Genomic DNA, 288,358 nt, shown 5'->3' on the forward strand with positions numbered 1-288,358 from the left:
ATGAAACTGGGACAAGGAGCCTGGGGAGGGAAGCTGTGACCTAGGGTCAGGGAAAGACTGACCCATGGATGGGGAGCCTGGAAGTGACTGGGCCAGGACAGTGGAGAGAGGCGTCTGGGAAGATACAGACCTGGACTGTTTAGGAAAGGATCTGTGGGGGGAGGCGAGAGTAAGGAGGGGGAGAACCAGGACTAGGAAAGGAACAGACTAGAGGGAACAGTGGCCGAAGGGACCAGTCTTGTTGAGGGGAGAGAGTCAGAAGGGTCTGTTACCAGTAAAGCATGCTATACTTCAGAACCTGGACTGAAAGGCAAGATTCCTAAGTCTTATCGTTCCTCTGCTGTCAGCAAATATCTGTGAAACCCTCTGAAAAAGGTGTCATCCCCTCTCTGGACACTAGTCCACATAGAACAGGGGTGGGGAACGTCCGGCCCGCGGGCCGTATAAGGCCCGCAAAATCATTTGGTCCGGCCCGCGGGCCCATTCGGCGGCGGGGGGGGAATTCGGCGGGAATTTGGTGGCAGCGCGGTTCCGGGGGGGGGCAGTGCCCGCCGCCGAAACCCTGCTGCCGCTGCTTGCCCCTTTTCGGTGGCGGCGCGGTTCCGGGGGGGATGACAGTGTCAGCCGCCGAAACCCTGCCACCGTTTGCCCCTTTTCGGCGGCGGGGGGAATTCGGCGGCGGACACTCATCAGGCCCTTGCCACAAAAAAGGTTCCCCACCCCTGACATAGAAGATAACCTACTGCTACTGAGTTACTCCATTAGCTCAAGTGGTAGAAGTCTGTGCTGTGGATCTAAAGGTTCCAACCCTGCTGGGCATCAATATGGTATCTTGGGATGTAAATGCTGGGTTTTTTTCAGCTTTTTTTTTTTTTTTTTTTTTAAATTACACACACAAAAACTACATTAAAAATGTTAAGTTGCTAAAGCAAGCACTCAAAAGTTAGGAAGAGTTAGAACTAAAGTTGCCCATATCACCTTAATTTGGCTCCCTTGTGTGAATGTATTACGATAAATTCTTTAATTACAGGATCATGTTTTATTTTTTCCACTGGACCTCTACTCCATTCAGTGCACAGTATGTCCATTAATTTTGGGGCCTCAATTGAAACACTGGGGACCTGATTTTTTTCAGAGTATTTGGAGTTATATAGCTCTTTGAATGTTCAAAGCACAGCTCCCATTGACTTCAGTTGCAGCTGTGAATGCTCAAGTCGAGCACCCAGAAAATGAGGAACACACCAATTAGTGGCCATCTATGAAAAGTTTAGTTTAAGTGACTTGCCCCACATCACCTAAAAACTCTGTGGCAGAGGCAAGGATAGAACTCAATTGTCCAGGGCATCACTAACTTACCTTAACCATGAGACCATCCTTTCTCTTCCTTCAGTCCTTTGCCTCCTTCACTACACATCTTCCAACTTCTGCCACAAATGACACAGGGATTCTACAAACACCACTTTCATTTTAGACAACCTGGATTCATTCCGAGAACATGATCCATTCTGTGCACTGATGGAGGCAACTGTAACATTCTTTTGACGTTGTTTTTGTGTGTAGTATATATTCACATTGCTTTTTAAGACAGTATAGTGAATCTGTTTTGTAATTTTGCCATTAAATCCTATTTATTGTGCATAGATTTTGATAGAAATTATTTCCAAATGAAGAAAAATCCAAAACAGTGTGGGCCAAGTTGGCACCCCTCCTCCACCCCAACCCGTGGAAGGCACGGGGGTACAAATTGCACCTCTGTGTGCCAGCCTAGTCTCCTGTGTCCTAGGAAAGGCATTGCTTGTTTCCATTGCTGTCCTCCTTCAGAGGTTCTGCCATTGTAGGCAGCTTTGAATTGCACTGGGGATTCCAAAGGAGCCTCACTAACAGAGGCGACTATAGAAATGCACTCCTTCCTGACAAATACCATTCATTTTTGGAGAGGTCCTGGTCCACATTGTGCCTGTCAGTGGAGGGGAAGCTCCCCCTGCTTCTAGGGGCCCATTGCCAAGTATTCTACTTAAGTGAAAGTTGTCATAAACCCTGGGTGAACTTTGTCCAATCTCTTTAGCAATCATATACACATTATTTGTATCTCCAGGCTCAAGGCCAGAATCTAGTCTCATTTATACCCATATAACACCACTGATTTTAATGAGGATATGCCAGTTTTATACAGGCATAAATGCGTGGGGGTAGAGAGGGGGAATCTGCCCATCTGGTTTAATTTGGATGAATTTACTAAAAGATTAACTGGATGAATTATATTAACTAGATATTTAAACAACATTAGGTTCAAAGTCTGCTGGCCTGACCTTCATGACAACAGATTTCAGAGAATACCACCACCCATGCCAAGTGTACCAAACAATTCCATTGTCTGTCTTTGCTGTATAAGGTCCTTTGTAGTACATACCATTCAGGTTGGAAGAGTGACACCTGGTGGGAAAGAAAGGGAAAACAAAAACAAGACAGTGTTAATTAAACAAATCTGTTTTGTCTAAAAGGTTCAGGGATTTGTAGTTATTGCATGAGCCAAAGAAATCACTATGTTGATGACAATCTAGTTTGACAGTTGCAGGAATTTGCATTCATGGGGCTCAGTAAACAATAAAGGCTAACTTAGGGCACAATTTCAAGGGTTCTTAGTGGCTTCAAAACAAAAAGTTCTTTGTTCCTTGACTCCATTCCTTTAACACCATTAGTTCCATGACATTTCGCCTGCTAATCTGCTTCACTAGAGAATGTTTCCACACTTGTTAAAATCATACCTAGCAACAAGGGTATGTGGCAATGAAAACTTTGTGAAAGGAATGTGGCATTGTGCACTTCCTTTGGTGGTTGTTTTGGGTATATGCTCTAAATCCTGCGTTTACTGCCAGCACTCGGGGTTTCACATGCAAAAATAAGAATCACCATCAGCTCAGCTGTTAAACTACTGATTTCATATTTGTTGGAAAAATATGAAATCTCTTTACAAGTTAAATATAGGCATTCTGGCCATCCTCCAATAGCTGGATCATCTGAGCTTGCCATTTTAATTGGCATCCTTGTCTGGCTCTCTAACACACTGCAACAGTATGTTACATTTGTAACTGTCAAAGAAATACTTTGCCATGCCACAGCCCCACTCCCTCATTAATTTTTTTTCCATGAAGGAGAAGGAGGCTAGGATGATTGTGACCATATGGACAATTAAACAATTATTTCTTTTGCAGGATATTGTAGTGAATCAGTTTATCTGCAGCTCCAATACTAGATTATAACTGCTGGGTCGGTATTTGTTATTAGTGGCTAGTTGTCAGACATGATGGATTTTAGAAAGCAGCCTTCAGGAAGAATTAAAAAAGAAAGCAATCCAGAATAAGCCTTAAGGATATAATTATTGGCATATTTTAGTCTCTCTGGGTATGTTTGTAAATGTTTACACTCAACAGTTACAAAGAACCGAAATAGAAGCAATAACAATAAAAGCCTTATATTAAAATTCTTATTTAACTGGTTGTCCATTGCAAATACTTTGTAAAAATTGAAACATGCCATATGAAAATTTATGATCTGCAGATATAAAAGGTAGCTTTGCTTTTCAAAATGATCAACTGGTGACAACTGACATGCTCAATATGTCATACACTTTCCTTACTGGGTGTTTTGTTTTGCACTACTCACTCAAGCATAAACTCCCTTAGCAAAGTCATAGAGGGTGACAAGTGATGACTAGCTACTGGTCTTCTTTACTGACTCTTTTACTGCGTTTCCTTCTTTTGGTGGAAATGCACACAAGTGGATGTTGTTGAAAGTACCATGAGCCAAGAATAACAACCCTTAAATTGGTGCAGGGGAGCAAAAAAGCTCAATAGCAAAACTACACAAATACTGCCCAGCAGTCTGGACACTGAAATAATTGGACATGCAGAAGAAACACAACTGTCATGATGTACTGCTTACATCTGTTAGGTACTCAGCTAATGCAAAACAAAAATTCATAAAGGTGTGCTCTCTTTAATGTAACAAGTAACCAAAACTGGCAGGCTCATGTACACCTTAGAAGTAGCCTATTTCCACTCTTATTGTCATCCTGATCCCTTAATTTTTTAATAGATTTTAAATAGAAAAACAAATTTCTACATGGCTAGGAAACCCTATATTAAATTAATCCAGGGCATTGGTTCTCCCCATAATTGCTAATGTGGCATGAAACAAATGCGTGTTCTCAATGCTTTCATTTCACTATGCCTGCCTGCTTTGTTCTTGTGTGGAGGCAGAATATTGAAATTTGCAAGCATCCTGCTGAGTGCTTCAGTGTTCAGTGTTAAGGGCTTACTCCACAAAATGGCAGAAGCAAGGAAGTTGGGTAACCTCATTAACAGCTTTCATCTTTAATCCAGAACATAGCTATTACAAAACAGTATTATCCATTTTATGAGAGGAAGATCCACAACTACAATAGAAACCTGCACTGCAAATACTAGCTATCTGTGGTATTCATATGATACGAATCACAGTAATACATTAGGTACTAAGACCTGTCAAATCCTATCATGCAGCTATTTCCACGAAGGTATATAATGCTTTTGCCTGAGCCTATCAGACATAGGAAGAGATTTGTTTTGAGAAAAATGGACTCAGTTGACTAATAGTAATGGTGATTCATCATATATGAAAACTCTGGCACATTATAACAATACTATGCAATTTTAGGCCTCGATATTCATTTAATTGGGAATAGGATCACAACTGCAACTTTTTTCTATATCTGTAATTTTAACTTTAAATAGAATTGAAACTCAGTCCACATGTGGTTTTCCTATGATATTATATTCCAATACTTTGTAATATTCATTATGCTGATTCTCCTTCTCTAAAAGATAAAATGAATTTTGAAACAAACCTATGAGGTGGCTACATGTAAGGAGAGTGGCCTAACTTATCTCAGTCCTCCCGAGGAAAGTGTTATTGAATTGAATTTGGGAAGTGAGGGTTAAAAAGGGAAACAATGGGTGACACAGAGCGAGACTGGAGTTGATCCTGCCTGGCAATTCTTGCCAAGTGAACTGAGATCGCATTGTGATAAGATGCTGCTTTGAACTGTATTTTATAGCTATATATTGCATAACTATATTACATAGCTGCACCTTGCAGCTATATTTATCTTATTAATCAAGTGAACCTATGTAATAGCTGCCTATATATTCAAGGCCAAGGCTATTTATTATTTATGTTCCATCTTCTGTGTTAGTGCCTTGCATACACAAGTATAAGAAATGTTACGTTTTAAAACTTTGACTTAATCATATTTAAGGAAGTTTCCTTCTCAGAATAATCATTCTGATTGAGAACATCCCCCTAATTAAGGGGATGCATTCCCATTTTGAAGAATGGACAATGAGCATGAGACCCTGTAAAGTGAAAAAAACATTAGACATCTATTAATTCAACCATTAGCACTAATATACCCTGCACAAATATCATATCTGGTCTAGTTAAATGTTGGGGAAATGCAAGAATGGGAAGTAGTGGTGATGTGTGCACAAGATGACATGAGTTAAAGTCAGAAACCTTAAAGAGAAGCTGTACATCAGAGAGAGAACAGATTCAGTTAGAAGTACAGCAAGGTGAGAATTTGGAATGTAGCCCCCAGCACACAGCAAATCCCTTCTCTTAGTCGAAAAAAAGCTGGAAAGGGTGTGATACTGGGATATTAGGCCACGTGTTCTTTCAGGGGCCAGACTCTGTCATGTGGGCCAGTGCTGAAGTGTCTGTGATAGGGATCAATGACAGATTACCCAATTACAAGTAATGATACTAATCCTACCTAATATATGTTTCTACCTCATATATAATTGGGCGATATCATAATTACTAGTATTGGTATTCTGATGAAATATCTGACCTGTTAAACCACCAGCCAGCTTTGTCCTCCTCAGCACAGTTGCCTTCATAGTTGTCATTGTCTCTGTCTTGTGTACTAAATTTCATTCCTCGGTGATCAGCCCACCATTTCACTTCAGGGTGAAACCCCCCAGTAAGGGAGTCACCAGCTGTGCCAGAGTATTCTCCACAACTCAGCTGGTATGAGCTCTAATGAAAAATGGGGAGACAAATATTAGACTCATCTATGGGTGTTATTAACAAATACGAGTATTAACTGGGAAATATACACATTCCATTCACTGTTACTTATAAACTAAAAAATGGTATGTTGTTTAGCTCTTGCCATTTAAACACAGTATAAAAGACAACTGGGAGAACTTTCAGGAAGAAAAAAGAATTTTCAAGAACTTTAAACACCTGTCCATAAAGCAGGCTTTTAGGGTTCAATTTTTCAAGGTGCTGAGTGGCTTCTATAAGCCACTGAATGTTTTGAATTCCCACTGCCTTCAAAATGCTCTTAATTCCCATTGGGATTGGACATCAGTGGTTGTTTATGGTACTCAGCACCTACCAGGAGGCATTCAGCATAATTGGGTCATTTGGCCCCAATTCAGTAAGGTACTCAATATTGCCTAAATTTAACAATATATAATCCTAGTGAATTGCCTTCAACAGGACTATTCATATGCTTAAAATCAGCCATATACTTAAGTACATTGCTGAATCAGGGCCTTTGGTAGCAAAAAGCATTTTCTGTGATTTACCCTTTAACAAGCTAATTTTGCTTAATAGAAACTTCTTACGTTGCACATTTTCATGTAAAAAAATCTTAGTAACCAACATCATTGATAACACTAGCAAAGTTCTATGAAAATTGCCTGTTAAAAGGTTGCTGAAGAACCAGAAAATTAATTTTAAACCTTTAAAGACAGGCACCAAGTATGATTGTGTGAAGCCTATTTATGAACTTAAAACAAAGTGTTTATTACATCATCAAAATTCCAACACTTGGTGAAAAAGAAAATTGTTAATAAGAGACACTGGAAAACCATATGTATATGAAAATTGTGGATACAGTTAATTATATGGTCTGCCATAATATTTTTTCTGTTGCTTACAGAATCCAAGCTTTCATTTTAAAAAAATGAAATTACCTATTAATGAAGTTTATTCAGTATTTTATTACCTCTTCATCTGCAACTCTGAAGCTTTTATATTGTGCAAAGCGCCGTTCTCCTTCGAAATCAGAGAGATCGATTCTTAGGGTATAGTTTCCTTAACAAAACAACAACAAATATTTATTTCTGTTAAATCAGCATTCCTCAGATTAAAGCCATTATGTTATACAAAAAGACTTTAAAATCCTGTTTATGTTGCTCTACCATAAATATAGTCTGTATTCCTGCAGTATATTTCACACCTTTTGTATCTTAAGCATTTCTTGCTATTCCTTGTTTTACAACAATTTTAGAAGCATAATTTAAAGAAGATGGTGCCAGAACAATATTAGTTTATTATAGAAATTGCTGTGATCTTTATTCAGATGAATAATGTCCCATAACTTTTTAAATATGAAAATGCAAATGTGAAAATAAAAAAGGCTTGTGGGAGCAAACACACAGGCCATAAAGCTAATCTGTAGACAGTAAGACGAAATCTTAGAGACAACCAGTGCCTGCCAATAGCATGGGGGCAACGTGAAAGCAGCTGGCTTCAGCAGTGAACATGCTCAATACAAGTCAAGCAGCAAATCTGCGGAGTGAGGGCATGACCCAGCATAATCCCCACTCTCCTGCATATCACCTCTGCTAAAGCTACATTTTCTTGTGAAGGACTATAAAGGTGAACGTATCACAATGCTTGGAGCCCACAATGCTTGGAGTCAAACTTTAGACATTTAAAATGAATTTTTACTAGTATTTCTCCCTCCCAAAACACACATGGCTGATGGAGTTACACTAGTACATTTTCCAATAGAAGCCAGCCCTCACATTGGTAGGATTTGTGAGTTGCTGATGAAAGTAGGCAAAAGGATCCAGACATAACCCTGACTTTGACTTTTCTCAAAGTGTGGGGAATTTGCATCCAAATCCAAAATTTGAGGTTTAGGATCCTCTATAGATTGTTTAATTTATTAATCAACGCCAAATCCTCAGGTGATGTAAACTGACATAGTTCCAATGACTTCAATGGAGCTATGCCAAATTTAAGCCAATTGAAGATCTGGCCCTGAATGCATAGAATAAATTCTGCTTTCACTTACACCCATTCAACCCTATTGATCTGGATTCCTTATCTGAGGGCAGAGTATGTTCAAAGCTTGATTGAGCAATGAGGGTCATGGTACCAATTTGAACTACCAGCAGTATAATTAGGAAGTCTGTCTTTTGAAGGTTTTGGGAGGAGGAATAAGTGGACTAAGGACTGGTCTATACTACAGACTTTTTTGTTAATCAAAGTCAGCTTTTTGCGCAAAACAGTGATGGTGTATACATCAATCCTCTCCAACCCCCCACTGATCCAACTCCCCTGATTTTTTGTGACAAAATAAAATCACCTTGATGAGAGGCATAGAGTTTTTTTTTCCAAACTTTTAGTGCAAAAGCCTCAGTGTAGACACCATGCTTGATTATGTTATGGTAAATGGCCTCCAGGAGTGTCTCACAATGCCCATCCTGGCTGCTGTGGCCATCCCCTCCCCTTTAAAGGCCCAACATTTTTTTGAAATTCCACTTCCTGCTTTGTTGGCTTGGAGAGCTCACATTGCATCTTCTCAGCTGACCCTGGCAGCTCCACACATCAAATGCTCTCCCGCTTGGAGCACATGGTATCTGATCAGTGTTTGGGAAGAGGAGGCTTTGCAGTCCCACGTCTGCTCCAGCTGAAGGAACTTTCATATCTATGGTCAGATTTCTCATGGCATGATGTAGAAGGGCTATGAATGGGACACGCTGCAGTTCAGTGTGAAAATCAAGGAGCAGTGGCAGGGATACCAAAAGGCTAGGGAATCAAACCGTTGCTCTGGTGCACAGCCAAAGACCTGCCATTTCTATAAGGAGGTAGAAGCCATCCTCAGCAGCAACCCCATCTCCAGTGCCAAGAGACCCGTGGATACCTCCACAGGCCAAGAGACAGTGGACACCAGACTCAACCTCAAGAAAGAAGTCATGGATGAGGAGGTTGAGTTAGAGAATGATGTGGAGCAGGAGGAACTGGGTCATTTGGTTTTGTGGAGAGCCAGGACCTTTTCTCGACCCCGGAGGGTTTGATCCAGTCCCAGCCCTCCAGCTCTGGCATGCAGGAGAGGGAAGCTCCGGTAAGTGATTTTTTAGAGCTGATGCTGCTTGGTTACATGAGGTACAGCTGTCCTTTGCTTTGTTGCATTAAACAGCTGGGTGAAAGGATAGAAATGCACGAGAGTAGCTGTGTTTGCATGTGCTTCCTATTCCCATGTGCAGCTAGGCACTGCAGCGGAAAAGTGTTAGTGCACACCAAGATTTCACGGGAATTCTCCAGAGAGATCTCTAGGAAATGTTCCTGGAGGTACTTGCTGATCCTCTGCTGGTGATTTCTCAGCAGAGCTGCTTTCTTTCTTCCCCCGTTGTAAGAAACTTTCCCATGCCAATTGACAATCACTTGTGCAGAAACCAAAGCAGCGCACAGGCAAGCAGCATAGGGACCCCATTTGAAGCTGCTCACATGGAGGAGGTGCAACCTAGCATCCCTGCTTACTGTCAGGAGTAGATATCGGCTTCTATGGCCCCTGTCTGTGGAAAATGGTGGCACAATTTGAAATGTTGTCCCTATTTACCTGCAAGAATCCCCCAAACAACCACCCTGAACCTTTTCCCCAGTTTGAGTCACCTCTTCTCCTGGGCACAATTCACCATGCTCTGGGCAATCGCTGACTTGTGCGCTTCCCAGGAGACAGTGAGAGAGAGAGAGAGATTTTACAGTAATGAATCAATGCTATTAGTGCACTGACAATCATGCTTCTATTCATTGTTTATTGTGCTTCTATAGATGTGCCCTTAATAGGAAACCTCTCCACACCTGCTGAGCGCATGTGGCTGATAAGAAAATGCCCACAGAGAAGCAAAGAGGAGATGTTCCAAGAACTCCTCCAGTCTTCTGAGGTTGGAAAAAAAAAAAGGCATGCAGATACAGTGTGCCAAAATCAAAAAATTGATAAGCAAGAGAGGAGGGGAAACCAGTAGTGAGTGATAGCAGGTCACAAGCGCATGATAAAAGACATGGAGGAACAAACAGAGCTGCTAAAGTCACTCATAATGCTGCAGACTGAATTCATGAGCGTTCACTTCCCCTTGCAGCCAATACAGAACTGCTTTCCATACCCCCCCTCCCCCCAAACTCCACCCACACATTCCTACCAAACTCCCAGCCCATCTTGGCATCCCGTTCACTCCACCCCTTCAGACAGCTTCCAGAATGATAGATGGACTTACACCCTGCTGTCATTGCTTACACTGCCCTTCACTCTTTCTCCTCTCCAGCCCAGCTTTTTGTGTGTTGTGAATAATTATTTAATAAAGACATACTTTGTGAAGGTTAAGCAATCTTGCACATGGTGGCTGCAGCTTACATTAATACACAGTGCAAGCTGGCTAGCAGTCATATCATGGTATAGTGCTGTTTAAAAAGATATCTTATTGATGCTCACTGTCAAAATGGTTCCTTAAGGCCTCCCTGATTCGAATAGCCCCCTATTGTTCCCCTCGAATAGCCCTGACATCTGCTTGTTCATAGTCAGTGGCAAGATGATTTGTCTCTGCTCTTCACCCACGGGAAACTTTTCACCCTTTGCTTCATAAATATGGAGCATACAGCAGGAGGCTATAACCATGGGAATATTTTCCTCATTGAGATTTAACCTGCCATAAAGACATGGCCAGTGAGCTTTTAATCTGCCAAATACACATTCAATGATCATTTGGCACCTGCTCAACCTGTTGTTGAAGTGCTCCTTGCTGCTATCCAGGTTGCCCATATAAGGCTTCATGAGCCATGGCAGTAAGAGGTAGGCTGAGTCTCCCAGAATCACTATAAGCATCCTTGATTGCAATCTTTTCGTCTGGAAAGAAAGTCCCTGCTTACAGCTTTCTGTACAGCCCAGTGTTCCTGAAGAAGCGTGTGTCATGCATCTTCCCTGACCAGCCTGTGTTGATGTCAGTGAAATGCTTATGGTGATCCACAAACGCCTGCAGTACCATAGAGGAGTACCCCTTTCTATTGATGTACTCCATCGCAAGATGGTGCGGGGCCAAAATTGGGATGTGTGCCATCTATCACCCCACCACAGTTAGGGAATCCCATCGCTGCGAAGCCATCCACTATTTCAAGCACATTTCCAAGACTCACAATTCTTTGTAGCAGAATGTGATTAATGGCCCTGCACACTTGGTATAACACAGCACCAACTGTAGACTTCCCAACTCCAAACTGATTAGTGACCGACCAGTAGCAGTCTGGAGTTGCTAGCATCCACATGGTGATCACCACGTGCTTCTCCACTGAGAGGGCAGCTCTCATTCTGGTGTTCTTGCACTGCAGGGCAGGGGTGAGCTCCGCACAGAGTTCCATGAAGGTGGCTTTATACATTCAAAAGTTCTGCAGTGACTGCTTATGATCCCAGACCTGCTTAACAATGCGATCCCACCATTCAGTGTTTCTTTCATACACCCAAAAGTAGCAGTGCACTATGTGCAGATGCTCCATGAATGGAAACAGTAATCTGGTGGTGTTTGTTTGCATGGCATACAGCAGGTCAGGAGCCTTGGATTTCTCTTCCAACTTGGAGCTCATAATATACTGCATGAGTTGATGGAATTGGCCCATCAAACTAGCTGCAGCCTCTTAGGTGGTGAATCTATGCCAACAGGAGAACCCCTTCTGTCGGTGTAGGTAGCATCTTCATCGAAGCGTTACAGCGACGCAGCTGCACCAGTGCAGCATTTTAATTGTAGTTAGACCCTTAAGGGAGGTAATGTTAGGACAATAGCAGATCAATAGCTTTCAATTATTAGAAATATGGAGACACTGTTAGCATTCCCAAAAGTAAGAGAAATAAGAAAACACCCAGACCTATGTGATCAGTCAGTTTGTGTCACATATGTGGCCACTACAGGCCCTGGCTAAATGGAACTGGTGCAGATCACTGGATCAAGACTGTCAGTGAAATTAATGCAGTTCTGCTGGGTGTAGGAAGGATCTGAGGCCCATGTGTGGGCTTGTGGGAGGGTGAGTATGACTTTATGTACTGCAGAGCATTGTTCTGTAGTGGCTCCCTGCACACCATTGACACACTGGTCCAATGAAAGTTTGAATCCTTTATGAGGAACTGAGATCCAGATTCTGATGTAATTTACACTGCTATAAATTCTGAACAAACCCATTCAAACTAATGGTGTTACTCAGGATTTACACTACTGCAAATTGCATGAGAACCTGATCCTGAAGGAGCAAAGTAACAAGCAGAAACAGATGGTGGATTTGCCTATATTGCAAAGGCAGCTAAGGAAGAAAAATATTTCTGTCCAAGTCTTACCTTGATTAGTCAGATAGTGAAGATTTTTATTTCCAAGCCAGTATTCACCATTTGCCAAAGCAAAATTTCCAAAACCTTGTTCATAGTCAGCCCAAACTCTGAAAATAAAATTTAAACCAGTGATTTGGGATAACCGAAGAGGCTAATAAGTTTGCTAGGAGTGACATCATTTTTTTAACTCAGTCTTTTATATGATATCAAATCACTAATCAATTACTATTTGGGGCATGATTCTGACCTGACTTACCCTGGTTTTAAACTAGTGTAACTCTGTTGACTTAAATGGATTTATTTCTAATTTACACACATGGCAGTGAGAGGTCCTTAATTTCTTATAATGGCATTTGAAACCCAAACTAAAGCAGGGTCTTCAGGAACACACCTAAGAGGGCTATAGTAAATAGCTTTTAAGGTCAGAAGGTATCATTATGACCCTCTTATCTGACTTCCTGCATAACATGACTTGCCTAAATTCCAATAATCATCCCCCAAAATTGTACAATGAAGAGAGACTTCCTGGGTCCCATAAACAGCATGAAAGTCTATGTGTAGGTGTGTCACGCACAGGATTTCATCAAAAATAGTATATCTTCTGTGATTTCATTGAATAACTGATGAGACTCCCACAAATATAGCTGCTATTGTTTTGTAAGCCATAGCATCACCCTGCTATTCCCACTGTTGAGCTAGGGACACACTTCTTGATTGGCCCTGGCACTTTTGAGTCTCTCTCTGATACCTAGATATTATAGTGATTGGAATACTAGAAATGCCAGACAGATTAGTTAAAATAGGTTGTTTTCTTTGCCTTCCAGTGGAACCCAAACCCGATGAGCCCTGACTATAAAGTGTTGGGTTCAAGATGGGTCAGGTGGAAAGCAACCTGACACTCAGGCTCGAGTTGAGTTGGGCAGTCTCTGAGGATCTCCCCTTGCATGGGGGTTGGTACAGCAGTAGCTGTGTGCCCCATTCCTGCTGGTCACCACCGCCTCACTGTCCTGTGCCAACAAGTTACGGTGCCTCTTTTTCCACAGCATGCAGCCAGACCTACAGGTAGGAGCCATCTGGAGATGGATCTGAGGCACAGAGCATGAGGAGCGGTAAGGCCCACCAGACTGACCCGCAAGGTTGAGGCGGTGGCACTGACATAAGATTGCGGAGAGTAGCTGGAGAGAAAGGGAAACTGGCCACCCTTGGGTGTGCAGTGCTGGGTTGGGAGTAGTTGATGGGCTGGGGTGGGAGAGTGGGGATAAGGGGTAATTAGCCCCAGCAGCTCCACGGAGGAAATAAAATAAGGAAAATGTACTCTGAGCCAGAGGTTAGACTCTTGCAACCTGACCTGAACCTGACAGGAACTGAATACATGTGTTAGGTTCAGCTCGGGTATGAAACAACCCAACACACGTGGGCTGGGTTCAGATTGGCTGTGGTTGAGTTAGGGGTGAGTTGGGCTTTAAAATTAGGCTTGAGCAGACCTTATTTTTTCCATCTCTAGAGTGGCTCTGGCAGACTCTCTGTGATCCTAAATCCTCTTTTATGTCAACTGGCAAAGGCCACACTCAACACACTTTTGTCAGAATATTTAGCTGAAGAATGTTTCATAAGGTATCATATAAGAACTGGTGATGCAGTGGTCATTAATATTACTGTGTGATGTATGCGTGGTCAGTGTGTAAAGAATTATGTATGTATGCTGGAAATATATTCCTAAAATATGTTCAGACCAAGCAACTCAAATAGAGCAGATAAATACATTTGCCATAGACAAAGGAACGTTGTTTCACCTGTTTACCTTTGTCTCCAATGTAAATCGAGCAAGGAGAGGCCAGAGACAATGGAATTACATTTACAGCTAAGGTTAACAAAGTGATTAAGCCAATTGAAAACAAAATTGACCAGAGGATGAGGAAGACAGCATAGCATCTACACACCAGGAGGGGAGAGGAACTTTGTCTGGGTTTACTTTTCAAAGGTTTCCTGTACTAGAAAAAGAGGAGAGAGAACCCCTTAGTTATCCATCACATAGGGAACAAAATGGACACTACCCTCTGATTTTGTGAAAGTTCTATCCCCTGGCCTGTAGGGCTAAATATGATGGTAACTTGATGTAACTGAGAACTACTTAGGCAAAGATTGTAACTTGCTAAAATTAAGTCTTAGTGACTAGAATGTGTGCTATCTTTTTCTCTTGCTTAGTATCACTTAAATCTTTGTATTTTATTAATAAAACCTTATTCTTAGTTTTATTATAAAACATCTCATTGCTGTTATATTTGAGTAAAGAGTGAATCCTTAGCTAACCTAACAGGTTGCTGTGTACACTGTCTCTTTGGAAGCAGCCCACTTAATAACTTCTGTGAGAGGGACTGGACATTGTAGAGAGACATGTCAGGGGAACTTAGGAGATAGGTTTTATTGATTGTTGCCTGCAAGGCAAGGTTTAGATTGGTAGAATCTCAAGGAGTTTGTTGGCAAGGCTGATAAACTGGTGGGTCATGGAGCTGACATACAGTTTAACAGCACCAAAGCTCTCACTTGCTGTGGCATGGAAGTAACACAGTGGCTTATGGTTTTGAGTGTCCTGAAGAGAGTGTCACATTCCCTCTGTGGTCTTGTGTAAATCACTTGCTGTAATCTCTTTGGGATTAATACTGATCTCAGTTTAATCACTGTAAAGGCACAGTAATTCAATTTCAGTCAATCAGTGAACTAAAACCTTAACTTACCCCCATCTATAAAATAGGAATAGTATTGTTCACTTTTCCCCTGGTTGCAGATGCTCAGACTCTCTCAGGATCAGCTAGCTCCTCCCCTGCCACCTCACAAGGGTATTGTGAGGACTAGTTATATTAATACATAAAATATGCTGAGTACTTTTTAGATTAAACGTGCAACAATTCCAGAAGAACACTTTTCCTATTGGTGTTTAGTGCATTTAAAAAGGGAAAACAAGTTAGTGAAATAGAGCAAAGATACAAAACTACTGTAGATATCAACTGACAGTAAAGCCAAATACATTGCCAGCATATGTCACATCATGAAATGGCAATATACAACTGTGAATATGTGCTAATAATGAACTTGCCTCAAGTTTCACTTGTGCTTCTGTATGTTAAAGTATTGTTTATTGGTGACTGTAGAGTAGTGGTTCTCAACCTATTTACCATTGTGGACCGCATATGCAGTTCTCTGTGTTATGTGGGCTGCATCCATACAATAAATATATTACCTGTATGGTCCACAGGTTGTCACATGGGCCGCAGCTACGTGCTGATTGGGCCACAAGCGGGCCGTGGGTTGAGAAGACTGCTGTCGAGATATCTAGCAGTGAGCTTTAAGAATTTGTAAAGGAGGCTAGCTAAGCATGAACTATGAAATACATAATGGATAATAGGGAGTGTGCTCAGTACAAGTAAAAGGAATAAGCAAAATAGTGTTAGACTTTTAAAGGCCTTCATTTACTACAGTGTGTTGTTTCAGACTTGGCCATGAGACTGCAAAGATTGTCAGGAACGTATTGGTAACAGTGTAATGTAACATCACTAAAGCTAACTGACTATGAGTTATGTAACAATATTACAACTATATTGGACTCAGTATGGTCTGGCAGACTGAACACAGGGCTGGGAATCAGGACTTTGAGCTACTGAATTCTAATCCTGCCTTTCCCCGATTGATTTACTGTCTCTATAAACTTCTTTGTATCCCCATTTCCCCCATTTAATTTCCCCATTTATAAAATGAGGATAGTAATACTTACTAAAACCAGTCAACATTTTTGTCAAAAAAACTGTTTGACAGACAATTGGTTTTCAACAAATTTTTTTCCACTTGCTTTACACAGAAATTTTAAATTTTTCATAGAATCCCCATGCCTGAACACCAATATATAAAATAAAACAAACCATAACAAAAACCATGCACATAAAACTCACAAAAAAAGTGCCTGACAACCAAAAGAGTTTTTATATTTCAGCCAAAAATTGAAATACTTCAACCAAGTACATAAATATTTTGTTTCAGATATGCCACCATGGAAACTCATGAAAGTTATAGTTCCGTTGTCTCATGTCCCCATTTTCCTCTATACGTTGGGCTCTCCAGACAGACTCCACCTCCCATGATGCACCACAGCCAGGGATTCCCTAATTTCCGTGGTATATCATGGGAGATGTAGTCCAACCCAGGAGCTTGCCTATAAAGAACAGGAGTGTGAGGCACCTGAATGACAACTCGCATGGGGCACTGAAGAGGTATTTCTGAATCAAACTATTTTGATTTTCAATTTTTTTCTGAAAAAGACCACGTTTTCCTTGGAATACTCTCTCCTCCTCCATTTTCCAACTATTTTTAATACATACTACCTTTCTCAGATGGTTTTTTTAAAGGATTCCCTAGTTTAGTATTTGCAAAGAACTCTAAACATGTCAAATGCTATTTCAGTGCTTATTAAAGAAACAAAAATGAATTTAGTTACACACAGTGGGACAAATACTGCAACACAGCTAATGGCCATTTTTGCTGGGGCCCACTATGGTTAAAATTAATGTGGCTGTAGTGTTAATTAGTTAATTACAAATAATTAGACCAGTGTTACTGATAGTCAGTGGGTGTTCTAATTAGAGAGGATGTAGCCATAATTCATTTGGGGAGGATAATAGGGGAAAGGAGCAGCAGCTCATAAATCCAATTTAGGTGTATTGTCTCCTCTAGGTACTTACATACCCCTGCATCATCACAATATCAGAGCACTTCAGACACTGTTGATTTTGTCCTTGCAACACAAGAGGTAGATAGTTGCTATTATCCCCGTTTTACAGATGAGGAACAGAAAAATTAAAACCCTGATGCAGCAAGGTACTTAAGTACATGCTGAGCTTAAAGCACAGGAGTAGTCTCAAGAGTTTCAATGGGTTGTTTTTAAAAGATGTTTAACATTAGGTTCATGCTTAAATACCTTAAATCAGTCCCAAGTAATTTACTCAGGGCCACACAGAGAGTCTGTGGCGGAGCCAGGAACTGAATCAAGAACTTTGGAGTTCTATTCTGGTGGCTTAAGTATAAAATCAGCATTCCTCTCCTTTTTCACTGCTGATAGTCTCTTACAGGGACAGCTTTAGAGTTGATATTTAACTTGATTCCACCTGGTCTCAGATGCCTGTGGTTTGTTTCTAATTATAACTGCTGGCTCCAATACTTACCTATCAAACTTCTGGCTGCCATCAGAACGTCTCTGAAAAACAGTCCAACCTCCCCCCTCTGACATGTCACAGTAGGCGAGGAACTCACTAGGGCTCTGGAGAGGTTTCATCTTGTAAAATCCACTGCGTTTATGTCCATCGTTGTAGATCTCTGCACAATCTGCTCTCAAAACATCAGTTGAAAACAGATTTTTTTCAATCCTGTACTTATTAGTGAAAATAAGCTGCGCAAAGAGGGACCTTCATCAACATAATCAATGTATGGTAATATAAAACTTGCATATTAGCAAGGATGGTGCACAGCAAACACCCATGAAATGATTTTTGTATAGATCTTTGTGTTTTATCATTTTCATTGATTACCATAATTAAAATTCAGTAAAGATATGTAACAATTTTGACATTTCTTCCAAGAAGTTGTTTGCCCCCACCTTACAATAGTCATTAAATTATGGTAGCCCTGATTCTGCTGTCACTTACACTGATGTAAATCCTATGCTTTAGATGGAGTCACTTCTGAATCATATTAGAATCTGGGCATATTTATATAGTCTCCCCAAAAGTAAAAGCACACACTAACTTCAGTGGGCATGCTATGTTTTGCTCATTCTAGAACAGACAGGAACAGCAGGACAGAATCATCAATATTAGCAGAAAAGTAACAAATGTTGGACTGATACACTGTTGCACATTGTGCAAAATGAGTGCAAACTCACTTACGCCAGTGTGTGAAATGTTCCTCTGATTTGATACTATTTGCTCTTACTTTTCATTGGTGTAAGTGACTAACTAATGTTCAAGGCAATGGGAGAATCAGGCCCAATAAATACACAGTCGTGATATAATTCTATAATCTTTTTTCTCATAGGAGTTAATTTTTATATGAAAGGAATTCTTTGTTAATATTTAATCTACCATCAAGTAGTCAGTCATACAGGAAAGACGTATAATTTTCAACTTTTTCTATTTTTCCTGGCAAAGGTAGAGCTGATTAACTGTAAGATTTACCTCTGAAAACTTTATGAACATGTTGGCTGGGATTCAGCTGACATTTTTCTTTTTTTTAATTGCATTTGTTGGCCAGTTTGGAACATTCTGAACGATTTTCTTTCACCCTTGTGAAAGCCCCAGTGAGTTTTAGACCAGAAAATAAACAGTTTATACTGAAAACAAATGGCTGTGCCATGGTTTGAACAGACTACATAGAAAAAGTAATAAGATCTAAGCTGGTCTGCGAGAGGAATGTAAAGAATGTTTCACTAGTTTACAGTATAGCCTCAAATTTTCAAACACTCGTGATTTTCTCAACAGAGCCCCAAGTCAGCAAAGTACTTAAGCATGTGCTTAATTTTAAGCACATGCTTAAGTTTTTTGCTGAACTGTCACCTAGCTTCCTTAATTACATTGCTGTTTACTAAAAGGAAAATCCTGCCTCCTCCTCTATGCAGGTGGAAGAGCAGGATTTGAAGACCTAGCACCAGTTAAATCCACTGTGCATGATGGTGTTCAGCTCCTTGAAAATGCCTGTGCATGACTACAGAGATGGGTTAGGGTCTGAACCCTCTGGGCCAAGGACCTCACTGCCTCATTTTTCTGTGAAGTGCCCTGTGAACTGTGGATGCTATACAAATAAATAACAAACAACAACAATACCGATATTATTGTTAATAAATACAACAATCCAGTGGCCTTTTCTCCTATATAAGGGGCAATTAGTATTGGAGGAAGTGAGGATTCTCCCACACCGATTGTGGATGAAATCTGGCTTTTAGGGTTTGGCACAAGGAGGAGGACATGCCTTTATTATAAGAAGACAAGTCATGCTGGAGGATGGAATATATACAATAAACACTGGAAACTCAAGTTATCCAACCATGCAAATCTTCCTGTCTAAGAAACTGCTTGTGTCTGTATTGACTCCTGATTATCTGCACAGACTTGACATGGGAAAACTAGCTGAACAGCAGAGACAGCAGCATGCAGCGAGGAGAGTATATTAAGAACATAAGAACAGCCATACAGGGTCAGACCAATGGTCCATCTAGCCCAAGTATCCTGTCTTCTGACAGTGGCCAATGCCAGGTGTCTCAGAGGGAACAAACAGAACAGGCAACCATCAAGTGATCCATCCTGTTGCCCATTCCCAGCCTCTGGCAAACAGCAATCACTGCCCATCTGGCTAATAGCCATTGATGGAGCTATCCTCCATGAACTTATCTAGTTCTTTTTTGAACCCCGTTATAGTCTTGGCCTTCACAATATCCTCTGGCAAGGAGTTCCACAGATCGACTGTGTGTTTTGTGAAGAAATACTTCCTTTGTTCGTTTTAAACCTGCTGCCTATTAATTTCATTTGGTGACCCCCTAGTTCTTATGTTATGAGAAGCAGTAAATTACAGTTCCTTATTTACTTTCTCCACACCAGTCATGATTTTATAGACCTCTATCATATTCCCCCTTAGTCGTCTCTTTTCCAAGCTGAAAAGTCCCAGTCTTATTAATCTCTCCTCATATGGAAGCTTTTCCATACCTCTAATAATTTTTGTTGCCCTTTTCTGTACCTTTTCCAATTCTGGTATATCATTTTTGAGATGGGGCAACCAGATCTGCATGCAGTAGCCATGGATTTATAAAGAGGCAATATAATATTTTCTGCCTTATTATCTATCCCTTTCCTAATGATTCCTAACATGCCGTCAGCTTTTTTGACTGCCGCTGCACATTGTGTGGATGTTTTCAGAAAACTATCCACAATGACTCTAAGATCTCTTTCTTGAGTGCTAACAGCTAATTTAGACCCCATCATTTTATATGTATAGTTGGGATTATGTTTTCCAATGTGCATTACTTTGCGTTTATCAACATTGAATTTCATCTGCCATTTTATTGGCCAGTCACCCAGTTTTGTAAGATTCCTTTGTAACTCTTCACAGTCTGCTTTCGACTAAACTATCTTGAGTAGTTTTGTATCATCTGCAAATTTTACCACCTCACTGTTTATCTCTTTTTTCAGATCATTTATAAATATGTTGAAAAGTTCTGGTCCCAGTACAGACCCCTGGGACACACCACTATTTACCTCACTCCAGTCTGAAAACTGACCATTTATTTCTACCCTTTGTTTCCTATCTTTTAACCAGTTGCTGATCCAGGAGAGGATCTTCCCTCTTATCCCATGACAGCTTACTTTGCTTAAGAGCTTTTGGTGATGGACCTTGTCAAAGGCTTTCTGAAAATCTAAGTACACTATATCCACTGGATCAACCTTGTCCGTATGCTTGTTGACCTCCTCAAAGAATTGTAGCAGATTGGTGAGGCATAATTTCTCTTTACAAAAAACATGGTGATTCTTCCCCAACAAATCGTGTTCATCTATGTGTCTGATAATTCTGTTCTTTATTATAGCTTCAGTAATTTGCCTGATACTAAAGTTAGGCTTACTGGCCTGTAAGTGCCAGGATCAGATCTGGAACCTTTTTCAAAAATTGGTATCCCATTAGCTATCCTCCAGTCATCTGGTACAGAAGCTGGTTTAAATGATAGGTTACATACCACAGTTAGTTCAGTAGGTCCACTGGACTGAATTCACTTTTGGTATGATTCCATTGACTTTAGTGGAGTTGCATTATGGATGGATTTGGACTTTTAGGACTAAGTGAGATGACTCAGAAGGGAGAGAAGATTTTATTTAGAACTACAACAAACCTGCTGTACTCTTTCAACACAAATGTCTCCAAAACTGTCAAAGCAGCTTAATCTTTTATAGAAACAGAAGACATTCAATATTAATCTATGATTAAGTTTTTCTCTTTTTGAACACTTGACTGTCAGGTGTGGTGCCTTGCACTAGAACAAGTGGCTGACAATTTATGAAATTTTAAGGTATCTTCTCATGGGTGGGTGTGTTATCCACTTTACAGCATGCCCTCCAGCCATAACAATATTTTTCAGTCCCTGAAAGATCTCACTGTCCTGAAAGCATTATAAATGTTAGATCAAAACCAGAGCTTCAAGCCCAGCGTGGAAGATGATGGCTTGCTTCCACTGGCAGAATGATTTTAATAATGAATGTGATGTGTTGTTGATAGGACAAATGGGGAAAAGAAGGGATAAGTTTGGGTTTGGTTTTTTTTCTTTTTATAATACCAGAGATGACAAAACCACAACAATAATTAAGTTCTCCCTATATCTTGCTAGCTAATATGGCAATAATGTGTGAAATATGGTGTGCCTGAATATTATAAGAGATAATGAAATGGGACCCGATCCTACAATTGTGCTGAGACCCTGCTGATTTACTCCAGTGGGAGTTCAGGGCACTCAGCACCCATCCGCCTTTTGTCTTGTCCATTTAAAGTGCAAGCTCTGTACAGCAGGGACTGGGTCTTATGAAGTATATGTACATCACCTAATGCAGTGAGGCCCTGGTCTCAGTTAGGGCCTCTAGATGCTACTTTAAGATAAAAAATAACAACAGTAACGGGATGGACTTAGATCAGTCTCTTAATCTGAAAACAAATTCTCATGTGTACGCACAACTAGCCATTCATATTTCTATTTAATTCACTTTGGGCCAGGTTTACAAAGGCATTTAGGGGCCTAAAGATGCAGATTGGTGCCTACTGGGATTTTCACAAGCACTTAAGCAGCTAAAGTGTCTAACACTGACTTTCAATGGGAATAAGGCATCTAATCTGGCAAGGCACCTTTGGAAATACTACTAGGTGCCTAGCTGCATATCTAGGACCTAAATACCTTTGTAAATCTGGTTTTACAGATTTAAAAAGATTTGTAATGGTTTAGTCATTGTATAGTGGTCTATATCCATTGTCCTTCCTAATCTTTCATTCCTCTTTCAGCGGGACTGGAGATGGCAATTGCCCGACGTGTGTTAGTGCTTGTCTAGACTTGGCTAGTATTAGACACAGCTTTACCAGGCCATGAAGGGTGAAAGAGAGAAACCTGAGGTTTCTGTTAGCTGACTATCCATTATTTATTTGTCATTTTAGCAATACTTTTGCTTAAAGTAGCAAAAATCAGAAGACCAAATCCTCCATTCCAGCTGAGCTCAGCACAGGAAATGAGGGTTTTTGAAATGGTGGCTTTAAGTCACCTTTGTGTTCTTCAATGCTGGAGGTAGTCCTGTTCCTACCAGGGTAGCTCTACAGCACTTGTGGGGAGGATCCTGAAGGGGATAGGTCTGTTGGCACAAAGAAGCTAGAGTGGGGCCCAGAATCTTGTTGAATAATGAAATTATCAGCCAAACTAATGCTAAAGTCAGGAATACAAATAAAGATATGAAGTCTGCACTGGCATCTGGTCGGCCAGTGGTAGGATTCTAAAGTTTTATTAACTTTTATTGTTATATATGGTCTTGCTTCATGTGTCCTGATTGAGCTGCTAGTGTCTATGCTTCTGGAAGAAATCAAAACATAATATTGCATTGCTCCGTGTTCCTAAAATTTAATTGAAAACATTTGGGAGTTGGACTCATTCTTCAGCTGAAAAAGATTATTAAAAACATATTTGAAAGGGCTTTGCCCCTTCTCTTCAGTCTCTTAGCTCAGACTCTGTTTATATTCCTAAAGAATGTGGTTCTAAACAACAGACCATAGTTGTGGGGGGGGTTCAAACTAGTTTATTTGCATCATGTTTTTTAAAGCATGGAAAATGTCTTTCCCTGCTGACATTACACTTTTTTTTAAATTAGAGTTTCACCTGTTTTAGAATTTTAATATCAACAGAGCAGTTGTTTTGAACTGAGACGGTGGGGAGTGAGTTCCAAAGTTGAAGGACCCTCATGGAAATCACTCTGTCAAACAACTTCGATTTTATACTGAGGAAAGTTCCATCTTGAATGCCATCATTATAGCTGTAGCAGTAACACTATGGGGTTACACAATGGGATGGGTTTTTGGATAGGTAAGTCCCAGGCTTCCGGGGTTTTTAATAGGACACATTTGAGGCCACCTTATAATCTACTCAGAAACCAACAGGCAGCTAGTATAGATCTAGAGCACAGATGTAATATATTCCTGGCAAGATCTCATTTTAAAAAGCATGCTGCCAAATTCTGCACCAACTAAAGTTTCTGGACAGATTATAGGTATAGCTCCATGTAGAATGCATTGCACAATCTGATCTCAAGACAACAAAGGCCTGGATAACAGCTGAATGCTATGTTTTGGTGGGGCAGTTTCCTGGGGGAATTTTAAAGCATGACTATAACGCTGAAGTCTCAGTTGTATTGGCCATGGAAACATATATTTAAAAAAGAGCCAAAGTGAAAAGAAGAAATAAATTCTAACCTGCATATTGTCTTTTTTCTCCCAGGTCAATGACACTGTTTTCATCTCCCTTGTCACTGTATTGAATCTCCTTCTCCTGTAAGAGCTTCACAATTTTTACCTGCTGCTGTTTCACGCGATACTCCAGAAGTCGCACCTGGGCCTTGAGCCTCAGCTGCTCTTGAAAACAACTCTGTAGAGTCTAGAGGGGAAAATATACTTTTGCTTGTAGAGTTAACATTTATCACAGCATATTTAGCATTAATAAATCACTTGGTTCAAGAATGCAGATCTCACCAATCACTGTAGAGATTGATTATGATTAGTCCTCCTTCCCCCACCACCTTTATTTAAAGTTATCAACTATACTACATGGTGGCCAAACATCCACCATCACTTTCTCAGATCTTTCCTTAAATCACATTTCTCCCATGAAGCCTTTAAACAATAATCCAATTACCTATTTTATAAATAAGGAATTTACACCACTTAGAGAACAGACCTGATAACCTGGGGATTGATAATCCACTCCCACAGTAAAATCTGCAGGAGGGGACTATGGTGGAGAATGTTGCAGTAAGGATCCCTTCATAGAGATTGCGTTCCCCACATCTTCCTGTCAGGGACAGGGTTTAGTCCCCAGAGAACAAGTAGTGGGATCTGCCCCCAAATCTTGTAGATCCCCAAGAATCTTAGGAAATACAATCTGGACCCTGGTACTTTTTCAGCTTTGCTATCTAAATTCCCTTATGCCTGTCTTTCATTTCGTTTTAGCATACTAGCTTCTTAGGGCAGGGTCTTGGACTTCCTTTATGTATGTATTGCACAGCTCTACGCACACTGACAGTGCTCATTTAAAAAAATTATTATGCGCATTGATTCACAAGTTGCTGATGAACATGAAAAATAAAAGCTAAGGAAAAAGAACCTGACTGACTGTTATCCTGCTACTCATTTAATCAGTTACATCAGGACAAGGTTGGTGTGTAAGGCTAACATTCTGGAAGTAGTGTAGTGGTACAAAAAGAAGTGGGTAAATTAATCTAAACTCCATATTCCCCAATGAGAAGTGGGTAAATTCTGTTTACCCTTGAATATACTACTGCGTTCTGATCGGGTAGTTTTGGGTATCGAAGACCACGTTGGAATCACAAGCTATTAATTTGAGTGGTAGTGGCTAGGGATCCTGGTTCTGTTTGCAGACTAGGGGGCTCTGGAGCAAAGTATACCATCAAAGTCGTCCTTGACAGAGGCAGCTTAAAGCGAGGTATGGTGAACTGTGCCTTGCTGCCTGTTTTCAGGTTCTTGAGTGTTGTTATTCTGAATTCTAAGAAATGAAGTGTTATACTGCAACTTTCCCACAAGAGAATCTGTGTTTTTATTTAATTTCTCTGTGTGTATGCCATGAACATAACAGTAGCATTTTGCACTCACTTCACACTGCTGCAAAAGCTTGACAAAAAAATCAAATTTCTTTCCATACTAATTTTCTTTTTCAATTTGACAAACATAAGTTCCCTCCAGCACATCCCTATGCAGCAAAAGCCAGCATGCTTCTCTATAGTTTTGCTTCCCTGTTGATGCATCAGCACCATCATTAATGTCTGTGCAGATCAGAGAATTGGATTTGTTAATTAAGTCACAGAGCTCTCATAAAATTCCACAAACTGTAAAGTTAACATATAATTGTACCGTAACTTTAGTTAAAAAGCAGAGGGGCTTTTACTACAGCAAATAAGCACTCATAATCCATTTTACATAGATATGGCCTATTGTTTCTGGTAAGACTCAAAACTATTACAGGTGGCCAGACCTCATTGCTTTTTCATTCTAAAAGATGAAGTTCACTTTGTTGACCAACTTACAGTAGGAGATGGAAAAGAGAGAGAAGTTGATCTTTTTAGGTAAGAGATAAAGAATCACTTCAAATGGGTTTGTTATAATTTTTTTTAATTATATGTTATTTTCCTTTAATATTCAAGGTTCCCTGAGGTAAGTATTTGTTGCTTAGGCATGTTGGCTCTGCAGAACACTCCTGATTACATGCCTTCATTCTAAGTGTTTGGGCAATGTCTCAAATATTTGGTTTTAGTTTAATTCATACTCTGTTGTAATCTAGTGTATGATGATGGAGAGCAGCCTGGGACACATATGGCAGGATAAGGTAGATTGGCAGGAACTTATTGAAGAGAAGAGGGTTCACTGCCTTTACTGTGTGTGCCAGTGTGATGCAGCATTGAAAACTCTCTAAAGATCTTGGACCAGATACAGCTATAGCATAAGCTCCATAACCAGCTGGCTGCCTGCACTTAAGCTATGCTGAGCAGCCAGCAGGGACTTTGGCCACAAAATGGGATAGCACAGTTGTAAGATGGGCTAGTTGACCAAATCCTAAAACTCACCACAAAGCATATAGAAGCCCTCCAGTGGCCTCTTAGCCCCCAGAGTGCTTGCTTATTTTAACAATAGTCCTTGACTATCTTTTCCAGATGTCAGTGACAATGGGCACAGTGATAGACAATACAGTAATGTACTTCTGAAAAGCTGATGACCTTTGCCTATGAGATGATCCTTGTTGGTTAAGTGATTCTTACTGCAGAATTCTTACTGAAGCCTTGTCAGAGAAGGTACTTCTTTCAGCTTCAGGGAATGGATACTTTTGCCTCACAGCATAATAGTAGTTTTGACTGTATTTCTTATCCCATTTGATGTAAGTGTAAAATACTCATGCTCCTTCTCCTGGCTTTTCATCAGCAAAGCACAAAATAATGAGCCAAATTTTCAAAGTGGCCTCAATACAGGCACTGCATTTGCTCCTACAATTGTACACACAACCACTTGTGGATCTTGCAACACATACTTGTATGACCATGTCAAGTAGTTAGATGACTAGCTGCTTAGTTTGCATGCACAGAGGCATTTTCACCAAAAATGTGAGTTTTTGCAGAAGCAAAATTGTGGGTACAAATTTAGGTTTGGAAAATTTAGCCATGTAGGATCTTAATTATTTTTAATCATACAAACTTTTCACTTCTATAATGCATTTTAAATGAAGAGCTGAGTGCTTTATAAAAATTAATGAATTAAGCCTCTAACACTCTTGGGATATAGGGAAGTATTATCATAGTTTTAAAGATGATCTCTTAGCCAAACCTTAGGATCAGAACTCCAGCCTCATTCTCCTTGACCTGTCACCCACTTTCAACACAGTCAACCATACTCTTCTTCTTGAAATCTTGTCCTCCTTTGGCTTCCACCACTCTGTCCTCTCCTGGTTATCCTCCTACCTCTCTAATTGCTCCTTCACCATGTCATTTGGAGGATCTCCTTAACTTTCTCTGAGTGTTCCACGGAGCTGTATCCTTGGTTCCCTTCTTTTCTCCCTCTGCCCCATATCTTTGGGTAATCTCATCCACAAACACAATTTTAATTACCGTCTCTATGTGGACAATTCAGAGATCTACTTCTCTGCTCCAGACTGCTTCTGTCCAAACTAAAATCTCAGCCTGTCTCAGTGTCAGGGCTGGCCTCGGGCAGCCTGCTTACATGGGTCAGTTACCCAGTTAGAGTAAGGAGACGAGTAGCAGAGTTAGGGTCAAGCCAAGTCAAGATGCCAGGAAGTTAGGGTTAGGCACTGAGTTACCAACAGGAGGCAAGCAGCAAGTCAGGGTCAGGCCAGGCAGTGTCAGGATGTCAGGAAGTCAGGGTCAGGTGCTGAGTTTCAGACAGGAGGCAAGTAGTGGAGTCTGAAGTTCACAGCAAGGCAAGGTCTGGAGTAGAAGCAAGCAAATAGTCTGCATCATTGCTCTTACAGCTTGCTGTGATGACTTCCTGGTTTATATACCAGTATGGGCCAATCAGATGTCTGTGGAGGGTGGCCCCTCTGGCCTTTCTGGGGGGGAACATCCTACAGTGTCTAGCTTCACAGACTCTCCGAGCAAAAACCCCAGCTTGGGATTCCGATGGTGATGTGGAAGTGTCGGCAGTCTGGAATTCCTATGGTCCCAGGATCTGGTCCAAGAGGTTCTTATGGTTGGTGATATCTCCTCATAGCTGTCAGCACAAGTTCAACATGACTAAAAGAGAGTTCTTAATCTTCTCCTTCCCTCCTCCCACAAAGTCCTTCTTTCATGATCACTGAGAACATCACCACCATCCTGCCTGGATGGGGAGAGAGCATGTTGCATCACGGGAGGACAACAAGTTTCCCAAAGCCTCTGCAACTAGTTGCACTGTGAGATAGCTACCCAGGGTGCACTACTTTGAATGTTGACCCAAGCATAGCGAGTGGGGATGCAAGAGCCCGGATCAAGGAGCATGGTGTGATCACGCTCCTATGACTTCTAAAATTCAGCAGGTGAAAGTTGATTGAAAGTAAATCGACTTCAGTCTGCAGTGTAGACATACCGTAAATGATGTTATTCTAAACTTTGCATTTTAAATTGAGGTTTTCTTTTTATTTACTTTAAATATTTGCAAGTGAATTTAGAGCTCGTGAAAGTGAAAGACTAACACAAAGCCTGAATAACATCCACTGCTTTGCACCTTGTGTAGTCAGTTATGGTAGAAACTGTAATACACTATGTAAAAATACCATTGATACAAGAGAACAAAGATCCCCGTGTTGGTGGATACTAGGTGCCTATTGAAGGATCACAAACATTGTTGGACAACTGGTACCATAATAAGGAACTGACTGACCAGAAAAAGAGAATAAAACCTCTGTCTAGCTAGGCATGAATAGTACTAACTGGAGTTTTTGATTTTTCTCTCACCGAATTCCAAACAAGACCTGTAAGGCTTTGCTGATGAACCGTAATAATAAGGGTCTCATATCTGGAATACCAGACTTATTCCCTGTGGGGACAATCACAAACCAGTTCTGTAACTTTAATGTGGATCAGCCTGGTTCTCAGATGTGTAGATTAGGGGCCTGATTCCACAACTGTTATTCCAGTTTTACCCAGGAAAACTCCAGTGATTTCAATGTAAAAGTAGAGTATGAAATGGTGAACCTGGCCCCAGGCATATAGTGCAAGAATCTTTGGCAAAAACAGATTGCTTTCCCTTTTCCTTTCTTTAGCCTATACATGAATCAAAATAAAAATATTATGATACTATAATACTTAGAGAAATATTATTTTGGTTGTGGCTCTGTTCTAGTGGATAGAAGTGCCACTGATTTAAACCAGATTGAACATAGCCTCTTCTGTCTGCTTTACTGACTACAAATATTTATACTATACATTTAGAAGAAATTATTCAAGGGCTGCTGACAGCTCTAGTCTTAGACACATTGTCCCATATTTAACCCAGTTGCTGCTATTAATATGCATACATACCCTTTATTTCTTCATTTGGTAACTCTTTAAGAACTAACATCCTTCCAGCAAAATGCTACTATACATTAGCTAAGGACAGTTTATGACAACTTAAAGGATCTTTCACTGAATTATTCATTTGTATTTTCCTGTTTTTGAGGACCTTAATGAGATGAAAAATTATGCATTCTTGTGGTGAAAACCCTGGGATAAGTTTTAGAATGCTCCCAGTTTATTCACCTCAAAGTCAACCAGAGTCCAGAAGCTTCCCACAGAAAACTAAAAGAAAGAAAATGGACTTCATGATAATGTAATGATTTTTTCCACTGTGCTCAATGCACTTTCATAGAAATGAAGCAAACCTAGACTTTTCCCCTTCATGTGATTTAATTTTCACTTGTTTACAGCCTCCTTACTTTCAGCATAAACTAGAACTGGAAGTGCCAGCATACAGAAGTTTGGGGGACTGTTCTTGTGGTAATTCTAGCTCAATCATAATAGGAATTACTGCAACAGATGTCCCCTTCCCATAAAGCTCAATCTCAGGAGATTTCCGTATCCAAGAAGCCTGGCTGATTTGAATGTTTGTTGTATTGCCCAAACTTTTGGGTGCTCCTTGAGACCATCCTTCTGAACTTTTTGAAGTTCACCCATCGCTAGAGGAAATTTAGACGTCAGAATAATGTACTTTATTCTTGACTTTTTCTATACTGTTAGAAATAAGCGAGAGCATTGTAAATACTACTGCAATTAGTAAAACTTACCGAGCTGCCAATGGCCACTATTAAACAATTTGCAAGGATAAAATGAAACAATTTCAAAATCTTCATTCTGAGGAAACTGCAAAAGAAAGTAACAATGAAATCTGCATTAAAATCCTACATGTGCTATTTTCACTATATTTAAAATATGTGAAAAAGAGATTTTGGTCGGGGCAGGGAAACCCGGACTTACTTTATATTTCATGAACAGGCAAAAAAAAACCCAACCCAACACAAAATCATTTCCCCCCTTTGCAGGCCACTTTTAATAGATCTCCAATATTCATTTGAATGAATACTGAAAGTATATTTTAATACAAAGATATACAGAGGCTAGGAAATCACTAAATTGCAAGAATGCAAAACAAAAATACCAAACAAAAACTTCACTCACTCCCACTGACTTCAGTTTCAATGTTGAGGCTGCACTGGTCCTTGCAAAAATATAGACAAGACAGACAATATAAAAGATGGGACAAATTTGGCTTTCAGTTACATCAACAGAACTGAAAGCTGAATTTGGCTGAAACTAGAGAAGATGTCTACTATGAAGCCTTCCTGTCATCAAGAAAGAATAGAAGATAATTAGATCTCTGACACACAATTATTGTTAGAAATATGTAGAATAGATACTGTGTGATATTCAGCTTTTAGTCCACTGATGACAAGAACTGCATTTGAAAAATTTGCTAGGAATATGTTGTACTGTACAGTACATGACATTTTAAACTGCTTTACTTTAGTTGCAAACTATTATCTCATTCTTTTACATTAAAAAAAACTCTTAGGACCACAATATCTCAGTGCCTCACAAACATTAATAAAATTAGCCTCACAACTTGCTGTTTGGTAGGGAAGTATTATTATCCTCACTTTAGAGATGGGGAACTAAGCCCTCGTCTACATGAGAAAACTGCATTGGTTCAACTGAAATTGGGTTTTTAAACTGCTGTAGTTAAACTGATGCAAACTGCTGTATAGACACTCATTTCAGTTTAAGAGTAGTTTTTCAGTTTAACTTAACCCAATTCCTAATTGACTTAAATTAAACCAAAATAAGAGTGTCCACAGAGTCTTTTGCACTAACTTATTTAGTTTAAAAATGCATTTAAATTAAACCAATGCATTTGTGGTTAGACAAGGCCTGATATACAAAGAGATTAAGGCTGCGTTTCAGCAAGGCACTTCAGCATGTATGTGATAGAGAATAGCTTCTACAGAAAATTTCACTCCATTTATTTACGCATGCATGTGCAAAGCCAATGGAACACTAACAGACTGTTCTTTATATTGTACAACAAAACCCAGTGTGCATATGTGAAGTTTTAAACTCTGATAACTCAGCCAAATCAAATCTCATTCATGAGACCTTTGAGAAGCACATGGCCTACTGGCTATGGCCCTGTCAAATGTCAAGTTTCTGTCACCTACGTATGAAATACTAGAGATATTCAAAACATTTTGCAAATCTTTTGATTTTGTAGAAAAACTGCATGTGTAATTTACTATGCTTGAAAATGACATCTGTTTTTGGTGAAACGTTCAGATCAGAAATTATTCTTGGACAGAGAGCAAATGTATCAAATTTCAGCCGAAAATTTAAAACTTTGAGGAAACTGAAAATGTTCAGAATGTAAAACCCTGGACAGTCTTCATAGAAGTGTTGCTATGTGCCATGCTCTTGGACTAAAAATTTGTAAGTTACCCAGGGGATTTGGATACCAAATTCCCATTAATTTTAAGGGAAATTGAGCAACTACTTCTCTTAGGGAAGCTTTGAAAAAAAAAAAATCACATTTTTTATATTAAGGGTACATTTAGGAAAAAAATTATGTAGAGTTAATAAATGATTAATAGATGTTTTAATAAATGGTTAATCAATTGTTACAGAGTCTAACAAGCCAAGCCAAATAACCATGGTTTATAATGCTCTATAAAACCTATCACTAATGTGCTGCTGAGTCTCTAATGCTACCCCGACCTCTAATAGGCTTCTAATGTCTATTTGTAGCTCTTTATAAACTTTTTATAAAGGTTTCTTAATACAAAGTGGACAGGGTTCTTTCTGAAAGTCTCAGCCTTGATTATTTGTCAAACTTTCTGAAATCTTAAATTGTTTCCCATGCTGACCAGATAGTATTATAGGCACTATGTTATTTAAATGTTTAACTGAAACTCAGAGGGCCAAATTCTGCTCTTATTTACACCAGTGTATTCCTATTAATTTCAGTTTTAATGAAAGTAAAATTTGCAAAACCTGCCTGTCATTGAACTCTGACATTAATCTGGATTTCAAATACTTTGAACCATGACAAACCTGAGGTACTTTCACTTATCTGTAATAGTCATTCTCATGTTGCAGCTACTACAGTTTTGAAAGCAGCTGTTGCCACCTGTTGCAATGATTTTCTTTCAATCATGGGAGATGAGTGACCTAAGAGTACATCAGCTAGTTGGGCAACCTGCGTGTAACCTTTAATTTCTAGCTTTGAATATTTCAGTCATACTACTTATTCTGCATACAGCTGTGATCAAGGTATATTGTCTAGGACTTGAGTATTGAATTTCTTTCATTTAATAATTCATTGTCATCTAATATGCATAACTGTCCAACTGTTCCATAGAGAGTTCACCAATCTGAAAGGCTCAAATGGAGTGTCAGTCCTTCAAGGATTGTACATCATTCTAACTAGAGTAACTTCATTTTTTAAAGGAAGTAACAAACACACTTTAAATAGGTGTTCAAGACAATTGATGCAAGAGCAGACTTTACTAGGCAGAGTTATTTCAGTATGTTTGATCTATTGCATGTAAGCTACAGATCAGGTGGAGTTTAAAATTTGTGCAGTTGAGTGTCTGTATCCTATTCAAATGAAGTAACCTTTCTATTTAAAGGCTGGCTCATTTTAAAGGAAGTCTCTCTCATGGAGAGCTGCACAAGGACTGGAGTTGTAAGATCTTTTGGAATACAACTTTGTCTATATCGGCTCTAGCACAGCCAAGAGACGGGTCACTGATATGATATCTGGTATAAAACTTTCTTCTTTGTCTTAGCTTTGCTATATTTTATTTAGTTTTTCATATTTCAAATACATGTAAAATAAATGGGACTATTTGTGAGTCCAGATTGCAGAACTGGGCATTTAATGTGTAATGCAACTCCTCCCATCTCACCTTATAAGACCTCCCTTCCAATATAACTTGCAGCAGAACCCTGTCCACCCACCGATATTAATTAACAAAAAGTCATGGTTCTGGGTTAGCTGTACCTTTGACCTCTCTGTCTCTCAGGATGAAATCCTAGGAATAACACCACATTTAGACTGGGTCTCCAGATTACAGTATCCTGGCTTACCAACTTTCTTTCCTTAGCAGGCTCAACCAGGTTTGGTATCTGCCTGAAACTTCCCTTCAGGAGCCATGATTGGTATGAAAATGCAGTGACAGCCACCTTCTTCAAAACAAAGTACTCTTTATTTCTCCATAGAAACATAATAATCAGAGAGAAAACGGACTGCTGCATTGTGGGGGAGAGAGTAAAATGGGGCATAACTGGGGTGAGCCCTCCTCCCAGCACTCCACTGAACCCAGAACTGTGTTGGGGAAATGCCCCGTACTCTGGGAGCACTAGGAACCCAGGCAGTGCCTCCCCCCACTCACCATATGGCCTTGGGGAAGAACTATAGAGAGAAGCCAGCCAGAGACTCCAGCCAGTAGGGACAAAAGAACCCAAAGCAGGGACCTAAGGACCTTTTACAGTTTTGACTAGATTTTCTTTTCCCTGTGCTGATTTGCTGATTGCTCCAACCTTCTCTCCCCTCTCCTGACCCCGCCGCACAGTCTCTTCACCTCAGCTTGATTCCACATCTGTCCCTTGCCTTTTTCTCCCATGCCATTTCTCTTACCCCCTTCCTTCCACTTTTCTTTCCATTTAGCTGATCCCTTCCTATATCAACCCCCTCCCTCCCCGAAACTGTGACACTAACATGCCATTTGCTCCCCTCCTTTGTTCACTCTGCTTGTATGTTCTTCCCCTTCTCCCATCCTTTTCTTGTCTATTTAGATTGTAAGCTCTTCAGGGCAGGGATCTATTGCTGTGTCTTTGTGCAATTCCTGGCAAAATGGGCCCCAATCTGGGTTGACCCTTAGGCACTACCGCAATAAATATGTTCAATACTAATAATAAAATGGTTAAAAACAACAAAATGTATATTGTCTTACCTAAAGCTCAGCATTTCTCTCAAAACATAGGCCCAGTTTATCCCAGGTACACTCCCCCTCACTTTTGGAGACAGGAGTTTCAGCTGCTATCCCCAATTAAATACCCCATCCTCAGAAGATTCTAGAAATCTGATTCTCTCTTACTTGATGCTGTTATTATATATTCTGCCTTCCCCAAAAGATCCTGTTACTGTACTTGACAACCGGAATCCCTCATCTCAAACTGACTGAGGAATTACAACCATTCTACAAATACAAATTTTCCAAAGAACACGCTCTGATATGGGCATGTAAGCGCGTTGGCTCCGTGGGAGGCCACAGCGGCTTCCTGCAGACAGGGGAATAGCTCGCACTTGGCGAGTGAGCAGTCTTAGCAATCCACCCTTAGGCAGGGTGAGCTCCCAGTCTATCGCTCAGACCCCCAATCTGGGCAAGCGAACAAGGGGTCAGTTGCTCCAACCCTTAGGCAGGGTGAGCAGCGGTTGATCACTCAGGGCGAGCGAGTAAGGTGTCAGTTGCTCCAACCCTTAGACAGGGTGAGCAGCAAGCGAGGCAACGGCTTCCTGAGCGGTCAGGAGTGAGATTCTCCTGGGGTGGCTAGGGAAAAGGGGAAGGGACGTCTCCCCTGCGTCCCAGCCCAGGGCCCTAGTAGTGGCAGAAGCGGCTGCCACTGTGTCGGTGGGGCTCCCGCTGCAACACACCGACTATATTGCGGCTTCAGCCACAGGCAATGGCTGTCCCTGGGCTACTTCCTCCCCACTGACCCCAGTACCTGCCTCCTCCGTGCTGCGAGGATAGTCCACCTGGGGTAGCGCTATCAGTCCCTCTTTATCGACCGGGGGGTAAGGCGGGGAGTTCCTCTTCAGGGGGCAGCTCCTCAAGGTCGTTGTAGGTTGGGAGAGGCTCGGCCTCTGGCAGCTCCTCCAAGTCCCGCCCCGCCTTAGGGAGGGGTTCGGCGGCCAGCAGTTCCTCCAGATCCGGCCCGGCCTCCGGGGGTGCCCGCCACTCGGGCTGCTCCGGGGTCTCAGCCCAGTCCGGTGGTTCCGGAGCACAGGCACAGGCTTGGGGTCGGGGTAGTTCGGCCCAGTCGTCCTAGCCAGGTTGCCTGGTTCAACTCCACGAAGGCCCTATCCAGTCCCCAGGCGGGGCCGGGGTTCATCGGCGGCTCGGCTCGGCTCTGGCCTAGGCCTCTGCTGGCAGGGCCATACGTCTGTCTCTGGCAGTAGTCTGGGGCCTACTGAGCTCAGGGGCCTGACCTTTATACTTCCCCTTCCTGTCGGGGCTCCACCCCGCTGCCGCCGATTGGACTGGCTGGGTGGTCCTATCACGGCCCGGGTCCCTTGTTGCCGGGCAGACGCCGTGGCAGGACGTGAGGTGGTCCAATCAGGGTGCTCGCATCCTTCCTCGGGCTCTGGCTCCGGGGGAGGCCACAGCGGCTTCCTACAGGGCATTACTTCTTGGAAGTAAAATTCCAAGTGTAAGGATTCAAGTATGTTCCCCAAATTACCTTAGTTTTGGAGTAAAAAAGAGGAAGTCATAGAATCATAGAAGATTAGAGTTGGAAGGGACCTCAGGAGGTCATCTAGTTCAACTCCCTGCTCAAAGCAGGACTGACATCAGCTAAGTCATCCCAGCCAGCGCTTTGTCAAGCCACAGATTAAAAACCTCTAAAGATGGAGATTCCACCACCTCCCTAGGTAACCCATTCCAGTGCTTCACCACCCTCCTAGTGAAAACTTTTTCCTAATATCCAACCTAGACCTCCCCCATTGCAACTTAAGACTATTGCTCCTAGTTCTGTTATCTACTACCATTGAGAATAGCCTAGCTCCTCCTCGCTGGAACTCCCTTTCAGGTAGTTAAAGGCTGCTATCAAATCCCCCCTCATTCTTCTCTTTTGCAGACTAAACAAGCCTAGTTCCCTCAGCCTCTCCTCATAAGTCCTGTGCTCCAGCCCCCTAATCATTTTTGTTGCCCTCTGCTGGACTCTCTCCAATTTGTCCACATCTTTTTTGTAGTGGGGGGCCAAAAACTGGACACAATACTCCAAATGCGGCCTCACCAATGCCAAATACAGGGGAATAATCACTTCCCTCGATCTGCTGGCAATGCTCCTCCTAATGCAGCCCAATATGCTATTAGCCTTCTTGGCAACCAGGGCACACTGCTGACTCATATCCAGCTTCATATCCAGGTCCTTTTCTGCAGAACTGCTGCCTAGCCTGATGGTCCCCCAGTCTGTAGCTGTGCATGGGATTCTTCTGTCCTAAGTGCAGGACTCTGCACTTGTCCTTGTTGAACCTCATCATTTCTTTTGGCCCAATCCTCCAACGGGGCATATTCGGTTGGAAATTGGCTGTAGTCATCCCCCCAGTACACTGACTTACAGCTGAATGGGTGTAATAGGAGTACAAGTTACACCTTTTCTTAAAGTGCGGCAAGGCTCCCTTGTGAGTGTGTTTCTCCAGTACACTTGGAGGACACTATGCTTGCTCCTGGTCTTTATCAGAGACATAATCCAGTCATTTCCTCCCTTCTCCCAAGTGTGCTTCCAAACCCTGAGAGCCTCTAGCATTAGAATGGGGTTTTAAAGGCTTTGATGAGTATTTTCCCAGATTAAGGACTGCAGGATCAAAGCTATAAAACATTATACTAATGGGAATTTTTGCATAAGTAAAAACTGCAGGATCAAGTCCTCTATATTCAAAGTGCTTTACAAACATTAACTAAATCCACACCATTTTCAGGGATAACTGATTATTCACAATATGCAGTATTGTTTTTCTTTGGCTGAAAGTAAAGTTGTCAGCAGAAGTTTCTAAAAAAATCTGTTTTAGCTACAACTTTCAGAGAGTCTATAATTCTGTCCTGTTCAATAAGATGTTAAATTAAAAATGTGTAGTTGTTCGGGGAAGCTCAAACTCCTAATCCAATTAGAGTATTTTCAAAGTCTATCTGATGCTGGCAGGCCAGGTTCCAGTCCTTGCCAAGGCTGCTGGTATTAGTTAATAATTGGCAAACTCATAGCTGAAGATCAGACCATTTCACTTATGTGTTAGTGTTGCTCAAAACAGATATTAGTCTAATAAGAATGTATTTAGTGTTTAGACTCTATAGAATTTTGTAAGTTGCTGCATGCATTAATCTTATTTTAATGTCTGCATTCCATGCTATAAGGAAATATGTGAATTTTGCTTTATAACTTTGAAAATGTTTGCTCTAAACTTGTGAACTGAGATGAGAAGATTGTTTCCCCCCACCCGTCCAGAACTATCAAAATCAGATGTGCTATCAAGGAACATAGCAATACAAAGGAATGATGAATAGCCCTATCACACCTTGGAAATGCTATATGCAAGGAAGCTCATCCTATGGACTTGGAGGCTGAATGAAGGAAATAAAAACAAAGATACAGGAAAATTTGCCATCTCTTAGCTGTTTGAACTCTCACAGGACAGACACACTCAACTGGAGCCAGAGATCCTTAGGGGTTATCCCTGTGTCCATCCTGAAAGACATTTTGAATTGACAGATCACTACAACTCTGTCACTCTTAGGATGTAGATTGCAACTCATTTGTATGTATATGTTTGCTTGCTTTAACCTGTAAATTACTCTTATTTCTTTTTCCTGGATAATAAACCTTTAATTAGTTTATTACAGGATTGATTACAGGTCTTTGGTGCAAGTTCTGGGGTAAGTGACTGCTCTCTTGGGACTGGAAGCAACCTGAATACTTTATGATTTTTGGTGTAAGTGACCATTTATCACTAAGTCCAGCTTGCTTGGGTGGCAAGACAGACTGGAGAGTCTATGGAGACTGTCTGTGACTCTATGGTAAGACTGTTACAGTGATCCAGGAGTTTACATTTGTCACTGGCTTAGTGAAATCTAATTATAGAACCTATCACCAGTTTGGGGTGTCTGGCCTATTTTGACAGTCTTCTCTGAGGTAGGTACTCACAGTCATGAGCCACTCCAGACAGAATGACAGTCTACATCCTCAAGCTAATCTCATTGCCTATTTAAACACTTAAATTAATTTTACATAGCTATTTAAACCTTTTTGTTAATCAGAAATGTCCTTGCAGGGTAAAACAACTCATTAAGAAAGTCTCTCCCACACTAGAGTCAATGATTACAAATAAACAAACATTGACATATTAAAGCAGCAAACAAGCCTATTTATTCCAATAAAGCTGCCACACTATTAAAATAGTCATGACACAGCTGAAATTAGTCAGATGGTTTTAGTGAACATTTTTCTGTTGCTGACTTCAGTGACTCCAAAGAGATAATATGTGCTGAACAATTATAAAGACTTTCACTCTAATACCAACATTTGCCAGTAAAAGAAACAGAAATTGGACAGATAGGAGCCCTTCCCCACGCAGTCCCCAGGGCCAGAGGAGCTGTCTATGCCCGGTTGTCCACTGTCCTCACACTGGCACCAGAGGTTTTTGTGCCCCTGCTGATTGGGGGTTCTGTGATCCTGCTTGTCCCCCCTTGTGCATGCCCCTGCTTCTGTGTTTGTACAGTGCCAAGAAGATCTATGGTGCTAAATATATTAAATAAAAGAATAAATAGGCAAGAACCTTTGCACAGAAGTGAAATCTCTTGCCAAAAATATAAACTGGTCAGTATATGACCGGCAAGAAAATATTTTTCTCCTTGCATTCTTAAGAATTATTAAAAGCTAAACCACTCTCATGAACAAGTAATAATTATTTCATTATTCAACCTCTGCACTGTTTTTAAACAGGTAATAATATCTGTGGAAATGCATCGGCTTTTTCTGAAATGCCATCAATGATTTTAGCCCATTTTAAGGCCTGAAAAACAGGCTTGTCATAGTTCTTATATCAATGCATTAAAATATATTTAGGACTACAGATCTTAGTTTAGGGTTTATTGAATAATGTAACTAAATGTTTTAGCAAAACATCTAGATCCACCCTCAACATAATCACACGGTTAGAGATCATAAAAACAATACTTTACTGGTTCAAAAATATGTCCATTTTTACTCAGTACTGTAGAAAGCACCCCAGATCCCTCCTTAGACCCTCAAATACACCTACCATGTTTACCTTTACCCTCTAGACACAACTTACGATTATTAGATCTTCCTAGCTGATGCAAAGAATTCCACAGCCTTTCCCAGTGAGATTGTTTTTGCTATTAAATTCTGTGGAGTTGAAACTTAGGTCTCTTATGAGTCAGTGGGCAGGAATGTTACTGAGGAGTTGCGGTAATCAAGACTGTAGCTAAATTGCAACACAGGAAACAGAAGATTATAATATTGAAAAATTGAAAAACAAACTAATAAGAAAGAAAGAAAGAATCCATTCCTTTCTATGGCCCTGATTCAGGAAAGCTTTGCTAATTGGAACAGCAAATCAGCACATGCTTAACATTAAGAACTTGCTTAAGTGCTTTCCTGAGTCAGGGCCTAACTTTGTTAGGCTTCAGAAACACAAAAGCATGCTTAACTTGCTGAATCAATAGGCTAATAAGATTAATTTACAACTGTAGAGTAGATGGTACACAGGAGAGCATGGAATTTCTGCAAAAACACAAACAAAATAATATAGACAGAGCCAAAGGGGCTAGACAGGGAATTGCAGTTGATACAAGGCAGGACATTCTAATTATGATGGACAAACACAGGGAAAGCTTATTATTGTTTCAGTCGCATCTTATAGGCACATTAATCTACTGACTTTGTTGGGACATAGTCATACTACTATAGGCTAATTTGGAGATGGATAAACATACATTTTCCATCTATGTTTGTTCAGATAAAAAAATTGAATTTGTTTTGATTGTTGGCACTTCGTTTGTGTTGGCTTTCCGAGAACAGTTCAGCAAATGAGTGTACTGGTAGGCATGCTTCTGGAAAGATTAAACTTTATAGAAATATTAAGGAATATTCACGGAAAGCAATCTTGGACTCAAACGTGAGTATTTGCACTAGCAATCTAATTTTAAGAATAATACTTATCCACTCAGGGAAAAATAATAATACCACATAAGCCATAGGCTCAAATAAAACTAACCAACACAGCTCTAATTTTAAATCGCAAATGTCAAATACCTACAACAAAATGCTCATGAATGACCTAGAAAAAGAACCATTCACAGAAAGTATTCTGCGAGTTATTTTAAATAGCAGATAAAGCTGAGAAAATCATGATCTACAAGAACCTACACAGAGAAAAAACATCTGTTATTAGGACTCTTTTATTTAGCAGACAAAAGCATAAAGAGATCCAGTGGCTGAAAGCTGAAGCTAGAAAACTTTAGATTGGAAATAAGGCATACAATTTTTAATTCAGAATAATTAACCATTAAAACAGCTTACCAAAGGAGCCTCCATAACTTGAAGTCTTTAATTAAGATTGGATGTCTTTCTGAAAGATATGCTTGGTTCCACCAAAAATTATTGCACTCAATGCAAAAATTATTTGGTGAAATTCAATGACCTGTGTTTTGTAGGATGTCAGGCTAGATGACTGTCACAGGGTGCCGTGAGTTTAAATACATCGAGTACTATGAGATGCTTAGATATTAAGGAAATCGGAGTCATATAAGTGCTAGGGAAAAAAAGATCATAACCATCCCTTCTTATCATGAGATATATGGATTAGGGTCTAGATCCTCAAAGGTATTTAGGCACCTAACTCCCTCTGATGGGGAATCTAAATATCTTTGAGGTTCTGGGCCTAGATACTCAACTAGCATAAATTGGCCCAACTCTATTGACTTCAGTGGGGCTATGTCAATTTACCCAGTTAATGATCTGGCCATCCAAGTCTATGAGTAAGTTGCTCTTGGACAACTTGCAACCAGACATGAGGCAAAATTTATCAGACACCAAGAATTAATCACTCATCTCTCAAAAACAATTATAAAAATTATATTGCTGTTGCTCACTTTTATGCTAAAACTAGTAAAACTTTAAAACTTCCAACATGCATGACATCACTCAGCCCATGCTGTGAATTGAAAGTCAACATCAAGGCCAATAGAACTTTAAAAATCCACCTACTTTCTTATGTGGATGTTTAAAAGAAATTACTTCAGTTAAAGAAAGCAGAGGGTCTTTGTTCATGTTGTTAGCTGTTTTAGCTGCACTGCTGCTGTTGCAGTATTTTATCTGGCAGAGTTTCAAGAGCTTGTAAAATCAGTACACCCAAGATAATGTGCTCATAAAGTCATCCCTTTGTCACTCAAACTCAGAAGAGCCTGCAAGCAGACAAGAATTTGTGTGGTACATTGAATTGTTAGGAGATTTTCTCTGATAAGCTATAATGCAGGTGTTAAGCCCCATTTATAAAAAATGAAGTTTCATCTTTTCTTATGTGGCTGGCTCTTACCCTGGAAAGTTTCAAATCACATTCAGCTGTCATGTAAAAACACTGCAGGGTCAAAGTTTGTACAACCATGAAATGGTAGCTCAGTGCATGCCAAAATTTACTTTCACTCCATCTGTTATGAATTAATTTGTTTACACTATTCATGGCTTTTTTTTTTTTTTTTTTTTGGATTGTGGAATGTCCAGGATAAGTAGAAAACATGTAATGGACTTAATTCTAAAGTTGGCTAAAACCACATTTTAAATTGTATTTCAAGGATATCTCAGTATTACACATCCAGAAAGAGGATACTCAGATGGTCTTGTTCACATATGCTGAGGCAGTAACAAAAATACCTTTATATATCTACCAAGCTGAAGTTTCCACTTCATGCATCCAACGAAGCGGGTTTCTGCCAACAAAAGCTTATGCCCAAATTAATTTGTTAGTCTTTAAGGTGCCACAGAACTCTTGCTGTTTTGCTAAAAACAGACTAACTTGGCTACCTCTCTGGAACTTTATAAGAAACGTTTGGTAGTTTAGCCAAGATTATATTTTTAAATTTTTTTTTTACTCTGGGTGCTGAAAACCTGATTAATCAAATCAAAAAGAACTTTGTCTTTCCTAAATATTTTTGCACTCCTTGATTCTTGTATGTTTCAGTATTTCACACCACTAATGATTTGGTGCTTCCACCACTTTTATGCAGTAATCTTATCTTGAAAAAGGTAATTTATTTACAACCGACAGCACATAATTGAAATCCGAGATCAGCCCGCCTCAGCTTTGTAGTTTTTTCCTATTAACTTAAAATCATCGTGAGTCCAGTTTTTAAAAGCAGCCTTTAAGTTTTGTGTGTACAAACTAGATTAGAGAATGATGGAAAAATTAGCCTGGCATGTTTAAAACCTGCTTATATCATTATCATAACAAAAAAGCTGCCAGTTACCAGCATAATATTATATCTCAACATCATAAATATGTTCCGTTCATAAAAGCAAAGCATAAGAGGTTTACATGTATATGTCTTGGGTGTTTGCATAGCTGATAGATATGTTAAATGGCACAATTTCACTTTTACACAGGACAGGCCAAATTCAGCCCTCATATAAGTAAGTGCAACTCTACTGACTTCAACAGAGTTGCTCTAGCTTGTACAAGAGCTCATTTTGAGTCACCATAAATAATATGTTGCCCGCTTATTCAACAGATTAGAATGACTAGAAACCCAAGGTTCTTCATATGTGACTGTGGCCAGGAGGTGTGGCCTCCCTCAGAGATTGATGATGGGGGAGAGCCAAACCCCCTCTTGGGGGTGGAACCCAGAAGTGCAACCCCACCTGATCGGAAGCAGAAAGGCAGGCCTTCCAGCTCAGTGAGGGGAAGGTGGCCGAGGGAGAAGGCTGTCTCTTCCTTGGTGCCGGGGCCTGGGTCGGAACCTGACCGTTACACTCAGGAGAGGCTGTCGGAGCTGCCAACTGCCTGGGGCCCTGAGGACTTGCCGGAGCTACCTGTGAGCCAGAGGAGACCCCTGGACCTTGTGACTGGAGGAGCTACCTGAGTTGCCACCCCCGTGAGCCAGAGGAGACCCCTGGACCTTGCGACCTAGAGTAGCTGCCCTCCGCAGATGGCTCCGAAGAGTTCCTGAACTTTGCCGTCAAGCAACGAGGCTGAAGGATTCTGGAACTTCCTTCGTACAGAATATCCCAAAGAAATGGGGAGCAATTCGGGGTTCAAGGTACTTGAGGGAAAGGGGGGAAGGAAGGAGCCCGGGGGAGTCAGACACCCATCCGGCTGCGTTACGGCCTGTAGCCGAGTCAGCACGTTTTGGCTGGAGCTCCGCTGACAATCCATCCCCCATCACTGCCAGGGCCCTGGGCTGGGATGCAGTGGAGTCGGGTGGACCTCCGTCCTCCTCCCTCCTTGCCATGCAGAACATTACAATGTAATTCAAACAGCTTTGCTAAAAGCGATAAAATGAAACAATTCTCGGTTGCTGCTGCTCAGTCGTGTAGCAGTTGAACACGGTGGAGCACCATTTCTGGTCCCGGGAAACAAGCACTGAATGGTGGAATTGCTTCATTATGCAGATATGGGATGATGAGCAGCGGCTACAGAACTTTTGAATGTGGAAGACCACTTTCCAGGAACTTTGTGCAGAGCTCTCCCCAGCCCTGAAGCACAGCAACACTAGAATGAGAGCTGCTCTGACAGTGGAGAAGCGGATGGTGATTGCTTTGTGGAAGCTTGCAATGCCAGACTACCACCAGTCAGTGGGGAATCAATCTGAAGTTGGTAAATCCATCATGGGGATTCTAATCTGTTGTGATCCAAGTGTGCAAGGTCATTAATAGATTTCTGCTAAGAAGGGTAGTGACTCTGGGCAACATGCAGTACATTGGGGATGGTTTTGCCATGATGGGATTCCCTAACTGTGGTGCGGCAATAGATGGCACACATATCCCTATTTTGGCATCAGACCACCTTGCAAAAGAGTACATAAACCGAAAGGGATACTTTTCAATGGTGTAGCAAGTGCTGGTGGATCATATGGGTCATTTCACTGATATCAGTGTGGGGTGGTCAGGAAAGGTGCATGATATGCACAGCTTTAGGAACTCAGGACTGTTCCAAAACCTGCAAACAGGGACTTTCTTTCCATATCGTAAAATATTCATTGATGATGTTGAAATGCCAATAGTGAACCAGGAAGACCCATCATATCCGCTGCTCCCATGGCTCATGAAACCATACACCGGGCACCTGGACAGCAGTAAGGAGCAGTTCAATAAGCTCAGCAAGTGCAGAATGGTGATGGAATGTGCCTTTAAATGTGACGTTTAAAGGGTCACTGGAGCACTTTGCTCACTAGGTTAGATCTCCGTGAAAGCAATATCCCCATTGTTATTGCAACATGCTGTGTGCTCCATAATCTCTGTGAGGCAAGGGGAGAGAAGTTTATGTAGGGGTTGGTTATGGAGGCTGACAGGCTGGCAGTTGATTTTGAGCAGCCAGATACCAGGGCAATAAAAAGAGCGCAGCAAGGGGCTCTGCATCTCAGTCAGACTTTGAAAGCTGTTTCAGTAATGAGGCATGGTAATGTGTGCGACTTATCTGTGTTGTGCCTTCCCATTCCCTTCCATTGCTTCAGCTGCAATGCATCACCCCTTCCCCCCTTTCTTGTAATTGATAAAAAGTACGTTATTCTCACCACCTTGTCTTTTATTTGACACAGATAAAGAGAGATAAAGAACAAGAAAATAGGGATAGCAGAATACAGAGAACAGAACCAAAATGCAAGTGTCATGGGGAAATCAGAGCAGTGAGGGGTGCAAGCAAATAGGAGAGATTTGGCATAACCCACATGACGTCCTGCACCACGGGAGAGAGAATATACAACTATGATTGATAATGGGGAAATATAATAAAGAATCTGCACCCATTGCATTAAAGTGAGTTTATTTAATCTTGTTTCTTTAATACTGTCCTAATAAGACTTTTGTTTGTAAGCAAACTCTTTATTTACTGCAGGGAAGGGTGGAAATGAAGATGGTGTACTCTGGAAGATTTTAAGGAGTGATCCACAATATGAAAAAAAATTGAGAACTATTGCAAGCAGTGTTGTTGTAGCGGTGTTGGTCCCAGGATATTAGAGAGATGAAGTGGGTGAGGTAATATGTTTATACAAGTTTTCCAGCTCTCACACCAATAGAAGCTGGTCCAATAATAGATATTACTTCACCCACAGTGGCTCTCTCTCTAATTAGGTTTCCTTAAATGCTGCTACCATCTGCAGGATAACAAGAGGTACTGCTCTGTCACCACAATGGCAATGGAGGGTGCAAGAAAAAGACCTTACACAAGTAATAGAGACATGATTTTTTTAACAAGTGTCTGTTACATTCTCTAGGCTGAGATTTATTAGCTGCACAATAGTTATACATGTGGTAATGGCACAAATCAGCATGATCTATTACAGGAAGTTGCTGCATATTCTTTTTTAAAAGCGATTTCACTTATAGAACATATACCCCTATGCCCCTCCCTGCTGTAGGGACATTTGCCATAAAACTCCAAGATTCACTGCCTCACAGAGTTTCTGGTCTTTGTGTTCTTCTTGCATAAAGGGAATCAGTTGATGAGCCATGGTAAACAATTTACTGCAGCTGTTTTTTCACTAATGCAAAGTAAAATAAGGTGATGAAGGCTTTAGTAGCAATGTACGTTTCCTTTACCATATTTTTAATGTAGCATAAATAAAACACCCACAGCCCAGGACCAGCAATAAACCAGAAGCAAATACTTAGAGCCTCTTGCTTTGGGAGTCTCAGGTAATATAGGCTGAGCAATTCATGGCCCCTTTTCCTTACTTCTGATAGTAAGACTAGTGGTCTGAGCAACTCATGGTCTGTTACTCATCTTGAGCTGCAACCTTTGCTCTTACAGATCTGGATATCATATGGCTACACTATCACCAGTCGCTCTGGTAAAGGCTTATATAAACAAAAATAGTAGTTTCTTTTACTGTGTCTTGTTCAACGTATTATTTTGTAGTATCAATGAGACACACAGTATAAATAATTTGGACTGCACAAGTTTTATGAGTCAGTGAATCAGTAACTTTACAACAGAAATGCCATCCCATTCCTGTCTCTTGTCAAGATAAAAATCATTCTTTAAAAATAAAAGTTTTGTCTTAACGGCCATAGCTGTTCTAGCTGCACAAAAAAACCCAAACATCCCTTTCTTTGTCTGTGTGTTTTTGTTCTCTGAAATGCATCAGTCTGTTTGAGTATCCATACCAAATTCTAAAGTTGTAAATTTGTATATGAATATATTATCAATATAGTGTATGCTCCATTATACTGATAACTTTATTTTAAAATTAATCAGAGTGAAAAGCAGTGACAAGAAGAAGAAACTAGAGGAAACAAAGTACGTATCTGCTGTTGGTATTCCTGTCATAGATTTGTAAACTGGTGGAATGACTCATCAGAAAGAAACAATTATGGGCAGAAAGAAATCTTCTTCAAAGATTAGTGTTTATAACAAGAAAGTGCAATAATATTCCTCAACTGGGGAGTCAATCAGGCTGCATTCAACCAATGCAGCAAGCACAAAACACAATCTTCTCAAAGGTATTCTTTTTTCTCTGTCCCTCAAGTAGCTCTTCATCCAAGAATCTGTGCAAGGGAATAAGGAAGCTGATCTGGAATGTCTCACTTTAAAAATTTAATTGCTCAGACAAATTCAGAACTGCTATGACGATCCCAAATATTACTCAAGACCAATGCTGGCTGCAGCAGTAAGAATGCTTAAAATAAAAGGTACAGAGTATACTTCAGTAAACAATCAATATAGAATCATGCGATACATTTTTATCAATCAATAATACTGATTTACCTTCCATTCATTTTAATCCAAGATGCTGCTATGTAATTACTACTACTACACTCTATATTTTAGTCAAATAAAATACATAACATTATTGAATTCCTAGTGTTATCATTTTTTAATATTGAAAAGCAATATCCAGGAAATCTGAATACACATCTAATCTGTACAGGAAAAGATTTTAGTGCAAAGAAAAATCAATGAAAAAAGGAATGTGTGTTTTTGTATCTGAAAAATTAGGAAGTTTTATCTACTTAACATTATTATGATAAATTAAGCCGGCACGCATGCAAATGTTAATGTACAAGGTTATCTTTAGTCACATGAGAAGTCCCATTCGGTCTGAATGAGATTACTTACAAGAGTAAAGTTAGTCATATGCATACGTTTTTGCAGGACAGAGCCTTAAATCAATTTACAGTGGGGAAAAAAGGAGAGAATCAGTTTAGTGATGTTACTACTTAAATGAACTCCTAAAATCTGCCAGTTATCCAAAAAACAAGACAAAACAGACAGATTTTAGACAAAAAAGATACAAAATGAGAGTCAATAAATGATAATATGCAGTGCCAGATTCTGCCTTTAGATATACTTGCACAACTTCCATTGATTTCATTTGGATTCAGTAGAATATTGGCCACTTTGTTTAAGATTTTGTATGTGCTTGGTCAAAGTCTGGCCACATGTGGAAGTGTGTCTTGAATAGCTGAGCTCTCTGCAAGGTTAGTGGGGGCAGAGTGGAATCCTTCTCCAAACTGGTAGTAGAGAAGCAGCACAGCGACTATAACATGTATGCCACCTTACCAGGCGGGAGTTTAGCATAGTAAATCTGGATAGTTGTGAATGCACTAGCCTCACTCCTGCCCCACTTTAAACCCTCTTCCCTGCTACTGGGAAATTAGAACACTGCCCTAAAGTGCACGATGATGTGGAATCCTCATGAGTAGGCCCTCTCTGCAGAGCTGCCAAGTGTCACGCTTCTTGTGACACACACACACTCTGTGACTCTTCATTTATATCTCACACGCTTTTAAATTCTCACATTTGTCTCTCTGCATTGCTTCAGTACCACCTCTTTACTCAAGAAACAGTCAGACAATCAGATTTAGTCAGCAAATGAACTCTTGGGGGCCCGGGAATGGAAGGGACCCTCTCCCCTCTAGTCCAGCACTGACTGGAGAAGCTGGGCAATGGGGTTGGCCTGGGTCACTGCCTCTCACTGTCATGTATTCCCCTCTTTTGTCAGTATTTATTTGTGTGTCTGTGCTGCCTGAGACTGGAGCAGCAAAGAAACTGGAGATAAAACTGTAGCCCTTGAGAGGCGCATTTTGTATTTGGAAGGGCATCCACACTGGAGGAGAGTGAAATATCCTCAGGGTAAGCAAGAGTTGTGGGGGGAATATGTCCTCCTGCCCTGAGGTTTAGATTATCACAGCCTCACATTTGTTCACCTTATTATATGCAGTTTATGCAGGGCTTGGCAAATTTTGCTGATCTGTTGGCTCATCAGCTGCCAGAGGCTGCACTTGACATATGCATATAACTGGAGAAAGGGTGGGATTTACAGGGTGGTCTTAGGTTCTGCAATGCCTAATGCCCTCCTGTCATCTAGTGGAATTCACAACCCTAAGTTAGGCACCTCTGCTCCCTATATGCTACATGGGGAGAATTTAACTTGGGTCTCCCACAGATTGAGTGAGTGCTCATAAAATGGGTTTGTACTACCAGCAGACATTTGGTGTGAGTTTAGACATGCTCTGGGCATGTCTACTGGATTGGCCCCAAAGGCATGATAGACGGGAACACTCAGTTTGTGAAAGCTGCCAGGGCTTAGGTCTGAGTTAAGCACCAAGTTGCTAGATGGCTGATCATGTGCCCAGCTGTCAAAATGTAGGCACCTTGGGGACTTTAATGGCAGAAACTTAAGTATGTAGGGAATTAAGGCAGCAGCTGAGTAGGGGTTTTGTGAATGGCAGTAATGCCTAGATGGTGGACTTCAGTATTGAAGTTCCCCTTGTGAATTCCACCCCAGGTGTTTTGTTTTTAATACAAAAATGTGGCTGACAGAGACCACAGGACTCAGTAGGAGTTAGAGCATATTAAAGGTGATCTATGTATTAAGAAATCCAAGAGGTGGCAGGTGTTCAGAGCTGCTGTAAAGAGTTACAGAGAAAAAGCCAATGTTTTTTTGGTCTTACAAAACACAGATACTATGTTATATATTCTTAAGATCTATCTATTAACTATTTATATGTAAGTAGATAATGATGTATAATGAGTGCCTGAAAAATTGTATTTTATTTTTTCTCTTGTTGCTGTGTAAAACATACCTATAAATGACACAAAACAAAACACACAATAGGGGAAACGGTAAAAATGACTATACACAAAGTGCAGAAAAAATGCACAAATTAAACATACTGAGAAGAAGATTTTTCTCTTTAATCTTTTATTTATCATTTTATGTGTGATTTATGAAAGAAGGTAAAAAAAAACTTTTAAACATCAGTATGAACTTTAAACTGATGTCTCTAACACAGTCCAAATAAAAATAATCATAAAGAAGTAAACAAAGGGCACAATCCCAATAGTTTTTTTCCTTTTTAGGACACCTGTAATGCAGCTAGATCAATATGTAGCAGTAATAGCTAAAGGCTCTACTATCACTAGTGTTCCACATTTTCAGTTTTTATCGATTTTCACCAGTAAATTACCAGTTATTTTAATTAAAGGAGTTTGATTTTTACTGATTTACACCTGTTTATCAATCCACTCTACATTTTTTGGGTACTTATTTTTGTTAAACACTAATGCTTTAAGCGATTATCATGTCCTGTAGCTCTGAGATTGAAGCAGTTCTACAGTGTAGAACACAAACATAGTCGAGGATGGAAAAATCAATGTTAACATCACACTATGACTGGCTCACAAGGAGATGCTGCCTGCCTATTTATTTGCACCATTTAATGTGGCTGCTGTATTTAAACAATCAAATAAAGATAGATAAGGTAAACACTGGGCAAAAACACATATCTATGCCTGAATACAAAAGAGAAAATCAGTGCTTAGAAATTTTCAAGAAAGTAAAGATGGGAGTGAAGAGGATGTATTGTGCTGCAAATACTGCAGCATTGAGGTCAGTGCTCATGCTGACAGAATAAAGAAGCATGTTGAAACAAGTGACACAAGAAGCTTAAAAAAAGAAAGTGAACTTCAGGATAAACAGCCTATAACAGGAGCTTTCACTAGGGCTTTAGTGAAAGAGAGAACACAGCATGATTGTGTCAATGAATTTGCGTGTGATCTTTATTTTCTCAGACAACTGCTGTTAATTGCAGAGGGGCCTATTGGTAACTAAGGGCAACAATACTGTCCAGCAATAAAACCTCTTCCTAATGCAGACAATCTGCATCTGAAGGAAAATGATGATGCTTTAGTATTCTAAACTGATAGAACAAATTGATGGAAATGTGGTGTCTAGTCTGATTTTTGACAAATCTCCTGATGCTTTGGACTGTCCAATTCTTGGCCTTTTGGTTTCGTTTATTTTAAAGTGAATAAACTTGCATTGTTTTATGCTGATGTGACAGCTGTTTTGTCACTGCAGTAATAACTGACATGTTTGAGATGTACCAACTAGCTTGGGAAAAATGTGGCCACAACTAACACAGATTCTGCTTCCTATATGGCTAAGTTTGCACAGGAAATTAAACTCAATCAGAAACCAGAGCTGCTATGTATTACTTGTCCTGTTCATCTGATAAATGTTGTGCTGTCAGCAGCTATTGCTATAGAAAAATGAAAGATGTGAAATCTTGCATCATAGATTTTAGGGCCATTTTCAAGCATGCAATCAAGCTGAAGGCTTTGTTTTACACAGTGCAAGATGAGTGCAGAGCTAATTGTCATTTACCTACTTCTGCTGTGCCACATCGGTGGATGAGTTTGTACTTCATTGCCTGTCATGTAAATAACATATGGACTATGCTAATGCGTCTCCTAGATCATCCTGAGTTTGTTGGTTCTACAGCAGAAATTCTGAAGAGACTGGCAAATAACCAAAATGACCAGCAGATTCTGCGCACCAATATTCACTGCTGAAAATTTGGAATCACTGTGTGACACACAGAAAACAGTGGAGTTTTCTCCAACTACTGCCAACATGTTTGCCAATACAGATATTTACTGGATCCTGACAACCAAAATCTCAGCTGAATTGAGCACAAAAGCTGCAGGAGAAACATATGGCGAGAAAACCCAGCTGTTTCTGGAAATCCTTCCAATCCCGGAACATGAGAAAACCAAAAAAACTTACAAAAGCTTCAACACTACGCTCAGTGAGAAATGGGAGATGACCGTGGCCCATAATCTGAACCTCGAAGTGTTTGGTGCTAAAGATTCTTTTTGGAATGTCATCCAGCTGAGATGGTTTGGGCACCTGATAAGGATGTCCTCTGGTAGGCTTCCTTTGAAACTGTATCAGGCATGTCCCACTGGGAGGAGGTCCCGAGGTCAACCCAGAACATTCTGGGGGGATTATATCTCTTAGCTGACCTGGGAATGCCTCTGAATCCCCCGGGAGGAGCTGGAACCTGTAGCAGAAGAAAGGGAGGACTGGTTCTCCCTACTCTCTATGCTGCCGCTGCAATCCTCACCAGGACAAGTGACATAAAGGAAAAAGAAATAATAATAATAAGAGATCCAGGTGAATTTTGCAGCAAACTATGACTGTTATGCCAGAGTGTTTCAACTATTTGCCACTAAAGATGAAATTTCAAATCTGAAAGGGGAATTTATTACTTACAAGACTCTGCCCAGCCTAGACAATGTGAAATTGGATGTGCTGACTTTTTGGAACAGTCATCAAGACGCTTCCTAACTTCAGCAAAGTGGCACAGCGAACTTTGAGTGTACCACGTGCATCTATTGATGTAGAGCGCTTTTTTTCAAAGTTGTACTACCTCCAAAACAGCAAGAGGTTGAACATGAATGAGGAGACTTTGAAGAAAATTATGCGAACATATGTAAACCAGGATTTCTGGGAAAACGACTAACTCTGAGACAAAAAATATCTTTGTACATTCAAAAAAAAAGTTTCAATTATATTGTAGTAAAATGTGTATATTAAAATGTTTTTGTTTTCTTTTTCCCTGATTTTTTAATTATTTTTAACCCAATTTCATCCCGGTTTTAATGTTTTGAAAATAAACACTGAAAAATTCCCAGATTTTTTTTTTTTTTTTTACAAATAAAAACTGAAAACGCAGAACACTAACTATCACACAGATGTAATTCATAAAATCGTGGTAAAAAAGCTGCAAATGGTTGAGAACTTAAAAACTGGATGGTAATAGATTGCAAATCCCAATGATGATTGAACCTGCTGATATTCTAATCAAAATGAGCTCTCCACCATACTTGTTGCTGTTTCTCTCATTTCACAGAGACTCAGCAGACCTAGGCTTTATGGTGACACACCTAGAAAGGGACAATCGTGAAAGATGTGTCTTGATTTGTGTAAGTGGTGAAAGAGGGATGTGCACTGTGGTGAGAGGATGTGTGTCTGGGGCAATTGCATGTGCTGGTTGTGTTATTTTGTGGGTGGTTTTGCAGAAATGTGGCAGTTGGGCCATGTAATCCACCACGTGTGCAGACTCTGCCACACAGCCAATGAAACTGTTGCATGCACATTAGCTGTCAGTAAGGGTAGGGTGATTAGTTGAGTTATATCTGATATCACAGTGGTTTTAGACTCTTGGCTTGGCATAAATACATGCCTTTCTATATTTGTACATGGCAAGAGTGTAATTCATAAAGTCAAAATGGCTGAGAACTTAAAAATTGGATGATAGACTGTGAAGCCCAGTGATGACATGATGAACAAAAAATGCTCTCAACCCTGCTTGTAGCATGATGTGTTGGGAACACCTGACTCAACAGCCATTCCTGGCTTTAGAGTGACTGACAATTCTTGACCCTTATCAGAGCACTGTAACCAGAGGTGACTACAATTCCCAGCATGCATTTGCGATCCGTGTGTGTGTGTGTGTGTGTGTGTGTGTGTGTGTCTCCCCCACCCCGCCGCCATAGTCAGCAAGCAATGAGACCACTGAAACTACCAATCCCACAATGCTTTGCTCCCTAATGGGCGGGCCTCCATTGGTCGCGCATGGCATGCTGGAAGTTGTAGTTTTGGTTACCTACCTTTAAGGCACTGGCTCGCAACCGTCCCAGGTTTTCCCGCCAGGAACGGAGTGAGCGGAACAGCGAGAAAAAGACGTCAGCTCCGGCCTTCAGTTCAGTCCTGTGCCCCACACCGGCCGCGAGGGCGCAGCGCGGACGGGCATCTGCGACGCAGGTTACTAAGTAACGGTGTGTATCCGTCCGCCCCGTCCCGCCTCCCTCCGCCGCTTACAGGAGAGAACCAAAATGGCGGCGAAGGGGGCCGTTGAGGCTTGTGTGTGAGGGTCCCTGCCCCTCCCGCGACCACCCGGGCCCGGCTGGTGCCCCAGGCCGCGAGGTCCACGGCGGCAGAGCCGCTGCCAAGGTAACACCGCTGCCCCGCCAGGGCCTGGGTGAATCCCCTGGACGCTCGGTTATTCGGGACCTCTCCCCTCACAAGGCGCGATCCCTCCCCAGAGCCCCCACCCCCGGTTCAATCCGCGCCGCTGCCGCATTGCGGCCCTCCCCGTGATTTTCACCCTGCCCTGCCCGCGGGGAACCCGCCACTTGCCGCCTGGCTCGCGGGCGGCCTCGAAGGCGCCGCGGATGGGAGAGCCGGGGGCCGGGCGGGTCTGCGTCGAGCCCTGGGCCTTCGCAGCCCGCTCGGCCACAGGCCCCGGTGGGAGGATGGAAAGCAGCGCGGCACTCGCCCTTGGCCCGCCCAGTGTGGCCGGTCCAGGCAGGCGCAGCGGCAGCCGACGGCTCGGCCTCTCCAGGGGCGGAGAGGGCCGCCGGTTCTGTGCTGCGGCTCCTCCTCTCCCGAGGTCCCCGGCCGGCCTGGGGCGCCTGTCGCTTGGCCGCGCCGCGTGGTGGGGGGCGGGGAGGGGATTGTTGATCGCTTCTCCAAGGAGACGTTGAGCGTTCACCTGCAACGGCCTCCCGACACTTCCCTCCTTGCCCGCGGGCGGCCCTTGGCGCGGAGCCCTCCCGCCGGCTTTGCCGCGGGGGCAAGGAGCGGGCTGCCTGAGCAGCCGAGCGCCCGCGCCGCTAACCGCCTGGCGTCCCCACTTGCAGCGTGTGACCCACCCGAGAGGCTGAGGGCGCAGCGCGGCTCCTCCATCCATCCATCCATCCATCCCCGCTGGCGGTTGCAGGCGCCCGAGGGGGCAGGAGCTTCCCTGCGCTGGGGTCTCGGAGCGGCTGAACTGCAGGTAGAACGGTCCTGTGTGCCATTGTCTGGGGCTAGAATAGCGATCATAAAGAGCTTCAGCTGGGCCCTCGTGTGCCTGGCCCTGGGTATCGAGCTTTAAAGCCACTTATTTATGGTGCTAGAACCGGGTGTTTTTTAGCACCGCCAGTGAAGGGACATCTCAGCGTTAAAGCAGCGTTCCTGCCGCAGTATTGTTTACAGTTGTTGCTTCTAACATCCGTGGGGACGTGACTATCAACTGAAAGAGACTAGAGAACTATTATTCTGTTTTTTGTTTGTTTGTTTACATCGTGCGTTGGCAACACTGTTTAAGTTTAATGAATAACCAGCTTTCTCAGTTGCCTGGGTCTCCGCATAGCAACAGGGAGAGAGAGAGTTTTAAAAAAATAAGAAAATATGGTGGTAAAATTGGAGATTAGAAGGGGGATTCATGAGCGTCTGTGGTACCCGAAACTACTTTTAACTCAGTTTTTTTAATTGGCTAGATTTTAAATTCATATTGTCCCTTTAATATCTCTAGTTTTCAGAGCTTCTGAGCTGAAGTTTTGTGCAGAACGTTTGATTTCCTTCCCCCAAAAATCAAATTATAAATGTTTAACGTTTTAAAGATTTTGAGCTTTTACAGCTCAAATGGATACTTTAAAATTTGACAAGAGATTGGTTCATAACTTGACCGAGTCCCACTTGAAGTTGTAAGTGGTGGTGGGGGGGAAGCTACCCTGAAATAAAAGATTACATCTTGGCATTGGTTTGTTCTAGTGCCAAATGTTTATCAAACTTGTACCTTTACACAATTTGGTCATTGCCATTATATCTAATAGGGTCAGCAGTTTTGATATTGTATTGTATTATATCTAGAGAATACAAAATTTACTTTATGGATCATTAGTGCAAGATATGCTAAAATGAGGTGTAGACATGTTGTATTTCTGTGACTACTTGATGATAAAAAAGAAGGAATTCTCTCAATTTGAAATGTTTGAGACTGTTTTTTAAAATTAGCCTAACAAAGCATTTTTCTGATTGATCAGACTATCCAGTAACTGGAATGGCCTGAATATTTTGTTTGTTTTTTTTAAATTATTTTATTTGTTGTTAGTGCTTATTAGGTGCTCTTCAGTAAGGGAGGTTACTGGGAAATGGTGGAAAATGCAAAGTGTTGTTGAAAACTAGAGAGAATAAACATAAAGGTATTAGTTTGACTAACTGTTCAGTTACACTAGTATTAGATATTGTGATGGTAGTAGGCATTAAATTTTCAGACAAATGTGTGTGGGTTTTTTTTAAAGTTCCTAGTAGTAAAGAAAAATGTAAGTAGTGGAGACTAATGACTCTATGCTGAAGGATAACAGGTTCACACAGGATATTAACACTATCTTGCAAAATTTCCTGCTGTTGAGTATAGATTGGTGGAAACAAAAAGGGAGAGTAATGGAGGACAGCAAAGCTTTCATAAGAGGATCTCTTCTGCAAATAGCTGCTAGGAAGTAAAGCAAAAGAAAACAAGACACCAACTAAAAAAGCAAGAAAAACTGAATTTAATTTCCCTGTGCATGAAATTTTATTAAATTGACTGTTAGCAAAGAACTGAATGTGGTCTTCTCAGTTAAAACAAACTAATGGGTGGGGGGGGGGAAAGAAGTTGAAAGAATAGTAGAGCAAGAGATAACAGAGCTAATCTTGGTGAAAAATGTGTTATTTTAAAGTAACCAGGGATTTGCATTGGTTTCTAAGAATTTGTGTGAGTGAGTCTAATAGGGATGCAGGTTTATTAGAAAACTTTTTAAAAACAAATGCAGGAAATCATCAGGATATGATAAACTGCCTTGATCCTCATTCAGCATTGTTCTGAAGCATGCAGCCTAGTTAATTTAGTGAATGTTATAAACCAGGATTATAAATTCCAGTGCTATCCACATATTGGTAAATCCAACTAAGAGCTAATAGGAGAAAATGGTTACTTAAGGTTTCAGTGAGTTTGCATGGTGTAAGTGAACTGATCTTGGCTGATGTGCAGTCACAGAAGTCTTACTGAAGTGGAAATAGCTCAAACTCCGTCCTTACAGAAGTTTTGATGTAGTAATAAAAATGTATCTGATCTGTATCTTTCTTCTCTTAGATGCTAAGATAAATAATGCCCATGCTTTTTTACACTGGAAGAAATTGGCTGTTGTGATGTAATCTCATATTAGATTTGGACAAATTATACAACACCATAAGGGAAGAATATGCTTACCTAGTTTGATGGTAAACCAGATGGTCTTTAATCTTGCCAAAATGAACTCATTATGGCCAGTGACATAGGTCAGGATAAAATGGTTGTTACACTGTCAAGTTTTGAATATCCACACAGTGGATTTCCACAGAGTAGGATTTTCCCTTAATTGTACATTGTAGCTAAAATTTATTCTATATTTGCACACACAAAAAAAGTGAATTGAATTGATAAATATGCCTTTATTTTGAATTAGCTGACAAGCTTTATACATCTTAATTTTCCTCATAAGATTTCCTTTGTGCATTAATTATGTGAAATCAAATATTAAACAGAACCAGTTGGTCTTTCACATATTCTTGTTTGGTTGAAAATATAATACATAAGATTAGTTGAGAAGAGTACTGTATATTAGTATCTTGGTGTTGATAGAGTGTATTGATTTGAAATGCGGTGTCTTGGAAACAATAACAATAACATTTTTCATGACCTAGTGTTTCTCTCCTCACTTGTACACCTCTGGTGATGACATCTGCTTATAGCACCAGGTGTATTGCTCTCTCTAGAGACATAAGTTTAGGATATGATTATGCTTTTGTTTGGCAAAGTCTTTACTTTTCCCGGCAAAGTCACTGGTTAGTACTTCTTTAGCATCTTTTTCTCCCTTTGGTACTTGAAATACCCTTTCAGGAAAGTCCACCAGAGGAGTAGTATGAGTAGGAGCAGCTGAGACAAACTTCTCTCATATGGTGTCAGCAATAGAGTTTTAGTGCTGTTAAATGTGAATAGTGTAAATATTAGGTGTGTGCTCACATTGGTTTATCAGAGCTGTTTTCAGTTGATGTTGTCAGGCCTCTCTTAAATATACTGTGACATGCTCCTCTTGGAGCCCAGAACCCTAAGCTACTGTGTTACTCCACTGCCTCAACAAGAAACTCCTTTAGCTTAGACTGTTAGCTCCCTGCCACACCAGACTGTTTACCTTTTCAGCAAACTCCCTGAGACACTGCTACTCTAGTTCCTGAGCCACCCAGAGGCTTCTCTTTGCAGTATCCAGCCCTATTGCTGGATGCTCACCAAAATTACCAAGTCCACTTCCTCCAAAGAGACATGAAAGCCTGTTAATTTATGAGGACCTCACAGTACTGAGATGATTTTATAGTAAAACTAAAAATGTTTATTAATAGAGGACAGAGAGTCAAGTGATATTAAGTAAGGATAATAGAAACTGGTTACAACTAATTTAAAAAAAAAGACACTTTCTAGTGTCTAAAAGTAGCAATTTCTCACGTACAGTCAGTTCTCAGCATCCTCACCCACATGGCTGGGGGATCCATCCATCTTTCACAGATTGAAAGAGCGCTGGCCTCTTTGTCCCTTAAATAATGGATAACTAGCATGCCTCTTTGCTTCTCCTCATACTTCCCAGAGTTTGTTATTTTTGCCTCAGGAGCCATGAAGAAGACCCTCTGGAATTCAGACTGTGGTCCTATTGTGTGTTTTCCAGCAAATTGGTACCCTCTTTCTGCTGTTTGATCACTCTGTTTACCTTTGGTCACTTACCTTTTTACTTTCATTGTCTTTTGCTTACAAAACCTGACCCTGGTGGACAGGCCAATGTACATTCCTTTGTCTAGGAAAAATTAGTTTATCAGCTCTACTTGGATTGCTTTTAGTAACATATTTTAGTAACATATTTCTAGCACACCTAAATAACTTTCTTTACATGCTAATTGTGCATGCATTGTACAAGAGTATTAATAACTACTGTAGACTGTCATCAGTTTTCATATGGTACCTTAAAGATACTCTTTGGATAAATGTTATAACAATGTTATGTGTAATGAGTTTGTCAGGCCTGGCAACAGTTGTAGGTAGTTGCTAGACAGTGGACTCTGAGGGACTCCTATATCTCAGCTATCAAAAAGATAAAGCCAAAGATAGCTTTGCTCACAAACCTTGTAATCTGTACAGTGCTTGTTCCTTCTATGGATTTAAAAAACAGTTTTCTAAAGTAATACATGTTTATGATATTTTAATTTTGTTGTTTTGTAAATTAATCTAGCTATGCAGTTTGTGCCTAGGCGGAGGTGAACTATGGGTTTGTTAACAAGTAGAAATTGTACCACATTTACTGCTATAGATAAAGCAGTACAACACCTTCATGTGGATGCAGTTAAACCAGTATTAAAGTGCTTATTGGTATAGCTTATTCCTGTACAGGAAGGAGAATACACTATCCTGCTATAAAGGCCCCCTCCCCCCTTTTTTTTTGCCAGTGTAACTCCATCCACATTAGGTAACCAAAATACTCTCAGTGGTACAAATTTCAAATGTAGACCAGGCCTCATTCTTCTAGCTTCGATCCCAGCTGGACTAGAGACCACTTGGGTAGTAGCCAACTTGTAATCACAGGTGACCTCTGCATATGTAATGTGTGTTGTTCATGGCATGAAAATGTGGGCTTTGGAATTAGTGGTCTGGGATGGGGATGAATATCTAACCCCCTAGTATTCTATAATTTATTTATTTTTTGGTGATTATTTGCAAAAGCATGTCAGTATTCCACTTATGTAACTAAAGGTGGTTTTTATCTGGATATCAATATGGGTAAAAGAGAACTGGTTTCCTGCTCAACCTAGCTAAAGTGTGCTACAAGTACCTGAAATACAGATTTGTTCATGTATTGTGCATACTTGGTATCGCAGTACTATACTATTTGTAATTACATGTTATTTTGGAACTTTCATACCAAAACTCAACAGGATAAACTAAAGATTTGGCTTTTAAAATTCATAATATATTTTTTTTTAGTTTTCTTTAGCTATACTCAACTCGGGTGTTACTTGTATCAAAACAAGAATTAAAAAAACAAAAAAAAACAAAAAACCTTAGTGATTTCTTTAGCTATTGACAGAGTTCATTTAACTTCTGATTTGTTTTTAATTACCCTTAGTTTATCTTACACTAGCAAAACTATTTTCTTGTTGAATACAAAAATATAGCAGTGCATATATTTTTATTTTGCTATAAACCAAATTTAGGATAAAACCCACAGCATTCTCTAACTAAATGTTTGTAATTTGTGGTATAGTAAGGAAAAGGAATTCCTCTTACTGATTGTTAGCAAGTTTCACTTTCCGTGCTGTGTTACAACATATTTTAGTATTGAAATAAATGCAGCAAGTTTTGCTTTGAATAAATTCTTTATAAGAAACTTTTAAAAAGCCATTGTGTGAGACTGACATCACTGTGGACCTGATGTTACTATATTGCATTCTTTATAGTGTTTCCAGGAATTAAATTCCTGATTATGCCTTTGTGCTCTTTATTAGACAAGGTGAGGAATACAGAACTATTTTTAATTTGTACTGCTCTTTTATAAGAGAACAATTTTAGAAAGTAAATTTCATCGTTTATTTACAACTTCTGTGAGAATGTTTGGTTTTAGCATCTATCTTGTTTTTCTTCTGCATTGCTAATAGGTAGGAATTTTACAGTTTCATAAAATAGCTTTGTAAAATATTTTTCATATTAGCTCAATTTCCTAGGCTTCTGAGGATCTGCACATAATAACTTTCTATTCTCCCATTTAGTTCATGGGAAGTGCATCGTGCTGAGCTTAGATTAGAATAGTTTGTCTTTATAGAAAAAGATCTCTAATATGGAAAATATTAAAACAGGTTTAACTATCACTTTTTTACAGTATTTTTTGACTGCATACTATGGCAACAGGAGGTGGTCCCTTTGAGGAAGGCATGAATGATCAGGACTTGCCAAGTTGGAGCAATGAAAGCTTTGATGACCGGCTGAACAATACGGTATAATTCATGTTAACGTTTTAATTGTCACATCATACTATAGGTGAAAATCGATGTGCAGATTCTACTGCAGTGATGGACCGATATGAAATCATAAAAATTGTCAAACAAAATACTACAGTAGAAATAGAAGCATAAAACTAAATGCATGTATCCAACTCAAACAAAAGTAAGCAAACAAATGTATGATGCAAACATGATAAATTTGAAAGGGCCATATGCTGATATGAATTATTATTTCTGATCAAGAGATGGTCTATCAAAACTGAGATGCAAATATAGCTATGGATAAACCATTATCTGGGGAGGAGCTAAACTATTTGATTGAAGCCATAAGTGGGAATTTGCCCTCAATGTTAAGCATTATAGCCAGATACAGACTGAGTAGAAAAAAATGCTAGTGTTGCCTTGTTTCAATTGAACATATGCTTCTGAAGATAAAAACGGTTAAGAAGACCGAGCTCCCTGTCAGGTTACTTCTTATTTGTACATTGGAGAAAACTATATTTTCCAATTTGATACTTACAATTAAGCAATCATTTGAGAATGTTTTGGCATTTTTTGTTTTCTTTCTGTAATTCTAAAATTGAGCCAAATTTTGGTTCACTCAAGTAAACCATATCTGTTTTTTCACAAAGAGATAATTAATATGCCTTTTTTTCCCTACTTTTCTGAAGGATTGGGGAGGTCAACAGAAGAAAGCAAACAGGTCTTCCGAGAAAAACAAGAAAAAATTTGGTGGGGAAGGTGAAACAAGGCTTACTAATGACATATCTCCAGAGTCCTCACCCGGAATGGGACGGCGGAAGTCAAGGACTCTTCATAGTTTTCCTCACACTAGATATATGACTCAGATGTCTGTTCCAGAGCAGGCAGAATTAGAAAGGCTTAAACAAAGAATAAACTTCAGTGATCTGGATCAGGTTTGTGGATATGTATTTGGAAAAATTGTATAAATGTGAATATAAAACAACACAAACATGCTAAACTGTCTATTAATCTGACAAATTGCAAAAGGAAAGACTTTGAAAGTCAGTGGCTCAAATAAAAAATGTGCATTGATGTCACATAGCAAATAATAGTTCAGATTCTGAACTGGAAAAAGTGTAGAAAAGTACACATATTCTGGATCATGGGATACAGATACCTAAGGGTAGGTCAGCCATTTTCATTAGACAGTATACCTGAAGTGTGCCATATGGTGCCCCTCTGTAATTGATAAATTGTAAATTGATGTTCTTCAAGTCAGTATTTCTCTGTATTTAACACATCTGTGTGAGTGAGAGGTTATTCATTACCTGCCAATCTTGAAAGTATTTTCTTGAAGGCATTACTTCCTGAAGTAATGTCATTTGAGACTCTGACCCTGGTTATGTCTGGATGGGATGCCTGATGGCAGAATGGAATGTCATGCTTTTTACTACACTTCTGAGTTTCTCTGTTCTCATGGGCTAGAGTCTCAAGCTATAAATGCCTAGTTTTCCTTTGTCCAAGGAAAGGCAGATCTGAAATTTATACCAAAACACAGTATAAAAGTTTGAAAAATGGATTCTCTAGTAATGAGCAGGAAGTGTTTGGCTGGCAATAAGGGGAAGCACTACATTTTTGCTGAATTTAAATTTTCAATTAAAACAGTGACTTCTAGTCTTTGATTGAGACAATAACTTTCCAAATGTGATCCGTTGCTTTGCTGTCTTCCCAAATCTGAAGACAGACTTCTCTAGAAGACAGCTTCTGTTGCTGCTCTTAGCTTTTCAAAGGAACAGTAGATTCGAACTGATATATTTATTCTCTGTGTGCAACCGTGAAGTTTTCTGAATTCCAGCCTAATTGTGGCAGAAGAAAGCTCTGGAGATACGGATGGGGGAAGATAACCCAAAAAAAGGAGTCTGGAGTAGGTTGGGAGATCCTCTTTTATCACAGCAAGCAATAGGGTATAGAAGAATTCAGTATCAGATGCTGTTCTTTGTTCCAGTTCAATAGTTATGAGGCTATGGGATAAGTAGCTTTTTTCTCATGCATTTGGAAGGGAGATGTAGCTTCACATTACTAGGCACAAAGCTGGAGTTCAGCACAGGGTCCAGGGACAGCACCCTGATAGGAAATCCAGAACTCTCCCTGTCATTCCCAGGAGATTGGTTGGGAGGTTTAGCTTCTTACCAGAATGTGCCTGGTGGTGCCATCTTTAATATTGTGCATCAGCTGGAATGTTTAGTTCTCTGGCTAGTAGGTGAATCTCTTGTTTTTTCAAGCTATGCCAAGTAGTGCCATATGACATACCACTCAATTGTTCAACTGTTAACTAGTAAAAGTTGACCAATCTTTTTGAAGGAATATTTTAAGTAACATATAACTTCCTTTGGTTTGTTTTTATGTAGAGGAGCATTGGAAGTGATTCTCAAGGTAGAGCAACAGCTGCTAACAACAAACGTCAGCTTAATGAAACTAGAAAACCATTCAACTTCCTATCACTACAGATTAACACTAACAAAGGCAAGGATGCTGACACAAGCCCTCAAAAAAAAGAAACTGATGGATCATCACAATGTAAAGAGTTATTTGCATCTGCTCTGAGTAAAGACTTCTTGCAAAATTGTCAAGTGTCTGTTCAAGAAGATGGAAGAGGAGAACCTGCTATGGATAGTAGCCAGGTATTGTTCGTAACTCAGCCTATTCCTCTTGCAATCTCTTCCTCCTATAAAACCGGGATTTTTAGAAACTGTCTGATTTCATTGTTGCTTGGTAGACACTCTGATAAGTAGAAAGTTTCATTAATATTTTAAATTAATTCCAAATAATATGAAGATGTATATTTTGCTACTCTTAATTATTTAAAAAGTAACTTGCTTCAGAACACATGAAATGAGACTTAAAATATACTCTGTGTGCAAATGCTTATGATCACATAATGTTGGTAACTTTGCATACTGAGATAGAAGCAGTAATACACCATTCTTAAGCCTAGAGGTTGATCTGATTGCCATTTTAATGTTTTTGGGACGAGCATACAAATTGTGACAATGTTTAGAGATATTAGTTCAATAGTGCACCTTGTATCTGTGACAGAAGCAACATTAGGCCTCAATCTTGGAACTTCATGCACATGCACCATCCCTAATGAAGTCCGTGCCAATTGTAGGATTGAGACCATACATTCTAGTATGTCATCTTTCATATTATTCACATATATGCGGTATAAATTAAACTATCGCCATCATGTCTTGTGAATCTCAAAAATCAAAACTATTGATTAACTCACTGAGTAATTTCAATGTCTTCTTTGCAGATTGTGAGCAGACTAGTTCAAATTCGTGACTATATTGCCAAGGCCAGCTCCATGCGGGATGATCTTGTAGAAAAAAATGAAAGATCTGCTAACGTTGAGCGCTTGTCACATCTCATAGACCATCTTAAAGAACAGGAGAAATCCTATCTTAAATTTTTGCAAAAGATGCTTGTAAGTTTCAGAACTTAAAAAATAGATATGTCTCTTTTAAACAATGTGAGAAAACTTTAAGGAGTCAACCATTGGTATTTTGATGGTACCACTGGGGGAGTTAATTTCAAGATACAGTACCTTCCATAATTATTCATTTTTACTACCCCATTTACATAGCTTTTGATTTATGCCACTAAAATATTTCAGGCTAGAGAAAATGAGGAGGAGGATGTTCGGACTATAGATTCAGCTGTGGGATCTGGTTCTGTAGCTGAGAGCACATCGCTAAACATAGATGTGCAGTCTGAGGCTTCAGATACCACGGTAAGCTGCTTTTAGTAATTAAAGTGCTAGAAATTAAGACTTGTTTTTCTTTTCCTGACTGATATTTGACACTATTGTTAATCTGAAGTTCAGTTCAAGACTTAAACCCACCAAACCCTCGATGTATATGTAAAAAATGTTTGTTTTTAAAGAGCTTCTGTTGTAGCAATTTTACTTTTTCATAGCTTATGAATCTTTTAAATAATTTAGGGGTTAAATATGTATCTTGCCTGATAACAGTGCAGAAAAGGACTAGTTTTTTAAACTGTTTTTGGTAAGTGGTGTGTTTCCAGTATTAGGGAAATTGAAGGATAATGGAGAGGTGGAAATGGTTCACTATCATGGGTTGTTGCTACAGGAGGCATAAGCATATCTATGCAATAAGAAGCATTGCTGTAGGACAGGGATTCCCAACCTCTTTAATTTGATGGGCTGCCTTTTATTAGTGTCTTGTGCACTCTTCATTTATATATATATATATATATATATATATATATATATATATATATATATATATACACACTCATGATTGCACAGACCATCTCCTCTTCCATTCGTGATCATACAACATTCCTGTAGCAAGTTCAGCAGTTGCTTATATGAAAAAGAACATTGAATACTTCCTAATGTTTTTGTCTTCTTTTTAATACAATTTAAGCATCTGTGTATATGCTGTTGGCTCTTAGTCCACAGCATGCTGGCTGGAAACATATCAGCAAAGGGCTCCCACAGAGCATGGTTTAGGAATGCATGTTCTAGGAAGTTACAAAATAGTATTTAAATAAAGAATACAGAAGTACTTAATTAAAAGTCAGAATGAAACCAGTCAGTCTCTCAATCTAATTATTAAAATCCTGCAAGAAGTTGTTTTTATTAGATCTCTCAAAAAGATTAAATTGTAGAGATTAAACATGTACATCTAACTTTTAATATTCTTTAAAATGTGAGAAATAACCAATACTGATAGAAAATATATATCCATACAGAATGCTTGTATCTTTATCTATACAGAAAGAGTATTGTTTCATTTTTGTGTGTGTGGCTTTAAGAATTTTGGAATTAGGTTTCTTTTATAATATGGTTATTTGAAATACTAAAAATAGCTCTCTACAATTACATGGTACAGTGATATTTTGAATCCTGTCATTTATGAAAGTAATTAACAAAGTAAACTGAAAATACAGTAAAATTAATTAAAAAAGAAGAGACTTATTTGAAGTAATAGTTTGCCATAAATAACAAGTAAGACATGTAAGAATTAGGCAATCAATTTTATAGTTTAAAAATGCATGTTAAACTGGAGTGTGTTCTAAATCTAACATACTAAACTATTTAATAAAGGAGGTATCTTTTAGTCTGAAAATTCGCCCCTGCATTGAGGACAAACTAGGGAATTCAGCTTCACAAGGACAGGTTTCAGACACTGATGTTACAAGAAGCCCAAAAGGGAAAGGTGACAGAGCTGCTCTGAATGGCAGGGAAATCTGGCCTATTAGGATTGGATTACCCTCACAGGTACACTTCAGAATATTATCTTGGAAAGTCTCCAAAATAGGTCTGTACTTGCTGATTTTTCTTTTTCTTCCTCAATTCATTTGTTGCTAAACAGCTTTAAAACATATTAATTATTTGTAATGAACAATTACTTTTTTCTCTGTTGATTCTTTCCAAACAAAATCTTCTGATGTTTAATGCATTAGTCACCACTATAACAGTAGATCTGGCCTACTTATCTGTATTCGGCTAACTTTTCATTGAATGTCTCTTCTGCTGACTTGTTTTGGGAAGTGGAGATTTTATAAAAATGAGTTTTTACTAATTTCTTCCTCCAGCCCAACATATGTTGTTTTTTGATTAGTGAGTGGTAAATCTAAGTGTTTGTAAGCTATTAATTTAACTTTTCACCACAGCTTGCCACTTCAGGTTCATGATTTGATGCAGTTGCACTCTTATTTCTGGGAAAACATATTTTAAAATCGGCTTTAATGTAGTGTAATTTTAGATTCACACATCTTAAAGATCTGGTAATTTTTATGCTCCTGATCTGCATGCTTGTAGTAATCCCCAGTATATACTGTACCTGCAGGGAAAAACATATTAGTCAGGGTCAGTGCCTTTCAGAATCTCATTAGAGATGTGTCCAGTCCTGCTCTGATTTTTAAATATTTTGGTAATAGATTGAATTTTTAGTGCTCCACCTTTTTTGTTTAAACTCAAACTGTTCAAAACATTATTTGTATATCCTTTATATCAAATTTCTCAAGTTCGAGTGCCTAACTTTAGACACCGAACTTGAAAAAAAATTGGCTCTGTTTTTAATTAATAGAGATGCCTTTGATATGCTTGAAATGAAGTTTGGCTTATTTATCGGTTTGGTTTTTTTCCTCTGCCATTGATTTATGTGTACAAATATCACCAAATCTTTCCATGCTTCAGTTTCTCTATCTAAAATGGGGATTTACACGGGATATTATCATTGATGTTCTTAGTGGTTTGAAGTTGTTTGTGAAAGTGCTGTACACTTGCAAGTTTTTATTACATTTTTGAAGACCTTTTATTAACAATTTACTTCTGGATGTTTAAAAATAGTGGATTGAGCCGAACATTCTTTACTCTTTAAAACATTGATATTTGGAGATTCAGATATTTCCGATGCCTAGGTGAGAGAGTTATTCACTCCATTCTGGGACCCAGGCTCTACTAGGGGAGCAAAAAGCAACGGCCTAGCTACAAAGTTCATTTACTATCTATTAAAGTACTTCACCCCTACCTTTTCTAATAACTTCCAAAACTCTGTGGTAAGTACTTCTGCGATAGGATCGAGTACCTTAGTATATGCAAGCGCATTCCCCGTTGGAATTTTTCACAGTTCAAATGTTTAGGTGCTTACATTAGGCACTCCACGCTAGATGGCAAGTGAATTTTTTTTCTTTCATTGGGAAACAAAAGGTGGTATTTTTTAATGAAATATTTAACAGAAATATTTAAAAATTTACAATATTGGTATTTTTTGTAGTCCTGTCTGCCTACTGTGAAGATGCTGGTTCAAACTTGATGCAGAGTTATAACATTGGGTTATAGGTTTTATGGAATGAGAAACAATTGTTGCAAAATAGTGTGCTGAAAAAGCTAAGCTTTGAGGCTAGTGGATCATTCTGGATCTTAGATCTTACTGAGGCAGGGACTCATGGAGCTTCTTTAGATTGGCAGCCACGTAACACGTACCTTATGAATAGATGGTTCAATTTCTGTTTTCACTCTATACTGGACTGTTGAGCCAATATAGGAAATAAAGAGGATAAGGTGGATGTTTTTAAAAAAGTGTCTGCCACAGAGACTCTTTAAAACAAGTTCAACACCAAAAAGAAGTCTTTGCTTTTTTTCTCATTTAATTCAGTGTCTTAACTTGCATTTTATATCCATCAAGGATTGGAGAGAGGAGTACTCTCTTATGGCTTGATGCTTATATGCCCATTGTGTTAATGAATTTATAAACTTAGTGTAGTTAAAGGAAGAAACGTGCGAGCTTTTAATTTTGTAATTTGCTTGTGGAAGGTGCTGAGTTGACAGACCTGGAGACTAAAGAATGTTACTTATCCACAAGGCATTGTGCAGCATGGCAGTTACAAAGTTTTCCCTAAAATTACTCAAACTTGACCTGGAAGAATTAGTTTTAAGTGTGAAGAGAGGAAAGTTAAATCTTCATCTTTTTACACTTCTCAGGACTAACAGTTTAGTTTTTCATTGCCCTGCTAAGATTCTGCTTACATCATCCTATTATTATGGTAGTGTAATCAAATTATATTCCAAACTTGTTATAGCATCCTTTCTTACGTTCCAGGCTAGAGACCCCCAGCAGGATGCTAAAGAGGAGCTAGAGAATTTAAAGAAGCAACATGACTTATTAACAAGGATGTTACAACAACAGGAACAGCTGAAAGCACTTCAGGGAAGACAAGCTGCTCTTCTTGCTCTTCAGCAGAAAGCAGAGCAGGCAATTGCTGTCATGGATGATTCTGGTATGTGGAAGGAGAAATGTATGTTATGATAAATTCTTACGTTCCAGACTCTTGTCAAGTTTGCTGCCTTGAACAATTGCTCTACTTGGCTCCTGTTTCCTCTCCTGAAGCAAACATGCTGTAGAAGGGGAGGTGGAACTAGTCAGATATTTAGGTTTCTGGCTGGAATAGAGAAAAATGGCATGTGAGCTGCTGGTAGGGAGCCTATTGAGAGTTGTTGCTAGTGCAAGGGAGGTTGATGGTTCTTGAGAAAACATTTCTTCTTTGCAGCTCTTTTGAATCAGCTTTTGGACACATTCAGCTGTTCCTTATTGTTTCTCTTCCCCTAACCAAACTCCCCAGTAATGGTAGAAATCTGAAGTCCCATACTCCACCTGTTCTCTCCTTAAATTGTCTTAAGAGGAGGAGGTGGTAGACAGAGGGAGAGGTCACTTAAGTCAAACCCTAGAATGGGACTCTGTTCCCTAGTGCTACTCTGATTTGTGTCACTTTTGTCCTTGTGATACTCAGAGCAGCAACCCACTAATCCTTGTGTTGAAAAAGGTAGTAGAAACAGGGACTGGGAAAAGAAAAACATTTGATATAAAATTAAACAAATGTAACATTTTAAAAATAAACCCAGTTAAGAGTTTAATAAATAGGCCAGACACCCACACTCTAGTATGACTAAAATAGATGTATTTGTAAGGTCCTAGTCTACTTAGACAAGTGACTGTTTTTAAATAGTGCTGTGGGGTTCTGCATTTGTCTTGATTTCCATATCAAACATGCTTAGTTCATAAGTAAAAATTCGCTTCCCTCCTCCCCCACTAATTGCCAGCCTGGCAAATCAAATCTGAGTGTTAAGCTGAAGTATTTCCTTCTAACACACCATGGTCACTAAAGTTTCTGGAGGCCAAATTACATGCCTTCTTTACACCCATATAATCCACTGTCTTTGACTGTAACTGATTGGAATATAGAGTTCTGTTGATATGAGAAGTACACCATCCAGCTCATTCTTCTTAGCAATGTCGGTTCTGCAGGACCATACGCAGTTTTTAAACAAAACAAAAAAACACACAGAAAAACTGAACTTATCTTATTTGTATGAAAAAAATCTGAAAACACAAAAGGAACAGATCTGCTGAACAAGGTGCATTTTTGCATAAGTCAGTTTTTACAGAAGAACTGTATATTGACCAAATGATTAATTCTTTCTGGGGTTGGGAAGGTTTGGTTTTTTTGTTTTGTTTTTTCTGTTTTTGTTTTAAGGAGGTCTGTTTTTCCTAAAGATTATTTCAGATGTTTCAGTTTGATTTAAATTTCTATGGTACGCTCACAGGATTTGGTTAGTGCAGTTGAAAAATAAGATAAATTTGTCTAACCAGTGCTGTATGTTAGCAGCTATGGTGTATACTCATTTTGAATATTTTAAGAAAATGGTTGGCTTAAAAGATACCTTTTAATTTAATGTTTGGACTTACTGTTTTCTGTAGTTGTAACAGAGACCACAGGTAGCGTTTCAGGAGTGAGTCTTACATCTGAACTAAATGAAGAATTAAATGACTTAATCCAGCGTTTTCACAATCAGCTTCATGAATCTCAGGTAACTTTTTTATATTGTGGTGTTGTGTGTATTTTAGTTCAATTTCCCTTTGAGAGTCTTAAACATTTGAATATCTAGGTTTATTGCAAAGGTATTCTGATGTAGTTTTCAGTATACTTCTTTACATAATGAGAGCGGTTGCTGTTTTGACAGGATTTTGTTAAATCTTCGTGACAATGCGCAGTTTAAAAGAAACAGTTTCTTAAATCTTGTTGCTGTGATGCACAGTTTGTTTTTTGCATTGCTACCTTTTAAATGTCTAGGGTAAATGCCTGTCCTTATATGATTTGCTGAGGTATGATTTCTTTAAGTTACATTTTCAGTAACATGCCCTGGGTTACTTACACAATTCATAACAAGAATTGTATGTATTGCCATATGTTTAAAACACAGTATTCAGTTTAAAAAACCCTACAACAAATTTGAAATTTTTTATTATATGTAAAACTTAACTGGATTTGACTGTAAAGTTGGGTTTTTTTATTTTTGTTCCACTTGATGCTTTTTATGTTATTGTTTTGCTTCTGTGCAGATAGAAGAGGTTATTAGTTGACTGATACAAGCTTAGTGTCAAGATACAAGCTTATGGTTCTTGGAAGCCCAAGAGCAACAGTTGTACATCACAATCTGTACTAGTTACTATACTGTTGGAATTATATAAGAGCTAAGTATTTATTGTTTAGTTTGAGAACCGTGATTTCCTGTTATGGAGCTCTTAGCACTAGCCTTGAGTCTAACAAGTTAAATGGGATGTTCTTTGACTTTTCTGGAGTTGGGGGAGGATAACTAGAAAATTACTATGGCATCTTTATAGTACTTGTAGTAAAATGAAGTGTATTCATTTTAGACTCAACCTGTGCCAGATAATAGAAGGCAAGCAGAAAGTCTTTCACTTACCAGAGAGATTTCACAAAGTAGAAATTCTTCTATGTCCCAGCACTTACCTGATGAGAAAGCGCAACTTTTTAGCAAGATGAGAATGTTGCAGGGTAAAAAACAAAAAATGGACAAGTTGTTAGGAGAACTTCACACACTTCGTGACCAGCATCTGAACAACTCCTCCTGTAAGTAAATGTATGCAGAATGCAGATTAAACTGGATTTGTTTAATATAGTTTATAGTCCTTATAAACATAATTTTGAGTCATTAGTTACAGTTTATCATTGGTCTTAGTACATGGAAGTATTGTTTGCAGTATTGTTATAGCTGTATTGGTCCTAGGACAGGACGAGAGACAAGGGGGGTGAGGTAATAGCTTTTATTGGACCAACTTCTGTTGGTGGAATGGACCAGCTTTTGAGCTTCACAGAGCTCTTCTGACAACACGTGTGAGCTCCTTGTGCTTAACTAGCTGACCCACCTTGTATTTAGCTTGGACACTCTGGTTACCTTCTCCAGACCCAAGGAAGAGCTCTGTGAAGCTCGAAAGCTTGTCTCTTCCATCAACAGAAGTTGGTTCAATAAAAGGTATTTCATCAATCTTGTCTTTCCTCCTGGAAGTATTGTCATTTGTGTAGCTTTCGGTAACAAAAAAAAATGTTAATACAGTGTTTAGTACAATGTTTCCTTTTTAATGTTAGTTATTTAAATACAGAACTAGGAATGTTTCCTCTGTTTCGCTTTATAGTATTATGAAAGTCCACCAAACTGATTTAATGAAGAATCTGACTATAGATCTTTACCTCTGTAACTATGGAAATACGGTGTTACAGACAAAAAAATGCATTTTAATGTGATTTGTTCGGTAACTTCCCCCTTTGTCTTGAAAATAATAAAATTTAATTACTTTCTTAGGTTAAAATGATTGCATTGAACCATAGTGATAGGTTGCTCCCTCTGTTGATAGCACTTTTAATGGCTAAGTTCCTGAAATGTTTGGGAACGTTTACACTAACTGAGGTCTGTAAAGTTAATCTTTCTACTTTATAGAGGCTAGGATTTAAATAGACTTTCTGTTTCACAGAGTTAAATAATTTCACTGTTATGCTTTGCCCTTAATTCCTGACCAATATTTGTGGTGTTAGAAATCACTTTCCTATCTTTTAAATATGTTTTCTCTTACTATATAAAAGGTCAACACAAACAGAAGAAACTGAATATATAAAACAATTAAATTTACTGTATACATACAATTCTGTTAAATGCACAAAGTAGATAAATTGAAAATAAGAATTTTTTCTCTAATCTTTGTCATCTTGTGTTTGTAATAAAATAAAAATTCATTGTTCCTGTAATATAACTATTTTTTAAATTGGCATACTTCACAGGGATTTGTTTGTTTGTTCCGATCCAGACACTTGATATTTAGTTCTTTTCATACAACAGATGGGAAATTTATATTTGTACTGACTGACCTCTTTTCTCCCTCAGAGAAGCTTGCCAGCTTGTATTTCTCACTCCCCTCCATGGCTAGCTGTTTAAGTGTTTGAGTGGCTTGGTTTCTGTCTGTTTTGCAATCCTGTCTTTCTCATTGTCCTGGGAATAAAATTCTCGCTTCTAGTTTTCTTTGAGACATAAGTGTTTAAAACTTCGTGAGGTTCCCGAGGTTTCAGAAACTTTATTCGGGACTTCTGTTTCAAGGTTGGGTGATACAGCAACAAAGTTTTAAATGTGGCTTTGAAGATATAAAGATGAGTCGGATGAGGATCCTGCCCAGCCAAGTTTTCAGGCAAGGTTCAATTTGCTTTAATTTTGGGAGAGATTAATTCACTCCTGAACAGAAGATAGCACATCTTTTTTTAAGGAGTTCTTTTGAAGAACTGGAATTTCAAAAAAGACTGTACAAATGCAGAGTCCTGTTGCTGTCCTCTTGGTGAAAGATGCCTCCTGTTCCTCCTTATGTTGATTGGTTAGTCTCAGTCTTAATATAGGGGACATGTGATAAGTCCATTGTCTTGCCCATTGTGTAATACAGAATTCCCTGCTACTTCATAGTATGATCTCCCTTAAATCAAGCTGAATAGCAGTTGTGCCTCCTTTCCCCTACTTATTTGAGTTCTCCCAGGCTTTTCAAAAGCCTGCTTCTCCCCCCCCCCATAACCCTTCCCCTCCAGGAAGGCAGTCAAAGACTGTCTTTCAATATCCAGATAACTCCAGTCACCCATTACCACTTGCCTTCTGCATGCTGCTTTTCATCCCCTGCCTTTCCTGGCATGGCCCAGATAATTGTGGAGGCAGGTGACTCAGTGATCAAACACATGGACATCCAATATTCTGAGCTTAAAGGATGATTGAGTCCATCTGTTAAATGAAGGGGCTGACATTTGTCTCTTTTGATCTTAGAGACTGGACTGGGGATGAAATAGATGTAAGGAAGTATGTGCTTATGGGGTGGGCAGGTGACCATGCTGATTGCTGGCACCCCCTGTAGCCAGTGTGGATAAAGGCTAAAGAACCAGTTCCCAGAGGTAAATGAGCTTGGACATTCACTGATGGACCTTGTACCTATAGGAGAAAGGGAGGCCAGAAGTCTTCATGGACTGAGGTATCCCCTTGGTAACTTCTCTCCCCCCTCTCCACACCATTACTCACATAGCTCATTTCTGTATCCTTTCTCCTTCTTCCTAAGTCCTAGAGAGAGGCTGAGGAGGGTCTATCCTGAATTATCATTATGTGGTGGGTGCCGTGTAATCACCCCTGCACAGAAATTAGTTAAATGCCTGGTATATGAGCAAGGAAGGTTAGGTATATTGCAGTCAACAAACTCATCCCGCATGTCTGTGGCTCATTCACTTGCATGTCCTCATCAGTGTTTTAGGTACTTATTGCTGCTTGTTGTTTTGACAAGCTGCAACAGCTGAGTGAAATTAGCATCTAGTTTGTTTCTGTGCTGCTATTCAGAATCCTGTTGGCAACAATGAAAACTGTCACGGACCGTCAGTTTGATACTTAAGCTGTTTGGGAAATGGCTAGCAGTAGCATCAGAAACAATAAGCAAAATTATTGACATGGGAGAAGAACCCAAAGTGTGTTTGGGAGATGTGTAATGGTAGAAGGGTCCAATTCCTGCAGCTCTGACAGAGGGGTAAATGGTGGAGAACCTCCTATATCTTGTACCAGTAAGTAGATTCTCTGTATCTCTTTTGCAGCCAGTAGGATCTAGACTGGGGAGAAGATGAAAAACTTCTTCCCTTGCAGCAGCTAGAGGAAGGAAGAGTTCTAAATACATAACCTACTAGTGAGGCAGATATGAAAGGTGGAGTCTTCAAGTAGGGTACAGGGACAGGATTTCACAGTAGAAATTCCTGCATCCCCTCCCTTCCCAGCAGCTGAAAGTGCGGGGGTGGGAGAAGGCAGAAGGGGGGTTGAGCTTCTCACTTAGGTTCCATGGCAATGCCCATCTGGTGGACTGCCTATCTTTCTTCTTTCAGTGGCTCTGCATAATCATGCTTAGGCACTGCCAGGCAGCAGGTTACCCATATTGGTAGAACCTTCTCCAAGCGTCGTCCATTAAGGTGCATGTGTGCCCTTTCCTATATCTTCCTTCAGTATACTCGAATGTTCTGAATGCAATGCTCTGTAAAGGGTGAAGTGGTCTCTACTGCCTCATTTTCTATAAACTGCCATGTCTGATGGACTGCTCAGCTCTATTTGAATCTGGTTTTTTTCCGCTTGATAGTCTTAATAGTTTTGAAGTTTATGGTAGTTGTACTAAACGCTAAGAATAAGATGGTGGTAAGTATAGTTTGTAGTCTTGGCTCCATGTAATAGCAGAACTGAGGAAAATAAGTCAGGTTTTAAGTGGTACACTTTGTGTCCAGCTGTCTTCCCAGTGTCAGATGACCATATGAAGTACCTTATGTGCCACAGAGAAGACCATTGTCCTCTAGGGTATTCTATTTGCTGGACTTTGACACCCCCAGTGCTCCTGGAGAGACAGAACAGACTGCAGGTACTTCTGTTTTAAGGAAGCTCTCTGTTAAACTGTCCAGATCGAGAAGGTCATCAGATCCGAAGTCAGAGGCCTGTTTCGGCTCTGGTAGCTTCCTCCAGCAAGGTTAAACAGTCTAAAGGTTCCAGGCTGTAAGCATCGACATCAGTTCTGGCTCCAGATCCTTCTGTCAAAGTTGTCAAGGCTCTACAGGTACCATTATAGAATAGGGCTGGCTGGCTGGCTGGCTGACTGCTAGTGAACAGAGAGCCATGTTGTTTGAGCTGAGAATATCTGTTCTCATGAAGAAGGCTAGTGAAAAGACTGCCACTATTAGCAGTGCCAGATCTCATGCATCAGACTTGTGGGATCTGTCTGATTCTGACATGGCCTCTGCAGTTCCATCTCTGAAGCCCAAGCTGGTTTCAGTTTCAACTTCAAAGACCAGAGGTGCAGAAATGAGTGTTTTGCTGGATTTGGTACTCTCCAGGTCTGTGGAGTCAGCTCCTTCCTCCAGCCTTGTTCTGAAAGTCATCCTTAGATTCAAAGAGATCATTTACTGTGGTTGCTAATGTGCACCATCCTGTTACTGAGTGCTCCTCAGATCTGCATGACAGGCTAATGACCAAGAGGAAGAGACAGGCTTATTCAGTACTGTGTTCTGCTTCCTCTTCACCTTAAAGTAGAAGAGCAGAGGAGCTTTGTCTGTCTTTCTCCAGATAAATTCATGCCACCTCCTCTTCCTAAGACTCCTACAAGAGTCTGCAGGCAGAGCTTTCTCACCTTCTATTCTTCTTCGTCTTCTGATTCAGTTTGTATGTCTAAGGCTCATAGAAGGTCTGAGATTGGATCTTCAGTTGGAGGAGGATAGAGGAAGAATGAGGAAGAATGATTTATCTCTGTTTGTGCCCCCTCAGCTTGGGTTTCACCACTCCAATAATGTTCTTCCTCCTATTGGCATGTACCTGGATGCCAGCTACTGGAGGGACTGGCAGCCCTGGGCTCAGTGGCCGCTTCGTTGGTTTCCATCACAAGACTTTTTGAATTATCCCCCTTATGGATGAAGAGGCAGTGTTTCATCAGATAAGTATAGTGGCTGAGCAGTCCAGTTCCACCAGATGAATCTGCAGCTCAGTCAGTCATTCCTGACATACTTTCTGAAGAGCAGGATGACAAGATAATACCTGTTTTTGAATGAGAGCATATGGATACAGACTTTAATTGGAATTTGTCGCTTGATGAGCACATGGATATTGCTTCTGCATCATCTCATTTTGAAGACACTTTGCAGTTTCATGACCTGGCACATGGCATTCACATTGAATTTTTACCTTCTTTGACGGAGGAGGAAAATTCCCACCCAGTTTTTGACATTCTTGGGGCTGCTCCAGGAATACAATGTCATTGCTGACACTGGACGGTCTGCTGTTTCCAGCTAGGACTGTTTGGATGATCCCTGTTTCCTGTCAGTCTGTTTTAAAAAAAAAAACAAAAACAAATAAATTGTATGAGCTACCACATGAAAGTTGTTTTTTTCCATACCCACCCTGTACCCTAATTCACTGGTGGTGGCTGCTGCTGGTTTAGGTCTGGTCAGGCCCATTTGACTCCGTGGCAGAGTTTTCCTTATTTTATTCATATATTGACATGGTATTTATTATCGCTAGAACATCATCCAGAATTATGTGCTCTGGTGGCAGATCTGCCATTTACCATTTTTCATAAAGATAAGGTGGTTCTTAGACCTGATCCCACATTTCTGCCAAAAAATAATATGGGGATTGCTCTTAATCAAACTATTAATTTACTGTTTTTTCCCTTAAACCTCATGTTAATAAAGGGGACTGAAGGTTACATACTTTAGATCAGGAGTAATCAGTAGGCAGACTATGGGCCAAATCCAAACTGACAGACACTTTTGAATGGACCCTGAAATCTTTTTATTTACTTATCACTATTGTGGGTTTTTGTTATTTTCTCTGGAGTGTGGACCTTGTCTGTACCTTGACCAAGAAATTTGGATCTTGACAAAAAAATAGACTACCCCTGTTTAGATGACAATAAAGTGTGGTTAATAGTATATCTATTCAGAGTATTTCCAGATTTATGTATCAATGAATATTGCTCATTTCTGTGCATGCTGTTGTAAAATCTCATTCTTCTAGAGCAGTGCCTTAAACATGTTCCTATTGGGAAAATCAGTAAAGCTGCTTCTTGGAGGTCAATCCAAATAATCAAACAAAAAAATGGCTTTTTTGTAACTTATTTTTAATAAAATGCCAAATTTGATTTTTTTTTTTTTTTTTTTTTTTTTTTTTCCCCTTCTAGTCTTACCTGTGTCAGGCTCTCCTCAAAGGAGTATTGATCAAAGAAGTACAACTTCAGCTGCCTCTGCTCCTGGAGGCATAGTGACTGTTGTCAATGGAGAGTCCAACAGCTTAGCATCATCTGCTCCTTATCCTCCTGATTCCATTGCTTCTCAGAATGAGAGTGAAGAAGATGACCATCTAAACCCAACAGAAAAGCTCCAGTAAAATGTTTTACAAATTTTATTATGTAATTAATTTGCTATGATGGGCTAAGTGGTTCTAACTACATTTCTGTTGCGTTTTAATTTTTTTTTTTCCTGAAGTAGCATATTTTTGAAGGATGTAGAAAACCTGAATTATGTAACATAAGATGATAAGGTTAGTTTATTAGTATTTTCTGTGAAATATACTGATTAACTTGGGCTTCAGAACATCTTCAAGCAAAGGTTGTTACAGATCTCAAATTATAGTATATTTTAAATATTAATTATATATAGGGACTTGGTTAAAACTAAATTTGATTAATTTTGCTGCACTTCTTTTGAGAGCACTGTTAAACAAGGTACTGAATGCTAAATTTAGGTTTCCTTCTCCAGTAAGGGCATGTATATAAAGTATTCTGCTTTCATTCCAGGAAACTGAATGAAGTTCGTAAGAGACTGAATGAGTTGCGTGAGTTAGTTCATTACTATGAACAGACATCTGATATGATGACTGATGCTGTGAATGAAAACACTAAAGAGGAAGACACAGGAGAATCAGAATGCGATTCTGAACACGAGAATGCACAACCTGTTATCAATATTAGGTTACACTTTTTTATGTTTACGTCTCAAATTTTGTGGCTTTAGTTGTTGTAAGTTCTTCATATTAAGATGGTGTGGTTAAGCAAAAGTTATTAATACTTTGATTAAATCAACATTGTTTTATGTCAGTTCATTTGAAATACCCTTCATTATGCTGATAACCTAAACATAGAATCATAGGACTGAAAGATAAATCGTAAAGTAGTGTAGTCCTCTGCGCTTATGGCGGTTAATTTTAGTTAATACAATATTTTTCTTAATCCAGTTGATACAAGTAATTTTAAAGGACTACTAAAAATATCCAACAGTTCTAGAATTATACACTGAATTAGGCCCTCTGCTGATCACACCACAAAACTCCGCTAAGGACTTCAGGGGTAAAGTATGCTCTTCATATAAATGTTAATAAGTTTTAAAATTGTGTTTCAAAATTAATGTTCCTGTTAAGATTTTATAACATCAACATGCAACACTTGATGCTTATTAGAATTTTAAGATAAGATACAAAAAGGATAACCGGGCACATGAAACGGTCTTATAAAATCCAAATGTAGTCCCTTGCATTACATTTATCAACCTACCAACTTCTCCTTACCCCAGATAGCCTTCCAGGTACATTGCAAATCCAATCTTTATCTGTGACTAACAAATCTATTCTAGAGAATCAAGGTGGAAATGGATTGCAGTGTTGAGGGATGTTCTTGGATATGCCCTGTTGACAGCTATTCACATTGAAGGGGGTCCATATGTACTTGGGTGCACAGATAATCTCTCAAATAACCAAGTCCCAAACCATGTAAGATTTTATTTGTTCAGACTAGCATCTTCAACTCCACCTGAACACACACATGAGAGAGATTATTTAAAAGGGGGACTTGTATGCTATAGACCATCTTCTATCTTTGATAGATGTGGAGTGTAGTGCAGAGCTAGATTGGGGAATATTGGTTGTCCCATAAAGGGGAATGGGATGTTAAGGTTTGTATAGGATTATTTTGAATTACCTTTTATCATGGTCAATTGTAGTGTTTAGCACATTAATCTAAAATGATTGGAATTTTTAAAAAAATCCATGTTTGTCTCTTTCAACACATCTTATCCAGTTTTTTTACGTTTTAATGGACTTGAGAACTGATTTTTAATATGATGAATGTTTTCTTCTAGAAACCCTCAGGGAATCAGTAGCTGGAGTGAAATAAATAGTAATTCCAATATACAATGTGGAACTACTAACAGAGATGGAAGACACCTTAATACAGAGTGTGAAATAAATAACCGATCTGCTGCTAATTTAAGGACTCCAAATATGTCTTCAACATTAGGTATGCTTTAAAAGATATTGTTCACGTATTTTATATAGAGCTAAAACTGACAAGAAGAGTGTGTTTGGGAGCATGTTAACTCCTTATGCTTTCTTCCTGGTTACATGATTTGGGATTTTCAGATTTGTGTATAAGCTAAGTGTTCAACGAGGGTTTAAATGCTAGATTGGTTTTCTTCCGTTGAGCAGTACAGCTTCAGATGGGAAACACATTAGTGTTATGAACGTATACTGATATTTAGCAAGTTCCCTAGTGTTTTTCTGCAACATTGGCACTGTTTTTGTTGGTTTTTCCTTCAGACTGTCGTAATAGGGACAATGACAAAGGCATTGATATACCAGAAGGTGGTGATGACGAAGTGGAAGAGGAAAGAGCCAGTGAAGTTTCTTTATCTAGCTGCAGAAGCAGTGTAGCTGATGGTGATGCTGATGCTGGAGATGCTGAGTTTGAGCAGAAGATCAATAGACTTATAGCTGCAAAACAGAAACTTAAACAGTTACAAAATCTTGTAGCTATGGTGCAGGTACTTTTTACAAATACAATCTTATTACGTGCTCATGAACGTTAATTTTAAAAAAACAAACTACTTAGGATATATCTATACATTCAATGCTGCTGTGCTGCTGCAGTGCATTTGGTGAAGACGCTCTATGTCGACAGGAGAGAGTTCTCCCTCGGCATAAAAATCCACTTCTGTGAGCGACATAAGCTATGTCGGCAGGAGAAACTCTCCTGCCGACATAGCACTGTCAACATGAACGCTTATATCAATGTAACATATGTTGCTCAGGGGGGTGGAATATTCATACCCTTGAACGACATAAATTTTGTCGACATAGGCAGTAATGTAGTCATAAGCTAACTCTTAAGTGTATGAACTAACTTTGTGAACAATGGAAAAACTCATACCAGAGTCTAATACAGTGGTAGTGCTCACTGTAAAACTTGAAAAAGGAGTAGAGTCTGAAATGGATCCACACCTCTGTATTAGACAAATCAAACAAATCTAAAATACTCTTTAGAGGGACATTTAAAATTAAGAATATTTTTATATTATAATTTATATAACACTATAGATTAGTAAAAACTGAATTCTAAAAATATAATAATTTTTCAGTATTTGTGCCTGAAAAAAATGCAATGTTAATAAAATCAGTCTCACTTTCAGGTTCCGAGTTCTGCAACTCTGGCTTTCGATCACTACAGAGGAATAGATTTTTTTTTAATAGCACCTGTTGTATTGGAATTTTTAAAAATGTATTTGTCAGTATTTTTATAAAAGTTTGTTGTTTCCAAATGAATTTGTGGGCCAAATAAGAATTGCCTGTGTCCCTTTAATGTTTTTAAATAGAAGGTGTTTTTCTTTCACTGGTTTTGATTGTCTTCCCAAACAATTATTTCTCCTAACTTTATTAGTTGAAACAAGATTATTAATATAATACCCCACAAAGGCAATGTTTTACCTTTTCACAGCAAGGACATTTAAAGATAAAAATCTGTGCAGTATTAAAATTGTGTAATTCTTACAATCTGAGAATTTAGATAAGGTGTGTGTTGTATTTCTTATGGAAATGGAATTGTTGTAGCCAGAGAGTAGAGATGCTGAACAGCTACTTAAAGAAATATAAAGGGTTTTTTTTAATGGAGTTCCCTATACCCTGGTTGTGGATATATCATATGCATGATCATGGAGGAGATGGATTCAATGTACAGTTTAAAACTATGTTTTGTGACTGACAACAGTTCAGTTAAACTGAGTATAATTATTTGCATAATCAATAACTGTGTTATGAATAAGCAGATCTCTCTGCTCTGGCTTCTATAATCTCTCTGCTTTACTTGGTTCTTGAGTTCAGAATGTTTATCTTGGACAGCAAAAGGAATGGCTGCTTCAGCTTCATGATCTTTTAGATTAAGCCAAAATTCTTAAATTTACATGAGATGGGATGAAAAAATATCAAAAGCCAAGGAAATGATGGTTTTAAGCCACATAAAGGGCACTTGATTTTAAAATAATGTTTTTAAATTTGTCTCTTTGAGGCACAGCTTGGTTTCTGATTAAGTTTGTGGGAGTTTTGCCAGGATCTCAATAGGGGGATGGCTGCCTGTTTAATCTCCTATTCCCTCTCTGCTCTTGTCCCTCAATAACTGTCATATTAGTGTTCATAGTACTCCACTAAATTACTCTCCATCTGTAAACTATTGATGCAGCCTTATAGACCACACACACACACACGGAGCATGACTTGTCTGTATTTTATAGCTTAATAGTTTATAGGTGAAGAGTAATATATTGGAGTACTCTTGTGTTTATTTACATATATGATAAACAAAATCTAATCTTAACACACAAAAAGATAAAGCTTTCCAGATTGGTTTACAAAATGTAGTTTATTAAAAATTTTAGTGTACCAAATGAAAAATATTGCTGACTGCACTGCTGCTGTTATAGGATGATGACCCAGAGCCTGAAGCAACTACTGCTGATACATCTAACTTGGGTGACTTCTTTTTGGATGAAGTAGAGGAGGCAAAGCAGCAACCAAATAACATCCGAGGTAGCACCAACAAATTGCAGAAAGATGCGAGACTGAATGAAAAAGCAAGGTATATTGTCTTTAATTATCTTAAAAGATCACAATTCCAGAAAATTTCTTGCTAAGTAATATGCAAATATCTCTTACTACAGAGAAAAATTCTATGAAGCTAAATTGCGGCAGCAGCAGCGAGAACTTAAACAGCTTCAAGAAGAAAGAAGGAAACTAATTGAGATTCAAGAAAAAATCCAAGCATTACAGAAGGCTTGTCCTGACCTTCAAGTAAGTAGTGTATACTTCAGATTCCAAAGGCATATGTCTACACTGTGATAAAACATCCACGGCTGGCCTGTGTCATCTGTCTTGGGCTGGGGCTGTCGGGCTATAAAATTGTAGTGTAAATGTTTGGGTTCGGGCTGGAGCCTGATATCTGAGACCCTCCCCGCTTGTAGGGTTCCACCGCTCAGACTCCAGCCTGAGCCTGAACCTTTACACTGCAATTTTATAGCTCCACAGTCTGATCTTTTTGAGCCCAAATCTTCTGACACGAGCTAACTGGGGGTTTTATTGCAGTGTAGACATACACCAAGGATATCAGGCAATGGGCACCAAATGTGTCTCACAATAGTATTTCTAGTAGCAAAATTGAAGTTCAAAATTTCAAGTTGTTTATGCTCCATAATATTGAATTTTGGTCAACAAAACCACTGTTAGACTCATTTATAGATAAAAGCTAGAAGAGATCAACTATAATCATCTAGTATAACCTTCTGTATAACACTTGCCATAAAAACTTGCCCAAATAATTTCTGCATTAAGTTTGTAGCATCTGTATGAGCTATAGCATATCTTTCTAGAAAGAAAGACTTCAAGGGATGGAGAAATCACTACCTCCCTACGTAAGATGTTCCAATGGTTAATTGCCTATACTGTTAAATATTTGCACCTTGTTTCTAGTCTGATTTTTTTTTTTTTGTCTAGCTTCAGCTTCCTACCATTGAATCTCATACCTTTTTTTCTGCTAGATTAAAGACGTCTTCTATCTGACTCTCTTCCCTATGTATATACTGTAGTCTAGACCATGATCAATTTGCCTCTTACACCTCTCTTAGATAAACTCAATAGATTGAGCTTCTTAAATCTTTCGCTATATAAGGCATGTTTTTAGACTTCAAATTATTCTTGTAGCTCCTTTCTGAACTCTCTCAAATTTTTCAGCATTCATTTAGAAGTGGTGACACTGGAACTGGACACAGTATTTTAGTAATGGTCTCAGTACTGCCATATACAGAGAGAAGTTGTGCCTCCTTGGCCCTTTGTGATGTCCCCCAGCTTACAGACCCAAGGATCACATTTGCCTTCTTAGCTACATCATTGTACTGGAAGCTCATGGTCATTAGATTATTTACCAGGCACCTTTTAAATCCTTTTCAGAATCCCTGCATTCCAGAGTGATGTGTTTCATCTTGTAAGAGTGACTTTATATTTGGCTGCATTAATGTTAATTAATTAATTAATGCAGATGTTCAGATGAGCCCATTCTACCAAACTTGGTGAAGTTTGTTAATTTTTGTCAACTTCATTGTTACTACAATCTTTCCTCAAATCTGGAATAGATCTTTGATGTGAAGGCAACACTGGTTCTTTTAAATTTTTGGATTTTAACAATATGAAAAGTAACAAAATGTTGACTTCCCCCCCAAAAGTATGTTGCAGTCAGGCAGTTGAAAATGCTACAATTACAAAAAGAATTAAAAGGACCAGTATCCTAACACATTGAACAACATAGGTTTGAGTTTTTAAAATTCATTTGGGATGACTGAATTTCTGATTTAGTTGACGTTAATCATAATGTAAAGTTGGCCGCATGCTGGTTGAAGTAGAGGTAATGTGGGTTCTGAGATTATTCTACATAGCATATGTTGACTTTGAGATGGTATCTCAAGAAGTCTAAAATTTGACTTGGGAATGAGTAGTTGAGGGGAGGGCAGAGTAGCTGTATCCAATAACCATAAGTAAAAATTGCAGAAAGCAATAATTTATAACATGTTATTTTATTGCAGTAGTAAATATTTCATTTAATTTTAAAATCTACTTTTTTCTTTTAGTTGTCAGCCAGCTTGGGGAATTGCCCAGCAAATAGACAAACCTCACCTGCTACTTCAACACCAGCTGTTGAAAATAGTACAGCAAGCAAGCCTGTTCTTGAACCTGAAGAATCAGTACCAGTGGACAATGAGGTACTTGACATTTATGACTTGTTTGTGAGTCAGTTACTGTTTTTTCTTAAGAGGAAAATGCCATAGATACCTTTTTAAATATTTTGAAAGATTTTAACTATTTTATATACGTGGTGAGATGTATGTTTTTGTTTTTTTTAAAGCATGTGTTTGTAGAAAGCAAACAGTGAACCTTAGTAGCAAGACATATTTAGCAAAAAAGGAAATATTTAAGCAAATATTGCAGAATTTGGCTGTAAAAGGGATATAAATTTTGAAATTATAACCAGGAGGGATTGAATGATGTCAGCAGAAACTGGATTCCAAGAGCAACACATCCAATCAGGGAGTTCATATAAAATATGAAATCAGGCAAGACTCATCATATTCCTCCTCCTTATATGCCATCACAAAGACACGCTTTCACATATGATTACATCTTAGAATTAGTTTCCTACAGATCTGCCTCATGCATGCAAATGCAGCTCCACTATTCTATCCTCATATCTTATAACGGGATAATTTTCACCCTGTGCCAACACACATACTCTGCTGATTTAGCATTGGCAGATCATTAGCTTTATCAATTAACTGAAACTTTGTATATGTTTAATGTAGACTTTTTAAAATCCTTGCAACTTCACTACAAAGGTTTTTCCTTAACCCACCAAAAGGTGAAAGATGATGTGTTACATAAGGAGTAGTATTCCTGCTAAATTCATAGCTTTTAACTTCTGACAGTGTCATAATTTTTTTTAAATAATGACAAGATGAGATTGTCATGTTCTCAAATGGCTGAAATTTTTTTATAAGGACTTTAAGGGGAAAAATGAGAACAGGAAAGGGTAAAGAGGCAAATTATAGGCATCTAAAAATTATGAACAAAATGCTTTTACAGGCTTAACTATAGGTGTCACTATGTGCTTCAACTATACATTTTTTATTTACCAGTTTTTCCATTCAGTATTTTTCATAACAAGATAGTATCACTTTTGCTCTTCCAGTTGTGGGTGACTATTTTGTGTGCTCGTGCTTTTTAAATTTAAGAAATTACTTGGCTGGGTTTCTAAGATCTTTTGATAAATGGGATTTGGTTAAGTTAAATATAGGCATCTTACAAATATATATATGTAGTTTAATTTGCCTTTGGTAAACAGTGTAGGTCTCTTTCTATTAAATAAATAAATTAAATAAATAAGTAAATAGAGAGAGACAGACAGACAGTCACTCGGCTAGAAAGGCCTTCAGCTGTTTCTCAGCAAAGCAGAGTCTGCTTGCCTTTATGCTTTGTGTAATATACAACCTTATCTGTCTTCCCTGACATCTTCATCTCATTCAAATCTGTTCAGAACACTGCTGTTAAAGTTATCTTCTTTGCCTGCTGCTCTAGCCAAATCACCTCCTCCTTTGAATTTCTCCACTACCCTGTTTCACTGCATCAGGTTCAAGCTTCTTGATTTCAAGGCCCTTCATAACTTTACTCCTCCCTTACTGTGGACTGGTGGCACGGTCCAGCCAGGGCATCATGACACTTCCTTGGGCCTAGGCTCCGAGAAAGGCCACAGCGCCTTTGTCTAAGGGAAAAAGCTCCCATCTTATGAGTCTTCTAGCCTTGTCCCCCAAGCAGGGTGGGCTTTCCTTGCACTTGGTAGCCCCCTGACCCTCACGTAGGGCAGGGCTAGTACGGTGGCCATGATCCCCGGCCTTCCCACCGGTGGGGCGGGTGAGCAGTCTATTGCCCCTGCCCTCAGGCAGGATGGGGCAGGTAAAGTAGTCTTTAGCCCCCAGCTCTTAAGTGGGGCTGGCAAGCACACACAGTCTATAGCCTCTGGCCCTCAAACAAGGCAGGGCTGGTAAGCAGTTTGTTGCCCCTGGCCCTCAAGAAGGCGGGGCAGGTAAACAGTCTACAGCATAGTTTCTAAGCCTGTGGTACGCGTACCCCTGGGTGTACGCGAGACACAGGCAAGGGGTACGCAGCAAAAAACCCAGTGAAGGGAGGCAGGCGGCAGCCACTAACTTCTGAGGAAGCCAGGTGGCAGCCACCCACTTCCCGCCTGGTCCCAGCTGGGAGGCAGGCAGCAGCTGCTGGCTTCTGGGGGAGGCGGGCGGCAGCTGCCAGCTTCCTGCCCGGTCCCAGCTCCCAGGTGGGAGCCCGGCAGCAACCTCCTGCGAGCTGGGCTCACAGCTGGGTGGCTACCACTTGTGCCCCAGCTCTGAGCCAAGAGACAGCCTCCCATGTCCCGGCTTGAAGATGGGCAGCAGCTGCCTGCCGCCTGCCCACATCCTCAGGTCCCAGCCTGCATGGAAGCGTCCTCTGCCTGAGCTCGGAGCAGGTGGCAATCACCCATTTCCCGGGATGGCAGCCAGGCAGCAGCCGCCTGCAACTTGCTCAGGTGGCAGCTCCCCTCCCCAGCTCAAAGCCCGGTGCCCAGAAAGCCAGGCGGAGAGCCCAGCAGCTTGCCTGGTCCTGGTGCCCGGTTCTACCCACAGGCTTACTTGTCAATTTCACTGCTCTAACTAATTGAGCAGTGAAATTCACAACTATGACAGCCCCAGATTTTACCAGCATAAAAATCTTAAGGGGGCCACACAGTGTGATTTGCCCTAGGCCCACACTCCCCTAGGGATGGCCAGGGGGAGTGCTGCTATCCACTCTGGTGGGCCGCTACTGCCTGCTCATACCTCACAAGTTCCTGCCTTTGAGGAGAACACCAGGTGACCCCACTGTCAGGTCATAGTGATTGGCTGGTGTTGACCTTTGCTCCTATATGGAGGAAGGGGAGGAGGAAGGAGGGGAGAAATAGCAGGGGTTTTGTGATCTGCCACAGCCACACAGCATTGCAGAACTCAGAACTCTCCTAATTTACAAGAAGTACAGTCGTCCAGTGGCAAAGGGGAAAAAGATTGTATTTCTCAGAGTGGAAAATTGAGTGTTGGAGTATTTATTAAAATTTTCAGAAGTTAGGGGTACTTGCTGCTTAAAAGGTTGAGAAACACTGGTCTACAGCCCCTGGCCCTCAAGCCAGGCAGGGCTGGTGAGGCAATCAATAGCCCCTGGCCCTCAAGTGGGTGGGGCAGGTACAGTGGTCTATAGACCCTGGCCTAACAGTCAGGTGGGGCTGGCAAAGCTTGGTGTCCTCTGGCCAGCAGTACAGAGGAAGCCAAGCACTCCCGAGGTGGTGAGGGAAGGGGGACTCAGACCCACCTGACTCCACTGTGTCCCAGCCCAGGGCCCTAGCAGTGGCAAAGTGGTTTGCCACTGAGTCAGTGGGGATCTAGCCACAACACGCTGATTGGTCCAATCCCAAACTCAGCCACTCTAGCATTGGCTGTCCCTGGGCTACTTCCTCCCACCCAATCCTCGGGTACCTCTGGCCAGTCATCTCCCTGTGGGTCACTGGGATAGACAGTAAGCGGGAGTCTCATGAGTCCCTCATTGTCGACCGGTGGCAGGTCCAGAACTCCTCAAGGTCATCAGCAGAGGGCAGCTCTTCTGGGTTCCAGGGGGTTCTCTGGTAAACTAGGCTCCAGCTGCTCCAGTGGATCCCCGACATCGGACAACTCCTCCAGGTCAGGGCCAGCCTCAAGGGCTTTCTCCCACCCAGCCGTCTCTGGTAGCTGCTCCTAGGTACTCGGGCCCGGCGGCCCTCTCCAGTCACTTGGGCCCAGCAATCTGGGCAGGCTTTGGCAGCTCCGGTCAGTGGGGCGGTTGTTCCAAACAGCCACAGGGTCTGGGTCAGGCCTAGACTGCAGCCTTGGGGAAGACATGTCTATCTCCGGAGGCAGCTTCCCCCTGAATGAGCTGCAGGGCTGGCATTTTATACTTTCCTGCCCTGGCTCTGCCCCCCTGCTTCCGGGTGGTTTGGCCTGCAGGGCCTGATTCTGCCCAGTAGGGGCGTCACGACCCTTCCTTGGGCCCAGGCTCCAAGGAAGGCCACAGTGCCTCATTATACTTACATACCCCATTACTTTATCCTACCGTATAGCTCCCCCAGTTCTTCTTCAGGTAGATGCAGCTGTGTATTCCATGTAGGTGTGTGCACGCCCAGTTCACTGAAGCTGGAGAACTTTGCCTAGCAGTACCTGTAGGGACAGCAATTGTGCCCTTTGGCCCTAGCCCTTCCTCTAGCTATATAAGGGTGGCTCCATCCCAGCCCCACTCAGTTCCTTTTGACCACCTGCAGCTTGAGTTGGAGCTTTGTGTGATATTTCCATCTCATGTTTTTGGTCTCATATTCCAGTGGAAAAACTCTCAGAAAACCAGTAGTAAGTATCTCAGGTTTAGTTTAATGTTAGCATAGCGTTATTTGGACTAGTTGACTGCCTGTGTGATGCCCTCACCAGGGTTCCAGCATTGCCTGTCGTGTCGGGGGGCATCCACAATAGTGATCCTCACATGAGGTGCTTGTTATGGCTCTGAGAGGAATACAGTAAAGAATGGTGCTCCATCTGTAAGTCATTCAAAAAGAGAACTCAGGTTATGAGAAACTTACGGCAGAAGCAGCACCTTCTGGAACAGGCCAGGAGGCTTGCTTCAGCACTGAAACCCTCATCTGCGGTTGCCTTTGGAGCCTGTAAGTGATGCTGCTTCACATTTGGACTCTAGTGTTTCCCCCAGAGAAAGAGAAGTTAGTCTTCCTCCTCTGGTGAGGGGAGGAAGATTTCCCATTAGACTAATATGGAGCACTCCAGTGCCTGGGGACTCTCTTCCTCATTTTCTAAGGGGAGTGTTGACCAGCACTGTACTACTTCTGGCACATGCAGTGGAGCAAGTCCATTTAACCTCTTCTTGGTACCATTCTGAGATCAGCGAGAGCCTGTATCATCAACTCCGGTTCTGGCCATGGAGCACCCATGGGTTTGGTACCGATGATGATGGCACCAGCACCAACAGTCTCCATGCTGGAGGCATATCAGGTGACATCAGACCTGCTTTGCCCCTCAGTTCCTGATTCTCCACTTGTCCAGGAGTTTGAAGGTGCTGTATCTTCTATTGCTTCATTCTTCATTGTGCCTGTAGCACCTTCTGGCCATGTCATAGAGCTGCCGGATCAGCACCACAGTTTGTACTGCCCAGGTTCCAGACTACGGAGCTGAGGACGATGTAGTGCCTGGTGCTGAAGGCCCCCTCAGTGCTGATTGCCCCTTTGGCACTGCCATTGCCCTGGCCGTAGAACCTGTTGCCGAGTACGGTACTGTCCTTGGTGCTGGCACCTCTTCTGGAACTAACTGGGGGAGTATATTGCTTGCTGCCGATTCCCTATTCCTCTTTGGCACTGATGCTGCCTGGGCTTCAGATGAGTCTGCGTTTATTTGCTCTGTTATGGCTGGCTCCATTGTTACCAGATAATCTCTGGGACTCCTTGAGATCTAGGTTGGGGTCATCCTCCCCTTCGTCATTGCCTGACAAGTACCAGAGACAGTCCTTGGATCACCATTGGTATTGAGGTCTGCATCGTTTCTTCAGTTAAGATGGGCTCTTGACCCAGTTCCTACTAACCACCAATGCCATATCCATTTCTCCATTGATCTCCTTGGAATCTTTGGGATGCTCTTTGGTCTTTGAGGTCCCATCCTTCTACCTCCTTCAGAAGGAAATCGCTGGTCCCATGGGTGGCTCCTGTTCTTGAAATTTCTCAGCTACAGGTGACTCTGAGCCTCCAGGGTTATCCCAACTGTGAGTCAAGAACAGGACCCGTTGGTGGTGGAGAAAACCTCTTCTTCGTCCTCTCCAGATAACTCTACCATGCCAGGCTCTTCCTCTTCTTTGATACCTGAGGATTTTAAGGCATATCAGGACCTTCTTAGGTGTATGGCTGCTATATTAGGCATCCAGGCTGAATTTCTGCAGAATACACACAAACTGGATTGGATATTATCCAATCATCAGCTCCAGGGAGAGTAGCCGTCCCGATAAATGAGGCTGTCTTGGAGCCTGCAAAGACACTCTGGAATACATCTGCTTCATGGCCTCCCATGGCAAAGCATGCAGAGAAGTGATATTTCAGTCCCCATGCTGGATTTCAAAGACTTCTGCTCCCACTCAGCCCCTAACTCTGTTATGGTAACTGCAGTAAATGACGGGGCATAACAGGGAAGGTATAAATCTACAAGAAAGACAAAGATTCCAGGAGGATGGACTTCATGGGGAGGAAGATTTATACTTCCTATTCCCAGCAGATGTGCATTGCAAACCAGCAGGCATTACTCTCTAAATATGACTTTAATTGGGCGGCTATATCTAAGTTAATGAAGAAGTTGCCAGAAGCCTTCAGGAAAGTGTTTAAGGCATTCATTGCAGAAGGTTGTATGGTAGCCAAGACTTTGATACAGTCAGCTCTAGATGTGGTGAATGCCTTGGGGAGAGTTATGGCATCAGCTGTGACCAGGAAAGCAGCTTATGGTTTCAGAATTTGTGCTGTATGTGTAGCAGACCATTGAGGACTTATCTTTTTCTGGTCAGGTTCTCTTTTCAGAAAAGACCAAGAAAGGACTTGCATTATTTTAAGCATTCTCAAGCTACTTTGCTTTCCTTAGGCATTTATACTCCAGGTGTAAATAGATGCCACTATAGTGATCAGCAGCAATACCACTCGCAATGTTTCTTAGGGCAGTCTTCCTTTCCTGTAAGGCAGCAGGCCTACACTAGGAAAGGATATATTTCCCAGAGGTGAAGGCCCTCTGGTTCTAGCCAGCTGGCTTGTCTTCGCATGGCATCCAGAAAGTGCCCATGTTGGCTTGTGCGTCCCAAGCAGCAATCCAGAGGTGACCTCTCCATCTTTGTTGCTCCTGTTCAGGGACAGGCTGGCTCATTTTTTTTATAGCGTTTGGGACCCAGTTACTACAGACTGCTGGCTCCTAAGGGTTGTGCCATACAGTTCCCCTCCATACCTCTTCAGGGAGCCCTTTAACAAGACATTACTCCTTGAGCAGCTGGTTCTGTTTCTACTGACTTTGGGGGATGTAGAGGCAGTTCCACTGCAATATCAGGGACAGGGATTCTTCTGCCTCCAGGGATGAGTCCTGTCCTCTGCAGCCTCAAATCAGATATGTGAGATTCCATATCGTTACCCTAGCAACTGTCCTCCCCGTGTTAAATCACAACTGGTTTATTGGACCTTCAGGATGCTTATTTTCATGTAGCAATGCTCCCGAACCACAGGAGGTTTCTCTGGTTTGTCATAGTGAACCAGCACTAGCAGTACACTATGCTCTCTTTTGATCTGTCTTCTGCTCCCTGGGATAGTAACAAAAGCATGATTGTAGTGACAGTGTACCTCAGGAAGAGAACTTGTATCTTCTTGTTTCTGGACGATTGGTTGCTGAGGGGCAAGTCCAGAGAAGTAGTCCTCTCTCATGTTCAGTTCATGCTACATGTACTTGATCGAGGTCTCATCCTAAACAGTGGGAAGTCAACATTGGTTCCAGCTCAAAGAATCAATTTCATTGGGGCCCTGCAAAACTCTACGAGTTCGAGAGCATTACTACTCACTGACTGATTCCACGTGATTTGACATGTATTTCTGGAACTCCAGGGAACTCAACCCTCAACAACAGCCCATATATACCTGAGGTTGGTAGGCGCCATGTGGCTGCATGCAAACAGGTAAACCAATATGCCAGGTTGCACCTTCGTCTTTTTCAAATGTGGCTAAACTTGGTCTATCATCTGAACCCTTGGATGGACCGGTCCAACTTTCTCTGCTGATCCTGCACTCCACATGGTGGTGGACGGCTCAACGTAGTGTGTGCCAGGGCATTTCCTTCACTCATTTCCCACTGATGCCTCCTTAATGGGTTGGAGACCGCATCTGGGGTCGCTGAAAGTTCAAGGCCTGTGGCTGGAATAGGAAGCTTCTCTGCATCTCAGTGTGTCTGGAGCTTTGTGCCATCTACGGTGCCCATCATGCCCTTCGAGATCACATCAAGGATTTGGCAGTGCACATCCTTACCAACAATACCACTGTGATGTATTATGTGAACAGACAAGGGGGAACACGCTCAAACATGCTGTGTCAGGAGGTGATCAGGGTCTGGCAGTTTTGCGATGGAGAAAACATTATCATGTGGCTGATCATTTACCTGGGTTCCAGAATCACCTGGGTGGATCATCTCATCAGAAATTTCTCCCTGAATCATGAGTGTTTCTGAAACCCAATGTCTTGTACTCCCATCTTTCTGGTTTGGGGCATCTCTATGATCATATGTTTTGCTCTCGAGGGGGTCTCAGTCTGGGCTCCCTGACCAGTGCTTTTCACCTGAGCTGGGACTCTGCACTCCTGTATGTTTTTCTTCCAGTTCCGATTATCCTGCATGTCATTCTCAAGCTGAAATTGGATCATGCCAACCTTATTCTCATTGCTCCAGCATGGCGAAGACGATGTCAGTTCTCCAAGCTTCTCACATTATTGGTTCAGCCTCCAGTTTCTCTTCCTCTTCACGCCAACCTCCTGACTCAGCATCATAGTCAAATTTTGCATCCAGTGCTTAGCTACCTGCATCTCAGGGTGGGGATGCTCCATAGTTAGATGAGGAGGAAGAATGATTTTCGGAGGCTATCTGGAAAATCTTGCTTAATAGTAGAAAGCCCTCCACCTTCAAACGGAATGGCCTGTTTGAACTCCTCAGGCTAATGACCATATCAAGAACCACTTCCACTTGGTCAATCAAAAAACGGCTTGTATCAGGACATCTTAGAGTACCTGTTTGCACCTTCAATTTTTTGGTCTTGCGCTGCGTTTGTTGAGAGTGCCTTTGGTGGTGATTTCAGTGTTTGACTTTCCATGCATAGGTGAATGAGTGTGTTTGAACTCCATGGAAGCACAGGTCTTGAAAGGATTTACTCATCTCCATCCATTGGTTAAAGAATTGGTTCCTTTGTGGGACCTTGATACTGTCTTAGTGGCTCTTATGAGACCCTGTTCGAGTCTCTGACAACTTGTTCTTTCTCCCTTCCATGTCAGAAAACTGCTTCCCTGTGGCAAAAACATCTGGAAGGGGTGTGAGAGTTACAGGCTTTGATGGTAGAGACTCCTTACATACAGTTTTCCAAAGACAAAGTAACTCTGCGGTTGCCCTCTAAGTTTTTATCTAAAGTGTTTTCTCAGTTTCATTTGAATCAAGTTACATATCTACCAGTGTTCTTCACTAAGCTGCATTCAATCCCAGAAGAGCAGCGTATTCACATATTGGATGTCAGATGATATAGAACTAAACCTTTCCATTCTTCATCATCTGTTTGTTTCATATGTGGAGCAAACGAAGGGGCAAGCAAGTAGTCTCCTTGCAGATGATTTCCAGGTGGATAACATCCTATATCATGATAGCATACGAAGAAGACTGTGCCTACTCAAAGAGTGCAAGCTGATTCCAGGAGGGCCCAGGCAATGTCAGTGACATTTCTAAGTGACGTTCCTATTTGGAGACAGAAGGTGTGTGCGGTAATATCTTTTATTAGACCAACTTCTGTGTGTGAGAGACGAGCTTACACAGAGCTTGTCTCTGTCACCCACAGAAGTTGGTCCAATAATAGTCACCCACTTGGTCTTTCTAATGTGCTGGGACTGATACATCCCTATGGACATTTGCAGGGTTGGCGGTTGGTCCTCTGAACATCGGTGATGCAAATGTGTATTCCACAACCCACCTTCCTACCCCAGAGTTTTTACTTTGGACATTTAGTGTGAAGGAACCTGAGGGAAGTGCGGGTGTCACTAACCTTATATAGCCAGGGGAGAGGTTGGGGCCACAGCTTCTTGAAGAGACTTCTGTGACTTCTTTCATAATCTACCACCTTTTCCTTCAGATTCCTCCTAAAGAGTCTATTCTGCCTTGACATCTGTAAGAAATCAGTCAATTAATGATATTTGGGTTGAGTGATAAATGGAGAAAACTGTATAAGAATAATGAAAGTATATATGTAAATATTAAATATTATATATTTGATTGAATTCTTCTTTCCCCACTTTTTTATCTTACTTAAGGTGTTTAGGGCAGAGACTGTTTTCTTTGTGTTTTTGTAACCTTTTGCACAATGTGGCCTCAGTCCTGATCAAAATCTCTTAACATTATAGGAAAACAAATATTATATCAGCTTTGCTTTTGTTCATATAACTAGCATTCTGTTCTAACAACATAAATATTGAAACTTGGCTCATAGGTGTGTCAAGTTGTAATTTAGGATTTTTTCATCATTTTGCGCATTCTGCTATATATTCATATCAGACTAATTTTGAAAAATCTTAGCTTTTCCTAATTTAGTTTAGTTTAAATGCTTATGAAAATAGTTAAATTTGTAAAATGGAAACTGAAGGATCAAATTATTTTTATTTCAAATAGCTGTGGTCTGAGATGCGTAGGCATGAGATTTTAAGGGAAGAGTTACGACAGAGAAGAAAGCAGCTTGAAGCTTTAATGGCTGAACATCAGAGGAGAAGAGATCTGACAGAAAACACATCTACTGTTGCTGCATCTGTTAAAAGTGATGGATCAGAGACCCAATGTACTCTACAACAAAGTAGGATGGAAAAGTAAGAGCATTAATCACACATCTTCTGTTTTATCTGGTCCTTCTTTTCAATGATAGAATAATTTTACAGTATATTAAACATCTGTTGTGAACCATTTCACAGAGGTACTCAATTTAAAAATAAATTAGCAAAAGACTGTTTTTGTTCTGTTTCACTTTGAACACAATTCCAGTGCTTAAGAGAAAAAGTAGTAAACATATTTTCTTAGTTTTAAAGGCATACAGGAAATTTATAATCTATTAATTTTTAAAACATTACCTAAAAGTTGTCTGAGATACTCACTTGTCTCTAAGCTTCCTGCCATTTAGTTGTGATTTTGCTGTTAGATAAAGTCATATAAACAAGGAAGAAGGGCTAGATGAAAAATGCTGTCAAATGCCTAAAATATTTGTTTGGCCTTCAATAGCTCAACTGGCAGGAGGACTCTCTAGCATGTCCTTAAGTTGCTGGCTTGAGTCCAACTCGAAGGAGTGGTTTCTTTTCAAGTTTTAAATCAACACTGGGTGTTTTTCTAAGAGATATGCTCTAATTCAAATGTGTTAATTCACGGAAGTTCTATGTTCTGTATAATACAGGTCTGTGTAGATGATCACAGTGGTCCTTTCTGGCCATATCAATGAATCTAAATAAATTGAAAAGTTTCTCTGATAGGTGTTAACAATAATATTAGGTACAAAGTTCAAGCAAAAGTAGCTCTTTTTAAATTACAGTTGACTGTCTCTTTGTATTGGTAAGAGGACTGTGAAATTCATTTTGATGCAATCTGTAAACATATAATGGCATACAAAATTTGTAAGTTTACTGTTAATAGTATTCTGATTTAGCTGTTATCCGTTGTTAATGGCAGATTGACTGTAGCTTTTAATGTCTAATGTTCACTAGAACAGTGGCAACATGGGGAGGTTCTACCCAGTGTGCACTAGATGAAGAGGATGGAGATGAAGATGGTTATCTTTCTGATGGACTTGTTCAGGCAGAGGAGGAGGAGGAAGAGGAGGAACAAGAGTCCAGTTCTAATGACAATTTCTCCATGTATCCCCATAACAATAATTGTGTTAAGGAAAATAAAAATAGGTTAGTTGCATTATTTAATATTGGTCTGATATTAGTCAATGTAAGTTTTATAAAATAGCGTTGCACTTTTTCTACAAAGAAAGCTGATAACAAAATGTCTTCTTCCACTACTGCTAAGTAGAAGAGGTTTTCATTGAGCGGTCAACAGCAGCACGTAACCAAATCTTTTTTCTTAAGAGTTTATAGCTAGATTCTATATTAGCTATATGCAATGTTTGAGTAGTTCAAGTTATTTCTTCCAACTTGCATTATCAACAGTGGATTTCATCTGCTATCAAGCTGCTCATTCACCTCAGGTTTCTCAGTCTCTACTGTTTTGATTAATCTAAATAATTTGATATGGTCTGCAGATTTTGCCACATCACCATTCAATATTTTTTTTTCATTAAACATCAGTCTTCACATGGAATATTTGGGAGCACCCCACTGTTACCTTCTGCTATGTTGAAAGTTAACCATTTCTGATTGTTTGTTTGTTTCTTAGCCAGTTTCTAATCCATATGACAGTGCTTTATCTCACTACATGACTAATTTGTAGTCATAGCCTCTTAAGGAACTTTGTCAAAGTCTTTTTGAAAGTCAAAATAAGTCATATCAGCCAGTTCGCTTTCCTCTGTTTTGTTGACCTACTCAAAGACTTCTAATAGATTAGAGACATGATTTGCCTATACAGAAGCTTTTTCCTATCCTAGCATGTTTGTGTAGGTATTTTATAGTTCTGTTTTTAATGATCACTTCTACTTACTTACCTGGCACTGAATTAAGATTTATAGGTCTGTAATTCCCAAGATCACCTTTATCTACCTTTTAAAAAAGATAGATATAACATTAGTTACTCAGTAGCCCCTTCTGATAGTAGCTGATTTTAGTGATGGAAACACTTCACCACTTAGCCAGTTGTCAAACCTATTTGTGGAGCGTTATATATTAGTTGCCATTCATAGTTGAATCTTTAATGTAGACTGGGCCTTTGAACAAGTGTGCTGAGCAAGAGTATGGGACAGTTTTGAATGGTTTTTATAATGCCAACAATATGACCCCAGCAAATACTCTGTCTGGCTCCCAAGTTGTCTTTCAATGAATAAGCTATAAAATCACATGTGACTATATATGGAAATTAGAAAGATAATTTCTTTACTCACAAGTTAGTCTTCCATACAAGATGTGAGACAAGGGTTGCAACAGAAGACACGGAATTCCTAGATGTCAATCTCAGTTTCAAAACATCAATCAGTTCTGCAACTCATATTGAATTTAAAAGTTAGTGTAGTTTCTTTTGTGTCAATTGTGCCAATTTCTTGGGCATAAGAAACTGAAACTGCTCGTGCCAAAAAGTGTTGCTGGTGTTTATTAATTGCTTACCTCGAACTGAAACTATGGAGAAGAAAGTTGAAATTTGCAAAGTTATGTTGAAATTTGCTAAGTTATTTTGACTTTCAAGAAATCGGACACTCCTTTTTCCTCAGATGGAAGAATCGCCGTCCTCTTTCAGCAGATGGGAATTACCGTCCACTGGCTAAGACAAGGCAACAACAGAATATTAGCATGCGGCGGCAAGAAAACTTTAGGTGGATGTCTGAACTCTCTTATGTGGAGGAGAAGGAACAATGGCAAGAGCAGATTAACCAGTTGAAGAAACAGCTTGAATTTAGTGTCAGTATTTGTCAGACTTTGATGCAGGATCAGCAGGTAGAATATCAAAAGCACTTACTCTGGTCTCTTACTACTCCTATATGGTATATATTGTAAAATGGTGTTCTTTCCTCTAAATCTTTCAGGACTAATTCACTCTGACTTTAGAAGTTTTGGTGACCAGCATTTCTTTCTTTCCACAGACCCTCTCTTGTCTACTACAGACTCTGCTTACAGGCCCTTATAGTGTGATGCCCAGCAATGTTGCATCTCCACAAGTGCACCTTATAATGCACCAGTTAAACCAATGCTATACTCAGTTGACATGGCAACAGAATAATGTTCAAAGGTATGCTATTTATCCTTTATTTATGAAAAACTTTAAATACTTGTATTGAAATGATTCAGAAGTAACAATAAGCTTACTTCACTAATATTTATTGTAAATAAATCAAACTGATGCTTTGTCTGTATTTAAAAGTTAAGTTGACATTACAGAGCTCAGGGATTGTGGAAAATTCACACTCTGGAGGACCATAACTATGTCAACCTAATTCCCGGTATATATGCAGCTAGGTCAACAGAAGAATGCTTCTGTTAAGGTAGCTACCATTGCTTGGGGAGGCAGAGTTCCTACAGTGAATGAAAAGACCCTTCCATTGCTGTAGGAAGCATCTATACATTATTTCCCTCCTTTGGTCTCATGAGCTTTTCCTGAATGAAGATATTCAGTTGTTTCTGGCCAAATATTTCTGAATTCAGCAGAGCTGCATGAATGGCTTCTGTAGTCACATTCTTTGTTGCAATGTTTTGTAGTTTGTTGGCTGGCTCACTGGGGAATAATTTGAATCATGACATGATCCTGTTGCTTTTGTGCTGGTGTGAATTCATGGCATGTAAGTTGGTTATCAAGTCCAAGAATAAATATTCTGGTTTGGGTTGCACTGTGGGCACATAGATTATAGGAGAGAGCCCGTGTGCTGAGTCATTCTAGCGATACCTGTAATTCCTCCTACTCTTTTACCAGTGGCATTGAGCTACTCTTTGGAGTGGGCCAGATCTACCTGTCTCAGATCATGTCTACACTAAAGAGTTAAGTCAGCTCAGGTTACATTGATGATCATAAACCACTATAATTACATTGCTTATGCATGTTCACACAAACGCTCCTTGTGTTGTAGGAGCATGTCCACAGTTGGTGCTCTCTCATCAACAGAGAGAGCAGTGCATTGTGGGTAGCTGTCCCACTGTGCAACTTGCCGTCTTCTACCACTAGGAGTTGTGGGAATGGGGAATAGACTGCAGTGCATCATGGGTGCAGCGTCATTGTCCCATGATGCAGTTTTCTTTGACCCATCAGTACATGGGTTCTGACTACGTCGCATCATTTTTCCAACAGCCCCTGTAAACTGTGCACCCGCCATTTCTACCTGAAAACATGGATCCTGCCCTGCTCTCCCTTCTGTGATAAGTTATGAACACAACACAGTTGATCAAGCAGTATTTCATGAGCAGTGAATTTGAACAGGAATTCATGGTGCCTGCCCTGCTATGTGCCATGGAAAGAAACAATTCCAGATTACTTCTGGCATTCACAGAGTAGTTGCACATGGTGGACCATTGCTATTGGGCTTGGGAAACCAGCACTAAGTAGTGGGATCACTTCATTATGCAGGTATGGGATGACAAGCAGTGGCTGCAGAACTTTTGGATGCGCAATGCCACTTTCATGGAACTGTACGCAGAGCTTGACCCTGCCTTGTGGCACAAGGACACCAAAATGAGAGCTGATGTCTCAGTGGAGAAGTGTGTGGCGATTGCTGTGTGGAAGCTGGCAACTCCAGACTGCTATCGGTCAGTCACGAATCAGTTAGGAGTTGGAAAGTCCATTGTGGGGTTGTGATCACTCAAGTGTGCAGGGCCATTAATCGCATCCTGCTATGAAGGACTGTGACTCTAGGCAATGTGTGTGAAATAGTGGATAGTTTTGCAGCAATGGGATTCCCTAACTGTGGTGGGGTGATAGATGGCACACATATCCCAAATTGGGTCCCAGACCATCTTGTGACGGAGTACATCTACAGAAAGGGCTACTTCTCTATGGTATTGCAGGCACTGGTGGATCATTGGTTTGTTTTCCTGATATCAACGTGGATTGGTCAGGGAAGGTACTGAAGATGCGTACATCATGCAACACTTGCCTGCATAGAAAGCTGCAAGCAGGGACTTCCTTTGCAGACCAGAAGATTCCAATGGGGGATGTTGAAATGCCCATAGTGATCCTGGAAGACCCAGCCTACCCCTTATTCCCGTGGTTCATGAAGCCTTACACCGTAAACCTTGACAGCAGCAAGGAGCGCTACAAGAACAGGGTCAGCAGGGGCAGAATGACCATTGAATGTGTGTTTGGCAGATTATAGGTTCACTGGTGTGCTGCCTTTTTGGCAGATTAGACCACAGTGAGGAACATATTCCCATGGTCATAGCAGCCTGCTGTGACTGCATAATATTTGTGAAGCTAAAGGGGAAAAGTTTCCACGAGGGTGGAGTGTTGAGGCAGATTGCCATGCTGATTTTGATCAGCCAGATACCAGGGATATTAGAGGGGCTCACTGGGGGCTATTTGAATCAGGAGGGCTTTGAAGCAACATTTTGACAATGAGCCCCGATAATGTCTTTCTGCAATTCCAGCAGCAATCGTTGAGTAGGACAAAAATATTTTCTTTCTATGAGTACATTTTTATTAAACAGCAATAACCAATACACAGAATTCAAATTCTTGCAAGGCGTATGACACTGAGGAGCACTCTCTTAATGGAGGCTCGAACCTTCCAGAGTCAAGAAGAGGTCCCGGCTCACCGCACTACTGGATAACCTGGTCATCTGTCCCACATCATCCTTCAACTCCACTTCCTTGTTGAGTCCGCTGGCCGCTGTCTCCAGCCCCATTGAAGTATCCACAGGATTCTTGGGGATAGAGGTGGGGTCGCTGCTGAGGGTGGTGTTCAGCTCCTTGTAGAAGCGGCAGGCCTTTCACACAACACCAGAGCGATGGATTGCCACCCTTGCCATCTGGTGTACCTGCCCCAGTGTCTGCTCGTTTGATCCTCACATGGCACTGATGCATGGCCCTTCTCCAACATGCCACGAGCAACCTGACTATAGGTATCGAAGTTCCTACCACTGGAGTGGATCTGGGATTGCACAGCTTCCGCTCCCCAGCAGATCCAACAACTCCGGTGAGCTGCAGAGAGCTGGCATAGTCAGCTGGGAAGATGCGACATGGGCACTCTCATCGAGGTGGTTTTGTTGGCTTTGCAGGAGAGTTAAATCAGTGGGAGGAGCATTGTAGTGTGTTATACCTCCACCTTTTGTCAACAAAACTATAGTGTAGATAAATCTATGGTTGGAACCTTTCACAACCTATTTGCCTCTATGGGACTCTTCAAGTACTTCCAGATGAGCCAGTTCATTTCTGCTAAGTACACGAATCCCAATAAAGCATAATTTTGTATGGTTGTATTTATGAAAGAATGGAAACATTCTTTTGAAGGCATACAAATTAAGGTCCCAAATTCCATTCTGTTGGGCTCTGGTGAAGGTTAAGAGGATACACATCATATCCATGCACTGGAAATTGTGATGGTTGTCTGTCTTGTTCAGTGAAAGTGATACAATCTGGTCTTGGAAGCTTTCTGATGACTGAATGGGCACTAGGTTATTGTAATCTCACATGGCATCAAAGTTTTTGAAATCCAGGAACTTTATTTTGAGTTTGTTGTCAGGTTGCTGTAGATGCTCAGAAGTTGTAATAACTGTTCCTACATTGCCTGCAGAATGATCTTGTAAGCACAAGTGGCTTTTGCATAATTTTTAACAACAATTACATGCTGTATTGTTAATGTACCTAAAATTCCACTTTCGGGCCGCACGCTCAATAATTCAGAATCCTGTGTATGCTGCCCCAGCACTCTTGGGAAGTTTATTGGTAGGTGAAGACCTCTGAAGTATAGTGTCAGGATATCTTTATATTCTGGAGCAGTCCATTTTAACTCCATCAGAGCAGGGAAAAGCGCTTGATCAACAGTTACAACTACATGTTTCTGTTGACTCTGTGATTTATGTATCAGCTTCAGGAGTTGGGGACTGAAAGATAGGCATGTAGCCATGTGTAGTTTAATGGAGAAGTATTACTGTGCTTATTAAAACCTGTCCAGCCAGATTTTGGATTTTCAGATTGATGTTTGAGGAAAAATAACATATCCTGTGCTTGTGCTTTCATAGCTGACTGGCAATCTTTTGTGTCCATTTCAACCATTCTGCTAAGACATCTTCACTGAATGTTGGTTGTGCTATACCTTCTGTGATATTAACAGGAAAGATGGTGTATTGCATCTGGAACATTCAAAGTAACATGATTTATTGGCTCAGTGTCCTGCAGTATCAGATCAGATCCAGGCCTCTTTTCCAGGCTGAATTCTGTGTGGTATGTAATGTGTTTTGCCCATCAAGCGTATGCTTATTTATATCCGATATCTGCACTGAAATGCGTAAATCTTCCTTTAACCAAGTTTGATGGGATCACTGTTCCATCTTCATTCATTGTCATCAGAATGCTCTTGGTCAGAGCTATATCAGCTCGAAGTATGTCCTTGTAGCTAATACAATGCCCGGCATCGTGAAACATCTGAACAAGTTTTTATGATCTTGTTGCTTGGTGAAGTATACTTCCAAGCCCAACATGTTTGGGTGTCCATTTCTTACCTCTACTTATACTGCTTTAGGTTAGGTTACCGGTTAGGGCTAATAATTAGCTAACAATAATAATTTATATTTTTGAAAGAGAAGAACTTATGGAAATAAATGGTCATAATGTGTTGTGCATGATTCTTTGTGTAATGGATAGCAGTGCATTTAACTCCTTCCCAAATCAAAAATACTTGAAAAATAGTTAATTTGGTCTTAAATGTTGTCCTTACTGCAAAACCAACAAAATTCAAGTGCATATCATCATGTGACCAGAGGAAGCAGAGAGTATAATCTTTGACAGATATTGCTCCCTGCATTTTCTGATAGCATGGTATTCAAATTAAGAACCTGTTCCATATTTAGTACCTCTCCTTTACTTTTCTTTTGTTTTTACTTACCTTAAAGTTCAAAATTCAGCTTGGTAAACAGATTCAGATTCAGTACGTTCAAATTATGAAAGATAACACGTTTAGCAACTTTTCACCAGAAATGCTTTGTTTCATTAATATCAGCTTATCAGGGAATTTGACACATTCTATAGCCAAGAAGATTGTCTGTTAATAGGTAGATCCACGTTGCTTTAACAGTTGGGCTTCCTGGATGGACTGTATAATTCATCCAAAATTGCTGTACTGAAGGAAAGGCAGTGAAATAGCCAGTTGGTTGTGGTCTTTTTAAAAATCATGTGTATTTGAAATAAGTGAAATTTTCTACTCGGCATCATTTCTGTAACTTACCTTTCTCTTCAAACGTAACTCTTCTGTATTTCATAGGTTGAAGCAGATGTTAAATGATCTTATGTGCCAGCAAGAACAGCAGCAAGAGAAGCCACAAAGAAAGGAAAAAGGCAGGGGCAGCAGCGCGCCACCACCCCCATCTCCTACTGTATTTTGTCCTTTCAGCTTTCCAGCTCAACCTATGAATCTATTTAACATACCTGGATTTACTAATTTTTCTTCTTTTGCACCAGGTAGGTATTTCTGGAAATGTAAAGAGAATGAAATGACTAAATGCAAAGTTTTGGTGTACGAGATACATAAACCTTTTGCTGTGATGGATTTTGGTAAATTGGTTCTCATGTTAAAATAGCATTTTTACTACTTTTTCCTTCTACTTCCCTCCACAAACCAGCTGACCTCAGCCATCATAGAATTGCTGGAGGCCTGCTTTACTTTTCTTTCTCCATATGCTTTCCCAGATCATATTGCCTAATGAAATGGTCCAAACAACTTGTGAGTGAGCCCAGGCTATCCAAGTAGAGGGGCATGAACATTTGCTACCAAGAGATAGTGTACAAATGTTGATCTTCTTATGATGTTTCAAGTCCTATATATAGGTCAGGTATAGGACAAATATTAAAGAAGCTTCCACACAAGGCCCTGCCATTGTCCAGTATCACTGTTCTGAAGAAGGGCTACCTTTTAGGTGGAGAGTGAATTTGTTCGTTACTTGGCTTTTCTAATGAGATTGCCAACACTTGTTTTGAATTAAGATAACCAACAAACAGACATTATATGTTACTGAGTAGTTACACCAGTGCAAACCCTTAGTGTAGACAAGCAGAGTCACTATTTGCACTGGCAGCACTTACTCCTGCTTGAAACCTATGTAAAAAGCTACGCTGTACAAATGGCAGATTTCTCTGGCTAAACTTTGGGTTGCACTGATCTACACTGATGGCTGTTTAGAGATGGTTGAAATTGGAACAAATCTTCAGTTAAGACACAGCCTCAGTATCACAGCAATTTAAAACCAACTACTACTATTTTTTCCATTTTTTGGTATATGCTTTTTTTCTTCTTTTTAAAAATATTTATTGGAATAGTGTGTATTATCTAATGTGTGATGCATGGTGTATTCTCTAAGGTGTGATGTCACATTTCTTGCTTTTTTTTCATGTGGTATGCCTTCTGATTAACTTTATTTACTCTTAGGTATGAATTTCAACCCTATGTTTCCCTCTGGTTTTGGAGATTTTGCACATAATGTTATCCCACACAACAGTGAGCAGCCGCAGCAGCAACCCTTAGATCATAACGCTTCTGGAAGAACTGAGTACATGGCATTTCCAAAGCCCTTTGAAAGCAGTTCCTCTATTGGAGCAGAGAAACAAAGGTATTTTAACTATTTGCAGTAGAATTCTTTAATCATTCTTCACTTTTGATTTGGTTTTGGGGCCCATCAGAGTTTCTCCTTGGAAGGTAAACAATTAAAGGGTGAACTATACTCATCGTAATTTGGTCTTCCCTACCTATGTTATAACTATTTTCTGTTGACAAAAAAAGTGTTTTTTTTAAATGTACTTGAGCAGTTTTTAGTATGTGTAAAAGATACACTGGCTATAATTAGACATAGTATTTGCTGAATGATCTTACAGGTTTTATATTTGGAAAAAATATACCCCAGTTTTACAAATATTGAATGATATGTATTTTAATGAGTAAATGAGCTACAGTCTGTTGCCAAACTGTTAAATAATATTGTGCTAGAGTACATCATGCACAGAGGTATATATTATTGTCTTTAATTACTGCTTTTTGGAGCAGCTAGTCCTGAAGCCCACAAGGGGAGAGGCAATTCTTTATTTAGTTCTAAGTCACTCACAGGATCTGGTCCACGAGGTGAATATAACTGAACAACTTGGCAATAGCAACCATATTGTAATTAAATTTAGCATCCTTGTAGGGGAGAAATACCAAAGAAGCCCACCACAGTAACATTTAACTTCAGAAAGGGGAACTGAACAAAAAGGAGGAAGCTAGTTAAATGGAAATTAAAAGGAACAATCACAAGAGTGAAATGTCTGCAAGCTGCATGGAAACTTTTTAAAAACACCATAATAGAGGCAGAAACTACATCTATATCCCAAATTAAAAACAAAAACAGTGACAGGACCAAAAAAAATCACCATGGCTAAACAACAGAACATAAAAGGCGGTTAGAGTAAAAAAGACTTACTTTAAAAATTAGAAGTCAAATCATACTGAGGAAAATAGAAAGTAACATAAACTCAAGCAAGTCAAATGTAAAAGTATAATTAAGCAGGTGAAAAAAGAATTTGAAGAGCAACTAGCAAAAGACAGAAAAACTAACAATAATAATTTTTTTAAGTACATCAGAAACAGGATGCCTGCCAAACCATGAATGGGGCTACTGAACAATTGAGGTGCGAAAGGATCAGTCAAGGAAGAAAAGCCTGTTGCAGAGAAGCTAGATGAATTCTTTACATTGGTATTTACTGTAGAGGATGTGAGGGAGATTCCCATACATGAACCATTATTTTTTGGATGACAAATCTGAGGTATCAATAGAGGAGAAGTTTTGGAACAAATTGATATTTTAAACAATAAGAAGTCACCAGGATCAGCTACTATTCACCCAAGGGTCCTGAAGGAATTCAGCTATGAAATTGCAGAACTACTAACTGTGGCATGTAACCTATCACTTCAATCAGCCACTGTACCAGATGACTGGAGGATAGTTAATGTGATGCTGATTTTTAAAGAAGTCATGAGAGACAATCCTGGCAATTATAGGTTGGTAAGCCTAACTTCAGGCAGGCAGATGGATTGAAATGATAGTAAAGAACAGAGTTATCAGACATATAGATGAACACAGTATGGTGTGGATGCGTCAACAGTGCTTTTGTAAAGGGAAATCATGCCTCACCAATCTATTAGAATTCTTTGAGGATGTTAACAGATGTGGCCAATGGTGGATCCAGGGGATATAATGCATTTTGGACTTTCAGAAAGCCTTTGTCAAGATCCCTCACCAAAGGCTCTTAGGTGAAATAAGCAGTCATGAGTTAGAGGGCAGGTCCTTTCATGGATCAGTAACTGGTTAAAAGATGGGAAACAAAGTATAGGAATAAATAGTTGGTTTTCACAATGGAAAGAGGTAAATAGTGGAGTCCTCCAATGAACTGTACTGGGACCTCTGCAGTTCAACATATTCATAAATGATCTGGAAAAAGGTTTAAACAATGAGGTGGCAAAGTTTGCAGATGATACAAAATTACTCAAGATAGTTAAGTCCAAAGCAGACTGCACAGATTTATAAAGGGATTTCACAAAACTGGATGACTGGGCAAGAAAATGGCAGATAACATTCATTTTTTGATAAATGCAAAGTGATGCACATTGGAAAATGTAATTCCAACTAAACATACAAAATGATGGGGTCTAAATTAGCTGTTACCATTCAAGAAAGCAGTCTTGGAGACGTGAATAGTTCTCTGAAAACATCTGCTCAGTGTGCAGCAGCAGTCAAAAAAAGCAAATAATGTTAGGACCCATCAGGAAGGGGATAGATAATAAGACAGAAAATATCATAATGCCACTATAGAAAGCCAGGTACGCCCACACCTTGAATACTGCATGCAGTTCTGGTTGCCGCATCTCAAAAAACATTCGAATATTAGAATTGGAAAAAGTCCAGAGAAGAGCAACAAAAATTATTAAGGGTATGGAACAGCTTCCATATGAGGAGAGATTAAAAAGTTTGGGACTGTTCAACTTGGAAAAGAGGATTGGAGGTGTGGGGGGAAATATATGATAGAGGTCTATGAAATCATGAATGGTATGGAGAAAGTGAATAAGGAAGTGTTACTTACTGCTTCACATAATACAAGAACAAGGGGGGCAGGTTTAAAATAAACATAAGGAAGTACTTTACAAAATGCATAATTCACTTGTGGAACTCGTTGTCAGGGGATGTTGTGAAGGCCAAAAGTCAAACTGGGTTCATGCTTCTGGTCTCCCTAAATCTCTGACTGCTAGAAGGTAGGACTGGACAGTGGATTGGACCACTGGATAAATTTTCTTGTTCTGTTTATACCCCCTGAAACGTGGCACTGGCCACTGTCGGAAAACGGATACCAAGCTAGATGGACAATATGTCTGATCCAGTATTACCATTTTTATGTTCTTAGGAACAATATGTTGGTGTATTGATTTAAAAAAACAAAATTACACCACATGGTTATACAATCATAAATCTGAAATATAAATCTGTGTATGATGAAGTCATTAGGTAATGTGAATTTCTTCTAAGGCTTGTAATTCTCTTCCATTTTTTAAATGTTACTAATTTTGCAGCAATGCCTTACAGTTGTTGATTTCTAGGTAACTGGGACAGGTATTCTTCAAATCATGGATGAACCTATAATTTATTTGTCTGATAGCATTCACAGTTCCTTCCCCAAAGAGTTTTGCTTTAATATTTATTTTACAACTTTTCTTTCTGATAAGGAGTCAGAGACAACCTGAAGAGGAAATGGAAAACAGATCGGTTTGGCTAGATGACAGCCAGGAAGGAAGAAAAGAAAAACAGTCATTCCTGAAGCCAGGGTTTGCGGTTTCAGCACAAAATATGGCCTCTGGTAATCACAAAAGTCAGTCTGATACCAGCCAAAGGAGAAGAGAGTTTGATGAGGAATCTTTGGAGAGTTTTAGTAGCATGCCTGATCCAGTGGATCCAACTACTGTGACTAAAACATTTAAATCTAGAAAAGCATCAGCCCAGGCCAGCTTGGCATCTAAAGATAAAACTCCTAAATCAAAGAATAAGAGGAGGAGTTCTACTCAGCTAAAAAGCAGAGTTAAAAATATTGGTAGGTTTTAAGGTCACCTTAAGGGCACTGATACAAACTACATTGTAATCAAATAACTTAAATGTTGCTTCAGTTTTACTCTGGAATGTAGATAGTGTCCATAATTAACAATACCGTTTTTGGAAAGGAGGACATGGAGATGTCAAGTGATGGAGCAGAAGTTTTTTATTTTTGTCAAATTCTTGAATGTGTCAAAAATGTTAATTGCTTGAACATGGTGCTTCTAGTGTGGAAAGGTATGAAACCCAACAAGATGGAACTGAATTCTGTGGTGCTTAATATTGATAAAATTGATATTTCTAAGAGAGACACACATTTAAATTGCAGTTTATTTAAACAGTAGAATATGGTACAGAATTGTTTGTCAATATACATTCTCATGTAAAATATGTTAATGTTGCTATGGGTGTTTGGAATCTGCCAACACACTTCTGCATCAGACTTGGTTATTATCCAACAAACATTCTCTTGTGAATTGCATCTTTCAGACTATTCATTGTTAATACTCCTCCACTGCTCTCCTCTCCATAACAATCTCTAATTCATATTTTACACTGTAAATGATAATTACATAGACTCCACAACCCCCATTACTGTAAAAAAATAATTTAAATACTGCATAGTTTGAAGTAACAAAAGAGTGATTAGCAAGTCTCTGGATTATCTTAAAAAAAAGTCTTTTATGCACTTTTGAGCTATCATTAAAACTGACTAGAAACAAATGATTTTAAGATCTTTTTGTAAAGAGCCACTTTTTGTTCCCTTAAGGTTATGAAAGTGCCAGCATTTCTAGTACATGTGAACCATGCAAGAGTAACAGGAGCAGGCGCTCTGTGCAGAATGAAGAGGCTGTTCAAGCAAAAGTGTTCAGCAAAAAGAATCGGGAACAATTGGAAAAAATAATTAAGTATAGTAGATCTACAGAAATGTCCTCAGGTATTCTTTTAATTAATCCGAACAATATTAAAACGTCTATAAAAGTATATTCATCCTGAAACTGCTTATTAGCTGTTAAGGGTATTTGACCAATCTTCCTGTGAGCTGTTCAACAGCTTGTCAGGTAAGGGACCGTCACATACTTCATGCCTTGATAAATTAACTGCTGTCACTACTAAAACCAAGTCCATGCTAAATATAAGTAGATAGGATACACTTGTAATATTTTGTCCTAACATCACAATTTTAATCTTCAAAAGTGCTGTACAAATATTGTGATGAAAGTATTTTGAAGTAGACTAAATATTAGATTTAACATAATTCTGAAACTCAACTGTAATCTTACTATAAAAGCACTCTGGGGAAAGATACAAGTACTTGCTAATGTTGTTTTATGGGAGGTGCAGGTTTTGCTAGATCAACAGTAGTGGCAAACACCAGGTAGAATTTCTGCACTTAATTGTGGTCTGCACTTAATATTTTAAATTATATACCGTATTGCATGCTTCTTGTCTTTTCATTCACATTTAAAGGGATTTTTTCAGAATTAAAAAAAAAAAAAAAAAAAAAAAGTAAATCCTTACTTACCCAACAGTCACATCTTTAAAAATCTACATTTACATTTCACCATTTACACTGCTTACTTTTGCATTCCTGCAACCTTTATCATGAACATATGGTACCTAATGTCGTTTTTAGATTCTTATTTGTTATCTCAATGCTGCAGTGTTTGGGTGGAAACACTCCTTTCCAAGGAATGTTTAATGGCAAAATTACTTAAAATAGGATATTATACTTTATTTCTTAAAACATTTTGGTTATTAGGTTTTGTGGAGGAGAAAAAGGAATTTGTCAAAACAAGCACCTTACAATGTCCCTGCACGTGTCCCATGACCTCCTCCCCATTTCTCCTTTTTGATCTTTATGGAACAGGTGGGGAGGATTCACTTAAGATTTGTGATTTTGATCCTTTGCTTCTTTAGAGAGTAAATAAGATGGCTGGGATATTACACTTAGCCCTGGTCTACACTTACTGGGCGATTCGGCAGCAGTTGACGGGAGTTATGCAAGGTACGTAGAGTAGCTTGCGTAACTCCCATCGACTGCTGTGTTTCCCTTCTGCGCGGCGTCTTCACTGCACTGTGCCACTTGAGGGGTGGTTTTACTGCGTCGACTTCTGGGTCAACTGAGCGGATCTTCACTGACCACTCAGTCAATCCAGATAGGTCGATCTGATGGTGGCAACTTTGCTGCCGTCAGTGTAGACATACCCTTAGAGTCAGATGCTGATAATCTGTTCCATCGGTTCCCTGGGTCTCAATATCCAAAGTTTTATGGGCAAATTCTGCACTTGGAATTGCATTTGTGGTTCCTGTTGGATTTTTGCATATATCAAAGGGCAAAATATGGACTATGGTGTTTATCATATATGGAAACTGAATCTTAGTTTTAAGTTAAATATTTTGAATATCTTTCGAGTTTGTCAGTTAACGTTGATTGACCAGATTAGATAGTTTTAGTTGCTTAAAACAAAACCCCAAACCCCCTCAGACAGACAAACCACCCTCTTCTGCACTCTCTCCCCCCCTTGTTCTGTAGATTCAGTTTAGTGTCATTTGAATGAGTCTTCCTCCCACTGGTTCATATAGACCGTCTTTTATTTCTGGTACACATTTTTGTGTTTATCACTGTCTATCCCCGCTTTCCTACAGCACATGCTAAGAGAATACTGCAGCAGTCTAACAGAAATGCATGCATTGAAGCCCCAGGTAATGCATTAACTGCTTAGCTTCAAATTTGTTCACAGCTCCCTATTTTTCTTTCTTAGCTTTTGTCCTATAACTGAACTGTTTCTTGATAGCTCTTGTAGTAAATTATCATTATGTATACTAATTTGTACTGTTGCAAGTATATTTATTAATTATATTTAAAAAACAACAACTAAAAGGAAACCAGGAAAACAAAAACCTTGTGTTTTACTGAATATTTGATAACACAGCTAGTTTGGATCAAAATTGGTCTGTTTGTATTATATATTTTTCCTACTTAAAGTACAATATGGTTAATTGCATTATTAACTGCTTTTGATACAAAATAGGCCTGTAGAACATTGTAAAATAAATTTTGGGTGCTTGCTTGTGACCTTAATTATTACCCTGCATCTTTGGTAGAATTAATAATTGGATTTAGTCTACCACTGAAAAAGCAAAGTACATTTAAGTATATAAGTAAATGTTGAAAGATGACTATATTTTAGACTTTAAAAAAAAAACAAAAAAAAAACCCTGCATTTAAGCACACTTGTAAGACTGCTGAACTAATATCAGATGGTAGACTTAATACATTTATCTGCATTCTTGAATAATTTGGTAAACTTTGTTAAAAACCATAAACCTTCAGCTGTATTTCATTAAAGAAGAAAAACAGCAGAACTATATCCCCTTCCATTATATTAAAAGAGTAGGGAATGGCCCCTTATTAAGGATCAGTAAGCTTATTGAGTTTTCCAAGGACTACACTTCCTTCTAACTTTTTTTGCCAAAAAAAAAAAAGCTAACTATTTAATGTAAGTAAAATAATAGAACTTTATTTTCAAAGGCATGGAAACTTTTTTTAACCTTGCATACTTTTCAAAGTGTTGAACAAACATTAGTTAATACAGGTGAGAGTCTAAATTTCGAGAAGTAAATTCCCCTCTCTGCAAAAAGCCAAATTTGTTACACAGACGCAGCCTGCTTAAATTAAGCTGGGATGGAATTTATTCCTGTTGAACATTACTGGAATATCAGCTTTTACACTCTGGCATTTGTGGGCCACTGGATTCATGTAAGCACGTGTTCTATGGGCTAGGCCACTCTCTGTGCTAGTCTGTTCATAGTTTGAATGGAGACCCTTTTCCCATGCACAGCCATTGCATACTCCTTCCTCATGCACAGCCTACCAGTAAGATTTAAATGTTGCAGAAGGTTTTGTTGAGACTTTAGCAGTTTGGTGAGTAAAACCTTTAGAATGCAGAAATTAGGACCAGACCAGATTTTCTTTGCTCCTTTTTTCTTTAAAGAGGATATGTTCTGTATAATACTAGATTTTTCAAAAGTAAGCTTGTGATTTTGGTTGTCCAGCTTGAAACACCTTAAAGAGGCCTGGTTTTCAAAAAGTGTTCTACCTACTTTCTGAAAATCTTTGTCCATATATGTGTGTTTGTGCATAATATACTCAATTATATACCACACCTTAAAGTTGTCATTCAGAAATTTAAAGAAAAATACAAAGACAAAAAGCTCGTCCTGATTTCTGATACATGTGAGTGTGTGGTATATTTGAATTTATTATATTATACATAAGTGCTTACATGATGGCAAACAGTCTAAAACAATGGTCTTCAATTTGTGGTACATGGACCCCTGGAGATCAGCAGACTGTCTTAAGAGTTCCAAAGTGGTCCACACCTCCATTCAAAATTTGTTATGGGTCCACAAATAAAAAAGGTTGAAAACCACTGGTCTAAAATATAATTTTATTATGTTTAAAACTTTGTAATCACCAGGAAATAATAACCTTTAAGAAACAGTAAACTTGCTCAACAAACTTAAAATGTAAACTGAATCCAAGATATAGTGTTCAAATATAATTGAGGTATTTGTCAATAGAGGGAGAACTGTCAAGAATTTTATGAGCATAGATTGGATCCTTTATTCTTCTACAGAAACTGGTAGCGATCTATCCATGTTCGAAGCTTTGCGGGACACCATTTATTCTGAAGTAGCTACTCTGATATCTCAAAATGAATCTCGTCCACATTTTCTTATTGAACTTTTCCATGAGCTTCAGCTGCTAAATACAGACTACTTGAGGCAAAGAGCATTGTATGCATTACAGGTATGCAAAACATCTTATTTATGTTTATGAATTGGATAAACTTTTTTCACAGTATAGATTTTAAGATTCATTATCTGATCTAGGATATAGTGACTAGACACATATCTGAGAACAATGAAAAAGAATGCACAAAGTCTCTGAATTCAGCTACATGGATAGCTTCAAACTCTGAACTTACTCCCAGTGAAAGTCTTGCTACAACTGATGATGTGAGTTCTTTATTTTATTTTCAGAAACTAGTTTAATATGAAATTTTTCTTCATCTTTCCGTTTCTGTGCAGATTGCTATGTTGCAGTCACCATAGTGATTTGTTTTCCAAAGCCCACACTAGCTTATAAGCAGTTACTTTGTTGTAAGAAGAAGCTTGCTAAAGGACATCTTTGCATGGGAATTATGTAGAATCTTGGTTTTGATATTAAATGAGACTAGTGTAAAAGCTGGTATGAATGGTAGGGGAGTCTTCAGTGCCCTGTCATTTATGTAAATACCCCAGATTACTTCATATTTAAAACTGAGATTCCACCTGGAGCTTGCAGCAATTCTCTTCAATCCTTCAGCTCTCAAAACTGCCTGAGGAGTGGGAGGATGAGCACTTCTCTGACTGGGGTTGCCTATAGGGAGTGACAGCACTTCCCACTAGAATCCTAAAGTCTTAAAAGCATTCTGTATTTTGTTTTTAAGAAATCAGTAACACCAGTGCCCTATTCAATTATATTAACTATATTTGGAGACAAAACATCACTATAGAAGCACTCTAAGGATTTAGTTTCTTCATAAGTGAAGTCATTCCCAATATAGAAGTCTGGTAACACATTTTGTAATGTTGGGGGAGAGTGAAGAGAGAATAAGTGACTTGCTGGGGTATTTGAGGGAGCAGATCATATGCTTGATTTTGTGTAAATTTATTTGTATTTTTTTAGGAAACTTTTGAGAAGAACTTTGACACAGGAGCAAGTAGAGACTGTGAACAAAATGATGCGGACAATGGCAGTACCATGTCTACATCTTCAAATTTTGAACCCTTTGCCACTGATGATCTTGGTAAACATTATATTGTATAATACTGGCAATTAATATATGCGAAACACTTCAATCAAATACTTTTGACTAACTATGAAATGTATACTTACTGTATAGTAAGTAATTGTGGCTCTTGAACTTAAACATAATCTTACCTTTTAATTCATAATTATAATTATGTACATTGTCTTTGCATATGCAAACCTTAATGTAGATTTTAAAAACTTTATAAAAGTATTTTTGTTCTAAACATAGGCAACACTGTGATTCACTTAGATCAGGCATTGGCTAGGATGAGGGAATATGAGCGTATGAAAACTGAAGCTGAAAGTACCCTTGACTCAGAGGGCTGCTGTAGTAATCTCCAGGGTGCCTCTGCTGTTAAATTAGAAGGTATGCACATACATATCTTTATTTTGTGTTTGAAAACACTATCTATAGATAATATCAGGAACTATTCACCTGACTATTCATTTTCATCTTAACTATACTTTATTGTAATTTTAATTTACCTTGCATAGGATTTCTGCCATAACTAATTAAACATACAGTTTTAACTTAAGTATACAGTGTACTTTTTGAAATTGATACTCATTTAATAGGGATATCTTCTTTGAATACACATTATTTTATAAGGTCCATCTACTGGTGAGAGTCACTGTGTGCCACTGCCTAGTGAAGTTTCTACTGTTCCATGTCCTCGTATAGATACTCAGCAGCTTGACCGGCAGATTAAAGCAATTATGAAAGAGGTCATTCCTTTTCTGAAGGTAAGAGGTTTTTATTTCAATAGGATTTGAATTGGAAAAATAACATTTTTGTTATTTATGAACTTCTTGTTTATCAGGAAAATTACCACACAACAAATTATGAAGCAGCAGTAGCATCTCTGTGTGTATATTTAAACTAGCTTTCCAGTTTAAGACGAATTTTGGACCCCGTGTACTCCGAATCTTTTCACTTCAGATTTGTCACTTGTGATTTGTGGATAGACTTTTCATGAAAATTAAGACAGAGAATTAAGTTCTGAGGTTTTTGAATGCATATTTTGGAAATGATCTGCTGCTGAATTAGAAATGTCACAGTGGTCTGTCAGACTCTTGTACACTTTATAAAGTCAGACAGATACTTTTTTGTACCTTTTTACCTTTGGTAAATCTTACAGTTTTTCATATTCCACATATAGTCAGACTTAAGAAACTTCTCAAAAGATATGGCTGACTTTTTTTTTTTTTTGGTACATTGCAGCTGAATTAAATGTACTGGGAGAAGGAATACACTCTTCCTTTCTTGCCTGTGCTCATCTAGATTAATGTATTAATTTCTGGAGAGCTTATAACTTCTATGTGTACTCTTCTAGAACTCATGAACAGCATAGAGATTGACAGACTTGCATTAGGCCCTTTAGAATGGAGGCCAAGATTTTATTGATTTTTGACACTGTTCCGGGTGTATTGCTGGATACAAAGCACTTCTGAAACTCATTGCTTATTTAAGAGCCTACACATGGACTAAAAGAATGGTTCTCAACCAGGGTTACATATACCTGTAGGGGTACGCAGGGGCTTTCCAGCGGGTACATCAACTCATCTAGATATTTGCCTTGTTTTACAACAGGCTGCATAAAAAGCACTAGCAAAGTCAGTACAAACTAAAATTCCATACAGATAATTTGTTTATACTGCTCTATATGCTATACTCTGAAACGTAAGTACAGTATTAATATTCCAATTGATTTTATAATTATATGGTAAAATGAGAAATTAAGCAATTTTTCAGTAATAGTGTGCTGTGACACTTTTTTTTGTATTTTTTGTCTGCTTTTCAAATAGTTTTTAAATGAGGTGAAACTTGGGGGTATGCAAGACAAATCAGACTCCTGAAAAGTTGAGAGCCACTAGACTAAAGAGCCTAGTTTCAGCTCCTGTTTTTGAAAATCTTGGGCCTAAGCTCCATATAGATACTAGTCCATAAAAATTGCAAGACTTATTTAAAGAGGGCACCTGTGGAAAGTCTTATAGCTACAAGGACTCCTGCAGAGTTTCTAGGTAGAGACAGCTGTGTTAAAGGATTTTAAAGACTCACAGAATAAAGCATGTGTATTTTAGTCTGGAGCTGAATCCACCAAGTGGAAGGACTTAAGAAGTCAAAAGGTGTACTTCTGAAACAATAGGTTTCCTTTTTAGCAATTAGAAGTCTGAGATGCTAATTAATGCAGCTTTAATGTAGGCTGTAATCTAAATTACATATTGGTGCAGAGTAGTTCAACAATTTACCCATACCAGTATTTTTCCTTGACAACTTTATAGAAAAAGAAAAAAGTTTAAGATGGCACCAAGCTTGTAAATTAATATAATTAATTATGTGAAAATTGAAGTCCATTTTTTTTAAAAGGCCAAATATTGGAAAGTCCAATAATACTCGGGGTTAAAGAGCAAAAACAAGTTACAATGTAAATGCAGAAATGATTAACTTCCAAGCAATCTTACTCTGTGTTGTGTCACCACCATAGTGTGCAAACAATCATGTTAGTTAGATCTGTAACAGTAATACCTACTGGCTGACATTTTAAACCCTGTACAGCCTGGTAGTTTAATACTGTCCTTGATGGGGGGAACTTTAGAGGTTTGCTTATGAATTTAAAGAGGCTTACAACTCTAGATGTCTTTTCAAAATGTCCTCCAGCATATATAAGGTTTAAAATGTTCACAGCCATGAAGTAACTGAAGATCATAAGATGGTTGTAAAATTTCTGATGGCTGGTGTGAAGTAACCATATTGGGAAGGTGAAAGGGGGGCTAGTTTGGTTTTAGGGTTTTATATAAATAAGGTCTTTGCTATAATTCCTTTCGTGTGGGGCACTTAAAACTATGATATGGATTAAAAACACTACTTGATTGTGCTATGTGAGTAGGATGGAACTGAACCATATTTTCACTACGTTCCCAAACACTGTTACAGCTCTGCAAAAATGTCTATAAATGTTAGCTTTTTTCGTAGTGATAATTTTTCTTTATCCTCTGGGATTTGCTAGGAACACATGGATGAAGTATGCTCTTCTCAGCTGTTGACATCAGTAAGACGCATGGTCCTGACACTTACACAGCAAAATGATGAAAGCAAAGAATTTGTGAAATTTTTTCATAAGCAACTTGGTGGCATACTGCAGGTCAGTAACTTCTTTTCATTGTTGTTTTTTGGAGGCTGTGTTGCATATTGGATAACTTGCATCAGGTACACGATCTCTGAAGATTCCTTAAAGCTGTACTATGTTGATTTTTCAACTGTGCTGAGCAACTCGCAGCTCCTGTTGACTTCCGAAAATTAGGCCATAAGTCTCCAATCTCTAGCATGATTTGAATGAGACAAACCCTTGCCTCTTTTCTCCCTTCTTGACACATTAATAAAATAGTACTTTGTTTCCTCCCATAATTATCACCTCGTTTCATATCTCACTCCCAATTGGTGTCTCAGGATGGGACAGTAGTACAAGTCTAGCAACATGAAACAACCGCCCACCACCAGCATAATCGATATTAACATAACTTTTTTGGCATTTGGTCAGGAAGTCAAGTCTCTGATCAATATTAAACAACTTTTCATTATTAATATTAAACTTTTCATTAGTGCCCAGATACTGCAGTGATTGGGTGTGTTGACCATACCATATATGATTCTTCCATAACAGAATTAAGCAATGTCAGCAGACAAGTTTGCATTGCCTTCTATTTGTGCTTTGACCTATTACATGCATGGACACAAAGAACAGTCAACTTCTGGGGATCCTGATACCTTCCATAAGCAGCAACCCCATTATAAAATATGAACAAATATTTAAAATAAAATACTTGTGGAGAAATACATCTGCTGAGATTGTCTTTAAAGGTAACCATGATGATGGTTTTGTTTGTAGGCACTTGTACTGTACTGAAACTAGAAACTCATTTCATGTTGATCAGTGGAAAGCCATCCAATGATCATGACTTTTGACTGCCATAGGCTTGGAGCCAATTCAGACCAGTGATCTGGTAACAAGAGGCTCCTTGTTATGTCACAGTGGATTCCACCTAACCAGGATTTGGCTTAAAAGAGCTACCTAGACAATCTTTTTCTATCTAGGTTAGCTTTGTTTGTAATGTGTTAGTCCCTTGATCTTCAGGGATGTATACGGAAAACCTCTTTAATCTTTCTTTCAGTTATAAGAACATAACCCAAACTGATGAACTGTTTTTCTTTTGACAGGATTCACTAGCAAAATTTGCTGGTAGAAAACTAAAAGATTGTGGAGAGGATCTTCTTGTGGAGATCTCAGAAGTTTTATTTAATGAACTAGCCTTCTTTAAACTGATGAAAGACTTGGATAACAACAGTATTACTGTAAAACAAAGATGCAAAAGTAAAATGGAAGCAGCTGGAGTGATGCGGCCTTATGATAAAGAGGTTAACTGTTTATGCTTTTTACTTTAAGATTTAATTTTTCTGATTTCAGCTAATATGTATATGTTTAACTCAAATAATTTTAAAAACTTTTCCTAGAAAAAGAGAACATATGACTTCTCAGAAGTTATTTCTACTAAAGTAATATCACAGTAATAAAATTATTGTATATAGGCACATGAATTACAGTTAGTTCTTCAGTGGCCTAGTGCATGGAAGGCTTCAGAGATAATGCTCTTCCTGTCACACTTTTCGGTTTTTCCTCATAAGCAACAAACATAGAATCCAACTCTGTAAACATGCACATGAGTAAGTTTATTCAGGTGAATTGTCCCATTAAAGTTAATGGGATTATTAATTTGAGCAAATAGTTGTAGAATGGGGCCCATGAGTTCATTCTCTTTCATTTTCCCCACTGCACCACCTCTCTAACTCTGCACCATCTGCACTTCCATTTGCTGTTTCAGTAAGACTAAAGTTTTGCAGAAAGACTACTTAATCACTGCTTTGTCAATGAGCAGTCTGGCAAAGTTTCAGTTTGGCAGTATGTTTTGGAAGTCTGACTAACTTCAATAAGGAATGTAAATAAAATGTTAACCTCTTATAAAAAGAAACACGCAAGTTGAAGCTAGACAAATTCAGAGTGGAAATAAGGTGTACATTGTTAACAGTGAGGGTAAATAACAATTGGAACAAACAAAAGGTTGTGGTGAATTCTCCATTACAGGCAATTTTTAAATCAAGACTGGATCTTCTTTCTAAAGATCTAGTGCAAACAGGAATTATTTTGTGGAAATTCTATGTCCTGTGTTAAATAGGAGGTCAGACTAGATGAAAACAGTGGTCCCTTCTGGCCTTGAAATCTATGAATAAGAATGTAATAGAAATTCTACAAATAGGAGTATCCTTAGCATCATCTGTACTAACTCATCTGTCCCAGTTTCATGAACATTTTTAGTTCTGGGCTGTGGGATCACATGGTGGCACTTAAAGAATGTCATTGTAGCATCCCCAGGGCTCATAAGGAACTTACTGTAGAAAAACTAAATGAAAACACTAAATATTTTGCATAAGCCAAATGAATATTACCCCGCCACAGTATTAAACTACTACCTAATTACTTCCTTTCATATACTGTAATTATTCCCTTTTTATATTTTAATAGACACCCTTAGTAGCTTTCTGTAGAAGTCTCAAATAAAAAAATTCACCTCAACTCATTTCATTTTAATGTAAATAAACACATCTGTAAAATTGGGATAGTACGAGTCTTAAATATGCATTTGAAAAATATAACTAAACAGTAAGATACCTGACAAAGCATTTCTGAATGAGTATTGCAACTCCCAGATAGTGATGACACTGATTTAAAGATGTATCCCTTCAAAAACTACAGCAAGACTAGAGAAATTCGTTGCTTGTGTTTTATTGCAGTGTTTGAGATCACATTTATAATAGTGGGTATGGGAAATAAACATAATCCTTGGTAAGGGTATGACACGAAGTCCATTTTTTCTGGTATTCCAAAGCCATTTCTGATTTAAATGTGGATTTATATGTAGACTAAATTTTGTAATATGGATATTTTAAATTCAGAATTGAAGATACTTTAATTCGTTGTCTTCTAGGCAAAGAGAGTTCTTGAGGTAGGCGTTAGTTCATCTGCTGAAGATATTGATGAAGACAAAGTAGGTTAATCTTATTTTTTAAAACAGTAGCTGTCTTTTTACTCTTTTTGTAAGAGAATTTCACAAGTCATTAGTTATCACGCTCAGTGCATTTTAGTAACAATTTAAACAAAAATGATTGACTGTACAAACCCATTGTCTCTAAATAGTCCATTTCACTCTGATTCTTGGAAAGCAAATGTTTCAGAATTTAATTTTGGTTGAAAATATCATATTTATATCCTCTGTCTCTTCAAAGTGCTGCTAGCTTTTTACTTTAGTTGTCTCAGGTTACAGTACACACTGTATTTCAGTCTTTTAAAGTGAAGTTCTCTAAAAAATGATTATGTAGAAAATAGTACACTTCCTTAATCAGTAGATTCCCCTCAGAGTGTATTCAATAATGGCAGCTTACTTTAGTGACAGCACACCTTAGAGTCACTGAGTTTGATTCTATTTCTTATGCATTAAATTCTTGTTGCAGAGCCAAATTCTGCCCTCAGTTATCTGTGTGCATCCCCATTAAAAACATTTACAATTGTGAAACCTCGTTGAACACAAAGATTACATCAGGTTTAACTGAAGACATCATAAGACCTGAAGGTTCTTTTGTTAATAACGATGCAAGTGTGAAAGAACGAGCTTGACTTGGAGATGCCGGCAGTAGTTTGCAGGGCTAGCAGTTTAAAACGAATACAAATAGTTTATAAACCGAGCAGAATTGATGTCGAAATAGACACAATAAACATGGATTTCCTCAATATCTTCTTTCAGTATCGCTTTTCAGAGTAGAACCACATTATTTCTTATCAGTATTTGTTCTCAAAAACTGCCTCTGTAGATCCTTATTGTAGGATGTTGTGTGCCTTCAGTGCTGTGAATGCAAAATCGTCTTGAAAGCAGAGCAGAGTGGCCCTTTGCAGAGCCGAATAGAGGTTATAAAGAGGACTTGGGCTCCAGCCACTTTCATCTCCTTCTTGATTATGGCTAGCTGTGACATAGGAACCTTTTTCTGCACCCTTCATTTGGCTTGTTTTACCAAAAAATAATCTTTTTAGATAGCATAGTTTTTGTGTGTGTATTATTTGACTAATTGTTGTATGATGTTTACCATCTCCTGCTTCTTTTGACTCCAGAGGACCACTAAGCTCTGTCAGCTATCTTTTCTTTCCTTCTTCATTACTCAGGGTTGTTGGGTTGGTAGGCTCTATGGCAGATCTCTCTGCAAGCAGGCAAGATTTGAACTATGCTTGGTGTGTTATTCAGATGATGTTGATAGAGAGTCACATACCTTGTCTGTCCGTCTGTGCCTTGTAAATGAATGTTCCTTTGAGGTTGCTTTGTGTGCATAGGGTTTACTTGCAGATGGAGGATAGTGAAAAATGCCTCCGTATCTTACTGTAGGAGCCCTGAAGACTAGACCCTTGGATCTGATTCCTTTGGTTCCAGGTCTGTCTAGGGTTCCACCTCGTTTGGCATGAAAGAAGTCTTTGAGACATGTCCTGGTGTCTATTCTGAGGTCTCCTTGGGATCTGAAGTCTCCTGGTTTCCATGAAACCTCCATAGTCTAAGGCTACTGAGTAGCAGTGTTGGATTTGATTTGTCTGTTTCAAACACATCTGGGCCTACAGGCCCAGTGTATGCTAATATATCAGTTCTTTTTCTCAGTTCTTTTTCTGTCTTAAAAAAAAAAAAAAAAAGCACACTGCTGAGGACTCTTTTTTTCTAAGCCATTGTGAATCTTGTTTCTATGAAAAGTTTGTTTTGAGCAGAGAGGACATTGGTTAAGGGACTCAGATCCAAAGACAACCTATATACAGTTGACTTTAGACATTAGTGTCTTGGATCAGATTCTTCCTGCCGTCTGTGATATTTCTGTGGCTTTCAAAGTGGATTTGATTTTTATATACAGACTGATTGTTGTCTGAGAGGGGCTAGGAATTTATTCTGCTATCAAAGAAAAAATATGACTGTGCTATCAGCCAGAGGGCTGAACTTATTTCTAAAGAGTTAGGTGGCCAAAATCAGTACTTTAGGTGCCCTGTTTCTGTTGCTACCTTTGCACTATTCAGATGGATCAAAGGGAGTGAAAACCACCTGCTGGGAATTCTCCCAGCATGGGAGAGTCCTCCAAAAAGCCTAGAGCTGGACATAACTCCTGAGCCTCTCTGCTCAGCCTCTGGGGCAGGGAAGGCAGAGTGGCTTTAGCTTGTTGCACACTGATTATTCCCAGTTGGCATATGGTCTCTAGAGAGTAGTCCTGTTCTCTTTCGGGTTTCCACAGACCAGATGGAAAACAGGCAATGGAGCAACCAGAACTACTTCTCTTCCTTCCCCTGTGATGCAGTAGGCATCAGTGTGGGAGCTGCTAAGCAGCTATAGCAAGGAAGGACAAAAAGCAATTTGGAGTATTCCTAGCTATCACTAGAGCTGGTTCTGTAGCCGCAAGGTAAGCAGTGGGAGGCATTTGGGAAGCTAGTGTCCCCTACAGCTTCCCCATAATAAAAAGGTTGATTCGACACTACTCAGGTAATTTTTCAATTCATAATATATTTACTTAAAATAATTGTTGAGGGCCATTTAAGCCATACTTACATCTTGTGTATCTTTGACCTGGTGTCTTGTGGTGACATTTTATTTTGAGAGAGCAATTTTGCAGTGCTTGTTCAGTGACCCTCTGTTGTTCTTATTGGTTGTTAGATCTTCATTTTTGGGAAATTAACATAACATATACAGTTCTCTAAAGACATCCTGTCAGTGTATTGCTTTTGGAAAGCCAGACTATACTTCCACTTCCTTACTCCTTCAGAACTTTCTATGAATTATTAGAATTAGTAGAAAGAAGTGAGGACAATTGGTGCTATGGGTCCTTCTCATAATCTCTTTCAGTATGTTTGGATTGTTGAAGAGGGTACTTAATCTGTTCCATTGGGTGCTTTTTCTCCTGATGCTTCTAAGTTTTTAATGCAGAGTGCAGCTCTGCAGACACAATGTACTTAATTGTTACTGATGAGTAAAAAATGTTACAACACTCTCCTCCAAAATAAGGAAAAATTCTATTCAATGAAGGTTTAATTCATTTTACTTATGGCTAGGACAAGGATGAGACTGAAACAGTTAAACAGACACAAGAATCAGAAACATACAATGGTGAAGTTTCTCAAAGTATGAGATCCGATGCTTCTGATCAGGAAGAAGAAGATGAGAGTGAAGGTTGTCCAGTGTCTATAAGTAAGTGGGGTTTTTTATTGTTTTGATAAGTCGTTACTCAGTTTTGACAGCAACTTCATGCAATTTTATGACATTTTTAATGATGGACTGTTCTTGTGTGCCATAGATGCATAAGGTTACTAGGTTTTATCTCCGTTTTCTATTAAATCATCTAGTGTATCCTCCCTGTACATGATTTTCTAGTACTACATTTTCTAGTATCTTGTCCAGTCTAAGTTTAAATACCAAAAGCAGTGTAGCTTCCACTATTTAGAAGATTTATTCCATAGATTTGTCTCTTATAGGAACATAGGAATTACCATAGTGGATCAAATCCATGATCCATATGGTCTACTAACCTATGTCTGACAGTGGCCACAGGCCAGCTTCAGAGGACAGGTCAAGAAACCCCACATTAGGCACATGTGGGATAACTCCCCCGCCCCATCTCCAGTGAAGGCCTTATTTATGATCCCTTCAGGTTAGATTGTCTTAAACATTGAAGCATGTAGCTTCCAATTTTTTTTCTTACCATTAATAGCTACATATGTTATCCATAATCACTTTTTGAATCTTGCCATGTTTTGGTCTCGGTAATATCCTCTGACATTGAGTTCTATAGTCTAATTCATTGTGTGAAAAAGTATTCCTTTTAATTTCATTGAATGTCCCCTTGTTCATATGTTGAAATACAGGGAGAACAGACGTTTATAATCTACCTTCTTTATCATTTATTTTATATATTTATCATTTCCCTCTTTCATCTAAGGCAAATAATTCCAGTCTTTTCAGTCTCTTTTCATATGAATCTTTCCAAGCCCTAATCACTTTCATTCTCCTCCTTCTATGATTCTGATTCTGCAGTTCAGCTCTAATTGCTATCAGGACACTCTTTGTAGGTATTCCACCTAAATGTTCTCTCGTCTCATTGAATTATTCCTAATTATGTCCCTTATTCCACCCTTGAATACCTCTACTTTCATCGTGGTTGCACTCTTCAAATAGACTTACATTAATTAAAAGTACATAGTTACATTACAGCACACAATGTTGTTTGGTGGTACTTCCAGTAAGATTTCTGCAGAGTATTTTTATTCCAGGAAAAGATCTCTCAAGAGAATTACAGGTCATAATCATTCTCACAGATGTATAATTTATCATGTTATATTGAGGCTCTAGGTATCTAATGTTACTTATCTCCTATTCCAGAATATGAAGAGAACTTAGTTAAAGTCTAAATTTTATTTTTTAAAATACTGAGGACAAGAGTTTTAATGAAAAGCCAGTATAACTTATATCAGTGACTAAGCTATTTTGAAACTATTGCATTGACTGACTTCAGGTTTGTCTAAAGCGGAAACACAAGCTCTAACTAATTATGGAAGTGGGGAAGATGAGAATGAAGATGAAGAAATAGAAGAGTTTGAAGAAGGACCTGTGGATGTTCAGACTTCACTACAAGCCAGCAATGAAACTACAGCTGAAAGTGAACAAGAACAGGTATTATCACAGTTCTATGAACCTGAGCTAACCTAGTTGGTACCCAATAAATATTTTAATGAAGGGTAATTATCTGTGCATTATATTCTTGAACTGTCAGTCCTTTCTCCTGTTACTTACTATGGTTGATTTAAAGAAATATTATATGTAGAAATACCCTTTTTTCTGTCATACTTTTTCTTCGGATATTTGCATGATCAGTTCTTGACCCTATGCTATTTAATGTTTTTATCAACGACGTGGAAGGAAACAGAATCATTATTAATAAAGTTTGCAGATGGGACACAGATTGGGGGAGTTCTAAATAAGGAAGGGGGCAGATCACTGATAGAGGGTGATCTTTATCACTTGGTAAGCGAGCAAACAATGTGTTTTAATATGGCCAAAATATAAAGTTGTACATCTAGGAGCAAAGAATGTAGGCCATACTTAAAGAATGGGGGAGACTATCCACCATGACCCTTTTCAGAGCCTTTTTCAGAGTCAGTGCTTCCCAGAATAATCAGCTGAAGATGAGTTCCCAGTGTGACTCTGTGAACAAAAGGAGCTAATGCAGTCCTTGGATATGTGACTCGGGGAATCTTGAGTACGAGTAGGGAGGCTATATTACTTCTATATTGGGCACTAGTGCAACATCACTGGAATACTGTGTCCAGTTCTACTGTTCACAGTTCAAGAAGGATGTTGATAAATTAAAGAAGGGTCAGAGATGAGTCATGTGGGTGATTAAAGGATTGGAAAACATGTTTTTTAGTGATGCTCAAGAAGCTCAATGTGTTTAGTTTAACGGAGATAAGGCGAAGCAAGGGGTGATTTGATCAGTCTGTAAATACCTATATTGGGAACAGAAATTTGATAACCGAGGGCTCTTCAGTCTAGTAGACAAAGGTATAATAAGATCCAGTGGCTAGCAATTGGAGCTAGACAAATTCAGATGGGAAATAAGATGTAATTTTTTAACAGTGAAGGTAAATAATCATTAGAACATCTTACCAAGAGTTGTGGTGGATTCTCCATTACAGAAAATTTTAAATCAATTTTGGATGTTTTTCTAAGATATGCTCTAGTTCAAAAAGGAATTAAGGGATGTCCTATGGCCTGTGTTATATTCAGGAGGTCAGACTAGATGATCAGTTGTATCTTCTAGCCTTATAATTAGGGCTAGAATTTGGCACATTAATTTTTAATATATTTTTACAGCAGAGGTGTGAGAAAATCACAATATAGCAATGATTGGGAAAGGAGAAGGCAGAAGAAAGAGTCCACCCCGCACTCACCCTCCCTCCCCCGCAGCAACAGTTCCTGTCCCAAAGAAGAGGGCCAGGTTCCCTACTTCAGGTGTTACATCCTGGCCAACGTGGTTACAGCGATATTTGGGTTTGGTGCATCCGCCCATCCATTGGTGGACACAGAGAGACAGACATGCCAAACTTGAGTTGTGTTGTGACCCTGTGTGCTAGAACGCAATGCCATTCAGTTGGCCAACCAGTTGTGATGTCAAACTATTGTTACTTTAAGGTAGACTCTTTTTTTTCCCCCCAATTGGAAAGAGAAACAGAAAATTTGAAGAAAAGAGTTGACTTTGAATAAGATAACTTTTCAGTGAAGTTTGCAGATCTCACACATTGTCGATATTTTAAACTTCATATTCATTAAGTCCCATCACTTTACCTTCATAGATTTTTAAAACTTTACACAATGATTCCTGCATCTGGCCCAACAACTTATGGTTGAACTAAAGCATATATCGTAGAGCTATCCAGTCTGGATTTAAAGACTCGAGAGAATGTACTATGTCCCAAAAATATTTTCTTTTTAATTTCTGAATTTTGCTGTGTTAATTTTCATGATTTTTTTTATAATGGATACTCAGCTAGGGTAGTCTTCAGGGTCAGTCTGGTTTTGTGCATCTTTTAAAGCTTTGCTCTCACACGGGCATTTTAAAAAGCAGCTTTGGCATGCATGTACTTTCGTAGGTCAAGTGAACCGACCCTACATATTCCAGTTACAATCTATAGGTATTCAGAATTCTGTTTGAAAGCTGCTGTTCCAACACTTGTATTTGATAAGATGACCTACCATGGTGATCTCTTTTCAGTCTGTTTTTGAAACCTGATTTGACTCTTGAAAAATGCATTTAAAAAAACCCCACTCTTGCCCCCTTTCTAAATGCAAGATGATGAACTTGTTTGTCCTACAGGATTTGACAGAAAAGCCTATTCTCATTGTAATACAATAGGCTATGACCAAGTCTCTTTCACTATAAGCCGACTACTCCTTTTTTTAAAAGAAATCTCCTTTTTTTAAAAGAAAATTGTTTCCATCTTCTCTGTGATAGCATTTATCCAAGAGATTTTGATGGCAAGGATGTAGACATATTAAGACGGTTATCAAAGACTTCTTGAAAGTCCAGATATATTGTCAGGTGATGGTTCTTTCTTTGTTTTGTTGAGACCCCCAAAATTGTAGTAGATTACTAAAACTCAGTTTGCCTTTTTAGAAGCCATTATGTCATTCTGTGTGCCATGTGCTTTATAATTCTATTCTAAATTTTTTCAATCCAGTTTAACTGTACTGAAGTAAATTTCACTAGTCTGTAATTCCCAGGATCACTTCTTGAGCTTTAAAAAAAAGAAGACAGGTACAACTACTGGCTAGTCTCCAGTCTTCTAGTATGATTTCAATAAAATGTCAGTATTTTATTAGCTGTTGTCACTTCCTTGTTCTTTAGAAACTCTTGAATGAGTTTGATTGGGTTCTGGAGACTTGTTCCTTAATTTACCACTGAGTGAAGGGTTGAAAGGACTGACTTATGATGATCTTTTAAAAATATGTTCATTTTGCTAAAATGCATATGAGGTAGGCAAGTATAACAGCCTAAAAGTACTGAATGATGTAAATGCTGAGAGAGGAGCTTTTCAGTTTGATATATGGGTTTATGATAGGACTAATAGCCTACATTTTCCTTTTACCCTATCTTAAAAGTGAGCTCTTTTAATCTATGGAAGAGCAACTAACAAGTAAACAGTGAAACGTACTGAGTATTTAAAACTAGTATAGACACAACCTAAGTGGTTACACTGTAGGGAACAAGCTTACCTGGTGGGGGGGACTTGAGACAGGGTGGGGGTAGACTAGATGAACTACTAAATTCTTCTGCCTAATAGAAGTTATCTGTGTAAACATTATTTTTCCCCTGTAGATTCGAAAAGATGAATCTGATAAACCAAATGCATGCGAGATTTTGTCATCTAAGCAGGAATCTATTAGTGCTAAAGGTAAGATCTGAATAAAGCTTTAAATTTGATAGATAAAACAAATCATACTATCACTTTCATTTGAATTTGCTCTCTGCGGAAAGGAAATTGACTACATTTGTAAGAGTTTATTGGATTATTTAATTAGATTTTATTGATTCTTGTATATGTTGAGGTCTAATTATATTAAATTAGATAAAAACAAGCATTTCAAAAGGGAAAAACCTCAATATAATTGAGTTTATATGATAGGGTTGCATTTTGACATTTGTCAGTGGCCTAACTCTCAGGACTGTTGTAATTGATATGGTTCTCACACAGTTTTAGTTGAATAACTCTTGTATCAAGAAAAAAAAATAACCCATGCCATTGAATAATAGTTTGAGAATAATGCTTTAGTAGACTGGAAAGTAAAGCTTAAATTTCATAATCAACATAATAGCTGCTGTGCCTGCTATCCCCTTCCTGCCATTTTCATCCTTAATTGTCAATAATATAAGGCTTTAAAAGATTGAAGTGATCTTTACTGTGTGAGAAATCTTAGGTTAGATGGGACTAAAATCAAACCCATATCTGCTGGAGATGTGGTGGGAAAATGTGCCAGCTTTTTCTGTTGAGTGTGGCCCTCCTATACTTGTTCTAAAATTAATTGCCTTTCTGTTCTTGGCTACTTACTGGCAAAAGATGGCAAGTCTACCGGCTTGCTTGATGGTTGCTTCTTATCTCATCTAAGATTTCTTTTCTATCACAGTTAGCAGTAGTCTGTTCTCTGCACTGAGACATGCTCCTCTCATAGATTGATAGCTCTGTGTGTCTGTTGATTCTGTAGTACTTCAGCAGTCATGCAAACGTTAAGAAATTCTGCACATTTTACTGTTTAAAATTTTTGTGTAAAAAAGCAACTATTATGTGCACCTATAAGTCCCAATTGTCATAATAATCGTGCTTTAATTTCTTCAACAACAATCATGTCAAATTTTTTCTAGGAACACTAGTCTGTTCTAAAGTTGTACCTCTTACCAGGAATAGTCTCTCTCAATATTTTCAGTGTTGGGAAGAAAGCTAACTTAATCATGGTATACTGATTCGTCATAAAAATACAAACTTTGGGGTCACCATGCCTCCAGAAGATTGTATTATTCATTTTGTTTTTATATAAAGTTTTTTGGATGATTTAAAAAGCTAACTTAAATATCAGAATTTTAAATTGACAAGCTTAACAAATCAGTGGTTTAACAATTGCAGATTGATTAACTCTCCCAAATATTGCTAAGAATTACACTATTTTAGTACCAAACAACTTAAAATGAGTGGTTTTGCATTTGAGCAATTTACCAGTAAATAATTGCACCACCTTCATGAAGAAGCTAATTTCTAAATTTAAAATATTTGATTTTGATGTCACTGTTTACATACAGATGACATTTTATTAAAAATGATCTATTGTATTAGGTGAGTCTATTGTAAATTATGGCTCTTTAGTATCCCTCTTACACCTGCTTTGAAATAACTATTTTTAAAAAAGCCTGAAATACTGAACTGCTTACTGTGGATCTGCTCTATAAATTAGATTGGTCAAGTTTTTTGCCAAAATTGATCTCTGAATTTACAAAGTGACACGTGACTTTAAGATTAGCCTATAAACTTCAGGAAGAATATCTGGTACCTTGATATATTGGCTTTTAATGAGATTCGTTTTACTTTGCAATGAGTGTTTACAAGGCTGTTGCCCTTTCAAATGTTGCAGCAGAATTAATTGCTGTTCCTGTTCCATTCATGTCAAAGACAAATTGGCTAATGTCTGCTGGTAATGTGCTTTTGTTGTTCATTTGAAGTTTTATTTTTTTACAAACCATTAAGAAGCCATGTACTTGTCAAACTCCATGTCTGGTTAAAATGCTTTGTGTTTTTAGATGAGCAAGATGTGTCTGCTATTTTGCCTCATTATCTCAATATGCTGGAGAACGAGCAACTTCTAACAGTCAGTGCTCCTGAGTCTGTTATTGCTACCACTATGTCAACAAAAGAAGAGCCAAGTCCTTCATTACTAGTAAATGAAATTCAGACACCAGAAACAATGTGCTTAGAAACCAAATCCTCAACAGGAAGTCCAGAAAGCTCCATGGCTGGCAGCCCTGATACAGAGTCACCTGTGTTAGTGAATGAATATGTACGTATAACTTGAGTTTCCATATTGTCTGTCTTGAATATACAAGTCTTCATTTCAAGGTTAAGCCCTCTTTCCAGACTTGTTCAATTTGTAGGTTAAATCAAGCATACGGGCACTTCATTTTTTATTTTTAGTTTATTTTAGGAAAAGTTATTAGGTATCTGTTCTTAAAGCAGAATCATATACCCCATTACATTCTTAAAATGTTAAATTCTCTCAACAGGAAGCTGGGTCCGGCAATGTAAGTCAAAAGTCTGATGAAGATGATTTTGTGAAAGTTGAAGACTTGCCCCTTAAACTCACAATATATTCAGAGGTATTTTGCTTGAGTTTTTCTGTACTTGAAAGTGCCCATCAAATAACTAAGTCTTGTTTTTTAAATTGGAGGGGGTGGGAGGGAGGATGAGGGGAAGAAGGAAATATACAGGACTGTGGAAAATCCTTTGTTTAATCCCCTCCCCAGGCAGATCTAATGAAGAAAATGGTGGCAGAGGCCCAGACTAACAATTTGTCTGACGAAATACTAGATGGTGATGGATGCCAAGGTGAAGAATTAGCAGGAGACTCTCAAACACTGAAAGAACCTGGTGAGAGATTCTTTAAATTTCTAACTCCTGAGTATCTTCTCAGGAGAGTTAAGTTTGTTTAAAGTCTAAACCCCTCAGGATTATTGCTGAGTAAAGCAAAAAAACTCAGTCTTCTGCTTGTTACCGTATCCAGTATGTCAGGATGAAAACTGAAAATTCTTATTGATATAAATGTTCTGTCTTCTACTGCTGGTTCCAGTAATCTTTACTAGTCGGTATATTCCCCATTGTGACTAAAGAAGCAATCCTTTTTTCATTGAAGTTTATGGTAAGGCAGGAGCTGATATTGTAAGTTATACATCAGCCTGATAGTATTAAACTCTTCAGTTATGTGATTCAGAACTCCTTAATTCATACGTGACTGGGATCAGATCTGTGAATAGTCTTAAAATCTGAATTGACTGCTTCAGCAGGGATGTGAGATTCAGGTCCTAAACTTCAGTTACATTTGGAACAGGAGAAAAGGAGTAGGGGAAAAACAGGTGTGAAGGATCAGAAAAAACCCTTTTAAAAAAAAAAAAAAAACTTGAAAGTCAGCTCTAAGTATGAAGATACCAGAAATCTCTTGATGGTAATTCAGATGCCTAAGAGGAATGCTTAAGTAGGAAGGGAGATTGAACCCTAAGGCAAAGTCACAAAAACAAAAGTATTTTAAAAGCCTGGGTATAATTGCTGATTATGGCTCTTAATTGTGTAACTTAAACTGGTATTTTCTGGTTTACTTTCTGATAAGTTAGAATATTTTAAACTGCAAAAAAATCTAAAGTACATTCCAGTAGACGGTTAACTGACATACACGTTCATTCTTTTAATTTTGCCCTAATTGAGAGAATTTCAAAATTGTAACTTTATGGGGAAAAAGACTTAAGTTTTTGTGGTAGATCATGTACTAAAACAGAGTCAATATCCTTGTTTTCAGTTTACATCAGATTAGAGGGTGCTAGAACAATGACAGCAGTCACTGCATGAAACAATGATTGGTACTTCAACACTTACAATACCATACAGTTAAATATCAAGTTTCCTTCACTGCAATTTTCCTTCTAAGTGTTAGATTCATGTTTAATGGCACTAAAGCCTGGTTTGCACTGAATTACTGGTTTCTAAACCAATCTAGTTATATTGATGGAGCTCCCTTCTGTGGGACTTACTTTAGGTTGAGTGCCCTCTTTCAGTTTTGCTTAAGTTGGTAACAGAACTAAGGTGCTCTATCTGAAATAAGAGTGCCCACATGAAGAATTGCAGCTGTTCAACTAAATCTGTGCAGACCAACAAGTAGGGACTTGATTTGTCAATATGTTCTCGGCACTACTTTAACAGTTAAGAGGTATATAAGATGTGTATCAGATTCAGTAATGGTTGGACATTAATTAGAACAATTTTTATTTTGCAGAAACTGCTGGAGCTCAAAGTGCATGAAAAATAACCTCCAGCAACTCCTTCCTAGCCCCTCTACCCATATACCATGCATATAGAAAAATGGCACAAAATTCACTGCATTTGAATCTGTATAAAAATGTAAATTAGTTTTTGACACACTACTGCCTTTACGATAGATATGCTAACTTCTCCCTGGGCAGTTTCAACAGCTGTAACTAAATCCTCTATTTACTTTTACTGTACTGTTCCTTTTTCTGTCTTAATCTTTTTTTATTCATTGTGATTTGTTTAGTGATTTTTAAATGGTTTAAAGTGTAGTTTTAAATAAAGGTTGGATTTGTCTGTAAAGTCTGTTGTGAAGGCATCCAGCTTTCCTGTACACCATGAAGTGCTTCGTAGAGTACACTGTGCCATTCAAAGGGACACTGTCAATTTTCCTGGCCCAAGAAAATTGGTTGTCTTACCTTGGACTACATCTGCACTGACTTAGCCTGAGCATATGGGAGTAGGACTCACAGCCTTAAGTGCTGGTATGATTTAGCAGTACTGAGTACACCCCCCATGAATCCTGTAGGTATGTACTCAGCCTGGGTGAGCTGCAGTGCTATTTATACATATGCATGCTAGCTCTCCTTGAGCTAGCAAGTAGCTGTATGAAAGCTGGGCATCATCCCCCTAGCAGGTAGAGCAGATGTAAGCATATTGCTCCAACTTTGAAAATATGAGTGGGGGTGGCAAGCAGAATTCAGAAAAGTTAAGTGGGTTCACATTAAATAGACTAACTTTTTGGAGGATATAGAAATTACTTATTTCCCACATGTGATGATGCTGACTTTTTTAAAAACTTCCAATTGAATTACTAGGTGGGTCAATCTTGCTACTGTACTGCAAACAATTTACATGACTAGGAAAATGTTTACCTACAATTATCTCAACATCTAGAGGTATGGTAACTGAAAGAAAAGTTTGCTGTCAAATGCAGCTCAAAAACTTTCTATAATCAGCTTTCCCCCTTTGTATAGATCATCTGCACAAGCAACTTTAAGAAATAAGAAAATGTGACAAACTAAATTGGTATAACAATACTTCTAATTTTTTTAAACTGATTAGATTTGGTTGTATTTAGTTTGTCAAGAATGTGTCTGATGCCCTGCTGTAATGTCTGTGCCCTAAAGTCACTGCCACTTTACTCAAAACAGTGAATAGCACTCTAGTGACAAATTTTATAGGGAACGCACTGTTGAGGGAGATTTTAGATATTTCATTTAACTGCCTACTTTACAAGTCATTTTTGAACAACATGTGCATTGGTCATTGTTTCCCCCAAGGATGATCCAAAAGGCTTACATATTGACCACCTCAAGTTACTAGGGTTCCCTATAAATCAGAAGTTTGACATGAATGCTTGCAAGAGTAAGACATCTACCCTATTTGTTCCTTGCCTCTATCACAATTTTAACTGTGCTGCTAACCAATTCAAAACTAAAATCTTACTTTAGCTAGCTGTCCATTTCACTCACTTTTGTACTTTAAGATTACAAAATTCAGACAGCTTAGAAATGCCACTGTTGTAAACTGAATATAATTAACAGTTCAGCTATTAGCACAGTCAAGATTTTAAAAACTAACCATTACACATTCAACAAACAAGACTGACCGTTCTTAACATTTATTTACAAAATGCCAATTTGAAACCTAGGGTTTTCGCTACCTTAATTAAAATGCTTAAAGGGTTATTTTCTTTTTATTCAAAGCAAAAAAGACGCACCTAAACCTTGTGGCGCTCTTGAAACCTGCTGATATTTGATCATGTGGTTCAAATATGGGGCTGGGAATCTGCTCACTGGTTATGCCATTTAGTCACTGAACTAACTTTGCAGCATTTATTGGTCAACAGTCTTCCTTGCTGCAGTCAACAGCTAGAGTAGGAGAAATGGCCATTCTTTCATAGTGATAAATGCTTTAAGATGTTCTTTAAGCCCTTCAAAGTTCCTTGAACAAGGTATTCTCTGAGCTTGCCTGTACATCAGTATTGAACCACCCAGGGAAAAGTGCAACCTCCCCTGTTAAGCAGCTGACTACATTTCTAGGTGCTTTAGTAGACAGCAGCACTTTTCCTTAAGTGTTCCACTCAGTGTTTGGTGTGTGCATGTGAGCAGTCACCTAGCCCCACGTCTCATGACAAGAAAATAGCATACAAGCTGTCTCGCTGAACTCTGGAAAAATCTATGTCTAGGCTACCAACTTCAGCTTTTTAATAAGGAACATTGTTTCAAATTATCCCTCAGGAAGGCGGGATCAAAAAAACACTTGCTTTCACACTAGTTATACTGAGGGCTCTCAACATTTCATTCTCCAAGGAAAATGATTCGAGGCCCTATGCTGCAATATGTTCTGAGCTGATCCACATACCCCTTCTATATCTGTGCCCATTGTGACCACTGTTCAGAACACTTTAAATGGCTAGAGCCTCTGCCTCAGAGCTACTGCCTTTTGTAATAGGCATCTGTTGGAGGAATGCAGCTGCTTATCTATTTTCTAATAAGCTAAAATAGTTCACATGACAATGCCTCACTTCTCTTCTAGCTGTAGTTCTAGTCTATTTAACCTATAAACTCATCCTCTTCCCTCCTAGTCATCCTTTTATTAAAATTGCATAATCTAGATTTACATAGTGTGTGTATATTACTTTAAACAAAATTATGAGAGAAAGTGAACCTAAGTCAGTGTTCTGGGGGCTTTATCATCAACTGCAATGCAGAAGCAAAAAGTTACTCAAGAACATTATATACCTATAAAAGGCAACCATTGCTTAGAGCAAATAAAACACTACATCAAAGGAATGGGTCAGGAACCCTTACTGCTTGAAGCATCATCTACTTACAAAACAGAAGTAACATTGTAAACAACTGGCATGTACTTACTTTCATAACACTGTAAGCTCTACCTGATTCACCTATACAGACTTAAAGCACATTAGTTTTTTAATCTGAATACTATAAAAGTGACATAGCACACAATAGGTTAGAAAACTGACTGATAGGTCTTGAATTGTAAACATGGAATCATCAAGCAGATGTTTAGTCAGGTCCTGCATGGCTCAGTTTTTCACCATATGTTTAACTTTTTTGTCAAGGATATGGAAGGAAACAAAATAACTGAAAACATTTACAGATGACAAGTTGGAGTGATAGGTACTTAAGAGGACAGGTCACTAACTCTGAGCAGTCTAGATTACTTGGTAAACTGGGTGCATGCTAGGAATGTTTTAATACAGCTAAATATTTATCTAGGAACAAATAGCACACCATACATACTTAGTGGATGTGGGACTCTCTTCTGGGAAGCTGACTCAAAGAGATTTTGGGGTCATGATGGATAATCAATGGAATGTGAGCTCCCAGTGAGACACTGTGGCCAAAAGAGCTAAAGACATTCTGCAATGCATAAAGAGGGGACTCTTGCATAAGTTATTTTTCCTCTATCTAGCACTGGTGCCACATCTGTTGGAATACTGTGTCATATTCTACTGCCCACAATCCAAAAAGGATGTTGATAAATTGAAAAGTGGTCAGGGAAGAACTACAATTAAAGGATTAGAAAACATGCCTTATAGTGAGACTCAGAGCTCACTCTGTTTAGCTTAAAGAGAAGGCTAATGGGTGACTTGATCGCACTTTAAGTATCTACATGAAAAATAACTAATAATGGGCTCTTCAATCTAGCAGACAAAAAGGTATAACATGATCAACTGGCTGAAAGTTGAAGCTAGACCACTTCAGACTGGAAATAAATAAGTGTTCAACATTGGGAGTAATCAATCATTGGAACAGTTTACCAATAGTCATGGTGGATTCTCCATCCATGATTTTTTTTTTTTTTTTTTTTTTAAAAGAGATGCTCTAGGAATTTTGGGTCAATCCTCTGGCTTAGTGGTACCAGAGGTCAGACTATATGATTGCAATGGTCCCTTCCAGCCTTGGATTCTATGATGTAGTTTCCTGTGTAGGAAGCCACCTCTCTCAGGGTAAAGTGTGAACTGAAGTCAGTCACTTTTTTATTTTTAATTCCCTGTCCCACAAGGGATCAATTAAAGAGCACTTGGTAATTTCTTAGCTGTTTGAGGGTTTTTTTAAACCAGTTTTGCTGATCCAGACAATTTAAACAATCTGTTATGACTGTTCATTGCTTTGATTTCTTGAAGGTTAGTATTAACTCTAGAAAGAGAAATCTGGACGGATTTGGTGCAGGACAACCCCATTCTTAGAGTTCTGTCTGCCTAGAATACTACAGTAAATAGATCCACTCCAGAAGGATTGTTGGGCACATTGGCACTAACGAGTTACAGCCAGGATGAGTTTAACTCACTTATCAAGAAAGGGAAATTAATCTAACATTGCCTTGGCAGAGAGGTGGACTACATGACCTGTTAGATCCTTAGGTTCTGACTGACACTTGCTTTTAGGCATTTATTTTAGCAATCAGACAATTGTGTCCTGGTGTAATTTATTGATCAGACAGGATGATTCTTGCTTATAAAGTAATTAAAGCATTATATTGTCAATTACAATACTAGCATATTAAACAAAAAATGTAGGACTTTCACAAACCATATATGGAAACAATTTAAATAAACTTTCAATCAAGTATTTGCAACATCTTTACTCATGTTGCTTCTCCAAAGCAAAGTTTAAATAGCAAGCTCTCCAAGGAGGCACATTTAGACTATATCACAACATTCACAAAAACATCTTGAACTCTACATTTGTTTCACCCAGCAACTACTGCAGGTTAAACTACAAAAGGAACTTACATGTGTAGTGTAACTGCTTTTTAATTCATACATTTACTCAAAGACAGACTGGAACATTTCTTGTCCCACTTTGATGTAAACTTTTCTCTCTTCGTCTGTCATAAATGACACTAGCTCTGGATTGTCACTAACTTCACTGTACAAGTGAGGCTGTCCAGCCACCATTATTGTAGGATCTAGTGTTTCCTGCTCCTCTTGTTCTAAGTCACTCCCTGCTGCTTTACCTACCATGGATTTTGCATGTTTGGCTTCTTCCTCTGATTCACTGGTGTCACTTTCTGACTCATGCAATTTGTTTCTGGCAAGAGGAGGGACATGCCTTGTGCCAGAGGCAGACTTAGGTTCATGGATGAGAAGAGTCCTTATTACTTCGTTATCTGTAACAGCTTCCTTAGCATGTTCATCGGTTTCTTTGGACATATCTGTTTCCCGTCAAAAGACAAACAAGAGCACCAAATAAGCCATAAACATGTAAACAATCCCTGATCATATTTAAGTTTTGCAATTGCAATCAAAGGACTGCAGCACATCTTTCGTAAGTGAATGGAATGAGGTGTTTTCCTGTTTATGTAACCAGGGTATCTGAAAGATATTAAAATGGGACGGAGAGAGATGAACAGCTTTCCTTTAAAAGAGAGAGAGAGAGCCCTTTCATTTCTAGTTACTCTATCTGATATTGAGCATACCTGTGTCAATGTTTTCAAGGCATGGCACCTTGGCTGCTTCTGTAATACAGCACCAGATGTATCAGTTAGGAAGTAAAAACTAGATTTTATGTTTAAGTTAAATAAGCAGCACTGAGCCACAGAAGATATTTTCTGTAGTTGCATCTGGCACTTTGTTACTGTTTTTCCCTCTACTGAAAAATAATTCTGAACAAGATCATGTTTGATTAAACTGACCTATTTTAATACTTGGTTTTTCCTCTGATTAAACACCTGCTTATCAATAGACTGGACCCCCCAGTATTATGTACAGAACATTCCTTTAAACCTTCAGGTCTTTGTTCATAAAACTAAACCAAACCTCATGTTTGGCTATTGGAGTCTGAGACCAGAATTTTCATAAGTGACCAGTGAATAAGGTGTCTCAAACCTGGTGCCCAAAAGGGGCCTAATTTTCAAAAAGGGGGTGCTCAGCACTTTTTGAAAAGTAGTTCACTTTAAAGTATCTCTACATGAACACCCTAAATTACTACTAGTTTTTGAAAATCTTGTCCTGTATAGATTTACAGTCCTGTAAAGGCCAGAAGGAGCTACTTACTATCAGCTGGTCTGACCTACATAACACAGGTCATAATTTCTGAATGATCTTGATTTAAAGACTGACAGGGATGAAAGATACACCACATTCCTTAGCAAGTTGTTCAAATGGTTATTTACCCTGACTGTTAATCATACATCTTATTTCCAGCTTGAGTTTATCTAGCTTCAACTTCCAGCCATTGAATCTTGTTAGACTTTTGTCTGCTTGATTAAAGAGCCCTCTATCAGAAGTCTCCCTACACAGGCACTTGATATTTATATTAAGTACCCTAAAGTAGCATTCAGTTTCCTACTATTCCCAGGCTTGGAAGACGAGACTTTACAAAGATGTGTTGTTACACAGAATACATCCTTCAAGTAGATATTTAAAGCTCTAGGGCTACTAAATACTGTGATTTCTCAGAACTTGGTACCTAAAGCCCAAGTGCAGATTTAAGAACCTTCCTTTAGGGCACCTACACGAGGATTGAGTTTTCAAAAGTGCTACACATCCACCAGCTACTAATGTGGGGATGAGGCAAGAATTACACTACATTCCCAATTAGACAGAGTTCATTCTTAACAGGAAGGCCATATCAAAACATGACAATACATTCAAATCTTAGAGTTCCAGAGGGGTAGCCGTGTTAGTCTGTATATAGCAAAAACAACGAGAGTTCTGTAGCTACCAACTGCATCTGAGGAAGTGAGCTGAAGCCCACGAAAGCTTATGCCTGCTGAAATTAAATTTGTTAGTCTTTAAAATGCTACAGAACGCTCGTTATTCAAATCTTAGGCTCAACTTTGTCTTACCAACATTGATGTCAGCTGCATCTGAAGACGCTCCTTGTACAGTACTTTGTGACATCCATATAGGCTGTTCTTTAGTCACCTTTTCCTGTCCTTCCTTCGGCTCAGAATCTTGGACGTCAATGACCAAGTTTTGAACATACATATTGACAGATGAATTCCTGTTGGCCCATTTCTCAGGACGGCTACTGGAGTCCAGCATGTTTGAACATACTTTCTGATCAAAGCTGAAGGAAAAAAGTTTAATTCTCACTTGCAGGGTGTCACTCTCCCAAATCCTAGAATATTTTTAAAAAATCTCAAGACACAAAACACCTTACCTCTCAATCAAGGAAAGGGCCAAGATTAACTATAGTTTGGCCAACGACATCATAATTTTATCTGTTCTATCTTCGAGTGATTGCTCATATCCATTCCAATATAGGTGCGTGCACGCCCACAGTGCATGGTTCCCAGAACTTTTTTTCCCTTAGCTAGCTCCCTAGGGCCGGCTCTGGTGCCCCCTGGAGTGCCGCGCCCATGAGGCACTGCCGGCCCTATGCCCCCTCAGTCTCTTCTTTCCCTCCGTGAGGGTCGGATGGAACTAGCACTTGCTCTCTGCAAGTGCTATTCCCCTTCTTTGATCTCTTTGTTAATCAAAGTACCTAGTTAGTTTAAGTAGTTAAGTGTTGTAGCTTAGGAAGAAGTCCCGACCGACTTAAGGTGGCCAGGCTATGTCCCGGCCGCCTGGGTTTAACACCCCCCCCCCGTCCCCCCTCCTCCCTCCTCCCCTCCACACACACACACTCGGTACCTTAAGTGCCTGGGGGGACAGCAGATGAGTCAGATATGCAAGGCTTTTAAACAGTGAGCCGAGCAGAGAGATCAGGTTTAAAGCCTTGCTCCTATCGCAGGGCTCCACTCTGTGTCCAGGTCAGCCTGCTCCTCCTCGGTGTGGAGCGCACCATCGGCACCGGACTCCACGCGGAGCAGCATCCCCGGTACTGACGAGGAGGAGAGCGCATGGAGCGCGGACACTCCCCTGCGCCGTGGGTACGGGCAGTGTTGAGGGCAGAGATGCACCAGCCACAACCCGTCGAGTCCCCTCTGGGTCTGCATCTCTGTGCAGGGGTCCACCCCCGACTCTTCGGAGTGGGAAAGTGCCCCTGCCAATGCGGAGGCTGGCGGTATGAGCCTTGTTGGCCAGCCTATGCCACCTCCTCTCTCCCCCCCCCCCCCGCTGAGGGAGAAAGGGCTGGGGTCCCAGGGCAAGCCCGCATAGGTCCCCCCAAAGGGCGGTGGAGATCCCCGGTACGGGGAGGAAGATCTCCCGCCAGGCAGCCATCAGGGGTAGAACGAGGAAGCTCCCCCAGCAGGTCAGCACCGGAGCTCCCGGCGGCACCGGACCCCCCCCCAGCGGCGGTGCCGGAGCTCCCGGTGGCAGCGGGGCTCCCCCCCCCCAGCGGCGGTGCGGGGCTCTCTGGGCACCAGACCGCCAGCGGCGGTGCCGGAGCTCCCGGCAGCAGCGGGGCTCGCCCAGCACCGGACCCCCAGGCGGTGCTGGAGCCCCGGGTGGCAGCTGGGCTCCGCAGCAAAAAAAGCAGCAGCAGTGGGGCTCCAGCCAGCTCTGCACCCCCAAGTGGGGCCGGAGCTCCCAGCGACACTGGGGCTCTTGCTGGCTCTGATGCCCCAGGTGAGGCTGGAGCCCCCGGCGGCAGTGGGTAGTCCTATTACTCCTTCCCGGAGGAGGCAGTCTCCGGGGGCCACATGGCGCCACTGAAAGATTTCAGGGCGCATCAGGAGTTGCCCAAAAGTGGGGCCCCTACCTTGAGGTTGGCTTCTGCCATCCTGCATGTAGGAATCACGCTGGCTAAGGCAGCGCTCCAAATGTCAAATGACGCTGCTGCCACAGCGGGTAGAGCCATAGCCCCTGCAAGTTCCAAGAGGAAGTGCTCATGGCTGCAACCATCAGGCCCGTCCAAGAGGTGCAGCAATCTATCCAGAATGCCTGGATCCAGGAGTCTAGTATGCCGCCCTCGCCCTATAAGGATGCATACTTTCATGGGTCCATCCTCCGGAGCCACCAGGGGCTGGCTCCTACCACCAACTTACAGCCTGCCTCTTGGCCTATCTTCAGCTCCAAGGGTGTTACAACTTGCGTGGTGGTAATGGCGGCCCACCTCAGGTGAAAGGGTGTGCAAATCTTTCCCTTCCTGGTCGATTGGTTGATGGGGGTAGGTCCAGGTTCCCAGTGCAGGTCAGTGCAACTTACACTGCTCTACGTGCAGCAGGCTGGGTCTGCTCATGAACGAACAGATGTCCACTGACCCCAGTGAAACACATAGTGTTCCTGGGGGCCACCCTGGACGCTCCCCAGTCCAGAACATTCCTGCGTCAGCCATGTTTTTAGGTGCTGGTCTCTATCGTCTCCCAGCTGCACTGATACTCCACGACAACAGCCAGGCATTGCCGACTGCTGTTAGGCCACATGCCAGCCTGCACATACATAGTGAGGCTAGCTCGCCTGAGACACAGGCTGCTTCAGGCATGGTTGGCCTCGGTATATGTGCCGAGCAAAAACCCACTGAACCGGGTGGTCCAGTTCCCCACCTGCCCTAGCCTCCCTGGACTGGTGGAGATTCCCCAGGGCAGTAGGGAAGGGCGTTCCCTTCACGGAACTGATCCCGTCGGTCACCTTAAGTTCTGGCAACTCGTATGTGGGGTGGGAGCCATATGGGTGCCAACCTGAGCACTCGGGGGCTCTGGTCGGTGGAGGAAAAATGCTTGCAGGTCACCATGGGGGAGCTGAGAGCCATTCGCCTAGCGTGCAGGCTGTTCCTCCGATCCCTGACTGGCAGAGTGGTGCAGGCGCTGCCGGACAACACTGCAGCCATTTCACATGAAGAGGCAGGGAGGGGCACCCTCACGGCCTCTCTGTGAGGAAACTACCTGTCCAGGGGGCTTTGCCATGAGGCACGACTCTGCTGGAGTGCATCTCACCTCATGGGGGTGAAGAGCAACGAGGCAGATCGCCTCAACAGGTCGTTTCTACCCCACCATGACTGGTCGCTGCACTCCGGGATAGTGACTGTGATCCTCCAGAAGTGGGGTGTCCCCCAACTGGATCTGTTCGTGTCAGTTGGGAATGTGCAGTGCCAAGGCTCGGCTTGCGCCGGGGTTAAGACTGGGTTGCTTTCAGATACGTTCCTCAGTAATGGGACGGGGACCCTCAGGTATGTGTTCCCTCCCACTCCACTCCTGCCAAAGGTCTTACTGAACATAAACAGGGGCAGGGTGGATGTCATATTCACTGCTCAGGCCTGACCGAGCCAGCGCTGGCTCAGCATGCTGCTGGACCTTTCGTTCGCCCCAGCCATGGGGCTCCCGAGGCGGCATGACCATCTCTCCCAGGACCACAGTGGCCTGTTGCACCCGGTCCTGGATTCCCGGCAGCTCATGGCCTGGAGGCTCTGTGGCTGATGGAGGTGGGGGGGGGCCTGCTCGGTACAGGTCCCAGAACTCCTGCTGGGCAGCAGGGACCCTTTCTACACAGGTCATGTATCAAGCCAAGTGGTTATGCTTTACCTCTTGGGCGGAGTCCCGGGGCATTCCGCCAGCTTCTTGCCTCCGCAGGCAACCCTGGAGCACTCCAGGGTCTGGTGCTGGCCTCGTTCACGGTCTACTTGGCAGCTATTTTGGCCTTCCATTACCCGCTAGTGGGGAGATCCCTGTTCTCCCATCCCACGTTGGCCAGGGTGCTCAAGGGGGTGGAGAGGCGGTATCCCCAGGTCTGCAACCCGGTGCCTCCCAGGGATATCAGCCTGGTCCTCTCGAGACTCATAGGGGCCTCCCCTTTGGAACCCATGGCTTCACGCCCTCTGCCGCGCTTCGTGGACAGTAGCCTTCCGGGCAGCCATTACCTCAGCTTGGGGGGTCTCCAAACTTAAGGCCTTGGCCTCGAAGCCCCCTTATACACTATTCTAGATGGATAAACTGCAGTGGAGGCCATGCCCAGCCTCCTAGCCTGGGTTGGTTTCCGAACCTTGTAACTACGATTGATATTTCCCTGTGTTTCCCAAACCGCGTGGTCTGGGTTTGGAGATGGCATTCGCTAGACGCGAGACGAGCCCTGGCCTGTCGCATCGAAGACACGGCCGTTCCAGAAATTGGCGCAGCTCCTCGCCGCGGGCGGGGGGACTGGATGAAAGGATCACTGGTCTCCACCCAGCACATCTCCGAGTGGATCACATCCTGCAACAAGTGCTGCTAGGAGCAGGCGAATGCGCCGCTGCCGGGTGTCATCACAGCGCATTCACCCAGAGCTAAAGCCTCATCTGCGGTTTTTCTGGAGTGTGCGCCCCTGCAGGACGTCTGCAAAGCAGCCGCCTGATTGTCGGTCCACACCTTCACGTCCCACTACGCCATCGTTCAGCAGGCGAGAGGACGTAGGATTCGGCAGAGCCGTGCTGAGGGCAGCTCACCGGTAACTCTTACCCACCTCCGAGGTATGGCTATTTAATCACCTATATTGGAATGGATATGAGCAATCACTCGAAGATAGAAAACAGGGTTACTTACCAGTAACTGTTGTTCTTCGAGATGTGTTGCTCGTATTCATTCCACACCCACCCCCCGTCCCCACTGTCGGTGGGGGCGTAGGGCCGGCAGTGCCTCATGTACTGCGGCATGGGCACGGCCCTCCAGGGGGCACCAGAGCCAGCCCTAAGGAGCTAGCTAAGGGGAAAAAAGTTCCGGGAACCGAGCACTATGGGCGTGCACACACCTATATTGGAATGGATATGAGCAACACGTCTTGAAGAACAACAGTTACTGGTAAGTAACCCTGTTTTAAGATATCTTCTCCTGAACTTATCATTAATGGATGTAGTTCTGAGCCCTGAATAACTACACCCTTTTCTAACATACATTTTTGGATCAAGTGTATTGTCAGAATTAACAATTGTTTTCACAAAACAGTAAAGCAAAGAAAATAAGAGTAGCCAAAATTAGTAATGAGAAAAATATAACAAAGGTTTGGAGAGAGAGAGTTTCTTCCTAAAAAGTTAAAAAAAAAAAAAAAAGAAAAAAAAAAAGAAAAAAATATACAGCGTTTGAGGGGTAAATACACATTTAATAACGAAGTTTTTAGAGTGCCATGTACTACAAATATGTCAAACACAACACAGGTCTGTAGGTTAAGCAGCTGTGGTCTAAAAATCCAGGCACAATGCAAAACGAAGAGTAGAAATAGAGCAGTGAAACTACAACATTGCACAGAAAAGGAATAATTTTTTTTTACATTTATTTTCTCTGCATGGAATTTGGCACATATTAAGTAGGAAGTTGTTTCAGGGTAGCATTAAAGATACTCCATTCTAGACTTGGTGAAATAATGACAAAGTTTAGCAGAAACAAGGGAGTTGTTGGGCAGGTGTGCAGGAGAAGATATAAACAGGGTTGGAGACAGAACTTTGAAAGTGAGTGAGGGGTAAATAGCAGCCGTCAAGGCCAGGAAGCATTAAAGCCTGGCAATGAGTAGTTTTGAGGGGCTGGAATTTCGGAAATAAAAGCAGCAGCAAGTGCCTTCCTCTGTAGCATAGGGCACGGGTCACTTGCTGGTAGTTTCTCTGTACCTTGAAGTCTTTAAACCGTTATTTGAGGACTTCAGTAACTCAGTCATAGGTTAGGGGTCTATTACAGGAGTGGGTGGGTGAGGTTCTGTGGTCTGCATTGGGCAGGAGGTCAGACTAGATGATCATAATGGTCCCTTCTGACCTTAAAGTCTGTGTCTGTGCTTGAGAGCCTGGGAGTGCAAGAAAGGAGGCAGAGGAGAATCAAAGACGACATCGAGGCTGTGAGGTTGGGAAATAGGAAGGATTGGGAAAAGGGGAGAGGCAGAGCTCAAGCGGGAAAGTTAAAAAAAAATGCAACAAGACAGATTTGGGAGTCATTGGTAATGGTATTAGTGATGAGGAGGAAAATCATTCGTGGAACAGAGGGGGCAAGGTAGAGAACCATGGGAACCAATACAAATCAGACTTCAGAGAAGCAGGAAGGTGGGGGGAAGGGAACAAAGTTTAGATGGAAGTGAGACCATGTCAGAGGGAGTAGAGGGATCAGGGTCACCATGGGGGGGATGGGAAGGAGAGAGGGAAAGGCTTAACTTGATCAGGAGGCAGTTATTGGTGACTTTCCTGAGAGTAGTTTCTGTGAAGGGAAGTTGAGGAAAGTCCATGGCAAGAAAAGTTGAAGAGGGAAACGTTAGAAACTATTTAGTGCAGAATAGTAGGCTGCTTATTCAAGGAACGGAGGGAAAAGGGAAGAAGAGGTTCTGAGAGAGTGCACACAATGGGGTTTAAAAAGAAAAGAAAACAAGGGCATATTTGAATATGGAAAGGAAATGGAGAAACAGGTGACTGAAGGGAATTAAGGTGAAGAGTGGAAGGAGTCAGGAGCAAGAGAGGAGATAACGGTTGGAGATAAATATGAGAAGGAAGAGATGAGATGACAGAGAGGGAAAGAAGTGAAGGAAAGCCTAGCAAATAGCAAAATCTTAGGCAGATATAGAAAAGGTGTTTTAAGGAGGACACAGTGAAAAAACGATGCCAGTGTTTAGAAGCCCAGCCAGGAGTCAGAACTAAAATTGCTTATGTAAAAAGGGGTCTTAGCATTTAAAAGACAATTTGTGATTATAGTCCACATAATTTTGCCTCACCACCTTGGGCCACTTTCTAGCCTCCACTTACATGGGTAGAAAGATTTACAATTTTAGCTTAAGTTATGCTCTGGAAGAAGTGAGCCAGAAAACATCCTGTTTCCATAAGTTATAACTTGCATTGAGAAAAGATTTCTCTTTGTACCTTTCTGAGAGTTCTGGAATTTCCGTTGGCTGAGGTTCAAGTAAATCATGTGGTAGAACAACATCTTCAGTCTCACGCAGAAGTGCAAAGATGGGTTCAATCTGTTCATTAAATTTTGCTAGCAAGGTTCGAGCGTCTCGTTTGAGAAGGGCAGAGGCATCCTCCTCAACTTCAGTATTGCAGAAGGTGCAACGGAAAGTCTCTGAAACGTTACCCCAGTTTGAAATTCACAGGTTAATAAACGATGCCAAAACGTTTAGCAGCGACCTTTACCAAGGAATCTGCTACCCATATAAATGAGATTTTTGAAGAACAACTCAGTTTCGTGCTACACAACAGTTTACACAGGTTGAAGGGACACAATCAACTTGAAATCTGTCAATTTCAAAAAGTGAGTTAAAAAGCCTCGTTGCTGATATTATTCCTGCCTCTGAATCCTGGGGAACTATTTGAGGGTTTTACAATCACATTTGCCTCTGATTTTCACACACCTACTATGTGAAAGATCCACACAAACAGACTACCAGAGGAAAGAGGGAAATTATGCACTTGGCAACATCTTTGGTATAGTCAATTTCTACTCTCTTTTATAGTCATTCATTCTAGATGTAACACAGAACAAGTAGTAAAATATTTTCAGGCAGATTTGATGTTTAAGTTGACAGTGTCCTTTTAAATACAATGGTGCTATTTCTAGCTGCATCCTGCAGTGAAAACCACCTCTACCTCAAGGAACCTGTTTAAAGTGTATAGTTTTACTCTGAAAAGTTACTGTTAAAATGTCACCATCAGCAGCTTCCATGTTTATCATTTCACTGATCACCAAATCAGATTTGCTCAGTTTACAAGAAGGATTTTGCCAGCAGACAGCCCTGCAAACTCCCCTTACAAACCGCGCCCCCCCCAAAAGCAAGCTTTATTCATTCATCTTGGCTCATTCATCCTTACCAGCTATCCAAATGTTTATACTGTAGGTGTCAGATTGCCATTGCAGCATACCTTTGTGGTGATGTACAAGTGGTAGCAACAATATTGTACAACTGCAACAAAACTTATGCAAGTATGTTAACAGAAGGTGTCAATGGAAAAGTTAATCATACTTAGCAAAGCATATCCTGTTTATTTCAGATACAAAATGATATATGCATGTGTAGATTTTGTATCTGAAGTTATAGATATTGACCATGTACTGGCATTCTGCATATATGCTTCATTTTGAGTTATACCCACCAGGTAAAATCTACATCAGACAGCCCATTGTGAATGGACAATGCAAGTTAATTGACATTAGACCACAAAAGAAGCCTCCCCCCACCTGGTGAGCCTTCCTGACATTTTAACCAGAATTGGGCAATGGCTGTTCCTATGACTCATCAAAGCACACAAGGGCATGTGACTTGCTCATGTGACCCTGAACTCCATGGTAGGCTTGTAATTTTCCCCACAAACTAAGACTGAAAGCATCCACCCACAAGAAGAAGGTATAAGACCCTGGAAACATTTCCTTTTTTTTTTTTAATTTCCTGCTACATTTCTCTGGACTGCATTTCTAATAAAGAAGCTGTAAACAGACTGATGACCCCCAAACTCAGACTCTGACTGTAAGCTCAGAAGGGACCAATATGATCATCTAGTCTGATCTCCTGCACAATGCAGGCCACAGAACCTCACCCATCCACTCCTGTAATAGACCCCGAACCTAAGTTATTAAAGTCCTCAAATCATGGTTTAAAGACTAAGGTACAGAGAATCCACCAGCAAGTGACCCATGCCCCATGCTACAGAGGAAGGCAAAAACTTCCCAGAGACTGTGCCAATCTGTCCTGCGGGAAAATTCCTTCCTCGACCCCAAATATGGTAATCAGCTAAACCTTGAGCAAGTGGGCAAGACTCACCAGGCAGACACCCAAGAAAGAATTCTCTCTAACAACTCAGAATCCACCCCATCTAACATCCTTTCACAGGCCATTGGCATATCTACCAACCGTAGTCAAAGGTCAGTCAGTCAATTGCCAAACTAGATGTCCCATCATGCCATCCCCTCCCCTCCATAAATTTATCAAGCTCAGTTTTGAAGCCAGCTAGGTTTTTTGCCTCCGCTGCTCCCCTTGGAAGGCTATTCCAGAACTTCACTCCTCTGCTGGTTAAAAACCTGCATCTAATTTCAAGTCTAAGCTTCCTGATGACCAGTTTATATCCATTAGTTCTTGTGTCCACATTGGCATGGAACTTAAATAATTCCTCTTCCTCCCTGGTATTTATCCCTCTGATGTATTTATAGAGAGCAATCATAACACCCCTCAGCTGCCTTTTGGTTAGGCTAAACAAGCCAAGCTCTTTGAGTCTCCTCTCTGTTTGGGTAATTTCCAGAGACTTTGCAAATTGGCAATTTATTTCAAACACAGCTACAAACCTAAGCCAAGAACATTGCAGTGATTGTATGTTTAGGATTGTTTGACCATTTTAAGTCTCTCCTTTCTTTTCCCTATGAATAAACCATTAGATATTAAAGAATTGGCAGCAGTGTGATTATTGGGTAAGATCTGAGTTATATGTTGGCCTGGCTGTGTGGCTGATCTATGGGGATCAAAATAACCCTTTGGTTCATTAAATTGGTTTTAAATAACCACTCATCATAAAGTCTAGTGTCTGGGTGGTGAAACAAGAGCTGGGATATCTACGGAGACTGCTTTTCTGGCTTCTTGTTAACCAGTGCGGTGAGACAGAGGTTTACTTTTATTGCTGGCTTTATATCTGGGAAGGATCTGCCCCATTTCTCAGCATTTTGTTCTGAATTTGGTATCCTCAGTTGTGACCCCTTGTGGCACGGTGACAGCCTCCTAATGCCTGGTCCAGTGAATCTGAAATGCAACTTCTGGTTCAATTGGCTTGAAGAGGAGGTAGAAACTCCTGAGTTTTAATGCCAGCTCTGCAACTGATTTGTTATGCGCTTTGGGAAGACACTGAACTTCTGTGTCTCAGTTGCCCTATCTGTAGAATGGGGATGCTTATCCCTCCCTCTCTTGTGCTGTGAGAATTAGTTCATGTTTGTTTAAACAATTTGAAGTACTATATTTTATTCATACTTTATGGATCTTTCCTCAGGATCATCCTACGCTTACAATCATTACTTCATGCACTTACAACCAAAATACCCAGGTGAAATGGGCAGCTTATTTGCATTTTACAGGCAAGGAAACTAGAAACACATAAGACTTGGCCAAGTTCAATCAGCAAGTCCACAGCAGAGTGGAGACAAACATCTGAATCCCAGGATTGCATCTTAGCTACAAGAATACCCTTCTTCTTCATTACAGCTCATTCTACAAGCCCAATTATTTTCCTGTACTTTTTTACGGCAAAAATCCAAAACCAAGCCAACCTGGTTTTATTACAAAATGTGCTCACGTGCAGATATATTTATTGCTGCCAATGATTTCCTGCAGGATGAGAATGGATGAGCATACCTGTGAATATGTCAAACAGCTGATTCACTTCCAGGTCTGTGTAAGTGCTGAAGCAAGATGGACACTTGAAGGAAGACCTGGTGGTTGAATCCCGCTCATCTGCTTCTATCTTCCGGCGTATATGATCCAGTTTGTATTTCACCACATCCACCAGCACCTTGTAGTTGATGTAGTAGTAATTGTGCCTTGTACTCTTCCCATTTGGTCCTGTTTCAACTCGCATGCGCAGCTTGACAAATTTATCTGCCTTGAGTGTGTTGAGGACAGTGCGCAGTTGTTTGCGTTCATACTTGAGTAGCAGCAACAAGTCATCCTCCTTCACACAGGCGTATTGGATCAATACATCAAGGACCAGGGAGTATTCTACCCCATAGAAACCACGCACCATGTATTTGGCCAGCCGCTTCAACTCTGCAGGGACTTCTGTAATAACATCTTGATCTCCCATCAGTAACTAAACTGTGTCAGACAGAGGAGTGTTAATATACAGCATATGCAATGTTAAGTGGTTTGTGAACCTTTGGATGCTCAGAATTGTTCTAAAGCGGGTCATCTGCAATGCTGCTCTTTCAATAGGAGTCTGAGTCTGCATTCAGCACAATCACCAAGGTGCTGATCAACACCATACCATCTGGATACTCAAAGCTTATTTAGTGCTTTTGGGCCAACCTGCATTTCAGTGAGTGTCCATGCAACAGATGCCCTCTGCTATGTAAGAACCCACAGAAGCAAGCTAGGAGAAGGGGTTAGAAAAACTCCACAAGGTACCACTGACAGAAATTTCCCTGGAGCTATCTCCTCAGGGAGGATGGGGGACTTGGTTTGATTTCTGAAGGCCTTACACATACACCTGGCTTTTAAGACTACAGTTTTCTTTCAACTTGGCTTGTAGATCACACCAATTAGAATTCAGGTCTGAAGTGAACATTGTGCTGTGTTCCAGTGCTGGAACTTACTGTATGCAAGGCTAGTGAAAAATCCCTGTAAGTTTCATGTGATCTCTTGCATTAATGTGCAAAAAAATAGTTTAACAAATGGTCTCTCAGTATAACATTCCAAGGCGTAGACACAAGAGGCAGCATTAAGATTGAACTATAAACCTTAATGTGGCATTTCCTGTGTGCTAAATGCTTGATTTCTGTCTTGACTGTAGTAGTCCCCAGGGAAATAAACATTTAGCAACCTAGAAGAGTCAGAGCACAGAGGGCATAGGCCTATTCCAGTCCTCCCCTGACATACCCCTATAGACAAGGTGCAGTGTCAGACTGTTCCACTGGCCCATAGCTACCAGGGAATATTCCTTGTGACAGGGATGGGATGATCTGACAGGTTTCCAGCCCTTGTACATGGTGCAGATTTGGGGCCTTTGCCACTAACCAAAATCAGTCTGGTTAATTAGAGGCTACGTCTACACTGCCGGCAGCACCGCCAGCAGTGCAGGATCGATTTTGCAGGTTCGATTGAGCAGCAGTAAAAACTCACTCAACTGAACCCAGAAGTCGACTCTGTAAATCCACCCCGGCAAGTAACGTAGTTCTGCGTCAATGGGAGGGCATCTTCTGTTGGCGCAGCGCAGTGCAGTGTAGACACCACGGTAAGTAGACTTTAGGAAGTCTACGGGAGATACGCAAGTTACTGTACATATCTTGCGTATCTCCCATTGACTGCTGCCGAAATCCGCAGCCAGTGTAAACCAGGCCAGAATTTATGCTCAGGCTCTCTAATTCAGCTATTATAACCATCATTGCCATTCACCGTTATCAGGGAAAAATCTGGTCCCTGGATATGTCCCAAAGAAAGCAGCCATCTTGATTCGGTATGTCCCAGTTTACTATCCCGTAAAGTTTTATGCAACACTTCTTATCCAGAGCACTTTCCAAAGTATATACATGAAGCACCACTGGAGTTCTGGGCCATGTCCTCTGGGGTGGAGGCCACCACTCACTTTGGCACAAGATGGATAGGTGAGCGAGAGGATGTTTTGCGCAATGGCATTGAAAAAAACCTGCTCCTCTTGCAAAATGCTTTATACATTCTCCACCTAGCGCTCCAGTTTTTAAGGCTTGGCTAGAATATTCCCACAGCAAACTACATCGAGCTTTGTGTAGCTGTTTTGAAAATGTGGGGTTGATCCAATCCTGCCTAAGTTTGAGCTGGGGGCTAAATATTTCAAATTTTGGTTTTAGACCACTCCACCACACCCTTCAGCAGAGCTTAGGAGTCCCATTGGTGTTTCTCTTTCATTTTCTTTATAAATCAGATTCTTTTTCCACAGCAAACGCTTCTGCCAAACACTCTCCCTTTCAAATCCCTCCTAGTAATTTTCCTTTTATTTACATCCTGATAACCTCCCTGTTCCGCACACTCTGTGAAATCAATTAGGCTAACTACTGCCAGGGGCAGTCTCCCCTGTGCAATGCTATTCCAAGCTGCAGCAGGCACCAAGTAATAGACTTTGCACTTCAATAAATCAACATAATCATGGAAATTTAGACAATGTTACCCCCCATTTTGCAGGGAGTCAGAAGTTAAGAGACTTGCCCAAGGTCACCCAGGAATTTTAGCGGCAGAACTGGGAGCAAAACCCAGGAGCCCTCTTCTCCTGCTGTAGGAGACAAGTACCTGTTATAGGGCTGAAGGGAGATTTGTGTAACTTGAGTCTCTTGACTGCCCTTGTCCTTCCAAAGAGTTCCTTCCCACCCTTCCCAGCAAGTCACCGAGAGGTCAGTTTTGTCATCTCATGACAATCCTACTCCATGTCAGCCCCACAGTCAGGAGTGAGAGAGGTGCTTCTCTGTTCCCACCCTTGGCTTGTTCAATACAATACGTTATCAGGGCAATGCTACTTTAACACCACGCATCCTGGCATCTTGCTCCACAGTGAAGTGCCAACAGCCCCTTCCCCCTCATCAAATTTTCCTTCCCTTAAAGCTGCCTCTGGTAACAAACTCCTGCATACAATTTCACTGCTCTGACAGTTGGCCCACAGATTTGTTAGGTGGTGAATTGTCTTTCTCATACGCCTCCCCAAGTCATTACATGGGTGTGACCAACTACATGTTAGCTTTTCATTAAGCAAGAGGGCCATGGGATGGGTACCCACACAGGGCAGACAAAGCAGTATTATCCTCATTTGACAGATGAAATAAAGATACAGAAATTAAGTGATTTGATTAGATGCACTGTAGTCTGGCGGTTAAGACTTAGACTTAGCTGCTAGGAGCCACAGTTTCTGGTCTTGCCTCTAACATGGACTGCTTGTGAGACTAGGGGCAAATCTCTGAGCTGCAGTTTCCCTGCCAGTACCACCAAAACATCAGTTGTTAAGACCAGCCAACAGAAGAGACAGGAATACAACTCAAGTTGTGAGCTCCTGGCCCTGTGCTCGTTCCTGGGTCACGTGGACTCTTAAGGGTACTCCACAAAGGGGTTTCTACAACAATTCAGCATTCCTAAGGTATTTGCCAGAATTTTGAAGCATTTTAATGCAACTTGCCAGGACTTCAAAGCACCCTGGCATTAAAAACTTTTAAAATGAGCAGAAATTGAATAGCAGGCATACGTTCAGCCCTACAGTATCCAAACTCATAGAGCAAAGATAGGCACTGAAGATGCTATTGTGATTTGGGGTGTGAGGGAGAGGAGTGTTCTCTTATTTCAAAGTTATTTCAAAGTTACTCTTCTAATGCCTTCAAAACTTTGTCTATTTGAATCAGTGTATGTTCAGTAGTTTGCAGGATCAGAGTCCCAAGTCCCCACGTGAGGAAGCCAGATTATATTTGTAGTTTCTTGAATAAGTGACTTACATTTTTAAATGTCTACAATTGTATAGAAACATTTTAAAAAAACTGTTTTACTTCGGCCTTGACCCTAACGGCTGTTAAATAGGTTTGGTTTCAGCAGAACGGGAGCTATATCTTTAATGCATAATTTAAAATGGCCTTGAGGACTGCATAGAACTTTCAATTTCCAAACCAATGCAAAGCCAATTTCATTTCTATTAAGATAAGATGCTTTGCACTTCGAAAGCAGTTCCTGCCACAGCTCCAAAACCGCCTCATTGATTGAGGTAGAAATGGGAGGGTTTGTTCCCACCCCTTTCTGAGGCATCACTTGCCAGAATTGGTAAGAAATATAAACAAGTTTTATTAGATTACAGGCAATTTAGTGAAATTACAAATGTACTAACTAGCTTGACTTCCCAGGGAAGAGCCTCAAATAAGGAATGTAGAAACTATCCCCAGAGCTTTTTTTACTTATAAGAAGCTTAAACAAGTTTACTTATCAAATTGGTAGACCATTATCAAAGTAGGACTTCACGTCAACAGACACCATACACAGTATATGTACTGCAGAATTTTCAAAAGCCAGTGGCTTAAAGTTAATTTCTTATCACAGTTATTAAGAAATGAAGTAAAAGCTGTCCCCACAATCCCTTTACCAGTGATAGTTTGATCAATTTATACATTTTAGAAATACTAAAATGCTAGGGTTTATTAAACCAAAACCTCTAGTGAGTCTTTAAACATTCACACCCCTTACAATTGAATTAAACACCTCCTTATTACCTCTCTGTGTGCATGCAGGAGCAACTTTCCCTGGGAAGTTTCTGATTTAATTCTGCAACAGATATAATCCTTTTCTAAGGACTCAAATGCAACCCTCACCCAAGCTTAACTCTTTGCCCCTGGCTTCCTGGGCCTATCAGTGCTGACTCTCAACTGATAGCCACCTGGAAGGAGAAACACTCAGAGTGATTCTCTAGCACCTGAATGAAATCAACATTTCAATTACACCATGCTAAATGTAAGGAATACAAACATTATATTGCTAAACAAACACACCCAGAGCAGACAAGTGATTGAAAGTGTGATAGAGATGGTTAGTTATTGCAATCACTGAGTAGCCTTTTTAATTAGCTGTTCTATAGAACATTTAAGCTATGAAAGTAATTAATTCAGCAATGTGGAAAAGAACTAATAAGTATGTGGAATTGCTAAACTGTTTCTACTACCTGTTTCCTCAAGCTGTTAGTAAATCTCTTCTTCAGTGTGAAAAAACTAACCTCAAATCATTTCATACAGTTGCACAACAGATCCTTAGCCTTCCCAGTTTTAGAAGGTTTCATAACCACAGCAGCTTGTAAATACTTATGCAGTTTGAATATATTCTGCAGAAAAGAGAATGGAACTCCTATGTGTGATCAACCTATTTATGTATATTAGTATTTTTCATGTTTGGAGCTCTTTGCAAATATTAAGGAGTTAATCTCACATCTCCAGGACATAGGGAAGCAAGTGGGTAATATAATCTCCCTTTTATAGATGGGAAAACTGAAGTAGAAAAATTAAGATAAGGCCACAGAAGGTGTCAGAGCCAGGATTAGAGCACCAGGATTAGAAATCTGATGAGGTTCAACAAGGACAAGTGCAGAGTCCTGCACTTAGGACGGAAGAATCCCATGCACAGCTACAGACTGGGGACCTATGAGCTAGACAGCAGTTCTGCAGAGAAGGATCTGGGGGTAACAGTGGATAAGAAGCTGGATATGAGTCAGCAGCGTGCCCTGGTTGCCAAGAAGGCTAATAGCATATTGGGCTGCATTAGTAGCATTGCCAGCAGATCATGGGAAGTAATTATTCCCCTCTATTCGTCATTGGTGAGGCCGCATTTGGAGTATTGTGTCCAGTTTTGGGCCCCCCACTACAAAAAGGATGTGGACAAGTTGGACAGAGTCCAGCAGAGGGCAACAAAAATGATTAGGGGGCTGGAGCACAAGACTTATGAGGAGAGGCTGAAGGAACTAGGCTTGTTTAGTCTGCAGAAGAGAAGAATGAGAGTGGATTTGATAGCAGCCTTTAACTACCTGAAGGGGGGTTCCAGGGAGGATGGGGCTAGGCTGTTCTCGGTGGTGGCAGATGACAGAACAAGGAGCAACCATCTCAAGTTGCAGTTGGGGAGGTCTAGGTTGGACATGAGGAAAAAGTTTTTCACTAGGAGGGTGGTGAAGCACTGGAATGGGTTACCTAGGGAGGTGGTGGAATCTCCATCTTTAGAGGTTTTTAAACTGCGGCTTGACAAAACCCTCGCTGGGATTATTTAGCTGAGGTTAGTCCTGCTTTGACCAGGGGTTTGGATTAGATGACCTCCTGAGGTCCCTTTGTCTGTGATTCACTGCAGAATCCCTGTCCCATGCTTTAAATATCAGACTGCAGGTCTTCTAAACCTATGTGTTCATATTTGTTCCTTTATGTGGAGACTAGAGGTTGTCCATTTTCCCCTACACTGAGGCTCTGTTCCTGCAAACTGTCCGTCATGGGTGGACCCTGTGTCCCTGTAGAGCCTCATAAAATCAGTGGAGCAAATTGCAGGATTGAGATCCAAGTGTGATTACCAGGAGCCTGTGAAACATTGAGTGCTAGAATTAAGGTTGAGAGAAACTTTCCTCTACAGAAGTTGGTCCAATAAAAGATATTACCTCACCCACCTTGTCTCTCTCATATCCTGGGACCAACACAGCTACAACAACACTGTAAGCAAAATGAAGGGTGCAAATCTCACTAGCTTCAGTGAGAATTCAGGGCACTGAGCACATTGTGGGATGAGGTCCAAGAGGAATGTGCAGATTGGAAACTACAGTAAATATTTGCTCTGCAAACGAGAAACTGAGAAGAGAAACTAATTTAAGTTTACCAAGTGCTCAATCATGGGAAGAAGTTCACAGCTCTTTCTAAAGCCATTTTAAATGTGAATCTAGATATGGTGAATACACCAATACAAGAGAGGAATGTAATAGATACAAATGACTCCAATAGGGGAACTTCAATATGCCAAAAATAAAAATAGCATTCAAATTTCTAATGTATTTGTACGAGTAAGTTCAGTGGATTTATCCCCTCAAAAATCATTATAGGACATGAATACAATACACTCAATTGATATCAAATTATGACTTTTGTGTTTTGGTTAAATTAGAACAAATCAAATAGTAAGAATGTTACTGCCATGGACATCAGCACTTTGCAGGTACTGTATAACTGTATAGATCAACTATAACCTTAGCCTTGGGGATTTTTACAACTAACACCACCTAGTACTTAGATGGTACTTTCCAACTTCAAAGCATCTTAACCATTCACCAATCTTATCCATAAATAACCCTCAGTCACTGGGGAGCCTGGAGCGAGATCACAAGAAAACAGTAAATGGCTTTCTAAAATAAGTAGTGTTCTGACCTGACTTATAACATTCTCATCATCAAATAAAACTGTTCAGCAGCATGAAATCACACAACGACTCCCCCCCAACTAAAAGTAAGTGCCTGTTTAGAAGATTGATATCCTGAGGACCCCCTTTGTTTTTGTAAATGCGTTTCTTTTTGTTTGGTGGAAGGGTGCCTAGGCCTATGGCCTACCCTATGGCCTCCCTTGTGAACACTCGGAGCTGATTTACACCAGGCCCTGCCAGAGGGGAAAGTGCTTGGGCTGGGGAAGTAGAGGTGGTGCCTTGCCACAGCAGTTAGAGAATAAAAGTGAGACCTGTAATCAAAGGAAAACAAGGTGAGGATTGCATTGAATTTCCCAATACTCCTAGCCAAAACGTAACTACTAGAGGGTTCTGTTTTCATGCTAATGTACTATCAGGATGCTCTGGAATAAAACACCATCTGTCACTCTTAGGCCTGGTCTACACTAGAGACATTTGTTGACCAAAGTCAGCTTTTTGCAGCAAAATGGCTATGTACACACGGTGGTGTATGTAATTACTATTTCTTCCTTCCCCCCCCGACTCAACTCCCCTGATTTTGGGACAAAATAAAACCATTTGATGAGTGATGTAGAGCTTTATGTGACAAAGCATCAGTGTAGACACCGTGCTTGGTTCTACTGTGGTAAACGGCCTCCAGGAAATATCCCACATTGCCCACCTGCCTTTGAACTCTGCTGCCCTGCAGCCATCCACCCCTCCCGCTTTAAAGTCCTGGGGATTTTTGAAATGCCATTTCCTGTGTGGCAGTCCTGGAGAGCTCACATTGTATCTTCCCAGCTGAGCATGCCAGCTCCATACACCAAATGCTCTCCTGTTTGGTGCACACAGGAGCTTCTGGATCTGATCAGCATTTGGGAGGAGGAGGCTGTGCAGTCCTAGCTCTGCTCCAGCCAAAGGAACTTCGATATGTACGGTCAAATTTCTTGTTTAATGGTGGAGAAGGGATATAAATGGGACATGCTGCAGGGCCGTGCAGAAAATCAAGGAGCAGTGGCAGGGATACCAAAGGGTTAGGGAGTCAAACGGTTGCTCTGGTGCAGAGACAAAGACCTGCTGCTTCTGTAAGGAGCTGGAAGCCATCCTCAGCAGCAACCCCACCTCTACCACCAAAAGACCTGTGGATACCTCTGCAGGCTTGAGGATGAAGATGAAGAAGTGAATGAGGAGGTCAAGTTGAAAAATGAAGCGAAGCAGGGGCCTTGGTCGTTGGCTGACGTCGGGAGCCAGAACCTCTGGAAGGATTGAGCCAGTGCCAACCCTCCAGCTCTGGTGTGCAGGATGCAGGCGAGGGGAGCTCAGGTAAGTGATTTTTATTTTTGAGCTGAGGCTGCCCGGTTACATGAGGTACAGCTGTCCTTGCTTTGTTGCATTAAACCGCTAGTTGAAGGGCTAGAAATGCACAAGAGTAGCTGTGTTTGCATGTGTTTCCCATTCCCCTGTGCAGCTAGACAGTGTGGTGGCAAGTGCATTAAAGCACACCAAGATTTCATAGGAATCCTCCAGAGAGATCACTAGGAAACTTTCCTGGAGGTACTCGCCAATCCTCTGCTGGAGATTCCTCGGTAGAGCTGCTTTGTTTCTACCCCACTGTAGAAAACTTTCCCTTGCCAATCTGCACTCACTTGTGCAGGGACCAAAGCTGCACACAGGCAAGCAGCATAGAGATCTGGTTTGAAGCTGCTCTTGGACATGCAGCCTAGAATACCCGCTTACTCTCAGGAGTTAGATATTGGCTTGTCTGGCCCTTGCCTGTGGAAAATGGAGGCACAATTTTCCTTATCTACTTGAGTGAATCCACCAAACAACCAACCAGAACTTTTTCCCCAGCCTGAGCGGCCCCTTCCCCTCTGCACAACTCACCATGTCCTGGTTGATCATTGAGCTGTGTGCTTGCCAGGGGACAGTGAGGAAGAGGTGTACTTTACAGTAATGCATCAGTGCTGTTATTGCACTCACAATCATGCTTCTGTTGTGTTTCTACAGATGTGCTCTGGAAGGGAAAACCCATCACACCTGCTGAGTGCCTGTAGCTGCTAAGACAGAATTCATGAGTGCTTGCCCCCCTGCAGACAACGCAGAACTGCTTTCCATACCCTTCCCAAACGCCACCCACACTTTCCTACCAAATTCTTGGTTCCCTGTTGACTCCACCCCTTCAGACAGCTTCCACAACAATAGCTGGACTCACCACAGCCGTCATAGCTCACAGTGCCCCTCACAGCTGTCTCCCCGCCAGCCCAGCTTTTTGTGTATGTTGTAATTAACTCTCATTTAATAAAGACGTACTCTGTGAAAGTTAAGCAATCTTTGTCTCTTGCACACAGGGGTGCACCTCACATTGATAAACAGTGCGAACGGGCGAACATAGCATGGCACATTGCGGTTTACCAAGACACCTTATTGATGCTTGTGGTCAAAATGGCTTCTCAGGGCCTCCCTATATAGAATGGCCGCCGTTGTGCCCCTCTAAGGGCCCTGACATCTGGTTGTTCATATTCAGCTGCAAGGCAATGTGCCTCTGTGCTTCACCTGGGGGAATCGTTCCACCCTTAGCTTCACAAATATTGTTATAGGCACCTGCTGTGTGCTCCACCATGGGAATATTTTCCTCATTTAGGTCTAACTGGCCATAAAGGCATTGCCAGCGAGCTTTTAATCTGCCAAACACACATTCAGTGGTGATTTGGAGCCTGCTATTGAAGCACTATTTTTTCCACAGGATGCTTGCTTTAATTTTTATGTAGCATAATGAAAAGGCCACCCATCCATAGGCTTTCGCTATCCAGCCAGTTGTTTAAAATGACAAAACTGAAAATGCAATTCAAGCAGCTCAGCCCTTGTAAACAGCAGCAGAAACTTGGAATTAAATACATAAATCAAATCCTACATCAGAGTGTGCCTCAATCTTCCTGTCTCTCTTAAACAAATGAGTCCTACAGCATAGCCTGAAAGTCAACAAATCCAGGCTATTTTGAACAAGAGGCAGCCAAAGTTCTTCTGTGATAAGGGGCCACTGGTAAAACTAAGAAAGCTGCTAGAGAAATTTAGCACACACGCAAAGAAGTATTGTCCTACTTTATTCAGAATATTGTAAATTAATAGCATTAACTACTGTCGGTGGTAATTTTTTTTGTTTAAAAGGGTAGGCTAATTTAGGGACAGATTTTGCCTACCTCTTTCACACTGACTACTGCCTTACTCCACAAGTAAGCCTAATGACATTAATGGGACCGCCTCCTGACTCAGGGTGGGGATTATGGAGTATTATATAATGGGTTTTTTTTATGCCATGAAGTATAACATTTGATTACCTTTGTTTATTTCGATCAAGTGCTTCATGTGAGCCACAACATTGCACCATGAGTCAGACATGTTGCAGGTCATGTATACGTGTTTGTCTACTTGGGACTAAAGACGCCTAACTCCGGTATGCTGTTAGCTCAGTAAAAATAGGTTAAAAATTAAGATCAACTCAAACTTGTTTACAATCAAATTAAAGAAAGAACCCAAGGCTAATAGTAAATTACAAAAAGCCCACATACTAAAGAATGTATTTCTGGTTGCTCACTTGTTACCATTTTTTGATTAGGTACAGAATTAAAGAAACTCTCCACTGCTTTTGTGCAGGTCAATTGATTTAAGTAGTTAAATGCTTACCTTGCCCTAGGTTCAAGGGGGGAGTACCAGTGTTTAGCACAGGGACTATTCCTTTGAGTTGTATTCCCAGTTCTGCCACCTCCCAGTAACTTACGTAGGCTTTGTCTACATCATAGTTTCTCAACCTGTGGTACATGTACCCATGGGGGGTACGTGAGACACAGGCAGGGGGTACCCAGCAAAAACAGTGAAGGTGAAGTGGGTGGCAGCTGCCGACTTCTGGAGAAGCCAGGCAGCAGCAGCCCACTTCCCACCTGGTCCCAGCTCCCAGCTGGGAGGTGTGTGGCAGCCCCTAGTTTATGGGGCAGGCGGGTGGCAGCCCGTTTCCCTCCCAGTCATAGCTCCCAGCTGGGAGGCAGGCAGCAGCCACCAGCTTTTGGGGAAGGTGAGCAGCGGCCGCCTGCTTCCTGCCAGGTACCAGCTCTAAGCTGGGAGCCTGGTGGCAGCCTCCTGCATCTCATTAGCTGGGTGGCAGCCACCCATGCCCTGGCTCCAAGCCAAGGGACTGCCTCCAGTGCCCCGGCCTGAAGATGGGCAGCAGCAGCCTGCCCACATCCCACGATGGTAGGTCCCCCCGCCCAAAGCCCAGTAAACTTGTCAATTTCACTGCTCTGACCGCTCCAGATTTTACCAGTTACCCTCTTTTCCTCTCTCTCTCTCACCCCTTCCTCCTCTCAAATCTATGGCAAAGAATTTGGCACGGTGCTTTATATTCCCCAGCGTTGGCATGCCGCTTAAAGCCTCCTAGCTTTGGCCAACATCACCTCTAGACCAGGTATATGCTTGAGTTGAGTTGTGCACCCTGGTGTAAAGGTGGCAACCCTACCCACACTAGATCTGACATGTCACGGCCTTATATACTCGGCCCTTCTTCCAACATATGGCTCACGTTAGTCTGTAAACATAAAAGCCCATAGAAAATTGAGTGTTGGGGTACTTATTAAAATTTTTGGAAGTTAGGGGGTACTTGCTTCTTAAAAAATTGAGAAACACCGGTCTACAGTGCCGGTGAAATTTGGTGGCAGTTGATGGGAGATACGCAAGCTACGTAGAATAGCTTGCATATATCCCATCGACTTCCTAACTTCTGTTACTATAGTGTGCCGATGGGAAATGTCTTCCTGTCAACGGAGTGTTAATCTTTTTGCAGGAGTAGATTAATGCTGTTGACTTTCCGATGGATTGAGTGGGTCTCCCCTGCCACTCTATTGATCCTGCAGAATCGATCTGGCGGTGCTGACGGTACTGCCATCAATATAGACGTATCCCTAGGTTCTTCTGAATGTGCAGGTCACACTTTACCTAACTGTAAACAGGGTATGTGACTTACTTCACTACAGGCTGTTTATTAAATGCTTCAAGCTCATCAGGTGAAAGGTTCTCTAGAACACTGAATCAAGTTTTGTTGTTGAGGGGAGAGGGATTCATGGCATTTGTCTACCACCAACTCATAACCCAATTTGCTGGAGAGTGATGACACTGGCCAATTCTTATTAATTTTTAAAAAGCCATCATTCTTTTCATGCTGTTTTAAAAAGAACCAATGTTCTAATGCATGAATGTTATTTATTATAAAATTTAAGATTCATTATTAACCCACTACTATGGCAAAATTGAAACTAATTTGTCTCCCACAGTGCCTTTGGATAGTTAACACAATGGGTACTCCCACAGTTAAATTGTGCAGTGACACTTGTTACAAGAGCTGGAAAATAAAGTTAGCACATATTAAATCTTCCCCCTGGACCTTCCAGTTTGCTAAATGGAACAAAATTACTAGATTTTTGTTTATTACTGTTAAGGGAGTGCTGTACTTACTGCTTTATATAGCCACTTTTTTCCATCGATTCCAAGGCTAGAATGGACTATTGTGATCATCTAATCTGATCTGTATAACACAGACCATAGCACTTCCTCTAAATAATTCCTAGAGCAGATCTTTTAGTAAAATGTCTGATCTTGATTTAAAAATGGTCAGTGAGGGAGAATCCACCACAACCCTTTGGTAAGTTATTCCAATGGTTAATTACACTCTGAAATATTTATGCCTAATTTCTTTCGTTTGAGGAAAAGCTGAAGAAAAATTACACAAGTGTCAAAATAGAGCTTCATTACTGACTTCACGACTAATTTAAAATGTTTAATTGTAGCTGCTTTAGTTTGTTCACGTTACTGTATTTTATTTTAATGCCTGAGGAAAAAACAGTGATTTTGTGACAGCCTCAAAGCTGGTAGGATACCTAAAGCATCTGCTGCCTTTGGTTTATCCATAGATGAATAGTAGGAAAATATAATTGTTTACACCATCTGGAAAGGACAGATGAATATCATGTTGGTCATATGATAGGCAAGAACTGCTTAGCTGTGTGGCTATTCATCCGTTCACCATAAAAGAGTCTACACTGTAAATTACATTTAAGAGGTGGTGGGTATAAATCAAAACCATACCTGGTCCTACATGCTTAATGCTGAGCTGCAGGCTAGGAACTAATCCCAGTGACAAAACTTTGATGTCTGCAGTATTATTTGCTCCTTGGAATTCTGCAAAGCAAGTAACCAACTTTACCTTAACATTTTCCAGTACCAATCACGCAGGATAATTATGGATGTAAATGGAGGATGGGTCATACATGCATTTTGCATGTTTGAGCATTCGAGCTAGGCAATTTAAGCCCATAATAAATTTTGCAAAAAAATGCATGGGGCAGGGGACACTGAAACTATTTGCAAATCTGGCTTGAATTTGACCAATAGTTTAATCTGATTTTTATATTTACATACATATAAAATAAAGGCTTTGGGCACATCCTTTCCATGTTTAAGGAAGGGTGAATAATTTTATTTAACTTAGTAAAGTTTAAAAAAAAAACAACCCATCTGTGATTGTTTTAGTAAAAATAGGCTGATCCCTGAGACAGACTGCTAAGGCAGCTTCCAGTCTGCTGTAGGAGCGCATGGAGGAGTATATGTAAAGAGGTCTGGGAAAGAGAATGGAAAAATCAAAGCTGTCACATTTTAATAAGGTATGGCTTTAGCAAATTGATTGTGACTGATTTTTAACTTAACATTTGATAATTGCTATTTTAAAAAAAATAGTTGGAATTTTTATTAAAATAAAATAGGTTTTCTCCTTTTCTGAATGCATTAAAACTGCTGGAAGCACTTGATTATCTTAAAGGAATGTTCCTCCTTAAAACACACACAAAACAAGTTCAAACTCCAAAAGATGGCTCTTTCAGAGATGAGTTTGTGGGAAGAATTATAATGGGATGCTTGCAACCTTATGTATAGGAGGTGCTATCTGTCCACTTGATTATATCCATAATTATATCCATAATTGTTGCAGTATAGGTTTATGGTTCATGCACACTAAGCTCATGACCTGTTTAACATCCACTGTTGAGGTACTGATTTTTCATTGTTAAAGCACTTTGCTGAATGGAGTTAGGATAAGTTGCCTATAACCTTAGCTGTCTGAGACCAGTTAATATTTCGAAGTTGTGTGTGAATTAACATCTGCCGGACCAACATTCTAAATATTTATCACATTTAGTTAGGTTATCTGCTGTAAATTAGGAAGTAAATAAGCACTTCACTGAGGATTAAAACTTAAATCTTGCTCTTTAGGTATATTTTTGGCCATTGGATATAAAACATGGGTCTTCCTTCCTCATTAGAATACTGTGTCAGTCTCTTTCCCACATCTATGTACACATTCCATTTCATATTACGTTTGTTTAAATAAGACACTGGTTTTGGGGATTTTTCTTTTAAAGAACTGAAATGACAGTCGGCACTTTCTATGTTACCTGAAGTTTGCATCTGTTGGACGCAAATAAAACCTACTGACATAGTCCCCTAAACCATTTTAATGATATATCCTGTCACCTGCTGGAACAAACTGTTAACCCTAACTTAACCTAATCATAGAAGCCGGAAAGTTAAATAGCCGTAACCACTTGAGAGTTTAGTATAAATGGTCTTCATCTTTATTAACAGTTGCAAATATCAATAGTCCTCTCCTGCCACCCCAAAATTAAAACAAACATTCAGAACTTCCATTTGTGTATGTGGAATAACAGTTCTCTGAAACTTCTGTGATAGTACCAAATGGCTGGGAGAAAAAACCTCCAATGCGGCCCAGGTAGACAGAGCACTGGTTAATGCATGTACCTTTTTGGCTGATTATTTTTTTTAAGTTGAAACTGTTCATGGTGGCCATATTGAAATGAATGAAATATTGACTTTTCATTTCAAAATGGTATTTTGTTTAAAAGTAGCTTATTTACTTAATGGATGAAACACACCTAAAACCAATCTGAAAACAAGAAAGAAAAACACCTCAAATGCATTGTTTCAATCCAAGTAGAGAAATAACAAATACATTTTGCTTGGAAACAAATGGTGGGGTTTATTATTTTTCATTTGTCCATGAACTGAAATAGTCACTCAACTCTGGTAAGCATCTTAAACTTCTTCTTGCAGTTTGATTATTGTCCCAATTTACTAGTTTTGGATTCTATATTTCCTTTGTCCTACGTAAGGATCTTTCAAATACTTCTTGTTGCAGTACACCCTCTAACTATTCAGCTTTACATAATGGATTTATTCCTCAAGATAATTTCCCAACTTTAGGTAAGTTGTTTGCCATGTCCTATTTTCATTGCAAGTGACAGATATACTAAGTTATATTACATGTGTATGTAAGTGTCTTGTGCACAACTGACTGACTAATACATAGGTCAAAAAGTAGATAGTATTAATACATGTTTTGAAACAGCAGCTGGCTTTTTGTTAGAGTGCAAATGTCATGCCAAGAAAATAACGGGGTCAAAATCTCCCAAATGCTGAAGGCTGCTTCTGTCACAGATCTAACACAAGACATTTCCCAACAGCTTCTTTATTGTAATGGGAGCTACTGTATGGATAAGTCACTTTACACAGACATTTTAGAAATACATCCTTAATACTGGACTAGCAGCATTAAACATTCTTCTAATAACTAGTACTCTTAATTTGTTATTGTGAACAAGGAAAAGTAGCAGAACTCATTTCATCAATTATCTTTTAACACCATTTCTAGTTCTCATCGTGGGTGAGGGTGCCATGTTAATGCAATTTTAAAAGTATCTTTAATCTAAAAAGGAATTTTCTGATAGTGAACAACTGCGTAACAAAAATTAACAGGGACTCAGAGGTGATTGTTGTATTACACTTGCAGAAAAAATATTTGGAAGCAGAAACAAAAAGGAGCATTAGTACACAGTTGTCTGAACTGTCAACAATTAAGGAAGTAGGTCAGGTCCTCCATTCTTAGAAGCTTATTGCTCTTTCCAGAAGCTATCAAACTGACTGATGAAAAATTTGTAGGCTGGAAAGCCCCTTTCCAGAGATAGTAGTCATTTTTATTGAAGGGCGACCTGTTCGAACAGGTAGAACTCATCCCAGGTAGGTGAAGGATCACCAAGGACTACAGGAACCTATGCACTCCCGCAGATAACTTTCCGAACGGCCTTCCGAAACTTCCATCAGGGTTGTGCACACAGTCAGCTAGCAAGAGAGAGGAAAGTTTATCCCTCCTGTGATTCACATTTTATTTATTTCACATAGTAGCTAAGGAAGTAAGAATGAACTTTTTGGCTCTTTTAGCTTCCAATATTTCTAGTTGTATATATGAGGGTTGTTTTTAGTAATACAGCATACATATAATGTAAGAGCAAGAATATGAAGATTGTAGTTTTTTTTTTTTACTATGTATTCTTGCCATCCACACAGTCTAACCACTCTGATCAGTTAACTGTAATCTTAATCCCACTGAAGAACTGGCCAGTATCCATTCTATATGATGAGAAAAAACTTTAGGCATGCTGGGAAGTAGCACCTTAAGCTGCAACCAGAAAGTTTGAAAAGAATTAAGTCCAAGTCTTGTGGATTACTAATTAACCAGTTTTGTACTGATCCTTCATGAAGTCCCAGAACCTCTGAAATGCTTTTGAATCTGTATATTTCGGAGAAATTATCCTAAAATTTAACCCCCCCCCCAAAAAAAACAAAAAACAAAAAACACCAAAACAGAACAAACAAAACAAAAAACCCACAAACAAAAAAAAATAAACACTTTTCATCCCTGGATCTCTGTTTCTTGCTATTAAATTTCTTGCTCCTGAGACTAAGGAGGATAGGGTGGGTGGGGTAAACACACTGGACCAAATGACTCTAAATTCATGTATAACTGTGAATATGACCTCAGCCAAATCTCAAGTTAAGTATTTTTGACTTGGACTATTTACAGATACAGATTTAAATAAGTTCATATACATTTTGCAAAGTTCCAAAGAACTTGGACTCCAACATATTTCAAAGGAATTTTTACTTAGGAATTTCATATCCATGCTTCCCCCTGCTTGTGAAATTTGACTGCTATTAGAAATGGAGGAATTCACCTTTTCTGAATGAGCTGGATTTGCTGCACATCCTCTTACAAACTAGTATTCTCACTAACGTTTCATTAGATCTACCAAAATACACAAAGATCATGAAGGGTCAAATTTAGCACTAGCCATGAGTAGGTGCAATTCAGTTGAATGGGCCTAAAGTGACGTGCCTGCCTTGTAGAAATATACTCCATTGCAAGAAATAAGAAAAAAATGGGTTACCTTATTTAATATAGGCTTTGTGGAGAGAACGTCATAGATGGCTGGTAGGGAGATGTTCTGAGAGAGACAAGTAGATTGAGTTTAGCTAGTTTACATTAGCTCATGTTTGCATACAAATTACATAGCAAGAGTATGCTGAGAACAGAATACTGAGAACAATGATCTATTGTCTTTGGTAACTGCTTAAGCTACACTCAAAGCAGACAAAGAACACACAACTCCACAACCATCTTCAGGACAGCAGGCACTTGGGCACTAGAGACTGGCAGGCTAGGTTTTGCTGTAAGTAGGGTAGTTTTGTAGTGTTTGGCACTTGTTAAGTCAGCTGCTGTATTTCACTGGTGGATGAAGCAATCCCTATGTTGTTTAGGAAGTGTTTTTAAATTATCAGTTGTACCTCTACCTGCTTGTGCAGCAGAAGAAAAAAAAATTCAGAATTGAGTTTAAAAATGCAAAGCAGTAAAAATCTCAGGCTAGACCAGGAAAGAGCCTCCCACTAGACCTAGAACAAGCATTTCAAAAGCCAGCTGGCAACAACAAAAGCAGCAGTCAGCAGAGCTTTTTTATATACATACATCATGTAAGCAAACTGCATCACAAGGCCTTACTTGCTCCTGTTACCAAGCTAACGCCCTGAACTGCCACAGTTACTGTAGATCCTCACTATGAGGTGGCTTGAGTTCAGATGATTTCAAAACACTAAATTAAGTTAAAGATATTTACCTCTTGCTTTGTCTGGTTCATGCACTTCATTGCAGGTGTTCTACGGTCATCCAAGACAAGTGGCGCCTTCCAACGATCATAGTTTGTTTCCAACACATACCATGTGCCCCCATTTACATCAAGGCTTGAAAAGAAATGCAAATGTGTTCTTTTTCTGATTAAGTACTCCAGAGATACACTTTTCATCCTTAGGCTAACCATATTTCACTAACAGCAATAGTTAGAGGATCCTGAGCAGATTAGTAAATTATGGTATAGCCTTTTAGGATTATAAAAGCACTTTTTCCTGAATAAGTCAGATACTACATCAATCACTGCATTTTGGATTAAGAGTTTTAAAAACGAGTTAATCAAACAATAAGATACCGGCTTGTTCTTTTTAAGGAAAAAAGATCATACATGAGAGACACATGTATGTCAATGGATTTTGCTGTTAAGAGGGGATCTGAAGATCACCTGGCAAGTGTACTTACTCCCAGATATCCAAAGCACTTTGTCTGCTACGTGTGATCACACAGCCCTCTCCAGATTTGTTTCCTCCCAGTATGTAGTAAGCAGGGGCTAGCAGTCTTGTTTTAGCCAGTTGGTCCTTTGCTTCTTGGTAACTAAATGAAATATTAGAGAAGAGGCTTGAACTATATTTTTTGAGAGTTTTAAGCCTTACGGATACCCAAATATTGATGCTAAAGAAGGTATTTTCCATTATATCACAGTCTTATTCCCTAAGTAAACTTTAACAGAACTACATAAAGTTACCACACACTGAATTTGAATAAATAAAAACTCCTATAGTTTGCTGGGAGAAGTCCTCTGGATATTTTCCTTTTTAACTGTTGTCAAGACAGAAATGGGGAATTTTTTTTTTATAACCCACTGAAGAGTATTGCACTCCCTCAGTTGCAGCAAAGCAAAACATTATTTCCAATATGTCAATATTCTAACTTGTGCTAGTGTCTGAAGTGCTGTCATGATATGCCACTCCGCAGTTGGAAGTGATCTTGTTAATTTTAGCTTCCTTTGACCAGCACTTTTTAAAACAAAACCACACACACACACACACACACGAAGGTCCTTTTCCAACTTTTAAGATCATGTACCACACAGTCAAAATTGGCAGAGATTGGTTCAATTTTCAAGCTTCTAATAGGAGATTTAAAAAATTAGTCGTTAGGGATTTTAAATGTTAGTATGCACAGCACTACCACTATAAACAAAGCCCTTGAAAGATCAGCAGAAAAAGTGTTACCTTGTACCATTCTCTAGCACAGTTCGAGTGAGGAAGCCCATCCACATACCATCTCTCCTACCAAGAATCCACTCAAAGATTCCTGAAAGAAGTCACCAGTTATAACAAAATTTCTTCATAGACATACAAAGCCTTATAATTTCCTCCTGACTGCTATAGCTTTTACATAGCTGGTGTAATCCAGGGCCTCTGCTTCTCTTTATCCCCCTATCTTGTACATCTGACACTGACTTCAGTCTTTTTTTGGGCAAGTTAGCAGGTGCCCCATAATTTTGAAAATGTTGCTATATATTTAAGAAACAAGCCTTACAGTTACTCACCAATGTAACCGCCGTCAAGACTGAAACGCTCATTCATTGTGAGTGTGAAAATTCCCTGGGAAACAGAAAACAAAATAAGTTAAACCTTCATGATAAAGTGAAAGATGCAATGTCAGTAAGTAAGGAGTAAAGCTGCATTGCAAGGTGGACATATAATCTGATCCTGTAATCTGTTCAGTGTGAATATTCCCAGAAGACAATGGAACTACCCATTGAGTAAGAGATTGGACACATGTAGCAGAATTTCACTAATCTAGAGATGGGTAAGACAAGGCTGAACTGGAGAGGGATCAGGCGGTTGCAGCCTACTAGAGCAAGCCATGAAGATTCTGCTGCTGTGCTAAGCCAATTCTGGGATCGTTCTCCCATCAGGCCACTACAGGAGCATCACACCAGTCTCCCATGCAGTCATGTACCTGACCTCCCTTTCGGCTACCTGATTAGTTTCCCAGAACGACACCATACCTTAGGGAAATTCCAGGCTTGAAGCCTGGGTCACAGTCTGCCCACTTGCCCCATGAAATGGCCACCTGAACCACACTTATGAATTATAGTCATACATGAAACTCCCAATGTATACACTAGCTTCCATGTTAAAGCTCAATTTCCCCCACCCCTCCTGTGTGCTCAGCTCTTCTATTGAGGTGGAAACAGAAATCACAGCTAAAGCCTAACCTCTTTCCAAGTTGTTGGTCTATGGAATTATCAGGATGTAGAAAGGTTGAGAAGATGTAGGGACTGAAGGTAGAGCTCACACTATATTGCTGGAGCTCATTCTACAGTGCTGGGGGCTAAGATGGTAGAGGAGTGGGACAGAGCATGTACAAAAGATTGAGGTGTTGGTAAAATGCAACGGAAAGTAGGGAGTAAATGAGGAAAGCCACTAGTTTGAGAGGCAGGGTGTATGTTTATAGCCACGGTGTTTAAAAATCTAGATAAACCCCAGATCTCAGCTGCCCGTAAACCAAGACAAGTCCATTTAAAATACATGCCTACATTTGCCAGGAAGACAGACTAACGCATATCAACACTTTAAGCACACTGAAGTTCTTCTGATTCTCCCCCTTATGGGAATCTCACTCTTTGCTTCTTCGCAAACCTGCTCATCTAATTTATTTTTAAGTCAATTCTGTGTTGGATACAAGAATGCAGGATTCTGAATTTTGAGAGAGTGAAATTTTCCTTTAGCTACACAAGCTAGCTTCCAAGTTAAAGTACTTTATTTGAGAAATTTCCTTTTATAATGAAATTGTGCAAATCAATGGCGTTTTCCAACAAGAGCCCTCTCTTCTTCTTCCATTTGTTGAAAGTACACTTTTCCATCTCAACTGCAAGTACACATGGAGGCTATAACTTGTGTAAAGGGCTCATAGTTACAAAAGATGGAGGACAGTCTTTGAAGATGACTAATGAACAAGTTTCAACCTGTTTCTAATTGAAACTTGGAAGGAAGGTGAATCATCCTCTGAAAAAGGAAAATCTGAGCCAGAAAGTTTTATAGTGTTGCAAACAAAGAATACTTACTGGTTTGACGCCAGATACCATGCCCACATATCCTGCAAAGTTTGTAGACTTAAAAACTGTTTTGTTGTTTCTTTGGAAATCCAGAGTCACCACTAAGGGCTTCAGTTCCTGAGTTACAATCCAGGAACTATTTTTTATGTTCCACCTGCCGAAGGAGAGTGTGTATTATTAAGAAGACTCAGCTAACCTGTGTTATTACACAGACTGAAAAATATAACTACTGTGAAGCATACACATGCACCCACTGCAACCCACTAGCTAGAAATAAGGAATTAAAAAGTAATCATCTATGCATGAAGGAAGTGTAAAATTTATAAAATGCAGTTTATGGATGAATACATGGTTGTTAAAGACCCAGTACTAGAACATCTGATTGTTCAGTATCAAACTGGACTTCTACACAGTATTTACCCAGCCACTCTAACCCTAATAGGAAGAGGTCTTGAAATGATCTCAGCTGTCACAACTGCACCATTTTTGACACTGAAATTATTTGGAATTCCATGAGCTACCTGCCCCTATATTGTACAGACACTGAGAAAGCAAAGATGCTATACTATTGGGATTCATTCATTAAAGAGACATATGGGTCTCTTTGTTGAGAGCCAAAAAAAACCAGACTTGAAGTTCTTTGTGGGGCAATTATTGTTATTAGTCAGGGGAAATCTCGAAGATGCTGAGGCGCACTGATCAATAAAGCTCTCAAGAGACAGCAGAAGTTCGAGTAAAAATGTGGAGAAGTAGTAGTTATGGTTAATTTGTGGAGGGTATCTGTATGAAAGAGGTGATAAGTAGGAGCAATTCAACAAGTGGCCATCCAAGAGACAGAGACACGTCCTTAAAAAACAAAACAAAACAAAAAAAGAAAACCTCAAAAAATGCCAAACATGCAAATAAGAAATTAAAGCAAAAATGAGAGATCTGAAATCCCTGGTATTAGGAAAACAGATAAAATTGACATTTCAGATATGTAATGGATAATAAATTAATGGAATTCTAACATTTCTGGCTATGAACACAGCTTGGAGGAAATCTATTGCTAAACGATGGAGCTCAGACTAGTCAAACAAAGTGAGTGAAAGATTGTATCTATATAGATACAAAACACGAGATCATCAGTCTCTGGACAGAACAGAAATTGTGAATGCTGAGAGGTAAAGGAAACAACGACCTGTACAGTAATGCAGTTACCCAAATCTGAACTCAATTGTTTAGAGACACATTTCTCAGAATATTACATAGCTGAGTCTTTAGTTCATCTGCCTAAAAGCAGCAAGGTGCATAGGTGGCCTGGGATAGTAGGGACATACAACTATATGGATTATAGTTACTTAACAAAAAAACTGAAAACAACCTGAAAGTATAGTGATAGCCAGGTTAAATAAATAAATTTTATATATATATAAAAACAAAGCATGTTAAGCAGCACCATAAATAATTTAAAGAGTGGTAAAATCTCAGCCTTGTTTCATACTCAGTTTACTTTTCACTATTTATGCTGTTCACTATTTTTATTCTCTGAGCTAAGAAAACTACAAATTGGTGAGTTTTGTTTTCTGGTTCTCATGCACTAGCATAATGCTGCAATATCTGGGATGCAAACTCTCCAGGAGAATTAGGAAGAGGATTCCATGGAAACATTTCTACTGATCTTAGGAGATGTAAAAGCTTAAATCTATGTTTAACTTAAGTTATCCTTATAAGTAAACTAAATTCCAGAGTTCACACTGAGGTGCTGTAGCGCACGCATGCACGCAAATAAAACAAGCAGCAAGAACATTCCAGATGGTACGGTACACACACTTCTTTAGTTCACATGATGTTACTAGAAAAAGTTCGATATTGGCCAAAGCCAAAAGCTTGGTGAACCCAGAGACCATCTACTTTTCTTTTACATTGTTTCCTTCGTGTACTGCACCACAGCAAGCTCTGTGCTGAAGTGGGTTCCATCTGTTGGGACATAGTGGAGCACACAAAGAGTGCAAGTGTTTCTAGCAACTAAGAACGCCCATTCCTTGGGGTGTGAGAGGGGAAAGTCACTCGTGCCATCTATGGAGTTCTGTGCTAACAGGGCAAAATATGATTTTTAAAAAATGGAATGACAACCATTTCTGCTAAGTATGAAATAAGGGTCATTTTACTACTTGAAGTTAGGAGAGCTGTACTCTTAGCCTGAACTGATCTTTTTCATTATACCAGCAATATATAGTGAAGAGCTTGCTACAGTAACTAGTTGCAACCCTCAGACAATGTCTAAATATTAAATTAATAGCTTGTACTGAAAAATCAGCAAACAGAGTAACACTGCTTTTAGGACTCTTATTCTGAGTCATTCTATGCTTTCTAAAGGACAAACAGGCATACATGTACTTACCCAAGAAATAGTCCAAAATCTAAATTTCTAGCATGGTACAGCTTTCCTGAATTTAGAAGAAAAGTTATTTAATATATTTTTTTTAAAAACAGACATGTCAAGATGGTTAAGGCTCTATCGGACTAAAGAAAAACAGGCAAGCTGAACTCATAGCAGATGTAAGATTTCATAATCAGATGCTGTTATGCATGTTATTAGTATGCATACATGGAGGCGAAGGGAGACCATTCTACTTTAAGCCTGATTGAGAGCCCAAATAAGCTACTTTTGCCAAAAAGATATTTGAAACAAGTCTGCTTTTAAAACTTTTCCTTTTTAAAATGTAATGGTTTTCTAACCTTAGAGTTTTTGCTCTGATGAATGACACGTGTCCCATGGTTTTTTATATCAAAATGGACTCCAATCCTTAACATTATTTGAGCATTTAAATACAATTCTCCCAGTTTTCCCATTTAAAGATTTTTTTAAAAATAAAATGGAATGTTAACATGACAAAACACCTGAGTAAATAAATAATCAGGTAACTTTAAAAATGGTACATCTTTTTGGAGAATTGGAAAGACATTTGAACTATTTTAGTAAATCTGAGACACAGGCAAAGTTTTAATTCAGCCAGTTACAGAAGTTTACAGACTACTAGTGTTCCAGGGTCCATGGAATGATGAGGACAAAGCAGTACCAGTTTACTGCTTCAATCCACAGCTATTTATGAGTTTTGTTTTAAATGAATAGATGGTCTACTCTGCTTCTGTTTATAAAGGGGTTTTAAACTCAGGACGTTTATAGGAAATAAAATATCATGAAATATCAGAACTCATTTCCAGAAAGGGAAAAAGCAGCAAATGAAATCCTCATGCCATTTGTTCACCAAATTCACTCTTGCCCTCAAAGGTACCCCACCCATTTGGCTGAGAAGTGGAAGACTCCTTTTGAGGCAACGCGTATTAATGCCTGTGTAGTTTAGGATGGGGAAAGAAAGGACCAAGAAAACAAAACCTGAAACCCAAGCCTCTCACATAGCAATGCAGGAGACAGTGACTATGGTCACAGTGATTTTTTTATTCAGTAGGTATGAATCAGCCACTTAAAATGATCTGTTTTAGAGTTTTATATACTGCCCATCACCACAGTATCTGAGTACCTTCCACATATAGTACCAAACTTGTACATAGCACTCTTCATCTGTAGATCTTAAAGTGCTTTACAGAGTTCAATATTATCATCTCTACTTTCCAGAAAGGGAAACTGAGGCAGAGAGACGTGACCATGGGCAAATCACTTTATCCAGCAGGACAGTGGCATAGCCAGGAATAGAAGCCAGCAATAGCAAAGTTCCAAGTGGACAACTATCAAAGCTCAACTAAAGTATTTACACAGGACAAAAGCCAGAAAGACATTTTAATAGTTACAATAAAAATGGCTAAGAACAGCCTTCACCTGTTTTGTCTTCTGCTACTATTGAGGTGCATACTGTAAAGATTTCATAGAAGATATTAAACACAATAATTTCTCCTAGAAAAGAAAAAGGAGACGCAGTCAATCAAAATGCCAGACTCAATAAACACAGAGTAGCCATTAGAAAAGACGTCTATTGGAGAAAGGATGATCCTACAGCACACCTCCCTAGAATTTCAATTTGCCTTTATTGGGGTTTGAGTCAAATGGCCAGTTCACATAAAGGCAAGAACCTCATGAGGTATGAGAAGCTTCAATATCTTGAGAACTAAACTAACGTGTGGACTAGATTCTCTCATGCGTCTATCTTCTCACCCAAATCGGACATTGAAGATACAGCTTTCCTTGTTCAGCAGCTTTCATTACAGAAAATCTTCAGCATAACGCTGTCCCCGCACTGCCAGGATTGTTGGGGAAATGCACAGCTCAGTGGGTCTCCTGATCTGCCTGGATTGCGGCAGAGAAAATGGAGTACCCAGAGATCCATTGTGGAAGTCTGCACACACCTGAGCATCAGCATGTTGAATACATAAACTGCATGTCCCCCAGCATGGTATAAACAGCAGTGTAGCAGGTGAAGCATTGCTTAGGCAAGTAAAGTCACACCTGAACCCTGTGGGTATATATCCTATATGGCTTTCTACATGCCCAAGCAGTGCCTCCCCTATATACAAGGCTATTTTTAGCAGTGGGGTGTCAGTGCTGCCAGAGGCTTTCCTTGCTGCTTCCCCCCTGCCAGAGCCTCTCACTTGCACGAGTAGCTACACACTGCAGTGTGGATGCGGCCTACTTTTCACTGCAGCATGTAGCTACACATACCCTACGTGCCACCATCAATACAGACATTGCCTTTGTGGGGAAGAAAAGCCTCCACAAGCAACCCTACCCTGCCCCTCTTGGCATGTTGGGAGTGGGTGTAAGGAAAGGCAAAGAACCCTCACCAAAGGAGGGCTAAGACATTTAGCAATCATGAGTTGAAAGCCTCCATATCTCCCAGCAGAAGATCCATTTCACATTGCCATCAGGGGAGAGGCATGGCTGTACAGAAGCGTTACAAAAAAAGTTGCAATCTTTCAAGCGTCATTTGCTGCCATTCTGTTCCTACAAATATTGTTTTCATTTGAAGCATCACACATTGCTTCACTAAATTACCAATTATATACTGAATAATTAGGTAGTCTAGGCGAAAGTGTGATAAATACTAAGCAATTTTAGAGAAGGAAAAAGTGATTCAGACATCATAGAACTAAAATGTTGAAAATATTACCCAAAGGAATGCCAGAAACATTTGCAATCCCTTTGAGCTCTTCATTGAAAGGGTAGGGAAAAGTGGGAATCAGCCAATCCTGAAAGAAAAGACTTGTTTAAATTATAACTGAAGATGAATAGTAGCTTGGTATCTAAACAGAGCCCCCCCCCCCCCCCCGGTCACATCTTTCTAGGCTAAGACATTGTAAAACTGGAGGTTTAATACCTCTACAAATATGAGGGTTTGTAGAAGAAATTGAAAGGCAAGGAAGCACCTTAAAAATAAAAAATAGTCTATTAAAATCTCTACACTCAAACAATGGAGATGGGCACAATGTCCAGTTAGTTTTTGAGATCACAGACAGTAATTGAGAGAATTTTAGTCTTATCACCACTAAGACAAAGACATAAGTCCATGGCATCATTCACAGTAATGCTGATTAGGGGAATCCTTACCTATACCACCTATTCCCCGGCACAGAGGAAGTAGGAAGGGATGTGGCCATAGTACTTTCTAATTAAGTGACATGAGACTGTTGTAAATTGTATAAGGACAGATTTGGCTGCCTCCAGGATGATGTGAGCACAGGTGTCTAATATTGTGTCTACGCTGCAACTGGGAGTCTGCTTCAGCTAGCATGGCAAAGATAGCAATGTGGGCATTGCAGCCTGGGCTGTGGCATGGATTAGCTGACTAAGTACAAGACGGCCTGATCCCCTGGATTTGTACTTGGGCGGCTAGCCCATGATGCAACATCCACACATCTAGCACATGTGGACATTTCACCTTGCTTCCTGCTCTGGTCCTGTATCAAGCCTGGCTGAACCAGGCTTAAAAGTTTGACCCAAGAATATTTAACTTCTAAGAGGAAGACACAAAAAGCATTTCAGAATCATTAGGACTGTTTCATGTGGGTCTCATTATCTTAAAAGAGTTTTAAAGATAATCATTTCAACCAGTCTAGCAGCTGAGGAGGTCTAAAAAGGTACAAAGGATAAAAGAGAAACTGCCGAGTACACACACGTCTTGTACAATACAGATCAGCAGATCTATCTGCAATTTCTCTTGCTCTTGTCCCTTTTACCCTTTGCAAAACTGCATCTAGTAAAATGGTATTTTAAACTCCAGATATTACTGTTGCTGCTCAGAACTTTACTGTTTCAATTCAATTTTTGCCATACTTGTGAATTATTCACAATTGCTTCATATATCTGCTAGTAGTTAAAGGGGAGGGTCCACAGTTTTGTTTTTAGTCCAAAACAATGGACTCTAATCAAGATATTTTGGTAAATTCACAAAGTGTTGTTGTGGTCAGACACTTGTTGCACGTGCAGTAGATTAAAGGAACTGACTAAGAAGGAGTACAACACAGCAGAATAAATAGAATTGCAATAAATCTGTTTTGTTAAGTCATTTTCAATGGTGTATGAATTTTCCTATTGGATAGGGAGACTAAGTTCAAACTTTTGGGGAATTCTTATAAATTCAAGAAACAGAACACGTGGTATTTCTCTCCCCCCGCCCTCCGTCCCCAGTTTAGTATTTGGCTTCAGATAGAATTTAACTTCAGAAAATAAGTTTTCTAAATTAAGAGTAAATAAGTAACTATCCACATCTGAGTCTCAGTCTCTGCCAAACTGGAGAAGTAATAGGCTTAATCTGCAGCAAGGGAGATTTAGGTTAGATTATAGGGAAAAACACTTTCTAACCATAAGGGTAGGTAAGCTCTTGAACAGGCTTCCAAGGAAGGTTGTGGAATCCTCATCACTGGAGACTTTTAAGAACAGTTTGAAAAATACCTGTCAGGGATGGTTTAGATGTATTTGGTCCTGCCTCTGTGCAGTGGGGAGGACATGATGACATCTCAAGGCTCCTTCCAGCCCTACATTTCTATGAGATTCTATGACAGCATTCTGGAGGTTAGAACATGCAGTTTGATGGAAAAAAAATATATATGCTGAAGATACTTACCAATTTAGTATCCAATATTTGAATCACTTTGCCACTAGGGACAAATGCATTTGCTATACTTTTAAGAGTCTCAATTACAGTCTTCAACTAGAAAGGCAAAAATGTTCAATTAATAGAGTTCAAGATTGTGATAACTTTTGCAGGTTAACATACTAATATGAAAATGATAAAAGCAAAAATGATAATTGGATGCTAGTGATAGAAGACAAACATTGCCAATTTCTGCAGCCATTTAAGAGCCCAATTCTGAAATCCTTATTCTCAGGAGTAATCCCACTGTGAGAAATCCGTGGGACTATCTGTAATCTTTTTTCACACATGTTTAAGACCAGATCCTGAATCTCTTCCTGTAACAGCATAGGTCTTTATAAGAAAGACTGTGCTTGGTTGATACTACCTTGACCATCCACTAGCAATGTTTTAAAATGACAATTATTTTTGCACATTTCCAGCCATGGAAGAGTTGCATCAATAGCATCTCTTCACTCATTAAGCACAGATGTACTTGGGTCTTTTCAGACGGAAAGATAAGGGCCCTATTCTAGCAAATTTCTCAAGTACCGTACATATAGTAAAAAGGCTTCAAATGTGGTCCACTTGAAAGCACAGACATAAATGCAGCCCTGTTTATGAATGGTGCAACTGCACAGATTTAGTTTACGTGGTTCAAGAAGGACTACATGGCCTAAAATATAGGTAAAAATATGCTCATCACATCTGGGGAAAAAAGGCTTCTTCTAATTAGAGGCTTAAATACAAATTTTAAGCCTCACTTTAGACAGGCAGATTTGAAAATCTGATACAGTTCTTTCTCTCTGTAGGTTCAAACCAAAAACACTTGTATATTGTTTAAGAGCTATTTCCATCTAATGGCGGCTTAGATGAACCAAATTTAGTGACCGCTTTCCACACCACAAAAAGCACCACCACAATTGGTACCCTTAGGAGGGCCAAGCACAGCACGGTGATGAAGAATGAATTCAGCACCAAAGTCAGTTTCTCCAAATCAAGGAGGCGGCATATTGACTGGACCATGTGGGAAAGTTAACACTACCTCCGCTTTGTCCTGTGTTTGTGGATAGAGTACTTCTGTCCCCAGAAGGCGGTCACTCTGGCACAATTCCCCCATAATAAATGTGTTTAAATTTAGATTTAAAGAGAAAAAATTTTATAAGAAAAATGAAGACCACCTCAGGAAACACCACTCTTCAAAGTTTTCTAACTACTAGTTAATTTACCTCCTATTAATCAGATCCAGTTTGAGAATAAGCATTTTGTAGGAAGAAGGTGTTACTTAAGCCATCATTTTATTTTCTCTCTGTTCAAGACCTTAAGTCAGATCAGTTTAAGTACAGAAGACTGGAATTAGAAACATTAGCCATTAAATATTTCAAAGGTAAATTCATCCCACTCACTCTTTCCTGTGAGTCTCCGTGAAAGAAAGTTGTATACAAGTTATGATTAAAGCTAAACTTAAGAACAAAAGCTTTATTTCATACCTCTATTTTTTTGTCACTCATCAACTTATCCCATCTTCTGCTGGGAGGTAAATCAAGATTTATGATGTATGTAGGAACTATCCCTTTAAATCTGAAAAACAAGTTCATATTTATAAAAGTTTATAAAAAATTTGTGCTATACCAAGTACAAGGCCAAAACTATGGAGAGATGTTTTCATCTGATTCTGTTAGGTGAACAAACCAGAAGAAGCCTAAACTGCTTACTTCTGATTCTTCCCAATTCGTTGTTTTAATGTAATTTGGCAGAAAATTTACGAGTCATTTGAGTTACTCACGTTGGTCCTGCAGGAGGATATGTTTTACTTCTGCAATCTTCTCCAAACTGCAAAGAGAGAGAAAAAGTACTGTTTAAGAATGCAAGTGTTTTTTAAACCATTCTTGATTAGCTGATGTTTTGTTTTGTTTTTAAAATATGCCATGTAATTTTAGGGTTTTTTCTTTTGAATTTTATTGAGCTGAAACCAAGGCCAGAGAGGACTGAAGGCAGGGATGCAAGAGAGGTTTACCTGCTGACATCTGCATCCTGAAGAGCTGGAAAGAGGTTAGCAGGACAGGATGAGACAGGTATGTTCCCTTGGTATGGATGAACTTCCAGAAGAGAGGGGTTCCTGCTGGGAAGAGGGGGGCGTACTCCAGATGGAATTGCTGTGGTGGCTGTGCTGGCAGAAGGCCAGGAAAGGACCAAAGAGGTGCTGGGAGACTGGTATGTGCTCTGTCAATTGATTAGATGGCAGAGGATTTTAAGAATTAGCTGCTGCACTGGGGAGTGATAAAAGACCCAAAGCATACTCCATCTATTTTTGATTATTTGCATGATGTTTTTGTAATCAATGGGCCGCAAGGACCGGGGAGAGAAGGGGGGGCGGCAGCGGGGAAGGGTGCTGAAGCAAGACAGTCTCTTGTGAAGTCCTTAGAGGGAAATGGAACAGTAACCCTGGGCTTAAGGTGCTCAGACACAAGGGGGTGCTTGGAGATGAGGGGGGACTCGTTCATACCTTTATCATAAAGAATAAAACTAACCAGTTGGTTATCCAAGCAATCCTAACAGACTAGGAAAATCCCATATTTTGGTAGCCCAAGGTGAACGAGTGAATTTAAAATTACTTCTCACCTAATAGACATGCTAATGGCTTGCACTTAATCCTATGTATTAATTGATTAGTCCTACTGTGATCAGGTGCGCCAATGATAGCACTTTGCATTTATAGAGAATTCTGTAAAGAGATCAGAACCCTTCAGAAGCATTAGGTCAATCACAACGCACACCTACAAGACAGCCATGTTTGATATTACCCTTTTCCTACAGATGAATGGCAAAGGCACATACAAATTAAGCTGTGTGTCTGAAGTCACAGGAGCTTGCTGTATGGAACAGACATTACCTATTGCTGACATGCACAGTTAATTGGTGATGAATATGCTTTAAATGCAGTGTGGCCAAAGGCAAACTATATTTGGCACCATTTTACATTCAGCATCGGTATAGAAACTATTAACTGCAGGTATAATCCCAAGCATAAACCATGTACAGCTACATCCAAAGTGAGCAATGAGTAATTTTTGCACAGAGAAGACTAAGAATCAGCATCAGGGTCAGAACCCAAGTCTCCCAGCCCTGTGCTGCACCAGCTATTTCACTCTGGCAACTCACCTCATTTTCTTTGTAAGTGTAGCTAGCTAACAGAATAGAAAAAATTGCCAGCCCACTTCTGAGTTTTGTTCACCCAAACATACCACATTGTCCTACAGACCAAGTGCACCACAAAACTTTCTATGGGCATGTGACACTGTCTGGAATATTACTGATACCAATATTACAGAATTGCAATAAATATTGCATAGGATATGCCACGCAAGGTACCGATGGAAAAGTCATGATTCGCTAAGATTGATAATACAAAACTGATACATACATGCTTATGAGTTCTAAATGTGAGTGGTATATTTGTATTTCAAACTTATGCTGTGTTTCAGGGTGAGACCCCCAGACAGGATGACAGCAGCACTAAGCCTGCTTAATGGCCCCTCAAGGGAACTCACTCAAAAGTACAATGAATCCAGTGAAAGAGCCCAGGGGCTACATACAACCTATGAGTCACCGGGACACGTAAGAACATGCCTATGGACAGGGGACTCTGAGGCTTTTCGATGCCATGTGCTGTGTGGCTGTGTTTGGGACAAGCCACATGGTAAAAGGACATAAAAGGCAGCTGCACTATTGCCATCTTCTTTTCTTTCCTGCTTCCTACCTCTGGATCAACTCATCTGCAAATGAAGCTGTGAAACAAAGGACTGAGACCCATCCAGGTACTGGATATACACTAGGGGAACTGTACAACTCCACAATTCTGCTTAGAATCTGAAATACATGGACTTTAAAGTCATTTGTATGCATCTGATTGCTCTGACAATTTAACATCTCTTATTGTTTCTTTCCTTTATAATAAACCTTTAGTTTAATTACTAAAGGATTGGCTGGCAGCATGGTATTCTGGGTAAGATCCAAACTTATATTGATCTGGCAATGTGGCTCATCCTTTGGGGACCAGGAGAACATTTTTGGTAAAGGAAATAGAGTTTTAATAATTTCTCTCTTTATTGGACCTAGTTGCTGATTGAGGACAAGAGACTGACATGCAATAAAGGGGGCTGTGTACTTCTTTTTTGGGGCTTCTTGATAACCAGTGTGGGGAATCAGGAGCACAGTTTGTCACTGTTTAGGGAATCTAACTGCAGTGTGAGCCACCAGTTTTGGAGCATCTGCTCTCCTTTTTGCAGCCTGCCCCGCCCTTGGCATTTTCAGGTGGGCTACCCTAGACATAGACGGATAACAGGGCACCAATGCCATTTACAAGTAAACAGGCAGAAGGTCAATTATGTTCAGTCTATTTGATTGCACCAGTAAGATTAACAGTTTGTCCTTGATAGATGGGCATACAACTCATTCTGATTAAACAATTGACAGCCACATATCCTTGTTCAGCAATCTAGATGGTCATTCAAGTTGTCCTTGGGCAGCTATCTTAAATTTCCTAGATTCATAAATTCAAATAGAAGATACCTTGCAGTGTCAAGGCTGTTTTACAGGTTATTCCATGGTATCCATCACAGTGGAAGACAAAACATTAAAAAATATTAAAGTTAAATAAATACTTGTGCAATATAATTACCATGAGGGTTTATTTTGATCTATAGTAACCAGTTAATTTAGAAAAGGGATTTACACCTATTATAGAGGTTACTCTTTGGGAGTTGCATGTTACTCTTATCCTGTTGTCCTCGTCACCCATTAGGAGTCACAGCTAAGAACAGCAATCAGCCGAGCACTGAATAAATGTAACAAATCTGTATTCTTGCTGTTTGGAGTGACTGGGAAGAAACTTGATGAGGTGAATCTCAACTCCTACTAGATGCGACTATAGAAAGTATATCAATTCATGCAAGGAACTGATAAGTCTTTATAAAAACGATGTTGCACAGTTGTTTCATAATTAAGACAAAGGTAAAAACTTATAGAGGGTAACTACCAAATTCAGGAATCTAAAATAACAAAGCTATTTGTAGACATCAGGTGACTGAGTAGGCTGTACAGAGTCATAAGTCTCATGTGAAGTCAAAGGAATTCTGAACAGCCAAGCTATATATCTTGTGAAAACGTTTACATTTTGCAATACTAAAAAGGGAAATACTCCATCACACGCATCTTTGTTTAACAGATAAAGCATAAATTAGGACTAGGTCAGGCAGTTATTACAGTGCCACTTACAAAATATCTGCCTGAAAACATTGCTAAGCAGACCTATATTTAAATATCTCAAAATGATCCATGGTTTTGTTGCCAGCATTGTTTAAAAAAACTCTACCCCTTCATAACTAAACTAAGAACTAAAAGTAGGTAAACACTGTAAGTTTGCAGAATTCCAGGCTTAAGGTAAGTGAAGCACTTAACTGCTTCAGTCAAAATGGCAATTTCAGTTTTGGAAGTTTGGCTTCTTGGGGAATTCAGCCATCTTTAAAAAAAGTGATAGCTGGACAGTCTAGAATCCCTTTGTTGATAAGAGGCTCAATATGGTAATGTATATCTATACTAATTAAGAAAATAACATTATTGCTTCTCTAGCAAACTGAACATAATAGGACATCAGTTTGAAATTACCTTTTTTTCCAAAGTGAGGTGTGTCAGGCCCTACATGTGCTGCTATGTCCCCCAGCTAATTTTGGTTGTTTTATAATCACTCTTAAAAGGTTTACCCTTTCCCTGATTGTTTCCCTGATTCCCTGAAAATAACCCATATAGATACGCGCTGGGGGGGGGAAGGGAAGGAACTGAAACTGTCTATTTGACTGTCCTTTGTGGGTACGCAACGGACATAGACTGAAAAAACCCAGAAGTGACTTTTTGCTAGTCTTTCAGTTATAGTCATCCTGATGTTATGTCAACACCACACTAGACTTTTAAAATAAGATCAAGAAAACAGAAGTTTCTAGGTGTTTGGTTACAAACATAGCCTTTCATATGTGAACCAACACACTGCTGTTCTAAGATATTCAGGCAGTTCCAGTGCATCTTCTAGTCACAGATTTCCTAAGCAACATCAGAAACTTCTGGAGCGGCAGTGAAACTGACATTTCCCAGCAATGGAATGAAATTAGGAGCAGGTCTGGTGCTATTAGTGTGGTAAGGGGACCCCTTCCTTCACAGTGATCATGAGGCTGGAGAAGATTAGAGGAGATACACCCTCTCCTCTCAAGTCAGGCTGCTCTTAGACAAAGATCTTCTTTTCCCTTTCAGAAGCCATGAAAGGGGGCTTCAAGTATGTCAGACACCTATTAACCAGAGGCTGCAACAAAAAGTAGAGACTGGAAATGGGGGCCAGAGGCAGCATTCTGTAAAATTTCTTGTACTTTCCTCTTTCTCAACAGCTAGGGAGTTTTGGCTGAAGAGAGGATAGCTTCTTGCTTGGACACTGGCCCAGACAATAAGGTTGCATCTTTCTTACAAACCTGTTGCTACCACGTTTTGTTTTGACTGTTAAATGTCCAGTAAAGCTTTTCTAAACCTCATACGTACATGAATGTGAAGAGGTGAGTAGCCTACTAGCAGCATAATTTAGAAAAGAAAGATATGATAGATTGTGGGGGAGATGCAGAAGGAAAAAAATATAATGGAGGAAGACAATAACGCAATGCAGGGAAAGAGGTAAGATGGAAGAGACTTAAGACAACATAGAAAAGATAAAGTGATTGAAGCCAAGTGAGAAAGGAAAGGAGACCAAAAATCAGCCAGCCATTTACTCTGAGTTTATTAAACAGAAAGCTGACAATGTTACAATTAAATACAGCACACAAACACAACTGTTTTAGTCCTTTTAAACTGCAGGAGACATGGTGGAACAGATACGTCACTCTGGAGAGTAGCATTAGTACCCAGGTAAGTAACGATTGGGTAAACTTTTGATGAAGTGACAAGAGAAACTACTTTAACTGTCAGTGGTATGAAGTATACTTTAACATAATGCATCAAATCAAAGAGAAACCTGAAGTTCTTTTTACGAAACAATCACATAAATTAAATATGACAGTCCTATAGTCATTCCCTTCACCACCATCTCTCCTGCCACACCCCTAAATAGTCTACCTTAGTACATTTTCACACTAGGGAATGCCTCAATCTTGTAAGCCATTACAGCAGCATGCTCCATGTCAACATGGAACCCCTCTGGACCTCTGTATAGGTGCAAGGATACACCTGTGTGCAATCAACTGCAGGATCAGGATCTAAGAATTTGGCTGGACTTTAAGATCCCCTTTACCTCCCTTCAATTATCTTTGCAATACTTATAAACTTATTAAAAATATTTGTGCTGTACTGGTGAAGGCCACATTTCATATTAAAAAGGTATGATCACTTGTTCAACAAGACCTTGTGATTACATCAAAAAGGCATATATAAAAATCAGATTTTGAGTATGTGAGCTCATTCATATGTAATATTCTGTATCAAGCATGCTATTGGAACACTTACAGGAGAACAATCAAAATGAGAAACTCCGCTTACAATGTATTCAGAACATACATAGCTTGTTTTCAGATAAAAGTAAGAGTGTTATTTCAGTGCTTTTGAAAAAGGATATGGTAGTGGTATTAAGGTTCTCTTCTGAAACAAGACAACTGTTACTTCCTTTTATGACTTTCTCTGATGTAGGTAATTGTTCTATTATAAAATTACTGTGGACTAGGGAAAATAAAATTCAAAGTGGACTCTACTAAAACAAAACTTGCCCTAACTAGATTGGCAGAGATTTTCAAAATAGCTTACTGAAAGCCAATGGCACTTCTCCTTCTAAATCCCTTAGTCTCAGTAATAGAGATTTTTCAGGAGACCCTAAGGAGTGTTTGATGTTTTTTCCTACAGTGCAAGCTATTTTTGTTAAGCAACTAAACAATTCTGTTTTAAAAATTGGAAATCTTTTCAAGAAGACTTTGCCATCTAAACATTTCATATAAGAAATACACACATGAAAAGTCAGAAGAAGGCTATATTAAGTAAATAAAAGATGCAAACTATTCATCGCAAGAACAAGGAAAACTCCTGCCAGGACAGTATAATTTAAGTTATATAAATGAAGGGCCTCACTCTCAGACAGCCCATTACTGAAATTTGTGTTTAAAATTTTTAAGTGGTTACATATGATCTAAAATTAACATATACAGGACAAACAGTGCACTGCACAGTTGAGCAGCAGCTGCTGCAATTCATATAAGGCATCCACTTGTTGCAACTTGTCTTTAATTAGGACCAAGCCCTGCAAGTACTGACACAGGTGAGTTACCTTACACATAAGTTGTCCTGAGTTCATGCTACCCATGTATGCAAAGTTAAGTTATTCACATACACATCTGCAAGACTGGGGCTTCAGGATCAAGTTCTTCAGGACAGGGATTAAGTTTTTACTGTTTGAAAAACTTCTCGCACACAGATCCCAATTCTAAATGAGGCCTCTAGGTATTTAAATATTAGAAAGTTTTACATTTATACAACACTTTTTAATCCCACAGGTTCCCAAACACTTCACAAATGTATATACACAGCTCACTTCACCTACTACTGAAATGGAGTTAAAGGTATTGAGAGGATTGGTTCAGAGGTGTAGGAAGGTTACACAAGTTACAGGGCAGATGCACAGGACTACCACAAAAGCCAATTTGTGTAAATATTTGAGCTAGGACTTTATTGCGCTTGGACAGATTTCTGCTACTTTGGCTATTGCCAAACCTTCAAGTGTTTTCTTTCTCCAGTGAAGAAAATCCAAGCTTCGATTCTGAAGAGTTCCCTAGTACACTAACCTCAGTGCAGTTTTTAGGGGAAAGGGTTAGGCTTAGCTTGTTGTTTGTATCATTGTTTTTCTGTGTCTTGTCTGTACTTTTCCTATCAGGAAAAGTGATAGCTGTATGTTCTGTCATAGGAAGCAGACTATTAAATACTACTGGTTTCCCCTAGATCTCATTTGAATACTGGTTTTCTACCTATACTGTCTACACAGAATAATCAATTTTCCAAATAAGGTTCTGCACCTTTAAATCACCCTGCTTAAACAACACTACACTAGTTAACAGCTCCCCTGCAACACCAGAGCAAAGAGTCGGACCTGCTTTTGAGAGAAAAAAGGCTGTACTTTACACTAACCCACACACAGAGTCGTTTGGGGGCAAACAGTCAAGAGGAGAGGAGCCTGACACTTCAGCAGCAGACAGAACAAAAGGAAGCATTTGACCTTACTGGATACTGCCCACCGGGCGCAACAAGCGCCTACATCAGTAAGAAGGGCTACAGTCGGAGTCTGACCATCTAGAATTCGGTACCTAGAGGCGCGGTCTAACTTTCAGAAGGGTCGGGCACCCCCAGCTGCCCTGACATCCAAGAGGACACACGCGAGCCTCAGACTAGAGAGAAGCAGCCAGTGGAGCGGGGGCTGCAGCTGCGCAATGCTGGAAGGTCAGGCGGCGGCTGCTGCTTAACGGAGGTGCCTGACTTCAGGAACCGCGCTCGGAAAGTCCAGGCCGAGAGCAAATGAAGCCAGCCTGACCCCATCCCCCAACCCAGGCTCCTACACCTCCCGCCTGCCTGCTGCTAACCCGGGCGTGGCAGGCCTCGCAGCCTGGGGCGGTTGTCTTGAATAGCTATGGTGCAACTAGTAGCGCCATAGGTCCGCGTCCTCCCCGCGGACCCAGCGAGGCGAGAGCCGCCCCCGCCGGAGAGGAGAGCGCTGCATGCGAAACAACCCCAGCGAGCGGGCAGCGCCCTGCCCAACCGGCGTCAGCGCCGCGCTCCTGCCCAGCGGCAGCCCTCCGCTCACCCCGCTGCGGGCGAGGCTCGGCCCCGCCGGGGTAGGACGCAGCGACCCTGGCTGGACGCACGGCGCCGCCCGGCTCGGCTCCTCCAGCTGCCACCCGCGGGGAGCTGCCCCCACAGCCTGCCCCACGCGCCGCTCACCGGGTCCTCGGCCAGCACCGCGAGCGCCGCCGCCGCCATGGCAGCAACCGCGAGCAGCGGCCAGCGCGAGACATTCATCCTGCTGAGCCGCGCGCACGGTCGTGCCGAGTAGGAGCGAGCGAGTCCGCAGCAGGGCCAGGCAGCAGCAGCCCCCAGGAAGCGATTATGGAAAGGGCGCAGCGGCGTGATCACGTGACAGCCCCGAGCCTGCACGCCCCACTACGTCACACCGCCGGCTGCGTCCGACTCCCTCCCTCCCAGGAAGGCACCAGGCAGGGCCCCCTCGCTCACGGGGGGCGCGCGCGCGGGTATTAGTGGGCACTGAAACTGACTGAGAAAGGACGTTCCACGTCGGCATCCCCAGCTGGTCGGGTGGAGAGACCGCCGCAAAACGGCTGTTTCTCCCCATCTGTCGTAAGGAGCCGCGCTAGGTCTGCGCCTCTCCCCGCTGCTGCAACCCAGCTCCTTGCAGGCAGCTGCGGGGCTCCCGCAAACAGTGCCCTTCTCCAGGCTCAGTGCGCACCGCAGCCCTGTGCAAGCTTGCCAGAGTCTGCAGATGGTCTTCTAGGACAGGCAAGCAGGTTCAGACATGGTAACTCTCCCCCCACCTCCCAAACAAGGAGCCTGTCTCGTGAAGCTCCAAAATCAGGATGGTCCTAACCATGGGCAGGCTACAGAGCCTGTATGTGGTTGCCCTGCTTTGTCAGTGAAACTCAAGATCCAGAGGCCCCCACCTGTACAAGCAGTTTGTGTCCCTCAAGCAAAGGGCAGGCCAGACAAACAGTTTCACTGTAGCATTTTCCTCACACTCTGTACAGTTGACTGCCTGAGCATGATTATTATTTATTTAATTATTATTGTTAATTAATTATTAAGGGGGCTATGTTTAGTGCAGATTTATATTTTGGTAGTGTTTAGAAGCCAGCTAGTTCAGGGCTCCATTGTGCGAGGTGCTATGCAAACACATAAGTAACAGTCCTTATTCCTAAGAGCTTTAGGATCTTTACTGTCCTTTGATATGTGAAGACATCAGCTGATGAAGAGTCCTTTTTCAAGAAGAGAACAGCCTTTGTAGCAGAGGTCCCCAAACTTTTAACTGCCAGGGTCACATCACTCTGTCTTGCTCTCATTGTGGGCTGGAGCAGCTCCTGGCTAGGGTGCTGGGACCACATCATGTCAGGTAGGGGAGGAGTGGGAATGGGAGGGGGAGCAGACTCAGCCGGCTGGTCAAAATGTGTCGGCAGGGGGACCCCTGCTTTGGAGTATAGCAAAATAACTTTGATGACATTTTGAAACAATGTAAAAAGTGACATTTTTCAAATAGTTGAAACAGGAATGGCCAAATTATTTGGTTGAGGACCTTGATACTGCACTTTGAGTGATAGATTATTTTCAAGGTGTAGCTACTAGTTTGCTGGCTGATCCTTGTGAACCAGTTCTGATTAATTGGGGTGAATGACTAATAGGAATAAGTGGGAGTAAAGCAGTCTGCAAAGACTTTTGCTATTGTCTTGTTGTCTGGGTCTCAATATAAATCTACTTGCTTTTCTACTAAGAATTACTATGTTGCAATAAATGTCCTGGGAGATGTTATGTCCCTTTGTGTGTCTGAATTTTTTTAGCCAAATGTGAACTGGAGTTTGGTCACAGATAAGATTAGGATTGATACATAGAGTTGCCACCTCAGAGATGCAAAAAAACTGGCCACTGGCTTCCCCTTTCACCAACAAAAAGCGTCCTACTGCTGACTATAGGCAATTATTACCCCACACGGGGGGCCACAGCCCTCCCTTTTTCCCAGGTCACATAAATGCACAGCAGCCCCTATGAGCTGCTACACCCACCCCAACCCAGGAGCCTTGGCCCTCGAGGGAATCCACCACTATCCCCTCCTAGGCGCTCTGGCTCCTTACTCCTGTCTGCCAGTGAGTCTTCAATCTGTCCCAGTCCCAGTGTGCAGAGGAGCTGCTTTATTTTTGGAAGGTTAAGGGCATGGTACAGGGAGCTGGAACCAGATACTGACCATGCTCCCAGCCATGTGACGTGGTAGTTACAAAATCATTGTGTGGCTACACATATGGGTAGTTAACAGGGAGCGTTGGTCCCAAGGGGAAAAATCCAGCACATTCAATCTTTTCCCTGGCAAGGTCCTACAAAATCCAGCTAGGCTGATTTGAAACTGACCAGATGGCAACCGTAGGTTAAACATTTCAGATCATTGTCAGCAGTGAGGAAGACCATATCTAGTTCAGTGGATGCACTCTGAATTGCAAAATGAAACATATGACGTCAAGCCCCCAGCTGTGCCTAGATCATGCTCATGCAGCGGAGGTTGGGGTGGAAGTGAAGGTGACTTCAAGTCACCTTTCCCTTCTCTCAAATCTACTCTGGGGACCGTTTCCCTGCAGGACAGAGTAGCCTAAATACCAGCTGGAGGGCTTTCATAGGGACTACCACACCGGCTATCTCAGGGGAATCCTTGCCTGACTCTTTAGGGCAGCTTTCCAGCTGTTTTGCCCTGCCTCAGCAGAGCAGGTATCATTTCATCGGCAGAGGATGGAGAACCTACATATTGCAGATGGAGAATTCCTGAGATTACAACAATCCAATCTTGGGCTGAAATAGTTTTTAACTTGTAGAGATAAGGATAGCATTATTAACAGTACAGCTGGACTATGGGCAGTTAGGGAGGTTGCATGAACCTGACCAACCCAGTCAAGTCTTTTTGTAGTTAATGTGGTTTTTTTCTTTTGTATCTATAGGTGTGTTGGCTTTGAATAGTTTAATAAAAATGGAGTATGGTTATCTGTGGTGTAACTGTTGATTTCAACAGAGTTACATTGAAGATTAATTTGGTCCAATAACTTTATCTGTTGTACACCCAGAAACACCCACCCCAAGGTGCTCCGGTCAAATAAAAATATTATAAAATGTAAGGTGTGAAAACCTCTTAAAATACATAGTTATAGTTGGGGAGGTACTTTCCTTATAAGCACCTATATAGGAGAGTTTATGTAACTTGCCCAAAGCTACACAGCAAGCTAGTGTCTGAACCAGGATGAGAAGCGAGCGGCCCAATTATCCCATCAGTTGTGCAGCTCCATGGATTCAACAGCAGCTATTTAAAATAAAATAAAAATCAAACAAAATATACTTTGTAGATGTTGCATCCCCAACACCGAGGCACTGTGCTACTGCATAAAAGCAAGATAAAGCTGACTGTTCAAAAAAAGTCAGTCTAAGGGTGCAATTTCGCAAACCCTTACTCACATGAATAGTTCAAATGAGGATGAGTCAGAGGGAGGCTGTGGTTAAAGCACAGGACTAGGAATCCGGCAATTTGAGTTTAATTATAGAGATCTATTACATTTTCTTTCTGTTTGGGAAGTCACTTGAAGCCTGTTTTTCAGAAGTGCTGAGTGTCTGTAGCTCTCATTGCTCTCAACTGAAATTGGGAGAATTCAACACTTCCTTAAGGTCAATTCAATTAGAATTAGATTCTGCCATCCTTGCTTGTGTCAAATAGTACTTTACTCCACAAGTAGCCCCCTTCAGATTAATGGGACTACTCACAGAATAAGGCACATCTAAACACAAAAGTGAACCTGGCTTACTATTTATTTATTAATTTATTTACTATTTATTTACTAATTTGTCCCTAGTAGCCCTAGTCATGGACTAGGATCTTATTGTGCTAGGACACTGTACACACACAAAGAAAAAAATGATCTTTGCCTTAAAGCAATAATAACATTTACCTTCCTCACAAGGTGTTGGGAAGATTTTATTCTTTAATGTTTATAGAGGTGATTGATCTCCTTGGCTAGAGGTGCTGGAGAAGGGCAAAACAGTATTATTAGGTTAGGTTGGTTGAAAGTTTCCATCATCTGTTTTTCAACACAAAATTGGAATTTTGAGAAAATAATTTTGTTGCGGAAAGTATTTGCTTTCCATGGAAAATTCTGACTTTTCATCTAACCTCCCAAAATTTTAGGCTTTCAGGGTTTTTTTGGACAAAAAAAAATTTCCAGTGAAATCTTATTAAACAGTTTGCATTACCCAAGTAGAATGAAAAACAAAATAATCAGCATAAATATTGAAAATAAATATTCAGAAACTCCATTTAATAGTTCATTCAAACTCATCCAGTAATTTAATATGATGAGGTAAGAAATTTTTAGTAGGATTTCTTTAACTTGAAAGTATCTCTTTGGCAATACAGTTAATACTATATACAATAATATAAAATATTACTTTGCAAACAACAGATCTGAGCAGTTGCATTTCCAACTTTTGTGTGCAACATTTCAGCTTTAATGCTGCATTAGTGTGTTTTACTTTTTGACATTTCTTTCTCTTATACAATACTTTTTTCATGGAACAGAAACTTGATGAGCAGGGTCTAGATGATTGCATTGGGCTTGTTTTTTCAAGAGTGATACTTGTCTGGTTTTCAGCTGACACAGCAACTTAAAACACTAACCCAGAATGGAACCTACCTTAAAAATACCTATTATAAAGAGTATCCTGACATAAAAAAAAATCTATCTGTTCTGCAAAAGAAAGGCTGCAACACCAGAATTCTACCTTCTCTGCTAGGCAACCCTGTACTAACAAACCTATGGCATTAGGTTTAATTTTGTATGCATTGCTCTAATTGCTTTGCCTATTTGCTTAGTTCTTTAAAGCAGGTTATGGTAAGAAAGAAGTTTACTCTCCTTTGAAACTCTTGGGAAGAAAGGATTTTTTTTGCTATCTTGCCTGTTCAAAGCAAAATACAGATGTAGCATTAGATCTACCATCTTTGACAGTTTGTCTATTATTTATATTACTGAATGTACGTGATGTTTTACAGTGGTATAAATAACTCAGCAAAGAGAAGACAAGGTCCAGACTCCAAAAAAAAAAAAAAAATACAAACTAGTACAGTTTTAGTGTTGACTATGTGCTTTGTACTAAAAAACAGACACTCTAGTATACTAAAAGTACAGTAACAACAGTGGTCAGCGGCATTGTGTGTGAATGTTAAGTATGTAGGCCTTCTGGAATGGAAGCGTTTTAATTTTGCTTCTTTTGATTTTTCCAATGCCCTACTCAGTCTCCAGGCATGTCACATAATTTAAAGCACACAAACAATTCTTCAATATGATAGTTTATGCAGTTATCCAAGTTATTCAGGTATTGAACTGCCCCACAAAAAATAAGCCAGGGTGGTAGAAAGGGGAGGGAATGTTTTGGCAAATGTTGATGAGGTACTGTACTGAGTGGGTGGCATTGAAGAAGGCATACATACAGTCAGAAAAGGATAAAAGAGACAGTGTTAGAGAGCCGTGGGCAAATGCAGGGTGTGCAGCAGTGTGTAGGAAGAAATCAGTTCATAAATGTGTGTGGAGGTGTGGAGTTGCATAAAGCCTTCAAGGTAACAATGAGAAGAATGAAGTAAAGGTGGAAGATGTGAAGCCAGTGTACAGATTTAAGAAACAGGGAAAATTGCAGATGTAACTGTGGAGTGCTCAGCACTTTTATGGGAGTGTCTTGTCATCAAAGGGCTCTGGAAGCTTCTTTTGGTACCTAATGCTTAGAAAATCACCTACACTAATTTCTTTGGAGCCTAACTGTCTGTCTACTAGGAATGCTGGGGGGCGGGAGGGGGAACGTATCTTGCACGTGGCAGAACATTGGTTTCATATTTACTCGTTAGCTGGATGCATTATTTTGGTCTACTGGAAGAAAAGAGATCACCCAAGTCAATTTTGCTACCTTACAAGAGTATATTACACCATTTCCATGAGAAAACTGACTTACATCAAACACCAGGGACAGAGAATAGCTGAACATCTGATTTCCAGTTTTCAAGTACGCTATTAATCCAGCTTACATATGTTACATATAGGATATGGATGCATTACTTTTTCTTATATTAGATTCCTAAATCAAACCTGGACTACAATTTAGCCTCAACCTCACGACACAATGGGCCCAATTCCTCTATGACAAAACTCCTTTGAATTTATCCCATTATGCTTTTTATGTGCTATTTGGAAAAATTAGCACTGTACAGGTGTTGTGGGGGTTTTTTTTGTTTTTTTTTTACTTGTGTTGCTTCTACATTAGACTGATATCTACTAGTTGGGCTGTGTAATAACAAAATATTAAGACCAAAGAGAAGTATGCACTGAAAAATGAACCCACAAAACATGAATATTGTCAGAGTGCTATACTTATTGTAGCTACTTGCAAACAGTTCTATTACTTACCAATAGAATTCTTGGGTTTTTTTTTAAAAGGAGAAGAATAAAGGGACATATATGATGAGACAGCAGTAATTTGGGTAGCATGAAAGTTAGATGGGATCAAGGGAGGGTGGAGCATAGGAAGTTACTATGGTTGTTGTATTACCTAAGAATGGACAATTATTCTTGCATAAGATACTACAGCATAGATAGGAGTCTTAGTAAGTAATGGTGGAGGAAAAGATACAATTTAGAGATATCACAGAAGAAAAATATTATAGGATTTAACAAGGGTTTGATTTTTTTGAATGAAGGAAAGCAAGGAATCGAACAGGACACCCGGATTGTGATGCTACAGAATAGGGAGACTTATCAGTTGAGTACTAAAAGGTCTCTATTAATGACCTTTTTTTTTTCTGTTTGGGAAACAATATACGAACCACTCACGAAATAACTGCTTTGTTACTGAGCAATTATTTTGCTTTCTCTCTGTAGCCTCCCAATATATGTGGCTATACCTGGACAGGTTAATGTTACTGAAACATTTTTGCCAGAGTAGTCTATATGGGATTCTCCTCAACCGAAGAAGCACTTGGAGTGTCTTTCAGTGGAAGTAGTCCATCACGTGAGAAGGCAGTGCTTTAAACCTATAGGTTTGAATCCACCATATTGAGGAGCCCTATACAAGGGTGCTTGTAAAGGGGGTCTGATAATATTCAGTCCGGAGACAAGGCAGGTGAGGTAATATATTTTACTGGACCCATTCCTGTTGGTAAAGAGACACGCTTTCAAACTACACAGAGCTCTCTTTCAGGTCCAGTAGTCAGTCCAGACGGTCAATATCATTCACAGCAGTCCTATGTCAGTAAATCAGAAGAGTTCTGAAGGCTTTTGAAGATTTTGTCTCACTGCCATGGGCGCTAAGAGGGAACTGAGGGAAGATCACAGCCTGCCCTGCCCTTTATGCCCTCGTACAGGAGCCTGAGGCAGTATAGTGTGCATGAGCAGCCCCAATGGATGCTCCTATTAAAAAGATTCAATCTCACACGAGGTACACATGCACCTTTAGTGCACTCCACACTGACACATTGTCATAGACTATTTAAATGTTATCAAATGAAGCAGACTTGTGCAGTAGAAGGGTGTTCTTTTTCCAGTCAATTTTATGACCACAAACACACTTTAAAATAGGAGCGGAGCTTTTCTTTTAAATGTTTTCTAAACCTAACAATTGTCACCTTTTTGAGAATTCTTTACCACACTCTTTCATTTGACTGCCCATGTCTGATTTATATTTTAGGCAATTGAGAAAAATAGGTACTAATGCCAGACATTGTAAAAGGCTGTTTATTTCCACACTTTTTAAACAGACCGTGTACACTGGGCTTTTGCCACTCATCTAGAGACTGGCTAGCTAGTTTACATTTTAAAAAAATCATATAGTGATCTCATTGGGTAAGTTTTATACAAAGTGTCTGAACTCATTCACAGAAACTGTTTATCCACTAATTATATAAACATCTATGATTTTTTAAAATGTAATAGGGCATTTTCTTTGTAACATACCAATGCATAGCCTGCCTCTAAGGCTTCAGCAGCAGTCTGTGATTTGCCAGAACAGAAACATGTACATGATGTGTGCCTGTGTGGTGGTGGGAGGGACAGGACATTAAGAACTCCATGTAAGGAGAGGAATATAATTTCATAGGAAGTCCACGAAATAATTAGAAACACAAGGATCTCATTTGGCAACTACATGAATGCATTCATACTTTGTTTCATTCTAAATTATTTGCATACTCCCTGGGATAGCTTACTCTGATAGGTAAAATACTATCAGAAAATAGAAATTAATGTCCATCATTAGAATTATGTTTAGGAATGAAGGAATAAGCCCTCAAACTTCAGGGCACAAGTAACAGATGTTAAGGAGAAACTTTTCTAAAGGTCAGATTAGGCTTCCACTCAGTTTACTGTCTAAGGGCTTGTCTACATGGGAAATAAGAATAACTACATGGGAAATTATACCAGTGTAACTATAGCAGTATAATTATATTGGTAGTATGGCTGTAAACTTCCCCATGGAGACAAGTCCCCTTCTTAGGCAAAAAACTCATACAAAAAGGCTTGGGAAGGAAAAATGGATGAGTTTCTGTCAATTCTTCTATTGAGTAATAGGTTTGACCACCTTGCAGAATAAGCAGATCTTCTGAGATATACATGGAGGCATCTGCAGGGAGGCCCTCTGACTCCACAGCAGCCGGGGGTGGGAGGGAAGGAGGAGTGTCTCCTGAGCCTCCCTCCAACTCCTTTGCAGCACAGCAGCAAATGAGCCATGTGACAAGGACGTCCCTCGAAAAGCTGCTTCCCAAGGGGGGGGGGGGGGAATACAGGCCCAAGCTATACTAACTTTCCTGTAAGATCCCTCCCTGCTGCATTGGCAGGAGGAGGATGTGCATTCCCAAGCATGTCTCTATTTCTCCTGTGGTCTTTCAGACCTGCAGAGGGCTCTCTTCAGGACTGGGGACATCGGGGAAACAGTGCAGCTAATGGTTCCCAGCCTTCCATCCTTGCAGGGGGAGACTTAGGTGCAGAGTCCCTTCTGCATAAAGGTAAACGGAATGATCTGGTACATCTAGACAAACTACAAGGGATTAAAAAGTAGGTGATAATACGATGGACAAATATGAGAGCTTTATTTTTTTAAATATACAATAGAACCTCAGAGTTATGAACACCAGACTTACAAACTGACCAGTCAACCATAAACCTCATTTGGAACTGGAAGTATGCAATCAGGCAGCAGCAGATACAAACTAAAAACAAATATAGTACATGGGGTTAAACAAACTACTAAATAAATAAAGGGAAAGTTTAAAAAAAGATTTGACAAGGTAAGGAAACTTCTGTGGTTGTTTCATTTAAATTAAGACAGTTAAAGCAGTATTTTTCTTCCGCATAGTATAGTTTCAAAGCTGTATTAAATCAATGTTCAGTTGTAAACTTTTGAAAGAACTAACTTTTTTTTCCAGAGTTACGAACATTTCAGAGTTACGAACCTCCATTCCCAAGGTGTTCTTAACTGAGGTTCTACTATATATATTTTCTAAAAAACTGAGTTGGAATCCACTGTTCTGTATTATCTAAAATCTTGGTTCTTTTTATCTTTTTAATAGTGTAAAATAAACAGACCGTAAGATATCTGGCATTAAACTCATGTGGGAGAGTCTATAATTAAGGTGCTTAGCACAGAACCAGTAAACTTTTCCCAAGCACCAGTCCTAGTCCTGCTACAGTTAGCTTTTCATGTGATAAAGGATACAAAATTGTGTCAGATTTGAGTTTTTCAGCAGTGTAACTCTGCACAAGCTACTCACTTGTCTTATGATTCTTCAACACCAGTGCCACATGCGCTCATTTATATAAGGCTCTACTAGCGCAATTCTTTTTTAACTGGGCTTAAGCACCAGTTGTAACTTGTTCTGAATATAGGCTATTAAGTTCACCCTGATTCATTTTTATGTAGGCTGGCTATGAAATGACATCACTTTAAACTGGCAGTACTGCCTTTCAGCTTTATGCTGATGCATATTTGTGCTCATACACTACATGCCCCTTTTAATGATCCCACCTTTATGCCTTAGGTTATAGGCATAAAGGTTACCGGTGTACTCCAAATTTAAAACCACAAGAAACGGTACAGACTACAGATTGCATGCAGGTAACTTAAATTATGGCCTTCACAAGAAATAAGAATTCAGATGAAAAGGCTGAGCATGGTAACCACGTACCTTTTGGAGATAGGTTAGAGATGAATTGTGAAGGTGGTGTTGTAATCAGTACAGTTGGAATAGTTTCAAGAAGGGATTTTATTTAAAAAACCTCTTGGTAGCAAGTATGAATAGCAAACAGCTTTCTACATATTAGTTATTAGGAATGCAGTTATCTGCATTCTGTGCATTTTAAAACATTTTTATTTTAAAGCTAGAAACAAGTCCATATAATAGATTTAAGTTAGCAAAATTTGAAAAGAACATAAAAACATCAGCAACATATGAATACTAAGGGGTCTCCCTCTTTCTCATGAAGAACCTCAATTTTACATTTCTGACAGACTTTTCCTGTTTTTCCAGTACATAGTTTATGCAAGTATTCACTTAATATTTAAAGATCTATCTTTTTCTATAAACCCGGAAAACCATTCTGGATCCTCAGTTCATGTACGGCAGCATAGCTCCACTGAAGTCAAGCTAAGACTTCAATCCCATATGTTCAGAGACACAGTTTGATAGAATTTGATGAAGTGGGTTTCTGCCTACGAAAGCTTATGCCCAAATAAATTTGTTAGTCTTTAAGGTGCCATAGGACTCTGGCAGTTTTGATAAAATATTTATTTATTCAATGCAAGTAAAATTCTCAGGGCAACTTTGTAGTTAGGTCTTGTATTCAGCTCTTCTCTCCTTGATTGTTAATAATGACCTTCAGGTTACAGAGTTGCTTCTCTCAACGTTCAACAGTTTAATTTGCTAAAGCTATTTGCTTTTGGATAAAATTTGCATATCAAATTTCAATATTGTGTAAAGTTTTATAATAAACTAAATGGCACTCCATCAAAATCATGACAGATTCTTATATACAGTGACACTAGATATTAATCAAGAAGAAGTAGGAACAAAAAAGTCTTTGTATAAATAAAGTCACTCTTGCAAAATATCTTCTTCAGATAACATGTTCAGATGAACAATCCAGAGATATAAAAGAATCAAATGAGCCAATTGTTTTTGTCACTTGCAATATCTATCAGCTTTCTGTTTTGATCTCCTATATGAAAGACAAAAGTTAGGTTAAACAAAAGACGTACATTTAAACAGTGTGACAGTTACAAGACATATGAGGAGGCTGTTATAATGTTTGTTTCTATTTAATTTTGGAGCATGTGCAAATGACATTAGTGGCCTGTTAGTACTTTTGATTTGTTTGGTTGCTTTGTTACTTTGCACAGCTAGTATTTGTGCTTGCATTAGATAAAAGTGTTTGTTGGATTTAAAAATATTTTCACAATAAAAAAAATCTTACTGAATACATGGGACAATACTTAAGATCAATGCTTTCATTTACAGGAGGCAGTTATATCCTACACTAATGCAGGTGCTCAGAAGCATACATGTTATATTAAATATTTACACACATACCAGTGTTAAAACATTAAGGATCAGATAAATTCCAACATATTCAGTTATGGTAAAATGTTTTCACCCACCTGAGAGGTTTTTTGGTGGGTTGTGTGTGTTTTTCTATGTGATCAGCTGATGATTTATTGTACACTAACTGGTGGCAGATTAGTGATTAGAAATACATTTTTTAATGTTCTATTTTTGGCTTTGGTCAGTCAAAACTAGAATAATTAAAAATGTTTATTTTTCTGGTTGTTAATTTTATATATTTCCTTATGAAACCACTTAGACAAGTACAATCCAGGACTGTGAAACATATAGAATACAACTCAAAATCTCTGAAGGCCTTGGCGGGGAAAAACACTCAAAACATTCAACAAATAAAAATCAACAACAGCATGCTTTGAAGTCTATACTCAGAGTCTGCCAAGGATAGCCAGCATTCTCTTTTCATTGCCATTTAGGAAGCCAAAGCCTAAATGTAGTCCTTCTCCAGTGCTATTCAGCTTTGCAGTCCAGCCACCTTTAAACTCTGCTAGCTTTGTACCTTTAAAGCTGGCTGGCATTGAAGAAATCCTATTCTGGATTTGGGGAATCTGGAAGTACAGTAAGGAATATGCCAGCTCGTTGCACATGCAACTGTAACCTTTGGAATTTTCTGACTTCTGAATCATGTAGCCTTAATCTTTTACTGTTTTTTTAAGTTTTTTTTTTTTTTTTAAATACAAGGTATGTAAAGAAAAAGGATTCCATAATCAAAAACTATTAGGCTGGACATTTCTGGCATGCCACATCACACTTAACAAGGAAAAGCTTCACTAGAGTACACACCTAACATCATAGAAAATATTATGCCAGGTTCATAAAGTTTCCAGTTGCACAAATCAATGCAATGGACCAGGACTCCTATGGAACCCTAATGCCTTAAATCTACATTTTAACAATTGTGCAGTGGTGGAAAGAAGCTCTTCTCCACGTTCTATGCAGCTGAGTTAGCTACTTACCAGTATTCTAAGCAAAAGAAAATTGTATTGCACACCTGTAAGTAGTGCTTGGGATATTCTGCATCCTCCAAATATTGCCCTCATAATTTGGCTGAACAAAGACTAGTTTTCACTAGACAATGTGAAAAGAATGTTCAGTAATGGCTATTTCCCTACAAAAATACAACTTTCTATTCCCATTTTGGTGTCAGGATTGTTGAAAAGAATAAAAGTTGTAAGAATTTTAATTTTATAATAGCATATCATTGTTCTCCACTCTCCTTGTACTTAATTGACTGAAACAATTTTGCTCAAGCTTTCCATAAAATTTTTGTTTCAGGCAGGCCTGAAAAATTTCAGCTCAGAAGGTGAGTTTTAAAAACACACAGGCAGCAGAAAACAGGGACTATAGTAGAAACATTTAGGCAACCTTAACTCTAGCTGTTTTTAGCATTCCAGATATATCACAGATCCATCTCTCAATTGCTTTCATTTAATTAGCAGCTGAAATTATTATTTGGATTTGAATGTACCTGTCCAGCAGTGTCTCATGAAAAGTGCCTTCTTTTCTGGCTTTTTTAAGGGTTTTACTGTCTTCTTGGCTTATTTTGAGTTTACGGTCTTGGAAACTTTGGAACTTCTTTCTGCAAAAAATAATAGTGTGAGACAACATCTCCAGTTCTGTTGAAACTTTATATAATAAAATTCAATAGTTGTGTCAGGATTTCAAAGTTCAATGCATGGACTAGATTGGTGGCCTAAAAATAGAAAAAGATGCAAAAAGATCCCTAATGGTCTCACAGAGTGCACTGAATGTTGCTGATGCAATCTATTCAGTCACTGAGTTGTGAGGGGGAAGACTGTCATTCAACAGGAACCTCTCCTGGTGTTAAATGCACAGTGCTGACAGACTCAGAACTGAATTTCATTTGAATAGAAGGATGGTGGATCAGGACTGAAGGCCCTGAAAAATTTTAAACAAGGAGAAATGGGAATTCTTTGTGCTCAGATATGGAAATGGATAGTTTATTTTAGATGTAGAAGGCTGGAAGCTAAATAGCTTTTAATTACATACACATAATTGATTTCACACTGTTTAACATTTCCTTTATCTTCTTCTGGAATGTCATCTTTCTGTTTAGCTTCTCTTTCAGCACAAGTACGGATCTAGTTATTAAGGGAAAAAGAAAATAGAAAATGTACATTATATAAACTACAATTGCTAGTAAAAAAAATTAAACAAATTCTGATTTCTCCTGGTATCCAGGATATGACAAATGTTGGATTTTTGGGTAGATCTTTTCAGTTTCTCAGCTTGTTAGGATATAACCAAAGACCTCTTAACAAAAGAGTTGGTTCTATTCTATTCTGGTTTAATTTCTTTATAAAACCTTTGCTCATACCTTGTAATTTTATATATAAAACATATAAACATTAAAGAATATTTCAGATGTGTCTTGAATATACAAACGAAATATATTCTGTATTTACAGTATCAAATATTATGTTTAAGAGTAGTAAAGTGATTGACAAGATTCATGTTATGAAATTCATAAAAAGCACAGCTATAACTGATTGAAACATTATCTGTACTTGGCAAGATTAAAGAGGACCTGGAGACTCCTCTGTTATTTGGATTGTATTTTCTTACAAGACTGAGTTCTTAGCAAATTTTACATAGCAAGTTCTAGATTAAATTTATGGGATTTTAGAAACTAGAAATCAAAACAAGAATTTTTTTATTGATTTAATGTACAGTAGTGACATAATACATTACATTTCTAATTTAACTGATGTTGCATTATAGATGGAGTTAAACGGCTTTTCCCTTACAAACTGTGATCATGTTTTACTATCCAACTTGCACCTGAGACCTCCAAAAGAAAACCCAAGGTGCTGTCAGTTACTGGCTACTAGAAGGTGATACATTTCTGAGCAATTGTTGAACAAATAGCGTAGGGTACTGTTAGAGGGCAATTTGCTGTCAGATGTACAACCTTGTTTCCATTCCAACCGAAAAAGACAGTGACCACTTGTGGTCAGTAAAGATCTCATAACATTTACACAAGAGTAAGTGGTCTGCAAACCTGATTACCGGGCATAAGCCAGTTTGGTTGAGTATTCTGCCTACTTGCAATTTCAAGTGTGCATAATTCTCTTTCTGTCTTAAATAGTTATGTACTAGATCTGTTGAAAAGCTGCTCCATACCACCTTGGAGAAGCCCATAATTCAATGGTGACTGAAGATGTTCCTTTATGTGCAGTTTGTAAAGTGAATTAGAAGAATTCATGATGACAGGTGTTATGTAAACTTAAGATGTTAGAATGTTTTTTCCCCGAAATATTATGGATAGTGCATAGTTTTGCATTTTCCACTATCACATTCAAGCTAATAATATAATTGTACAGCGCGCGCACGCGCGCACACACACACACACACAGATTACCTTTATCATTTCTTCTTCCCCTGCACTTTTACTTCTGGCTTCTATATCTCCCTCTTCATTACAGGTGATAAAGCAGCTATTCGCTGCTAATAAAGCCAGTTTCCCCTGTCAAAATAGCACCAGTTACGTTAGTACTGTGAACAAATTTTACACACAAACCTTAAATTATAAGATTTAATTCTAGAATACCCCAGAAGACACCCCAGATGTCTTCTCATCTTCTGCCTAAGGAACTCTTAGTAGCCAGCTTTGGGAATCTGCTGTCCTCTTTTACTCTTACATTGTATAGTGCTGGAACTGTATATTGCTGCCATTTTGATTTAAAGTCTTTAAAAATACAGTAATTTACCTACTTACAATTATTTACAAGTTAACTATTTCTTTATAATCTTGCAATACCTGTCATGTTATTGTCTTACCACCTGTATGGAAGTGTATCCATTAATAATATTAATGTTAAGTTTAAAACAATAATTTTACCAAGAATGTCACCTGCAGTTAACATTAGCGATAGCTTACATCTTGGAAGACAGGTTCCCATTGCTCTCTTGATCCTATTGCATCTGATCGTCCAACAACAAGCCCATCTGAATTTATGCCAAGGTATTTGCCATAGCCAGACTTCAGTGCAATTCTTAGAGAAATGGGGAAAAAAGATACAGAATGTTTTAAAAGTTAAAACATTCAGTATGTCAAAGAGGTCCAGTATTTTCTAAGAGCTAGATGTTATAATAAATGTTAATATAATATAAATGTTAGATTTTGAGGAGGAATATTAAGCTTTGATTCAGGGTACGAGATAAAATACAGCAATCTAAATGAGGATTTATAGACATTCTTGAAGTAAAACCTGCACAACCTCAAATTTTACAAAAATCCATTGGAGTAATTACCTGTTGTCAGACAACTTTACTGCTGTAAACTGCTCAGGAGGACTAGGACCATCATCCTCTGAAAAATAATTGAAAATTAGTATTGGGTATAAAGCATTAGACATACAATTTTCTAATTTGTGGGACTAAGTTTAAAGAATTATTGTATACCGATAATGCTGACAGATTATACAATACAGGAAAAGGCAATGATGCAGGGCCAGAGACTGATTGTAAATTTTCAAAAAAGTATCCAACTAAAAGCAATAGATTGTTAAAGGCTTATACCTACAGGTGAGAATCTTGAAAAAAACTGAATTGCATGTATAAACAAAACATCAACACCATCTTAGTAAAATTGATTAGTGGTTGGTTATTAGGAATCAGTTATCCTCACTGCTGTACTATGCAGACATATAGGATACTATTTTTTAATATTATGTATGTTAACTAGCATCATTACTGTAAAAAATCTTTAGTTTATTGGCTTGAACAAAACTCTTCATTTAACAAAATACATTTCCTATCTCAACACTGCAAAATTTCTCTTTTCCTGAAACAAACCTTTATGTGGTGCTCCAAGTGTAAAAAGACCATTGTCAAGAGCATGGATATAAGCTCCCTTGTCCAGTTCTATTGCTATAGTTCCTGTGATTTCACCAAAATTTTTTACTGCCCACCAGCTTCCTAAAAGATAAGAAAATGAAATAACGCAGCACACTTACAACTGGATTTTAGCCAAATACTATTATTTGAATTTGCATAGCAGCTAGGAGCCCTAGTCATGGACCAGAACTCCATCATACTATGCGTTGCACACACACAAAACAAAATGATGGTCCCTGTCCCAAAGAACTTGCAACTGACATATAAGATAAGAGACAGATGGATACAGACAGACAGGGAAGTAAAAAGAACCAAGACAGTATTCGTCAGCATGACAGTCAGTGGTCTTAGCACACCAGCAACCTAACTGTCATCAATCTTTTTCTAGGTATCATGGCAAAGGAGAGGGTTTGGAGGATGATGAGATAGCTTTGTGGATATTCACGGGGAACTGCTCTTAAGCAAAAGGGACAGCACGGGAGAAAGCATGAAGATGCCTGTTTGAAAATTTAATAAACTTGTGACAGAAGCTGGCATCAATGGCTGATCAGAGGTGTGAATCAACATCTCAACAGTGAATGAGAAATTATTGGTAGAGTGGGAATACACTGCAGGGCTTTGCCAGTGAAGAAAAACAGCTTATATATGATGTGGTAGAGAAGGGGGAGTCAGTGGAGAGTTGCAAAGAGAGGGGTGATATGGTCAAAGCAACAGACTAGGAGTATGATCTTTGCAGCAGCTTTCTGAATGGGAATGAGTGGGACAAGACTGCATTTGTTACGGATGTTAAAAAGAGAAAAGGATGTTCCAATGATCAAGATGATGAGAGCCTGGACCACAGTGCATGGCTGGATAGGAAAAGCCGTATCTTAGAGAAGTTTCACAGAAAGAATCTGCAAGATAGACCTCTCTCTAGGTCCTCAATTCCAAGCTGAGTTGAAGATGATGCCCAGGTTATGTGCCTGATTGACAGCAGGAAGGTGTGGTGTTCATAGTGATTGAAAAAGGAAGTGGTGTGGGAAGGGCTTGGAAGGAAGATTAAGAGCTGTTTCAGTTATGTTGAGTTTGAGCTAATGGCTAGACATCCACGAGGAAGAGATACAGGTTGAGATTTTAGTCTGGGTAGGAAATTATCTATTAATATGTAGTAGCATAATAAACTTCTACTATTTAGATAGTTTGCTGTGAAGCCTTGATTGATTATAATTATATTTAGGATCATTCTGCTTTTACAGTAAAAATACAATCTACAAATATTCCAGAAACTTAACAAAAAAAATGTACTGAATCATTCCTTTTAAAGTGAATAAATGACAAAAACTGAACTCCCAATACCCTATTTGACTGATAGTTAAACACACTGCAATTAGAAATTAGATTTAGCTGTGGGAAAGATTATTTGTAGTCTTTGATTTAGAATGGCCTTTTCCTGATTTCTTGGAAGCAGCCAAGAGAACAGTGTGCATGTAGGAGTAAGAACTATTGGACATCAAACCTCCCCTCTATCCTCTATTAAATGACTTTTGTTTAAAAAAATCTGAACAGAAAACTTATTATTTCTTTATCTAGGGCTACAAACATATGTAACAATATAGTCATTCCCGACATTCAGTAGTGTTTTATATTCATACCAAGAGCCCAAACAAGAAAACAAAACAAACACCCCTTCCTGTCCTTGTCTTCACTTCTATACTGTTGTGCATGTCCTTAAAAGCCAACTCACCAACAACATCAAGTTGATCTTCTGCATTTTCTTCTCTTTTTCTTTTCTTATCACTGTGTTTTTTCTTACTGCAAAGCAAGATGACAAAAATAATCCACTGGCTAAACAATAAATCTGCCCAGAACCAACTGTGTGTATCTGATTCACCACCATAGTGGGCTTGTCTACACTTGCATTTACGCCAACAAAACTTTTGTCGCCCAAAAGTGTGAAAAACACACTCCACCGAGCACCATACATTTTGCTGGCATAAGCTCAAGTGTAGCCACGTTCTGTCAGTGGGAGAGAGTTCTCCCACCAACATAATAAAACCACCTAAACGAGCGGTGGTAACACTCCACCACTGACGTAGCGCTGTCTGCGCTCCCGCTTACGCTGGCAAAACTTGTGTCACGCAGCGGGGTGCTTTTACACACCCCACGAGGGACAAAAGTTTAGACGAGCCCTAACACACAGGAACATGCGGGGGGTGGGGGTGTCACCAGGGCAAACCTCCGCTCTGACCTTGCACCCTTTTCACAAATCGGTTTTTAAACCGCTTCACTCAAACCCGGCCACGTGGCCGTGTGGACGCTCTTGCTGGGGTTTAGTTTACGCCTGATCCCAGTCAGTTTCAGCTCAGGCCAAGGCCGCTTGACTCCAGGGCGAGCGCGTCCACGCGGGGGCGGCAGCGGTCACGCGCAGCGACGGGGGGCGGGCCCCGGCGCGAGCCCTGGCCTGGGGGGCAGAAAGGGGCCGGCCTGTCCCTGCCGGGACGGGGCTCAGCGCATCGCGTTGCCGAGTGACCCCTGAAGGCGGGCGGGCGGGCGGGAGGGAGAAGCCCCGGTCGCTTCGCACCGTTTCGCCTTCGCCCCCTTGAGCACCAGCTTGGTGGACTTAACGCAGGTATACTCCGCCATGTCTGCTCTGACTGTGACGTGAGAGCTACAGTACGGCAGCTGCCAGGGGCCAAATTCCCGCCATCAGATGTGGTGGCCACCGAGGAACAAATTATTCAACGCGTGTGAGTTGTGGGCACATGCGCAGTGGGGAAGGGACACGCCTGCCCTCAGTTGGGGGGTGTAGTGTAAGCGTCTCGCCGCGCAGCAGCGGCCCCTGCAGTGCGGTGCGGTGCGGTGCGGTGTCAGGTCGGGGTCTGCTGCCCTCCCCCTCCCCCCCCCACGGGGTTAGCCTCTGGCTGGGAGCAGGGTGAGGGCAGAGGGCGCTCACGTACTTCGTGTTGTGAAGCTTTTCTCTGCACTCCGCAAGAGGCTCAGGGCACATCCACACCGCTACTGCAACTAGAGACCCACTCCTGGCCTGGGCCCTGGGCTCGGATTAAAGGGCTGCTTAACTGCAGTGTAGCGTTTCAGCTCAGCCTCCTCCCATCTTGCAGGAGTTTACAGCCGGCTTAACCTCTGCACCACAATTAACCCCCGAAGACTAAGCCTCACAAGCCTGAGACAGCTGGCACGGGCCAGCCCTGGGTTTTTAATTGCAGTGTAGACATACTCATAGTCCACATCTGCACTACAGCTTCATCAGTGTGCAGGGTGACTAGATGCTGCAATGAAAAGCAGGCTGTTCACACTGCAGTGTGGAGCTACACCTGTCCGTGAAAGGGTTTGGCAGGGGAAGGCAGCAAGGAAAGGCTCAGCAGTGGGGATCTGCCAGAGCTTTTCTGCATTGCCTTCCCACCTGCCAGAAATACTCCAGCTGTGGGGAGGCAGCAGAACACTCCACTGCTAAAAATAGCAGTGTAGCCAGGGAGGCACTGCTTGAGTGTGTAGAATGCCATGTAGGGGACATAACCAAAGGGTTCAGGTGTGTCTTTACTTGCCTAAGCAGTGCCTCACCATGTACGCTATTATTTATAGCCATGCTAGGGGTGTGTACAGTGTCGGTATTCTACATGCTGCCCAAAGGAGAGTGCAGTGTAAAGATGTACTCTAAGGGTTTTATAATGCAGCCCATCACCATAATATCTGAGTATCCTCCATATGAAACTATCAATAGCAAAGACCCAGTTGATTTCATGAGGTCTCTGGCCCTTCTTCCTTTTCAGGGTCAAAACTCTGTTTGGGATAGGTTGGCATTTTTTTTTTTTGGAAGGCGTGATGGAAAGCATTTGGAAATAAAAGGATTGTTTGAACTGTGAGCATCACTTATGTTGGAAAGACTTTCTCAAAGAGGAAGGCTTTGTGATGTTTCCTAAAGATGGTCACAGTCTGGAGTCACCTATTTCCTCTGGAAGATTGTTCCATAGACAGATCCCTTCAGCAGAGAATGCTTTGTCCCCAGCTGTCACATGCTTTATCTTGGGCTCTGAGATCTCATTGTCCCAGAGGAGCTGTCATGGTGGTTCATAGATAAAAAAATTAGTCTTTGATGCAGGATCAAAATCAAAATTTTTAGCAGTGGAGTGTTCTGCTGCCTCCCCACAGCTGGAGTATTTCTGGCAGGTGGGAAGGCAAAATCAGGATCAAAGCCTTAACCTAGCATCAGAAGCTAACTGAGAGTCAGTTGAGCACAGGCTGAATGTGTTCATGGTGGCCTGAGCCATGGAGAAGGCGGGCAGCCACGTTCTGTACCAGCTAGAGTCAGTGCATCATCTTCATACTCAGTTTCAGATAAGAGTTACAGTAATCCAGCCTGGAGGGGGCAAATGCATGGATCGGCAAGGCTAGATCCTTGTTGGGTGAGAGGGACAAAGTTTTTTATCCAGCTGGAGGTGAGAGAAGGCATTTTTGGAAACTGACGCTTCCTGGTCATCTAAGCTTAGTGAGGGTTCAAATCGGACCCTGGGGCTTCATACCACTTTGACAGATGAAGGCTATCTGTCTTTGATGGAAGGTAAAGACAATGACTTGTCCAGCTCTTTGAAGGTTTTCTTCTTTCTGACCACCCTCACTTTGGTCTTACATGGGTTCAGCTTGAATCAGCTGCTCTTCATCCCAGAGCTAATTTTCTGTAAATGTTCTGATATTTTAAAAGTGGTGGAGTTATCCAAATAACAAATATCACAGGATCTTTTTCAGGGGAGAAGGCAACAAGCCACATTTATTGTGAACACAGAAATTTGGTAAATAGTATTGATAAAAAGAAAAGTACCAACACTGTAATATCAATATTGTTCTTTACTTTAGCGAAATAGTATCAATAATGTAAACACTAGGAAAACAGTATTAACATTGTATCAATACTACAATTACAGAGATTCCTGTTAATAAAAATATAGTTTGTTGACACATGTTTCAATTGATGCTTTCATTCACACTCACACAAACAGACAGGCATACACAGACAGGGAGACAGACAAACATACATAGGGATCTCCCAGATGTTATAGTCCAGCCTCTTGGTGCTTGTGATAGTCACTGACCACGTGACTAGACCATGAGGATGAGGATCAAGGTCCTGCCGATGCGCACCGGTACTTCTGGCTGGTGTGATGATGTAGACCCAAACCTCTAGCCTTCATCTTTCTGTCCCATTTTACAGGGAAAAGACCCCATGTAAGTCTATGGGTTTTGCACTGTCATGCTGCAACTGGATTTTTTGGTGTGATCCTTAATCACCCACATTGTTGCAAGCCTGATCAGATTTTGTCCTTTGAAACGAGCTGGCTCCAAAGTTAGCAGGGTGGACTCCTCTTCGGCCAGTTGATTATCTTCTCTCCTTTCTTCTTCCCTCAAATGTTTTAGGTGAGGCTGGTGTTTTCTTCATCTGTTCCGACATCCCTTACTCAGACCAATTGTTCAATCACTATCCCTGTCTACACTCACCTCAATTACTCAGCCATTCACACTTCAATCACTCAGTGCCATCTCCTAGCTGAAGAATTCACATATTATTTTTAAAGCAAACCTTATTTGATTTTTGACAGTGTCTTTTACAATTGAAAGCGTTTATATTACATTTCACAGTGTGGCTTCTTATACTTAAAATAGGGTTTTTACAAATATATATTGAAAGTGAGTAAAATTAACAGATAAAATGGTCTTAAAACAGACATAGAAAGTAAGTGAACATTTCAAAGGGTAAAACAATAAGAGTTAGTTGAGATTTTAACTTTTGATTAAAGTTACAATGTTTAAGGTGAAGTGCCTTTTGGTAGGAAGAGAGCGGGGGTGTTTGTGGCTCTGTTCTTTCATGTATTTTTCAAAAACAAGATTTGGCCAACAGTGGCAGTGGTTGATTCAGTTGAAAATGAGATAGGTAGTTGAGTGTCATTGGCATACTGTTGACAGCTAAGCCTTTAGCATCTCACTATCTCTCCCAGTGATCTCATGTAGATATCGATGATCAGGGAGCATAGTAGGGGTTCCTTCAGGACTCTTAGGTGAGGGCCTTCAGAGGGAGAAGAAGCTATCCATCACTACTCTCCGAGTTCTGCTGGACAGGAATAATTGGAACCACTAGTGCTGGGTCATCTGCTGTATCAAGTAGGAAAGTTAGTAGTACTTTGTGGTCCATTGTGTCAAAGGCCAGCAGCATGATCATGGAGATTTTACTTGTTCCCTTGGCCATGAGTAGGTTGTCTTCTAATGCCACTAGAGCCATTTATATGCTCTGGTCTGAATACTGATTATGAAGTATCCAGGATGTTGGCTGATGTCACATATTGTTGGAACTTAGTGATTAGTACATTCTCAGTTATGTTATATCTGAGTTATTTTATATATTATATTTTAGGAACAGGAGATGGGAGATGGGTTAGTAGATGGAGAGAGATATTCAGGACTAAATGTTGGTTTCTTGAAACTTGGGTTAACTATTGCATTTTTTCAACAAGTTTGGTAGTTGTGTTTTTTCTGTAGGAGGCACTGACTATGTACTTTAGTAGTGGGCATAGTTCTTTGCTGGCTTTCACCAGTCAGGAGGCACATGGATCCATTTCACAGGTTGTAGCTCTAATAGTCTTCAGGACTTCTTGAGCTTTGGCATTATGTGATGGGCCACACTCAGTGTGGAGTGGATAATCCAGTCTGGTCACGGTGGAATTTTCTTTCACAATCAGCTCAATATGTAATCTGTTTATTTTATCAATGACGTATGCAGATAGCTCTTCACAATGGTCAATGCTCGGCATTGGAGTCTGGGCTATGCAGTCCGGGCTGATTAGCTGGTTCATTACGCAGAATAGCTCTGCTGGGTGGAATTCTGCTGCATTGATTACAGAGGAGTAGAAGGCTCATTTTGCCTCCTTTACTACAGTGTTTAAATACTTTGTTTTGCCATTGTTAGTATCTGATAGGGGAATAAAGATGTAGTGACCATTTCAGTTTAAGAATATAATGTGTTATAAGAGATAAATAAAAATCTACTGTAAAGTTATCAAAAGCAGAATTAAATAGCTGGTTTTCTTTGGTAAGATTTTATAAATAAATGCAAGAAATAACAGATTGCAGTTTGTTACATATATATCAGATGATTGAAATGTCTTTTTATATTCTGCCATTTGTCCACCAGGTGTTGCTGTATCCACAAAAATACATGAAAATTAAACAAACTTTTGAAAAATGTAATACCTATATTTTTGTTACCGTTTACTAATGATATATAAGTCCTGATCCTGGAAAGTCTTACACACTTGCTTAACTTTGCATTTTGAGGGGTCCACGAAGAAACTACTCGCTGTACATAAAGTTAAACCTGTGTGTGAGTTTTTGCAGGATTGGGGCCATATTTATTTTATACTTACTATTTCATTTTCCTCATTGCATTGGAGAAGGCTGCTGAGATTATACATTCCTAATGTTTAAAGAATAATTTAGGCATGAGTTTCTCAAGCTCCCATAATGCGAGACTTAAATTCTCTTCTTTTTAATGGGTATAATTTTATTTACAATAATTACATATTTTAAAGTATTTTTCATTTTAGTGACACTAACAGCAAAAAGACATCATTACATTATACATACAAAACCATGAAATCTTCTCCCTCAGGGCAAAGTCATATCATCAATCAGAAAACAGTGTCTAAAAGAGTGCCGTTTTAGGAAAGCTATTTACACTCTAATTTGCCAGTTAGTATTTTTGAAATTAAAACATTTCCAAAATGTGCTAGCTATGATTGTTTAAAAAAGTGTAATGGTTCATTTTCTTTATGGTAATGGAAATAAATGGAGCCTTGGTGTACGAAAATGTAGAAAACAAATCAACCTTTTTTCCATAAATGGATTTTGTTACTGGTTTAGAGTTTGCTGTATTTGCTTTTTTTTTTTTTTTTTTTAATAATATCTCTGAAGAGTGAGATCATTTGCTGCCTCTCATGCAGATGGGGCATTTTCACTGAGGTGTCGTTTGCAAAATGTGCACCTTCATAGCTCAAGTTATAAGAGAATCCTTATGAACATTGTGTCTCTAGGACATTTTGGAGTGATGGAAATAAAGACATGAAGTTGAGCTTGCATAGATATTTCCCAGTGTGCTAGATGCATTTACTTAAGATGGGCCTGACCAAAATCCCAGATCTGAACGTCCTTGAACTTTGGGATCTGAACTTTGTATGGTCTAGGTCTCTCTCTTTTTTTTTAATGGTTAGGAAATGTGAAAATCTTCCAGGATTATAGAAACTCCAGTGGTGAATTAACTCTCTTAATAGTGGAGTTGGCTCAATTTCTTTACAATTGTCGGTAGCCCTCCTAAAATATCTCGGCAGATATAAGAAGCTGCATAAAAGGTAGGTTGTGTGAGGTTTATAGTTTTGCTTGGTGATTTGGAGGAGAAACGTCTGATCTGAGTGGTAGCTTGCACTGCCACCTTGCAATGCTTTGTCACAACATTCCAAAACAGTTGTGTGATCATGCTGAAACATTGCCATGATATAATGATGCAAGTCATGGCACTGTCTGTGGGTGTCAAAATAGAGTAATTCTGGCCCACAATATTTTGTTACCGTATCCTGACAATGTTTTTATTGTTACTCCTGGATATTACAGATGCCTTGAAAATTGCCAGTTTTATTAAGTAAGAAGTTTAATTTCAGATTTTTAGCATGGACAAGTAAACATTCTCAAACAAGCATTTACAGCATTAGTCAATACATGATACGATATTTAGGATACGTTTTTGAGGTGAAGAGCTATTAATACAGTTTTGATCATAAAACCTCAGTGATGCCTCTTACAGGCAGAAGTGGTGCTGGTGGATGGAGAAAGCTTATCAGCTGAGCAGAGGTGCCTGAAGGCATTATATCTTTGTAAGGTGTAATATCTCAGGAAGCAATGGAGAGAGAGTAGAGAGCAGTGGGATTTTGCTTACCCTTTAAATACAGTGCTCCCCTTCTGCACAGCACTGATGGAGTCAAAGGCAGCAAAGACACAGACCAGCTCTACAACTGCTCTATGGTTCTCTTGGCCCCTATAGATTTGCCTGGGATCAACCCCTCTGATTTCATTTTATCCTCCCGAGTGCATGATATTGTCTGCTGTTTCCCATATTAAAGTCTATTGTTCTTTTTCCACTAACTCTTCCTGTTTTTCATATATTGTCATTTCCCTTCCTGTTTCTTAGTAATCAAATTGTTAGTCCTTTGAATTATCATAATTACAGCTGGTCAAAAATTGTGATTTTTTTTCCTGTGGAATTTTTAGCAGGAAAACCAATTTCCATTTTGACTTTAAATGTAATTTTGTTTCCATTTTTAAAACATTTTTTAAAAATGTGGAGTCCCTTCCTTTTTACACCTCCACTGCCCTTCTTTTATCCACTAGAACAGTGTTTCTCAACCTTTTAAGTAGCAAGTACCCCGTAACTTCTGAAAATTTAATAATAATTAATTTCTCGTAAAGGAGGAGAGTTAACTGAGTTCTGCAATGCTGTGTGGCTGTGGCAGATCACAAAACTCTCTGCTATTTCTCCTTCCCTTCCTCCACACAGGAGCAAAGGTCAATGCCAGCCAATCACTATGGCCTGACAGTGGGGTCAGGTGGTGTTCTCCTTACAGGTGGGAACTTGTGAGGTCTGAGCAGGCAGTAGCGGCCTACCAGAGTGGATAGCAGCGCTCCCCATGGCCGTCCCTAAGGGGGTGTGGGCCTAGGGCAAATCACACTGTGTGGCCCCTCTTAAGATTTTTATACTGGTAAAATCTGGGGCTGTCATAGTTGTCAATTTCACTGCTCAACTGGAGCAGTGAAATTGACAAGTAAGCCTGCTGGTAGAGCCCGGCTCCAGGACTGGGCAAGCTGCTGGGCTCTCCGCCTGGCTTTCTGGGCACCGGGCTTTGAGCCGGGGAGGGGAGCTGCCACCTGGGCAAGTTGCAGGTGGCTGCCGCCTGGCTGCCATCCTGGGAGGTGGGCGATTGCCACCTGCTCCGAGCTCAGGCAGAGGAGGCTTCTGTGCAGGCTCGAACCCGAGGATGTGGGCAGGCAGCAGAGAGCCCATCTTTAAGCCAGGACATGAGATGCTGTCTCTCGGCTCAGAGCTGGGGCACGGGTGACAGCCACCCAGCTGCGAGCCCAGCTCGCAGGAGGTTGCCGTCAGCTCCCACTTGGGAGCTGGGACTGGGTGGGACTGGGGCAGCTGCCGCCCAACTTCCAGCTAGGAGGCGGTACTGTGCGGGAAGCTGGCAGCTGCTGCCCGCCTCCCCCAGAAGCCAGCAGCTGCTGCCTGCCTCCCAGCTGGGAACTGGGACTGGGCGGGAAGCGGGTGGCTGCCACTTGGCTTCCCCAGAAGTCAGTGGCTGCCCCCTGCCTCCCTTCACTGGGTTTTTTGCTGCGTACCCCCTGCCTGTGTCTTGCGTACCACAGGTTGAGAAACTATGCACTAAAAAGAAGGGAAAAAGTAAAGTACAAGAAAAAGGGAATATCCCTACTTTTCACCCCTTTTTACTGATTAGTTGAATGATAAAAGGGGTGGAAAGTGAGATTTTCCATAACTTCTCACATTTTGATACTGGTTTTAAACTGGTATTTTCAAAATTTTCAGCACTTTGACAAGCTCTTGCTATAATATTATATCCTCAAAGTCTTTTCTCTCTTTCATTGATATTGCAAATATTTAGCTTGCAGATATCTGAGGGCAGAAATAGTTCCCTCTGGGGAGCGCTTCTGCGTTTTGTCCAGTGATATTACCTGGTAAGTAGTTGATGTGGCCCAAAGAATTGATCTCATTGTGCAAATATGCTAGCTTCACATCCTGGGAGAAATTAAAACATGGGGAAAGAAAATGAAGCAACATCCAACTTTTCCAACTGTCTGTAAAATTCTAGAGAGAACTTAGTGATCAGAGTTTCATGTAGTTGCATTATTGTTGGGGTTTGTCTTTTCTTTTTAGTATATACTGAAATTTAATTTCCATATCATTTCCTAAAACAATTGCTACCAGAGTTTCTTTATTTTATCAGGCTGATTCCCCAAAAGGTTTCTTCCTCCCAGGCATTTCCTTGGGGGATTCAACGTGAAGCAAAATAGGCCAGCCTACACAATCTCCCCTTTTCTGAGAGAAGATGGTATAAATCCACTTTTCCTCTTTTCTCAGGATTCCTTATTCTTGCCTGAGAAAATGAGGAGTCTTGCCCGACCCTCACTCCAAGGCTTCAGTCCTTGAGCCTTAGATAGAATTAGTAACCTAGGTTTTCCTCAAACCACCAACTGCTACCTCAGCAGTTGCTGTTCTTTCTCAGCCGTTATTTCCTTTGTGCTCTTGATCTGTGTTTGCAGAAAACTCCTTGGAACAGAGTAGTGTGGGCTTCATTCTTAAAGGGCTATATTTCGAGAACAGAGTCCTAAGTTGTGTAGCCTGATGATTTTTTTCAGTGTTTTAAAGGGCCCATCCTGTATCCATTTTTTTTCTTGACAGCACATGACTGGTAAGTCTTGGCAGTTTACTTCCGTCACCTCAAATCTTGTGATACAATGCTGGATGTCATTTATAGTTTTCCTAGACACTTGAATTGGCAGAGCTTAAAAAGAAAATGAATCCTTGGCAAGTTGTCCATTTTCACTGCTCTATTCTTCCCAGCCATAAAATTGTAAGCCTTTTCTTCCTAAATTATGTTTGCTGTTCCACAGGAATGCTGTATAACTTCTTTATAGAGTTTTGTCTAACTGAACTACAATGTTCATCACCAAGGTATGTGATTGTTTTCATTGCCTGTTTTAACTGGAGGAGCCGTTGTAGATGACTTTTCTCTATTGTATCTTTCAGAGCTTCTGACTCTGTGTCATTTATCCTGAATCCAGATACTGTCCCCACGAAACCACAATTTTATTTACTACCAATGGGAGTGAAATCCTTCAGTTTTTAACAACTTATTTTTAAAAAATTATTCTGTGGGAGCTTAGTACTTGTGAAAGGTGGAAGAAAGCCTAAAGGGCCATTATCCACAAAAGAGGCACAACAAAGGCAGTGGCAGAGCAGCTTCCTGGCTTGAAAAGGAAACCTCTAGGTGTTCATTCTCCATGTCCATTCAGTCTTTGGTCTCACTGTTATGACTGTGGCAAAGGTGTCTGTGATGCTGGCAAACTGGGTGCCAGCTCATGCCAAAGCCCTTAGGCCTCAACTGAACACTGACAAACGCATAGCTGGAAACCAGTCTGAGGAGAGATTAATAAAACTGGGACTTTTCAGCTTGGAAAAGAGACAGCTAAGGGGGGATATGAGAGAAGTCTACAAAATCATGACTGGTGTAGAGAAAGTAAAGAAGGAAGTGTTATTAATGCCTCATAATACAAGAACTAGGAATCACCAAATAAAATTAATAGGCAGCAGGTTTAAAATGAACAAAAGGAAGTATTTCTTCACACAATGCACAGTCAATCTGTGGAACACCTTGCCAGAGGATGTTGTGAAGACTATAATGGGATTCAAAAAAGAAGTTGGAGGAACATATGAGGAAATATGGATACTTAATGATATTATGTTTTAAAGCCTGTGGCCACATAGGGAGAAACTGGTTCCCTCCCACACAGGAGAGAAGGTACCTATTTACCTATCTCCTATGTCAGTTGAGCATGGTGGAATCAAAACAATAGAAGCCCCATTTACCTACAGAGGGATGGGAACCACACAGGAAGGGAAGAACAGCATGAGATCATGCTGCCTCTTGAAAGTCATTAAACTTTGGAAGTTATAAGCAAGGAGAGAAGCCATCTTTGTCATCCATCACTAGAGAGACACAAGGGAACAGAGCTCTTGCAAGCTGAGAAAAATGGGCCCTTCAATCAAGGGGTGGGATGTTGCAGTATCTGGGAACTAAATACAGGTGAGAAAAAACATCTTGAACAAAGCCTGTATCTTGCTAGATTAAGTTTTAGATTTTTAGATGTGTGTTTTCACGTGTATTTGCTTGTAACCCTTTCTAACTTTATTCCTTTCAGTTAGCATCACTTAACCTATTTTCTTTTGTTAATACTTGTTTTACCGTTAATATGAACCAGCTCAGTGCTGTGTTTAAATGGAAGGTGTATTTACCCCAGTTAAGTTAATAAGCTATGATGTGCTTTTGTGTCTGTAGAGGAAAAGCAAACCTTATTACTGTCCAGGAGAGGGCAGAACACACAGTTTTAGGAAAGTTCTGGTCTGGAAGTGCATTAGGGCCAACCTGTAAGTAGCAACCAAGGCTGGTGGAAGCCAGAGTGTGGCTGTAGATGGGCTGCTGTGGTCAGAGCTGCTGAACCAGGGCTGTCTAAGCTCACAGACACTCAGGGTGTGATCTGCAACTTGTAGGCTAGTTGTGAGTATCCCAGGTTGGGAGCTACTGCAGCCAGGCATTGTGAGACACTCGGGGTTACAGGGCTGGCAATGATACAGCCCCTCTCTGATCTGGTTAGCACCCCTGAACCAATAGACCTATAAGTGTGTGGTATGAACCAGTTTTCTTTCTATATAATATTTTACATATCACTTTGTGACTTAAAAAGATAATGCAAATCAATGGGCCAGAGCCTATTATCTTTTCCTGTGTTTTGTTGATTGCACAGAGGTGTTAGGTGTTGTGGAAAGTTCAGATCGAAATGCTATTCTTTAGCATGGTTGGAATCCAGATTTGCTGTAAATCAATTGTTCAGTACTTTGCCACAGACATTATAGGCATCAGATAGTAGGCTGATTGATCTGTGGTTCCTAGAGTCTTCTGTGTTACCTCTCTCAGAAGACTGATAATAACATTATTCCAGTCCTCCAGTGTTCTGCAAAGGAAAACAATGAGTGTTGAATCAATAAAATAATCCACAGTTTCAGTGCCATAAGGCAAAAGAAAACTCACTGATTTAAAATATAAAGTTACTTATCCCTCCTAAAACACTTCTCTGGTGTCATCCATTGATGTTTTACTTAATTTATTGTTTGGATCCCTCTGGAGTGAAGCATTTTATTTGAAGCTTTTTCAGATTGTTAAATTAATAGATTAGTTTTAGTAGCAAACCAGTTGGAGTTAATCAATGGCGTACAACTGTAGGGAGGCTGTCTAAACTGGGCTGGATTTGGAGGGTTTAATACTAATCTTAGTTTGAGAGCTACAGCTGCTTCATGTTTGTTTAGTGATAGAATTGACAAGCAGCTAATTTGAAAGGAAAGCTCAGGAACAGATGTAAAGCTCTTCATGAGTATAAAAGGACAGGTCCTGCTCTAGTGGATAATGGCACTGAACTTTTTTCTGTATCATAGGCCAAGACTTTGTAATTTTTCTAACAGAGATTGCTCTTGAATTAAAAGCCAGGACGCAAACAGCATGAAACTCTGGGAAATTTCAGATTTGCATCTGAACTTCCTGGCCTGAATTCACAAAGGGATTTAAGCATTCCAATACCTAACTTGTAGGTGTCTGGGAAATTAATGGAATCCACAAACTCTGGATTAGACATCTAGGACCCTTATACAATGCATATGGAGAGATAGGCACCTGAGAACGGGAGCCACAAAAGCCAGCATACTAGGCAGGGATCTGTCTAAACTAGCCTGTGGGTGATGCTGACAAGAAGAGGGTATCCTAAGCACCGCCCATCTCATGGAGTGAGGCAGTGAAGTCCAGGTGACAGAAAGGAACCTTATATCTGCTTTTGATCCTTAGCTGGGGACCATCTTCTGTTGTTGGGTGCCTATGCTGTTTCTTCCAAGAAGGACAGTAGTGCATGTGTAATGCCACACAAAATGGGTGGGGAGGAAGCAAAGGGCTTGTAACCTGTGGCCCAGTAGTTAGGGTACTCACCTAGAATATGGGAGATCCTTGTTCAATTCCCTCTTCTGCCTTTTTTTGGAACAGGAGTTTAAAAAAGGGTTCCCTACATCTCAGGTGCGTGCCCTAACCACTCTTTTTGTGGCTCATTACATATTCTATTAGTTCCACAAAGTGAAACAACTTCAACAAGAGAGATTGACAGTACCCCATATCAGAACATGCTATACTTTGCTGGTTAGGGCACGCACCTGAGAGGTGGGAAACCCAAGTTCAAATCCCTTTTCTATATCAGGCAGATGAAGTAATTGAGTGGAATCTCCCATATCTTGGGTGAGTATTCTAATCACTGGACTAAAGTACCCCCCTGCAGATGTTGGGTGGATTTAGGCATGCTATGTGTATGCCTAGCGGATTGGGCCTCACAGGCAAGATAGGTGGAGTAATACCTGTCTTCACCTGTTTTGATGATTGTACAGGGGTTTATGAGTGAGATAGGCATCTGGCCACCTGCCTGCGGCAGTAGTGCACATGGCCAGAGGCAGAAACTTAGGCGCTTTAGGAAACTTTTACAGTGAAAATTTATGTGCTGAGTGAGTTTAGGAACCTATAGGGTTAGGCAGCAGCTGAATGGGGGTTTGGTGGATCACAATAGATCTAAATCTAGGATTTAGTGGCCTATAGTCCTTTGTGGATCTGGGCCTTACTCTGTTATTATAGCCAGCTAAACCAGGACTGTGATTCTGAACACCCTGAAATTGTGGGAAAATTTGAAGTTATGATCTGGTTTGTGGCTTAGACATGTTTCTAGTTTCTAACAAACACATGGAGGAAGAGGTTGGATAAAATTAAATCTCTCGTTCTGAACTTTTTGAGGGGCTTTAAGAAAAATTCAGAAAAAGAGATTTAAAACAATCCTAGCAGATTTTAATCAGACTTTGGCTCAACTACAGAGCTCCCGTCTGACTGCAATGCCAAAAACTAAGGGTAGACAAACTTGTATAGATAAAAGAAAAACCGTCCAAAAGTCAAACTGAAGATCTGAGTCTGAAAAAGTTTTAGTTAACTCTTTATTTGTTTTATGGCCTCTGCACTTGCTTGATATGATCACAAGTGCAAATACTAAGAAAGACACTACTCTGGCAGGAGTTCTGACGTGCCACAAAGAAAAAGTACTGCAAAGGTTGTTGGAGAGTCTGTTCTTATGATATTTCCAATCCAGAGGTTCAAAATAAGCTTCAGAACCTGTGGATAATAATGGCAGTATAATAATACTTTGCAGTTTTATTGTATCTTGTATCTGGGGTTCCTAAAACACTTTACAAATAGTAGTTAATTCTTTCAGCACTCTTGTTAGGTAAATAGATATTATTATCCCTTTTTTACATATGGATAATAATGGAGTACAGAGAAGTGATTTTTCCAATATTACTCAACGAGTCAGTGGAACAGTTGGAAATGGACTCAAGAGTCTCGATTTTGGTTTTCTGCTCTAATTATTAGAACACTGCTTTTGTTATTGCAAATCTGTTCACATATTTGGAGCTTTTTGAGGTTCATCTGTCATCATTAACTCAATGTAATGTGCAGGAAAGACAAATCTAGCTTCACTTTAAAGAATTTGGTCCTACAGAAAGTAGAAAAATCTCTATTCTGGTTGTCTGCATTCTAAAACCGAAGTCACAATTCTTGGTAATGATAATTATTTCAGTGAAAAGTGCTTTTTGTCTCATTAAGAACATCCACTTGTGACTTGAAAACATATTTTGACACCATTTCTGCTGTGTATTGGGATTATGAATAATTGATTCTACGGGATCTTTATGCTGTCCAAACATTGACAGAAGAGAAAAAAATCATTATTTTTGTCGTGGACTCTTGGTATTTCTGGTTGTTATGGTTATTGTGCTGATACAGAATTGATTTAATTTGATTCACAAAAACTGAGAAATTGCTTCCACTGATCATTTAAGCTTTGATAATACCTGCCTGTCTTAAAGAAAACCACTGTGTTGCGAAGGGCAGTAGATGCTGTTCTGAGAATAACACCCTATGCTGCAAGGCACTGTGACTCACCAGAATCAATCGAAAAACCTTATCAAACACAATAAAATGAAACCCATTTGTCTGTACCAGCAGTACAATAGTACACTCTGAGGAGAGCTCACTTAACCCTGTCGAAGCCTATATGATAGCAGAGGGAGGGTGATTTTTTGTCGTTACCTCTATACTTTTTCATTGTCAAGTCCATTGGGTGTAATTAGATTAGATATTACAAAGCCTATTTTTTTACAGTCCTAAAATCTGTTGCATTTTAACAAAGAACTTCTAACTGCCAGGAGGAAAATCAAAACACAGGTTTTTGATATTGTCTAAAATCTCACTGCCCATGGGACTCATTTTGCAGTAATGAGTGATGACCAAGTTTTATTTGTGTACTTTGAACAGAGTGGGTTATATATATACAGCGATGGAGGTCAGATCTGCTCCATCTGTGCTGGTTTAAAACCTTCATGCATTTTTTATTTTTGGATGCAATGTGTCTGCTTTGCTCCTCATTGCTGGCAGAAATGAGCCAGAGGAGATGGCTTATTTGGAGGATCACCACAGTGCTGGGACAGCAGCTCTTACAACACCATCCTCCTGGCTGCTGGTGTAGGGGATATGGCTGGGAGAAGCGATGTAGTCAGAAGCTTCCCTACAGCCCGCTTCCTATTTCAATGACCCTAGAGGTCATTGGCTGTCAATGTAACAGTGGTGCTTTTCCTTTCCTTTTATTTCTTTGGTTAAATATTGATGATTTTTTATTTAACCCCACGCATGTTTCTGCCTAAACATAAACCATTAAACATAACATAAACATTAAACATAAACACTTTGGAGGATCCACTAGATTCTCAGATTTTATTTTCCAGTTCTGGTAAATTTTGTTGGTAATATTTGATACGTTGATCATCCTTAGACCTAAGTAGATGTTACAATACTGAGTTACTGAGAGTAACATACACGGCAGCATTCTGAGGGGTGCTAGCTCAGTAATAGGGAAGTTTTGACAAAGTGGTGAAGGAAATCATTCATTTTTATTTTTAAAACTGTGCCAGAGGACAAGTGGAGTGACATTGCTGCAGATGGCTAACTCATCTGATAGAGCAGTTTTTAAAAAAATAAACAGGTATGTCTGGAATTTTCATTAAGCAGTTTAGCCAGTCCTAGTAAGCATCATTAAAAAATCTAAGTATTGTATCGGTTCTAGGTTGACAACAGGAAGACTGGGAGAAAGAATTTTCCACTTGCAGCTGTGAAAATAAAAACCAATACTAAAAATAAAGTGGTGCTTATAGGTCTGGGGATTTTTCTGATGCAGACCAGAAGAAATAACATTTGGACTCAGATCATCTCGATCCAAGTGCAGAAATTAATTAAAAAGATCTGGATGAATTTGTTACTTTATTGACTATCTCACCAACCCCTAGAACACCAGCAAATTCACACATGTTGTCTGGAAGCAGAGGAAAGAATAGCACATGTCCATATGTGTCAGCAAAACCAGTAAAGCTCCAAAGGAAAGAGAACCCTCACGTTCAGAGGATGGATGAGAAGATCTATGGTGAATATGTTCCCATTAGGGGAAGCGTGCAGTCAGTGGAAAAGTCTAGGCTGAGACTCTGAGCAACATACAGCAAGTGAGAATTGGTGTTGGCTTTTGGGCATTTCAGCATGTTTCTTTCAATTGTGCACCCACCACTGAAAAAGTCTCATCCATTAACTCTGTTTTGCAGTGTCAGTACAGTGCCCAGAAATAAAGAACCACCATGTCCACCAACAAAACCAACTTGGAAGCGTGGTCCCAAAAGTTCAAAGAAAAAGATAAACAAAAGATGCCATATATAAGATTTTCTTAGTGGGCTCTTCTGTATCCTGTCTATAATACCATACAATATGCATGTTGTATAAATCAAGTTTCAGGACAAAAAAAAAAAAGAAAAGAAAACTCACAGGTCTGAATCAGGCCCTAATGATGCTTCTTATTGTTTACTTTCCATTCCTAATTTCCAAATGGGTACTGCACATTACCAGTCCTACACCCAATGGTGATGAGCTATAGGGCCAGATCCTTAACTAATATAAATTGGCCTATTTCTGTTCACTTAAATGGAACTAGGCCAATTTACACTAGCTGAGGCTCTGTCCTATTAAATTTGAAATAAAGATAACACATTGAGCAACTGAATGTTAATAGAAAAGAAAGAAAGTCAAATGCTTTTCCTAGTCCCCAGCTCACTTTTTGGCATCAGTCTTTCTTCATCTCCTTCCTTCCCCATGAAATTTGTTAACTCTCTGACTTACAGTCACATCCTTCTGGTTCACATGCATACACAAGTTGTCCCAAGGACAGGATTTGGCTCAGGTTGTAAGCTCCCTGGGTCAGAGATCTTGCCTTTTTATATATTAAGTGCCATGCCTGCCTACAGCACTATGTAAATAATAATTAATAATGAAAGGAAGAACCTACACTTTGTTCATTTGAAAGCTTCTCATTTTTATTTTGCAAAAGATAGTATATATAACTCACAAACTGTCCTAAGAAACTGCAAAGACCTCCACAAATACATGTTCATTTTTTCAGACATATTCTACATTATAAGAGATTCTTTTTCATGGTCCTTTTTGAGACTTCGGTGGTTTGAAGTGAATAGGTTGAAGAAATAGGCATCATTTACTTAGCCTGAAATATTAATGCAGGCAAAAGGTCGGGTCATATCATTTGTGTAAGCTCTGTTTAGTAAACCAATTACCAGGCTGATGAATCTTAACAGAATGGAACACGTGGCTCTAATTTTATATCTGGCCTAGGTAAAATGAAGTTCAAAAGCTGCTGTACATGTGGCAATACTAAGTATAGGAATTATGATTGAAAGGGGATGCTTGGCATTCTCATACGTAAGTCATTATCCCAAAGCTCCTCAAGCGCTCAGCTATCTTATAGCAAATCTGTTGTCTCAGTCGTGGGGATAAGCTGAAATGTTTAGGCAACCGTTTCTTTTTCTGAATGATCTGTGAGCCTGAACTGTAGTCTCACTTTTATCTCCCCACTTTATTAAACAAACAAAAAATCAGTTCTTTGCCCTTGTCTTTAGGTAAAATAATTTGACACGTAACTGGATATTGTGTGAATATTGTTTTCAAAAGCCTAGAAAAACCCACATGATTCCCAAAGCATCTTTTAGCAATTTTTTGTAGCAAATATTTATTGCTTCATAAGAGCAGTAGAGATCTACAAATGATTAGGAACTGATTAGAAAAGTTGCCCTAATGTTACACTTTTATCTTCAGCTCCTAATAGATCTGTGGTATCAGAAAACACTCTCTCCTTCTCCTAGATCTCTTCAGAGAGCATTGAGCCACCCACATGCTCAGAGATGTGAGACAAGATTTAAAGACTTTCAGAGACTGACTCGGTGTTGCTAACTCTCACCATATTTGCTATTTTTCTTAAAGATCAGCTCCTGGAGTCATGACTATCTCAGCTTTCACATAAAAAATAAAGTAACTAGTCCTCATGGTTGTGGAGAAAAGCCAGAAAATATGACCCAAATGTAACCTAAAGGTTCAATAGGCAAAGAACCCCAATCTGATTATTCTTTAAAATGTCGTGATGTTTTGAGGGATAGACTCATAATTTTTGAACACATGCTTATGGCAGGATGGCTGACTCTCCACATCATGATTTAATTGGGGTTGGTCCTGCTTTGAGCAGGGGGTTGGACTAGATCACCTCCTGCCATCCCTTCCAACCCTAATCTTCTATGATTCTATGATCATTACTGTATACCTCCCCAGTAGCCGGGACCCAGTTTGTTCCTAAAGGTAGGGAACAAGAGATGACTGCTATTAAAGCTATGATGGATTCAGAGTGAGGTAAATGTCAGGTTTTGGACACTGTGCTTTGAGATTTTCACAATATAAATCCTGGGAGTTAAACATGCAGCTTGTTTCAGGACAGGCCACCCTCATCCCCAGCATAGCAACACAGTTGCCTTAGTTTCCATCTCTTGACTCTCCCCACATCCACCTAGGTGTTTTAATTAATGTTCCCTCTCTTGAGCTTTGCTTTATTAAGCCATTCTACTTTCATAACATAAGCAGTTCACTTTTTTCCCTGATCAGCAAGGTTTAGAGAACAATCCCATCTGCCCTTGGAAGCCTAGTCTTTTTCTCCTCTGGCCAGCTGTGTTCTCGGCAGCCCTCTTCGCAGGGATTGCAGCAATTCCACCCTCAGTGCGGGATTCATCACAGCCTTCTTTCTAGCAGCTGCACCAGCATCCTGGAAAGCTTCATCTTGACTCTACCACAGAAGAGCCTCTTCTTGCTCTGTAAATTGGCCTCCTAGGCTGTCATTATGAGACCCTTGGTTACTTGATTCAGGCACAGGCTGGAGCTTGGGGCCTTAACCCCTTAAGCCTTGTCTTCAATATGAAAAAAGGTGCATTTTTAACTCAAGTTAACTAACTCAAGGTAAAATCCTAGTGAGACAAAGCAATTTGTCATGTTATGAGTTTTCAGGTTGAGTTAAAGACCAGATTCTTTCATAGGCTTTAACTTTAATATGAAATCTACAAACTGCCTGTTTTCACTAGGATTTTCACTAGGATTTTAGTTAACTCAAGAACACACTTTTTCCCCCCATACATAAAACAAGGCCTGTGCCACAGCTCATACATTTGCTGAGCATAAAGTTTCAGCTTGGTGCAAGAAACTTCTGCTGCTATCAGTTACAGTCTTCCAGATGCTACAGCAATAGTATTGAAGTGTACTCCATGGGGCACTATTTTTAACACAGTGGTGGAGATTAGAAAGTCTTTTTGACTCCTGTCCGTATACAAGTCTGTTGCATCCTAATTATTATATACAACTATTTCATAGTTTTGGTTGAAGCAATTGGACGAAATGGAAAACATCTGCAAAATATTATTGTTTTAGAACTCTGATTTCATTAGAGAAGACTTAAAGCATCCAGGGACAGATCTGGAATTTACTTATGTTTGTGATTTATAGAACACATGTTGCAGCTGCTAGAATGTGCAAGAAGCATCTAACTCCAACCAGATTTCAAATATCACCAGTACCAGGTCTACCATACATAGGCCTGGAGATGTTGTATAAATAAGTGCGATGGAGCTTGATGTTTTCTTATTCCTTGTTTATGGTTGGTGTCACGTTTGCTCTTTTATAAAACATAGATGATCGAAGGTTGTGGGAAAACATTTCCTTTGGAGTGTCACATATAAATGATTTAATTTATAAGATTGAAAAGAAAACATTTCTTAGTGTGGGATACTGATCTCATACTCATTTTAGAGTCCAGTTATCTGTGCACATCATCTGTCATCCTGGAAAAGTGACAGTGATGTTAACGATGGCAGTGCCTCAGACGTGATGGCTCATAACAGGTACACCCAAATACTCCTTTATAGAAACATGCTTCTGTAAATGTACTTAGTGGGTTGTCAAACATAATGACAATTAAAAATATAGTTGAAATACTGTTTCTGTTTAAATAAAATTGGTTCCACAGACCCTGACATTATTTTATCTCCTTCGACTTAATGTGCTCCAAATACAGATTTGATTGTATTTGTGAGGAATAAAAACACATGTGCATTTCTTAAATCAGTCAGCTAGCTTTGGAAACTCAGTAAATCTAATGCATACACTTAAGGCTCAAGGTAAACAATCATTGTAGCTTTTAGGATCTCTTGCTGTCAAGAGTAAAGCAGGATCAACTTTTAAATAATAAAGGGAAGGCAAGAATGCTATCAAGGCCTGTGGAAAAGAATCATAACTTGTTAATTTGCATTGAGAACCCAGAATTTTTGCTTTTAAAATCTGATGTATAATTTGCAATAACACCCTCGCAGTGTACAGCAAGGGGATGTGGAGAATTGGTATGTCATTTCTTTGAATAAGGAAAACACATTGTGTATCTGCAATTCTCATTTCTTTCTTGCTTCTGGAGAAATTTCTATGCACTTTCAAACAGGAGGTCTGGTATTCAGTCTGATTAATCAGAAAAAAAATACTGGAAAATATATTTTAAGAAGCAGTCCTACATCAGACAAAGGATGGACTAAAGTCTTTTCCATCTCTAATTTCTATGAATTCAGTGGCTTTTCTTTAGTCCTGCTTTGTAATACCATTGCGAGAATAAGAGGAAACCTACAATGCCTGCAAAGCTTTATTTATGCCAGTAGACCTTACTGAAGATAATGGATCTACTCACATGATAAAGGTTTGCAGATTAGATCTCTATTTTCTACTGTTAAACTACTTTCAGATCACATTTTGGCTATTTCATGTTGCCTTTCTGCTGTCTACAAGAGCAATCAAATAAAGATGTAAGGTTAAACAAATGGATCCAGAAATCCAGTGGGTATAAATCAGCATAGCATGACTTTAATGGAAATACTCTAATTTGCACTGACTGTAGATCTGGCCCATGACTTTTGTGTGAGTTAGAAACATAAAGATTGACACTGATGAGGATATTATTGGGTCCTGAATAACTGTGGGAGGCAGTATTGAACAACTGTTGGATCAGACACCTAGGAATCAGGAACTTGGCTTTTATCCCTGGCTCTGCTACTGAATTGCTGTGTGACCAAAGGCAAATCACTTAACCTCTCTGTGTCTCAGGCTACCCAGCTGAAATGAGTGTGGAGCTGCTCACATAACTTTGTAAAGCAGATTGCATCTTTCTTCCAAAGAACTTAATATAATTAATTGATTATATACTTGTTTCTGCTATGTTAATATCAAACATTTATAAATTAGAAGAAAACACGGAATTTAAAAAATGTAATAGTTTTGGTGACTAAATAAATGCACCTTGATCCTACCTGACATAATATTAATGAAAAAAGATGCTTAAAATTATCTTGTATTTTGGAAATTCATAATTTTAAGCAAAGGTTAAATAGAATAAGAATTACAAAATTTCTCAATAAGTTTGTTTATGGGTATCAGTAGAATTTATTTATGAATTGGGTAAGATGAGTGTTAACATTGAGACTGCTAGATAGATCACAGTAACTTTTGATAGTGTCAGAAATAAACCCAATCCTATACTATTGTGTTTTTGAAATACTTGCACTGGTTGATAATGGCCTGACTTGAAAAATTTCAGTAGAGTTCAGAGTAGGGGATGGTTTCATGGAGTCAGCTGAGGCCCACATCTGCATGGAAGTGGGAAGATCTATGAGTGGAGCATCCCTTCCATGCATAAACCTGAGACAAAGGAGGGCCAACTTCACTCCTGTGTCAAGATACACTAGCGGAGGGAGGCAGAGGGGGCTGCCCAAGTGCCTGTTACAACTTCCTGATCCTCAAATTGCCCTGGCCCTGACATAAATTATAGCAGTGTAGGGGCTGCTTTAACTCACACCAGATGGCTGTGGTGCTGGTTGGAACATATGCCAGCTGAGATTTGCCTTAGGAAAGCAAAGTGGAGCTTCCCATCTCTGATTCTTCCTTCACATTCTTTCCTCCTACATGCCCCTTACTGATGGAATTCTTTATTAATGAGAAAAGAAAGAGGCATTTCTGAACTGGCCAGCTATGGCCCCTTTGATGGCCCCTTTTGCTGCCTGGCTAGTATAAAGAGAATTAATTGAGGCTGAGAATCTGGCCTGATCCTATTCCCACCAAAAGAGACCTGCCTTCTATTATGTCTAGAAACTACCTAGCACATTGTGGCCACTACCAGGCCAAATATATATAAAAATAGGAATTTGGTCATTGACTACAATGGGAGCAGAATCAGACCTTACGGACAGTTGATGAGGCACAATAGATTTTGGATGCAAGAGGATAACTAAATGAGGGTTTAGATTTAGCAACTGAGATAGTTCATGGAAAACACAATGCCGTTCTCTCTAAAGAGTGCACACACGCACACACACATAGACAACCTGTTAAGGGGTGTCATAACCTATTCAACTAGACTGGTCAGGAAATTAAAGTTGAAAATAAATGTTGCTTGAAATGATGAGTTTGGAAAATGAATGTGTCTGCAGCTGAGATGTATAAAAACAGGATATGATTTATGAAGATTTTGTGATCTGGTACTAAACAAGGTGAACTAGAAATAGTGCTGCACCTTGTAGATATAGATACTGTCATATCATGATTCATGACCAGGGATCCTAGCGTAGATAAAGGGTGTTATTTGCATTGATTGCAAACTCTTACTTCATTGGGCTCTAAATCTTCAAAATAAATTGAGAGTAGTTGATAATATTTGTTTAGTAAATTGCTGAGAAGTGATTAAAAGCAATAAAACAAAATGTTATGAACAGAAAGGAAAATGAGTTTGTGAAAGAGGTTCAAAATGATATATAATTGCATGAAAATAAAAATGCAGTATCCACAGCTCAGTACCCTTGCTCTATTTTCTTAGTGGTTGACAGGTAATTTTAGTCTGAAAATTAAACAGCAAAAGATGGACCTTAAGAAATAAAATGAATTTTAAAGATTCAAAGCGGAAAGTAAGTGTAAACTCTTTGGTAAACATACCTTCCAATTCCAGCTTTCTTTTTTTGGACCCACCTTTGTAACAGGCAAAACTTTTCATATAGAGCATAATTATGGTTAATTATTACTTGTATAAGGCCAGTGTTTTGCTAGGTACTTTACAAACGGACAGAAAATAGAAGGTCCTTTCCTTAAACAGCTTACCATGTAGGTAGACAACATATAAATGAAGGCTGAATTCAGGTTGCAATGAAAGGCAGTGTGAATGAAGTTGAGCAGCTGTTGTGTTAGTGCCACAGGATTTATTAGGATTTGTTGTTTTAGGTTTTAATATTCTATGCTTTGTGTTGATGGCTTTCATTTGTCTGCTGATCTGATTTCTTCACTCCAGGAGTGCCATGAGAGGAATCAGGGCTTTTAGATCGTGTTGAATATTCAGTTGACAGAAATTAATGTTTGATTGTGGAGATGCTATGAAGAGGATAAATACAAAGGAAATGAAGATATATTTTGTACCGTCATCCAGTTGCTACCAACTTTATCAAGTCTACAGGTATTTACAAAACTGTATCCCTTAAGTATTCTGGGGTGCAATTTCAGTGACTCCATGGTGGGTGGTGATTTAGAAAGAGTGGGTGATAGAGATGAGCAAACCATGGCAAACAGTGTAGATTCAACATCGTTTCCAATTTTCTGGTTTAGTACCAAAGCCAAAGAAAATACTTGCATGATCAAGTGAGCAGGATTTAGCCCTTAATAAGAGTGATGCTGGATTTTGAAAAGAATGAGATTTCTTTGAAAGACAAAACACTGCAATCAGTGCTTGTTCCTTTCATGCATTCCTGTAACAACATACTGTCTGTTGTTGGTTTCTGTTTGATAAAGATGATGCTTTTGGCAATGAGGAATCCCCAAAGTGAACATTTTCCTGGAGCTGTAGATATCTGTAGGAGTATTGTTAGGGCTTCTAAAAGAAACAAATGTTGAATTTCTAAATCTGCAGTTATTTGAATACTGGTGGTTTATTTTCTATCAGGGATTTGGACAGTCCCATGACATACATAACAGAGTGCCCCTTTCAGAATTAAACAATGCATTTGCTTTGGCAATCCCAGCTGTGTGCCTTCCAAGTAGAGTGTGCTGTTTCAAACATAGGACCAACTCCTGCTTCCCTTACTTAGGCCTGGTCTATACTATAAGGTTAGATTGACGTAAGCCACCTAGTGTCAACCTCGCTGTGTCTGAATGTACATATAAATTGGTCTCCCACCGATGTAAGTGCCATATTACAGCGATGCAGTGATACCACCTTCTTGAGCAGAGCTGAGCCATGGTGGATGTACTGAGGTTGATGCAGCACAAGTGTAGATACTGTATTGCTTATGTTGACCCTAACTATCCTCCAGCAACTGTCCCACAATACCCCACACGGACCGGTCTGGTCACAATTGTGAAATCTCTACCAGGAGTCATGGAGACGGGAAGGCTCCCCTCCCCTTTAAAGCCCTGCAAATTTTTGAAATGCCTTTTCCTGACTGTCCTAGCAGCTCATCTAGCACACCTAGTGGCTTTCCATTGTTGTGTGCAACTGCCCAGCTGACCATACTGGCTACACACTCCAGATACGCTCTGGGTTGGAGTAGATAGGAGACACTGGATCTCCTTGCTTGTGGGGAGAAGAGGCTGTGCAAGCACAGCTACGGACCAGCCATAGAAATACAGATATCTATGAGCAGATTGCCTGGGGGATGTAGGAGAAGGGATATGACAGAGACCAGCAGCAGTGTGAAAGCAAAGGAACTGTGGTAGGCATATCAGAAGGCCAAGGAGGCCAACAGTCAACCTGGTGTCAAGTTGCAGACTTGCCAGTTTTACAAGGAGCTGCCTGCCATACTTGGTGAAGACGCCACCACCATGGATTCCTCCGAGGAGCTCAAGTCACAGACCCCTGGTGTGAACAGCGAGGATGAGGAGTATGTAAAGGAGGAGTATGGGGGACATGTGACCGGGGAGTCCAGCTATGCCACATGCCAGGACCTATTTGAGAATCCACCGTGGTCAGTCAGTTCCGGCAGCTGAGCACAGGTGAGGCTGATGAAGGGAAAGGAACCTCAGGTTAGTGTGTTATTGTATTTCCCATTGCAATGATGTACTGAGGCAACCCCAACTTTGCCAGGCACAGCGAGTCCAGTCCCGGCACAGCAACGATGCATGGGACAGTATCTGTTATTTTAACACCTATTTTAGAGTAGTATCTGCATAATGGCTACATGTGGCCCTATGGCCTGCTCACAGGTAGAGATTTATCTTTATGAATGTCACCTCTCGCTTCCCCTCATTTGGTACCCTACACAAGGCCTGATTACTTAAGTTTTATTCAGATAAGGTGGATTTCATCCCTAGTTATTAGAGAGAGATTATTCTTCCAGTCAGCTTCCTTTACAGATCTGTTAAAAATCACACTTCAGAAGCTGAGCACAGGCGGTGATCTCTTCTGATGTATTCATTTTCACAGCAGACTACAGCTATACCCTATTATTTTCTTCTTAAGCATAATTTGCTACTAGGCTCAAGCAGAAAAGCAAAAGGAAAGTTCTCTGTTTTAGTTGTAGGCATTGGTTTCAGATATGTACCACAGTCTGGTGTGTGTGTGTGTGTGTGTGTTTGTGTGCACGGACAAATGTGTGTGTCTGCATGATAGGGTAGGGTGGTACAAAAGTTTTAGCAATATGAGTTTGAGGATATTTTAAATATCTATTATATGGTCCTTTTTTTTAAAGGCGCTTTTTTGTGTCTTTTTGTGCCTTTATTCCAAACTATAGCTTGGAAGGCAGGGAGGATGGATGATCCAAGTAGGGGCTTATTCTGCTCCTTTCCTCCACGGAAGGCAACAACTAAATAGAGTGGAGGGAGATGGGAGCAGTTGGGATCTATATCCTGGTCTATGAAGATTTTGGGAGCTAATGAGTGGATTACATTTCTCTCCCTCAGCTGTGTTTATATAGCTGGAATTTGTTGGGGGAACCCTGTGAGTTACTTAGCAATGAAATGGTCAATGGACTTGAACTCAGGAACATTGGAAGTAATTTCAGCAGATTAGTGTGCTGAGAACAGGTGAAGGCGTCAAAGGTGAATGATAAATACATTTATCACATGACTCTGGAATGTATCATATCAACATCATCTCCACACTTATATTTTATGCATAACACACAAGAAATAAGAAATGTTAAATGCATTTATAAGACATCAAAGTTTTACATTAGTCTTCACCAGAAGCAATTCAACCCTAACATTTCAGATTTGTTTTATGTAAGAACAGCCCCTGAAGCTTCAAAGGTAGTGATTTGTGTACTTAACAACCAGCTACCATACACATAACTCTTACTATTATAATTATTATTCTACAGTATTACATCATGGAGAGATAGATAGATGTATTTAAAATAAATAGTCTTTCCAACATACAAATTCTTTAAGCATAAAAAGGGGAAAGCTCATGTCTAAAATTTATCCCAAGAGTCACCAATAAATCCTGACCATGTACCGACTTCATAGGTTTGGTTAGTTTTGTTAAACCCTTCACAGAATTCCTGTATTTTAGGTGCTCCGTTGCACTTGTTCTCCTTTGGCTTTCCTTATTGTTGTTGCTGTCATTATTCTTTTATTATCATAGTCCCTAGTAGCCCCGCTCATCGTGCCAGGTGCTGTGCAAACACGGAACAAAAAGACAGCCACTGCTCCCAAAAGCTTACAGTCTAAGTACAAGACCAGAGGTAACAGACAGATACAGACCTACGTGGGAGTACAAGGAAACGATGAGACAGTATTGGTCAGTGTGATAGGCAGTGGTGTCTGCATTCTAGCCCCATAGGCCATTTGTCTAGATCATTTTCAAAATCAGCCTCTGGTTAAACGCCAAATATTGGGGACATAATCACTTGTGATGGCAAAAACTGAGCTTGTGCATACAATCAGGGTAATTAAATGTTTAGCTACTTGTGCACACAGATATTCTTTGGTCTTGACCCTGCATATTGCATATGTAGATTCCTCTCAGAGTGCAGTTAGGCCTAAAAGTGTAAGCACCTCATCAGCACGCTAATAATCACACAAGTTCACATTTCCCCGGACACATCCATTACCTAGCCATACCTATTCCTTTTTTATCTTGTGCACTTATGAATAACAGAGCAGTTGCAGAGGAAGCTTGAGAGTTGCTACCACTTATTGCAGAAGACTGAACCTAGCATTCTGTCCTCACACAGCCTCCACTCCCACTTGTATACCATGCTTGACACTGCATCCATTGTTCCTGTTATGTGTTCAGTGCTGCCACTGCAGCTCAGCACCGTACGTTTACAGTTAAAACATAAGGGTGGACAAACAGTCTTTAGAAATGCAATAAAACCCATTTTATAAAACGGGAATGCTACAGAAAACTCTGTGGTGGTCGAAGGCATTTGGCCTCATGCCACACACCAAAATACAGTTGAGACGGATAAGGCACGTCTACACTGGCGCTAGAGGTGTAATTTCTAGTTTGGATTGATATGCTAACTCTGATAGAGCTAGTGCATCGCTGCAGCAAGGTGAGCTGTGGGATGAGCTAGCCTCCCTGAGTACTTACTACCTAGGGTTTCAGATGGGGTTTCAGGTACTCAGAGTGGCTAGCTTGTCTTGTCACAGGGCTACACTTCTATATTGAATGCAGTAGCTTAATCGGACCTAGTGCGAATATGTCTGCTCAAGCTGGAAATTACACCTCCAGCTCCAGCGTAGACATACCCACAGACATGAGTGTCCTTCTAACAGTGCAGCTTGTTGTACATTATTGCTTTAGCAAGCTTGGGCCCTGTCCATACTGGTGATAATCTGTTCTGGCGTAGCAGGATCAGTGCTGCCCGTAGTGTGGATTCCTTCTTCTGGTGATTGCAGCTGCATAAGCTGCAATTTTGCAACAGTGCCATGTGTCCACAAGAGGGTTGGCACTGGGATAACTAAACACATGTAGAAATTTCCTTAATTGGCACAAGCCCTTAAAGTTAAGACTTGCCTGTGCTGAACAAAGTAATACTATTCTTTTTACCTTTTCCCTGGCTTCATGGTATTCTGAAGGTTAATGAGTAGTCATGAATCTTTATAAGCACTACACACAAGAGGCCTCCAAAACATACCATTTTTGATGGCTTCATGTTTCTTTTTATCTTAATAGACTTAGATTTCCTGAGGCTTTTCCTGGTATAAAATCCCACACCACCGGTGACATTGCATTCTCTAAATCTACTTTAGCAACTGAAAACTTGAAAGCTGTTGTGCTGGGAGCTAAGGTTGTCCATTTATCCACAGACCTAGTGTGATGCAGGCAACCACAATATGCTCCACTGTACTCCCCTTTAATAGCCTTGACCCTGACCTAGAAAGACAGCCTTTTTATAATGGTGTGAAGTTGTTCAGTCTCAAAGGGAGCCTCCTACTTAGCTTCTCAATAGCAGAAGCTGACTTACTTGTGTGTGTGTGTTGAAATATGAGTGTCTTTTGAGTGAGGATAATGAATCCCATTTCAGTTAGCTCTGTGTATGGAGTGTTTCAAAAGTATATTAGGCATGCATCTGCTCAATGAGCAATGTGTATTTTAATGTGACAGATCTCCCTGTATAAATGAATTGATGCAGTATGTAGGGAAAGCTGCACAGGACCATTGCAGGGAAATATTAGTGCGAATGTGCAAAATAAGATTTAAAAAAAAAAAGTAAATAAAGAACTTTACTTCCGATTAGCATTTATATGTTTCAAAGCACTTTTTGCATTTAGTTTTAGAGCTCCTTCCTACATGACTGATGATGTGTCCCATATTTTGTGACTTTTTGGCATGTTAATTCTGATTGTTTTGTCACTGGGTGACTAAGGATTGATAACACACAAGAGAGAAAATAAATACACAGGAGCCAAGCAAGAAGAAGCAGGAAAAGAAATCCAGCTATGAGTGATCGGAGAGCTTAGTCTTCTTTCCTTTTTAGGGTTTTATTGATCATCTCCCTCTCCTGAGTCTAAGTCAGTCTAAAAAGGGGCAGCAGCAGCATTCACATGACAATTCAGTATCATTTTTCCCCTTTACAATTAGTTTTCGTGTGGGGTAAATATGCCAGCTGTCATTCAGCTTCACAAACCCTCTTTGTGATCTGTTAGATAAGGGGGGTGATGTCAACTGGAATCAAGCAACTTGTATAAAACTGCAGAATCTAGTTTTATCTAGCAATGATACCTATCCATGTTCGTATTCTGCATTTCACTATTCTTCCTCAAAACAACTAAAATAACTCTCTGTCTGATGTCTGATATTTCTAAGCGCTTGTTAATACTTACAGGATTTTCCCCGAGTGACGAAATTATACCGACATACGTTTGTAGGGTAGAGTAGGACTAACATGCCTGTGGGTAGGTCTGAGAGTGATACCGAAGAGGCCTTATCAAAGACGTGGGTCTTGTGTTTGGAGATGAACAGTTAGAGTTGGGCTCTACTCTAGTAGAAGTCCCACTGCTGACAATCTGATCCTTGGCCAGTAGAGCTGTAGCTTTGCTCCACGGTGATGCTAGCTTGATAGTTCATGGATAGGCATGCAGATTTTTTTAAGGTATCAGCCCTGTAGAAAAAGCTAACATTAACTTCTAGAGTGAACTGTGCTTAGTGCAGAAAGTTTCATGGTCTGTAATTACTTAGGTTAACCTTCACTTCAATTGATTGTGCACGCGTGTGTGTACTCACATTAGAAAAAGATTCTTCTCATTGATCATAATGCTCAAAAGTACAAGCTTAGTTCTCAGCACAACTTTTAATTAAGTTACCAGGAACCATAAATGTCTCTCTGTCCTTTTCAGTGTCAAGTATCAGTGCAATTTAAATACAGTGCAATTTAAAATTTAATATCAGTGCAATTTAAATACAGGAAGTGATGGCTGCCTTTGCCATTAGATTTGCGTTGTAGGCGAATATAACAGCTCCTTCACTAGTGCCAGGAATTGGTTTAGGAAGGAGTTCAGTGTGTAATTTCATTCTGAATGCTCATATAGCACCATAATACCAGCGAAACAGATGATGTTTGGTGGGAAAAGTAACGTTCTGACTAGAAGAAACAAAACACAGAGGGAGTTAGTCAGCATAGTGTCACTGTAGGGTATTTCACTACCTTTCCACCTCTGGAAACTGGTTTTGGGTACAGCTAGCATGCTGTTCGGCATAATAGGATATTTCAGCTCAGTACTGGATACCAAGGTTATCACAGGTCCTGCTGCATACTCCCACTTTGTATCAGCATTGTTCTTTAGTAGCTTGCACAGCATCTGTCTGTGTCTGCACTGTATCTGACTCCAGGTGATGTTATATCAGTCCATCACTTTCTTCTTCCATAAATATTGACCTGCAGTACTGTATTGTGCTAAGGGAGATGGAAAAAAGCTATTATCATAAAGAGAGAATTTGGCACCACTAGCATTTCTTGAAGTTTTTCAATTTATTTTCAGTTACTATGGAAAATATATAGTGTCTTGGACTTTGCAATTGCTAAGCCCTCTGCCATCAATGTACTCTGTAAGAGGAGACATTTGGAAATTAAAAGAGACTAGTCTGTCTGCTGCATTGTGATAAATACTTTTATAATATTAACTTGGAAGGCTAACATTTACATGCAACCCAGATAATAACAGCTATGTGGCTGGGCAAGAGTCTGTGCAACTAGACAGAAACTCAGCATAAATCTCAAATTCAGAAGAAAAAGCCCTCTCTGGGGTTTCACATTGATTTATTGGATAGTTTTCTGGGGCATCCAAAATCTCCATGCTACTGTCTGGCTCAGTAAGGTGTCCAGTTAATGCTACAGTTGGGGCAAGGTGAATCATTTCTGTTAGTGTCCATATGGATCACCAAACTGTTGTATACAAACTGCAAGAAAGGGGCATTGCATTTTTTCCTTGGCTGGTGCATTATGATGTCTATGCTCTAATTTGATTTTTGAATGGGTCTTGAAATGCGTCATTTTATTCTCAAAGGCTGATAACAATATCCTTTTTAATTGGTGAGGGACTTTTGTGTTTTGTTCCTGTCCTTTTTCCATCACTCTTAAGGCGAGTGTTAGACACAAATAAATCTGTATTGTTGGCCTTTTGGTCTATGTATAATGAAAGATAGATAACAGTAGACTTATTTATTAGGTAGCTATTCTGTAGTGGCAATGGTGCAATTTGTTACGACTACAGTAAATGCCTTGTAAATGTCCAAACAAAAAGCTCTAGGGTGATGTGCAGACATTTCATTCTCTTCAGCTGCAACAGCCTTTGTCTTCTATAGGGTGCTATGAAAGGCTTTGAAGTCCTTGGGAAAGATAATCATGCCAGCAGCAGAAAGAGTACAGTATTAACCTCCTGTGGAGATTTGATTCTTTAAGCATTAATGAGCTGCTTTCATAGTATAATAGAAGTAAGATACAGAATTTTGTCTAGCAACTATTTTTATGGTTTGCTGCCATTACAATCAGATAAGGATGTTTCCCCTAGTGTAAGTGGGAAATAATATATATTCTGATATATATTCTTCTTTTCCTCTATCTCCTACTTTTCAAAAATTTTTGAAGTATTGGAAATATTGGAGATCGATGGGGTAGAGCATAGGTCCAGTTTCTCCCCAACCCAATGCACGCAGTTTGGACATCCAAACCATAGTAGAAACATTGCAGAAGAAAGGAGATGTTGTCTCTGGGTAAGAGGAAGTTTGAAGATTATGTATTCGTTCATTTTGGGCCTTGTCTGACAAATTGTGCCAAAACTGTGGATGGATATCCTTGCTAATGCTCTGACTCATATTCTTATTATCCTACAGGATGCTTAAATGATTGTCTAAATGGGAATTTCTACTGAGCTCCTGTGAGCTGTGGCATTATTAGCAAAAGAATAGTCAGTACTACGGATAGTAGCCACAATTATATACCTAATTGTTTTTTCAAGCATGTAAATTCTATGGACTTGACTTGATTCATGCCAAAACCAATAATTAGCCAGAGCAAGTATTGTTTGTATCAGCTAGTCTGAGCTTCAAAACCTGAAGAGCTCTGTGTAAGATAGAAAACTTAGAATCATAGAATCATAGTAGATTAGGATTGGAAGGGACTCAGGAGGTCATCTAGTCCAACCCCCTGCTCAAAGCAGGACCCATCCCAACTAAATCATCCCAGCCAGGGCTTTGTCAAGCCGCACCTTAAAAACCTGTAAGGATGGAGATTCCACCACCTCCCTAGATAACTCATTCCAGTGCTTCACCACCCTCCCAGTGAAAAAGTTTTTCCTAATATCCAACCCAGACCTCTCCCACTGCAACTTGAGACCATCAGTCCTAGAATTTGTCTTTCATCAGCAGAAGTTAGTCCAATAAAAGACATTACCTTACTCACCTTGAGCTTCAAAACAGTCAGGAAAGACAGATGCTGTCTGGCTTCTCTGATATTTTGTAGGGAATTTAACATTTCTTTCATGAATGTAAAAACAAAGGTATAGCAAAAGATAAATACATTTGAAAAATGACCTTTAAACATGGTGTGAACTGTCCAGGAAAATGCACATGATAGGATTTCCCTGATGCTATCAGAAAGAGAAGTGATTTAGTGGTCTGAGAACAGTCTTAGGACCAAAGCTTTTCTCAGATTTAAGTCTTATTGTGACACAGTCCTTCTGTGGCCTTGAGCAAATAATGTAATTGCTCTACCACAGAGTTCTGTAAAATGGAGACTTAACTAAACAGGAGCATGGTGTGGATTCACAACTTAATGTTTTGTAAAGTGCTTCGAATAGGAAAATCAGTATAGGAGTCCTAAGGATTATGTTCTCCTTAATGAGTCGTTTGTCCTTTCCTCCCACTCTTGACTCTTTTATTGTCTTTTTCATGGTTGGAACATCCTCCATTTCCATTTTAATTGAATCAAAAACCCTGCCCTTCTTGCCACGTCTTGTCTGCCTTCCACCTTGTGCCTCATTGTTCCACTGTTCATATTATATCCATTAGGTTAGGTTGTAAACTCTTGGACCAGGGAGCTTATCTAACTGTGTAAGGCATTTTGCTTGCCTCTGGGGTTATGGAAAGGAAGGAATAATAAGAATATTACCTGATACTGTCCCCACCACACTTTGTGATGTAGAAGTGAGTAAATCTGTGGCAAAACTCGGTTTTCAACTGGGTTCAAAATAGAATTAGATAAATTTGTGGAACATAGGCCCATCAATAGCTATTAGTCAAGATGGGCAGGGATGCAGCCCTATGCTTTGGGTGTCCCTAAACATCTGCCTGCTAGAAGCTGGGACTGGATGACAGGGGATGGATAACTTGATAAATTGCCCTGTTCTGTTAATTCCTTCAGAAACATCTGGCACTGGCCACTGTTGGAACATTGGATACTGGGCTAGATGGACCATTGGTCTGGTCCAGTGTGACTGTTCTTATGTTCTTAAAAGTCATAATGGACCCAAATGGAAAGGGAAAGTGACTAACTGTGATGTATTCCCTCTACACTGCCTGTGAAGAATATCTAGGTGTTTTCTGGTTTGGGTGGTAGAAATTGGGGGAGTAGTGAGGATGGTGTGGGAGGCATTGGGCAGCAAGCTCCCCCACCTAAATTGCAATCAAGTCATAAGTAGTAGTGGAGAATTAATTAATATAGCCTGAGGCAGCATTAACTCCCACTGCATCTGTGTTCTGTGACTCTCCTCCGTGCCGCAGGTGTAGTAGAAAGTGAGAGCCTGAGACATGAGGCCTAGTATAACAGGCCAGAGCTAACGTAACAATCAAGCCCTGCCATTATAGAGCAAAGTTAGCAGAAGTCAGGCCGTGAATGCTGGCAGACTCACAGTAACTGGCAAGTACAGAGCTGGTATTGCAAACACATATTCCTAAAGAAGCGCTAGGTACAAAACACTCAAGCACGCACATTCCAGAAAGGTACCAGAACATCTCAATACCCCCTTACTGATCTCTCAAGATGACAATATAATGGATAGAGATGTCTTGATAATATGATGAATTGAGATGTTTTGACTGAACCATCTGGTACAAGGTAAAGGTTGGTATCTTACCACATCAGAGGGTGGCAACTACACATGTCAGAGGGGCAATATGCAACTTGTTTTTATTAGTGTATAAAAGAAGGTCTCAAAGGGAATGTCTTTGTCTGGCCGAGTGAGGAATGGAAAGTCCTGCTGTTTACTGAGCTAGTACCATTGTCACAGGCATACATGTATTAAGTATATTTCTAGCACATATAAGACGCTTTTTACTATGCTTCATTGGCAATAAACCTGGTCTGGTGCCTTCGTTACTGAAACAGATCTCTGGTCTTATTGAATAATTCAATCATGATTTGGTGTCTCGGTTATCTGCACAGAGCTAGGACAGCATACACACTGGGAGAACACATACATAGCCAACAACTGACAACAGCAGGATCCTGCAACCAATGGTCCAGCTGCAGTGCCAAGATTGTGTTGGGTTGAGAAGGGAGTGCTGGGGATAGTCCTTTGTATATACACCTGGGCAGGAATCACAGGTTTTTCTGCTTTCTTCTGTATTCTGTTTGCCCTTATTACTCCAGACTATTGCACTGATCTGAGTGTTCTCACAGGTAATACTGAAGATGTACATGGTTATGACATATAGCATACAATTTCATATTTCCCTGTAAGACATGCTGTAGAATAACTTAGATCTTACTATGTCTACTAAATGATACAGCTGGTAGTAAGGTGGTATATTTGCAGACTACCTTAAGGTGTGTCAGCTTGGACACATCTTTGCTATAGATTTTACGTGGTGCCTGCTCTGATAATATGATGATAAACAGCAGTCTAAATCCCTAAGATAAGATGCTTAGATAATTCATCAGACTCCATATTCTGCGATAGATCTTTGTTATTGGGAACACACTGGCTTTAAACGAATGATCTTTATCACTGATATTGAATGAATTAAATGATTGGTGTTTCCCCCCCCCTCAGTGATTTGTGATGTGATTTAAAAGTACTTCTGTTGTCAAAACTTTTTAACTCAGGCTTTACACTAACATGAAAAGGACAAGTGCAAAATGCTACTTCTTTGGAAGGTGGAAGCTCAGTGAATGATTTCAAATCTTGTTGTTAATGGTACTTTGTTTACATTTGGACCTCCATCACCATGTAAAATAGTTTCAGTTTGATTTAATTGATCCCACATAACGTAGCAGGGTTCTCTAGTAGGATCATATCCCACACCGCCTGTTCTGTACTATATTTCCCCAGGTGTACTAAAACGACATGAACCTGACAGAGTTACATCAGTTAAATCTGACACTAACCTTCTCTATTTTTAGAACTACATAAGCATGTGGTTTTGCAATCTGGCACTTTCATTCCCGGATAAACTGACCAGTGCTGCCATAGGAATGCTGCCATGATTTACTGCCAGTGTATGTGAGCTGGTGCTAAGCCTGAGGGATTTGCCCACACCCAGTGCCCACTGGTAGTTGCTGTGTTCTGTAATTCAACTCTGTAATCCAGTAACTTTTAAAAACCCGACTAAATAGTTAACACATGGTGGAAAATTGGCAATATGGGACTCAAACTTTTGCGTGGTATTAAATCAACACATGGAAAACGTTAAATATCATCCTCAATGCCTTCCGTGAAATGCTTGTCAAGCATGACATTATTTAATTTTTATAAGGTTTGTCACATCCAGTGAAATGTATTACAGTTGCTTTGAAAGGCCTCATGCAGGTGCCTTCTGAGCTCGCTCAATTCAGAACATAACATCCAGTATGTGCAGTTCGTCACTGGAATCATAGTACTGTGTTTAAAGCAATCCCATAGTGCACTGATTTGTAATAATCCAGTAATATTTGGTGGGATTTTAACTGGAATTCCCTTGTACTTCCAGAAGTTGGGTAATATCCAGCCTGGCAGATAATCAGCATATGCATATTAGTCTGGAATTTGATTACACGCTGTACACAGTTTATGTGGCATCCCTGGATTAGGTTTTTAAAAAGGCGCTAGACCTTTTTTGTCACCTAGGTAACTCATTACCATGAAGTCTCTGTAAAATGCAGCTACCCACCCTGTGGATGGTGTGGAGCCTATGCTGAGGCCTTTGCACTGGCCTCCTATTCAAGCTGCAGTTTAAGATGTTGGTGATGCTCTTTTAAGACCTGAATGATTTGGGATTCAAATAAATTATAAGTGGAATATTTTCAAAAGGCACAAAGATTGGTTAGGCGGCACAAACTCCTACTGAAAGGCGTGCCTTACTCACATTAGTGCCTTTGAAAATCTCCCCCTAAATAAATAGTTGAATGACTAAGGCTAACCACTAAAAGGGTCTTAAGGGCTAAATTGCCCCAGTACAAATGAGCCCATGGTAGGGTGCAGTGCACTGGTGCAAAGTCTTGGTGTCAGTTCCTGAAGGCACTGAGGCTTATTGAAGCACAGTTCCTCCAGCAGAAGAGAAGTACGGTAGCTGCACAATTATGGACTGGGTAACCTGCCCTCTGTTGTAGGGTGCCCATACGTCCCGTTTTGTCTGGGACAGTTTCTTTCTTAAGCCCTGTCCTGGTCGTCCTGACTTTTTTGGCATAAGTGGGCATTTGTCCCATTTGCTCAAGTTGGAAACTGATCAAGTTGGCAAGAGCAAATGGGACAAATGCCCACTTTTGTCAAAAAAGTGGGGTGTGGAAGAGTGAGTGGGATGAGTGAGGAGTGGGGGGGGGCAAGCGGGATGCCAGCCTCACACAGGGGGGGAAGCAGGGTTCAGGTGGGGGGCAGGTAGGTCTCCCGTGTGTAGTGACACCAACGCCAGCCCCCACCCCATGGTGGGGCAGGCAGTGCATGGGCAGGCAATGATGCCAGCGGCATGGGGGGAGCAGGGCTTGGGTGATCAGCATAGGCTAGCCCCATACAATGTCCCATTTTCCCTTTGGGAAATATGGTCACCCTGCTCTGTTGGCTCATGCGGGTGATGGGGTTATTTAAATTAGCTTTAGGGGAAGAGAGAACTCCAAGTATAAGTGGCCAAAAACAAAGTGTATGAGAGCAGAGCCTACTTTTTAAAAGTCTTACGCTACTTTTAATTAATGTATTTTGGTTCCTAAATACCGTGATGATTGCCCTTTTCCCCCCCTCTTCCCCGGCTCCATTCCCAAATTTCTTAGTTCACAGGCTCACTGCATCTGTATTGACACTTAGTTAGAATTCTCTACTTTGCCTGTGGCTGGGAGGACAACCAGTACTGGAAGAGCAAGGCATGGTGCAATCCTCAATCTTAGCCTTGCCCAAGAAACTTAGGGGTGGTTACACACCTCAGTGAAGCCAATGGAAGGTTTCCCTTTGCCTCCAATAGGCTTTGGATGAGACTCTTACCATGTTACATGAGGTAGTCTGAGCTCCTGCTGCACTTAAAATTGACAGTCCACAATTGTTCCTGAATCAAGTTCTTCTTGGTTGTAGCTCAATGACTGGCCTGACTGTGATCTACCTTTGAACACGGGAGTAAATATTAACAATAGAAATGTTTTATTACTTATAATTCTTTTTGCTTGATTGCTTGAACTTGCAAATCCTTGATATCCTATAAGACATTTGAGTTGTCTAAAAGAACCTTTAATATAAATAAATACATGGGAGAGATTTTATTACTGTCTGTGAGTAAAGTGAGAAAATCTTGAGTCCCTTGGGTATGGTTCTATGTACCATTTTAAGTACACTCCTCCCTGCTACAATTTCTCATAATGTCATCTTGGTTTGCACCATAATACTTTGGCTTTCACTGTTTAGCCTTTACCATATATCAGCGTGAGGCAGCTAACAGGTGATCAAAGACTTCAAAAGCTGCCAAATATTACTATGTGCAAGGGTCAGTGTATTTCAGCTACAGCACTTTTCTTATTCCAAGTTTTACTTTAATGTAAAAATGGAGTCAGAATAGGAATTGCCAGAAAGCCGTTGTCTCTAAGACTCTGCAATGCTTCTTACAAATCAGAGAGCCAGAGATGTCTTTTCAACGTGACCAATGAAATTATTCTTCATCAGTGCCATCATTTCAGTAGTGAATTTTTACCTGTGAGTTTATGCTTCACTATCAGAAATTGCACTCTCTCTCTCTAAAAGCATAGAGAAAAGACACAACATAAAAATCCCCAGCCTTTTATAGCAGGTAGTAAATACCCATGGATGTTCATCACTTGTCAAGATTTCTCATGCCATGAAACTGGAGGAAATGTAATGGTAGGAAATTATGACATGAGAGGAGGCAAAATAATTCAAAATTTTCTAACTACTATTCTAGGTTGATATACAAAAAAGTCAAGCCATTTCATGCCCCATCCTCATGTAATTATTTTTACATAGTTAATTTTATAACTTCTTGTCCAAGGCTCAAGGCACTAAGGAGAACAAGAAGCAATAGAATAAGTGCTGCTCACTGTAAATGAACAAGACAATGAAAAATTGCCAGAGTGCTGGTCCATAAAATCTGGGACTTTTAAATCTTAGAGGCATCTTGTGATAGGAATATGAGGCCAGGCACTATTGTATCACAGGGTGAGCAAAACAAGAGGCATTTGGTCAGTAACCACAAAATGTAGTAAACTCAAATTCTTTCATGTGGTCTGGGACTCAGCTCATGTAACACAGAACTTTTCCGAGCCACTAGTGTGCAATGGCGTTTGTATAACAATGTAACGAGACACTGCCGGTTCTGGGTTTGGTTTCACAGATTTTAAGCAACTGGTCTGGACAGGCTTGGACTTCAGCTTGAACTATTGTTACTATGATGTTCCATCATTGGTTTCCATCATTGGTTTCTGATAGGCAAGCACATTGCAAACATAAAAGAAGGCATGATCCCTGCTCTGAAGAGCTTTGCCTGAAACACAAACAGGTAAAGGGGTAGGAAAGTGTGATACAGCATATAAGTATAGTGTTCAAGGTAGTAACTGGGTCATATTCTAGTAATACAAGGCTTTCAGAATATAGTGCTTTGAGAGTTTTATTTTATTTTTAATAAGATAAATAGATTAGTCCCAGGTACTCAGAACCTCACTGTAATCAGCAGGTTAGTTTCTTGTAGTCATCACAGTAGATATTGGTCTTCAGGAGCAATTTAAGTGAAGAGAAGTTGGGGGCCATTCAGATCAGCTTGGGAAGAGTGTGCCATATGGAGGGGCAGCATCAGGGGAGGCTTTAGCTGGGGTCTATGGGTGCAATTGCACTCACAGAAATCAGGCCAGGTCAGCTCAAACCTGAGTGCAGCTGTGACGTGGCATATGGAGTTGCAAACCATTCATTTGCATTTGAGTGATTTACATTGCATCACTCTGATTTGGTGACTGCCATCAACAGTGCAAGGAGTGACTCACCCATATTGGCTCAGAATTCAAGTCAAGCAATGAATAAGCACTCAATATGCAAACGAGATTCTATTCCAGTCCCCTCCTCAAAGGGTCTGTCATTTATATTCTTAATTTTTCTGAGTCCTACATGTAAGGATGATGGTCATTTTTAAGTACTTGGGGTGGGGGAAAGTATTTTTTGAAAAAAATCAGACCACTTTAGTATCTGAATTCTGCTATGTTTTATTATGTGGGAGACACTGATTCTTATTCCCCGTTTCTCACTTCTTGGGTTAGCAGCTGTTGGAAATGTCTCCAAAGCTCTAAATGTCTAGTTCAGTGGAAAGATAAATGTTTATAATGAAGCCCCCCAGTTACAGCAAGCTTAATTCAAAAGGGCCAAATTCTGCCTTAATTTATAAACAATGAAACTCCTATTAATTTAAATGTTACTTGTATTTTGTGAGAATCAGTGCAGAATTTGGCTCAAAGTGTCCCTCTAGGGAAGGGGAGGGGTGAGAAAGATAGAGAGCATTGCATTCACTATAATTATATTGATTTTGGTTTTGGCAGCAAACTTTTTAAAAGAAAAATTACATATTATTCTAGAGAGTTTTGTGATGTTGAATGTACGTGTCATATATAATATGGTAAAAGGACACAAGCTGAAAGTCGTATTTTAAAAAAGTTTATGCTAGAAACACTAGCATCCCTGTTTTAAAAATCTAAATTAAGTACCATGAGTTTGCAGATTCAAGTAACATTTAAAAAATAGATGTTATCAGATTTTTCAACATTTTTCAACTGCCAGATTAGCAGTCCTCAGGTATTAGTGTTCATATCTAGTGTAAAAGACCAGAATGTAGGCTATCTGGCCTAGTGATTACCGCTGGGCTGATGTTGCATAGTCAAGGGGTGGCCATGAGGCATTGGTTGGGAAGCAGTGATCAGAGTAGTTGCAAGAGCCAAAACTAGTAGGCAAGGGTCAGAGTTTGGCCAGGGTTAGAGACCAAAGATCAGGAGTGGTTATCAAGCTGGAGTCAGGAAGCAAGAATCAGGGTCAAAGTCAGGTCAGGGTCGCAGACTGAAGATTTCGAGGCAAGGCCTGGAGCTGCAGCAAGCCAGATGTCTGCATGTTTGCACAGACAACTTCCTGGGACAACCTCCAGGGCTGGAAGGTGCTGCTGCTCTGGTCCCTTTGGGTAATACTTCCTGCACCACCTAATCTCCACAATGATCCTTGGATATAGGTCTGCATAGTCTCTCATTGGTGATGTGGGCATATCAGATGCCCCAGATTTGGCAGATATGGGTTTTAGTCCCATGGATCCTAACATGTAGACCTCAGAGAAATTAAGAATATAAATGTCAGATCCTTAGAGGAGGGGATTGGAATAGAATCTCAGTGACAGTTATGACCTGAGGCAATGGGACATGAAGATACAGAATAATCTCTGATTTACTAGGATTGTAACTATAAGGTTTAACCTACCTATGCTGGCTGTTGCCTCTGCTGTGTACTAGATATGTTATATAAACTTTGCTTTATTAAAGATACCTCTCTTGGCCAATATCCAAGTATGCTGGGATAGTTGCTGTGGACCATTCTTGAATGAAAATGTCTGGCAAAATATAAGAGGAGGTTAAAAGGTACCTGACCTACAGCATTCACACCAAGGCAAAGGGCAAAAGATCATCTCATCCCCAAGAAGCTGTGCAGACAGACTCTGATTGTAGTCAGTAAAGAGCAAGGGGAAAGATTAGTGTTAAAGTGGCACATGGATGTGACAGCTACTTTGGTGTACATATTAATCAAGATTTTCCCCTCAAAGATTTTAGATTCTTTTCCTGGCAGAGAGAATTGGCCACCATACTTTGCAATATTATCATGCCTTCCAAATGATCAGGAAGATTTGGACTTCATGCATGAACTATTTACTTGTCTGGGGAGAAATCAGTGATAATAAATAAAGATTAGGCTGCATGGTTACACACCAATACTAGACTAAATTCAAAATCATGTCCAGGAAGATATGATTCTTTGAGAAACAAAATGTTCCTGAGGATGATCTACCAACTACTACACAACCTGAGAAGTGTTTCAGAGAATGTGAAGAACCATGAGAATGAAACATTCCAGAGACATCGACTTCTGTAGTTCCTTCAGTCACTTCACAACCCTCAACTCTCTTACTGGGTGACCTATCTGCTAGTAAGGATGAGAAATCATGTGAACTGATGCTTCAAAATTGTCCACAGAAGATGATTGGTAAAGTGAAAATTCGTTTTAGTCCAGCAACGTATAAAGAATTTTCTTTAACTCAATATTCGGTCCAGGCTGGTGCTGTCTTCTGTTTCTGTTGTCAACACTTCACTCTGTCCACAATAAATAAGGTATCTGGTAGCACTGGCCCTGAATCATTTGCTACAACTGGATTTAATAGACTGGAAAAATGCATGTGAAGGTATAGAAAGGCATGATCTTTCTCCTGCTCATAAAGACACTTTTCAGCAGTGGACTAACTCACTCTCTTTCATGGAAAAGTGGTAACGGTGGCCCTGGCCATATCAACTTGGGGAGGAAAACACAAAGAGAACAGATTTGACTATTCTTCCAGTGCATTGCTGACTGCACCTTTATACTTGCTCACAAAGAAATGGCACTACAAAAGCATGACAAGAACGAAAAGACACTCAGAAGGGGAAACTTTCTTGCAAACCTTGATTTACTTCAATGATGAGATGGAACATTCCAGAAAATGATGCAGATTGCAGACAGAAATACTAAGTATACTTCAAAAACCATCCCAAGTAAGATAGTAGAGGCAGCTGCATCTTGTGTCAGTGATGTCCTAAAAGAAATCTTGCAGGCAGGCAACTTTGCTCTGATAACCTGTGAAGGGGATTTCTCATCACAGCCACCATCCAATGATCAGGCCGGGCATGGCAGGTCCTCTTTTCGCCTAGTACCCTGTACAGCTGTTCTAGTCTTGTAGTGATTTGGCCCTTCCATGACTCTGATCTCTGGCTAGGTCACATGTTTCATGTGTATATACCTTTCAGGGTATATAAAGAGCCCAACAACAGGGTAGCCCTCTGGGTTAGGTGAGGTTCTCTGGGTTGCCTCCTGGGCTGAGGTCTTGGGGTTCCCTTCAGGCCTTCTCTCCCCTAGACTCCCTGTCTCAGGGGTCCACTTCTGCCTTTGGAACCACTTAGGGGTTCATAGAGGAACCAGGGCCCATGCCCTCCACTCAGTTCTGATACAGGGCATAGTGTAAGCAACTACACCTTCACTGCCAAAATGCTATACTGCTGCCTCTCTGGAGCACTTCCTATCCCACCCCTCTTTTCCAAGGGGTAAAGTAAAGACATCAATTAAGTGTAAATCAAAGATAAAGTCTCAGACCTTCTACAGATCCCAAGTCTCTTCCCTTTTGGGCTTGGCCACACTACAGTCAGGTAGTCACTGACACTACAGTCAGGCCTCAGGAACTCCTTCCCAGGATTATAGGTCAGTTCACCTCCACATTCTGCTGTCTTACTGAGCTCCCTGCTCCCCTTTTGAGCTTCTCCTCCAAGCTATGCATGCTTCGCAGGTGTGGAGGAGTGGGCTGCCTAACACCTTCCTTACTGGTGCAGGGTTTGTATACCACATAACATATCCAGTGAATCTAAGGGCATTTCAAATATTGAGCAGCTTTCTATCTCTGTGTGTTATGTAGTTGTCAGTTTTGGCCAAGTCAAGGAAAGGTTCCCATGTTTTGTCACCATGCAGAAATATTCATTTTCTGTAGCAAAAACTATGTTGGATGAAATTAATTAGGCCAGGCTCTTGATAAAAAATTACATGGCACAAATTTACAATGATTCCCATGTCATTGTTCCAGGGAACGATGAATGGGGTCCAAACTATTATATGAGAAGCCAGCCAAAATCCATAACCTTATGTTTACTACATGGCACATAGTTTGAATCTGATGTTGTCCTAGCAGGAGGAATCCTTCAGATCAAAAAAATGTTTAGACTTATGGAGAAGGTTCATTCCTTTTTCAGCATCTCTGCAAAACATGATGATGTATTCATAAAGATCCAAGAGCTTCATGGAATACACAAATGGGAGAGCTTCATTGAATACACAAATGGGAGATTACAGCCAGGAGTGACACACATTAGATCTCTGATATGTGTTTGTAAACCAAGTTGATTGCATCCTACAGATACTGGAGAGACTGGGTGAGCGTGAATGAATGTTGGCCCATTCAACTACTGGACAAGATGCAGATGGCTTAATAGCAGAGATTTCATCCTTTTACATCATTCTACTTCACCTCTTGTAAGAAACACAACCATTCTCTGAGAGCCTACAGAAGAAGGACATCACACTTGATAGATCATTGTTGCACATGGAAAGTGTCCTGGTGAACTTGGTGGAACTAGGATCAATTGAGGTTTGGATTGATGTTACCAATATGGCACATAAGGCTGATGTATGGGTAGAAACACCAGGATGACAGAAGCAAGCATCCACAGAATCAAGTTGACTAAATTCCAGTTATGCAATGTCTGAATCACTAGGAGGGTGAGAAGATGTGCAGTTATACTATCTCAGAATCATGTTTGAGCCAATTACCTTATCAATGCACTCAACAAGAATTTACAGACAATCGTGACATCATCTTGGCTATATCTGCACGGGGTCCCCTTAACATGTTCCTTAATATGGATAGAGTGACTCTCCTAGCTGAGGTTACTGGGATTCCTTCTGATTTTCTATAGCACCAATTTACACATGCTAAATGCTTACTTGCAAGATCATCTCCAAAGATGTCACAAGCAATCAAAAACTGAGTGATAGAGGAGTTCCTTAAATGTGAGTTCCTTAAGATGGCCATGACCTTCCCTGTAGGCTCTTGGTTGAGAGATCATTCTCCGCAGTGAAAGGAATCAAGAACTATCTCTGCTCAACAATGTCACAGAAAATATTGAACCACTTGGCTGTGATCACAGTAGAGCTGGATCTGTCTTATAAAATAGAGCTGAATAGACTGACAAATGTATATGCTCAAATGCATCCAAGATGATGAATGTTGCAGTGGTCTGTTAAAATTATGGAAAATTGACATCCAGGAAAAAGCCCTATATATAGAGTATTTATGACATTATTATGCAACATTCTGCATCATAATTTTGTTGCTAGTCGAGTATAATATAAGTATAATAATATTAAATTGGTTGAAATAATAAATAAATGTTAATCATGCTCTCCATATTTATTTTTGGTTTTGTTTCATACACTAGATTACACTAGAGTTTAGTATAATTCACCAATTTAATTGGGAGGCAACATGCATGCCTGTGCAGCATGGACAAAGGTGTGGAGACATAATAGTCAACCCCACTTATCCATACATATATATGAGATTTTCTAAGGGTACTTTCTGTGAGTTTTTAAAGCAGAATAGGACACCCATCCCCTAACGTAATAACGTCTGTAGTGTTCCTAAAGTGCCTGTCACTCTAGTATCCAGGCACTTTGGACATGCAGTGAGCCTTGCAGCAGGTGGTGTTTTGCAAGTGTTTTCATGCTATGAAAACAAAACGTCTAATTCTGAGTCTGAGTGGGTTTCTTTGTGTAAGGAGCTCAGTCTTTGATTTCCCCTTGAAAAAGACCCCTGTCCACATAATAACTGATCTGTGTTTGACTGGGATATTCAATTATAGCATTTCCAACTGTCATTTTTTCAGAATTTCAAAACCAATCACATGCTGAAGCTGAGGCACTTCGCTTTTAATGATGCATATAAGAGTCATTCCCTGTATTGCTTTACAACAGATATCTGCTGTTTATCTCTCTTCATGTTAACCAATATCCTCCCCCTCTTCTTCTGCAAATAAACTATACTGTACTCCACTGTTCTGATTGTTCATAAACAAAGGCCAGTCATGTAGCTAGATGCAAGCCTTCACCAAAAGAGGCAATAGCTAGATACAATCATTCAGCATTTGATGAAACCAAATAAAGGATAAAATAATTTAGGTACACTGTGACATTCCTAGGGTATGATCCATACTAATGAGTAGCTTCTAACCTGGGGTGCCCTTTACGTTGCTTTGCTCCTCCAGTTTGGACTGTCCACAAACAGCCTCCAGCATGCAAGTGACTCCGAGCTATGTCTATCTGTGTGCTGCAGTCAACCAGTGAGCCACACGTTGGCTCCGACCAGCCTTGGTTTTACTGCAGGATGACACCAGCACACTCCCAGTCTTAGATTTCGCCCCCTGAAATGTATGTCTTGTATTGCCTCTCCTAGACAATACAAATTCATATAAAGTCTGTAATTCTTTAATAGAAATAATATGCATACACCTTGTTACTCCAAACGGAGTTTCATAGACATTTCAATTTAAACACACAGGATCAGATTAAACAATAAAACAAGTTTGTTAACTACAAAGAGATTTTAAGTGAATACAAGTAACAAGGCATAAAAATCAGAAAAGGTTACAAGAAAAATAAAGATAAAATGCAACTGGTGCCTAACTTAAACTGTGGTAAATTCAAAGCAAAGTTTTTCTCACCGCACGCTCTCAGCAGTTTTACTGACCAAACTTCTTGGACCAAGACCCCTTCTCCTGTTCAATGGCTGCTTCCTTTGTCTCTTCTGATGCAGTGAATCAATGGACAGAGGGGAAGAGGGAGAAGGGGGTGCCTTGGGGTGTTTGTCCCTCCTTTTTATAGTGTTGATTCGCCTCTTGGAAAACATTTCCAGCTGAGATTCAGGAGACAAAAAGACTATGGAGAAGGATGTTCCCTGCTGCTTTTCCTCATTTGGGGTTTCCTTGGCTATCCTTTCTGCTTAATGAATTTGTTTACTGCTTAAATGCAAATTAATCAGATCACACATTCTTTTGTTTGGGACAGACCTGTGTGCCAACTTCTGCTGGGGTTTGGAATATGTGTTAATAGCATTATACAAGGAAATCTTATAACTTCACATTCAATGTGACCACACATATTTTATTAGGGCAATATTGACCAGCAATTTATGAGTTTTCTGATGATATTTCACAAAGCATACTTTGTACAAAGGCTATTATATCACTATGTAGGGTGTGGACACAAGGGTACAGTCTGTTACATACAGTTGAGAGTGAATCCTTCTCCAAACATGAAGCCTGAACACCAGGCTCTGGGCTAGGAAGTTCTGTGAGGGGCAGAGGTAGAGAATTCTCTCACTCCCCACCAAAGCTGTGCTGTAGAGGTGGAGCAACTCCTCATGCTGTGTATAGGGCAATGACCAGTGGATTGGGATATTGGCAGACCTGCTGTCCCTGTCCCAAACCTTTCTTCTTGTTGGGAGCTCTGATGAGCCATGTACCCTCTACTTGGGCTCTGTAACAGGTGCTTTACACATTGCCGGACTGGCGCATCCTGCTGGTCATCTGGGGATTAGCTCCAGGCTGACACCAATGTCTGTGGTCTGTGCACCATCACTCTTTCACCACAGTTGGCCTGTAGCCCTTCCTGCAGCTGTCCAGATGCTTCCTGGATTGGCCCTCTAGCTGAGTCACAGTCTGTGTTCCCCCTTCTGGGGCAAGTTTGACTCCTCAGTTGTCGAGCCACTTTCCCAGTGGCAGCTGCAGTATCTCATCCCACCACTTACTTAGTGGCTCCTGCAGTCACGTATTCTGCCACTTCCCAATGGTGAGCGGAGGGAGGTCGGAACCCAGGCCCGCCCTCTACTCTGGGTCTTGGCCCAGGGATCATATAGATCACAGCCTTCTGCTGTGTCCCAAATTCCTCTTCCTGCAGCTGTCTCCCTGGGCCACTTCCCTCCCTAGTACCTTTTTCACCTGTCCTCATGGCTGGCCACTATCTGCTCTCAGCAGCTTCTAGGAGCTCTTCTGGCTCCCCCAGTGCATTCCAGCAGTAGCTGTGCCTCAGGTGCTACTGGCCTCTCAGCCTGTGGGAGACATAGCCTTCCCTCCACAGGCTCTATGCCATGTCTGGTCTGCTCTGCCCTGACGCTGTTCTTCTATGGGCCTGCTAAGCCCTGATTGGCTGTTGCTTGCAGCCTCTCTCCTACTTGCTGCTTCCTGCACAGCTTCCCCAGAGCTCTGTTAATCCTTGCTGTGCCAGTGTGGGGCAGTCGCCCATCACAGGGTCCTTATAGCTTACATCCCTCTACCTCCATGCCTAGTATGTGTTTGTTAAGGAATTGCTCTTAATGAGTAAAGCCTTAAGTATTTATGGTTCTGATGCAGAAATCACTTGGTGAAATTCTATGGCCTGTGTCATGCTGGGGTCTCAGTTTAGATGATCATAGCAGTCCTTTTTGGCGTTAAAATCGATAAGTGAAATCCTCTCCTTAAAGTCAACGGCAAAACTCCAGTTGACTTAAATGGGGATAGCGTTTCGCCTTATAACTCTATGGCCCTTGATCTTGTGCCAGAGACTGATTCCCTTTGTCATTAAGTACAATCAGACAATGATCAAGCAGGGTTTTTAACTGAATGTCTTCCGAATGTTTTGATAATAACAACTTACTTTCTAAGCCATCCTTGAAACTTAACAATTAGAGCAGATTGTAGCTTGGGCTTTGTAAGAGTGACTCTTCCTTGATACAGTCTAAACCTAAAGAGTGTGGTAAATAAATTTGAAAGGGATTTCAGCAGGGAGATGCCAGTAGCATTGTAGAAAGGGACAGCTGGTAAACTGTGGCTGTATCTCTTAGTGCAATTGTCCTGAAATGAAGAGTTATCAGCTTCTTTAGTTTATCTCCTCCCTGTACCTGTTGAAATGGTTTTACAATAAGACACCAGGTCAGCATAATGCAAAATTGATAAAATGTCATTGCATTTATACCCTCTGGAATCTTCATTAAGGTCCAGCAGGATTCTATTCCTTTTAAAGGCTTCCCAAAGCAGCAAAGCATTATGCCATTAGCACTGCATGAATGACTTCTTTGAACAGACTCTGGTAGTATGAAAAATTAAAGTGATCATTTAGACAAGACATAATTAAGTGAACAGAACTAATAAAACACGGTAGGAATTTTGTCAAATATAAAATTGTGAATGCTCCCTAAAGCGTACTTGTTCACTGATGTCACAGACTGACTATTTAAAAGTAGAGATCCCATCTTCTCAGTACATGACTTGTTCATTTTGTGCTTCTTTGAATAATGGGACATTCATGTTCCCTTTACATATTTCATTAGCATACATTTCCAGCTCAGAATTATTCTCTATGGAATCCCAACTGATATGCCATTTTAGTATAGACATGACTCCTTTGTCCTGAAACTGAAATTCTTCTGATCTATTATTACATGCTATTGTTATTACTTTATTTCTAGGCATGCAGATAAAGCACAGATATTTTGCTTGGAATAAGAAAGCAAAGCTCCTTTTGTTCATGTCAATCTGTAGGACATTATTTTTCCAATACCATTGTTAATGTTTGACTTTAATAGTTTGCTTATTATCTTCTCCCCAAGAGGACCACTGTAAGCCCACCTGTGCTTCCTATTGCAGATTAGTCGTTTGCTGATTTATGTGACTGCTGCATCAAATACCTCACTACAGCCATGCAAAATATTTGAGATGAAACCTGGCACCGAGTAAAACTCACATGGCTTTGGGTTCTGCTACAATCTCAAAACTCAGACCATGTTCCTCAAAAGGATTCCTGAGCCATCTGAGCAATGACCGGGGTCATTACTGGAGTGAACCTGGATTGATTAATGTCTTTGCATGAGCATCATTTGAAATTTGTGGGTTTTATTAAATTTTACTTTGAGATTTTGGGTTAGTTTAAACCCAAAACTCAAAGAAAAAAACGAGGCATATCGAGCTAAGCAGTCTGTAGCCAATAAATATATCTGCACAATCCTTTCTATAGCAAAGCCTCTGAGTTTTGCACTGATCCATTCCTCTCAGTTAAAGCTGCTGTCATTCATGAACTCTATTCATCCTGCCAGTTTCATTTCAGTCACTGAAGGAGTCTTGTCAGCAAAAATACATTAAAAAAAAATCAAAAAGGGCAGCTCTTATGAGAGCCATTTTTGATTGCATGTTATACCTGTCAATGGGAATGTAAAAAACAATGAAAAAGAATATGGGACAAGCTGGATATGTGTGCTGACATTTGGCACTTTCACCTACGATGAGAAAAGAAATGGATAAAAATGGGAAAGCACAGAGGTGACCCCATTTATGTCAGCCTTCATATATCTATGAATATAACTATCATGAGAGAGGGAATGAGAATACATGATGGTTGAGTCCTATTTTGACCTTTTGCTTCATGAGTGATAGATCATGAGTGAAAGTAAAGGTCATCAAAAGCCAGTCATCAAGTCTTCCATTAATTGATCAGCTGTATATTTATAAAGCACACTTCCTCCAAGCACCCTGGGTTGTTGTCTGAAGAATCTGGTTGAAAATAGGACATTAGATATTTAAAATAAACAAAATAAAACTGTCCAGAATTTTTTAGTTTTAGCTTAAAAAATAGACAACTGATTATTAATAAAAATCAGCTTTCATAACTCAAAAGCTTAATGTGGAGTTGAATGTGATCTGTAAGAAGAAGCTCATACATACCACTGATTATCAAGGTTTTAGTCCTGAGGCTACTCTACTCTTTATTCAGACAGAACTCCTGTTGTCCTCAAAAGCAGGAGTTTTACTGATGAAACAACATGGAATTCAGAAATGGGCCTTTGTGAGTCTTATAAATAGAATTTGGCTAAGCCACATAAAACATTGCAAGCTCCGTGATCTTAAAAGCAACAAACTGCTTTAAGTTAAGTAAACTCTATTTCTTCTGAGGGTGACAAACATGATTAGAAATCCTAGTGAGAAATTGACATATGTAATTTGGTTCCAGTTGCAAACACTGAGGGATCACAGCTGGAAGTTAAGATGAAATAAAGTTCTCTATGATAGTTTGTGCATGAGACTTATAAACTAATAGGTCTAATTTTTCAGAAATGACAAGATCTTGGGTGTTCAGCTGGAAACAACATTGATAGATTTGTAGATTCCAAGGTCAGAAGGGATCACGGGGATCCTATAGTCTGACCTCCTGCATAACAGGCCATAGAACTTCCCCAGAGTAATTCTTAGAGCTGATCTTTTAGAGAAACATCCAAACTAGATTTAAAAATAGTCAGCAATGGAGAATACATGATGACCGTTAGTTAAAAGGACTTGATTTTCAGAAGTGCCAGGCTCTGGCCCTCTAAAAATTAGGATCCTTTAATCTATCTCAGGTTAGGCATCTAAAAATCCAATGCTGCATGAAAAACATCTATCAGCATTCAGTAGCCCCCTAGATGTATTTGAGTCTCTTGGTCCAAACAGCAGTATTAAGTCTGTCCCTTTAAAATGATAGCAATATTTTCTCCTAAATATGAAGAGTTGTATGGAGATTTCGTTGTATAACCACAATTCTGTGCTAGTCTTTGAAAATATAGGGTTTTAGGTGTGAGTTGCTGTATTTCAGTCCTCTAATAGTCTGAGGAGTCCTTTATTTAACACTACACCACGCAGAGGAACTCCAGTTGTCCCTGGGCTGTGATTTAGCAGCACTTTGCATACCCTAGTGACCTGCGATTCTCATCACACCTCAGATGTGCTTACCCAAATTCTGCATTTAGATATGTGCATATAAGCCCCATTGATGTCAATTACTTCCAGAACAGTTCTGTGATATTTCTTGAACTATAGTGGAATGCAAAACAAGTTTCTGCTTTGAGTATTCATATTGGAAACCCAGGCATTCTTACAAAAGTCTTTAAAACATGCCCTTACTCCTGCTAAATACAACCCTTTCCCCCTGCAAATGTGGCAAAAATCATGAATTTTCCTAAATTCAATTAACTATGCAATTTTTCTGTTAGCACTGCTAAACAACATTTAGTATGCGCGTGTCTGTGCCGTGCCTTCTTGTCACCTTTCCCTTCCCCTGTTTTGGCTTTAAGAGACTTAACCCAGCACTCAGGTGAGGTTTTCTAAGCCGCATAAGGGATTTGGATGCCATTCAAATTAAAAATGTTAATTCAGTTAAAAATTCAAATTAATGGGATTTGCATCCAAATCCTTTAATCAGCTTTGAAAATTTCACCCTAAGCCTTTAAGGATGTTTCATATTTCTTGCTGTGTTACACACACAATATAAAGATATGTTTGTATTGGGTTTCTGAACTCTCTCTTTTGCTGGGTTGCTAGTAATAAAATCTTACACTTGTGAGGGAAATTTGTTCCCTTTCAGGTTCCTATCCTTACAAAAGCAGTTACTCAACGTGTGATGTGAAGGGAGCAACTCATAACACTCATAACAATGATAATCTCCAGATTGGCCAGATGTATAGAAATAAATAGTTTCCCTTTATGAGATCACAAGAGAACAGAAGGGCTGTGCAGTACAGTAGCAATACAGTCCCCTAAAGTCATATAGGACTTCAGCTCAAAATTCAGGCAGGCAATGCATGGCAATTCAGGTGCTTGATTCTCCCTGCACTATAGGTGTGTTTGCTTCCTCTTTGCTGCTTCCCCTAACCCAGGGCCAGGAAAGGATAGAGATAGATCCTGAGAGTTGTTTGATATGGACTACTATTTTTCTAGTCCATTATTTATGTCTAAAGGCTTTCTCGGTGGCTTTTAAAACAGAAAGATTATCTGATACTGGCCCCAAAGGATCTTACAAACTAAATTAGATAGCATATGAAAAGGGGGTAAAATGATGGTAGGGAGGGTCTTGGAAAGGAAAAGTGCAGTAGCATCAATAAGATGGTGTGACAGCTAGTGCACAACATGATGAAACATAAAAGATATTTTTTCTTTTATTTAGGTCTAAATGAAAGTCTTAGGGTACATCTACACTAGAGCAGGATGTGTAACTTCCAGCTTGGGTAGATATATTTGCGCTAGCTGTGCTTGATCTAGCATTCTAAAAATAAAAACAAAGCCATGTGAGTGCAAGTGGTGGGATGGGCTAAGTGCCTGAGGATGTATCTAAGGTTTCAGATGGGATCATACTCAGAGTGGCTTGTCCCTTCTGCTGCTTCTGCCACCATGGCTACACAGCTACTTTTAGCATGCTAGCTCAATCAGAGCTAGTGCGGGTATGTCTGCCTGAGTTGAAAACTACACCTCCAGTGTAGACATGCCCTCAGTTATCTAATTTAGTGTAGGCATCATGGCAGAAATAGGTTTTAAGAGTTGAATGAATGGGGCCTTGCAAATCAGCTCAGGAAGAGCTTTTCAGGCATGCAAGAAAGTGTGAAAAGATTTTAAAAAGGCAGATAAATGGGCTATAAAGGCTTATGTCATCTGTGGAGCAAAAGGAACAAGATGTGACACAAAAAGAGGCAAAGTCAGCTAAACCAAGGAGGGCAGAGTTATGAGGACTTGAAGGTGAGAAGTAGCTTGAACTTGATGTGCTTGAGGAAGGGGAACAAGTGGAATGATTCAGTCATAAAAGAGAGGGGGGTGGATGGCAGACCATTGTCTGTGGGGGCTCCAGTACTTGGAACTTACTCCCTGCCTTGGTCCCAAATAACCTAAGTTTGGTGACCTTCAGACACACTGCAAAATACATCTGTTCCACAGAGTTTTTGGAGACAGATGAGGGTCTGAGGCGTGATGAAGGAGTGAAAAGGAATCTCTGTAGATATCTGAGTTTCTGCGAAATGACTAATGCTGCTTGGATTTTATTGTGTAATTAATGATGTTAGGGTGCCTAAGGCCTTTGTTAGATGTCTTTTTTTTGTATTTTAACATCTAAATAACTAAACCATATATATGTGAATGGGTTAACCATCATGCAAATGCTGAGTAGCAGCTTGTCTGCGGTCCTCTGTGCTTCTAAGAATTGCCTAATTGGGTTCATCTAGTGTGAAGCCAAAGTGAGCCTTTTGTGAAGCTCAGAAATGGTTGTATAACTTTAAAAAATGTAGGTATATATCTGATTTTCTGCATTGCCTGATTATGGCTGGTGCTGAAAGTGGGAGCACTGAAAATGCCGAGGAAGAACATGTTCCTATATCATTTGCAACTGACTGGAAGCAGGAAGCCCCAGAAATCTCATAGGAAGAATTGTTCCTGTGAGATATATATCAATTTTGCATATTGAAGAGATTTGTATAGATCAGGCAAGCACTGTTTACACAACAATATACATGCCTGCAATGTTACTTTCTATTGCAGAAAAGAGGTATATTTATATGTGTTTTGACACCTGCAATTCTTACAGACATTTCTATCTTAATCAAAATATTGGAGAATTTGATAACACCATTTCTGATATCAAGCCACTAGGCTGAAACAATGAGAATATCTAGATCAATTATAATTTGAAAATATTAGATGGCTTCTTTCCTATTCTTTACCTTTAGGCTCTGGATCATCTGCTAGAGTGTTTGCGCTATCCTGCTTCATTTTAGCATGTAGCATGTCTATATTACTAAGAGACCTAATATCAGGGTATGTCTATACTGTGGAGTGAAGTTGATTTAATTTAAATCGACCTTCACCTGCTGAGCTGCAGCATTCAGAGGAGTGTGATCACACCACGCTTATTGCGTTGGGGGATTGCATCCCCACTATCCGTGCTTATGTCAGCAATCAAAGCACTGCACCTTGGGTAGCTATCCAACAGTGCAACTACCTGCAGGGGTGTTTGGGAAGGTTTTCATCCTCCCATGATGCAACGTCCTCACTCCCCCCTCCCTTCTTGTCCCAGTCCAAACAAACAGACGATCGCTGTGTCACACCATTTTTTCAAACCCTTCACTCTCTGCCACGTGCATGTCATTGCCTGAGAGGAATGGAGCCCGCTCAGCTCTGCACAATTATTGTGAGCATCACAAACACCTCATGACTTATTCTGCAGTATTTTCAGGGGTGAGACAGGAGCCACAGAACTGAAAATTGTGATGTTGCTGAGGCCGCCTTGCTACAAGCCATTTGCTACGCGGTGTCATGCACCATCTGTAGTCGGTGGAGCACCACTTCTGGTCCCGGGAAACAAGCAATGACTGTTGGGATTGCATAGTTATGAAGGTGTGGGATGATGAGCAGTGGCTGCAGAACTTTCGTATGTGAAAGGCCACTTCCTTGAAACTTTGTGGAGAACTCTCCCCAGTCCTGATATGCATGAATACTCATTTGAGACCTGCTCGGACAGTGGAGAAGAGAGTGGCTATCGCTCTGTGGAAGCTAGCAACACCAGACTGCTACCGGTCAGTTGGGAATCAATTTGGAGTTGGTAAATCCACTGTGGGAGCAGCTGTGATACAAGTGTGCTGGGCCATTAATAGACTTCTGCTAAGAAGGGTAGGGACTTTGAGAAACGTGTAGGATCTAGTGGAAGGCTTTTCCGCAATAGGGTTTCCTAACTGTTGGGAGCGATAGATGGCACGCACATCCCTAACTTCACTGACATCAATTTGGGGTGGTCTGGAAAGCATGCCATGCGCATCTTTAGGAGCACAGATCTGTTAAAAAAGATGCATGCGGGCATTTTCTTCCCTGACCAAAAAAATAAATATTGGTGATGTTGAAATGCCAATAGTGATCCTGGGAGATCCTGCCTACCCCTTGCTCCCCTGGCTAATAAAGCTGTACACCGGGCACCTGGACGGCAAGAAGGATCATTTCAATTATAGGCTCAGCAAGTGCAGAATGGTGGTAGAATGTGCATTTGGACATTTAAAGGCACGCTGGTGCAGTTTGCTCACTAGGTTAGACTTCAGTGAAAGAGACATCCCAATAGTTATCTCTGCCTGCTGTGTGCTCCATAATGTATGTGAGACAAAGGGGGAGAAGTTCCCATTGGGTTGGATTGTGGAGGCAGTTAGGCTGGTCGCAAATTTTGAGCATCCAGATGCCACTGCAACACTGAGAGCCAATCATGGTATGCTACGCCTCAGGGAAGCATTGAAAAACCTCTTTTGCAACAAGACACAACAGTAATATGCATCACTTATCTGTGCTGTGCTTTCACTTTGCATCCCCTACGCATCCCCCACCGATACAGTTCCCCCCCCCCCACTGTCCTCCTTCCTTTATTCCCCTCTTATCAATAAAAAAAGAGTAAATAGTTGTAAAGCAGTACTTTTTTATTTGTGATCCTTCACAGAGGGAGGAAAAGGAAGATAATTTAATGTTCTGCATGCATTGTCTGGGGGCTGAGAGGGGGTACAGAACCCAGTTTGGCTGTGCACACAGGAAAGAATCACACATTCCCACTCCTTAAAGGGTCAGTTCCCCTCAACCAGCGATGAGTGGAGCACATACTGCATCCTGCTCAACCTCCTCCTAGGCCACTTATGGTTGGGGGCTAGGAAAGAGTGCATTAGCTCAGGGGCTGCAGAGGTCTCTCCTGATGCTGAGTTTCCTGAAGCTCAACCAGACGCCTCAACATGTCTGACTGATCATGCATTATATGCAGCATCTCATCTTGTGTTGAACGCTCATACTCTTGTGCTGCCTTCCTGTTGTCCATGTCTATGTCCAGTTTGTCTGATAATGAAATCCTCCATGCTCTTAGCTCCGTGTCATTAGCCGTGGAGGCGTTCATTATCTCACTGAACGTGTCATCCTGAATTTTTTTCCGCCTTCTTATCTGTGACAGGCGCTCTGCAGGAGTATGAGACAGTGTGCTGAAGGCCACATTGTCCACTGTAAGGGAAGCAAAGCACAAGGCATCCATTGTTAACTCATCCCATGGACAAAAAGCAATGTTACAATGTAAAAATAACTCCCCTGAACATTCCCAAGAGAAGGTTAGAACCACATATCATTGTCTAACTATTGCAGGGGTCGGAGTGCTGTTTCAGTCATGGTAAGTAAGAGGCTAGTGCATCTATTTTAGGGAAATCCCCAGTGCCTATGCTGCACAACTCCATGTTTCCCAGAGCAATATGGATTTTGGGCTCCCATTGTCCTCTGTAAATCAGGCTTTTAAGAGGCCATGGAAAGAGTGTGGGGTGGGTAGGGGTTAACCGTCTCTGGAGGAAAACAATGGGTACCCATTTGCTGATGATTGAGGCTCATAGCAACAAACTCCTGCTTCGGGACTTGTGGTGTGCTGAATCAAGAAACCATCCCCGCCTGTGGAATAACACACACTGTAAAAAACTGTCTTGGGTGGGTTATGTAAATGTGCGCTATCTTCCCTAGGTAACCATGAGTGATATCAGTCTGCTGAGAGTCACACAGGTGGAAAGAGAGGTTTTACTGCAAGCATCTGGCCACAGGCCTGGCCCTTATGCTGCTACGCTGTGTTCCATGATGATGCTTGCACAATTAATAACAGAGTGGCGGGGGAAAGTGTCCTATCGCGATGGAAGAAATAAGGCTGCTGTGGTGGATTGCCACCAGCCCCCTACCCTTCAGGGTCCTCTGAATGGTCTCGCCCCTCCAGAATAAGATGACTCATAGGCATCACCTAGTGTAATCACCCATGGTCGTTTATATACAGTGTATAAGTACAGACTCCACGCCCAAACCAGGCCCACTTGGCCCTGAGGCTCTGAGCTGCTTATCCTTTCTGGCCAGAAGACAAACTAAGGTGCAGGGCTCCTACCATCCTCCCTGGCCATGCCTCCTTCTCTGGTTTCTCCCTAGCTGGTTTATATACTCCATCCAGATAGGGGAACAGCTGTTCCCACTTAACTCATTAGGCATGGTCCTGGCTTGCTTTAGTCAGCACCTTCAGCTGTTGCTTTCCTCTCTGCTGCCTGGGGCCTTGCTGGCCCACTTTACCCCAGCCCAGGCAGCGGGGTAGGGGGGTGGCAGAGACACTGACAGGCTTATCCCCCTCTACTCTGCCACAGCTGCGCTTCCAAGAAACCTTCTGCAAAGGATTGCAGAGTACCTACATGAAAGCTTCCTGGAGATATCCATGGAGGATTCTCGGAGCATCCCTGTGCACATAAATAATCTTTTCTGAGTGAACCCAATACTTAAGGACACCAACTTTGAGGAAGCACAGCCCCACCACCGCACACCCCACTATTTTCCATTGGTACAAGATTCTGGACTGGGGATATAATGAAAGAAATGCAATTTGCAGTACATACTCACCAGATGTGCCTTCCCTGTCATCCTGGTCAGTCACGGTTTCCTGCGTCTGGCTGGGCTGCTCCTGTGTAGCAAACAGCTCCTGGCTTTCAGGGAGGAGGAATACTTCACTTGCCTGCACCCTGTTCTCCTCATCTTCCTCCTCATCCACAGACTGCCCCTCATTCATCCTGGTCTCGGATTCCCCCGAGGTATCTATGCTGCGTGGTGGCACAATGGTTGGGTCTTCACCGAGAAGTGCATGCAGCTCCTCATAAAAGCGCCATATTTTTGATGATGAACCAGAATGACTGTGAGCTTCTCTAGTTTTCTGATATGCCTGTCTCAGCGCTTTTATCTTAGTGTGCCACTGCTGCGTGTCCCTATTGTGCCCCTTCTCCAACATGCTGCGAGAGATCTTCTTGTAGATACCCAAATTTCTTTTGCTGGCTTGGAGCTGAGCCAGAACAGACTCTTCACCCCACAGGCTGAAGAGATCCAAGACCTCAGGTCAGTTCCAGGCTGGAGCGTGTTTGTGATGTGCGGTTGCTATGATCAGTTGGGCTGGCAAGCTCTCTCCTTGCTGACCTAACAGGAAATGGAAATTCAAACTTTCCCGGGGCTTGAGGGGAGGAGCTGTTTCCTGTTTACATGGCCTTGGTTCAGCAGAGTGCGAATGTTGAGAGCAGTCACAACAGAGCATTATGGGATACCTCCCGGAGCTCAATGATGTTGATTTATGCTGTGCTCTGCCTACACTGACGCTCATACAATTCGACTTCAGCGCTACACCACTTGCGGAGGTGGTTTTATTAAGTTGAATTTTACTGCGATTTAGGTCAGTGGAACTGACAAGCCAGTGGAGATGCATACTTTATGTGGTCGACAGAAGTCGCATTCCATTGACCTACATTGTCAGTGTAGACATGGCCCTGTTAATATGCCGCTATTAAACTAATCCAATATATTTGTACAGTAAACATCCCAATTACCAGGTCCGTATATAATATTCATACATTGTTATGGAGCAGCTCCAAATCCATCAGAGGCACCTGCAGAAGCATGAGTGAATGGAGTTTGGGGTTACAAAGTTCCCTTTGGGAGTCACCATTGTAGACCGAGTAAATGAAGCCATGTGAATGGATTAAGTCAGTCATGGATTGGATTTAAAGGGAGAAGTGAAAGGTCCAATGACAGAGACCTGAGAGGCATAAATATGGAGGAGCACCATCAAGTGAGATGTCGAAGATCAGAGAGTTAGGAAAAGAATTCACTGAGCAAAGAAACCCAAATGCCCAGGGAAGAGTGTGCTGAAAAGAAATGAATAGAGTTGGCTAGAAAACAAGAATTCTATGTTGCAAAAAATGTTCAGGTCAAAATTTGTTTTTTTCCACATTGGAACGAAAATGAGATCTTTTGAAATTCTCTCAAAAAAGCATGAGAGCACGTAGTCAATAGCCTTGTGGTTCGGGCACTCCATGTCAGAACCAGGTTTAAGTCTTTGCTCTAAATGAATCTGGGTCTCCCACATCCCAGATAAGTGCCCCAACCACCTGGCTATTGTGGGGTCTCTCCTACTTCCTGTGATGGGGTGTTTTCCCCACACTTGCCCTGAAAGGGTTAATGCAGATTGTGAAGGGGGCTAATTAACCAAACAGGCCACATCTGAGGGGAATCAGGTGGTTCAGTGATCCCTGGACTGTGTGACGAAGGCTCGCTGAGGAGGACCAAGCTGGGCTGGGTTTATAAAGGCAGGAAATTCTGCAGTTACTTCCTGGGAGAAGGGAGGGGGTGTTTAGAAGAAGCAGGGACAGGTAGTCTGTCTCTACAGATACTCCCTGGGAGAAGGGAATTGGGGAGGCTAGCAAGCCCAGAGCCATTGGGGGGAGGAGTGCCAGATGATAAGGACAGGGCTCCGAGAAAGGCAGTCAGGTCTAAAAGGTAACACACCTTTTTTCCTGACTAGGGGGGTCCCTGAGCAGGAACCCAGAGTAGACGGTGGGCCTGGGTTCTCATGCCAGCCATGGAGGATGTGGCACTATGGGACAGTGAGTGGGAAGACTGCCTAAGATTGCTGAAGAAAGATTTGGATACCTTGGAAAGGGAAAATGCATATATTGATTTGGCTAGAGGGCTGAGTCATGAAGCGACAGCAGCAGCTTGTGGAGCAAGAGAGGGGCTGCAGATCCAGGGAGAGAGACAGAGTGATGGTGTACATCTATGGGAAGGGGCATCAACCTTGTGAAGCTAATCCCCAGAACGGCCAGGAGGATCCTAGCAGTGACTCGAGAACCCCGTCACATTCCCCAATTAGATATTCCATCCTGGACCTGAGAAATGTACATTGAAAAAGAAACGTTCATTAATACTTTTGTGACCAGCTCTAATAGTGGCTGACTCTGTCAAAGGCAGTGGACAGATCATGGAGGATCAGACGGGAGAAGAGGCCTGTGGGAATCAGCAGAAGCGGGTCATAAGAGAGTGCTGGCCTAAGAGTGGTACAAGTCAAAACAAGATGGCAGGGAATCCAACCAAGACTTAGAGAGGTATTTGAGAGAATCAATAGCAAGCCCAAGAGGGTTGGACGAAAACAGTAAATATGAAATGGGGTGATAGGTAGGAGGAGTTGAGGGTGTTTTTTAATGTTTGTAGAATAGAAGAAACAGTAGTATGCTTAAAGGCAAAATGAAAAGAGTCAGATGAGAATGGGGGGTGGGGTGGGGGGGAGAAGGGGAAGGGATTGTAGTAAAAGTGAGAGAAGCCATGAGATGGGAGGGGATATAGTCCCAGGGATATATAACTGGGTTAGAGGAGATAGTAACACATGTAATGTATTTGCCCTCCTTAAAAACCTGCTGCATTTTCACCACAAAAAGAAAAAAAGTTTGCAGAAGTCAAACTCAACCTTTCTTGAAAAAGCACTATAATATTTGCTCCAAAACTCTGCAGCTTGAAATAAGGATTCCACAGTGGGTTGGAATATTACTATTGAACACTGTAGTAATTGTTGTAATAAGGGAGAATAGCTGTGGATGTTAATTGTGCGTATGATGAAGCCAATGCTATTGGATTTGGAAAGGATGTAAATAATGCAGAGGTAAACATTCAATCTTTTCCTTCCTAAGGGAGTTGGCTGACCAATAATGCAGCGATTCTTGTTGAAAGAGTCTTAAACAATGTCATTACTAACACAGTGGGGGGATTCTTTCCTTATTTTCACATTAGAGATACTGTGTTTTGTGCCCTGGATTGTACATGGGGACCAAGAGGAATAAATCACACTGTTTAGAGTTGAATAATATGTTTGTTGACATTAGGGGGTAAGTTATGCTAAAACATTCCTGTACTTGCAACATTTGCTGCTATTGTATTTGTGATTTTGACAGATAATATTTTGACAGATAATGTTTATTTGTAAGCATTTAAATTTTTGTATTGATTTAAATTTTCTCAGTTAGGGGTCATATGGAGGGTTTATATGGATGGGTCATATGGGGAGTCATGACAATTATTTAAATGCAGTAGATGTTGAGATTCAAAAAGTTAAAGCTTTATAACCATTAAAACACAAATTGCCAACATCATATGACAAAATATACAAAGTAAATAACCTTAAATCAAACTAAGCTATCAAGCAGCATTTTTCTTACGTTGCCTATCTGTAAATTTAGATTATTGAGGGAAATAATTTTTTGTTGATTTGTGAGTGTGCATTGAAATCCGTTTATTGACATTATTGATAAAAATCTAATCGTTCCAAGTCTAGATGTAGTGTGAAGAGACATAGGATTAACTGAAGAATTCAGACTTTGTATATGGTGTATGTCAAGCCTCCTAATTTGAAGATAATCTTAACAGAATTTGTGGCATGTTTACATTTGTGTCATTGTAGAGCTATGTGTCATCATGATTGTGTGGATGCGCTTGTCTATGTCTAAAGAAAACTGCTTCTGTCTGTTGGACATGCCAATCATTCAGTAAAACTTCTATCAATCTATTTATAGGGATATATAAGAGGAATTTAACATGGCCCCAAATTCCACAACAGACAAATATAGTAATAAAAACACCACAGGTACCATTGCCAATGTCAAATTGAGAAATGCTTAACATGACTATTCTGTCTTTCCTAGTTTTTATATTATACTTATCAACACAGTATTTGAACATCATACACATTTTTAAATACATAGCATCTCAGTTTCTGCCATTTAATCCCTGTCAGAGGGAATTTTTCTTTGGTAGTCAGACATATACTTGGTAAATGAATTTTGCCTCCACAAATAATTTGTTTTATTTTACTGAGGAGGATTCTTTATTTTCCTCCATGGCTGCCAAAGACCCGGGCTACAGCAGAACTAGTGCAGTTTCACTGTGCAGGAGAGGACCGGTTTCTTGGACCTTGCATGGAGGGAAGAGGCGGGGAGTCTGGACGTTTTGGTGTGTCACAGAATCTAGCTCTGTGGAAGCTTTTTTTACACCCCAAAATACAAGAAGATATTGAGGCAGGGAAGGGAAGGAGCCACACAAATTCACTGGCGGTCATCTGTCCCACAGAGGGACACAAACACTAGCAGATATTACTGCAGCACTGAGACTGTAGCCACTGAACTGCCCTGAGAGAGAAATCCATCCTCACAGACCACCTGTTCAGCCTCTGGTATTCAGGCTTGGTGTGAAAGATGGGATTTACTTTTAAATGAATGATGGTGTGGCTTGGCATAGGATCATGAATCATGTGCTGGTCCACAGTACATTTTCTCAAACCCCTTGTTTTGGTCATAAACCTATTGTTACTGGCTGATATAGTAAAAAGTGGATGGCAGCCTCACATCTCCTTAGAAAAGTTTAAGATCAGTTTTGAAAACATTCTACATCTTGTATTCAGACATGTCTCCTGTTAGCCAAGGCTAATGACTGAGTGGGTATAATGGGGAAAGGAACTAAGGTGAATGATTTTTTTCCTTGTTGCTGTTTAAGGTGAACTTTAGTAAGTCTCTCCCCAAAATAAGAAAAAGTGGTACCAGTTGTAAATGACATATTGGTTTAAAAAAAGAGGAAGAATGGATCAAGATTGAATACAACACATGTGGGTGTCCTCTGAAAATATTGTCATGGTAAACTCTGTAATCCCCAGTATTCTATAATCAGTTCCATGCAATCTTTTACTATGTGAGAGCTGACTCTGCCTTGATGAAACTATACTGAAAAATAATTTCTCTTATAAATACCTCCTTATTACATTTCTATTTGTACTAGATCCACAGACATTATAATCATAGAATCATAAAATATTAGAGTTGGAAGGGACCTCAGGAGGTCATTTAGTCCAACCCCCTGCACAAAGCAGGACTAACCTCAGCTAAATCATCCCAGCCAGGGCTTTGTCAAGCTGCAGCTTAAAAACCTCTAAAGATGGAGATTCCACCACCTCCCTAGGTAATCCTTTCCAGTGCTTTACCACCCTCCTAGTGAAAAGGTTTTTTCTAATATCCAACCTAAACCTCCCCCACAGCAACTTAAGACCGTTGCTCCTTGTTCTGTCATCTACTACCATTGAGAACAGCCTAGCTCCATCCTCCCTGGAACCCCCTTTCAGGTAGTTAAAGGCTGTTATCAAATTCCCCCCCTCATTCTTCTCTTTTGCAGACTAAACAAGCCTAGTTCCCTCAGCCTCTCCTCATAAGTCTTGTGCTCCAGCCCCCTAATCATTTTTGTTGCCCTCCGCTGGACTCTCTCCAACTTGTCCACATCCTTTTTGTAGTGGGGGGCCCAAAACTGGACACAATACTCCAAATGCGGCCTCACCAATGCCGAATAGAAGGGAATAATCACTTCCCGCGATCTGCTGGCAATGCTTCTACTAATGCGGCCCAATATGCTATTAGCCTTCTTGGCAACGAGGGCACACTGCTGACTCATATCCAGCTTCTTATCCACTGTTACCCCCAGGTCCTTTTCTGCAGAACTGCTGCCTAGCCCGACGGTCCCACATTGTGAGGAGTAGAGTTGCCAGAATATGGTTATAGATTTGCTGTAATGCATAATGCTAAAGACATAATTACAGTGATTTTCAGAATGCTTAATTTGTAGTCTAATGCTTCTGCTCTTGCTTGGACATGTAAATCAATCAGCCCTAGTAGTAAATGCCCAAACGTAAAACTACTCTCCAGTCTGGGAGTCTTCTAAACTAATCACTCAAGGTGAAAAAAATCCCAACAAACCCAAAACAACCAACAAACATGCTTCAAAGACAGAGTAATTAGGGGAGCCATTGAAATCAGAACATTGGAACAGCTTGATAGAAACAAAAGAGATGGAAGCTGCTTTGACACATTTCAAGTCACCCATTAGAATAGTTTGGAGAGGAATCAAACTTTCCATTCCAGCCTAATCAGATCAAATAAGGTCCTATTTGTATCTGTTTCTCTCTGGCACATCTTAAAAACTGGATCAGAACAGTGAGAAAGAAATGCAATATTCATAGCTATGAAATATTTATAAAACTAGACATAATTTTCTGGCATATGTGGTAATATCCACATGTGTGATACAGTCCTTTCTTTCTGTAACCATAAGCGGAGCAAACATGATGAACTACACTTATTTTGCCCCTTTAAGTGCTTTACCTTCACCTGATAATCTATTTCCCAAGTCACTATGTTTAACTTTCCAAATGATCTGGCTCAAGGAGCCTAATCATACACAATTACATTGCACTTCCATTCAAGTGTAATTATTCTAATATTTCCATGAATCCAAAGGCTGTACATTGTAACTACGGTCTTGGTCCAGCAAAACACTTACACATGGGCTTAACTTTAAGTTCCATTAACTGGAACTGCTTACATGCTTAAAGTTGAGCATGTGCTAAAGTGCTTTGCTGGATCAGGCTTTAGGGTAACTTGTCTTTTTAGGTGGAGAGATTAAAATATTATTCAAAGACAAAATTTTAGAACTTAAATAATGAAAAAATAAACTAATTTTCTTTAATATGTGTGCTAAGCAAAATACATGATAGTTTGCGATGGCATAGAGGTTTTACTTGGCCTTGCTTGAGATAACCGGCATACCTCACTTATGGTCTTACCACCTGTAATGAACTCAGCCATCCAAAACCTTTGCCAATGGTATTTTTGTGTTTTTAGACCACCATACTATGTTTCTTTGTCTCTCCCACTTGTGTGATATTTCAATATTATGTCTACATTAGGCAAAGACATGATGTGTCATTTATATGTACATCAAAAAATGTCATGCAAAAATTCTTCAATGGAGATATAGAGCAAGATCAAACCCTACATAAATGACACTCATGGTGAGGTGCACAAAATATATTGGAGAAGAATGATGGAGGGAACAGTGAAGGAGAAGGAGAATTGAGGGGACAGAGGAGAGATTTAGGGTTGTGTATATGTGCTCTTTGGGGGTGTGAATTCTAAAGTGGATTAATACGTTGCTCATTAAGTGGTCCATGTAGACCCTGTGGTGCACACTAAAAAGTTCCCTAGTATGCTTTAATGTGGTACTGTTTCAAACAGCGCTAAGTTGAAGTGCAGTAGGGAACTTTTAGTGCACACCAGCTGGGTGTACAGGGAATAATTAATATCCAGCACACTAGTGCACTTCAGAAATCATGCTGCTGTAGTGCTCATTGCTTCTTTGTACCTTAGACTGATGAAGGTGGGGAAAAAAGTAGATCATAAGTGAAACTGAAGCTGAGATTTTGAAAGGTGGGGCAAAAGCCAGGAAAAAAGTGAAATGAATTAAGAAAAGAACAGAAAACGTGGGATGCATAAAAAGTAAAATAAAATAGTTGCATAGAAATTAAAATCTGGTGTCAAAATAGAACAATAAAATATAATTCAGCATTTGAACTGGATGTCAGGGAACACGACTGTTTGGCAGTCAGAGTTCAGGGAACAGGCGTAATCATGGCCTAAATTAAATTAATAGCAAACATCTCAAGATTTCACCCTGTGTTTTGTATGCAAGATATAAACAACATTCTTACACACAGGATAGATACAGGGAGATACAACCTACTTTACTTTTATGTTTTTTATGCGGTTATTGTTGGTCTTTGATATGTTTTTAATTGAAATTCTGAAAAACTAGAGAAGTTAAAGTGCCTAAGGTTTTCAAGGAAGAAAAAATTATCCTGGAAATTACAATCCCATAAATCACTAAATATCTATCTGTTTCAAGATCTTCTTCTACAGATGTTGTTGTTTCCCTTGCTTGGTATTTGTCCCAAATTTTAAAGGCAGGAGGTATCAGACTTAGGGTCCTTGGCAAAATGATAGTAATTAATAGAACAATGAGCAATAAACAGGAAATTATGAAAGATGAAATTATGAAAGGTGACATCTTGCCAGACAAACTTGATTTGATAGAAGTAGAATATTAGTGGATGAAAGGAACACAGTGGATATTTGAATGTTAATAAATCAGGTGATATTTCACCATATTAAAACTTACTTGAGACATTAATTCAGATTTGCTAGATAGCAACTGTCAGGCAAACTGGAAACTGGTTGAAGGAATATGAATGAAGATGATAAATAGTGTGTTAAACTGGCAGAATTGTCTGGTGGGCAACTGAGAGACTGGTTCTAAGCCTAGGTTAATTTACCATTTACGCAAAAGCTTTGGAAGAGGGGGAAACAACACATTAAGAAATATGAAGATGATACTAAATTGTAAAGAGTTGCAAATACTAATGAGACAAAAATAATACAAAGGGATGTAGAGAGATTAGGAACACTGGCAAAAATCATAAAATGAGATTTAGTTTGGAAAAATGAAATTTTACTAGCTGGACAAAAGTAATATGAAACACATACTTAGTGGGAGGTGAAAAATGACACAGACTATGATAGATTCAGGCTCTTTTGCAAAATGAAAAATAATACTTCTTAAATGAGGAAAGATCTGTTTAATATGAATAGTACAATTTCTGTTATTTTGTAATGCTTAGAGGCTAGTATCACTATGCATCTTTCAATACTTGTAACAGTGACATCTGCGATTTGTGCATTTCACTAATCAAGCCATCAAAACTACACAGATTAAATTTCACACACCACAGATTCATGCTCCTTTATAAGTTTTATTTAAAAGAAAGTGTCCTAAAGTAAAGACACAATTTAAAAAAAAAAGTTTTACCTCATAAAGACTGAGAAACTGTTGCATCAATGTTTATGTTCAGCTGCATAAAACTAAAGTCACTATGGCCGGCAGGGGGCAGTAAAGATAAGATTTTCTTTTTATTACATTTTCACTGTCTTCATTGTACATTGTGCTCTGAAACTGCACTAGGGCCTACTACATATCTACAGGCATTAAACATTTCTGGAGCTATGCTGCATAGAATGTATTGTCAGGTCAATGAAAGCCTTTGTTGAGATTTATCCGCAGATCTAACTCCTTCACATGACGGTGCAGAACTGGAAGGCATGTCCATCACTCACTTACTTAAAGTAGCTTGTGAATAATGAATCTCATAAGCCAGCCTTACTTCAGCTGGGTTATCTGCCTTAGATAAGAACAACATTTAGTTCTGCAAATGGATTAAAGTAATAATTTTGTAGATTGCCAAGAAATGAAATATGTTATTTTCATACTTTGTCTTAACCATTTCAGAGAAGCCAAGTTCCTTTCAGAAAAAGGCCAATGGGATTTTATGAGAGCGAGAGAGGTTCATACTTTTTCCATTCATTTGTCTTGGGGGTTGCCTGGCAGTTAGGCTTAACTGGAAAATGTAGGTAATTTTCCTTGTGTTAAGGGGCAATTAATCTAGTATAAAGGAAGGAAAAAGGAAGTATTGCACCTCTAAAATAGCTGATGTCTAAATACCTCTTACTGTGTGTATACTCTAATGTGTTCATTTCTGAGTACAGATCTATGAATTTCCTCAAAGGGCTGATGCTTAATTAAACTCTGCAGATTAGCTTAGCTTTGTAGACCTGAAAATATACATATTACAATTAAAAAACCAGTGGCCAAAATCATTGTTGGTTTTTTTTTAGATGTTAGGGCCAAGACAGGATACTAATTTGACTTTGATAACATTTGGCAAGAAGACAGTGCCTTAATCAATGCCTTTTATTCTATAAAATGGTGCAAAAGGGCTAGCCTGACGCTTCAGTGACAGAGCAATGTGCTGCCAATGCAGGGAATGTAAGTTCAGGAGTCTGAGTTCATTTCTGGCAGTAGCAGACAGGTCTCACAGCACCTGAGAGAAAGAAGTGACTTGTGTTGTTCTCAACCAATTTCTGTAGCAACAGCTAGAAGATTTGTTAATGGCCCCTGCTGAAAACCCCATTTGGCCCTTATAGTTCAAAGTTGGGGCAGCGCCACACACGGCCTGTGAAAATCATGGTGGGGAAGTAGGGAAGGCAAATGGTTTTCGTGGGGATGGTATCCTGTAGGATTCTTGCTAAGGAAATAATTAATAGCAACAGATGAACATTCAAAGACATCAGCAGATTATCAGGTCCTTTGCTATTGACTTTACAGAGCAAGCGGCACTGAGACAGTTCCTTAGCTGGTGAAACTGGCATAGGAATTACACCACTACCCATCAACTGAGAAACTGGACCAATACAGTTAATCTTTTTATGAAATGGCTACATTGCATGACAGATTTGGCATAGGAAAAGTCATGTGGCAGAACCTGAAAATACAACGCAGCAAAGCGTTTAGTTATATTAGTTAGTTTAGTTCCTATTCAACAAAGCATTAAATGTGCCTAAAGTTAAATGCATGTTTAAGTGTTTTGTTGAACAGCAATAAACTTTGAATTTAGGTCTTGATTTATGTATATCCTTATTATTAGAATGACATAAGGACTGTCCTGCAAAGACTGAAAAGTGTGATATAAGTCCTACCTTTAAAAAGAACAGCAAAGCACTACAAATGAAGGACGCTCACACACACATAACAAGAATGGCCATACTGGGTCAGACAAATAGTCCATCTAGCCCAGTATCCCGTCTTCTGACAGTGGCCGGTGCCAGATGCTTCAGAGGGAGAGAATAGAACAGACCAATTTACCGAGTGATCCATCGCCTGTTGTGTACTCCCAGTTTCTAGCAGTCAGAGGTTTAGGAACACCAGGAGCACAGGGTTGCATCCCTGATCATCTTGGCTAATAGCCATTAATGGACCTATCCTCCCTGAATTTATCTAATTCTTTTTCGAACCTAGTTATACTTTCGGGCTTTACAACGTCCCCTGGCAGTGAGTTCCACAGGTTGACTGCATGTTATGTGAAGAAATTCTTCCTTTTGTTTATTTTAAACTTGCTGCCTATTAATTTCATTGGGTGACCCTGGTTCTTGTGTTCTGTGGAGGGGTAAATAACACTTCCTTATTCACTTTCTCCATACCATTGATGATTTTATAAATCTCTATCATATTCCCCCCTCAGTCTTCCCTTTTCCAAGTGGAACCATCCTAGTCTTTTTAATCTCTCCTCATATGGAAGCTGTTCCATAGCCCTAACAATTGTTGTTGCCCTTCTCTTTACTTTTTCCAATTCTAATATGTCTTTTTTGAGATGAGGCAACCAGAACTGCTCTCAGTACTCAAGGTGTGGGCATACCATGGATTTATATACTGGCATTATGATATTTTCTGTCTTATCTATTCCTTTCCTAAGGGGTCCTAGCATTCTGTTAGCTTTTTTGATTGCTGCTGGACATTGAGCAGATGTTTCCAGAGAACCAGTCACAATGACTCCGAGATCTTTCCTGAGTGGTAACAGCTAATTCAGACCCTATTATTTTGTATGTATAGTGGATTTGTGATGGGGTATAAAATCCCCACACTGGACAACAAGGAGTTATGGAGTAGCTCTTAGCCCAGGTGGCCCAGGCCAGCCACACCTGTAGGGCCTGCACAAGTTGAAAGCAGGGCTTTAAAGAGCAGTTCAGATGCAGGCAGTGGAAGGGAGCAGATGGCAGCTCTGAGCGGAAAGTACTGCCCAGGAGCTCCTTGCCTGATGCCTGCCTGTACAGACCTAAGAAAACCTACCAAGGAGAGAGAAGTGACTGAGTATGCAAGTCAGAGACTTGATTGAAGTGACTTACTCCATGAAGCTAAAGGAGACGGGGGGAGGAACCGGTCCAAGTGGAGGCAGCGGCTTAGCATCCCAAGGTATCTAGTGTAGCTGCCCACCATTGGGCCACGGACAGGAGCCCATTGGAGAGGGCAGGCCCAAGCTCCCCTACCTGCTCCCAGAAGACATTACTACACCAGCAGCCTTCACCTAGGGTGAGAAGCCCACTGGAATAGACCCTAACTTTTCAAGGGTCCAGGCCCCCAAATCCCTGTACTAAAGAAAATCCCTGTGCTGAAGGGCTAGACTGTGTTTTCAATGGGGAGACAACTTGCCAATCCCTGCTTGACCACTAAGCGGCACTGTGGGTGGGGGCAGTTGTGCACCTTCTCCAGCATTATCTTGCATTTATCAATATTTTCAATTTCATCTCTCATTTGCTTGCCCAATCACCCAGTTTTGCAAGATCCCTTTGAATCTCTTCATAGTCTGCTTTGGATTTGCAAAATTACTCAAGATAATTATTGTCTGCAAACTTTGCCACTTTACTGTTTATCCCTTATTTCAGATCTTCTTTTTACTGCATAAAATAAATGAGGGCTCACTTCTTTACAACGAATGAAGTTTTCAGTAAATCCCATTTTAAGACTGAATATTTCAGATGCCAACAAATCCCTGTAGTAAAGAATGAGAACAAGTTTGCATAAACTTGTATAAATTGTTTTGAATATATGTGTACAACACAATACTCGAAAGGGTAAATTTGAGTCTAAAACGAGTGCCATTCCCCATAATGCTCTCCTGTGGACTCTGCGATAATCTACTGATGTCTTAGAATGTTTATCTACTGCTATTAATTATTTCCTATAGGATTCTATCCCTCTACCTCCATTTATCTGAAAAGGTTTAGAAAACCTGGGCTATGAGGAAAGGTTTAAAAAAATTGGGCATGTTTAGCCTTGAGAAAAGAAGGCTGAGGGGGGACAGTCTCCAAATATGTTAAGGGCTGTTATAAAGAGAACTATTGCTCAATTGTTCTCCATGTCCACTGAGGGTAAGGACAAGAAGTAATGGTCTGAATTTGCAGCAGGGGAGATTTAGGTTAGATATTAGGAAAAACTTTCTATCTATAAGGATAGTTAAGCTCTGGACTAGGCTTCCAAGGGAGGTTGTGAAATCCCCATCATTGGTGGTTTTTTAAGAACCATTTAGTTTAGATTTACTTGGTGCTGCCTCAGTGCACAGGGCTGAACTCGATGATTTCTCAAGGCCTTTCCAGCCCTACATGTCTAAGATTCTGTGATAAAGGTGTACAGCTGAAAAGTGTATGGGGGGGGGGGGGGGGAACTAAAAAGTATGCAGTTGCAGTTGAAATGACCGGTGTTTATGAAGATGCTGACATGCATATGTTGTCTGAGGAGCTGAGTCAGTATACTGTAATTAGCCTATTTGGGGATGCTATTTCCTTTTTGAAACAGTAACCATACATATTACAATTCTTTATCTTGGCGTTACATCTATATGATTATAGAAGGGGTAATTGGTGACAGTGGTAAGGACAGTGTAGCTGATATGCAACTATAGGGTCACACACACAGGCACACTTCCAAGTTAGTGTGTATCAAGATAAAGCCCTTCTGTAGACTGCAAACCCATTGATCATTTTTGATTTTCATTTATGCTGCACACAGACTAGAGCCTTCTGGATGGCATCTGCTGTAAAACTGAATTATCACCAGATTGAAAATAAAGGAGCTTACTTTTTATTTTTGCTAAGCAAATCTGCCTTACTTTTGGTGGTGTTGACCTGAGCAAGCTTTCACAAAATGTTACCATTCCTGCATTCCTCTCCAAGCCTCTGCATCCTGCATGACATGTCGCAGAACACTCCAAAAATACTGCCTTTAGCTTTGAAGAGAGTTTTATAAATTCAAAGCACAGAAGCGATGTATGCCTATCGTCAGTGAGGTCCTGGATTCTATTCCTGGCAAGCACTGTCATCTGGACAATGTTGTGCACTTTGTCATGCCAACCTGAGGTAAGCTCAAACCGCCATTTCTACCAGAAGTCATGGTTTGGAAGCATTGCTAAAACATAATTGTGGGTTTAGAATCCAGAGATCTTTTCTCCTGGAAGAGTGTGCCCCACCTCTTCTCTGTGCTCTGCCCACCCTCTCTCCTTAACACTCTTTTTTTTTCTTCTCTCATTGTTGACTCCAAGACTTTATATTTTAGTACTGTTCCCAACATATGGAACAGTCTTCCTGTTCTTGTGTACAGCTGACCTCCCTATCCTCCTCCAAATCTATTCCCAAAATACATGTCTTTTGGCCAGCACCCTGCCACTAATCTCAGTTTAGTGCCATCTGCTCTCCTTCCCATAGCTGGTTATAATAATAAAAAACCAAAAACAAATAAAACCAAATTAATTTAGAGCCAAAATAAGCCTGAAAGAAAAACAAATAAAATAATCTGACATCTTTGTGATAACATTTTCCCCAGAGCAGATTGCGTCTTCTTTTTCTGTTGTCTCCTCTCCCTTCCTTCCATATCCCCTCCCCCTCATTGTCATTCATAATTTCTATTATGTCAATAATATTATTCAGCATGTCATTTCGGATCTTTAGGACAAGGACTTTTTCCTTCTCATTTGTACAGCACCATACACATTGATGGTGCCATAAAAATAATAGTAGATGTTGGAAGGCTTTGAAAACTATTTTCTATAGATAGACAAAATCATCTGTATGGATCCAGAGACAAACCAACTCTGCCTCAATCTAGGGACTGATCCATTGTCCATTGAAAACAATAGAAAAACTTCCATTGACTTCAACAGTCATTGGAACAGCCCCCAGGGTCTGTAGCTCCTACTGCGGTCCCAGCCCTCTCTTATCTACTTCTCCCTGTATCATTAACAGTTGACCGCAGATGTCTGAGAGATAGTACGGCCATACAATAGTCATTTCACTATTTTGTGAACAAGCTACAGCTATAACAAAAAACATAACGTAACCATTCATAGCTCAGCTGAAATTGCTTAGATAACTAAGTTAATGCTCTTCCATCACTGTACCTTTGAAGATCTTAATTGCACCATTTTCTTTGCTCTTAAAAGTATAACCTATAAAGATATAAACTAGATTAGTCATGGATTTTGACATTTGAATTTTCTGTCCCTTTTTTATTGTTTCCTGGAAGAATAAGACCAGAAGTAGGTGGGATTCAAGACATTAAGGACAAACCATGGAACTTTGTATCATTTTGTATCAACATGAACTGGTGCTTTGTAAATTGGCCAGCTCTATCAGACTTTTGAGAGAAGCTTTTTTCAGGATTAAAAAAAATTATGAATTTTCTTAAAACCTCTTATTGGAATGTAATGTGTATTTATAGTTCCCGCAGGCTATGCACAATAAAAGTAGTTAAAACCTTTAGTCCTTTTAGTAGTTCACAGTTTTATTACAGAAGTTATTTTGTAGATTTTATGCTTAGAGTAAGGTCAGTGTATTGCACTGTATAAATTATGCTAAGTAATTGCTCAGTTATTTTATAGCTTAGTCACAGGATTTTTTTTATTATTAAACTTAGCCTTTTCTTTAAGTCTGGGAAGAGAAGGGCACCATAAATCACATGGCAGCTTGCCATTTGGGGTTTCAGCTTTACCTGTGATAAGGATTTAATAACAATCTGGCCCAGACACCAGTTCCCTCTCAATTACCTTTCCACATGGGTATTAGTTCACACTGTTTATTAAAAATTCCCCTTGTAGTTGTTTTTAATGGAGTGTTTCAGATTAATGGCCCCCATGGAGTTTAACTTCATTGCACTTCATTAAAGCTAGATTGTACAAAAGTTACTTCAATTAAATCCAGAACTCAACCCTAAATCTGTATGGATTTTTAGTAAATGTGTTAAAATTGCTATGCCGATCCTTTGAGATTAACGGGGCAATGTCCCTTCCAGTGACTGAAGTGCACAATATGTGTGTGAATTACAAAATTGCTTGCAGATTAAAATTCAGATTTCATGGGATTAGAAGCCAAAAACTACTGAATGATGCATGATCTATAAATGAGTTGGCCAGAGTTTTATTAGGGATGGAATAACCTAGGGAAGACTAAGGATTTTGTGGAGTCTTTAGAAACATTTGCTGGATGATTCAAAGAACATTTTTGGGAAAATTGTCTCCTGTAAAAGCTCCTGTGTTTCTTTAAGAAGTCATTTTATCTTCTGGCACAAAAATATAAATGTGATTAACACAGCCCCCTCTTGGTTGGGTAAACCTCTTCACTTATGTTTCTTGCTGTTGATTTCTGTCTGCTTCTATGCCTGCTGTCCTCTCTTTAAACCACCCTAGAAAACATACATTTAAAGTGTTGGAAAACCTTTTCAGAGGGTGATGCTTCTCTAGTAAGACTAGGAAAGGAATGCTGATGCAGAACTTCCGTGGTAGCGAAAAAGGATAGTGGGTCTTGGAGAAAGAAGAGGCACATGGGGTAGTGGTGAGGTGGTTCTAAAGAGAAAGATGCTGGGAAGCACACATTTATGAAAAAAATAGGGCTGATGTTCAAGGAAGTGCAGAAAATTAGTGGAAGAGACTGAGTTCCTGGGAGTATAGAAATAGAAATTTGTGACTAGAGTAGGACCTGAGTCTGCCAAGGATTCAGGAAGGGTTTCCAAAGGCTCAGAAAGTGAGAATTCAAGGTAAAGACTATAGAAAACTCCACTTACAGAACAATGGATGGAAGAAACATTGTAGAATTACCAGAATCCAACACATTTACAACAGTTTTGATGGTAGTGAACCATTTTACTAAAATGGTCCACTTCATCTCCTGCACAGGGCCTCCACTCCTCTGAAGAGACAGCCCAGTCTGCCTCCATGGCCTTCCAGAGCACATCACTTCTGATCCAAGGTCTCAGTTCAAGGCCCTGTACCATCTGGGGGCCCTCACATGTCTTTCCTCTGATTACGTTCCCAGTCCAATGGCCAGGAAAGGGCCAAGCAAATCCTTAAGCAGTAACTGCGATGTTACATCAATCATCATCAGGGTGATTGGTCTTCACTTCTCCCTTTCGTGGAGGTTTGCATATAACAATGCAGATCAGGCATCTGCGGGTCCTTTTATACCCATTATGGGTACCACCCTAAATTCCACCCACATCCCTTCCAAACCCAGCTGCCTCAGACCTAGTGCAGCGGATTCATCGGGCCCAAGAGGAAGTGAAAGAATATCTGGAAAAGGCAAAAGGGGGCATGCAGACCAGCATTGAGAACAAGCCCCCACCTACTTAGTAGAACAAAAGGTATGATTCTCTGTGAGACAACTCTACACAGACAGACCTGCTTCCAAGCTGGACTTTTGGTTTCTTGGCCCTTTTAGGACCCTGCAATACATTTTTCCAGCCATGTTTTGAATATCAACTACCCCATTCTCTGAAATTTCATGTATCACTTTTAAACCCTATACAGAATTTTACACAAGTGCTGTGTAATGATGGTTGATGCCACAAATACACTGAGCCCAATTACACTTCCAGGGTTATGTTTTTATCTGTGTATATATTACACAGACAAAGGGCAAACATATACCTTTCTTTAAAATGAGGAACAAAGAGGACAGGAATTACAGACCAGTCAGCCTAACTTCAACACCTGGAAAGATGCTGGAACAAATTATTAAACAATCAATTTGTAAGCACTTTGAGGCTACTAGGGTTATAAGGAATATTCAGCAGGTATTTGTCAAGAACAAACCATACCAATCCAATCTAATTTTCTTCTTTGACAGGGTTACTGCCCTAATCGATGGGGGAAGAAATTGATATGTATCTTGATTTTTAGTAAGGCTTCTGACACAACCCTATAAGACATTCTCATAAGTAAACTCTGGAAATGTAGTCTAAATGAAATTACTATAAAGTGGGTGCACAACTGGTTGAAAGACCATGCTCAGAGTATTATCAATAGTCCCTGTCAAACTGGGAGGATGTATCTAGTGGGATCCTGTAGGAGTCAGTCCTGGATCTGGTACTAGTCAATATTTCCACTAATGACTTGGATAATGGAGTGGAGAGTATGCTTATAATATTTGTGGATGACACCAAGCTGGGAGGGGTTAGAAGCACTTTGCAGGAAAGGATTAGAATAAAAAATGACCTTGACAAATTGGAGAATTGGTCTGAAATCAACAAGATGAAATTCCATAAAGACAAGTACAAAGTACTATACTTAAAAAGGAAAAATCAAATACACAACTACAAAATTGGGAATAACTGGCTAGGTGGTAAACTACAGTAAAGGATCTGCGGGCTATAGTGAATCCCAGACTGAATATGAGCCAACAATGTGAAGCAGCTGCTAAAAAGGCTAATATTATTCTGGGGTATATTAACAGGAGCGTTGTGTGTAACACATGAGAGATAATTGTCCCTCTTTTCTCAGTACTGGTGAAGCCTCTGGACACTGTTGGTATCCAATTCTGTGTGCCACACTTTTGGAACAATTGGAGACAGTCCAGAGGAAAGCAACAAATATGATAAAAGATTTAGAAAACCTGATGTATGAGGAACAGTTTACCAAAAAACTGGGCATGTTTAGTCTTGGGAAAAGAAGTCTGAGGAGAGCCTGAAAGCTGTCTTTAAATATGTTAAGTCCGTTATAAGAGGATGGTGGTCAGTTGTTCTCCATGTCCACTGGAGGAAGAACAAGAAGTAATGGGTTTAATCTGCAGCAAGGGAGATTAGGTTAGATATTAGGAAAAAGTTTCTAACTACAAGGGTAGTTAAGCTCTGGAATAAGCTTGAAGGGGGAATTGTGGAATCCCCATCATTGGAGGTTTCTAAGAACAGGTCAGACAAACATCTGTCAGGGATGGTCTAGATTTACTTGGACCTGCCACAGCCCCGCACTACCTTTCTGTGATTCCATATGTAGTATTATTTTACTGTGGTAGCACTGAGATGCCCCAGTCAGATCAGGCCCCAATGTGTTGGACATTGTGCAAATACATACAAGATGGCGTGGTCCTTGCCCGAAAGATCTTACAACTTGATTTAAGACAGTATAAATGTATCTAGCAATGGGAAGGAGATTGAGGTATTAGGAATTATTATTATTGATACTATTAACAGAGACAAACTCTAGGCATAATTAAGAAGGCTGGTTATCAATCTAAGATCTGACACCATAAATGACTGCTTCTTGTAGCAGCTACTCCTGTAACCCACAAGAAGAGAGGCAATTCTTGGTTTAGTCCTAAGTAGAGCACAGGATCTGGTCCAAGAGGTGAAAAATAGCTGAACTGCTTGATAACAGTGACCATAATCTAATTAAATGTAGTATCCTTGTGGCAGAGAAAACATCGAAGAAGCCCACCATAATAGCATTTAACTTTAGAAAGGGGAACTACACAAAAATGAGGAAGCTAGTTAAATGGAAATTGAAAGGTACTGTCACAAAAGTGAAATGCCAGCAAGTTGCATGGAAATGTTTTAAAAACACCTTTATAGAGGCACAAACTAAATGTATATCCCCAAATTAAAAATCATGGTAAGAAGACCAAAAAAGTGCCACTTAAACAACTTAAGTAAAGGAAGTGATCAGAGGCAAAAAGGCGTACTTTATAAATTGGAAGTTAAATCCTGCTGAGGTAAATAGAAAGCAGCATAAACTCTGGCAAGTCAATTATAAAAGTATAATTAGGCAGGCCAAAAAAGAATTTGAAGAACAACTAGCCAAATACTCAAAAACTAACAACAGCAAACATTTTATGTACATCATAAGCAGGAAGCCTGCCAAACAGTGGGGCCACTGGATGATCGAGATGCAAAAGGAGCACTCAAGGAAGATAAGGCCACTGTGAACAAGTTAAATGCATTATTTGTATCTGTATTTCCTACAAAGGATGTAAGGGAGATTCCCACCCTTGAGATATTCTTTTTAGGTGACAAATCTTAGGAACTGTCCCAGATTGAGGTGTCAAAAGAGGATGTTTTTGAACAAATTGATAAATTAAACCGTAAAAAGTCACCAGAACCAGATGGTATTCACCTAAGAGTTCTGAAGGAACTCAAATATGAAATTATAGAACTATTAAGCATGATATGAAACCTATCATTTAAATCAACTTCTGTACAGATGACTGGAAGATTGCTTATATGACACCAATTTTTAACAAAGGCTCCAGAGGCAATCCTGGCAATTACAGGCCTAACTTCAGGATCAGGCAAATTGGTCCAAACTATAGTAAAGAACAGAATTATCAGACAACTAGGTGAACATTATTTGTTGGTGTAGAGTCAACACAGCTTTTGTAAAGGGAAATCATGTCTCACCAGTTAATTAGAATTCTTTGAGGGGGTCAACAAACATGTGGACAAGACTGCTCCAGTGGATATAGTGTACTTGGACTTTCAGAAAACCTTTGACAAAGTCCCTCACCAAAGGCTCTTAAGCAAAGTAAGCAGTCATGGGATAAAGAGGGAAGATCTGGATCAGTTACTGGTTAAAAGAAAGGAGGGAAAAAGGTAGGAATAAATGGTCAGTTTTCAGAATGGGAAGGGATAAATAGTGGTGTCCCCCAGATATCTGTAGTGGGACCAGTGCTGTTGAATATATTCATAAGTGATCTGGAAAAAGGCGTAAATAGCGAGGTGGCAAAATTTGCCGATGATACAAAATTATTTGAAACAGATAAATCCAAAGCAGACAGCGAAGACTTACAAAGGGATCTCACAAAACTGGGTGACTGAGCAAAAAATGGCAAATGAAATTCAATGTTTATAAATGCAAAGTAATGATCATTAGAAAACATAATCCCAACTATACATACAATGTGATGGGGTCTAAAGTAGCTGTTACCATTCAAGAAAGAGATCTTGGAGTCATTGTGGATAGTTAACTGAAAACATCTGCTCAATATGCAGCAGCAGGCAAAAAAGCTAACGATGTTAGGATCCGTTAGGAAAGGGATAGATAATAAGACAGAAAATATCATAATGCCACTACACCCACATCTTAAATACTACGTGTAGTTCTGGTCATCCTATCTCAAAAAAGATATATTAGAATTGGAAAAGGTAAAGAGAAGAGCAACAAAAATTATTAGGCCTCTGTAAGAGGAGAGATTAAAAAGATTGGGACTTTTCAGCATGGAAAAGAGAACTAAAAAGGGATGTAATAGAGATCTATAAAATCACAAATTCATTAAATTGTATAAGTTTGCAATGATGTTGCTGTGAATGTATTGCTCATTTGGAGAACTGTATGATTGTCAGTTTTCACTCTTAATAAATGTTCGGTTCTTAGTTTGAAAATTTCCAGGTTAGCCCCCCAAAAAATAACTTTTTAACAAGAAGTCTGATAGCAAATGCCTGCAATATTGTCTTTGTGAAAGGAGATTTTTTAAAAAACCCAACATTTAGATAACCCCAGCACAGTCAAGAACCCTCTTGTTTTGGGTGGGAGATGTTCACACAGCTTAAGTATTTGTATAAACACAGACCCAGTGAGCCAAATTCAAGACTCCATATACACTCACACAAACATGCTGAAATCAGGGAGATTGTATGTGTGTAACTGAGGCCAGAATTTATGCCCCCGCCCCGCCTCTCTTATAATAGGAAAACCTGTAATGTGTGAGTCCTAAATTTGAAGCTCCACAGTTCAGGTGCTCAGGCCAACTGTGGAAATTCAGCTCCCAGTTAGGATTCAGATCCCTAAAAATTCAGGGTGGTGGTTGTTACGAATGTGTGTTACCTGGGGTTTTATTTTGGTCCTATATCTCTCATACATCTGTTAGAAATAACAATACATCCCCAGTTTAAAGGCAGTTTTAAGGTCTAATAGCTCACAGATCATATCTATTCTAGATTAGTCTGAACCGAAAGCCCAGATCCAAACTGCCCTGAGCTTTTGGAGTGTTGGGACTGAGAGAGAAGGTGGGAAAAGGAGAAGTGATCTAGAGATTTTTTTAAAAATTGGAACTAGTTTTTGTACCCCTCTGTCCTTAAAGTCAGGTTTCTTTAATACCATCAGTCCAGCTGTACTCAGACTGAGAGAAAAAGATGTAACTAATAAATATAACTATTATGAATAACCAAGAATAACTTTTCTATATACAAATGTGACACGTTATTAAAGTGAACTATGTCAAGATCTAACAGGGCTAGGAGCAAATGTTCATCAACACTCTGGGAAACTATTCCTTTCTAATAGTATATTCCCAGCCACAAATGATCATTACATCTTGAACGTTAAACCTGTCACTGTTCCAGGACTGAATATTGCCCATCCTTCATCCGAGAACAATGTCATTTGGGGGTGCAGTCCATGTTTTGGGGAAAGAAGGAAATATTTTTCTGATAGTTTTTTTAAAATGGCATGTGTTTGAAGCTGTTCAGAGCTCTTGAGTGTCAGAGTAAGTCCCCCAGGAGACAGGTTAGGGGGCAAAGTTAGATAAGTACTATTTATCACACTACTCTGTTTATTACATAGTTACCACCATGAAATTGTGTCCTAGAAGAACCCCCCTGGCTGGACACTCACCAGGCTGCTGTGTTTGGGTCCTAATATGCTACACCCATGTGCTATTAACTATTTCTGAGTGTCAGAAGATTGCAACACCGGCTCTCCCTGATACCTCTCTGATACGCTTCCTCGATACCAACTGTTATCTAATACATATATATTAGGCATAGTGGACACCACATTACTATTGTAGTTCACAGCAGTGGGCAGTCAAAGAAATACCCATAATACTTTGCAAAGCTGACGTGAGCTTTGACACTAACAGCTACAAAATCTTTCAAAGGTAAGATGCGTACTAGTATAGGTTGGGATGTACCTCCACCGCCAAATTGTTACTCAGTATAACTGGGTGCCTGGGATAGACCACCCTGAGAATGCCACACTCAGGGCAGACTGCAAGAAATAGGGCAGACCAGCCCCCCAAACTGGTGGTTTATTCTATAATTAGATTCACTAAACCAGTAACAAAATCCTCTAAATCATGGAGTTTCTGTCTCCGCCATATTAGTAGCTTCTTCTCTGGGTGGTCCTGCAGTTGAACAAGAACCCTCATCTGCAAAAGCATGCTCCTCTTTTCCCCTTTTTTGTCAAGCTGCTTGTGTCTCTGAGTCCTCTGAGATCCCCTAATATTATGACACCTGGTTTATTTTTTCTGTTGTTTGGGGATTGTCCACTGTCTCAACCCCAGCCCCTGTGGATAATTTGGTAGAACTGGTTTCCACTCAGGCAACTCTCTTTAGCATACCCATTGTTCAGTCAGAGCAGTCATTGAGGTTAATGACTCTGTGCCACCAACCCTAGGAATTTTAGTCCAAAATGGAAGTAAAAGGACAGTGGAAAGGCAAAGACCATCCTAACAAATAAAATGGAATTTACATCTTGACAAAGAGATATATAGAGAGTTCATAATTTCAAACATAATTAATACATTTTAGATAGATTCCCCAAATCATCACAAGCAGGCATATATTCTATATCTACATGTTTATATAGCTACATAGGAATTAAGTCTCTTCTTGCTTACAGCAGCTTTACAACTGTAAATCTTTTGACTTCATTGGAATTTGATTTATGCTGATGTAAGTGAGAGGGAAATCAGACTCACAGAGCCTGTGGACCAAATTATGTTTCAAGTTAAACCCTACAACATACTGTCGTGGTGTAAGGTGTAACTCAGCAGAATTTGGTTACATATTTATGCATAGCTGCATCAATAAATATTTCCTCATCCATATAGACTAAGATAATACTCAGTTACTTATGTAGATTTGGGATGGGGTGTCCTCCCAACATTAGGCAGAGCAGGTTGTTAGGACAAGTAACCTGACAGGTAGCACTGGGGGAGAGCCAAGGACTGAAACGATAATAGATGATGAAACCCATATAGGCAGGGGCAGTTTGTAAAAAGCCAGTAAACTGAGAACAGAAGAGGGCTGCAGAGAAGTAGTCTGTAGTAACTCCCTGGGAGAAAAAAGGTGTGTTTGAGGCTACAGAGTTAAGTAGTTTGCAGTCCTCCCTCAGAGGAGGGATTCTGGGTTGGAAAACCTGGGGGAAGAAGATAGAGGAAAGAAGGAGTCCAGGGAAATAGAAATAGGGTCTGGGAGCAAACAGACCATAGCTGTTAGACATAGGGTCTCTGGACTGAAACCTGGAGTAGTGGGATGCTGTGTGAGCAACCACCAGAAGGGGGGTGTTGGACCTGAGTGGAGCTAATCCCCAGATGTGGCCACAAGGAGGGGCCCCAGTGATGAGTAAACCCCATAGTAAAAATTATATTTGTGTTGAGTGTTGTTGGCATAAAACACAATAAGATGAAGATTAACTCCAAACATGAATTCTTAAAATCTTGCACTCCAGCTATGTTAAAAGAACTTTTCCTTTGTCATCACAGTAACTAAATCTTGCTACACAATACTTTTCTGTGCTGTAAATTGCTTTGTAAATCCAGGCTACCTTCATCAGAAGGCAGCTCTGTTCACTGTGAGGAATTGATAACCTATTTCAAGTTCTCACAGATGGTTACCTGCATTTAGATCCAGACAGTCACAACTATACAGCAACCTTAAGATGGAATATACAGTTCCTCATTTTACAGTCTTTGTCACATTCATGGAGCTAGGCAGCCTAGAAGTACTGAAAGAAACCAGGGTCATGACCTGTGATTTGGAACCATACACATCCTGGTTAGTACTGACAAATGTTCACCACTAGAAAAGGTAAAAAATTTAGTTTGAAATTTTTTTGACAAAAAAACCCGACCCTTTTCCACAAAAGAATTTCAGTTTTGGGGAAAAAAGGAAAAAAAATCAGTTAGGGGAAAAGTTAAAATAACATCTCCCCTCTTGCTTTCATAGAAGGCTCTTGTCAAATTCACTTTCCACGAGTGAAACTAACAAAAGCTTTCCCTGAGGCTGGTGTCCTGATTCTTTGCCTCCCCCTCAACCTCCATCAGCAAGGAAGCAGAAAGCCTCATGAAACTTACAAGAGACTTCCAGGTGGGCAGCTGGGAAGTCAACTCACTGTTCAGTTATTCCAA

The 288,358-nt window shown here is 40.2% G+C and overlaps 5 protein-coding genes across 20 annotated transcripts; 1 reads left to right on the forward strand and 4 right to left on the reverse strand.

The window, feature by feature from the left end:
* Positions 1-614: 614 nt before the first annotated feature.
* FGL1 (fibrinogen like 1) lies at positions 615-39,385 on the reverse strand. Its single transcript, XM_067530611.1, has 8 exons — positions 39,338-39,385; positions 30,006-30,081; positions 23,942-24,122; positions 17,635-17,794; positions 12,434-12,531; positions 7,055-7,143; positions 5,888-6,075; positions 615-2,433 (listed from the first exon to the last, which is right to left on the reverse strand). Exons 2-8 carry the CDS (start codon positions 30,069-30,071, stop codon positions 2,274-2,276), a joined length of 942 nt encoding a protein of 313 aa, XP_067386712.1. The 5' UTR covers positions 30,072-30,081; positions 39,338-39,385; the 3' UTR covers positions 615-2,273.
* A 13,836-nt stretch (positions 39,386-53,221) lies between these two features.
* Positions 53,222-131,969, forward strand: PCM1 (pericentriolar material 1). 15 transcript variants are annotated; one of them, XM_067530596.1, is made up of 42 exons: positions 53,222-53,347; positions 54,212-54,348; positions 60,269-60,383; positions 61,061-61,306; positions 62,762-63,034; positions 63,670-63,840; positions 64,030-64,146; positions 65,488-65,661; positions 67,988-68,165; positions 69,644-69,753; positions 70,601-70,817; positions 76,952-77,153; positions 77,567-77,740; positions 78,903-79,060; positions 79,360-79,583; positions 81,513-81,667; positions 81,750-81,879; positions 83,706-83,837; positions 94,155-94,345; positions 95,228-95,419; positions 96,886-97,108; positions 97,255-97,400; positions 102,574-102,770; positions 103,735-103,915; positions 107,053-107,414; positions 108,183-108,350; positions 110,063-110,119; positions 112,057-112,229; positions 112,313-112,438; positions 113,151-113,271; positions 113,506-113,643; positions 113,887-114,020; positions 116,285-116,419; positions 117,493-117,690; positions 119,316-119,375; positions 122,450-122,585; positions 123,907-124,064; positions 127,267-127,342; positions 129,235-129,491; positions 129,715-129,807; positions 129,955-130,078; positions 131,472-131,969. In XM_067530596.1, exons 3-42 carry the CDS (start codon positions 60,288-60,290, stop codon positions 131,495-131,497), a joined length of 6,429 nt encoding a protein of 2,142 aa, XP_067386697.1. In that variant the 5' UTR covers positions 53,222-53,347; positions 54,212-54,348; positions 60,269-60,287; the 3' UTR covers positions 131,498-131,969. The 15 variants fall into 15 exon arrangements, with proteins under 15 accessions (XP_067386697.1, XP_067386699.1, XP_067386696.1 ...); XM_067530595.1 differs by lacking the exon at positions 53,222-53,347 and adding an exon at positions 53,399-53,522; XM_067530600.1 differs by lacking the exon at positions 53,222-53,347 and adding an exon at positions 53,399-53,522 and having other exon boundaries at positions 123,919-124,064.
* Positions 131,970-135,690: 3,721 nt separating this feature from the next.
* Positions 135,691-153,329, reverse strand: LOC137141629 (general transcription factor IIE subunit 1-like). Its single transcript, XM_067530594.1, has 5 exons — positions 153,200-153,329; positions 148,632-149,090; positions 145,165-145,366; positions 138,329-138,552; positions 135,691-136,693 (listed from the first exon to the last, which is right to left on the reverse strand). The coding sequence occupies exons 2-5, from the start codon at positions 149,077-149,079 to the stop codon at positions 136,305-136,307; spliced, it is 1,263 nt and encodes a 420-aa protein (XP_067386695.1). The 5' UTR covers positions 149,080-149,090; positions 153,200-153,329; the 3' UTR covers positions 135,691-136,304.
* A 10,194-nt stretch (positions 153,330-163,523) lies between these two features.
* Positions 163,524-187,276, reverse strand: ASAH1 (N-acylsphingosine amidohydrolase 1). The gene is made up of 14 exons (XM_067530540.1): positions 187,090-187,276; positions 178,871-178,917; positions 178,575-178,665; positions 177,076-177,162; positions 175,123-175,201; positions 173,838-173,912; positions 172,401-172,446; positions 170,027-170,171; positions 168,503-168,557; positions 168,183-168,264; positions 167,410-167,541; positions 166,937-167,060; positions 166,214-166,270; positions 163,524-165,107 (listed from the first exon to the last, which is right to left on the reverse strand). Exons 1-14 carry the CDS (start codon positions 187,165-187,167, stop codon positions 165,018-165,020), a joined length of 1,188 nt encoding a protein of 395 aa, XP_067386641.1. The 5' UTR covers positions 187,168-187,276; the 3' UTR covers positions 163,524-165,017.
* An 8,725-nt stretch (positions 187,277-196,001) lies between these two features.
* Positions 196,002-206,121, reverse strand: FRG1 (FSHD region gene 1). Of its 2 annotated transcripts, XM_067530550.1 has the most exons (9): positions 205,965-206,121; positions 205,128-205,195; positions 203,363-203,485; positions 202,820-202,877; positions 202,446-202,560; positions 201,927-202,031; positions 200,555-200,646; positions 200,013-200,123; positions 196,002-198,143 (listed from the first exon to the last, which is right to left on the reverse strand). In XM_067530550.1, the coding sequence occupies exons 1-9, from the start codon at positions 206,024-206,026 to the stop codon at positions 198,107-198,109; spliced, it is 771 nt and encodes a 256-aa protein (XP_067386651.1). In that variant the 5' UTR covers positions 206,027-206,121; the 3' UTR covers positions 196,002-198,106. The 2 variants fall into 2 exon arrangements, with proteins under 2 accessions (XP_067386651.1, XP_067386650.1); XM_067530549.1 differs by lacking the exon at positions 205,965-206,121 and having other exon boundaries at positions 205,128-205,585.
* Positions 206,122-288,358: the final 82,237 nt, after the last annotated feature.

This window comes from Emydura macquarii, unplaced genomic scaffold (assembly GCF_026122565.2).
Source record: "Emydura macquarii macquarii isolate MOO-44397 ecotype Brisbane River unplaced genomic scaffold, CSIRO-AGI_Emac_v2 contig_3108, whole genome shotgun sequence".
NCBI classification, from domain to species: Eukaryota; Metazoa; Chordata; order Testudines; family Chelidae; genus Emydura; species Emydura macquarii.

Coding starts and splice junctions, on each gene's coding strand:
- ASAH1 (XM_067530540.1), bottom strand. CDS start 187,167: ATGAATGTCTCGCGCTGGCCGCTGCTCGCGGTTGCTGCCATGGCGGCG. Junction 178,666..178,870: donor TATCCTCCTGCAGGACCAAC/GTGAGTAACTCA, acceptor CTTGTTTTTCAG/ATTTAAAGGGATAGTTCCTA. Junction 172,447..173,837: donor AGTAGCAGAAGACAAAACAG/GTGAAGGCTGTT, acceptor TTCTAAATTCAG/GAAAGCTGTACCATGCTAGA.
- PCM1 (XM_067530596.1), top strand. CDS start 60,288: ATGGCAACAGGAGGTGGTCCCTTTGAGGAAGGCATGAATGATCAGGAC. Junction 69,754..70,600: donor ATCAGCTTCATGAATCTCAG/GTAACTTTTTTA, acceptor TATTCATTTTAG/ACTCAACCTGTGCCAGATAA. Junction 107,415..108,182: donor AAGCAGAGTTAAAAATATTG/GTAGGTTTTAAG, acceptor TGTTCCCTTAAG/GTTATGAAAGTGCCAGCATT.
- LOC137141629 (XM_067530594.1), bottom strand. CDS start 149,079: ATGGGAGATCAAGATGTTATTACAGAAGTCCCTGCAGAGTTGAAGCGG. Junction 145,367..148,631: donor GCTGTTTGACATATTCACAG/GTATGCTCATCC, acceptor GTAACGTTTCAG/AGACTTTCCGTTGCACCTTC. Junction 136,694..138,328: donor TGCAGCTGACATCAATGTTG/GTAAGACAAAGT, acceptor GACGGGAAACAG/ATATGTCCAAAGAAACCGAT.
- FRG1 (XM_067530549.1), bottom strand. CDS start 205,431: ATGTTGGTGGGAGAACTCTCTCCCACTGACAGAACGTGGCTACACTTG. Junction 202,878..203,362: donor ACTTGGAGCACCACATAAAG/GTTTGTTTCAGG, acceptor ATTATTTTTCAG/AGGATGATGGTCCTAGTCCT. Junction 202,032..202,445: donor GGGAACCTGTCTTCCAAGAT/GTAAGCTATCGC, acceptor CTATTTTGACAG/GGGAAACTGGCTTTATTAGC.
- FGL1 (XM_067530611.1), bottom strand. CDS start 30,071: ATGAAGATTTTGAAATTGTTTCATTTTATCCTTGCAAATTGTTTAATA. Junction 12,532..17,634: donor GGCAGCCAGAAGTTTGATAG/GTAAGTATTGGA, acceptor TTTTATTTTCAG/AGTTTGGGCTGACTATGAAC. Junction 2,434..5,887: donor GCTGGCTGGTGGTTTAACAG/GTCAGATATTTC, acceptor CTTTCCCACCAG/GTGTCACTCTTCCAACCTGA.